A 288,358-nucleotide genomic window follows, 5' to 3' on the forward strand; every position below is an offset into this window, starting at 1 on the left:
TAGTTTGCTTGTTATTTACGCAAATAAATAATTGTAATAGTTACCGAATGAAATGTTGCCGGCATTTAGCATCCAATACAACCTTCCAGCTACATTTATGGGTGTAAAATAATTGCTAATACGATTCTCTAGCATTTACTGAGCGCTTACAGTGTACCAAGGCATGACTAAGGGATTGTCCTATGTAATCATCACTTGAACCTTGTGAGGATACTGTTACCACCCTTGTGTAAATGATAAGAAAGCCAAGTTATAAAGGGGTTAAGTCACTTATGCACATAGCTTCTGTTTCAGTTCAAGCAAAGGTCATTTTTAATTCGTCCTCGTTCTAACGTGATACTTTTATTCTTTGTTTTCTGGTCGCAAATGAATTTTTTTCACACGGAAGGGTAGGTCTGGAAGAGGAGAGGAAGGCCACAGCTGATATCTGGATTATGATATGAAAAATACATAGAAACTATGATGTTTTTAAATATTCATCAATTCATTTTTAAGCCCCATTAACAATGTAATTATCATAGAAAAAAAATCATGAAGTAATAGAAATATACAAAATAGGCCAGGTGTGGTGGCTCATGCCTGTAATCCCAGCACTTTGGGAGGCCAAGGCTGGCAGATCACCTGAGTTCGGGAGTTTTAGACCAGCCTGACCAACATGGAGAAACCCTGTATCTACGAAAAATAAAAAATCAGTTGGTCATGGTTCACATGACTGGAATCCCAGCTACTTGGAATGCTGAGGCAAGAGAATCGCTTGAACCTGGGAGGCAGAGGTTGTGGTGAGCCAAGATCATGCCATTGTACTCCAGCCTGGGCAACAAGAGGGAAACCCTGCTCAAAAAGAAGAAAAGAAATACACAAAATATTACCAATTGGCTATTCCTCATCAAAACTAAAAAGAAGCAGGATCTGGATGACCAAGCATATGATACTGTATAACATATTTTTCAAAGTAACAAGTATAAGATTGGTTGTCCCTAACGTTACTGGACAAAATGGGAAAAGAAAGGATAAGCTCAGGGATTCAAATTGCCAGCTAAAGTATAATGTAAGTGACCTGAAACTTTCTGCCCTGAAGAAGACCCTTATTTCCAGTAGCTGCAGAGCCAAGATTGTTAAAAATCAACTCCAAATCACATCCTGTAAGTGGCTGAATTAAAATGCAGATTGCAAGTTGTCTACTTCTAAAGTGAGGGCATTGATTGGAAATGAATGGGATCCTGAAAGTTGGAATGGGAGCACATGGAAAGACCTTGATGGCACTGGGGATATTGAGTCTCTAAATTCCAGTGAGTCATCTTTGTCAGTAGAAGCAGTTTCTCCATCCCGGTAGATGTATCCTCTCCACCCCCACCTGAGGGAACTAACCTTTCATTGCTTAAGGAATCGTGACCTCCCCTGATGCACTTGCCTTACAAGACAATGCTGATTCTCCTCGGGGCACATCCCCATTACCTCTCTTGGCTTCTAGAACTATAACTAGACTCAAGTCCTAGCAGTCCCAAAAGGTGAGGCACAAAATGTGATCCACAAGTCATACTACATTCCAAAAGTACTACTTGAGTTTTCTAATTTAGTCAGAAATCCAGGGAATGTGTGGGGGAATGGATATTAAAGGTGTGGGATAAAGATGGAAGAAACATGAAATTGAATCAGGCTGAGTGTATTGGTAGGGGCCAGTTGAGCACCGTTTTTACATTTAACGTTGCAACTCAGGGAGTTAATGCTATATAACTGATTGGTTGGTTGGCTGAAACATGGACCAGAAGGTGGACCACAATGAGTGAGTGAGAAATGCCAGGTCTACCTTGATTTAATGTAGAGAAGTGGAAGCTCAAGCCTGGTTTATAGGTGTTTCTGCATGATGTGCAGGTATGACCTGAAACTGCAGCACTGCAGCCCCTGAAACTGACCTCCCCTGAGCAGTGGATTCTGCCAGCAAATGTACCTCTTCCCTGGGTCTCCAGCCTGCCAGCCTACCCCATCAGATTTTGGACTCATCAAGCCCCCACAATCATGTGAGCCAATTTCTTCAAATAAAACATTCTCATATCCTGTTGGTCCTCTTTTTCAGGAGAATTCTAATGCATTTTCAAGATGCATCACCTCTCTAAGCTTCAGTTTCTTCATTTGTAAAATGAGGATCATAGACTTCATAGGTTTTCTCTGAAGATTCAGTGATACCATGCCCAGTGCATAGCCCAAAACTTGCTAAGATCCGGGACGTGATCACCATTGTATGGCTCTCTGTTGTGTTCCACACTGTTTGCTTTGAAGAAGCCTCACAATTTTATTAGCATGTTCTACTTAAAGTATTTTGGACAATTTAATAATCTAGCAGAGCCTCATTTTGCCACTCCCCATCTAGTATTAACCTTCTTTTTTTTTCTTTTCTTTTCTTTCCTTTTCTTTTTTTTTTTTTTTTTTTTCAGATAGGGTCTTTCTCTGTAACCCAGGTGGAAGTGCAGTGGCACAATGCAGCCTCCATCTCCCAGACTCAAGCAGTCCTCTCCCCTCAGCCCCCCAAGTAGCTGGGACTACAGGCATGCCACCACACCGCTATAGTGTTAACTTTCTAATATTGAATCTGTCTTCATTTTCCCTCATTTATATTTCCTGCTTGTTCTCACTTTGCTGATTTTATGCTCCTAGTCTTCCTACCACGTTTTTGCCAGTTCAAATTCTACTCATTCAAATTATCTCATCCCCTCTTCTCCATAAAATCTGTCCCAGCACATGAGCCCAAACTGGTTCTTGCCCACTTTAATCTTCCACTTCACTCCTGACTCTTTTTGTACACAGTATTATGTCTCATATTATTTCCTATTTCATTTGCGAGCATTCTTTTTCCACTAATATTCCAAAATAAGGTAGGCTTTGCTGCAGTAACAAGTAATGCCTGAAACATCATTAGCTTAGTTTATGTGGTATCAGGCTAATCTCCAGAGCTGTCCTCCATATGGTGACTCAGGAATCCTGCTGCTTTTATCCTGGAATTCTGCCAGCTCAACATGACTACCACAGTCACTACCAAAAGGGAAGATAAGGCAGGAGGGCTGCACTAGGTGTTTTTATGGGCTGGGCTTCTTGGTGACTTACATCTACTGGCCCAAACCCAGTCACATGGCCCCAACCCAACTGCCGAGAGACTGGAAAAGGGTCTGAGTGCTCAAGAATAGGGAAAGGAGGCCGGGCGCGGTGGCTCAAGCCTGTAATCCCAGCACTGTGGGAGGCCGAGGCGGGTGGATCACGAGGTCGAGAGATCGAGACCATCCTGGTCAACATGTTTAAACCCCGTCTCTACTAAAAATACAAAAAACTAGCTGGGCATGGTGGCGCGTGCCTGTAATCCCAGCTACTTAGGAGGCTGAGGCAGGAGAATTGCCTGAACCCAGGAGGCAGAGGTTGCGGTGAGCCGAGATCGCGCCATTGCACTCCAGCCTGGGTTACAAGAGCGAAACTCCGTCTCAAAAAAAAAAAAAAAAAAGAATAGGGAAAGGAAATAGGATTGGTGAGCACATAGCCTTGTGTCTGCCACACTTAGTAGTTGCAAATCAAACTACTAAATACTAGTGTAAGATCCCTAGTCTTCACTACTTAACCTTGAGCACCATAAGTAAAATAAGTTATTACTCTGAAAGAGCCTACCATCAGTAGCGAGGACAAAATATAACCACAAAATATGAACTATTAATAAGTCACAGTTTGATCAATAATAAACAAATCTCCCTCTGCAGTGTATAATTAAAATCCCAGATGAACTGCACAGATAATAATCGCTACAGAAACTTAGGAAAAAAGTAGCGCTCTTGTCATCTAATGAGATAAAAAATGGCAAGGAGGAAGTATCATAGAATGATGCTGAGTCTTGTAATACTAAGATTTGGTTGGAAATAAGGAGGTGTGAAAGGGGACACTGAAGGAAGGTTCCTTGGAGGCCAGGACGTGTCTTTGTATTTTGTGGTGGGCACCCAATAGGTACTCAATAAATTTAATACTCTTGTTGAATTTAATTCTTAGAGCAGTAGTTCTCAAAGTGTGATTCAGAGACCCCAAGGGCCTCAGAGACTTTCAGAGGGTCTGTGAGATCAAAACTATTTTCCTAATAATATTAGGATGTTATTTACTATTTTTGCTGTCATTCTTGAGTGTAACAGTGAAATTTTTCAGAGGCTCTGTGACATGCGATATCAGCAAATTGAATCAGAAGCAGATGTGACAATTGAGTTGTCTTCTATCAAGCCAGACATTAAAAAGATTTCCAAAAATGTAAAACAGTGCCAATATTCTCACGAATCTTTTCTGTGAAAATATTATTTTTCAGTGAATTAATAAATTTTCTAAATTTTCTCAGGTTTGGTTTCTAACATAGTAAAAGTTAATAGATACTAGCTTATTGTTAAGTGGATTCACTTAAACAAAAGCTCTGTGGGATTTTAAGAGTATAAACGAGTCCTCAGACCAAAAATTTGAGAACCTCTGTCTTAGAATGTAAAACTGGAAATGGAATCTATGAGTTTCTCCTCCTAGAACCCATTCCAAAGTAAATTTTTCACATTTCCAGGATTTTGTTATATTCAGATCTCGTCTCAAATGTTCCTTGTTACCTAAAACAGTCTGCAATCATTACCAAGTGTATTTCACAGGTACAAATGAACACGAATCAATAAACTAGAATCAATAAACGTACATTGATAAACATAGATTAATTCTGGCTTGGTGCAGTGGTTCACACCTATAATCCCAGCACGTTAGGAGGCTGAGGTGGGTGGATCACTTGAGCTCAGGAGTTTGAGACCAGCTTGGACAACATGGCGAAATCCCGTCTCTACAAAAAATGCAAAAATTGCCAGGCACGGTGACACATGCCTGTAGTCCCAGCTACTCAGAAAGCTGAGGCGGGAGGATAGCTTGAGCCTAGGAGGTCAAGGTTGCAGTGAGCCGAGACTGTGGCAGTGCACTCCAGCCTGGGCAACTGAGCAAGACCCTGACTCAAATTAGAAAAAAAAAAAAAAAAAGTAAAGATTATTTAATTCTAAACTTTCTCAATCAGTGTTCATGCCGTAAGTCAGCCAAAAACATTTTGTGAGTAGTATATCCAAAAATAGGTGAAAAGGAGGTTCTGTGGTCAAATAACTTTGAGAATTCTGGATTAAATTGGGCTAAACAGACTAATTTCTGCAACCATCTTAGACCCTTTATGATTGCCCATTTCTAAATCTCTCTAACCATGAAAATCCTTTTTCATAAACCATTTAGTGGGTCTTGTATCCCTCAGGTATTGAAATGTATACATGTATATACGCTGCTACTGACCATCTAAATCCATACTTGTTATTACATGGATTTAGATGACAAATCCCATGCTCTAAACCATAACCCCAGGCAACCAAAGCCTGCTAGAACATGATTTGCTTGTAAGGCAGGTACAGAGTGTCCTAGATCCATTACTATGAAAGGATCTTCCTACATTTCATTCCCTAATATGACATTTGAGAAAATTCTGGCAGATTTCTGTTAAAGGCCACAGGTTGTATTGTCCCTTAAAGGAAAAGACAGGGAGTTGACAGGAGCCATGTTTCAAAGAGCTGAATAGTAATAATTCCCTCTGGGGGTATAAATAGAAGCTAGATGGAAAAGACTTCGTTTAAAGGATAATAAAGTGTAAAGCACTCTGAGGAGGGTTGAAGGTAAGACCTAACCCTACAAGCTGATAAGCAGGCCCAGACTTTTATTTATAGTGACATGAGTGACATTTATCTGCCTTTCACTAGAACATGTCATCCACTTGTCAAGGTGTGTCTTAAACGGAGACCTGATTTCTGGTCAGAGTTGGCAGGCTTCGAATACAAATGCTGCTGCCCTGGTTGAAATTCCTGAATGGAAAAAAAAAAAAAATTGAGATATAACATCATGGGATGGGGTAATTTTATCAACTCAATTTCATTTTGCCTCACAGAGGACTTTTCCTGAAGAGGAATCTCGGCTTTGTGATACAAGAATGATCTGTCAATTAAAGGAGGAGTAGAATGAATTAAGGGGTTCACCAACCACAGTACCTCTCTACTTAATCCCTACGTGCAATCATAATAGAATTGTAGGTTTCTCTTCCTTATCCCAAATTGTTAACCCAGTCCAGTTTTAGGAACTGAAAATCGGTGAATCAAGAACATCTACAAAAACTGCCTAGTTGCTATAGTTAAGGAACTATAGGGAGGCCCAGGGTACAGGACTCTCTTAAGAAACTTGTGTTCTAGATGCAAGAAAAGACATAAGCGAATTTGAAATGAACTTGCAGTAAGCTACCATAAGAGCACAAAAGAGGGAAAGATGAAACAGTTCTGTGGGTAGGGACTCGATGGAAGAGTGAAATAAAGAAGACTTCTGAAATAACGTATCATTCATTAACTCCAGGCCATGGTGGACCTACTCCCCCACCTCTCTCTCTCTTTCTCTCTGCCTCTTTCTCTCCTTCTTGTCCGTAGACTTCTTTGGCCACTTAATGCATTTTGCCACCAATTGTTCCAAAGTGCAGGGCCTTGTGCTATGGATCTGAACCTCAGCTTTGTACCAAATCATAAACACTTTAGGAAAGTCTCTTCTGTTTCCTCCCCTTGGCCTTGTGTAAAGCTGTGCTCAAATACAGTTCTCTTTTTTATAGCCAATCAACTTTATTGTGATATAATTTGCATATATTAAAAACATCCATTTTAAGTATGCTGCTCAATTAGTTTTGACAAACATATACACTTGGGCAGCCACCACTGCAGTCTCGATAGTAAAACAATTTTGTCACCGCAGAAGGTCTCTTCCACTTCTTTGTGGTGCAAATTCCCTCCCCAGCCCTACCTTCAGGCGACCATTGATCTGCTTTTTGTCCCTATACATTAGTTTCATTAGAGTTTCATGTAATGCAATTATGCTTTTTATAGTCTTTTTATTTGGCTATATTAAGTATAATGTTTCTGAGATTCACCCATGTTGTGTAAATCAGTAGGGATTTTTTCTTTGTTTTTGTTTTTGCTGTGTATAGATGTTTTTGCTCATTGTATAGATGTAACACAATTTCTTTACCCAGTTACCCATTGATGGAAATTTGGGCTATCGAATTTCTGGAATAAAGCTAGTGTAAAAATTCATATACAAGTCTTTTTTTGGAAGTACATTTTTGTTTCTTTGGAACAAATACCTAGGAGTAAAGGTTGCATGATAGTGTATGTTTAACTTTGTAAAAAACTACCAAGTTGTTTTCCGAAATTACTTGTCCCATTTTTCCTAAATATCTGCTTGGTGATTATAGGACTGGCCTGCATGAGCATTACTGCCATTGTCAAAAACTGTAGAAGTCTCTCTGGTTATCTGTAGCAGGGAATTCACACTCCTGAGTCTAGCTTCCTTGGCTCTCTACTGTCTGCCCTTATTACACTTTCCAGACTTGGCCTTCCACTGACCTGGTAAATGTTTGCTTCACTTGCTCATTCACCATTGAACCTCTTGCTCGTCCACAGCCGAGCCATACATCACAGTGCTTCCGGGGCTGCAAGTGGACTTAGCCTGGCCTGGTGCTGCCTTTTTGCCTGGCTTTCCAGGTGGCCAGTGACACACAATGACCAACCAAAAGGTTAGGATTAGGAACAACAGGATCTTCAATGGGACCTGAGTTAGGCATCAGCATGGATATGTGACTCACTACATTCTTAAGATGAATTTCACAGACATTATCCATCTTGAAATTTTATTTGTCTCTAAGGAGAGTCATACCAACATGTTTCTAGGATTTTAGAAATCCTTCTTCTTTTTTTTTTTCTGAGACAGTTTTGCTCTGGTTGCATAGGCTAGAGTGCAGTGGTGAGATCTCAGCTCACTGCAACCTCTGCCTCCCAGGTTCAAGTGATTCTCCTGCCTTAGCTTCCCAAGTAGCTGGGATTACAGGTGCACGCCACTACACTTGACTGATTTTTTTATTTTTAGTAGGGCTAGGATTTCACCATGTTGGCCAGGCTGGTCTCGAACTCCTGACCTCAGAAGATCCACCCACCTTAGCCTCCCAAAGTTCTGAGATTACAGGCGTGAGCCATCTCGCCCAGCCAGAAATCTTGTGTTTTGAAAGGAGAGGAGTACAGAAAGCATTCTCTCTTCAAAGATTCATTCAACAAATATGTAGTGAGCTTCTACATGGGAGATACAAATATGTACTGTCTCTGCAGGATGGCCAAGAGTTACTGCAGTTGAAAAGGGAGGAAACCAGCAGAGGATCTCAGAGAGCCTGAAGAAACTAAGTGGACTGATGTGATTTTAACTGAAGCACAAACTGGAAAATTGGAATGTACAGTTCATGACAATTACAAAGAAGAAAAAAAAGAAAAATGCAACCCACCCTGTCTCATTATTCACTCATTGCTTAAGCAAACAAATCATCCATTTGGGTTCTGTTGAATTTGAATGAAGTCTGTGCCTATTAGCAGCATCATCATGGGCAAGATTTGGTTTCATAATGTCTCCTGGGCTCAGCTGTGGTTTCTTCAAGGTAATGCTAGTCATGAAGATGAAAACAAGATAGGAAAGGGTGACGGGAGAAGAATTACGCATTTTTAAAATCACCAATGGCCAATTTTGCTTAGTAAGACAATGATATCAATTTGAAGGCAAAAATACATTAGGAATTTCGTGTACAATATGTGCAAACATCATTTCTCATTTCTTCTATTTTTTAAAACCTGAGTGCACTGTGAATCCCCATACTCTTTTCTGAAATAAATCTTCCACCTGGACTAGTGTGTTTGAGACAAGTCCCTGTCTCAAAAAAATCCTGGGTTTTTTTGAGACAGGGACTTGCTCTGTCACCCAGACTGTAGTGCAGTGGTACAATCACGGCTCACTGCAGAGTCGACCTCCTGGGCTCAAGCCATCCTCACACATCCTGAGTACCTGGGACTAAGGCGTGCACCATCACGCTCTACTACATTTAAAAGAAAAATTATTTTTTGGTAGAGATGAGGTCTTGCTTTGTTGCCCAGGCTGGTTTCAAACTCCTGGGCTCAAGCAATTTTCCTGCCTCCGCCTCCCAAAGTGCTGGGGTTTCAAGTGTAAACCACTCTACCTGGCCCATTTTTCTATTTTTATTTATTTATTTATTTAGAGATGGAGTCTCACTCTGTTGCCCAGGCTGGAGTGCAGTGGTGCAATCTCGGCTCACTGCAGCCTCCGCATCCCAAGATCAAGTGATTCTTCTGCCTCAGCCTCCCGAGTAGCTGGGACAACAGGTGCCCACTATCCTGCCCAGCTAATTTTTGTATTTTTAGTAATCATGGGTTTCAACACGTTGGCCAGGCTGGTCTCAAACTCCTAACCTCAAGTGATCCACCTGCTTCAGCCTCCCAAACTGCTGGGATTACAGATATGGAACCACCATGCCCAGTCCCATTTTTCTGTTGTTTAAATTGGAGTATAACTGATCTACCATATGATGCACAGTTCTTAAGTGTTCAGTTGATACTCTGTGACAATTGTACAGACCTGTGGTGATTTTAAAACATGTCTGAAAATTCTGTGAGACTGTTCCCATCTTTCCCACTGTTCCTATCCCATCCATTTGATGTTTATTTTTTGAGACGGAGTCTCACTTTGTTACCGAGGCTGGAATGCAGTAGCACAATCTTGATCACTGCAAACTTCACCTCCCAGATTCCAGCAATTCTCCCTCCCCAGCATCCCAATTAGTTGGGACTGCAGGTGCACACCAGCATGCCCAGCTAATTTTTTTGTATTTTTAGTAGAGACGGCGTTTCACCATATTGGTCAGGCTGGTCTTGAACTCCTGACCTCAGGTGATCCACCCACCATGGCCCCCAAAGTGGTGGGATTACAGGCGTGAGCCCCCATGCCCCGCCCCATCGCTTGGTTTTAGACTGGCCTTGGTGACTTGATGTCAATGCATACAGTGTGGCAGAAGGGGCATGAAGTGATTTTTTTTTTTTTTGAGACGGAGTTTCGCTCGTTACCCAGGCTGGAGTGCAATGATGCGATCTCAGCTCACCGCAACCTCTGCCTCCTGGGTTCAAGCAATTCTCCTGCCTCAGCCTCCTGAGTATCTGGGATTAGAGGCACGCGCCACCATGCCCAGCTAATTTTTTGTATTTTTAGTAGGGACGGGGTTTCACCACGTTGACCAGCATGGTCTCGATCTGTTGACCTCGTGATCCACCCGCCTCGGACTCCCAAAGTGCTGGGATTACAGGCTTGAGCCACCACGCCCGGCCATGAAGTGATTTCTAAGACTAGGTTAGACAAACAAAACAGCTTCCACCTGGCACATGCTTGCCTGTGCTGCTCGCTCTCGCTCTCTCTCTCTATCTCTCTCTCTCTCTCTCTCTCTCTCTCTCCCCACTCCCACCCACACCAACCTCATGCTTATCCTCAGAACCCACACAACTGCATTGTGAGGAAACCGAGTGACCCCAGACAGACCATGTGTAGGTAGGTGCTCTAGCCACAGCTGAAGTCAGCCAACAGCTGACACCAACAACCAAATATGGGAATGACTGAGCCTTTGGATGATCGAAGCCCGTAGCCTTCAAGTTTTCTGGCTGAGACCCCAGACATCACAGAACGCTCTGTCCCCACTGTGCCCTGTCCAAGTTTCTATACTGCAGAAATCCCCACATAATAAATAATGATTTTCTTCAACTAAGTTTGGGAGCAATTTGTTACGCAGCAATAGAGAACAGAAAGAAAAATCTGTGTAGTTAACACCCCAAATGTAGAACATTTTCATTATCCCAGAAAGTTCCCTTAGTCCCCTTCCAGGCAGTTTCTCCTCCACCCAGAGACACCGCATTCTTCTTCTACTGGCATTAATTAGTTTTGCTTATTCTAGAGAGGAAAGGCCCTTTGGACGAAATGCTCTTTGATGGGACGCCTGTGAGAAGTAAGGAAGTGATTATGCGTGTCAAGGTCCATGGGATCCAAGCAGAGGAAACAGCCACTGCCAGGGCCCCCAGACAAGAATGTGAATGGTGAGGTTGAGAAATGGTGGAGACTAGCATGGACTGCATGGAGTGAGCACGAGAGAGGCCAGGAGAAGGGGCAAGGGCCAGATTAGGCATTCTAATTCACCAGGAGAGGAGAAGCTGTTGATGAGCTATAAGATGTATGTTTTGTTTTTGCAGGTTTTTTTTTTTCTTGAGACAGGGTCTTGCTTTGTCACCGGGCTGCAGTAGAGTGGTGTGATTGGAGTTCACTGCAGTCTCAAACTCCTGGGCTCAAGTGATCCTCCTGCCTCGGTCTCCAGAGTAGCTGGGATTATAGTGGTAATCCAACCACTGTGCCTGGCTAATTTAAAATTTTTTTTTTTTTTTTTTTTTTTTTTTGTGGAAATGGTGTCTTACTGTGTTGCCTAGGATGGTCTTAAACTCCCAGGCTCAAACGATCATACCTCCTTGGCCTCTCAAAGTGCTGGGATTAGATTACAGGCATGAGCCATCATACCTGGCCAGGAATTTATGATTTTAAAAGGAAGTCTCTAGAAGTTATTTGGGGTAATGGTGGAAGCAGAGAGGCCTGTGTGGTGGATTAATGATGACCACAAATTCTTTGCCACTCTTTTCCATTGAAAGGTGGATACTGGGCCGGGCGCGGTGGCTCACGCCTATAATCCCAGCACTCTGGGAGGCCGAGGCGGGTGGATCACGAGGTCAAGAGATCGAGACCAGCCGGGCGCGGTGGCTCAAGCCTGTAATCCCAGCACTTTGGGAGGTCGAGGCGGGTGGATCACAAGGTCGATAGATCGAGACCATCCTGGTCAACATGGTGAAACCCCGTCTCTACTAAAAACACAAAAAATTAGCTGGGCATGGTGGCTCGTGCCTGTAATCCCAGCTACTCAGGAGGCTGAGGCAGGAGAATTGCCTGAACCCAGGAGGCGGAGGTTGCGGTGAGCCGAGATCGCGCCATTGCACTCCAGCCTGGGTAACAAGAGCGAAACTCCGTCTCAAAAAAAAAAAAAAAAAAAAAAAAAAAAAAAGAGATCGAGACCATCTTGGTCGGCAAGGTGAAACCCCGCCTCTACTAAAAATACAAAAATTAGCCGGGCATGAGTGGTGCACGCCTGTAGTCCCAGCTACTCGGGAGGCTGAGGCAGGAGAATTGCTTGAACCCAGGAGGCAGAGATTGCGGTGAGCCGAGATTGTGCCATTGCACTCCAGCCTGGGTAACAACAGCGAAACACCGTCTCAAAAAAAAAAAAAAAAAAAAGAAAGGTGGATACTATTTCTCACTACTTAACTTTGAACAGATCCTGTGACTGCTTTGACTAAAGGAATGTACAGAAGTGACTCCCTAGTCTGTGACTTAAGAAATATGCAGTTTTGGGCGGGCACAGTGGCTCATGCCTATAATCCCAGCACTTTGGGAGGCCGAGGCAGGTGGATCACGAGGTCAAGAGGTTGAGACCATCCTGGCCAACATGGTGAAACCCCGTCTCTACTACAAAAAAAAAATTAGCTGGGCATGGTGGTGGGCACCTGTAGTCCCAAACTACTCGGGAGCCTGAGGCAGGGGAATTGCCTGAGCCAGGAAGGTGGAGGTTGCAGTGAGCTGAGATTGAGCCACTGCACTCCAGCCTGGAGACAGAGCAAGACTCTGTCTCAAAAAAAAGAAAGAAAAAGAAAAGAAAAAAATCCAGTTTCCTTTTCAGTGCCTGGAATGGTCCCACTTAGAACCTACCCACCATGCTGTTAGGAAGCCCAAGCGGTTATGTGGAAAGGTGAGACCCAGGTGGAGAAGAATCAAGGTCTCTGGCCAATAGCTATAGCTGAGCTTCCACTGGGTAGTGGACCCTAAATCCCAACCCATGAGAGTGAGGCCATACTCATCCTTCCAGCCATTCTAGTACCCTAAATAACATCATATCAAGCTGTGTAACTACCTGATGAACCCACAGAATCATGGGAAATAATAAATGCAGTGCTATTGCTTTGAGCCACTAAATCTCAGGTTATTACACAAAAATAGAGAACTGAAACAACTCGTGAGGAGACTTAGTCCTGATGGGAGATAATGGTGGCTTGGTCAAGTTAGTAAGGATGGAGGCAGTGAGGAAAAAGATGACAGGATTTGTAACTGGAGTATGAGAGAAAGAAAAAACAGGGATGAAACCAACAATTTAGGCCTTGATACTTGGAGGAATGAAGTTGTCACTTACTAAGACAGGAAGAATGACAGAGGGACAGTCTTGGGGGAGAAATCAGGGATTCAAATTGGAACTTGTTAAGTCTGATATTTCAATCAGACTTCTAAGTGGAGATGCTGAGTAGGCAGGTGGGTCTGTGAGTCTGAAATCCAGGGGAGAAATCTGGGCTGGACACTTAAATTTGGAAATCAGCAGCATGTAAGTGGATTTAAAGCTACAAATACGGAGTTCTGGAGCCCTAAGGTACTGGAGTGCCAAGGTACATGTTAAAAAAGGAAGAGAAGAGTTCTGAGCCCCAAGGTACTCCAATATTGTGAACTCTAAAGGATAAGGAGAAATCTCAAAGGAGATCAATGAGGACAGCCTGTGAGACGGGAAAGATCATGTCCTGGAGGCCAAGAGAACATGTTTCAGGAAGACAGCAGGCTGGGTGTGGTAGCTCATGTCTATAATCCTAGCACTTTGGGAAGCCAAGCAGAGTGGATCATCTGTCAAGAGTTCAAGACCAGCCTGGTCAACATGGTGAAACCCTGTCTCTACTAAAAAAAAAAAAAAAAAAAAAAGCTGTGTACTGTGTACTGTGGCGCATGCCCGTAATCCCAGGAGGCTGCGACAGGAAAATCACTTGTAATTTGTAGCACAATTCAGGAGGCCAAGGTTGTGGTGAGCCGAGATCATGCCGAAGCTTTCCAGCTTGGGGGCATCAGAACAAGACTCCATCTCACAAAATAAATAAATAAAAATTTAAAAATAAAAACTAGCCAGGCTGGGTGGTGTGCAGCTGTAATCCCAGCTACTCAGGGAGGCTGAGGTGGGAGGACTGCTTGAGCCTGGGAGTTTAAGGCTGCAGTGAGCTTTGATTCATACCACTGCACTCCAGCCTGGGCAACAGAATAAAACTCCATCTCAAAAAAAAAAAAAAAAAAAAGAGGAATGGTTAAGTCAACATCGTATGTTAATATAGAAATACTCTAGCAATTTTTAAAGACTAAGGTAGATCTATAGATAGTAACATTTTATAATTTGTAGCACTTTTGTAACTAAAACCACGAAACTTTAAATTCCTAAATGTAAGCATATGTTTGTAAATGCACACCAAAACATCTCTAAAGATACTTAGCTATTTATCATTTGAATATTATAGAACAAGAATCTACTCATCTAATACATGGGCATTTAAAACAAAATTTGGTAGAGAAACTAGAAGAAAATGAAGCTAAATATTTACAGCACTGACTTGGAAAGGTAAGACTTTAGTGTTCATTTTCCCCTGTGTTTTTATTTTTCCACTAAGAACATTTTTAGAATGATGATTTTCCCGGGAAAAAAAGACAATGGTGAAATAACAATGGGTCAAGAAACACACACACACACAAAGATGTGCTCATTAAAAGAGATAAAATTGCACAGTGAGAGTTCCTGAACATGTTCTAGAATCTTCTCCTCATTAAGTATAAATCCTTCCTAGAGAGTTTGTATATGGCAGCAGGGGTAGAAAAGGGGCCAAGAGTCTCTGAAATCAATGTTCTTTGGGGACCCAGAATTTGAACAGTAGTCTGATATGGCCAGGTGGTAGGAACATCTCTGTGGGGCCAGTTGCCTTGATCCAGAGAAAAAATAGGTTCCAGAGACAGCAAGTGTATGACTAATCAACACCCCCAACTTATTGTGGGTGGACGGAGTTGTACCTCCGCCGACTGCCGGGCTGCTGAGGGAAACTTCCTTCTCCCTCTGTTTCTGCTCCTGCGTGGCTGCTCAGCAGGCAGGGTTGGTATGCAAGCCAGCAAACTGCCTGCCCCTGCACAGGGATGGCATGCTCTGTCTCTCTCTGTCCCCTTTTTGTAATGCTGATCTTCTGAGACCGGCAGAAATAAAGCCACAGTCCTCCCCTGAGTGAGGGCTGCCCATTTTTTCACTAGTGCTAGTTTGGGGTCCAGGCCTCCACATTCCCATCTCTAATTTCCTGATCCTCTGGATTTAATGGTCCTGGTTACACATTAACTGACCAATGGCCTTGGACCCTGGCAGCCCTCAAAGGTGAGAGTGCAAGACTATGAGGTGTGTCTGGACAGTGTAAACAGAAAGTGAAGTCTGAACATTAAACGCAGTTTGTTAAGACCCGGTTCCCAACCCAAGCCAAAGATCCTGGATGGGACCAAAAGAAAGAGGGCCGGGCGCGGTGGCTCAAGCCTGTAATCCCAGCACTTTGGGAGGCCGAGGCGGGTGGATCACGAGGTCAAGAGATCGAGACCATCCTGGTCAACATGGTGAAACCCCGTCTCTACTAAAAATACAAAAATTAGCTGGGCGTGGTGGCGCATGCCTGTAATCCCAGCTACTCAGGAGGCTGAGGCAGGAGAATTGCCTGAACCCAGGAGGCGGAGGTTGCGGTGAGCCAAGATCGTGCCATTGCACTCCAGCCTGGGTAACAAGAGCGAAACTCGTCTCAAAAAAAAAAAAGAAAGAAATGCTGAGATTAAAAGAGAGCTCACCCTCAAGGCTAGAAGATTCAAGATGGAAGGAGAACAAACAGTACCCTGGGGCAGGGGGATGGGGGAGGCAAAGAAATTTCTTTGCCATCTGAGTAAAATAGTTTACACATTGATTTTATTTGGGAGTGAGGAGATACTGACAGTGACCTCTCAGCACACAGGACAGTTAGTGGTGTCTCACATCAGGAAAACAGAACACCTATGCTTTTAAAAAACTCGTTTATTTTGAAATAATTTCACACTCTCAGACAAATTGCAAGAATGTACTCAGAATGCCCAGATACTCTTTATTCAGTTTGATGATGCGTAAACATTTTGCCACATTCGTTTTATCATTCTCTCTCACACATACATACACATATTTTTCCGAACCATTTAAAGCTAGTGCTATACTTTGGATAAACATCCAAACTTCATGTTAAAATTTGATCCCCACATTTGATCCTCAAAGTTGTTGGAGGTGGGGTTAAACTGGAGGTGTTTGGGTTACACACGAGGGATCGTGAATAGATTAATGCCTTGGAGATGGGGTGAGTGAGTTCTCACAGTTACTTTCCACTAGCTCTGGGTGTTAAAAAGAGCTGGCTCCTTCCCCCTCACTCTCTTGCTTTTTTGGCAGCCAGGTGGTCTCTACACAGCCAGCTCCCCTTTGCCCTCCACCATTAGTGGAAGCAGCTTGAGATCCTCCCAGAAGCTGAGCAGATGCTGGCACCATGCTGCTTCTACAGCCTGCAGAACAGAGTCAAATAAACCTCTTTTCTTTATAAATAACCCAGCCTCAGTCGGGTGCAGTAGCTCGTACCTGTAATCCTAGCACTTTGGGAGGCTGAGGTGGGTGATTGCTTGAGCTCAGAGGTTTGAGACCAGCCTGGGCAACATCGTAAGACCCTAACTCTACTAAACAAATAAAAAATAAAAATTAGCCTGGTGTGGTGGCACATGCCTGTAGCCTGTAGTCCCAGCTACTCGGGAGGCTGAGGTGGGAGGATCACTTGAGCCCAGGAGGTAGAGTTTGCAGGGAGCCAAAATTGCACCACCCTAAGTGACAGAGTGAAATTCCATCTCGAAAAATTACCTGGCCTCAAACATTCCTTTATAGCAACTCTAAACAGACCAGCACAGAGAGATCATGCTCCCTTTATCCCTGAATATCCGACAGCACAGCACTAGTTTGGGGTCCAGGCCTCTGCATTCCCATCTCTAGTTTCCTCACCCTCTGGATTTTAATAGTCCTGGTTACACATTAACTAAGAACAAATAAATTCACGTACATAACCTCTGTTCAGGTACCAAAATCAGGAAAACTACTGATACATTGTTATTACTAAATAAACAGTCCATATTCAGTTTTTGTCCTTTGTCCCTAATAATGTCCTCTATAGCAGTGTTTCCAGTCTGGGACCCCAGGGTCACACATTTACACTGAGGCTGTTGGGACTCTTTACCCTCCCTCCATCTGGGACTGTTCCTTCTTCCTTTCTTGCCCTTAATTTTTTTTTTCTTTTCTTTTTTTTTTTTTTTTGAGACGGAGTTTCGCTCTCGTTACCCAGGCTGGAGTGCAATGGCACGATCTCCGCTCACCGCAACCTCCGCCTCCTGGGTTCAGGCAATTCTCCTGCCTCAGCCTCCTGAGTAGCTGGGATTACAGGCACGTGCCACCACGCCCAGCTAATTTTTTGTATTTTTAGTAGAGACGGGGTTTCACCATGTTGACCAGGATGGTCTCGATCTCTTGACCTCGTGATCCACCCGCCTCGGCCTCCCAAAGTGCTGGGATTACAGGCTTGAGCCACTGCGCCCAGCCCTCTTTTTTTTTTTTCTTTGAGACAGAGTCTCACCCTGTTGCCAAGGCTGGAGTGTAATGGTGCAATCTCGGCTCACTGCAACCTCCGCCTCCTGGGTTCAAGTGATTCTCCTCCCTCAGCCTCCTGAGTAGTTGGGATTACAGGCACCTGCAACCATGCCCAGCTAATTTTTTTGTATCTTTAATAGAGATGGAGTTTCACCATATTAGCCAGGCTGATCTCAAATTCCTGACCTCGTGATCAACCCGCCTCAGCCTCACAAAGTGCTGGAATTACAGGCATGAGCCACCCCGCCCAGCCCGCAGACGTTAATGTTTCTTAGAAGTGCAGAACAAGGCCGGGCGCGGTGGCTCACTCCTGTAATCCCAGCACTTTGGGAGGTCGAGGCGGGTGGATCACGAGGTCAAGAGATCGAGACCATTCTGGTCAACATGGTGAAACCCCGTCTCTACTAAAAATACAAAAAATTAGCTGGGCGTGGTGGCACGTGCCTGTAATCTCAGCTACTCAGGAGGCTGAGGCAGGAGAATTGCCTGAACCCAGGAGGCGGAGGTTGCGGTGAGCCGAGATTGCACCACTGCACTCCAGCCTGGGTAACAAGAGAGAAACTCCATCTCAAAAAAAAAAAAAAAAAAAAGAAGTGCAGAACAGTTCTTTTGTAGGCTGTTCCTCAATGTGAGCTTGTCTGATATCTCCTCCTGATTAGTTTTAGATCAAAACAGCACAGCAGCAAACCTGCTCTCTGTATAGTGCAGTTGAAGGTCGACATGTCCCACTGCTGGCGGCACTAACTTTGATCTCTTGGTTAAGGTGGTGACTAACAGGTTTCTCCACTGAAAGGTCATTGTTTTTTTTCTTTGTAATTAATGAGTAATTTGAGAGTGAATATTTTGAGAATATGTAAATGCCCTGTTCTTTATCATACGTTCATGTACTAGTTTTTTTTTTTCTTTTTTTTTTTTTTTTTGAGACAGTGTCGCTCTTGTTACCCAGGCTGGAGTGCAATGGCACGATCTCGGCTCACCGCAACCTCTGCCTCCTGGGTTCAAGCAATTCTCCTGCCTCAGCCTCCTGAGTAGCTGGGACTACAGGCACGCACCACCATGCCCAGCTAATTTTTTGTATTTTTAGTAGAGATGGGGTTTCACCATGTTGACCAGGATGGTCTCGATCTCTCGACCTCGTGATCCACCCGCCTCGGCCTCCCAAAGTGCTGGGATTACAGGCTTGAGCCACCGCGCCCGGCATACGTTCATGTACTTGTTTTAACATCCATTGATGATTCCTCTGCGACTCAATATCATGATGGTTGCAAAACAGTGATTTTTTTTTTCCCTTTCTTTTTTCTTTTTTTATTTTTTTGAGACAGAGTCTTACTCTGTCACCCAGGCTGGAGTGCAATGGCGAGATCTCAGCTCGCCATTGCACTTCAGCCTGGGTGATAGATCTCAGATCTCAACTGCAGCCACCTGGGTTCAAGAGATTCTCCTGCTTCAGTCTCCTGAGCAGCTGGGATTACAGGCATGTGCCACCACACCTGGCTAATTTTTGTATTTTTTAGTAGAGATGGGATTTTGCTGTGCTGGCCAGGCTGGTCTCAAACTCCTGGCCTGAAGTGATCCACCTGCCTTGGCCTCCCAAAGTGCTGGGATTATAAGTGTGAGCCACCACATCCAGCCCAAAATGGTGATGTTTCTAATTTCATCATTCTTTCTGCATTTATTACTTAAATAGGAGAGACATAAAAGGTTTTTCTTTTCTGTTGTTGTTGCTGAGACGGAGCCTTGCAGTGGTGTGATCTCAGCTCACTATAACCTCTGCCTCCTGGGTTCAAGTGATTGTCCTGTCTCAGCCTCCTGTGTAGCTGGGATTACAGACATCCACCACCACACTGGGCTAATTTTTTTTTTTTTTTTTTGAGATGGAGTCTCCCTTTGTCAGCAGGCTGGAGTGCAGTGGCGTGATCTCACCTCATTGCAACCTCTGCCTCCTGGGTTCAAGGAATCCTCCTGCCTCAGCTTCCCGAGTAGCTGGGACTACAGGCCCATCCACCACACCCAGCTAATTTTTTGTATTTTTAGTAGAGATGGGGCTTCACCGTGTTGGCCAGGGTGGTCTCAGACACCTGACCTCAAGTGATCTGCCTGCCTTGGCCTCCCAAAGTGCTGGGATTACAGGCTTGAGCCACAGTGCCCAGCTAGAAGGGAAAGCTCTTCATAGGAAAATGCCAACTAATAATGTATAACTGCTATATACAAATACACACACATATATACATACTCATAATGTACTAAAATAATGTATACTATTATACATATAGAGTACATACATACTTATATATGGTATACATTATACTATGTAGTATATTTACTACTATACACACGTATGTAATATACTAAAAATTATTTATATTACCATTTATATATAGAATACATTATACTATGTAGTATAATGCAGTGTATTAACATATGCTACTATATACACATAAATAATATACATAATATAATGCAGTAATAATGTATATGTATATATACTTTATTAGTTACTATATATAGCTAATATAGTTATATATAAATTATATAACATTACTATATTATAGTTATATGTAACTATATTATATATAGTTATATATAGATTTTTATATACACACACACACACATACACACAGTGTGTGTGTGTGTGTGTGTGTGTATAATAACCATGGACAGATGGATTCTTCTTTTATCTATAGGTTTAATCCTTTGCTATCATTGTTTTTCTGACTTTTTTTTTTTTTTTTTTTTTTGAGACAGAGTTTCACTCTTGTTACCCAGGCTGGAGTGCAATGGCACGATCTCGGCTCACTGCAACCTCCGCCTCCTGGGTTCAGGCAATTCTCTTGCCTCAGCCTCCTGAGTAGCTGGGATTACAGGCATGCACCACGATGCCCAGCTAATTTTTGTATTTTTAGTAGAGACGGGGTTTCACCATGTTGACCAGGATGGTCTCGATCTCTTGACCTCGTGATCCACCCATCTTGGCCTCCCAAAGTGCTGGGATTACAGGCTTGAGCCACCGTGCCCGGCTTATTTTGTTTTTTAAAATAGATACAAGGTTTCTCTGCCATCCAGGCTGGAGTGCAGTGGCCCAATCATAGCTCACTGCAGCCTCCAACTCCTGGGCTCAAGATATCCTCCCACCTCAGACTCCTGAGTAGCTGGGACTACAGGTACTCATCATCATGCCTAGCTAATTAAAACAATTTTTCTTTTGTAGAGATGGGGTCTATGTTGCCCAGGCTGGCCTCAAACTCCTGGCCTCAAGGGATCCTCCCACCTCAACCTCTCAAAGTACTGGGATTATAGGCATGACCCTCTGAGCCTGATGTTATTTTGGCTTATGTTAATGTTCACGTTGCCTCGAATGTGGTCAATGGGAGCCCCTTCACATTAACTCCTGAATCCTTTTGATGTTTCCAGCCTTTTAAGAATTTGCTCTTTTCTTCTGGCATAATACGATGTTCCAGGCTCATCATGAATTTTCCCTGTGCCAGCTCTGGAATCAGCCATTTCTCTAAGTTGCCCTATATGTTCAGAAATGAAATTAGCCCGTCTAAAGCTCTCAAAGGTGTGCTGGCTGCTCTGGTGGGATATTCACTAAGCTCCCCACTAACATGCCATATACAATTAAATTTTATCTTATTTATCTTAATTATTTGTAATATATTGTAAAATTACTGTTTATTAAAAGAGAAACTTTTTCTTTCTTTCTTTTTTTTTTTTTTTTGAGATGGAGTCTCACTCTATCACCCAGGTTAGAGTGCAATGGTGTGATCCTGGCTCACTGCAACCTACATGTCCCAGGTTCAAGCGATTCTCCTGCCTCAGCCTCCTGAGTAGATGGAATTACAGGTAGCTGCTGCCTCACCCAGCTATTTTTTAAAATGCATATTTTTAGTAGAGAAGGGGTTTCACCATATTGGTCAGGCTAGTCACGAACTCCTGACCTCAGGTGATCTTCCCACCTTGGCCTCCCAAAGTGCTAGGATTACAGGTGTGAGCCACCACGCCTGGCCTAGAAGAGAAACTTTTGATTTACTCTATAGGTTTAACTGTCTTATAAAAGAATAAAATTTAGTTTCCTACCTTTTGTTTTTGTGCAAAATTAGTAATTGCAGCCACATTATGGGGTGACTAAACTTTCGTGAACTGATCTAGACACTCGATTAGCCATCATGTAGAATGTTGATTGCATGGGAAGATGTGTTCTGAGCATGACACAACCAATTCATAAACGGACTTTGGGAGATGGGTATTTATAAGATGGGTTCACAGGTAATTGAACTAGTTAGTGAAGTTTAAATAAATTCTCCTTTATTCCTAAAATTCTTTTTTTTTTTTTTTTTAAACATAATCTTGCTCTGTTGTGCAGTGGCATGATCTTGGCTTACTGTAACCTCTGCCTCCCAGGTTCAAGTGATTCTCCTGCCTCAGTGTCCCGATTAGCTGGATTACAGGCATGTGGCACCACACCCAGCTAGTCTTTGTATTTTCAGTAGAGACAGGGTTTTTTTTTTTTTTTTTTTGTTTTGTTTTTTTTTTTTGAGACGGAGTTTCACTCTCGTTACCCAGGCTGGAGTGCAATGGTGAGATCTCAGCTCACCGCAACCTCCGCCTCCTGGGTTCAGGCAATTCTCCTGCCTCAGCCTCCTGAGTAGCTGGGATTACAGGCACGCGCCACCATGCCCAGCTAATGTTTTTTGTATTTTTAGTAGAGACGGGGTTTCACCATGTTGACCAGGTTGGTCTCGATCTCTCGACCTTGTGATCCACCCGCCTCGGCCTCCCAAAGTGCTGGGATTACAGGCTTGAGCCACCGCGCCCGGCCGAGACAGGGTTTTTACCATATTGGCTAGGCTCATCTTGAACTCCTGACCTCAAGTGATTTGCCTGCTTTGGCTTCCCAAAGTGCTGGGATTACAGGGGTGAGACACTGCACCCGGCCATAAAATTCTTTTGTTTCTATTCATCTATGATTAACTTTGATCAGAAACCAGTTGAAAGCTCAACTCCTGTGGCTGGTGGCAAGTGTTATTTTAGCACACAACTCAGCACTTGTATTCCTTTCCACATTCCACCAGGAGTCAATTCAGAAAATACCTGTGAAATAAACTCCTGAGAGAAAAGGGTCCCATGGTTTGGGATCATAGTTTGCCCACAGTGTAAGGATGTGCTCAGAAAACACGGAGACAGAGGGTAATTAGTTGACACCACAGATCTCTAAGGCAGTGGTTATCAAAATGTGGTCCCTGGTGCAGCATTAGTATTTCCTGGGAACTTGCAGGAAATATTCATATTCTTAGGCCTCAAATCAGACGTCTGGATTTGAATCTCTGGGGTGGGTCCCAGGGATCCAGGTTTTAATACGCTCTCCAGGAGATCCCGATGCCACTCAAGTTAGGGAACTGCTGCTCAAAGACGTGGGCAGGGGCAGGGCTGCACCCTCTAACAAGCCAGCTGCCATCCCAGCTAGCAGCCAGCCAAGGATCTGGAAAGGGAAGCATCTTCTACCATGGGGACAGGGACTGTTCCTGCCTCAGGTCTTGGCTGCTCACAGGTTTGCCGAGAACCAGGTGTTCAGGCGGCCCAAGACTTGCAGGAGAAATCACCAAGAAGAGGTTATGTTCACAGAAATTCACACTGGATGGGGTGAGCCAAGACGCATGACTCTCTGCTGTCTCCAGGGGTTCCCCACGCTACCCTGATTCTGTTTTCAGAGCCATCTTCTTGGAATATTGGTTCTTTGCCTGATTGTGTCTCATCTGACAGGTGAGGAGGCAGGGAATTCAGAGCAAACAACTATGCAAAGCCCTGCAGAACATCCTTATGGGGAGAGGGTGAGGGGCTCAGGGATGGTAGGTGGGGGCAAAGAAGGGGGAGCTTCTCCTGGCCCCCCACCCCACAGTGGGAATGTGGCCACTTAAGAACTTATGTTTATAACCAGTACAGTGGCTGTGATCTCAAACTGCAACTATGATAATATTTGACGTCTATTTTGCAATCTCAGAACAAAGCTTTGGCTGCCCTAGAAAAGGGTCTGGCTGTGTTCGGCAGATGGAGGCAGAGTCAGAATGAAGGGGTCAGCAGGGGTCACAGACAAGCCTTGTGATCAAGCTATGCAAATAGGCACCCATGTGCTAGTCTGTACCGAGGGCCAACATCATTTCCCATTTTCTGAAAAGAGAGCCTTGGAGTGACTTCCGCCTTAGCCTCTTTGGAAATTAAAGCACGGAGCTGTGACAAATGCCTTTCTGACCAGGGCAGCACGGGCAGTGTAAAGATCTATGCGCTTCTTATTTAATGATGAGCTCAAGCCAAGATCAGCCTTCAAGGGGAAACCACTGTGTCTCCTTTCTGCTCACTCCAGAGCAGGGCTTGAGAGTCCTACTAGGCTGAGAGGCTCTTCAAGGATCTCAAGTTTACCCAGCAGAGACTATATTAACCTTCCGTTTTTAATCAATGATTCGTCCCCCGAGGCCACACAGAAGATGGAGGCTGCGATCTGTCCTTTCTCCTTCTTTTCTCTCTCTACGTCCTTTCCCAGATCTGACAATGCTGTTTCCTTGGGGAAAAAAAACAGGTAAACATTTACATCAGACTCCCAAGGTCCTCGTTAGAGCCAGTGGGGTCCCACAGCTTCTGTTTTCTTTTTTGTTTTATTTTTATTTATTTATTTATTTTTGAGACGGGTTTCGCTCTTGTTACCCAGGCTGGAGTGCAATGGCGCGATCTCGGCTCACCGCAACCTCCGCCTCCTGGGTTCAGGCGATTCTCCTGCCTCAGCCTCCTGAGTAGCTGGGATTACACGCACGTGACACCACGCCTGGCTAATTTTTGTATTTTTAGTAGAGATGGGGTTTCACCATGTTGCCCAGGCTTGTCTGAAACTCCTGGGCTCAAGCAGTCCCCCCGCTTCTGCCTCCTAAAGTGCTGAAATTACGGGTATGAGTCACTCCTCCCAGCTGGCTTCTAGTGAGGATCTTTTTTCTTCAGTGAAATAAATGCCTTTCAGGAATTCTTCACATTCATGAAAGCCAAATGCAACGAGGAAGCCTTAAGTAGCTCCTTGAGTTAAAAAAAAATATGCTAGAAGAGAAGATTTTTGTACAAATTGAGAAATTCAAATGGACTATGTATTAGATGGCATTCTTGAATTAGTGTCAATGGTCTTCATGTGATGATAGTATTGTGACTAGGTAGGAGCTGTCCTTGTTCTTTGGAGATGCTGGATGGGGGATTTAGGCCATAAGGAAAGAAGTGACCACAGAGGAAAGGGGAGTGAAGGCATCAGAGGACCTAGCTGGTCTGCTCAGGACTCCACTCAGCCAGATGGAAAACACAGTTATGAATATCCGCTGCTAATAGGCTAGCCCAGAACATGGAGCATAAAAAAATTGCTTCTTTGCTCCCAGTCTGCACTTCGGTCAGACGCTCCTCTCTGGTCCTGTGGCATCACCTCTGGTGCTCCAGTGCTGGGGGCTAAAAGGAGTCACCTGCTGTTGCCTGGGTTCCTGGGTTCTCTCCACATGTCCTCTCCATGTGGTAAGCTTGGGCTTCCTCACAGCATGGCGGTCTCAGAGAGGTTGGACTTTTTACATGGCAGCTGCCTTCCCCTAAAGTGCAAAAGTAGAAGCTGCCAGACCTTCACAGGGCAAAGGCCTAGAACAAGCACTGTGTCACTTCTGCCATTGTCACAGAGCCAGGCCAGCTTCAGAGGTGTTAGATACAAGGAGAAGCTCATCGGGGTGGGGGTCACTAAACGGTTTACCACACATAGGGGTGAGGAGCTATGGTCAATGGAAATTTACTATAGGCCAACATCCGCAGGAACAGAGTACTTGATAAGACATTGCCCTAAACAATTCACCTTGAGATGATCTGGTTTTCCCTAGAAGACAGCGAAGTCCTTGAGGTCATGCCAAATTCATTTCTCCACGTATCCAGTCTGGCATGGTTCCTGGGGCACAGAAAGTACTCCCCAGTGATGCTCCTGGTGAATGTGTGAATGAACAAAGGGCTACTTCTTTTTTTTCTTTTTTTTTTTTTTTTTGAGATGGAGCTTTGCTCTTGTTGCCCAGGCTGGAGTGCAATGGTGCAATCTCGGCTGACTGCAACCTCTGCCTCCGGGTTCAAGTGATTCTCCAGCCTCAGCCTCCCGAGTAGCTGGAATTACAGATGTGTGCCACCACGCCCAGCTAATTTTTTTGTGTTTTTAGTAGAGACTGGGTTTCTCCATGTTGGTCAGGCTGGTCTCAAACCCCTGACCTCAGGTGATCTGCCTCCCTTGGCCTCCAAAAGTGCTGTGATTACGGGCGTGAACCACCATGCCCAGCCAAGTGCTACTTCTTATATTGCTGCAAAAACGCCAACGAGAAATGTTTGTGCCTTGAGACTAAATGCAGGTATATCCGAACAGAGAGAAAGGCTGGTCCTTGGTGAGAATTGGGACCAGGAAGCAAGACTGACAGCATTCCCAGGGGACTGGAGGGAGAGATGCATCTGATTTCAGCTGATTACATACTGTGGCCATGAGTGTGTTCGCGAGTTCCAGGAAGGCCTGGCCAGTGGTATCCTGTGAACACCATTTCATGAACTACCATGATGATTAAACTGCAGGGTGCTGCAGAGGGGCTTCTAGCCCTTTTTCCTGGCACATCCTCTCACTTGAGTAATGCCTGGCTTTAAATTTGGGAAGGCAGAAGATGGCAGTCGGGCTGTCTGTCAGTGTCATCATCTGTCATCATCTTCAGGCTGCTAGTGGGACAGCTGGGGAAAAGCAGGATCAAGTTGACTGGCAGAGGGTTTTACGTCTAATGAGTTTGTGTGCAGTAATAGTATAATAAATAAGGCTCTGGAGGAACGCAGCTATCACTCGCATTCCAAAAGTGAGATATGGCCTTGCCAGAAGCTCAAGGAACCATCTGTCACCAAATATTAGTCTGTGTCAGTGGCTGGACTGGCCTGAGGACATGGAAGACATCAATGGAAGGAGGCAATTGACAACACCATGTAATTAAAAAAGATTTAAAGGGAACTGCCTTAAGGAGCTGGAGATTTCCAGGTGATTTTTGAAATACACACAGAAAACCACCACCAAAAGCAGTTAGACTTGAAATCTCAGCTGCTGAATGCTAAAGAGTCTTTCCTTTGGAGGAGTTGTTTCAGTTGGGGAAAATTCTCGAGTCATTTCATCCTTATCTGCTTGGATTTGGAGCTGGAATTAACGCAGTCTCCTTTCATGTGTTTTTGCCAGTGTGATCCATCAAGAACTGATTGTCGCCAAAGAACTCCACCGATGACACAGCCGCTAGTGACAGGAATATCCAGAGTGGACGAAAGCTTGAGTGTTGAATAAAAGCCATCAGGACTGGTAGTTGTTTGCTTTCCTTATTTTTTTTTTTTTTTTTTTTTTGTTGTTGTTGAGGAGAAGGAGGAGGAGGCTTACAAGCTGTCACAAATAAAGAACTGGGGCCTGAATAAATCTCATGTTGGTAACACAAGTACATGCTGAGCTATCAAACCACGTGGTAATGGGGCAAGTCAGGAGGACAGAGGGGCATGGTGACCCTTTGAAAAGGAGGCAAAATTAGGAAAACAATTCCTTGTGCTCACTTGAGTCACACATATACTAAATTTAGAAAAGCAATTCATTGGCTGGGCGCAGTGGCCCACTGAGGCCTCACATCAGCACCCCCTCCAGGCCAATGCTGCCATCTCCCACATGCTCCAGCGCTTTATCCTGTCTTGTCACCTGGTGCATTCTGTTATTTGTGTGTTTACATGTGTTTGTATCTTGCCTCTCCAAAGACCCCGGGGGGCCTGAGCGAGCCTGCCCCAGCCTTGTTCAGTAGCCCCTGGCACAGAGCTAGGTTGCTGACAAAGGCTCAGCTTGCTCTTACTTGGATTCAGTGTTGGACCTGAAGCCCTGGCCCATCAACACGACTCTGACCAGGGAAGCCAGCTGCTGTTTCCTCCAGCGTGAGTGGTGTGATGACAGACGAGGTGGGAGCTCCAGCTGAAGGCCTTCCCACACTGGAATTTCTTCCCACCGTGGGTCTGCTGGTGCACCAGAAGGCTGGAGCTGCAGGTGAAGGCCTTGCACAGTGAGAGCACTCATAGGGCCTCTTACCTGTGTGGCTCCTCCAGTGCACCAGGAGGCAAGAGCTGTCTGAGGCTGAGGTCTTGCTGCACTCAGGGCATATAGATGGCTTCTCACTGTGTGCACACCTGGTGCAGTTAGGCTGGAGCCCTGACTGAAGGCTGTGGTGCATGTGCTGCTGACGAAGGGCTCCTCCCCTGTGGGCATCCCCTAGTGCTACCTTCAGTATGCACAGAGATTTCTGCTGCGGTGGCCAGGCCGGGGCTGTAGCGGACAACTTCCCCAAGCTCCAGATGGTTTTGGCCTCTCTCCTGGGAAAGTTCTTTCTTTCGCTGGGGCCCGCCTGGTGTCTTTTCGTTTCTCCACATTTGCTTACCTGCAGGCTGTTCCAGCAGCTGTGCTCCTGTTTTCTGCTTCTCGGGCATCCCCAAATGCACAGGCCTCTGGAATCTCACCCTGGAGTCTTTTAGAGAATTCTTCTTTCAGATTTGTTTATTCCAGAATCAAATCCTCCTTTCCAACCTTGGTCTCAATATCCAGCCTGGCTGAGGCCTCTCTATTCAGCCTTAGCAGAACGTCCCTAACAGTGGCCCTCAGGGCAGGGAACAGAGGGGTCCCAGGCAACAGGTGGCCTCAGAGGGCTGAAGTCAGAGGAAACCCAGGCGCTGCTCTCACAGTGGTGTTCTCATCCAGAGCTCATGCTGCTGTCACCAGGCCAGTTCTGAGACTTTCCGCTGTGGCACACCAAGCTCCTATGGGAAATGCCCACACTCTACTTTGGTGGGGGAGCTGACAACCGTTAAGTCAACTTCATAGAGGCACCATTTACATGTAATAAAATGCTCCACGTTAAGTGTATAGTTTTGATAAATGCATACACCCATGTGATCACCACCACAATTAAGAACAGTGGTGAGGCCCAGGGCTCCTCCTGGCTCACAGGGCTTTCCCCATTTGTGTACATCTCAAGCAATTGGAGAGAGGGAACCCTGATGTGTTCTAAAGGCCCAGCAAGGGTCACCTGAGCACGCCTGGCAGAGGCCAAACCCCAGATCCTTAGCGTCTGTCCACTACTCTGTCCAAAAATTATTTAAGCCACTTTATGGCCTATCATCACAGAGAATCTCCAAATACAGCTCCATGACAGTTTCTGTTGTTGTATACACATGCAACTTTACCCATTAAGAGGTGAGGTCTCATGCCCCTCCCCTTACTGGTCCCAGTGACTCGCTTGACCAGCAGAATGCAGTGGAAGTGACTTCCAAGGCTAGGTCATAAGAAGCATTGCAGCTCTGGCTGGGCCTCTTGGAAGGCTTGCTCTTGGAGGACTGAGCTGCCACATGGAAAGTCTCACTGCCTTGAAGCCACCATGCTTTGAGGAAGCCCAAGATGGCCACATGGAAGCCTATCAGTCAGGAGATACCTTGCTAAGCAAGAATGGAGCAAGGGGAATGAGTGGACGGCATTTCTGTGATGGCGTGGTGCATTTTTCTCCATTACACCGAATATCCTTGCCAAATAAATCTGTTTTATAGACTGGCTGGGAACATAGAGGCGACACATTACACAAACTTGCTTGTTGGGCTCCTCTAAGAGCTCATGCTGACTGTTCTTAATTGTGGTGATCACATGGATGTATGCATTTATCAAAACTGTACACTTAACATGGAGCATTTTATTACACGTAAATGGTGCCTCTATGAAGTTGATTTAAAGTTGTCAGCTATCTCTCTGGAGGCCAAGTCATGCCACAAGTCCTGAAGGTGGGTAGGGTGTGTGGTGACCTCTACAGATGTCTTTGATACCTGGCTTCATGAAGGTATCAAATTTTATTCTTTATAAAATTTTATAATATTTTATAAAGAGCTCAAAAAATAAATAAAGTAAAATAAAATGCTGTTAATTGTAAGAGTGTTTTTTTTTTTTTTTTTTTTTTGAGACAGAGTCTTGCTCTGTCACCAGGCTGGAGTGCAGTGGCACAATCTCGGCTCACTGCAGTCTCTGCCTCCTGGGTGTAAGTGATTCTCCTGTCTCAGCCGTCTGAGCAGCTGAGACTACAGGAGCGTGCCACCACACCCAGCTAATTTTTTGTATTTTTAGTAGAGATGGGGTTTCACTATGTTGGCCAGGATGGTCTCGATCTCTTGGCCTGATGATCTGCCCACCTCAGCCTCCCAAACTGCTCGGATTATAGGCGTGAGCCACCGTGCCCAGCCAATTGTAAGGTTTAATGTTATTTTATGTACCACTAAGAAGAAAAAAAAAAATCCTTCCATTTAACCTGTGCTATAATGCTTCCTTTTCACATAGAATATTTGTTTTATATTTGTTGAAAACACTTTTTCAGGCTTAAACATAGATTTAAAAAATCATTCCACAAAAAACCAAACATCTTGATTAAAAAATGACTTGAATAAAAATTTCTCCAAAAAGGATATACGAATGACCAATAAGCACATGAAAAAATATTCAACATCACTAATCATTAAGGAAATGCAAATCAAAACCATAATGAAATACCGTCTCATGCCCATTAAGATAATAATATGGTTTGGCTGTGTCCCCATCCAAGTCTCACCTTGAATTGGAATACTTCCCAGGTGGAGATAATTGAATGGGGGTGGGGGTTCTTCCATGCTGTTCTCATGGTAGTAAGTCTCATGAGATTTGATGGTTTTATAAGTGGGAGTTTCCCTGCACAAGCTCTCTTGCCTGCTGTCATGTAGGAAGTGACTTTGCTCCTCATTTGCCTTCTGCCATGATTATGAGGTCTCCTCGGCCATGTGGAACTGTGAGTCCATGAAACCTCTTTATCAATTACCCAGTCGTGCATATGTCTTTATTGCCAATGTTAAGAACAGACTAATATAGATGGATACTGTTTTTTTTTTTAAGTGTTAGTGAGGATATGAAGAAATTGGGATCTGTGCACTGTTGAGGGGAACATAACATGGCACAGCCATGATGAAAATCATTCTGATAGTTTCTCAAAAATTAAAAATAGATATGATTCATCTGATGCTGCAATTTCACTTCTGGGTATATACCCAAGATAACTGAAACCAGGGTTTCAAAGAGATATTTGTACACCCATATTCATAGCAGCATTATTCACAATAGCCAAAGGCAGAGGCAAATCCAGGTATTTATTCATGGGTAAATGGATAGGCGAAATGTCGTACATACATTCAAGGAAATATCTTTTAGCCTTACAAAGGAAAGAAATTCTGACACATGCTAAAATGTAGATGAACCTTGAGAACACGATGCTAAGTGAAATAAGACAGACACAAAGGAACTGGTATTGTATGATTCCACCTAAGTAAGATACCTAGAGTAGGGAAAATCACAGAGAAAGAAAGTCGGGGGGCTGGACACAGTGGCTCATCCCTGTAATCCTAGCACCTTGGAAGGCCGAGGCAGGCAGATCACCTGAGGCCAGGAGTTTGAGACCAGCCTGGTCAACATGGTGAAACCCAGTCTCTACTAAAAATATATATAAAAAATAGCCAGGTGTGGTGGTGGGTGCCTGTAATCCCAGCTACTCAGGAGGCAGAGGCAGGAGAATTGCTTGAACCCAGAAGATGGAGGTTGCAGTGAGCCAGCATGGTGCCACACTGTACGACAGAGTGAGACTTGGTCTCAAAAAAAAAAAAAAAAAAAAAAAAAAAGAAAGAATGTGGTTGCCAGGGGATGGAAGAAGAGGGGAATGGTCAGTTATTGTTTAATGGGTATGGAATTTTAGTTTTACAAGATGAGAAAGATCTAAACTGGATGGTGGTGATGGTTACAGAACAGTGTGACTATGCTTAATGTCACTGAACTGAATACCTGGTAATGGTTAAGATAGTACATTTTATGTGTATTTTACCATAATTTAAAAACAATTAACAAAGAAAAAATTTTCACTCTTACACATATAGAAAAAAAGAATATACAGGCCAACCAAATGAGTTAATGCTTTTCCAAAACTCCTTCACATATCGAATTGGCCTCTTCCAAATCACTTTTTGGTTCTGAGTGGCAAATATCACTTTCCCCATGTGATGTCATCCACGGTGCCATGAAGCACCATGGTGATGCAGCATGTCCGAGTGCTCCACTATTGTCCCCAGGACTTCCATCGAAGCAGCTAACACCCATTCTGCAATGACAACTATGCCATGACTGTTGTGTGGCCAACAAGATGCATTCCAATTACAGAACCGTTAAAATGTGAAAAAAAAAAAAAAAAAAAAAGGATGCCGGAAGCAATAAAATTTGGTGATTTTTGTTCCTTACTTATATTAGCTTGTGGACTTGACAAGCCAAAAATGAGACTGTCAGAATACAAATGCTCTCTCAACATGGAAATCTCATCCCGTTTAAAATTCTTCAGTGGCTTCCAAATATTGGCCAGTTGAATAAAGTTCAAATTCCTTAGCATCAATAGAAAATTCTTCAAGATCTGTTTCTTTTTTAAAATTATGAACTATTTTAAACACACAAAAATGCAGAGAACATAACCAATAACATGTAGCCACTACCCATATTTGACAAGTATTTGACAAATGTTGATATTTTGCCATATTTGCCTAGACCTTATGGGTTTTTTTTTTGCTATGTAAACATAAGTAACATTTATAACATTAGGTTTTAAAAAGTCAGGGTAAGTGATAAGTACAACATATTAAAACTGTTCCAAAAATATACATTGGAAAAAAGTCTAAAAGAAAATAAACCAAAATTACAGGGTGAATAATATATACCATTTTTACATTTTTACAGCAAGCAATCATTGTAAAATTGTTTAAAAATTAGTGGTTATCAATGACATAAGAGAAGAATATCTATGTCTTATGTCTTTCTACACTCACAAGTACATGAAGTTGAGTTTTTTTTTTGGACAGGGTCTCACTCTGTTGCTGAGGCTGGAATGTAGTGGTGCAATCTTGACTCACTGCAACCTCTGCCTCACAGACCCAAGCGATCCTCCCATCTCAGTCTCTGGAGTAGCTGGACTACAGGCTTGTGCCACCACGTCTGGCTAGGTTTTGTACTTTTTTGTAGAGAAGGGGTTTTGCCATGTTGGCCAGGCTGGTCTTGAACTCCTGGGCTCAAGGGATCTGCCTGCATCAGCCTCCCAAAGTGCTGAGATTTCAGGTGTGAGCCACCACGCCCCATCCAGTTGCTTAAAGAAAATAAGCCACCACTGAAGCACTGAAGTTCTCTGTGTACCACCATTCTATTCTTTTTTCCTGCTCAGAGCTAATTGCTTTCTTGAAGCACTCACAAATCTCTTCCATCCATGTTTTTATATTGTTATTCTATATGAGTCCTTTCCTCTCAAAGTTTTTTATTTTTTTCACTTTTACGTATGTTTTACTAGCTGTATAAATCCTCCAGCAATGTGTTTCTTATCATTTTCCTGTCCATAGGCCCAAATGCTTCCAAATTTTTCCTACTTCAAACAGTTCCACAATTAAATTTTGGAGATGTCTTTGTATACAATGGACAGAATTCTCTATAGCAGCTTTGGCCAATAGAAACATAATAAAAACACAAATGCAAATCATACGTGTAAGTTTACATTTTCTAGTAGCTACAATAGAAAACATACAAAGAAACTGGCAAAGAAGAAACTGGTGAAATTAATTTTGATGCTATATTTTAACCCAATGTATCCAATATCTCCATTTCAAGATATGAACAATATAAACAATAAAAAAGGCTGGGCCCAGTGGTGCATGCCTGTAATTCCAGCACTTTGGGAGGCTGAGGCAGGCAGATCACAAGGTCAAGAGATTGAGACCATACTGGCCAACAAGGTGAAATCCCGTCACAAAAAAAAAAAAAAAGTTTACATTATTTCCTGCAAAGTCTTCAAATCCAGTGTGTGTCTCTTAATTTGGACTGGCTACGTTTCTTTTTTTTTTTTTTTTTTGAGACGGAGTTTCGCTCTTGTTACCCAGGCTGGAGTGCAATGGCGCAATCTCGGCTCACTGCAACCTCCGCCTCCTGGGTTCAGGCAATTCTCCTGCCTCAGCCTCCTGAGCAGCTGGGATTACAGGCACGCGCCACCATGCCCAGCTAATTTTTTGTATTTTTAGTAGAGATGGGGTTTCACCATGTTGACCAGGATGGTCTCGATCTCTTAACCTTGTGATCCACCCGCCTCGGCCTCCCAAAGTGCTGGGATTACAGGCTTGAGCCACCGCGCCCGGCCTGGACTGGCTACGTTTCAAGTGTTCAAGTTATATGTGGTTGGTGATGACTGCTGGGGAGCATGGCTCTAGAGTATACATTTAGAAATGGAGTCTCCCGAGTCAGGACATGCCCATCCACAACTTCACTTGATGCTGCAAACGGACTCTTCACACTGTGCAGAAGTCCCTCTTCCCTGAAGTCCTCCTCAATCGTCAGTGAGGCCTGCCTCTCACTCTCTGCCGGTCTGTTGGGTTTGGAATGGCACCTTATTATATGTCATTTTAGTTTATGCTAGTGAGTTCAAGAACCTTTTTACATTTACTGAACATCTGGATTTTGTTTTCCATGAACTTCTCATTCCAATCCTTTGCGTTTTTCCAGAGTTGTATTTTTCTCAACATGTATTTATGTATTCCAGAAACAGGTCTCTGATGGATATATATCCTAGAAATGTCACCTTCCAGTCAATTATTTGTCCTTTTTTGTTGGTATTTTTGTCACACAGCAGAGTCTAAAAACCCCTTTCTCTTACCCCTCCCCTCTCCTCCCCTTCTCTCCCCTCCCCTCCCTTCCCCTCCCCTCCCCTCCCCTCCCCTCCCTTCCTCTCTTGATAGAGTCTTGCTGTGTCACCCAGTCTGGAGTGCAGTGATCTCAGCTCACTGCAGCCTTGACCTCCCAGGCTCAATCGATCCTCCAGCCTCAGACTCCCTAGTAACTGGGACTACAGGAGTGCATCACCAAGCCCGACTAATTTTTCTATTTTTGGTAGAGATGGGGTTTCACCACGTTTGCCTAGGCTGGTATTGAACTCCTGGGCTCAAGCTATCTACCTGCCTCAGCCTCCCCAAATGCTGGGATTATGGGCATAAGCCACTGTGCTCAGCTACAGAAATTTTAAATTTTAATGTTGTGATATTTATCAATACTCTTATGCATTTGTACTTCTGTCTTGGCTAAGAAATTCTTTTGTGCTTCAAAGTCATAAAATACTTGTTTTAGTTTTTTTCTTTAAAAGTTTTAAAGATTTCTTTTTCATATTTGGTTCTTTATTCCAGCAGGGATTTCTTTAGTGTTAGGGATGAAGTAGAAATTTAATTTTCTGCTTGCCATGTGTCTTGCCAGTTGGTCCAGCCCTGACGGGGAAGCTGTGATCACCTCACTGATTGCTAAGAGTATGTTGGTCCCATACCCAGTTCTCATGACCGAAAATATTTCTAGGGCCTGCATTCTGCTCCGTGTTTCTATCCGTGAGCCAGTACCACACGGTCTGATTATTCTTTATAATAAATCTTTATTTCTGCTATAGGGAGATCCTTTCTCTTTATTCTTCAAAATTGTCTTCAACATTTTGGTCTTTAAAATTCCTTCTGAGTTTTATGACCAGCTGTCAAGTACCTGGAAGACCTGTTGGGATTTTGATTGAAAGCACATTGGCTTTCCGATCTTAGGAGCTAATTTTTTTTTTGAGATGGGGTCTTGCTCTGTCACCCAGGCTGGAGTGCAGTGCACTCTCAGCTCACTGCAACTTCGTCCTCCTGGGTTCAAGCAATTCTGCCTCAGCCTCCCAAGTAGCTGGGATTACAGGAGTGCGCCACCATGCCCAGCTAATTTTTGTATTTTTAGTAGAGACGAGTTTTCACCATATTGGCCAGGCTGGTCTCAAACTCCTGACTTCTAGTGATCTGCCCGCCTCGGCCTCCCAAAGTGCTGGTATTACAGGCATGAGCCACCGTGCCTGGCCTAACTGTGATTCTTTTAAGATAGTTTTCCTGTCCATGAATCCTTAGTTCTCCACTGTCAACAAATGTTTATGATTTTGTCTTTTAAAAACCTTTTCAAGCTTTTAAGATTTGTGTCCTGTAGTTTTTGTTGTTGCTGTAAAAGGTATTTTAACACTGTTTTGCTGGTGTATCATTCTACAGTTGATTTTGGACGTTGTCCTTTGACAGGGTTTGGATATTTGTCCCCTCTAAATCGCATGTTGAAATGTGATCCCCAGTGTTGGAGGTGGGGCTGGTGGGAGGTGATTGGATCATGGCAGGGGGGATCCTCTATGAATGGTTTAGTGCCATCCCTTTGGTGATAGGTGAGTTCCGGTTCAGTTCATGTCAGATCTGGTTAGGTGTGTGGCGCCTCCCCACCCTCTCCCTGCTTCCGCTCCCCATGTCATATGCTGCTCTCCTTCCCCTCCTGCCATGATTGTAAGCTCTCTTGAGGCCGTACCCGCCACAGATGCCAGTGTCACGATTCCTATACAGCCTGCAGAACCATGAGTCAAAATAAGCCTCATTTCTTTGTAAATCGCCCAGCCTCAGGTATTCCTGTATATTAACACAAAAATGCCCCACCACTTCCTTATATCTACCCATTTTGCTGACCTTTCACTGGTTCTAAGGTTTAGTCCTAAAAGTCTCTTGATTTTTTTTTTGTTAACAACCATATTGTCTATGGATAATAAATCCTTTGTCTCCACCCTTCCGCAGTTACTCCTTTCTCTTGGTGTATATTCCACCTACCTTCATGGACTCAGCCCTCACCTTGCTGCCCAGGTACTCTATGCTGCCACGTGGGACAATTAATCATGTTTAGTTTACACGTTCTTTTGTGGCACTGAGCCCTGCAGATGCCATGTCTCTGCCTATGTTCCCTTATGCCTCCAGATCCACCTTCCATGTGAAACTTTCTCAACTCTACCCTAGGAAAAATTATTTTTCACTCCTCTCAGCTTTGGGGACATATGCAGATGGTCCCTGACTTACAGTGGTTCGATTTAAAATTTTTGACCCCATGATGGGTGTACCTAATGCATTTCAACTTAACACTGTTTTTGACTTATGATGGGGTTATCAGGATGCCTCCCCATCATAAGTACCATTATGTACTGTACATAACACACCATGCTTCAGGCTTTTTCTCCTTTCTTGGAGTGAGTATCCCGAGGTCAGTGGCGGTGCTAGATTCATCTCTGCATTCTAAGTGACTGTCACAACAAGGCGCCGCACACAGGGAGTGTCAGAAAAGGACTGCAAAATGACCAGATAATAAGGCTGTATCTGAACTTCAGTCGGGAGTTGGTGGGGAGTGGTTACCCCAGATCTAGAGCTGAGTCCTTAACACTGTGAGTCCTGGTCCCTGATTTCATCAGTTCATAAGATCCGCATGTTAGTCAAACTCACCAAAGTTTGATATAAAGAGGAAGACCAGGTTATTAACTTATGCTATGATAGTGACATTCCTTTTACCTGGGAAACAGGACTAGCCATGGGCCCAGTGTGTGAGCTCCCCATGAAGCTTGATCCTCTGGAAACCCGAAAACACATCGGCGTGGTATTTGGCGAGGGTAACAGAGCAGCTTTCCTCTCCCCCCACTTGGCCATGCCTTCCTAGAACGTCGTCTTTTTTTTTTTCTGGCTTATTTTTGAAGGTCAATTTTCTTTTTCTCTAAAATGTATTTTAAAGGAGAACTTTATATCACTGCTATATATTTTACTCTATTTATTTTTATGTTGTCAGGGTCTCATTCTGTTGGCTCAGGCTGGAATGCGGTGGCACGATCATGGCTCACTGCAGCCTCAACCTCCCTGGACACAGTGATTCTTCCACCTCAGCCTCCCATGTAGCTGGAATTACCGGCATGAGCCACTGTGCCTGGCCACTTCTGTAAATTTTAAACCAGAGTCGTTTGAGATAAATAGAAAGTAACTAAAAAGGAAAAGAAAGGTTAAATTTTAGCTGGAAAATTTTGCTTGCTACAAGTGTGGGGCCCTAGGCCTATTCTATTGCTACAAAGTAAGAAAAACGGTTAGCAAAGTTTTAAAGACCTAGGCTTTCTTCTGGGTGATCTCTAGGTAAAAGACGTTCAGATGTAGGGCTCTGTAAATCCCATCAGCACTGCTGACAAATAGCAATTTGTTTGAAGGGCCTGTTTCGTTTTCTTAGTGGGTATCAATCTTTTAAGTCTGGTAAGATTTAGATTAAAAATAGAAACAGGCCGGGCACAGTGGCTCACGCCTGTAATCCCAGCACTTTGAGAGGCCAAGGGGGGCGGATCACGAGGTCAAGAGACTGAGACCATCCTGACCAACATGGTGAAACCCCATCTCTACTAAAAATACAAAAAAATTAGCTGGGCCTGGTGGTGCTCGCCTGTAGTCCCAGCTACTCGGGATACTGAGGCAGGAGAATTGCTTGAACCTGGGAGGCGGAGGTTGCAGTGAGCTGAAGTCGCGCCACTGTACTCCAGCCTGGTGCCTGGTGACAGAGTGAGACTCTGTCTCAAAACAAACAAACAAACAAAACAAAACCCAGAAACACTTAACAGAATAGAAAAGCCTATGTGCATAGAAAAAGTATGGAAGGGCATCACCCAAGTGTCAATAACATTTATTGATGGAGGTTAGTTTTTGAGGAATTATTTTAGATTTGTTGCAAAGATAATGCAGAGTTCTTACAACCCCTAGCCCAGTTTCAGTTGCCCTGAATATTATCATCTTACATTGCTGTGGCAATTTGTCAAAACTAAGAAACCAACCTGGTACACTGAACTCCAGACTTCACTCACATTTCACCAGATTTTCCATGACTGTCTTTTTTCTGTTCCAGGACCCCACCAGGGCCCCACATTGCATTTTAGTTGTCATGTCTCTCTTGCCTCCGGTCTGTGACAGTTTCTTGGTCTTTCCTTGCTTTTCATGACATTGAAGGTGTTGAGGTGTAATGGCTGGGAGTTTCGTCAAATGTCCTGAGTTTATCTGATTTTTTTTCATGAACAGGCTATGGTTTAAGATTTTTAGAAAGAACACTACAGAGAAGTGCCATCTCCTGGAAGCATGTCAGGTTCCGGATATCCACACGAGTCATCACTCATGAGTGCGAACTTTTATCACATAACGGAGTGTGAGGCAGGTATCTCCACGGTACCATTACTATTTCCCCTCTCCATCTCTATTCTATGGAGGTGAGTCACTAAGTCCAGCCCACACTAGAAATGGGAGGAGGAGGGAGAATTCAGCTCTACCCCTTAGGCCAGTTCATTTGCTATTTTCCAGTTGAGACATAAACAAATACCCAGAGAAATGCTCCAGACGCTGTGCCTGCTGTCCAGAGACCCCAGAGGGCTTCCCAGCAGGCTGTAGTTTCTGGGAGTTTCCCTGTCACCAGTCTCCCGTTTATTGGCTACCATAGCTCAGTTCTAAATATGTCCCCCAACCCCTGCCCCAACGTGTGCAACTTATTCCCACCTTCTGCAACTAATTGTTACCACTTCATTACAGATACTCGAGGTTCTCAACTGGAAAAAGGAAAAAAGGTGTTCTTTATTCAGGATTGAATTTTCTTTAAGAAAATCTCGGCCAGGCATGGGGCTCACGCCTGCAATCCCGGCACTTTGGGAGGCCGACATGGGTGGATCACGAGGTCAGAAGTTCAAAACCAGCCTAGCCACGATGGTGAAACCCTGTCTCTAATAAAAATACAAAAATTAGCCAGGCTTGGTGGCGGGCACCTATAATCCCAGCTACTCAGGAGGCTGAGACAGAGAACTGCTTGAACCCAGGGGAGGGAGGTTGCGGTGAGCCAAGATCCTGCCACTGCACTCCAGCCTGGGCGACTGAGTGAGACTCTGTCTCACACATATACAAAAAGAAGAAAGAAAAAAGAAAGAAAGAAGAAAAAAGGAAAGAAAGAAGGAAAGAAGAAAAAATATATACATAGATGGAAGAATAGTATATTGGTCAGGATGGGCCAGAATTTTCCTGTGGTAACAACCTCCCAATTCCAGTGGTGCAAACACGCATCGGCAGGGGAGGTCTGCCCACCCTAGTCACTGAGGTACCCAGGCTGACGGAGGCTCCACTTGTCCCATGCTTCCATGGCTGCTGACCCAGGAAAGAGGTCACAGAATCACACAGCAGTTAAAACTTCTGACCAAAAGTGGCATTGATTACTTGTATTCACATTGCATTGGCCAAAGCAAGTCACATTTTTCCATTTAACTTCAAACCTTGCCAGGCACACTTCTCCTTTGTCTTCTGAGTGTTTACTTAGTATCTATATTGCTCTTCACTTGGCTGCAATATTTATGTATCACTTTTGACCAACTTTTCTAAAATGAGAAGTTTTGATGAACAATGTCCTTTTTGACTCTAAAATTCAAAGACCATGTGATCTCTCAAAGCTTTTCCAGTCCTAAAATAGCATGAGTCTAAATCTTTCCATCGTGTGCTTTGAGCCATAAGGTACCCCCTTATTTATGCACAGAATTATTTAATAATGGTGGAAAGGGAAAAGGGAATATAGAAGAACAGTGCTGCAGTATAAAGCTTAAAAGTTTTCAAAACCAAAGAGTGAAATATTTTCTTATTAGAACAACTAATCCAGAGCATAATGCAAAACAAAAACAAAAACAAAAACAAACAAAACCTAAGCAAAACAACCAATATTCCTTGCCTCCCATCAAATGGATAAACCCATTGACTTCAGAGTTGGATTTACTTGCCCACAGTAGACAGGTGTTTCTAGAACAGTGGTTCCCACTGGGGTGCCTGCTAAATATGCAGATTCCTAGTCTCTACATCAGCTCTGAGTTGGTTTCTATGCTGACCAAGCAAAGTATCTGGGACATAATAGGGTGCTCAATAAATAGCTATTTTATTAGCAAATTAATAATACACAAATTATACCTTTTTAAGAAGAAAGGAAAAGGAAACCCGCAGAAGGATCTTTCTTAGTTGCCAAGGGCACTATCAAGAAACCCAGGTGTGAAGGCTCAGATGAGGATGGTGATCATGGCCTCAAAGAGACAGGAAGTGCTTTGGTAATTTGAGTGAAAAGAAGAAAGAGTAAAGGAGTGAATCAAAGGCAACTCCCAAGTTCCTGAACAGGGTAAGTGACAAGCAGGAAGTGATTTAAAAACAAAATACACACAATGCTTGAAAGATCATTTCAGCTTCAGAGAATCTGAGTGATCAAAGGAAGCCAGAGTAGTCACATGACACACCGTGACCCCCCGGCTCCTGAGTTGCACAATTAACTTCTGACATTAACTTCTGACATTGACTAAAGTGACCATTTAAAAGTGAGAAAGTGGGCCGGGCGCGGTGGCTCAAGCCTGTAATCCCAGCACTTTGGGAGGCCGAGGCGGGTGGATCACGAGGTCGAAAGATCGAGACCATCCTGGTCAACATGGTGAAACCTCGTCTCTATTAAAAATACAAAAAATTAGCTGGGCATGGTGGCTCGTGCCTGTAATCCCAGCTACTCAGGAGGCTGAGGCAGGAGAATTGCCTGAATCCAGGAGGCGGAGGTTGCGGTGAGCCGAGATCACACCATTGCACTCCAGCCTGGGTAACAAGAGCAAAATTCCGTCTCAAAAAAAAAAAAAACAGTGAGAAAGTGTTGCACCAAGAGTTGCCTGAAGTCACTGGAGTCACTAGACCCCAAAATGTATGAATTATCAATTTCCTTTTTCTAAACAGTAGTGACATGTAATTTGCATAGCATGTAATTCACCTATTTCAGGTGCACAATTCAACGGTTTGGGGTGTATCCACAGAATGATACAATCATCACTACAATGAAATTTAGGACATTTTCATTATGCCTGCCAAAATCCCTCATATCCATCAGCAGTCACTCCTCTCCCAACCCCAGGCCTAGACAACCACTCATCTGTCTCTATGGATTTTTCTATCCTAGACACTGCACAGAAATCAATCTGACATTACGTGGTCTTTTGTGACTGACTTCTTTCAAAGTTCACCCATGTTGTAGCATAGATTAGTACTGCATGCCCTTTTACTGAGGAATGATATGCTATTGTATGGATATTCTGCTTAGCCATTTACTAAGTGACGGACATTTGGGTTGTTTCCACTCTTTGGTTCTTAAGAAGAATTCTTCTATAAACATTCCTGTACAAGTTTTTGTGTAGATATGTTTTCATTTCTCTTGGAGTAGAATCATTAGGTCATAACCCCTCTATGCTTAACCTTTTCAGGAACTACCAGAACGTTTATCAAAGTTGCTGCACCATTTCACATCCCTGCCAGCAATTTCTCCACCTCACCACTTGCGTTACCTGCCTTTGTGATTCCAGCCATGCTAGACGGCATGAAGGTGTACCTTACTGTGGTTTTGATTTGCATTTCCTTGAAGACCAATTATTTCAAGCATCTTACTGGCCATTCGTATATCGTCTTTGGAGACATATCTATTCAGATCCTTTGCCCATTTAAAAAATTGGGCTGTCTTTTTATTAGTGAGTCATAAGGGTTATTTGTTATTTATCTATTTCTGGATACAAGTCCATTTTTAGATGTATGATTTGCAAATACTATCTCATTCTATAGATTTGTCTTTTCACTTTCTTTTCTATTTTTCTTTTGAAATAGAGTCTCACTCTGTCGCCCAGGCTGAAGTGCAGTGGCGCTCTCTCAGCTCACTACAACCTCCGCCTCTCAGATTCAAGTGATTCTCCTGCCTCAGCCTCCAGAGTAGCTGGGATTACAGGTGCGTGCCACCATGCCCAGCTAACTTTTCGTATTTTTAGTAGAGATGGAGTTTCACCATGTTGCCCAGGCTGGTCTTGAACTCCTGACCTCAATGTGGTCTTTTGCAACCACATCTAACGGTTGTATCTAAGGGGTTATATCTAAGAAACTGTTGCCTAATCCAAGGTCATAGAAATTAATACTTTTTTTTTTGATACGAAGTTTCATTGTTGTCACCTAGGCTGGAGTGTAATGGTGCAATCTCAGCTCACTACAACCTCTGCTTCCTAGGTTCAAGTGATTCTCCTGCCTCCGCCTCCCAAGTAGCTGGGATTACAGGCACCTGCCACCATACCCAGCTAATTTTTGTATTTTTAGTAGAGATGGGGTTTTACCACATTGGCCAGGCTGGTCTCAAACTCCTGACCTCAGGTGATCGGCCTGCCTCAGCCTCCCAAAGTGTTGGGATTACAGGCGTGAGCCACTGTGCCCAGCCACCTATCTTTAAGTCTAACAGTTTTATAGTTATAGCTCTTAACATTTAGTTTCTTGATCCATTTTGGTTAATTTTTGTATAGAGTGTGAAGTAGGGATCCAGGTTCATTCTTTTGCATGTGACTATCCATTTGTCCCAGCATCATTTTTTGAAAAGACGATTCTTTATACTCCATTGAAGAGCAGAAATTGCCACCCTTGTCAGAAATTAAAACTGGCTCAAATGTGAGAGTTTTTTTTGGGATTCTCAATTCTAGATATATATAAACCAATAGAGTCAATATTCCATTGATCTCTGTTAATCTAGTACCACAGTATCTCAATTACTGTAGCTTTTCATTAAGTTTTGAAATAAGGAAATGTGAGAATTCCAACTCTGTATTTCTTTCTTTTTTTTTTTTTTTTTGAGGCGGAGTCTCACTCTGTCACTCAGGCTGGAGTGCAGTGGTGTGATCTCGGCTCACTGCAACCTCTGCCTCCCTCCCAGTTTCAGGCAATTCTCCTGCCTCAGCCTCCTGAGCAGCTGGGATTACAGGTGCACACCACCACACACAGCTAATTTTTGTATTTTTAGTAGAGACGGGGTTTCACTGTGTTTGCCAGGCTGGTCTCGAACTCCTGACTTCAAGTGATCTGCCCACCTTGGCCTCCCAATTGTATTTCTTTTTCAAGACTGTTTTAGCTATTCTGGGTCTCTTGAATTTCCATATGAATTTAATCAGCTGGCTAATTCCTTCAAAGAAAGCAACTTGAATTTTGATGGGCATTGCATTCATCACTTTGCTTCATGATGACACTTAAAAATGATTATGCAAGTTCATATTTATAAAATTTCACTGGAATAGCAATGTAGTCCTAAGTTCTCCTATGAAACAATTAGAAAACTTAAAAGAACATATTTATTTTGGCTATCACATATGAACACAGGATTTCAGTTTGTTTAAAGACTTCATTTCCAACAGATGTTACAGCATATTAGTCATAAAAATCATCAGAATCGTCGGTGTTATAGTTTCTAGGGCGTAAAGCAGCCTCAATTTCTGAGTTACTGTCGTCAGACTCATCCCAGAGGGCTGGAAAATAAAACCAGAGAGCCATTTAACATTTCTGCACTCTAGTTAAGAGCTTACAAAACAGCACAGCACAGAAGGACTGGTTAAGCAGAGTGCCAGTTTGCAAAATGCCTAACAGGGATACCACATAATATACCTGACCAGATACATCCAAATGCATGTCCGTATTGCACAAATGTACACATTTCAAAGTGTGTCCTATGCAGTGTTATGGAAAACACTTTGTAGAATACTTCCTTTTCCCTTCTGTTGTGCCTAACTCTTTATTATAGGACAGGGATTTAAAGTCAGGGTTAACGGCTGGGCATGGTGGCTCACGCCTGTAATCCCAGCACTTTGGGAGGCTGAGGTAGGGGTATCACCTGAAGTTAGAAGTTCGAGACCAGGCTGACCAACATGTAGAAACCCCAACTCAACTTAAAATACAAAATTAGCCAGGCGTGGTGGCACATGCCTGTAATCCCAGCTACTTGGGAGGCTGAGGCAGGAGAATCGCTTGAACCCAGGAGGTGGAGGTTGTGGTGAACTGAGATCATGCCATTGCACTCCAGCCTGGGCAACAAGAGCGAAATTCCCTCAAACAAACAAACAAACAAAGTCAGAGTTAACATGGAAGCAGGGTTCCCTGGGGTGTTGTATCATCCTGATGCCACCCATCCCCAGCTGCCCCTCCATTTTTATCTCCCTGTCTTCTTTATGAGAGCAGAGAGGAGAAGGGAAAGATATGGCAGAGGAATAAGCAGAGATGTTTAGCCTGAGACAGGACTTTGGTCCACATTGTTTACTGGAGAGGTGATTCCAGGAACCATGGGGACAGTGACACAAGGAAGACGGGAAGCCCGTGAAGGGTATGATGACGAGTGGCTGCCTGGCAGTGAGTGGATAGGCGAGGCTCAGCCTGCTGGGGCCCCCTGAGAGCCTAAAGAACTCTCCCCAGATGGTCCCAATGAAGAGCAAGGGAACGGGGTTACCAATCACCAACTTGCCTCTGTTGGCCGAGGGTTGCTCTCAACCCAGGGCATCAACGCCCCGGCACTTTGGGCTGCCCTGTGATGGCTAGGTCTGCTCCTGCAGCCAGAGAAAGCCCTCAGGCAGACAGACACAGCTGTCCGGTGGAGCTGAGGTGCCTTCAGGTGGTCCGGCAGGATGTGGTGGTGGAGCTGACCACATCTACTACAGCAACAATCTCTTAACTCTGCTGACACCTGCATGCACTGCCTGCCAGCTCTGTGCTGACTTCTCATGTGACCCCATCTCATCCTCACACCAGCCTGGCAAGGTAAGTATTGTTTCCATTTTACTGAGCAAACAAACTGGGGCTGAGGGGGTTAAGTAACTGGCCACAATCACAATGCCAGTGAGTGGCCAAGCCAGGAGTCCCCCAGGTCATCTGACTCAAGCCCATACTCCGCATCACAACCCACTGGGTACCTGTCTCCCCATCAGTTGGTAGCTGTCCTTCTAGAAGAGTGATTCACACTGGAGTACTTCCTAAAAATGCAGATTCCTGGGCCTAGGCACTACAGCAGCTCTGAATTCGTTTCCATGCTGGGTTAGCAAAGTGGGACACACTGGGTGCTTAATAAATAGTAGATATTTTTGTTATTAGCAATAAAATTATTAATCAAATTATACCTTTAATTTAAGGTATAAGGGGGTTTAAGGAGACAGGAGTTGAGGAAGCCCAAGCTGGGCAACGGGCATGCCACAGTGTCATGGTAGAAGGAGGGCTAGATCTTTCCTGTGAGCTGGGTGTTGAAGGATGAATAGGAGCTCACTGGGCTGAGGAGAAGGAAAAGGGACTCCCTACAGAAGGAACAACATGGGCAAAGATACAGAGGCATAGGTGTGGTACAGTTGAAAAAAAGCTGACAGTGGCTTGACTCTTGGGCGGAATAAGCTGGAGAGCAGGGCTGGGGCCTCCCGGAAATGGAGAAAGCTCAGCCTCTGCCCTGCAGGCGGAGGGGAGGCATGGGTAGTCCTTACATAGGAAGGCGGGGGAAGCCAGGGTTTGGAGGCTGGTGGCCAGGTGGAGGATAGTCAGGAGCTGGGAGGGAATGGGTATGAGGAAACCAGTTAGTTACTCCAAGAGCCTGTCCGGTCATGAGCAACGGGTACTTCTGAGGATGGGGAGAGAGGCAAGAAATATTTTATTGGTAAAATGCACAATGCTGGTAATTAATTAGATGCGGGGGCCAGGATCCCCCTGCAAATTCATACTTGCAAATTACAATGCTCTGCCCCTGTGGTCCATGGCACCTGTGTGGCCCTGTCTATGAAGAACTGTGCCTCCAGAAGCCCTCAGGTCCCACCCCAGGGAGAGCTGCAAGGGCAGTCCCTGGGATCATGGCCGCTTCAGGACTCACACGAAGGTAGAAACAACAAATGCATGTCACAGAGTTTTTTGGTTAAAACAAAAAATGAAAATCTGGTGTCCAGTTATTTCTCTTACCATTAGATATTAAATTGATCATCAGTTTCTTTTTGTTTTCATGCCTGCAAAATAAAGAATCAGTCTAAGTTCTGGAAGAAAAAAGACAATGAGACTAACATTTTCATAACGAATGCATTAGCACTTTGAGTCACTGGAGGCCAGAACTTTGCACTTACTTCCCAGATTTTTAAGAGTAAAAGGGCTGGGCGCGGTGGCTCAAGCTTGTAATCCCAGCACTTTGGGAGGCCGAGGCGGGTGGATCACGAGGTCGAGAGATCGAGACCAACCTGGTCAACATGGTGAAACCCCGTCTCTACTAAAAATACAAAAAATTAGCTGGGCATGGTGGCGTGTGCCTATAATCCCAGCTACTCAGGAGGCTGAGGCAGGAGAATTGCCTGAACCCAGGAGGCGGAGGTTGCGGTGAGCCGAGATCGCGCCATTGCACTCCAGCCTGGGTAACAAGAGCAAAACTCCGTCTCAAAAACAAAAAACAAAAAACAAAAAACAAACAAACAAACAAAAGAGTAAAAGGAAGATGTTGGGATGCAGTGTGGCCTTGTTGGGAAGGTCGCTGCTCAACAGCATCGCTCCTGTGTTGTGCGTGTCCCCTCGTCAGGTCAGCATGGCCCACCCCCAACTGCTGAGCTGTGCCTGCGTGGGGCCTTGTGTTCTTGGGGGAGGATGATTGCATGGGCCCCTGAGGCAATGGACCCATTTCCCTTCAACAGACTTCTGGAAAACACCAATGTGTAAAGCTTTTAGCCAAGCTAAAAATGAAACGCTTCCAGTATGGAATTCAAGATGTTGGTGAGGAAGTTAAAATACTTAGTCAAACCAGTGGCGGCAATACTAATAGTTTAAGAAAGGATTCCAGAATAAACACCTGGTAGAGAGCACTGCAAGTGTCACATAAAAGCCAGTGTCCATGACATCCAGGACTGAGTGCCTTCTCGACTGAGGCCAACATAGCAAGAAAACTGGCTCTACATGATATGATTTCTCCACGTGCCTTTTCAGGAGCTTTTGCAATTTTAATAAATTTAAGATTCTTTAAGACTTGCCTGAATGGTCACAGGAGATGTCAGAAAAGAAACCATTCTTGGTGCATGGCTTGACACTGCCCTACACCATGCACCACCACCGCCCTTCTCACGGCCAGAGCCTTGCTCTTCTGGACACAGAAAACCCTGCAAATACGTCTTTTCCTTCCCTTTGGGCCAAGTCTGGTTGACTTTTGGCTTAAAAATCTACCTTTTGCTATAATTTCCTTTTTTTTTTTTTTTTCCAGAAAAACATGCTCCACTAAGGTATCATTTTCTAGGCTATCTTTCAGTGTTCCCTGTAAATTTAGTGCCTGTTTCTTTAATTGCCATTACTGAGTAGTGCTCACAGCCATTTCTCCATGACGCATGGAAGACCTCTATGAGCATCTGGAAGGGTCAGCAGCTGAATGACAGTTCTGGAGCTGCCAGGATTGTGGGGACCTGCCAGTGAGGTGGGCCTGCAAGAACCCATTTTACAGAAAGTCACACACACACACACACACACACACACACACACACACACACACAACTGTGGGGATGTCTATTATTTCCCCACCTCCCCCGATACCTGAGGACACAGGGCTACGTGCTGCAGGGGAGGGTGGATTATAAAAGTCTAGGAGGAGTAGAAAGAGCCTAATTTGCCAGCCGTGGTCCATACAAGAAGAGCCACGGCGGGAGGGGGAGAGATCTTTGCTGGTTGGGAGGACTGAGAGCACTGTGGTGGCGACGGAGGGAGCTGCGAGATCGCAGAGGAAGCCAGGCACCTCCAAAGGCAGAGGCCTTCACAGGCTGGGACTGAGGAACAAGGTGTGGTGTGGTGGGGCAGCAGGGAGCCCAGGACACAGGAGAAAGGACACAGTGGCAGGAGAGCTCAGCCAGGTGCCCATGGCCTGGGTCACTTCTCTGAGCTCCAGAAAGAAACACATTCAGTGCCCACTTGGTGGCTTCATGTAGCTCCTCCAAAGTGCCTCATGGTCAACACTCCCATCCACAACCAAACTCACCATCCTCTCTGCCAAACCAGAACCTTTTTCCCATCTCAGCGAATCGCATCCCCGACCCACTAGTCTTCCCAAGCCTCTCTCCAGTCTCCACTCCTCTTTTCTCCACACTGTCTGGCCCTTGGTACTGCCATTCCTCCCCAACTTCCACAAGACTTCCTGCAGTCCTCACCAGTTCCCTGGGCACTGCCACCACACTGGTCAACAGAACTATCAGCTCTTACTTCTGTCTCTGCAACAACCTCCTAACTGGTGACACACTCATCTTGTCCCCTACAATCCATTTTCCACTAGGCAATTAAGAGTAAACTTTCTGAAATGCAAATCTGGTCACTTCACTTCCTCGCTTAAAATTCTTCAATGCCTTGCCACTGATTTCTGCTCAAAGACCTAAATCCCAAGCAGTGCCTCCAAGGTGGATCCCCAGGGGTGTCGTGCTGTCCCGATGGAGGCTTCCCACTTCTGACTCCCTGTCTTCACCACTGAGTCCTCATCAAGTTGGTGTTTCACATTTACTCGTGCAGTGAACTGATGGGCCACCCCTTCCCCTCAGTTCCATGTGCGCGGTGACCACACCTGTTTCAGCTCACCTGGGTAATGCGGTGCATAGCGCTTAACAGGTGATTAATGAACATGTTCACTTGGAATGAACAAGTGATCCTCACTAAGCCGAGGGCCCTGATTAAAGGCATTTGATCAATATTCAATTATACAATACTTAATTTGCCTATTTCTACTTAATATTATACTTCAGAATCAAGTTCAAGTTTCTTTGGCTTTCCTGCTGACAAAGAAAAAAAAAAAAACAGAAAAGCTAAAGGGGGAAAAAAAAAGAGAAAAAAGTCACGTACAATGCTGTAAACACAGACGCATGAGAACCATCTATGCAAGTGTGTGTTAGTAGTCACTTAACTCATCAAAGCAATCAGCCAGCAAGGCTGAGTCCTGCCACAGAGGTGACCCACTGCGCATTTCAGGGACCTCACTTCTGCATGTGGCACTCCAGGAAAAAATGATTTCCTGAAGCCATGTCTCTATGAGGCCACTTGAACTTGCTTTTTCTGTCTGTCCTGTGGTTATACAGTGTGGCTTTGAGAACATTTAAGCCACAGGGAGCCAGTAAACATCCCAGTGAAATGTGAATTAATTGTGTAATGGTTCTTAATTGTCTGTGTTATTGGTTTTCTCACAGGAAACATGTTTCAGAGCTAAATGTGTGTGGTGCGTGGTCTACCCACGAAGGGCAGAGGGTGCTTTCCAGTGTTTTGTTCTCGACTCTCACATCGAAGGGGCAATTATTGTTCCGTTTGAGAAAATCTCTGAAAGTCAATGTGACCCTACAATTCAAGGTTGATTTTTTATTATACAGAATTTTTAGGGTCAACATTTTTTTTCTTTAGGTCATACCTAACATGTAAAGCTAAGGCAAGGCTGATGGAGAAGCCTATGGTGTGCTGGATAGAGTCAACGACTTTGGCTACTAGAGTAGATGAGATAAAAACAAAACTGCATTTCAGAAAGTAAAAGAAATCAAAGAGTGAAGGGTGTAGGCCATGGGATATGGTCATCATGTGGTCTTATGTGCTTGGAATCTGACTGCCTAATCTTCACTGAGAGTGTAGAAGTAATGTTTCCATCTCTCTTTCCAACAGAGGTTGGCAAAGGTTTTCTGTAAAGAACCAGAAATAGTTCGGGCTTTGTGTGCCGTATGGTCAGCTGCAACTACTGAATTCTGTGGTTGTAGCATAGAAACAACCATGGACAATTTGTAAACTGAAAGATGCGGCTGCATTCCAATTAAACTTCATGTATAGACACTGGAATTTCAATTTCACGTAATCTTCATGAAACATTATTCTTTGAATTTTCTTCCAACCATTTAAAAATGTGAAAACCACTTTTCGCTTGTGGGCTGCACAGACCTAGGCAGTGTCCTGGCCACGGCCCAAGGGCCATTACAACTGTCAAGAATTGCCTCACATGAGGCCCATGCTGCAAGCCAAAGAGCCTGCCCTTCCCCTGCACTGTGGCTCAGGGGTGACTCTTGGAACCCCAGAGAGCAGACTTGGTATTTTTTCCCTAGAAGTTTACAGTTGGACTGGAGGTCCTACTTCAAAATAAACCATTTTCAGGTAAGACACTAGAGATGATTAACTGAGTAAATTAAAATATAACTATGTTCCGCTGGTCTCATTTTAATGGGACAATCAGCTGGGCGCGGTGGCTCTCGCCTGTAATCCAAGCACTTTGGAAGGCTGAGGCAGGTGGATCAGCAGAGGTCAGGAGTTCGAGATTAGCCTGGCCAATATGGTGAACCCGTCTCTACTAATAATACAAAAATTAGCCAGGCATGGTGTTAAGCACCTGTTAAGCCCAGCTACTCAGGAGGCTGAGGCAGGAGAATCACTTGAACCTAGGAGATGGAGGTTGCAATGAGCCGAGATCACACCATTGCACTCCAGCCTGGGTGACAGAGCAAGACTCTGTCTCAAAAAAAAAAATTAATATATTTTAATTAATTTTAAAATGATATGACAATTATCTCTGCAGAATTTCCCAGCAGGTTTGGTCATTTTTTTCTCCCAGCTGTACCAGGAGTGTCCCATTCCCATTAGGGAGATGCCCACTTATTACCATTCTGCCGTATTGACTTCATCACATCTCTCCCCTCTACCTATCCATCAAGCCATCTTATTTTGGATGCATTTTGATAAATGCTTATCAATTCCCCTGCTATAGAAAAACCAGATTAGGACAATTCTAATCAAAGTCACTTTTGTTCTCAACCTTGTTAAGAAGTGAAGGCCAGCCAGGTTTCAACAGAATAGGTTTTATCTGAAAGCAGCCCTGACACACGGTGAACACTCTATGCATGCGGTCAGGATGACACAGTGTGCAATGGAAAACAGTAACAATTACGTGTCAGTTGTTCATTTTGTAAGAGCAAAAGGCTAACGTAGCTAGAATTGGTCTACACAGCCAACATCAATATAAAGTTAGATAGTAAGGATTATTGACAATAATAAGTTTTGCTTTGTGGAGCCAACAAGTAAAGGCGAAAATGAGACACGGAATACCCAAGGCCAAGAAGGCCACTATCAAATTAGAAAACAGCATTTACAGATTATCAACCCAGAGCCTTCGCTGTACAGTGGTTGAGCCCAGAGAGGTTGAGAAATGTGTCCTAAGACACACAGAACGAGCCAGCAGTAGAGCAGAAGTGGAACAAAACACTCCTTTCGGGACACTCCTAAAATGTACACATTGTAGACACCCGCCCCACAGGACTTCCTGAGAAGCGGTAAAACACTAGGGCAAGGAGAACCCTGCCGTAGTGTGTGCTGCTTTCAGAAGCACTATATGAGCTGCTTTCAGAAGCTGAGACAGAATCAGCTCTGGGGCCAGACTCTGCTCACCACAGGGTCTTGGGCAAGTTCCCTACCTCTCCAAGCACCAGTTTCCTTATCTGTAGAATGGGGACAGTAATGCCTTCTTGGAAGTGTTCTGATAAATTTACAGACAATCCCGTGTGACAGCCTATAGACAGCAGACCTCGGTAAGCAGTGCCACTGCACAGTCATCACATTTGGATCAACCAAACCATGTGCTCACTCAGTTTGGTGATGTGCAGCCATGGGTTCTAGGTGGGGGTGATCAATACTCAGGCACGGGGGCCAAGAAATGAGAGGTTCGAGGACAGATGGAGAGAAGATAGGCCTGAAATGTGTGAAGTTTCTTCCTCCAAGAACCTGATGGGTGGGTGCCCTTGAAACGGGAAGAGATAAGGAAACTGCCGCAGCCAGGCCTTCCAAGAGCAGGGGCACAGCAAAGCATCAGACTTTGTGCTGGGGCTGCAGCAGCAAACAAGACAGACTTGCTCGATGCCCTGGAGGTGCTCGTGCTCCAGTAAAGAGACTGACACCAGAATAACCACCATGACATGGGCCGAAAAGGCAACTGCAGGGTTGGCTGAGAACTGGTGACAGTGGAATTGGGGGAAGATGTTCCAGGCCTTCAACATGTGCCAAGAGCTCTCATCAAGGTCAGGGCCCGAAGCCAGACACCTTTCCATCAGCAGACAAGACAGCAGCCAGGAAAGAACCCCAGTGAGGCTCTCTGCAAGTGTGTTCAGTCAGGTCCTACTTCCTGAAACTGTGGATGCATCAGCAGAGGGCATATTCACAGTCACCACCAGTCTCCCTTTGAAAAGCTGTGTCTAAACACACACATACACATTCACACACACACATACTCTCTCATACACACACAATCTCTCACACACTTATGCAGATAACTGTAAGAGACGCATGATTCCCTGCAGCTCAAGTACATGATGCCATACAGAAGGGAGGGAACTTGTACAAACTGACTTTCATAAAAAACAAAACAAAAACTGGAGTGAATGGTGGAGCTATATATCCATGCTTACTCACTCAGGAAATGCAATGACTACCCAGCATTGGTGATTAAGAAACCCACTGCTGGGCATGGCGGCTCCCCTGTAATCCTGGCACTTTGAGAGGTCGAGGAGAGAGGACTGCTTGAGCTCAGGAGTTCACAACCAGCCTGGGCAACGTGTTGTTTCTACCATAAACACACAAAAAATAACTGGTTGTGATGGCATGTGCCTGTGGTTCCAGCTACATGGGAGGCTGAGGTGGGAGAATTGCTTGAGGCTGGGAGGCAAAGGTTGCAGTGAGCCAAGATTGTGTCACTGCACTCCAGCCTGGGTGACAGAGCAAGAACCTATCTCAATAAATAAATAAATAAATGAAATGTGCCACACTACGGGAGGGAGGATACCAGGAAATGGCTTCTATCCCTACACTACAGATAACAGAAATAGCTAGGGTGACCACAGGAGGGGTATGCTGTACAGCCAGGTCTCTGCTTAGGAAACTTTCAGAAGGTTGAGTTAAGGCTTGAACAATCTAGAGGGCCTTAACCAGGTAAAAGAGTGGGGCAGGAGCATTCCAATAAAAGCTAGGGACATGAAAGAGTGGGTCATATGTGGGCAGGACACGTGGTCTGGCTGTTAACTATTCATGAGCAGGGGGACAAGGGGAGCTGCCTGGTAAGGGTGTGCAGTGTGCAGACCACCCATGCTTGACAGGGTGCAGGTCCTCCTGAGAGATTCATGGCAGCAGAGGTGGGTGTCAGATACTCATTTCTGGCCCAGAGTGGGAGTCGGGGGCAGAGTTTGGAAAAAAGAACAGAGGGAAAGCCTAATGTTTGTAACACATTGACTCGATTTCGTGATCAATTTTTTTTTTTTTTTTTGAGACAGAGTTTTGCCCTGCTGCCCAAGCTGGAGTGCAATGGCATGCTCTTTGCTCACTGCAACCTCTGCCTCCCAGGTTCAAATGATTCTCCTGCCTCAGCCTCCTGAGTAGCAGGGATTACAGGCCTCTGTCACCATGTCCAGTTAATTTTTGTATTTTTAGTAGAGATGGGGTTTTGCCATGTTGGCCAGCCTGGTCTCGAATTCCTGACCTCAGGTGATACACCCACCTTGGCCTCCCAAAGTGCTGGGATTACAGGTGTCAGCCACCACACCCGGTCGTCATTTTTTCTGAAATAGTCTTGCTCTGTTGTCCAGATGAGTGCAGTGGTACAGTCTCGGCTCACTGCAAATTCTGTCTCCAGGTTCATGAGATTCTCCTACCTCGGCCTTCCAAGTAGCTGAGATTACAGGTGCACACCACCACAACTGGCGAATTTTTTTTTTTTTTTTTGATATTTTTAGTAAAGATGGGGATTCACCATGTTGGCCAGGCTGGTCTCAAACTCCTGACCTCAAGTGATCTGCTGGCCTCGGCCTCCCAAAGTACTGGGATTACAGGGATGAGCCACTGTGTCCTGCCTGTCAATATGTTTTAAAAAAGAAAAAATAGTCATGGTCCATTAACAAACATACCCAAGTTATTGTGATTTTGAGGCCACACCAGTTGAATGTGGCAATAAGACTAGAGGGTCCTGCCAGGAGCACTGTCTATGGTGTCCAGGATTAGGAGGAATGGCTCCTGGCGGGAAGTGTCCTTCCAGTTCTGGAGTCTTATTAGAAGGATGAAAATAGCTAATTTATGAGAAGACATGGTCTTTAGACTCCAAATTCTAAAACTTTTAATGGTTTTTGACTGCTAGCAGAAATCAGTGTTACAATTTCTAAAGGAGAAACTTCGGCTGGAATGTTCCTCAAAACAGACATATGTTTCTGAAAAACAGAACGCAAAAAATAATCCAGAAAGAAAAAAATCCCAATGACTGTGCCAACAAATTTCTGTAAACGCTAATTGTAGGTTTTAAAGGCCAACCAGTAATTTAGCAAAGTCTGAGCGCCCCCTGATGGTTAATCAGGGGTCCTACAGAGGACGCCACTTTCAGAGGTCTGAGGTCAACTTGTTAACTTTTTCTCTTCAAATAAGCACTGATTGTTCTTACTTGCTTTGTGCAGAAAAAGAAAGTATGTGGGCTTGTGATAAGAAACATGACATATTTAGGAAGCTGCTAATTCAGTGGAACTTAAGAACAGAGATTTGCCAAACCCAAGGCAGAGAAGAGTGCTTTTATATAAGAATCTAAAGGACTTCCAGCAAAAACTCATTTTTATTTCATTGGACTATTGGTTCCTTATAATCTTTATGTTATCCTGGGAATATGCACAGTGACCAGGCAAAGACAGAAGATGCCACCGCCCCGACCAGAGCATCAACTGCGGCCTGGCGCCCTCCACTGGCCACTCCGGTGGCTGCAAGATTGGCACAGAATGCCACCCACGGTGGCCCTGCCAGGGTACAGTGGCTGGGTGACTTCTGCTACCTTTCCCCCAGGCAATTATGTTGCAAGCACACACCCTTTCCTTTTGGTAAAACATTAATAAGGTCCAACCAGTAAGCTGAAGTTACAAGGCAGGAACCAGTAAGCTAAGGGCAGGCTGTTAAAATATACTCTCCACTGAACAAACGGATCTGGGAGAGTGAAAACCACTTGCTGGGGAAGGTAAAGCGAGACAATGTTTGCAGAGGAGAGGAAGCTCTGGCATGCACCCCTGAACAAAAGGGAACAAGTGGTCTTTACTTGGAGAACGGCTTCCTATTAGGACTCACTCCTTCGTACATTATGCCTTTCATCCCCACTCAACCACAAAATGATTTTGCTGAAGCAAATACAATGGTAGAAAAAGATTTACACTGAAAGAATCTTTAATAATAAACTGTTGCCAATCTGCCTACTTGCCCGTGATTTATAATACAATAAACATCAGATTCTATTACGGCTCATGCACTGAAGCTGCTGCTCTGAAAAACGGAATATGAAAGCACCCAAACCCCACCGCCATCACAATGAAATGAGCATGTATAAATGTGCTAAGAGTATCTCTTTGCATCTTTTATAGCTTGCGTGTATTAATCTGTAACGCTTATTAAGAAAGTCATTGCTATGCAAAGCAGCACCCAATCCCTTTCTCTGGCTTTTCAACAGGAGTGCACTGTTTAGCCAATAGGACGGACCCTCTGGCCCTCATTCTGCATTCATCACAGGCAACATTTGCACAATGTATCTCTCAAAGGCGGCTGAAAAGAAGGCCTTAATACTCATGTAAACAACTGCAAACCAATTACTTAATGAATCAGGCCCACACATAATGAGGTGCAGACAAAGAGCTATAAATGCATTTTTGCGCCCAAGCCGCTGCTTTAAAGTAAAATCCCTCAGCTGTAGTTTGGGCTTAACTAGCACATCATAATTATTGTCTCTAGGACATCAGAGGAAGCCATTTTTTTTTTTTTTTTTTAGGTCCAGCGGGGTCTTTTTTTTTTTTTTTTTTGAGGTTGCTCATCAGCTCACTGACAAAATAGAGCAAAGAAGAATTTTTAAAGTGCTACAGCAGCACTGCACTGTTATGTTTATTCTCAAGTACCGGGTTTGAGACCACTTGTAAAAGCAATAAAGCACAAGGAGTGACTGCAGTAAGTGGGATCCTTAAATGTAAGCCTCTAAGAAATTTCAGTGAATTCAGCACAAACAGCAAAACTGGAGCTCTCCAAAGCCCAGGGTGGCGTATTAACAACACCAAACCCAGCACAAGAACCAAACCGTGACAAACAGCACACCAAACCCACACACTCTGGGCCTAGACCTTTTCATCACTGGATTATTATCAAGTGCCTAGAACCAAGAGTTCCTTGAAGGCCTTTTTGTGTGGTATTTTTTTTTCCCCTTAAAGGGGATGACGAGATTACTTATAATTTATTAGGAAATTAATTTCATACAGAAACAATACTAATAACAAAAGGCCTCTGCCTGAATTTAAGAAAAAAAGTTTGATTTTAGTTTAGTGAAATATAGACAAGATGTGAAATTATTAGACTGAGAATTGTTCTACAAAATCCAATTGCTTTCTCAATGTCTTTAAAAATTTCCCAAAGAACCTATGTAAAGACTGTTTAGGAATAACTGAGTTTTTTGTGCCTCTATATATTATTAAGCCAAATGGTAACATTTGATTCTGAAAACGATCTGTAGAATTTATTGTCATTTAAAATTTGTTTTAAAAGACCTAGAACTTGAATTTATAATCTAATCATAATAACATAATACTTTAACACTCTTCCTGTCCTGTTTACCTCTCCCTTCCTTCAAAAATATGGATGAAAACCCGGGTATTAAAAATAATAATTTCTGATAATTAAATGAGTTGTTTCCCTAAAACTGAACTTGTCAAGCTTCTAAAACCATTTTAGAAATTCAATCTTGTTTTAATATATTCCACTTTCTAAAAACATTGTATTGTTTTATAAAATATGAATAAAAATAGAATTTTTTCATTTAAAAAAATTCTACACTTCTGGCTCAAATCATTTTCTCTTACGGAACATTATATGTTATACTAGAAATGTAAAGTTCCTGTTCTGAAATTTCATCGGGAACAAGGAGTTAATTCAAATGTCATATAATCATCTAAAGGACACCTTTTTACTGAGCAATACTGTTACAAAAGGAAACTTGCTATGCTATTTTAAACAATATTTAGCTCAAAGCAAAAAAGCAGGGTATTTCATCAGATGATTGCTTATATTCCCATCTATAAATCCTGAGTGACCTGAAGCTTCTGTGATTAGTACTTTATGTTAATGACAAATTCAGCACACAACTCTCTTATCACTGCTTACAAAAAGCTACTGCCAGTTTAACACATGTGAAAAGATGAATTTTGTTCTTTATGGAAAATAAGCAAGAAAGTATTAGAAAAGGAAAGAATCTAGCCTAAATACTTGGTTTAAAAAAGAAGAGGAAAATAAAAATGAGTATCCACCAATTACTAGTTTATATATTAGCCATCACAAAAAGAAGAAACATGCCACTTTATTTCTTTTAAGGCCTGATGTTTTCTCTCTGCCCTTTTTCTGACAACCTCCATTGTGTGGTCTCTAAGCAGTCCTACTGCGAGCAGCTGTAGACGCTAATTTGTGGTTCACTGAGGTGTCAATTGAGTCTTAAACCAAGGAAACAACAGCTGCAAAACAATACTTGGCTCTGGTGCAAATATTTTCAAAGGTAGACTAAAGTTTCAACTGTTATTTTAGATAAACAAAAACCCAAACCATAACCTTCCAAGTCACACAACAAAATAATATGCAGCCAGACTTTAATTCATTGCGTTGTGACGTTTCTCATCTTGTTGCCACTATTCAGAAAGCCTTTCACAACTTTACCTTGACAAAGGACTTCCTTCGCTAGATGAAAAACTAGCTTCCGAAGCAATTTTGTTAGTTGTCTTTGTCTCGAATGCACCGCTGCCAATATTCAAACCTGTGATAAGCATAAACATGGAGAGTTAGCATTAGCTGTTGTGCAGCCATGGGACAAAATGAACAAAGTGGCCTCACAGTAAGTTTGGTGAAACAAGCGCCAACAGAGGAAGATGCTGTTCAAGCCACAGAAGGCAAGGGAGCTTCTAAGGCAGAGAACGAAATGTTAGTAGAATACTGAAAGGGAATGGGGTGTTTTCTTGTGATACCTAAATAGAAATCACAGAAAGTAAAAACTGAAATCATCCAAACAGTTCAGTTTAAAATGACCAAGATGCACATGTAGGCATATGGATCTTTACTGTGTCACAAAGCACTGGATAATTCCCATTGTTAAAACACACGGGCAGCAAACCAGGGCTCAGAAATAATTGAGACCCATGGATAACAGTTACCCACCTTATTCACTCTCAAGCCCCTCTGCAAAATCCTCTATTTTCCATCCCACTGAGGAGACTGAATTTCCACTGAAAACCATCAAGACCACTCTTTTTCAGCCTCTAAAGGTTGAGAAGGAGGATGCACACTCCACCTCTTTTCCTGGAGCCAGAGACCTGGATATTCCCACGCTGCCCCCAGTTTGCAAGGCAATCCCTGATCTTTGCCTCCTGGGAGTTCTCAGCCTTGGATGTTTCTGCTACAGGTCTGCTTCTTAACTGGCAATCAAAATCACAGATACAGCATGCATGGGCATCTTTGCAAAATGCATTTGCCGAGTTTCTAACCTGTAACCTGCCTGCTTGTGTGTACACTCTGCAGCAAAGCAATTATTTTTAAAATGTGTCCACATTCAGCCCAAAGAGTGTGTCCACATGCTTAACCAGGAGGCAGTCTTTTCAGACATGAAAACTAAGGCTGAAGTTTTAAGTGGCTTTCCTCAGGACAGGTCCAAAGACTCAGGAGTAAGTGAAACATGCACTGCTTCTTCGCTAGTTAGATTTGGGGTGGGCTCCTTGAGTGCAGAGTGCACCACCACCTCCCACCCCTGCTACTTGTAACAGCACTGTGAAGCTGCCCTCCACCCTCCCAGCCCACTTTTTGCTTTTCTTTAGGGCTCAGATAAGTCCTTAGGATCAGAATAAGAGTAAGGGTGAAAAGACAACACACGGCCAAATGTAAGATGAACATCAGGGGAAGGATCTGACTACAATGACAATAACAGCAAACATAAGCAGGAGCACTTCCATGATTCTACTGCCAGAAACTCTGGAATCCTGCAAAACACGTAGTGCGATTTTGAGTATGGAGTAAGGAAACTGAATTCAGGGGTGCTTGACTATACAATCTGGAGCGTCATTTCACTTATGAATAAATTAATAAAAATGCATTAAACATGAGATTAATAGTACCATAATCTATAATTTCTGATACACATCCAAGGGACTACAACTTACATGTCAAATTTACTCATCTTTTGTTTTTTTTGAGACAGAGTTTGGCTCTGTCAGCCAGGCTGGAGTGCAGTGGCATGATCTCAGCTCACTGCAACCTCTGCCTTTGGGGTTCAAGCCATTCTCCTGCCTCAGCCTCCTGAGTAGCTAAGGGCACTCACTAGTCACCATGCCTGGCTAATTTTTATTTTTCGTAGAGACGGGGTTTCACGATGTTGGCCAGGCTGGTCTCAAACTCCTGACCTCAGGTGATCCACCTGTCTTGGCCTCCAAAAGTGCTGGAATTACAGGTGTGAGCCATGGCCCAGCCAAATTTACTCATCTTTTGCACCTGTCCGATTAACTACTGAAAATAACACTTATGAGAAACAGATGTGTGGAGTCACTTTTCAGAGTATGTGTCAGCTATCCAGCTGTAAGACTCTGAGCAAGGTTTGTGAAATGGGGGTGTTGGGTACCTCCTAATATCTCTCTAGATTCTAATTCCATGACTCAAATGTGAAGAAGGTCATGGAAAGCAAACAGAGTTTGCAAGTGATGACAATCTCCAGCAGGACAGAGATTCTGTTGTTTTTTTTGTGTTTTTTTGTTTTGTTTTGTTTTGTTTTTTTGAGATGTAGTCTCATTTTGTCACCCAGGCTAGAGTGTAGTGGCGCAATCTTGGCTCACTACAACCTCCGCCTCCCGGGTTCAAGCAATTATCTGTCTCAGCATCCTGAGTGGGTGAGATTACAGGTGTCCACCAGCATGCCCAGCTAATTTTTGTATTTTTAGTAAAGACGAGGTTTCACTATTTTGGTCAGGCTGGTCTTGAACTCCTGACCTTGTGATCGACTTGCCCTGGCCTCCCAAAGTGCTGGGATTACAGGCGTGAGTCATCGCACTCGGCCAAAGGCCCTGTTTTATACCTAACAAACTACAATGTCGTATGTTTGCAGAGTTCAAATTACCACTACCACCACAATGGCCGGCTCTCCCAGGGGGCTTTTCACTATCAGACACTGTGCTGAGCACTTAACATGCAGTGGGTCACCAAATCCTCAAAACCACGAAAATAACTGAATTTTGCTGCAACTGACTCTACCACTAGTAATATCCAGGAAACAGCTCTCCAAACAGACGGCTAAGTCTGATGCACCCTAAGTATGTCTCTCAAAAATATCTGTCTGAAGAAGACATTTTTTTGTTTTCTTTTTTAGATAGGGTCTTGCTCTGCTGCCCAGTGCAGTAGTGTGATCATAGCTCATTACAGCCTCAACCTTCTGGTCCCAAGTGATCCTTTTGCCCTAGCTTCTTGAGTAGCTGGGACTATAGGAACACACTAACACGTGTGGCTAATTTTTAAACTTTTTTGGTAAAAACAGTGTCTTGCTATATTGCCAAGGATGGTCTCAAACTCCTGGCCTCAAGCAACCCTCTCACCCTGGCCTCCCAAAATGCTGGGATTATAGGCATGAGCCACTCTACCTGGCTAAAGAAGACATCCTTGAGATAACTGGGAAATCTGAATATGGACTGGGAATTATATGGTATTTAGAAATCACTGTTCATTCTGCTAGGTGAAATAATGGCATGGTAGCTAAGAAAGTCATTAATGTTCATTTTCTTCTGTATTAATCCATTTACTCTCACAGAGGACATTAAGGTGATGTATACTTTAAAAACTGGTATAATGAAAGGAAAATCACTGAAAATAATAAAGTATAAAAACTAAAATTACAATTAAAACAAAATCTTAGATGGAAGGAACTAAAATCAAGTTTAAAATTTAGCTTTCCTGGCCAGGCATGGTGACTCACACCTGTAATCCCAACACTTTGGGAGACCAAGGCAGGTGGATTGCTTGAGTCCAGCCAGGAGTTCAAGACCAGCCTGAGCAACATGGCAAAACCTTATCTAGACAAAAAAAAAAAAAAAAAAAAAAACACACACACACAAAAGTTAGCTGAGTGTGGTGGTGCGCACCTGTAGTCCCAGCTACATGGGAGACTGAGGTGGGAAGACTGCTTGAGCCTGTGAGGTTGAGGCTTCAGGAGCCATGATCATGCCACTGCACTCTAGCCTGAGAGACAGAGCAAGACCCTGTCTCAAAAATAATAAATACACACATACATACATAAATACCTAAATAATTAAAATTTCGCTTTCCTGGGATTTATACACCATTTAGTAAAAGAACTCAAAGTCCTCCAACATTCTGGTGAGGGAAAGCAGCCCAACACAACACTGAATGACTAAGAGACTGGCAGCCATGGGGAAAATTAGGAATTTGGGTGTGTCTTCTCAGGGTCACTGGTGGCAAGTCACTATCATGACATGCCTGGCAGGATCCAGGGCCTGGGAGGGCCATTGCCATGCTGGCCAGCACATGTCGAGGACACAACAAAAGGGCTTTTCCACATGTCCATTTGCTAAGAATAGAAAAGTACTAGCTCATTCTGACCTGGTGACAGCTCGTTACAGAGCAAACTTCAGAAACCTTCAAAGAATAACCACCCTTCCCTGAACACAGCCCTGCCTTGCCACTTTGGTCCCCTGGACACTGCCATCTGCCCTTACTTACCTGACAAGCGTGACACAGGAGCATCTGCCTTTTGAAACCTGTTTTCAGTTTGATTTGTATTATCCTGAAGGGTAGCCTTCTTCAGCAACTGGTAGGCTTCTGTTTCTATTGATTGAAGAAAAACACAAAAACACTACATTTTTTACTGCCCAGAAAGAAGCTTCTTAAATTCTTCCTATGAGATTAACATTCTCAAATGCATGCAGATTATTTTCTGAACTGTCGCTTTTTAGACATTCTGAAAACAAACCAAAAACAATTTAGTTGAACCCAAGTTTCAGGACTCAAAGACAAGTAGTGTGAGTTTATTTGAGGCAGCCAAATTCTAGTCATTGTTTTGAGTGGATCTCTGGATAGGCTCACTATCACAGTAAAGTAGTTTCTCTTCCCTCTGGGCCTTGTAGAGGCAGCTACTGGAATGAACCAGAAGAGAGAGCCAGTCTTCCTAAGTGGTCAGGTCACTCAGAAACACTCTTTCCTCCGGCTCTTGGATTCTCACACTTGAGTGCAGGGGCTCTGGCACAGAGCTGGGGGAATGGGGAGAGGGTCAGGAAGGATGGTGACAGCTGGATGAGCTCAGAGTCCCACAGCTGAGGAAATCTAACCAAGTCCTGCCATGGGGAAGGAGTGAGAGTGAGTTTGCAGACAGCAAAGCCAGGTATCCACAAGGATCGGTGGCAGCCTGCACCTGCTCACGTTCATAGGATGCCCTTGGCCATGCAGGGCTTCTAATGGCATCTGCTGTAGATGAAATTGAGGAAGACTTGGGAAAAACAGTAGACAAAAATACGTAAAGAACCTGAGTGACACAACCTTCCCCATTACTCTAAAGTTTCAAGGGCACCTAGATGAAATGGAGAATGTAGAATCAGTTTCAGCACAGACATAACAAAATAGCATCTATGTCTACATCTTTAACGTGGCACAAAAAGAGTCCCACCGTCAACATCAGGGGCTAGCAAAAGGCTGCATTTCTGCTTTTGCTGGCTTCATTTAAGAACTTAACCATGAGACCTTTATTATGAGTACTTAAGATGAGCATTATACTTTGGAATATTAAATACTATATAATTAAAATATGTACAGATCAGGGATTCTTCGCTCTGAAGATAAAACATTCTAAGGTAACACTTGCTTGATTGTGAAATCAGTTTAGGTCGTTGAAACCAGTATTTTGAAAAATCTAACAAAGAAAACAGACACAGTGCATGCAGAGGGGAAAGTACTATTTTGTGTAATGTTTGTGTGTGTGGGCGGGGGGGTGGGGGCTGGGACAAAAGTATTTCCTGATGAGGCTGGTCACATTGTCCTAGGATGGCTCCGATGGGATGGTGTCATGATGCCCTCTGGCTAGTCCTTACATCCGTGTTCCTTCAACTATACTGTAAGGTAACTGTGAAAGAGGGACAATATTAACAAAATCAAAAACAGAGTGAATTCTAAAGGTAAAGAATCAGTGTAAAAGAGGTAAAAATGCCGTTTTGTTTTTATTTTATAAAAATCAACCAAAAAGTTTTTCAGCTCTCAAGATACAAGTCCAGATCTTAATTACCATACGTTATTTCTGCATTCAATTAAACTTATTTCATCAAGGAAAAGAGAGCAAAGATGAAAATTATAAAAAAAAAAAAAAAGGAGCAGCTTCTTGATCCACAAAGCCTCCTGGCCACTGGAAGCTGGAGCTGTGCACTGCAAGTTCTCTTGTCCTTTGTCTGAAGGTAAATCACTTGACTCCAGCGACGGCTCTCCTGCTTCTCAGAAACCAGGAGAATGGAGAATGTGTCATTGGCAATCAGAAGAGGATTTCTGTCAGAAATATCAAGCTAGGGCCGGGCGCGGTGGCTCAAGCCTGTAATCCCAGCACTTTGGGAGGCCGAGGCGGGTGGATCACGAGGTCAAGAGATCGAGACCATCCCGGTCAACATAGTGAAACTCCGTCTCTACTAAAAATACAAAAAATTAGCTGGGCATGGTGGCACGTGCCTGTAATCCCAGCTACTCAGGAGGCTGAGGCAGGAGAATTGCCTGAACCCAGGAGGCGGAGGTTGCAGTGAGCCGAGATCGTGCCATTGCACTCCAGCCTGGGTAACAAGAGCGAAACTCTGTCTCAAAAAAAAAAAAAAAAAAGAAATATCAAGCTAGTAGTGTTGAGGTAATTTCAGATTTGGGAGGGATTAAGCATTCTGCCCAAACAGAAGAAGGACTGATAATATTACTTGTTTGAGGTAAGCAAGGGAGGAAATTACCAATGTGAAGTGAAATCACTTATAGCAATAAGGGACCATCTTGATACTCTGGAAAAGATGGGCCCTTTCTATGCTCCACATTTTCCATTCTGGTACCCCTCCCTTCCTTCCTGAAGAGCGTGGGCTCTGTAATCGGGCTTTCGCTCCATGGCTTTTGGCTGACCACCCAACCTGTGATGGCTCACTCTCCTGCCCCATTCAACCAGAGCCCACCACTTCCCAATCACACTCCTCACCAGTGTTTCATCCTTAAGCCTCTGTGGCCCTTCTCCAAGCAGTCACCAAAGCCCACCTGGATAGTTTTTATCTGGGACGCAGATGCCCTGACATGAGTCATAAAGGGGTGGCAAGATCAGGCTGAGGACTGTTGGGCACATCTCTTGCCCCCAATCCCAGAGTGCGCTCCCTCTAATTGCTTAAAGGTAAAGTGAAGTTTAAAAGGAACAAAGATGAAGTGTATTCACCTGGAGGAATGACACTCACTGAGGCAGGACCACAGACATTAAAGCAGCTGGAGAGGGCACAGCACCCAGCACTGCTGCCGTCTGATTGAGGATCAGATGCATCAGAGCTGGAGTCGTTTCCTCCACAGCATGCATCACACCTCTATTTAGTCAGAATTGTTGCACAAAACTATTTATTAAAGACTAGGAGATTATCCACATAGGAAAAACAAAATTAATAGGGCTGGTTAAAACAAATTAGAAGTGGTTAAAGGATACATAGCCTGCATAGAACAAGGCTGGAGAAGGGAAGGAAGGTTCAAGGACAGGTATTGCAAACGGACTGGACAGGGTGGGCATTGTGGACGCAGGTGCCTCTGGGGCAAAGCAGGTACCTCCAGTAAGTGACTATGGCCAGGCAGGAGCAGCAGGAAGGGCCTGTCTTGCAGCAGGCCGGGAGGCACATGACCTGTCCACAGAGCACAGTTGCTCCTTGGCTCCAGTCAATTGCTGCCTGGTGGGAAAGTGGGTCTGGTCTTGCCAGACTTCTGCCTTCTCTTTCTTCTTTTTAAAAATAAAACACTGCACAGACAAAACAGAACACATTTGTAGCCTCAAAACTAGATGGTAGTGAGCAACTTTTTGTGTTTACTAAAAGTGGTACAAGAATACTTAGGGAAAAACTCCAGCCAAAGAATACAAGTTAGATGTTAGGAAAAGCTTTCTTGTTGAAAGGGTTGAAAGGGGGGATGCATCAGCTGTATAAAAATTTTTAAGGAGCTGTCTGTATCAAACAGATCAGGTTTCAGACTCTGGAGGGAAGAGTGTGCTTTTTGCTAGAAGTTCTCAAACAAATCACATCCTCCTGAAGCAGCCCAGAAGACTTGGCCAGGATGCTAACTTCATCAAGCCAAGAGTGTAAAGCTATGGGAATGAGGTTTGTGGCAATTCAGGCCCAGGATTTTTTAAAAGGAAGAAAGATGGTGATGAACCACGCAGTTAAAAGTTGCACTTTGTTGCTGCTCTGCAAATTCATAGTTATTAAATGAACGAACAAATAAAGAAGCAAAAAGTAATGAATCTAAAAATTCAAGTTAGTCTGTTATAAACAAGGTAGGGACAAAGTTGATATATTTCCAAGGGGAAAAGAATTCAGTTTTTCAACTGCAAGTAAACTGTAAGTCTGAAAATTTGAGGATTGGGTGACTGCTTTAAAGTCTTCACTTTCTAGCCTCACTTAGAACCCCAGGGAAACACTTCCTAGCCTAAAACGCTCAGAAAATATTGAGTAGTAAAAATGTTTCAACAAAACAAACATTTCTAAAGAATACAATCATTTTTGGTTGGAATATTCTGATACACACAGAAACAAACACACACATGCATGCTCAAGCTTTCAGTTCTGAATCTTTCGTTCAAGCATCAATTATATACTCAAATCGGTGCCTAGATTTAGTTTAAAAAGTAGAAAATATTGCAGTTTAAAATGTAAGGCAAGGCAAGGAGGGCCATCCCATGCAGTCTACAGCTCCAGAAGGTGAAAATCTATCCTTGTCTAATAACTCCTGACTGATGACATGAGATAAAGGTCTTTTCCTCTACTTTGTTACATAAGCTGCCTGAACCCAATCATCTATCTTCCTGAAAAGTGCTGAAGGATCCCTGAGACTGTTTTTTATTTTTTGATATGTGTTTTGTGTCTAGAAAATAGAAACGGTTAGAGAAAGAAAGTGAAAACATGCTGAATAAAGAGAGGTGAAAGAGGGATGATGTTGAGAGGAGAAAGAGAAAGCCTCAACTTCTTATCTTTTTTCTCTTTTATATGCAAATGTACACCTGCTAAAATACTTCTAAATCTACAAATAAAAAGAAAATATCTGATGAACAAGTGCTTTTAACACCCCATTACAAGAGCCAGACAAACACGTGGTTCACCAGTCTCTAAGGGGCATGGAAGCAGGGAATTTGCCCATTGCTTTTGCAGAAATCCTTAATGAAAAAAAGAAGAGTTGGGCCTGGAAAAAAAATAACAAAGGGAGATGCAAACAATACTGTCACTACGGCTAGAAAACTGACCTTGAACCAACAGAGAACTGGGCATGTTTGAATAAGGGAGGATAACTGCTATTTCTATATGAAGTTAAAATGAAATCTGGAAAATATTCTCTGTCCACTGAGTTTTCCAGCCTTGTTACTTTTCACATATTTCTACACTTACGTGTTTTTTCATATTGTACTGGATGTGTTGCTGACATAGCAAACTTGGTCATTTTTGCAAAATAAAATAAAAATTGTGAGATATATTTCTTAAAGTTAGTTCTAAAGGTAAATATTATCATTAAAAACCCAGAAATCATTTGCCTAGTAATCTGCTTAAATAAAAATAAGGGCCGGGCACTGTGGATCACACCTGTAATCTCAGCACTCTGGGAGGCTGAGGTGGAAGTATCACCTGAGGTTGGGAGCTCAAGACCAGCTTGACCAACATGGTGAAACACTGTCTCTACTAAAAATACAAAAAGTAGCCGGGCATGGTGGCATATGCCTGTAATCCTAGCTACTCGGCAGGCTGATGCAGGGGAATCACTTGAACCCAGGAGGTGGAGGTTGCAGTGAGCCAAGGGCCATTGCACTCCAGCCTGGGCAACAAGAATGAAACTCCATCTCAAAAAAAAAAAAAAAAAAAAAAAAAAAGGAAATAGGGCCAGGTGCAGTGGTTCATGCCTGTAATCCTAGCAGTTTGGGAGGCCAAGGTGGGTGGATCACTTGAGGTCAGGAGTTCAAGACCAGCCTGGCCAACATAGTGAAACACCATCTCTGCTACAAATATAAAAACACAAAAATTAGCCAGGCATGGTAGCAGGCGCCTGTAATCCCAGCTACTCAGGAGGCTGAGGCACGATAATCGCTTAAACCCTGGAGGTGGAGGTTGCAGTGAGCCAAGATAGCACCATTGCACTCCAGCTTGGGTGACAGAGCAAGACTTTGTTTCTGGAAGAAAAAAAAAAAAAAAAAGAGAGAGAGAGAGAAAATAAGGTAAGGCTGCTTTTGCAATTCTCAAAATATAGAAAAGTCATCTATATTTAGGAATTTTTTTTAAAAGGCAGGAAGATACATAAATTTGGGTCCATAACAAGAATCACTTTTCACATCCAGACTTTCTGCAACAAACTCCACTCCACCAGTAGACCTGCACCTGCAAATTCTATTGCCAAGGATGCTCTCTGTACTCCTAGGAAGAGGGCTGATGCATGAGAAGAGACCAGCTTAAATCACATGGGTTGCCTGGGGCTGCTTCAGAAAACAGAGATTTATATTACAAATTAATTTCTAAGGGGCACTTAATAATTAAACCTGAAAACAAATTCCCGGCTTGAAACTGACCTCTAACCAACATTCCCCAAATGAGCTGAAACACGTTTGCTGGTATTACTTCCTACATATACAACCACAGTGCTGGCCATTTAACACTGTTCAGTCATGAGAGGTGAGTTTTCAACTCTCAACCTCATGAAACCTTTGACTTTTCAAAGCTTGAGTAATCTTAATCAGAAAGCTGTATTTTATTGATATAATTAAATAGCTTTTTAAAAAACAGTATTTTTTAGCCATTTGTACTCAATGATTTATTTAATGAGAGAAATTAGAAATAATGACAATATTATCAGGAATAATTACTGTAGAAGATGAACTTGATGCTAAAAATGTAAAATATGAAGAAGTCTGTATTCCCTGTAGTTAGTTGAATAGTGCTGTTCCCCTCAACCCGACAAACCCATGGCCTCCCAGAACCTCAGAATGTGACCTTATTTGGAAATAGGTTCTTTACACATACATTAATTAAGTTTCTCCAGATGAAATCATTCTGTATTTACAGTGGGCCCTAAGTCCAACTTCTGGTGTCCTTTTAAGAAGAAGAGCAAACACAGAGACACAGAAGAGAAGGCCAAGTGAAGACAAAGGCAGAGATGAGGCTTATACTCCCACAAGCCAGGAGCCACCAGCTAGTACATTCAGAGGCAAGAGCCCTGCTAACACCTGGATTTCAGACTTCTAGCTCTCAGAACTGAGAGAGAGTGCATTTCTGTTGTTTTAAGTTTGTGATACTTTGTTATAACAGCCCTAGGAAAATAATACACTCCAATCCCTGATTTATTAAAATATTTAAAGCTGGATTTCGTCTCCCTCTTAGTCTCCTATGTAAAATGAGGGAGCTCCACAACAGGACCCTACAAGGGCTCTTCTGAACCAGGATCCCAGCTCCACAGTTCCCAAACCTAAGAATTCACCTGGATGTGTTATAAAGTAGTTATGCCTGAGTCCCACCCCCAGAGGTGCAGAAATAATTGGCCAAGGGTATGGCTGGGGCACGGGTATGTTCTAAAACTCTACATGGGATGCTACAATGAACCACTGGGGAGAATTTCTCTTGGCATTCATGAGTTCATCTCCTTGATCGTAGAAGCATCCAGTCAGGAAGTCCCTTTAGAAAGGTACCTTTTATCCTTTAATGACCATGTTAAATAAACAGCACTGCCCTGCAATATAATGAGGAATGTTTTGCTACTGCAAGTAGCAGGCAGCAGGCTCCGTGGGTGAAGCCCCAGCAGGTTGACCCGGGCACAGAAACCGCCACGTGGACTTTCAATGGACAATCCAGCAACATATGGTACATTCCTCTGGTTTTACACAAGCTGGGCTTTCCTGTCTCAGGGACAACAGGTAACATGTTTTGACTGATTCTTGTCAGGAAAGTGCTTCTGGGACAGGACAGGTGAAGCACATTCTTGGTAAAGCCTCAGTACTTGTGGTGTTATGCCAGTGTGCTTTCCTCTCAGGATAAATCCAGTCACCAGTGACAACCTAGCCACTTACATCTTTCCAGTCCCTTTCCAAATTGACATAAAACTCAAGCAATCATGTTTTGAGAAGCACTGCCTAGAACTCCAAGTGGCACCCTCTAAATCTATGCTGACCTCCTAGGAAGATTCTAAATGGATGCCTCAGCATTACCTTGCATATTTCAGCTTGCCAAAGAATATCCATGAGGAATAGCACAGTCAGGGAACCACTTTCAACACAGCTTGACCAAGAGAATTGGCGTCAAAAGAATGAGAGGCTGAATGGACATTCTTAGAGGCTTAATCTTCTTGAGATAAAAGCTGAGAGCCCTTTTCACATGGAGCTTAAGGAGACTAGTTTTGCCAGGATGGGCACGTGGGGTGGGAAAAGTATTGGTGGAGTGAATGATGGGAAGAGATAGGATTCTGTCCTGAATCAACGAGCATTTAAGAAAATTCCTTAATATCCCTATTTTTATTCATTTGACAAATGAAGTGCCCACTCTGTGCCAGAAACTGTGCTAGGTGCTGAATTTTTATGACATTTAGCATAGCTGCAACATCTGCTGAAACTAAAACTCACTTAATGCTGAAAGGTAAATTTAGTGTGAATAGAAACAAAATTGTCAATGTGGGGAATTTTCACTTTGGAGACATAAGTAGTTCAAAAGACAGACTTTTTCTCCCAATCTAGATAAGTATCACTTTCCTCATGGCCTGAGTGTTTCAGGAAACTGACCTACAGTATTAGGTCAGGAAGTGTTTCAGGGAAACTGACTTCCCAACAGCCCAGCTGGGCTCAGGTTTGCCCTACTTTATAAAAGGCATACCTCTTGGGACAAGCTGCATTTGAAAATCCTTGTAAGCTGCCCACCTCTCCAGGCCTAACCTAAGAGAAAGAAAAGGTAATCTTTATCATTGCTCTCAGAAGCAGCCTTGCAATGCTCATCTTCTGTTATAATGTACACTGATGTTTCATTGATCCCAATATCCTGATGCAGTTGTCTTTTTGGTAAAATAAAAGAGGCAGGGTAGGCCAGGCATGGTGGCTTATGCCTGTAATCTCAGCACTTTGGGAGGCCAAGGTGGGTGTATCATTTGAGACCAGCCTGGCCAACAGGGAAAAACCGTCTCTACTAAGAATACAAAATTAGCCAGGCATGGTGGAACACACCTGTAATTCCAGCTACTCAGGAGGCTGTGGCACGAGAATTGCTTAAACCCAGGAGGCAGAGGTTGCAGTGAGCCGAGATCATGCCACCACAATCCAGTCTCGGTGATAGAGCGAGGCTCTGTCTAAAAAAATATCAATAAATAAATAAATAAAATAAAAGAGGTAGGGCAGTGAAATGGAAGAAGTTCAGGGACCCAAATCCCAAAGTCTGAGCTCAATTCAAAATCTAACACACTGGCTACACAGCCATGAGCAGACACCTTTCTAAGTTTCTGTTTGACCACTTGTACGGTGAGTACTAATGTTTACCCTATAGGACTGTTGTGAAGGTTAGAGATGAGGGAGGCTTAGTGAGGGCAGAGATCCCATCTTTTGTGGTCCCTGGTATCCCAGGATTCAGCCCAAGTAAAAGTATTAATTGTATTAATTAATACAATTAAAGATTTTATATATGATTATATATAATATATAACTAATATATATCATATCAATACATCTAATTATATACTACTTATTATATACAGAAAACCATACATTTAGAGATATAAAAATTCACCTTTGATTTCCACCAGATTCTTTAGTGTGCAACAACTAGGCTAATAAAAGGGGTAGATTATATTCACAACAACAGATCATACAGGCTATGGAATACTGACTGTGTGTGTGTAGTTGGGGCAGCAGTGTGTGTCCAGGAGAGTTTCTATGTAAATCTCAACACAGAAAACTCGCATGCTCCATAATAATGATTAATAAGGCAGATGCCTTCAAAGTGATAGCTGACTCTTTAAGGAGGAGCCCCTCGGCCAAGATAACCTCCAATTGGGGTGATGAGCAAATGAGAAAGAAAATGAAGATACAAGAATGCTGGCACACTGTATTCCATTTAGCACAGAGTCAGAAGCACAGTACCTTGGCATTAGATGGGATGTCAAGGGTCACAGAAACAAGAATTCCTTCCAAAATGCCTCTTTTAGCAAGTCACGGGGCCAGGCAAGGTAGCTCACGCCTATAATCCTAGAACTTTGGAAGGCCAAGGTGGGTGGACTGTTTGAGCTCGGGAGTTCAAGACGAGCCTGGTGAAATTCCATCTCTATAAAAAATACAAAAATTAGCCAGGCATGGTATGGTAGTGCATGCCTGCAGTCCCAGCTACTTGGGGGGCTGAAGAAGGAAGATCACTTGAGCCCATGAGACAGACGCCACAATGAGCTGTGATCACACCAATACACTCCAACCTGGGCAACAGAGCAAAACCCCGACCCTGTCTCAAAAAAAAAAAAAAAAAAAAAAAAAAAAAAAAAAAATTAATGTTTCCTGCCATGGTTTAAGCACTCACACTTGGAAGGTACTGAACTTGATTTTGCTGAAATGAAGAGCTAGAAAGTTGTTTTGCTACTGAGCTACTCTCTATAATTAAGCTCAATAAATATTCTGCCTGGTATATGGCAGCTCCTCAAATATTTAAACAGCTACTGTGCATGTCCCAGGCTAAACATCCCCAGGACCCCCTCATTCTGATAATGGTATGACTTCACAGCTTCCCACCCCCAACCTCCTGTGACTTCCCAGATTTCACCTCAGCCACGTCTTCTCTTATACCTCTTCTGAAATGGCTAAAAAGCAAGTAAAGACACACAGAAGGACCCCATACTGAAGAACGGCACCACTGGGCAACTTTAGTTACTACTGTAACTTCCTCGTCAATTCAAGTAAAAGCAGTAACAAGCAGCTGTCAGTCATAACATCTGGGTGTAATTAAACTAAAGTAGCTCCAAATCTCATTAAAAAGCAATCTCACCCACAAAGGAGCTTCCCACAAAATGAAACCATAGGAAAATCTTGAAGATAATTTTAGTGTATTGAGAAAACTGGTGCCGCCACTGGACTCACTGCTTTAAAAAGTGCTCCACATATATGTGTGTATATTTTACAAAGCATGCTCCACAGAACATTAATTCTGTTGGATATTAGGAAGAATTCCGTTTTCAAAAAAATAAGTTACCTCAAACTCTAGGATCACACTTTTAAACAATTCCTTTGCTGAAAGTTTTCTGAGTCTTCACTATGCTTCTATGCATTACGCATACTGCAGAGAGAAGGATCACACAGGGCTTGACAACAAAATATGTGTTAATTGATGTATTTTCTGAGTGGAGCACTGCAAATAACACATTTTGGGAAATGCTGCATTAGCTCATGAATACTTGTGGGGCAGCACACACATCAGGGGGGGTCTGCCACCTGGTACCCTACAACGTCTTCCACTGTGAGTACATAGGGGTTACTAAGGGCACATAGGCACCCCCAGGCAGAGATGTCTGGGCCTTGACTAATGAGATCTTCGGGAGTACTTCAGTAGCTGTTCGGGATTTTTCTCAACGGATTTCTGCATGGGACTAAGTGGAAGTTGGAAAAGTATCATCAAACTCTCCTTGAGATTCCTTTTTGATAACGTAAACATCCTTCTGGATTTGAATCTCAATTGTGTTCTCAAGTGGCAATTTCTTGCAGAAACTAATGTAGCAGGACCATCGGGAAGTACTGTCTTGCAGGTATTGCAGCAGCACTGTGCTTGTGAGGGTCCTGGTCCCAAGTGGCTACCACAACTCAGGGAAGGTATGCAGGTCCACAAGAACAGACTGCAAGTGTCCACTCTTCTGGGGGTTCATCTCGGGACAGCACTTCTGTCATGCTGCATCCTCATTCTCTCTAATTCTGTTCCTCTTTCAGTTTGCTTTGTGAGGCTCCTCATAGCTGATAGGGAAATGCTGGGGATTGTGGGAGCCAGCACAGAAGACCGAGAACTCTAATAATGTTCACATGAATATTACTATACATCACAGATAAAATTGAGTGTCTAGTATCTGCTCGGCACTTTCACAAATTATTTCATTTAAACTTTAAGATAATTCTATTGGGCAGTATGTCTGCTTTCCCAATACAGAGGCTCAGAGAAGGTGGAGAAACAGAGCAAGGAGTAAAAGAGCTGACAATGATGGCTTGTTCCAAAGCCCTAGCCCAATTGCTACATTTCCTCAACTCCCAGCAATATTTCTTTTCTTTGGAATATTCTAGAAGGAATGCAGCCCATACATACACAACCAGTATGCACCCACACAAACAGGAAACCCCAACAGAACTATTATAAAGAGGCAGGCAGACTCTGTCTTAAACTACATACTTGCTTTCCTCTACCAAAAGTCAAATCTTCCAAATAGTTATGCCAAAGTCACAAACATTTAATAAAGGGATGACAGTCAAGAACTTAAGAGACCAAAGTAGCCACATGATGGACAAAGCAACAGTATTAGTAGTGCCAAGGTGCATGAGGCCCTCAAACGTGAATTTCATGGGAGGTCTCTGGGTGGGGAGAGTGCACTGGCAAGGACAGAACAGCAACACTTTAACGAAGTATATGGCTTTGCTAACTCTTTTTTTTTTTTTAATTTCCAAAGGTTTTCTTTATGTCTAATATTTTGGCACAAAATAGGCACAATTCATTTTTTAAAAACTGCCAACTATTGATTAATCAATGGCAGGTTGTTAGAACTACAACTTCTTTTAAAATCTTAATGGCAAACAGCCCAGGTTGCTTCTAGGCATATTGCACATCGTTCTGCATAATGGAGGATTTGAAACCCTGGTACTTAACTATCGGTTTTCTTATAAAGAAAGTCTATGAGAAAATACATTTGCATTACCTTTGGGAAGAGTCAACTACTCCCAGCAAGGGATGATTATAAAGAATAGTAAAAAGAGAAGAAAGAATGAACAATAGGTCATTTCCTGATTTCTCCTCAATAAGCTTTTATAATTTTAACTGAAATAAATTCAGTAGATACTTCTGCATCCGCAAATAAATGCAAGGGAAAAGCATCCAAATGACTTCTTGGTTATCTGTAGTTTGGGATCAACTATATTTCTATTAATAAAAATAACAGGGAACCATATCAGATTTTTCTGAAAATGAAAACTAAAAACACAATAAACACATCACTGGGGAAAATGTTTAAAATGATAAAAAACACTTGCATTTTGGAGTGAAATATTATCTGGAGGCATAATATATACAATAATTGTTCTACCATAAACTCCGTTTTCAAAACCAGAGTTTATCACAGAAACATGAGTTTAAAAAATTAATCATCATGCCAGGAATTGCACTGCCATAAAAGCAAGTCATTCTTTTCTGCTTATAAACAAAAACAAAACTCCACATATGCAGATGCATGCCTCGGTACCTTGGTGCAATGGTGTATTTACTTGTATAAATATTTAAAGTCAGACCTTTGAATTTATAATGAAGTAGTACACCACTTTACAAAATAAGGTACTAGTAAATTCAGATGTATGACAAATAGAACTCTGTACAGAATACTAATTGCTGCTGTTGCTATTCTAAAAAGAAAAAAAATAATGATATCATTCAGATTCCACCTAAAAAAGCCTAATACATGTGCAGAAATCTTAATAGGTCTTGATGAAGCCTGATTGGTACAATTTTTAAATTATCAGACAGGCTTTGTAACTGAGGCAAACTCAAGCTTCCTATCCAGCATTTTAAAAAATTTCCTGCTCTTATTTTAATACACATATTCAATTACAACAGAAAAAAAAGAGTAAAATCAGACACATCTATAGTTTGCTATGTAATGACTGGGTGTTCCCCAGGGAGATGGGCCTTTTCACACAGATGCAGGTGCTGAAAGGGTGCGTGCTGGAGGATGTTACAGATGTAAATATATAACATGGTGACGAAGAATTCAATAGACACGGTGATTTTCCACCTTAGTTTATGTTAACATAAGCATTTACGTTCTGCCCTTATGATTAATCTCCTGCTCCAGCATGCAGTAGCTGAATACACTTGCTCTTAGTGGGGTCCAAAAACCACTAACCAAAAATGTCCTGATTATATAATAATGCTGAATTCTGTGTTTGAAACTCTTATACAACCATAGCCTTACCTGTGATTGGGATATCTGTGGCCACATTTTCTTTCTTGCTCTTGTCTCCACAGCCACTTGAAACTTCTAAAAATTGAATGTATAGTAATAAAAATATATTTCAAAGTTAAGAAATAGATCCTTTGGATGTTTAATTGCCATTCCTTTTATGTTCACTTTTTTTTGTTGTTGTTAATGTATTTCTTGTCTGAAATAATAGTGTTCCTAAAAGGAAACCTATTCTAAAATTAAGGTATCTCATAAATGAAAATTTAAAAATAAAATTAAATTAAGGTACTCTATGTTGCTTTCATGCGAAATAATTTGCACTGACATCTCTCAAATTTGGGTGAGACATAAAATAAGTGAGTCTCACATCCTGCACTTATCCATCAACTCGAGCAATTCCTGAGGAATTCATAGCTGTCTTGGAAAACCATTAAAGCAGTTAAATGGCATATCTTAGCAGTAATGCTAAAATAATCACAGTTTCTGGGTACTCAAAATTGGTTATTAAATTTTGGGGGCATAAATTCATTGATTTTTAATCAACTGTTTGGACACTGACAAGGTTCTATTATAACTAAAAGGTATGTTTACAATTATGAGTAAATTCTACTAAGTGGTATCAAAAACTTCACAGTATTGTATGGAATCACCTTCATCTTTGTGGCAAAAAAATTATCTACTGCCAAGTGATTAGTTTAGTTAAGATTTCCTAATTTCTTCATACTTATTTTATTGGAAATTCACTAGAACTAGACTTACAGTTAGATTTCCCATTCCTGTTAGACTAAAGGAGATCATACATATTTATTGGAAGGTGGTATAAAACAAATAACGTATTATGCATATTAAATTCAGAGGTATTCTCTAGTCAGTGATAGTCTATAGGTATACCTCGAGAAAGATGATGATCCTGAATGCCTTTTTGCTGTGGACACACACTTTAACAATAATTACCTTGTTCCCCTGTAGGACCACTGTTGAGCCATACAGCAGGTTTGGGTTCCTTTATTTCACTATTGCCATTCAGAATAGATGACAAGCTGCAAGATGATTCACTACTGTGAATAGTTGACCTGTGGCCACACTCTTCTGTAAGGGCTTTTCTCAATAATGCTGTTGCCTATAATATTTCCAAAAAAAAAGCACAAAGAAATAAAAAACTGTGGCCACATTTCCCTTGGTCTCAAAGACATAGCCTTCAAATATAATTTTAAGTTAAGCTTTACTTAGGATTTAATTTGTTTCCTATATTTAAATAAAATTAAAATATCAAGATAAATAATACCTGGTTATTTTCTACTGTAATCTAATTCTTTGCAAGTTACCCTCATAATAATACACTTTTTGAGGGCTGAATCTTACATAATACAGAAATGTTTTTCTGCTTGTGAATTATGTATATGAAATGTGACTACCTCTTTTAATCTGGGCAGGTTTATCCTCTCTTTGATATATACAAATGGCAGAGCTTCAGACCTCCTTTCTGAAGGAAAAATTTATTCTGTCATTACATGAATCCTATTTTCTAGGCATGTCAGGCAGAATTACTCTGAACCGGGAAAGAGATCTGGAAAGATGTGACCTTGCAATATCCATATCCTCCTAAAAATGACCCATACACTTCCCCTAAACAAAAAGATTGCAGAAAAATTTGTAACTGAAGAGGATGCATTGAGCAAAAAGATAACTGCCTTATTCTAAATCCCAATCTTCAATCAAGTACCAACATGGTCTGCACTTTGCCTCTAAGTTGGCTGGGGATCTGGGGGAACTCACCTACCACATTGCTTATCTTTTTTCAAAGGCATTGTCTTACTTATAGACATCATGTGTCCTGAGCAAGGATGAGGACACAGGTTTTTATCAGACCCAACTTTAGAGGTGGAGAAAAAGGGGCAATTCACAGGACCTGGGTTAGTAGTAGCCATGTCTCTTGATTTTCAGGTCAGTACTTTCCCCCAAGAAATAAAAATATGCTCGTAACAAGAGTTAAACTTTTAGTAGATAACCACTGATCACATTATCCTGCTGCCAGAGTGTACATTTCTCTCATTTCCTATTGACAAGTGGCGATTTCCTTAGGTAGCTGGAGAGGACACCTCAGTGGTGGTGGTGCTGGTGACCAAGTGCTATCTGATAATGACAGTAAATACTAGGTAGTGTCCAACCCAACTGTGGGAAATGCACATGAGAGTTCAAAATTAACATGAAGAGCAGAACTAGGCAAATGTTCACAGGTCATCTTTAGTCCAAGAGTGAAGTGGTAACAACGTAACTACCCAGTGAACAAGGTGGGAAAAATAACCTTCCTTGTTAACATGAAAGAAGGTGAAGACACGCTGACATGGAGAATCACTAAAGCAGAGCATGGATGGTCTGGCCTTGCATGTTTGGTGTTTCAGACACTTCAAGGCAACTGCCTTTAGTCCTGACATCCCTGCAGAGTTTTTGTCTTCTGCCCTCCCTAGGACTGGCTGACCTCCTGGACCCATGGCCTACCCTAGGGGCTGGAACAGCTGATTAGGGGAATTTAAGGAGTTCTAGTCCCCTTGGCCAAAGAACTTGGTGTCAAGTTAGCCTTGCAGCCAGGACCTTTCTGTGGTACAGTTCTAATGACCAGGGGCTTTTCCTCTGTTTCTAGAAACTACTCCCTGGATTTCACTCCACTGTGATAACTCTGTTGGGATGACCTGCTGCTCAGTATCCCCATTTCTGCAGACTAAGGGGAAGGCATAGAGTCCTGCCTTTGAAGCCCAGGCCAAGGCTGGTTACAATCAATGCCCCCCCCCCCCCCTCAATTGCCTACAAGGACCACTGCACTGTACCTGCTTCTGGAATCTACCATGAACACCTTTCCAATGAGTCCTTGTATGCTTGATAAGAATACCACCATTGCTAATAATTCTACACCGAGCCCTCTTTTCCATGGTAAGGTAAGTAATGTGGTGAGCACACTGCACTGCTAGTTTAATTTACTTTGTATACAGACGCTCCTTAACTTTTTGAAGGAGTTACATCCAATACACCCACCACAAGTTGAAAAAACTGTAAGCTGGAAATGTATTTCACACACCTAACCTTCTGAACATCGTAGTTTAGTTTTGCCTATCTTAAACTGCTCAGAACACTTACATTAGCCTACAGATGGGTAAGACAAAGCCTATTTTATTATAAAATATTGATTTTCACATGTAATTTGTTGGATACTATACTAAAAATGAAAGATATAATTGCTGTATGGGTGTTTGCAGTATGGTTTCCACTGAATGCCTATCACTTTTGCACCAGTGTGAAATCAAAAAATTCTAAGTTGAACCACTGGAAGTCTGGGACTATCTGTATTTTATCCCATTTATCTTTCCTACTCAATACTTATCTCCAGGATTTCTGTTACTTTTTTGATAGAAATGTTTATAAAAGAACATATCTTTTAAGATAATTCTATAGATAATTCATCAAAGATGATAAGCAGGGACAAAGACAAAAGTAGCCTCAGACAAAGATAGACAAGAATAGGTCATATATTTTTAGTTAAAAACAACTTATTTTTGAGATGGACTCTCATTCTCTCGGCCAGGCTGGAGTGCAGTGGTGTGATCTCAGCTCACTGCAACCTCTACCTCCCAGGTTCAAGTAATTTTTGTGCCTTAGTCTCCCAAGTAGCTGGGATTACAGGCGTGTGCCACCACACCAGGCTTATTTTTGTGTTTTTAGTAGACATGGGGTTTCACCCGTGTTGGCCAGGCTGGTCTCGAACTCCTGTCTTCAGGTGATCTGTGCTCCTTGACCTTCCAAAGTGGTAGGATTATAGGTGTGAGCCACTGCGCCTGGCAAAAACAACTTCTGCAGTCAGGAAAACATCTGTAACACATTCTCAAGATGTACTGTTTGCAGATGTTCCAGAAAAGTGTATTTCTAAGGAAACCTCCAATATGAAGGAGCTTGCAATCTGAGACTGATGACACTAACCCACAGAGAAGCTCAGAGAAGAGTTAACAGGGTGCTTTATTACATTTCATGTGGGGACTGAATGGGTTCTGCAAATTGGCGCTAATTCTCTGAAAAAATATCACCAGACAACAATTTTACCACAGGCTTTCTGATAGTGCTTATGAATGAACAATGCATGAGTTTCAACTTACCTGTTACTAATAAACGCTCTCTTTGAATGTCAATTTGGAGCCCAGAAGAGATAACTAGAGATTGTTTCATTGTTCTCAGCAGTCTGAAGCCTAAGTCAATACCTCTCACTTTTCAGCCTTCCCTGGAGTCAGGAGAAAGGGCTTGGAAATTAAATGTCAGGGCACACACTACTTGTGGAATGACTGATGTTGATACCTCCAGATTTCAGACATTACGGCAGATAAATCATTCAACGAATTACACCTACAGTGCTATTCCTTTAATTATTAGCTCAGTTCTATTAGAATTTTCTTCCATGTTCAGTTTAAGTATTAATCTTGCTATGTCTAGAACCCCAAAAATCATCTAGGCTGACTTTTAAATTATATACAAAAATTTAATGGTTGTGATATTCAGACATATAAACGGACAGATGAAGATATTAATGGAAATGACGTTGCGTCCTAAACACCATTAAGAAAAATAAATGACAAAAATTAAAGTGCTAAAAATATTGGAACAAAATGTCCAAATTTCTATTTAAAAAGTTTTTCCAAGTCAATAAGAAAACATATTACTAACCTAATAGAAAAATGAGCAAAGAACATGAGCTGGCAGATTATGAAAAAAGAAATACAAATAGCTAATAAATAGGTAGAGAAAAAGTTTGACCTCAATTGTAATAAAAAGGTCAAATGGAACAAAAAAAAATTGGATGTCATTTTCATCTCTCAAACTGGTGCCCCTAAAAAAAAAGTTGACAGTATCTAATTTCATAAAGAACTCAGAGAAATGATATTTTCATCCATTACTGGCAACTCTGATGACCCTTCTAGAGTGAGATCAGGCCATGCATAGCAAAACCCTGAAAGATATACCCACCTTTTGACCTAATAATTCTACATCTAGGAATTCATTCTAAGGAAATATTATAGATATTTGTAAAATCTGAACTGCACAGATACTCTTTGAAACTTTTTTACTAGAGGAAAAATTAGAAACAAGTGTTGAACAACAGGTAAATGACTGAAGTGAGAGTAGACAGGGGACCTCTAGAAAGCCATTTGAAATGATGTAAATAGAACATGTAATGGTATGAAAGAGAGTTCACCTTGCAGCATACGGGGATAAAAAAACAAGGTGATGTTACAAATAATGCAACCTATGTTTTTCAACATATTGAATTTTTTTTTTCTTGAGACAGAGTTTTACTCTGTCACCTAGGCTAGAGTATAGTGGCGCAATCTCGGCTCACTGCAACCTCTGCCTCCCAGGTTCAAGCAATTCTTTTGCCTCAGCCTCCCAAGAAGCTGGGATTACAGGTGCATGCCATCAAACCTGGCTAATTTTTCTATTTTTAGTAGAGACAGAGTTTTGCCATGTTGCCCAGGCTGGTCTCGAACTCCTGACCTCAGGTGATCCGCCCATCTCGGCCTCCCAAATAAATCCAAATAAATATATTAAATATTAAAAACCATATATCATAATGTTAACAGGGTTGTATATAAATAGCAGAATAGTAGGATCACGACCAGTTTTCTTCTTTTTGTTTATCTTACTATTTCAAGATTTTTTTAATGCTTGTTTTTAAAAGAAAACATATGCTAGCTCTAAAGAAATCCAATTTCTGCTATTCATGGTACCAATACAAAGAGAAAATGAATGCCAACACACCTGATAAAACTAAATTCCCTTCTATATGCAAACCAGTGTTACTAACACAGACACAGAAAAGTAAAATAATTAAAAATCATGCATGTGGACAGCAGATAATATTTTCCCCTAATATGCAGACTTAACTGACTCTTCCTCAAGGTTCAAGAACATTCCTTTTGGACACTGGAAGTAATTTCTTGGTCTTTAAAGAGAAGTGCAAGCATCATCACTTAAGTTCTAAGTTAAAGGGAATGAAGGGATTTTATCTGTGCAGAATTTTTTTAAATTGGGAAGACATATTGGCCCAGCAAATGAGTATGCAGGAGATAAGAACAAGAAAACAGTCCAGCATTTGGGGAAAGCATCTTCCTGGTGAATAAAACTGGTCTGTGTATATGGTGAGGGCAGGACACTATCTACTCTATGAGTGTCACCAGCAAGTTGCTCTGCTGTGACAAAGTTCTCCAGGGTGGAAACAGATATCCACTGGGAGAAAAGTAGTATTAAGGCATTTTGTATTTTAATGAAGCACCCAACTCATTTTTTCTCTACAAAAAGCAATTACAAATTTTTCTGATTTAAAAGCATGCAGCTCAATTATGTAATTGCCTAATAGGTTATGCGGGCACTGCGGACCTTATCTGGTCTCCAGGGGACATAATCTGAGTTTCTGTGGCTTTGATGATGTATTTACTCAAGAGAAGGGATTGACTTGCTGACAGCACAGGGACCCACAGGTAAACATCATTTACATGCAGCTTTTTAATTAGCCATTTACCCAAGAGATCAAAGTAAATATTTCTGAGCTTTATTAGACTCTTAACCAAGTAGTTTCTAGTAAAGCTTTTTTAAACTTTGAAAATCACTTACTTTTAAGATTTTGTCTAAAGAGAGAGATTTAACCCTAGTATTTACTAAATGTGTACATGGTTTCAATACACAGAAACAATTCAAAGACACTTTATTTCACTAATTGAAAAAGGATGACATGTAAATCAAAACAGTTCTAGGACTTACAAAAGCATTTTATCCTTAAGTTCACAAGCTTGCCCTCCTTGCATCATTTTGTTAATATTGTTCTTTGGGGCTGTGCATTTCTTCAACCACAACCTAACTGTATGAGAAATGACCAGTTTACTTCCATTTTCAAGGCTAGATTTTGTCATTAATGTATTGGTAATTTTTATGATTGTCACTAAAGTGAGATCATATTTAAAAACGAACAAAGATCTATTATGGAGGCAGAATATAATTTGATTCATTAGTTGTTAGTTGGACAGCACCCCCTCCCATTATTGAAAAAATTATGAGTAGATTGATTGGGACTTGGACCATGTTTTCTAATATAAACAATACCATTTAAAAAAAAAGATTAGATAGCAAAAGACAGCCAATCAACACTTATTTCACCCTTAAAATGCCTGAGATGTGATATACTTGCAGTGAACAAGTATAAAAAATAATGAACAAGTATAATAAATAAGACAGTGCTAAATCAAAGGAACAATAAAACCCAAACAATATCTTTCTTAAGATCTATGTTCATTGGCCGGGCATGGTGGCTCACACCTGTAATCCCAGCACTTTGGGAGGCAGATCACCTGACGTCAGGAGTTTGAGACCAGCATGGCCAACATGGTGAAACCTGTCGCTACTGAAAATTTAAAAAACATCAGCCAGGCATGGTGGCATGTGCCTGTAGTCCCAGCTACTTGGGAGGCTGAGGCAGGAAAATCGCTTGGACCCAGGAGGCAGAGGTTGCAGTGAGCCGAGATCACTGCACTCCAGACTGGGCAACAGAGCGAAACTCTGTCTTGAAAAAACAAACAACAAAAAAGATCTACATTCATCAACAGAGAAGGAATTGATCTAGGTTATCTTTGAAAAGGGGCATGAAATCTGTAAGAGGCATACAGGGGGCTGTATCTATCTTTTTAATAATTTATTTCTTCCCCCTAAAGCAAAGGGGAAGGGAAGGAAGTTTGAGGAGAAGAGGGAGAAGAGAGAAAGAGCAGAAGAGAGAGAAGGTGGGTGAAGTTGGGGGAGGACACAAGGAGGAGGAAGGGAGTGGGGTTCGAAGATGAGGGAAAGGTGGACGATGAGGAGAAGGGGTCTGAAACAAATATGATGCAAAGGTAACAACACGTGAATTGGGTTGTGGGCATGGGATTAGTGGGTCCGTCCTATCACTGAATAAATGTATGCTTGAAATGCTAAAAATCAAAAGTCCTGCTACTCTCTTAATTGGAGCGGCAAGGAAAGAGGTGTCTGAGTAGGACTAAAGGTGCTCTGGAAGCCTGGAGGGGCAATGCTAGAGGCTTTAGACGGCATAGCTACGTGGGCATGTGACTTTAAGACAGATGCAGCAACGCTTGTCTCCAGAAGGTACAGATATATAATCCTTGAACAGTGAGCATGGTCATAATAGTTTTTAAAACACCTTAAAAAGAATCAATGCCAGAAAATTCATAAGGATGAAAAAACATGCTTTGAAGCAAGACACATTCCCAAGACATTCAACCTAGGAAAAGAAAGGCTGTTTCCCTGGGTGTGGCTTTTCTAGGGAATGAGGACAGAATATGCCAAAGGACACGCTCTAAACTTGGACTTCTGTTTCCTCCCTTCACAATTTCCTTGGGAACTTGCTCCATCCATTTCTATTTTCTGTTCATCTTCAAACTCTCTTTTGGCACCAGCTCCCAAATCAGGACCCTCCTTCCTCTTCCCTGAACCACTGCAGGGCTCTCTCCTTCAATGTCTCAGTCCCAAACCAAGCATGAAGTTCCCCAAGGCACTGCAGAAATCCTATCACAGATCTGTTAAAAAAGCTCCAGTGGCTTTTCAAAAGCTACGAAACTAAACGCAGTCTTCCTGGCCAGGCACTAGATGCTGCACAGCATGGCAGGAAACCACGTCTTGTGCTCCTTCTTACCATCCCCAGACTTGAGCCCACACTTCGGCCTCAGGATGGCTCTGTTGCCGGAATACGTGTTGGGTTCCCCAGTGTGTTCTTTGCCTCATGGCAACCCTTTCTTGTTGCTTCTGCCCCCATGCAACTCACACCATCAAAAATCTGTCATTTAAGGGTTCTCTAGGAGTCTTAGCTTGGCTCTCTTCCTGAAAGCCCCTATTTTTGCCATTTTCTTGTTACATGCATCCCATGATGTCAGACCCCAGAAGGAGGGGCCACATTTTGTCTCTTTCCCTCCAATGGATCTGGGCTGATATCTGTGTACAGTAATGGATCAATATGTATTTGCTGAATTGAAGTGAATGACTATACAGTATTTCTAAAGTATGGCATGGAGACGGAAAACCAGAGCATTATAAGATGCCTCGATATTTCTTGGAAAATGAATTCCTACATAAAACACGCAGAAGGCCTGAGATCAGAAAGTTAAAAACCAACCAACCACAAAACCTCACTCACTACTTTTCTTATCATTTTCTTTTTCTTTTTTTTTTTTGCAAATATAACATTTCCTCAAATTAGTAAATTGTACATCTGGAGATGTATTTTTTTTTTTTTAAGTAAAAATTACTAACCTTGCCCTCTGGTCCACATCTGCGATTGGGAAAACTTCAGATAGTTTAGCTACTTACCTCTTCTTTGAGAGAATTATCATGTTCTTTCAAGGTGGCAACATGCTGACCCACCTGTGCCCTCGGTCTGCTTGAGTCTGGTGCTTGCCCAGGTCTATAAAATAGAAATAGGACACTCACTATAGATTTGTAATATTTTAAGATTCCCACCTTTTTAAAAGCCTCCATTATGTTAGTAGAAGATAGTTTATCCAGAAAAGTCTGAAATTCAACATATTCTGGACTAAGGGAATTTTGAGTCCAAGTATCTTTTTTTTTTTAACTTTTAAAAACTTTGGTTAATTACTTCATTGCTAAACGAGTATTCTCAACTTTTGCTGCACACAGAACAACCTGGGGAGCTTTGCACAATCTGGATGCCTGACGCCACCCCTACAGAGTCCAGTAAAATTCATCTGGGGTGTGGCCTGGCCAGTGGGATTTTTTTTTTTAATTTTATTTTAAAATTTTAATCTATTTATTTATTTAGAGACTGGGTTATGAGACTGACTAATTTTTGCATTTTTACTAGAGGCAGGCTGTCACCATATTGCGCAGGCTTGTTTAAACTCCTGGACTCAAGCAATCTGCCTGCCTTGGCCTCCCAAAGAGCTGAGATTATAGGCGTGAGCCATCACACCCAGCCTGGTCAGTGGGATTTTTAAGGCTCACAGAGTGATTCTAAAGAAAACAATGGTTTTGAATCACTGCATAGATGATCAGTCTCCTACATGTAGTTGAGAGAAATAGATCACATCTTCATCTCAACAGCAGTTGTTGTTACACTCTTACCATGGTCTACTTATAATATTTTAAAAATTAGGATATTAAGAAAGAGTTAAAAAGTAAGCCTATGTTGCTGCCCAGGTTGGGGTATTTATATACTAAAAGGAACCAGCGTTCTTTAAAGAAATGCCCTACTCAGGGCTGGGGCAGGAAATGCACAAGATGAACCTGAAACTTCTTGTTGTACCAGAAAGTAAGGAAGCTCTCCAAGTTGTGTCAAAAGAACTGAAGATGGGGAGGGGGTATCTTGAGGAAGCTCCCACTGTCAAAGACGGGACAATTTAAACAGCAATAACTGTAATGGACTGAAATATAGGGAATACATAAAAATCCATGCGTTCATCTAAAAATACATAAACAAAATTTAAAAAATAAAAATAAAATCTTTTGTTCAGCCTTAAAAGGAAGGAAATCCTGTCACATACTATAACATAGATTAATCTCAAGGACATTATGCTAAGTGAAATAAATCAGTCAGAAAAGGACAAATATCGTATGATCCCACTTACATGAAGTACCTAGAACAGTCAAATTCATAAAGACAGAAGTTGAATAGTGGGTGCTAGTGCCTGGGGGGAAGGTAAAATGGGGAGTTGTTTAATGGGTATAGATTGTCCATTTTATAAGATGAAAACATCTGGAGATCTGCTGTACAACAAAGTAAAGATATTTAACACTATTGAACAGTACGGTTCAAAATGGTTGAGACGGTTAATTTTACATTTTTTTAAACCACAATAAAGACAAAATAAAAATAAACTTTAAAACCTTTGGAGGCTGGTAGGGCAACAATTCATTATTCTGCAAATTGGTAAAGAAATAGAATCAAGCATTTCTCCTGCTTTTGTGGTCAAATAAACGCATTTCAGAGTCACCAAGTAGTTTATAAGGGAAAGTTCTTCCAATAAATGCAGAAGAAATAATCCAATTAGAAAAGTCACCATTTTCTAAGTCCAAATTACTGAATTTGTCTAGGAAATAGTCATAATTTTACAAAAATCATATAATAGTAAACTTCTGTAGTGAAGTCATCAACCTTCCAACATTTGAACCTACAGATCGGTCTTAGTACCACTAACCGTGGGGTAACCAAGTACCATGTGCTTCCCAGTTTTAAATACCACCACCCATGACATTTTCTTGCCAAAATAACTGGCCTGGAACTTAATCACATATTTGGATCTAACCACCAGTTTACAGGTAATAAAAAGTAAAGAGGAACTGGTTAAACATACCAACCAAATAAAGAATGTAAATTCTCCCGGACAAATGACCCAATTCAACAAATCAATAGTGTAAAAAAAACAGAGGGAGGGAATGTTACAAAATTAAAAGAGATTTTGGAGACAGAGCCAATTGTAATACGTGGACCTTATTTGAACTCTGATTCAAACAAAACAAATGTAAAAAAAACATGTTTTGAGATAAGCAAGGCAAACTGACAAGGACTAGGTATTAGGTAAACTGAAGAATTTTGTTAGGTTAAATAATAATATTTTAAATCCTTATATGCTAGCAGTATAAGTATTTGTGAGTGAAATGATATGTTATCTGTTTTAAACTACTCAAGAAAAAAAGGGTTAGAGAAAGAGATAAAAGAAAGACTAATGAAATGTAGCCAGTTGGTGAATCTGAGTAATGGGTATATGAGACTTCCAATGTTTAAAAATGTCAAGGTAAAAAGTTAAATGTATACTAGTGTCTGCAACTTACTTAGAAATGTATGAAAATAAGAGATTGATGGAAGGATGGATAAACAAATATGAGAGTGCAATAAAATGTCAGCAGTAGAATCTGGGTGGTATGTATACAAATGTTCACTGTATGATTCCTTTTACTTTTCTTCATGTTTGAAAAATTTCATAATAAAATCTCTGGGAAAAAAAGTCAGTCTTGGTATAGTTCAGAACCTTCCTTAATAAATCTTAATTGTTATAACTGGTGCCTGACCTAACCCTATTTTTTTCCAGGACTTTCATAAAGTGAGATGAGTCACTAGAATCCTTTAACGTATTTAAAAGCTTCCAAAGAATGATTCGAAGGCTTCTGATGAGTTTGATGTAAAGACCTTTCAGCAACTTGCCTTTCTTGGTTAATATCATACTGCAATGATGTCATTAAACTACCCAATTCCTTTGTCTTGACCTTTGCATCTATATTCGGTTTCTTAACAGACTGCCCTGCATTTCAGGGAAAATGCACTGACCAGTCATCAGCAAATTCTAGCCCGTTCCGCAGGTATATTTCTTATAATAAGTAAGACAACTACGCTTTTGGCTTGAAAGCAAGTTTAATTAGGATGAACTAAATTAGTTAAATAGCTATGTGAATCAAAATAGCAAAGAACAGTCCCTCTGGTGGCTAATGCACATGAATTTCTGCAGAAGCAAAACCAAGGCAAGACTCTGGTTACTAATACGCCACTCAATTGCAACTACCCTTTGGGTCCTAGCAAGAAAAACTAGTTAAGGTTTCCTATAATTATTATACTTTTTCCCACAAAAGGGCAAAATCGATTAATTGACTTGCACAAGGTCAAATGGAAAATGAGCTGTTGAAGGAGGTACAGCACCTAGGGTTTGTGACTTCTGAACAACTAACACAACCCCTAAAGCACAAAAGCAAGCTGACTTGCAGATTTATTTCAGGACAGATGAGGCAAGAGGGCAAGAGCCATGGCTTCCTTAAATGGAGTTTTGCCCATGGTACTACAAAAACATGCCATATCAGAAAATTTGCAACATGGTACAAGGATTTAAAGGAGATTTTTCTGTTTTGTCTACTCTACGTTGGAAAATTTATAACATTGATGACACAGAGAAAAAACAAAGTTTGATGTCAGGTAATTCTTTAAAAATGTAATAAATATACTCTAAATTGTCTATAATTAATTTCACATACTTGAAAGGGCTTCCAATCACAAAACACTAGCTTGGTCCTCAACACGATAATAGTAAACATCACATATGAGACTTTTTTTTTTTTTTTTTTTGAGACGGAGTTTCGCTCTTGTTACCCAGGCTGGACTGCAATGGCGCGATCTCGGCTCACTGCAACCTCCGCCTCCTGGATTCAGGCAATTCTCCTGCCTCAGCCTCCTGAGTAGCTGGGATTACAGGCACGCGCCACTATGCCCAGCTATTTTTTGTATTTTTAGTAGAGACGGGGTTTCACCATGTTGACCAGGTTGGTCTCGATCTCTCGACCTTGTGATCCACCCGCCTCGGCCTCCCAAAGTGCTGGGATTACAGGCTTGAGCCACCGCGCCCGGCCTTTTTTTTTTAAACTTTATTGGCTAGTTGAAAAGAAGGTGAGGGCAATCTTCAGGTGAGGGTTGACCAATGATGTGGCCAAGATTCCGTTTCTTTTTTTTTTTTTTTTGAGATGGAGTTTCACTCTTGTTACCCAGGCTGGAGTGCAATGGCGCGATCTCCGCTCACCGCAACCTCCGCCTCCTGGGTTCAGGCAATTCTCCTGCCTCAGCCTCCTGAGTAGCTGGGATTACAGGCACACGCCACCATGCCCAGCTAATTTTTAGTATTTTTAGTAGAGACGGGGTTTCACCATGTTGACCAGGCTGGTCTCGATCTCTCGACCTTGTGATCCACCCGCCTCAGCCTCCCAAAGTGCTGGGATTACAGGCTTGAGCCACCACGCCCGGCCTTTTTTTTTTTTTTAAACAGTGTCTTGTTATGTCACCCAGGCTGGAGTGCAGTGGCACAATCATAGCTCACTGCAGCCTTGACATCTTGGCCTCAAGCAATCCTCCTGCCTCGGCCTCCTGAGTAGCTGAGACTATAGGTGTGTGCCACCACACCATGCTAATTTTTTTGTATTTTTTGTAGAGACATGGTTTCTCCATGTTGCCCAGGTTTCAAACTCCTGAGCTCAATCCACCTGCCTCAGCCTCCCAAAGTGCTGGAATTAAAGGCATAAGTCACGTGGCCCATATGAAAGTCTTAATCCTTGATAGAACATAAACCAATAATGATGACAAGAGTGATTTGTTCTTTTTTTCTCTCAAGATACTTCATTTTGTGAGCAGAAATTCAGAAATCTTTACATTATCTTCTAGAGCAGGGGTCCCAACTCCTGGGCCACGTACTGGTACTGGTATGTGGTCTGCTAGGAACTGGGCCACAAAGCAGGAGGTGAGTGGCAGGAGGGCAGAGCATTAGCTCTTCCTGAGCTCTGCCTCCTGTCAGATCAGGGGCAGCATTAGATTCTTATAGGAGCACAAACCCTACTGTGAACTGTGCATGCAAGGGAGCTAGGTTACATGTTCCTTATGAGAATCTAATGCCTAATGATCTGCTACTGTCTCCCATCACCCCCAAACGGGACAGTCTAGCTGCAGGAACACAAGCTCAGGGCTCCCACTAATTCTCCACTATGGTGAATTATATAATTATTTTATTATTACATTAAAATGTAATAATAATAGAAATAAAGTACACAATAAATGTAATGTGCTTGAATCATCCTAAAACCATCCCCCTGCCCACACCCCTATAACCCCGGTCAGTGGAAAAACTGTCTTCCATGAAACTGGCCCCTGGTGTCAAAAAGGTTGGAGACTGCTGCTCTAGAGTATGCTACCACAGGTGGTGTCTCATTTTACAGATCAAGCTTAAAGAGAAAGATGTGAGCTGCTGCTATACCACACACTCCTTTAAGGACTTTGTAACCAGTCAAAGCCTTTCCACCCTTCCTGGATTAGAATTCTATAACACTAGGCCAGGTGTGATGGCTCATGCCTATAATTCCAACACTTTGGGAGGCAGAGGCAGGCGGATCACTTGAGGCCAGGAGTTCATGACCAGACTGGCCAACATGGTGAAACCCCGTCTTCTACCAAAAATACAAAAAATTAGCAGGACGTGCTAATACAAATATCCAAAACACAAAAAATTAGCATGCACACTTGTAATCCCAGCTACTCAGGAGGCTGAGGCACAAGAATCCCTTGAGCTCAGGAGGAAGAGGTTGCCGTGAGCCAAAATCATGCCACGGCACTCTAGCCTCAGTGATAGAGCAAGATTCTGTCTTAAAAAAAAAAAAGGAAAAAAGAATTCTATGACACCAGTTATTAACCATTAAAGAACAAGAATAAATCATTCTCTCCAAACCAGTGTTTTTGCAATCATTGATCAAACTGGCCAGGTGATGATCATTAAGCAGACGGGTCTATTTCACTTAGACTTGGAGTTCCCAGCAGGGACTTCTGGGTGCTAACAGGCACAAGGGGAAGCTAGAGTAAGGAGGGTAGCGGGGGAGTCTGGTGAATAAAATCCATTAGAAAGAATCTGTATTTAAAGACCTGACTGCTGTTCTCTCAAAGGTCACAAATACTTGGCACTTTTTCAAGGCTAGAGAGTGAACCAGTGACAATCAGTGTGCATTAAATGCCAGTCACAACGTATGAGGCAATTCTAACTGTAGCAGAATGTAATGCTGACAGCAGAAACATTCTTGACTTCTTTATCTGGCTCTAAAACATGATTGTGGTAAAGAAACAGTTTTGAAGACTCTAGATATTAATTTAAATATTTGTGGTGGTCATAAAGAAAGATATTTCTTATGGAAGGCTGATTTACACATAACTGTAGATCAATAGTCATGTAAAACACAACCTTTCATAATGGAAATCAATGCTCTATCATGAATGATGAGAAACTCTAACAATCGTTAGTCTAGTAGGTACAGACATCATGGCTTATCACCCATAATCACAGTTTGGCAGCCTAGGTTAAGAGAGTCACAAAATGAATCATTTAAGTTTAACGACTCAGTTTGCACAGAGAATTATAAATGCATATATTCTTCCCATGCTATACCACAACTGTGGTTTATGCCAAATAGTATATAAACAGATATAAAAGGCAGTGAAAAAGAAACAGGAGATTAAAGAGCCTTCTAACACATAATCACCAAATGACCTAGAGAGCTCAGAAGGACTCCTCCCAAGCCAGCTTCTTCCACCACGTTGTAAAGGAGTATTTAAGACTGTGATTTTTATTTTGCATGATAAAAATGGAAAGAGGGTTTTCTTGCATTGCCCTTTACTGCCTTAGGTTGAAAAGCTACTGACTGGGAAGGTCATTTCCAGCATTTTCCATAGCTTCAACATTACAAGTACAGATGTAGAAGTTAATGTAAAACGGAGCCGCTTAATCCGGTGAAGTTTTCTTGTGACAAGGTCCCTTTAAAGACTATTATCCTGGTTTCTATCCACCCTTTGATAGAATCCAATGTGCACTAGATTCAAGCCGAATCCTCTAAATATCCTCCCTATTTATATCATTAACATAGAACAGCCTAAACGGCACATGACAGGTAAAGAAGACAGCACCATTTGTAGGCTAAGCAGACCCAAAGCCAGGCGCTCACTCGGCCAGCCAAACAAGGTCCCTTCAGAGGGACTTTCACAGACATGCATCTACTGACCACTTCTGAGTAGAAATCTGTTCTCTGCTAGTAAACAGTGCAGATGTATTTTAATAAGAGGATTGCAACTTGGCGATCTTTTTGATTTTGGAGCATTTAGGAACAAGAATGGCCATCCCATCAAGACAGCAATGTCAAGCCAGTAAGACTTGACTTGCTTTTTATTGCCTACCTTTTCACCCCCAGGTAGGAGTCCTGGGAGCTAGTAAGGACAGCTGCTCTGTGAGCTTCAAAGTCTTCTTTCAGAATGTCACTGTGATAACAGAACCTATAAAATAAAACAGGTGCTGCAGGAGATGCTTATATAAGCACGGATTGCCAGCTTCTAGAATCTACGGTGGTTCTTCATGGTTTACTGCAATATATCTGTAATATAATCTCAACATTAAAATGCAGCAACTATACTGTCTCTCAACAAAGATATAAAATGGGGCAGTTTGAAAAACTTATTTGTGTGTATGCGGCAATTTTAAATCCATCAGAGGAAGTAACTTTTAACCCTTTGTGGACTTTATTGATGTTCAAATCCACAGCTGGGCAATCTCGCTCCACATTCCTCCTGACTGATAGGTATGCTAGATAATCTTAACAGCAGAAAAGGCTAATTTTATATTGTCAATCATAACAAAGTTAGATCCCCACAACTCTTATGAAATTTACTTAAATCGTCACTGCTAAGAAATTGAAAACTTCTGGCTGAAGTATAGGTTACGTCCTCTATTTCTGAATGTAGAAAAATGACTATCAGTTTTTCATTCAGATCCTATTGTGAAATTTTCTTTATTCTTAATAAGAATAGGAAAGTATGGAAAGAGGGATTTATCCTTTATTAGCTATATCTAGTCTATTGGGTAAGTGATAAAAGTCTAACAATTTGGTCACAGTTTTAGGTTAGGTCTGTCATTGCATCATAGTAGCCTTCAAACAGATTGGTTAGTTACTATCTTTTAAAAAAAAATGTCTATTCTAAAAAGCTACAAGAGAAGATATTAAAGACAAAACAGTGTTTCTATTTTAAAGGAGCTGTTCACATTTGTAGTTGGGAATATTCAACACATACCTCAAAAAGAAAATGAAGATTAGTTACAAAGCAACTTATAAAGCAGTATGTTATTTGCGAAGTACTAATCTGTAAATAGTACTACAGTCGGTGAAGTTACTGGGCCTAGTTGATGGCCATGTGCCTGATGCGATAAGGATGAAGGAGACGTGGTCCATCTATTACAGGGTGAGTGACAACTGCAGACACAGGCCTTCCCCTACTCTGAAGTGTATCTTTACACTGGGAAGGAAACAGTAACAGGCATACAGGATCCAAGTGCTATTCTTGACTCTTACCCACACTGTTGGTGCTCCAGCTCCTTGCCAAGTCCCAAGCTTATGTCTAAACTCTAAGCCTGGATTCTTAGTTCTTATAGGTCAGACCCTGAGTTGGGTCCTTCACTCCTCCATTCTGCTGCCCCAAAGCTTCCAAACTTCAGGCCTATCTGACTTATTGTACCTATGAATACCTCTTATTGCCTAGGCAAAATTTGGATCCTAATTCTTCCTGGAAGCCTTTATCTTGTTATCACTCAATTCCCAGAATAACACCTGCCCTTCAGAGGTCCCACCAATGGTGAGCCGATTTCAGGGCAGTAAAAGAGAACATATAATCAATGGTGAGAGGTAAAGAGCAGGCCACCAATCAGGAATTATGAAGCAGTAAAGACACAGAGAGATCACTGGAGTCCCAGGGGCACTAAGGAGGAGGAATCTGAGACAGGCAGGATTTTAGGAAGAAGGGGAGATGATATTTGAAACTAAGGAGAGACACAGGCAAAAGTGATGGGAAATGGCAGGGTAAGGAGGTGTGGAGACCAGCAAGGGAGACCGGTTTGGCTGGGCAGGGGTTGCTGCTGGTGATAGGATAGTAATGGAGAATTAAATTCAATATGAAACATTGGAAAGAATATAGCAACAAGCTTGTGGATTTCCGAGCCATCGCTGGCTCGAAAGCAGTGTTTTTCAGAGGGTTAGCCTGGCAGCCCTGCAAGGAGGGAGTTGGTGAGGAGAGACCCGAGGCCCAGAGACCATTCAGGGGACTGACTTTGTGCTATAGATGGCAGAGGAAGAACAGTAAGTAGGTGAGGCAAGGGAGAAAGAAACAGTCCTTCACTGCTCACTAGGATGGCAGAGATATCAAAATACACCTTCCCATGGAGGGAACCTGCTCCCACTGCAGCATCAGCCAGCACCGACAACAGAAGGCAGACGGACTTTTAGTGGTCTTATTATTGTTTTCAAATTCTCCCACAGAATGCACCTACTTATTAGCTGCATCTGCACGCCTCCAACATCCCCTCACTACCACCATGCCATGGTACGTCAGTGCTCAGTAATGCTTGATTGTCCTGCCAGGAGAAATGCTACATAACCTTTGTTCTTTGCCAATCTGATCAATCTAAGTGTCAGACTTACTTAGACTAGCTCATCTCTCAGCCCACTAGGAGCTTCCCTGACTACCCTATTCATAGGAATCTTTCTTACCCCTGAATTCTTTAGCACAAAAGAGACAACACCTTACCTTCTTACTTTGTGCTATTCCATAGTTGAGTCATCCCTACTGAGTCTTCTCAACAAGAGCAAAGGCCTGGTGAGAATAGCAACTATATTTCTGAATTTTTATTTTACTTCACATTTCTCACAGCACTCAGCACAATGCTGAGCACATAACTTAATGAAATTACATGTCAAATGACAAGCTGAAATTTAAACCCAGATAAAAGAAATTCACATGACACACTTATCTTTACAGTATATATATATAGAGAGAGGTATTGATCGACTTACGACCTATGCAACTTAACGACCATTCGACTTTACGACCACAATCACTAGCCACGACTGCTCCGCGTCTGGCAGCGCAAACGTTGCCCAGCTGGGCGTACAACAGTGCGGACCAGCTTCCGGCAGCACTACCATCTCCGCGGGCACCATTTCAACTGTTATCCCAGACTCGGTACAGCAATTTGTGTTTTGTGTCTTGGATATTTTGTATTTTTGTATGCACTTGTATTTTGTAATTCTGTATGTTTTGCAAATATTAAACCAGTTGTACTGGTAATGCAGTGTTTTACTTAAACCTGACGAATGTAAAAATAAGAAACAAAATGGTGTAGAGATGATACAAATGGCATAAAATGAACAAAGAAAATTATGATATATAACAATGAAAGAAAATTATGATAAAATATGACTTAAAGATTTTTATAACATCATTTCACAGTACTGTACATATAGCCTACTCAACTTATGACCAAATTGTGTTACAACCGGCCTGTCGGAACCAATCCTGGTCGTAAGTCGAGCACTAGCTCTGTGTGTGTGTGTGTGTATTTTTTTTTTTAAATAAAAATGAGACGGGGTCTCCCTATGTTGCCCAGGCTGGTCTTAAACTCCTGAGCTCAGGCATTCCTTTCACCTCAGCCTTTCAAAGTGCTGGGATTACAAACACGAGCCACCGCACTGGGCTGATGGTACTTTTTGTAATGTTGTTGTTACACCAGTCCAGGGCTTTCCCCCTTGGTACTGGGTGATCAATCAGCTGGCCACAAGCACTATGCACAGAACTTATGATCTACTCTAACTCAGAACTTTCTCTAGCTAAAAGATGAGCTGACTTATGCTGAGGATTTCTAACAGTGCTCTTACCAGATTTTAGTTTATAAAATATTCATCAGTTCTTTTGCTGAAAAGAACTCACCTAAAGAATTCAAACACTGTATGGAATTAAACAGTAAAGACTATGTGTTATAAAAACCCTGTAACTATTTTAGAACTCAAGACCTCAATTCCTTTTTCTATGTGCATTCCTGCCAAAATCATTCCAGCTAGAAGGGCACTGGCCTGAGGAACTCGTGTCCAGTCTCTGGCACCAACACACTAGCCCTCCCATCACCTTGGTCTCTGAGGTCTGGCAGGCGGAGAAACTGCTGAGTGACAAGTAACCTTGGGATGCACAAGTGGCACTTTAAAGATGTAGATCTTATCCAACAACAGTTAAAGCATATAATAAATTTTAAAAAACTCGGCCAAATTAAAAATAATTGTTTTCTAGCTTCATTTTCAGTCACACAGAATTTAGGCGACAACTCCATTCCAGGCTATTGTGAACACTGAAATTAAGGCACAGTGTTTTTTTAAGTAAGAGAGAAAAGGTGCTATGCTCAGAACTGCAAACTGAGAATTATTTCTTGGCAAAAATGACCCTGTATGAGGGCTGCAGAAAATAAGCTTTTCCTTAACCCTACCAGATAACTTTTACACATTCCTGCCATTGTTATCTTTTTGGTGAGTTAATTGTGTTTCAGTTGTGGCACGATAGGCTTGATTTGCAGATTTTATTTTCCCCAAGGAACAGCAATCTCAAAATGGTGTGGTAATCCCTGATCATAAATAGTAACAAGTTTGCCAACATTGGGGCTCAGAAGCTGATATCCCAAAAGACAGCACTTTGAAATGCTGGGCTGAAGCAGCGATGCAAGGTCTCTCTGATCTTCCTCACCTTCCTGTCTCTCAATTCTCTGTCTCTCCTAAAGCACAGGATGCAATTGTTCTCTGAAGTTCCCTTATCTGCCTAAAGTCTGGACCTGCTGGAAGAAGAAAACAATCACCTCTGGTCCCTTCTCTGAACTTTCATTCACTTAACTTACACTGCAGGAAGAAAGACTAAGTCTGTCAACACACCTGGACAGGTTTTGTCACAAACCACTGTCTACTCTGCAGGGCCAACAGACTTTGTCCCAGGCCACTGTATGTTTTTCAAGTCCATTCATTTTCCCCTAAAAATCATTTACTATTCCCCAAATTGCCACCTTTCAACATCTCCCCTCCTCTATGAAGAAGGGTAAAAACGTATCCATGCCCCAATGGGTTACTGGGTAATCATTCTCCTGTAATTCCCCTGTGCTGTGCACATCAAAATAAATGTCACGAGTCTTTTCTCCTATTAATCTGCCTTGCATCAGTTGATTTTTCAGGGAAGCTTATGTGTTCCCTAAGTGATGAACATGGAATTCAGGAATACCTGTATTCAGAAAGGTGGGAAGAGGCAAGGCAGCCAACCTTTGTTATTCAATTCCGACTGTTTTCCAGTGATGCAAAAAAACTGGCTAGGAAACTCAACTTCCATCTTCTCATGGGATTGGCCCTACCTTCTGTCCTGGTCCTGTTCCTTGAAGCCCTGGTTTCCTTTCTTTCAATCCCAGTGTACTCCTCCCTGCCAGCAGGAGCTGGGGTTGGACAGTTCCCAACAAAGAGGGTTTGTGAGTGGGATAAACTAAAACATTCTCCATAAGGGAGCTCCGGGCTGCTTTAATGCCTTCTCTCACTAAACTCCTTTTACTGGTAGCAGTCTGGGCTGCTTTTTTTTTTTTTTTTCCTTTTAAACAACCTCCATCTCCTCCCCTCAAAAAACAAAACAAATTTGTTGTTTAACCTCATATACTAAAATTCTGTTCAGGTACAAATCAACAAAGTAAGTTCTCTCTTGGATGCTTCCTTGCCCTCTGTTCTCTTTTAGCATGTGTACAAAGACATATTAAAGCAAAAGGAACAGGCTTCCTTATTTCGTATTTTAATTTTTTTTTTTTTTTTTTTTTGAGACGGAGTTTCGCTCTTGTTACCCAGGCTGGAGTGCAATGGCACGATCTCGGCTCACCGCAACCTCTGCCTCCTGGGTTCAGGCAATTCTCCTGCCTCAGCCTCCTGAGTAGCTGGGATTACAGGCGTGCGCCACCATGCCCAGCTGATTTTTTTTTTTTTTTTTTTTTAGTAGAGACGGGGTTTCACCATGTTGACCGGGATGGTCTCGATCTCTTGACCTCGTGATCCACCCGCCTTGGCCTCCCAAAGTGCTGGGATTACAGGCTTCAGCCACCGCGCCCAGCCCATATTTTAGTTTTTAAACCATGATGATTTCTTTAGTCTCTGTGAAGATCAACAAATATCCAGTCACTGCCTCAAAAATTTTCCAAAATTAAAATGCAAAGAATAATTTAGTTGTGGTTGCTTTCTTGGAATGCCAAAGCCTTTGCCGAGGTTCACCTCCCCAGGAATGCCTGGCCACCATGCTTTCCCCATAGGCTCAAAACAACCTTTTCTGGGGAGTACCCCAAAAACCCTTCCACCCAATGCATTCAATTTCTTTAATGTTTCTTAAAAGGGCAATATTCATTTATAAACAGTTGTATCTACTTTGCTTCTGCCTGGCATGTCTATTACATGGAAAACTTTCAGGCTGCAGTCTGTTTAAATTATGTTTACCATCCTCACCACTCTCAGCAACCAAAACAATTCTCTTTACTCCACATGCAGTATCACTAAATTCGGTGGCTAACACCATGCCTGAGATGGATACTTAATAACTATTTGTTTAATAAATGAACAAATGCTTTATGAGAGAAAAATAGTGGAACTGGTAATAAGGTGGTCATTAAAATGCCCCAAGCTTTGTTTTCATTCCAACCAAGCATTCCAAACTCCATCAATTTTCATCCATTTAATGCAGTTTAATACCATCTCTTCCTGCCAAGCTCCTGACCTGCTAGTTTCCCTCCCTGCCCACCCTCCCCCACCCCCCCCCCCCCCCCCCCGCCACTCCGTCTTACAATTAGAACTCACTTAGGCCTAGGCTGGGCATCTGAAATTGATGTGCAGTTCCAGCTTTACACTATGAAAAGACAAATTCATCTATTGTTTATTGACAGGGCAATTCTAAACATAAACAGGCTTTGATCTTTAAAAATATATGGTCTGGATAGAAAAAGACTACTTTTAAAACTATCACGTTCTGGTTTTGGTTTTTGCATATAATTCCCAAGGAAATTTGTTGCTTACAATCAACATTTAGAATCCTCCTAACACATGGACACAGGGAGGGGAGCATCACAGACTGGGGTCTGTGGAGGGGAACTAGGGGAGGTACACCAGGGGTGGGGAGTTGGGGAGGGATAACATGGGGAGGAATGCCAGATATAGATGATGGGGAGAAAGGCAGCAAATCACATTGCCATGTATGTACCTATGCAACAATCCTGCATGTTCTTCACATGTACCCCAAGACCTAAAATGCAATAATATATATATATATATATATATATATATATATATATATATATAAAGAATCCTCCTAAGACCCATGAAAAGTTTTACTTGAAACAGATGTAGAATAATGCATCCAGGTACTAAACACTCAAAGACCACAACTGCTACAAAATATTACTAATGAACCAAAGCAGACTACTGCCTGCCAGTTGGAACCTGAGAGGCTAATTCAGTATTTGTGACATACAGGTTATCCCGAAGCAATTTAGCACCCTCATCAATAAGAGAAATCTCTAGTGACTCTCCCATCTACAGGTACATAAATCCAACTGGGAACCAGAGAGGTCTGTAGAAGCTCTACCTCCATAAGGATGCAAATTAAGATTTAAACAGTATAACAATTGGCTAGCGCTAATCCTTTTACAGAGGTGTAAATGGCTATTGAGAACTGAATTCTGGGCTGCTAGCTTTTGTTAAGTAGCATTACAGGCAAATTTCACCCAAGAGCAATATCCAGCTGTCAACTCTGAGGACTACTGATAAAAAAAAAGTTTAATCAAGCCAGTATAATTTGCTTGTTTTGATATCACATTTCTTGGCCATAAATCTAAGCAGGTAACTAGAAACCACATCAAGAATTAGTGTCCTGGGAAAATAAACTGGAAGCGACTATCTCAAGGCTGACACCCGATGGCTGGAACAGCTGTATGCGAAGCCACAGTGAAGTCTGTATACAGGGTTTTGTTTGCCACACAAAACAGTTGTAGAAAGGACAAACACACACATAGTTAAACGGTATTTTTCTTTTAAAGGGCTGTCTTACAAAACCTGTGTTTTGGTGGCTACCTCAGTCTCCATTGTGCAGCCCCCTGGGTGGTCCCTTCCAGGGGGCCACTTGAAGGGAACACAATGCCAAAAAGGAGAGAAGGAGGGGACAGCGACACAAAGGCCAGCAGAGCAAGGCGAGCCCGGCAGGCTGTGGACCAGGGGTCAGCAAACAACGCTCCTTCTCTTTACCCAGGAAACAAGGCTCCTTCTCTTTACCTGGAAACGGTGTGATGCAGCTGACAGCTTGAATGATGGGCTACATTTGATGGGCAGGGTACCGTCTGTCTGCACTAATGTCCTCTTCATTGCAGCACAGGCTGTACAAGCAAAACCCTTGCCTTTTCCCCACTTTGGCCTCTGAACAGACCTCATCATTCTGCTTCATTTTAATTTTCAGAACTAACCCCCTCCCATGTGACTTTTTTAAAAAGTTTCTTAATTGGAGAGCTGGAAGGCCTGGGAGAATTTCTAATACATATTTCCCTCCGCCTTAAAGAGGGAACCCAGCACACATTTTTCCCTACATCCTTAAATTGCCTGAACCCATCACCCATTTTTAATAGCCAAGCATCATTTGTAATGGTGGCAGACATCCTTTATGAAATGAAAAAAAATTCCCTCTTTGATAACTCTATGGATCCCAAACTTAACCCCTTCACAGAACAGGGGTTCTGTTTTTTTCAGGTTGAAAAAAATCCTGAGCCCACTGGTACCATCTGAGGCTTGGGCAAAGCCAGCCTGTCTTCCACTGGACTGCACTGACATGTGCAATGAAAGAGTCCCAGTGCATACAAAGAGAAAACACACTTTAAAAAGAGGTAAAAAGGACCAAAAATAAATCCTGTAATTTACTGTTTCTGTATCAGTTTTATTTTCATTGTAAGCATGCCAACTCTTTGATTATAAAATACAAAATGTTTTGCATGTCCTGAAGAATATTTAGCACATATGTAAAAAGAAATGGTCATTAAAACATTCCCATTATGGGAAGATTTCCAAGGCCATTCATGAAAGCCGTGAAGCTAGCCCCAGAGCCAAAGGCACTCTTGCCTCTACAGGGCAAGCACCCCAGAGCTGTGGTACATGCTTTTTAAGCTTTGGAATTCAAATTTATTTTTATCTGCTCTACCGAGATATGATCCACTGATCATAAAATTCACTAATTCACTAACACTTTAATAGTTTTTATTAGTATACTCAGAGTTGTGCAGCCATCACATAACTGAATTCTAGAACATTTCTGAAAGATGGTTTTAATTTTCTTTTTCTGATTATAAAAGCAATATCTATTCATCCCAGACAACTTGCCTGTAGCATTCCCAGTTTAACCCACCGGACACAGGTCAAACACCTTGCTGGGGTAGAGTTCTGTCTCTAGACTCAGTCCCTTTGGCTGTTTCCTACATCTACTAACCTTTCTTTGGACCAAATTTAGCAATGCTGTGGTTGCCTACTCAACGTCCGCCCCTCTTCTTCCTTTTTGTAGAACCCCATTTTGTTCAGTAATCAACTTCTCTCTTGTATAACTCATGGGGCAATACCCATTGACTGATTCAGTAGACTGTGATTAGTCAGTCTACTGACTAATCAGGTGTGACCAAATCCAGCCAGGGGTTACCAAATCGAGTCACAGCCTGATGTTGTATAGCTCTTAAGCATATACTGAAAGAGAAGACAGAGGGAAAAGGAGGAGAAAAGAAGCCTAAAATATTTATTATTATTATTTTGAAGACCATCTTGCTCTGTTGCCCAGGCTGGAGTGCAGTGGCACAGTCTCAGCTCACTGCAACCTCCACCTCCCAGGGTCAACTGATTCTCATGCCTCAGCCTCCCGAGTAGCTGGAATTACAGGTGCGCACACACACACCCAGCTAATTAGTGGTATTTTTAGTAGAGACGGGGTTTTGCCGTGTTGCCCAGGTTAGTCTCGAACTCCTGAGGTCAGGCAATCCACCCACCTTGGCTACCCAAAGTGCTAGGATTACAGGTGTGAGCCACCATGCTCGGCCTTACTATTTGGTCTTTTACAGAAAAGGCTTCTTAGTCTAGGCCAAATATATACTCTTGCCAGTAATTAACTTAGGAATGGGTCTCTGAACAAATTTTGGTCAACGAGATGCAAGGGGAAGTGTACTGAATGCTTTCCTTGCTTCTAACAGAGACCCAAGAAGAGAGAGTCTCTTCCTGTCTTTGGAAGCTATTAGGCTATAGTGTCTAGATGGGGTCCTTGGTACTTACCCACCTTCTCACTCCTCACTGTGTCCTCACATAGGAGGGGAAAGACAGCGTGCTCTTGTGTCTCTTCTTATAACAGCATTTAATTCTATCATGACTGCCCTACCATCCTGACCTCATCTAACCCAAATTACCTCCCAAAGGTCCCTTCTCCAAATATCATCATGCTGAGGGTTACAGCTTTAACATAATGAATTTTAGAGGGACACAAACATTCAGTCCATAATAGCACTGCTGCTGTCACTTTGCTCCTGGCCATAGCAAGAGGTCAACACTGAGGATGTCAGAGTAGGGAAATGGAAAGGCTCTGGGTCTTTGACAACAAAAGTGAAGGGCAGTACCAAGCGATTCCATGGCCTGTTCTACTTCTGGACTTCCAGAAATGAGACATAACAAATGTATTTCTTGTTTAAGCACATGTGTTTGAGACAGTGTTCCTGTTATTGGAGGCCAACAGCATCCTGATATATCAAGATAACTAATAGCTGCATGTTCAACAATGCCCGAAAACTAAGTTTTAAAAAGGAACTCTGAAGCCAGATGCAGTGGCTCACACCTGTAATCCCAGCACTTTGGGAGGCCGAGGTGGGTGGATCACTTGAGGTCAGAAGTTCAAGACCAGCCTGGGCAACATGGTAAAGCCACGTCTCTACTAAAAATACAAATACTACCCAGGTGTGGTGGCACATGCCTGTGATCCCAGCTACAAGGGAAGCTGAGGCATGAGAATCACTTGAACCAGGGAGGCAGAGGCTGCAGTGAGCCAAGATCATGCCCCTGCATTCTGGCATGGGTAACAGAGTGAGACCCTGTATTAAAAGGAAAAAAAAAAAAAAAAGAACTCTGATAGATAGCTTTTCAGTAATTCAAATTTATGTTTCACTGGAAAGAATTGAAGGAGGTATTTTAAAATGACAAATGTGCGTCCTGCCCCCTAACGTGTCACCTCGTTGCCCTTTTAAAAAATCTGAGTTAACAACAGAACCCTTGCCTTTGGTGTGGCTAAGGCAGCTAGAGGCAAGACGAGGTGGCTGCTCTTGTGTAGGGACCGGAGAGATGAGGAAAAGGCACTCTGCAGACCCTGACTGCATCCCCTGGGCCTGCAGCACTGCTATTTGCTGGCATGTGAGCCACTCCTTCAGTTGGAATGACAACAGTTCCCAGATATGGGCATGCTGGCTTATCTCCAGGCCTCTGCTCAGATGCCATGATATACAGAAAACTCTAAAGATCACATACATACACACATGCTGCACACTGTTAGACCTAATGAATTCAGTAAAGTTTTAGGATACAAAATCAACATACAAAAATCAATTGTGTTTCTATACACTAACAACAAACTGTCTGAATATGAAATTCAAAAAATAACCCCATTTACAATAGCACCAATAAGGATAAAATATAAAATACTTAGGAGTAAACTTAAGGAAGTAAAAGACTTCCATGCTAAAAACTACAAAACACTGATGATAGAAATTAAAGAAGACATAAGCAAATAGAAAAAAATCCATGTTGATGGATTAGAAGATTTAATATTGTTAAAATGTCCATAGTACAAAGCAACCTTCAGATTCTATGAAATCTCCATCAAAATCTCAACTGAATTTTTTTTTCAGAAATAGAAAACTAAGAGTAAAATTCACATGGAATCACAAAAGACCATGAATAGTCAGGATAATCTTGAGAAAGAATAAAAAGTTGGAGGCATCACATTCCTGATTTCAAAATATATTACAAAGCTACAGTAATCAAAACAGTATATATTAGCATAAAGACAGACATATAAATCAATGGAACATTCAGAATAGAGAGCCCATAAATCAATCCATGCAAATGCAGTCAACTGATCATTGACAAGAGTGTCGAGCATATATGATGAGGAAAGGACTGTCTTTTAACAAATGCTGTTGGGAGAAACTGGAAATCCATATGCAAAAGAATAAAACTGGACTCTTATACCACACACAAAAATCAACTCAAAATGAATTAAGGATTTAAATGTGAGACCTGATGCTTTAGAACTCCTAGAAAAAGACATAGGGAAAAAGCTTCTTAACATTGGCAAAGATTTCATCGATATGACACCAAAAGCACAGGCAATAAAGCAAAAATGTCTAGACAAGTGGGACTACATCAAACTAAAAAGTTTCTGCATAGCAAAGGAAACTATTAACAGACTAAAATACGGGCTAAAGACTTAAATAAACATTTCTCCAATGTCTCCCTAAAATATACAGATGGGCAACAGGTATATGAAAAAATGCTCATCACTAATCATCAGGGAAATGCAAATCAAAACCAGAGAAAAATATCAGTTCATATCTGTTAGGATGGCTATTATCAAAAAGAACAAAAGATAACAAGTGTTAGCAAATATGTGAAGAAAACTGGAGCTCTAGTATACTGTTGGTGGGAATGTAAAATCACGCAGATGCTATAGAAAACAGTATGGAGATTCCTCAAAAAACTAAAAGTAGAACTACCATTTGATCCAACAATCTCAATTTTGGGTATTTATCCAAAAGAACTGAAATCAGGATCTCAAAGAGGTATCCTTAGAGAGGAACACTTCAGTGTTCATTATAGCACTATTCAAATAGTGAAGATTTAGAAACAACCAAAATGTTCATCAATAGATGCAGGGACAAAGAACATATACATACAATGAAATACTATTCTGCCTTAAAAACGAAGGAAATTTTGAGACATGTCCTAACATGGATGAATTCTGAAGACATCATGATAAGTGAAATTAGCTACGTATCATTTCTCTACCAAGTCCAATCTACTGATAAGCCCATCAAAGGCATTCTTCATTCTGTTACAGAGTTTTTAAATTCTAGAATTACTTTATTATAATTTCCATCTTTCTGTTTACATTATCCATACTTTCCTACACATTGTCCTTTTTCCTTTAGAGCCCTAGCTCCCTAGCATATTAATCAGTTATTTTAAATTCCTAGTCTGACAAATCCAACATCTGCCATATCTGAGTCTAGCTCTGATGTTTGCTCTGTGTATTCAAACTGTATTTTTTTTTTTTTTTTTTGCCTTTTAGTGTGCCTTGTAATTTTTTTGTTGAAAGCCAGGCATGACATACTAGGTAAATAGTCCTTTAGGGTGACTATGTAAACAGGCCTTCAGGGTGAGCTTTTATGTTCATCTGGCTAGAAGTTAGGCTGTGTTTGTTGTTTGTTGTAGCTACAAATGTAGGTATCGGAGGCTAACATTTCCTTGGGTGTCCTTGTTTTTGTCTTCTTCCCTTGTCTTTAGGTTTCCCTGAAGACTTATTTATTTATGTTTTTGAGAAAAGTCCCACTCTGTTACCCAAGAGAGGGTGCAGTGGTGTGATCTCAGCTCACTGCAACCTCTGCCTCCTGGGTTCAAGTGATTCTTGTGCCTCAGCCTCTCAAGTAGCTGGAATTATAGGCACCCACCACCATGGCCGGCTAATTTTCATATTTTTAGTAGAGATGAGGTTTTGCCCTGTGGGCTGGGCTGGTCTCGAATTCCTGACCTCCACTCATTTTGGTCTCCCAAAGTGCTGAGATTATAGTCATAAGCCACCATGCCTGGCCTACTTTCTTTTTCGGACAGGGTCTTACTCTGTTGCTCAGGCTGGAGTACAGTGGCACGATCTTGGCTCACTGCAATTTCTGCCTCCTGGGTTCAAGCGATCCTCCTACTTCAGCCTCCTGAGTAGCTGGGACTACAGAAGCACCACCATGACCAGCTAATTTTTGTATTTTTTGGTAGAGACTGGGCTTCACCACATTGGGCAGGCTGGTCTCAAACTCCTGACTGAAAGTGATACCACCTGCCTTGGCCTCCCAAAGTTTTGGGATTACAGGCGTGAGCAAGCCACCATGCCTGGCCTCCTAGAGACTTCTTAACTAAGGTCTGAGACATGTGGTTCATTCAGTTGTATAATAGTTTCCTGCTACTATACAGGATCCCTATTGATGTGGTGGCAAGGTATGGGGGAGGGGAAGCTTTTATGGTCTGTGGATTAAGTCTCAGTCTTCTAGTGACCTGTGCCCTGACCTGAGCTGTGACCCTTACAAGTGCTTCTCAGTTCCTATCTAACCCCTGCCTTTGTTCCTTGTCACTCATGTTCTTCTGACTGAGGCTAGAAGCCTATATGGTGAGATGGCTGGCAAAGGATGGGGAACTGGGTTCATTCAAGTTGGCCAATGGAGACTTCTTTTAACATCTCCTATACAGACATCAAGTAACAATGACTGTGATTATGATTACTGCCCATTTTGCTGAGGATCACGTCTCAGGACTATTCCCTTCTTAGAAACCTGGTTTGGACTTTTAAAAATTTAAACCAAAGTCAGGATAATGAAAGTCTTAGATTTTTCAGATCAAACTAGATGAGCTAACAGGAAAAGCATAGGCAAGATAAGAATTAAGTGACAGGTAAAAAACAAAGGGAATACTCTGATGGCCACACCTACTGGCACTGGGTTATTTTTCCAGAAGTATAATGCATAGCCTTACTTTGGGAACAAAGGCCAGAATCTGTGTGGTGGCAAGAAAAGGCTCAGGGGCCACCTGTGTTGAGGGGCAAAGGTCATGTTCAAGAAAAACAAGCAACTGTGCTGATGAAAACAGACAACTGAGAACAGACATTTGAAGGCATCATCACATCTGCAGGAAAGCTGAATTTCTAAATATGCTTCCAGCTCTTTATAAAGTGAATTAAGGGTCAATTCCAAAAGAACATAGTACAAACCTATTATTCCAGGCACATGACTTTCAGCAACAAATTTTTCTCAGATGCAGTAACTTCTTTCCTACATTTAACTTTGAAGAGGGGCTAAATTAAAATCACTGGATGGGATTCAATCTATGTGATCACATTTTTATGACCTTGAGAAACCAAGGCTTTCATGTGACTTAGTTTAAAAGGCAGCATTACATTCTGTTTTCAGTCACACTCCAGGGGGAGAGAGAACAAAGCAACTTTGCAAGTACTTTGTTCAAGCTTGAATAAAGGCACATAGCACTTTATCAGCCTATTTGAGGCTGGAAAGCACAAAAATCAATATGGACGGAGCAAAAGGTCAAATTGACACTGTTTAATTTCTTTTCTTTTTTCTTTTTCTAATTAAAGAATCTAATTTGCTTCTTGAGCTTCCTATTTAACCTTATAAAATATTATCCTTGATGATACTCCTACTATCTAGGTAGTAAAGATTTACTGGGAGACAGCATAGGGTTAAGAACATGAACTCTGGACACAGAGGGCCAATTTGGTGCACACACAGCTGTTTTATGACTTTCCATATATTACATAACTCCAAGTGCCTCAGTTTCTTCATCTGTAAAATGATGCTGATAATAGGATTAAATGATTGTAAATAAAGGTGTTAAAACAGTGCCTGGCACGGAGTCAGTAATATTGAAGGGTTGTGATTTAGTTGGTAGAAAACAGAAAGTAAGAGCATGCATTCTGGGCTCAGACTGCTAGTTTAGACCCTAGCTGTACCTCTGTGACTTGGGCAAATTATTTGAGCTTTCTAAACCTCATCTGAAACATTCTACTTGGCACCTGCAGCACAAGACCCCCTCTTGGTTCTCCTCGTTCTTCCCTGCAGCATCTTCTCAAGACTCCTTTCCTGATTCCTTCTGATCTTCCCGACCCTGAACATGGAGTCATGCCCTGGGCCGCTTTCCTATTTATATTCACTCTCTAGTGTTCTTATGGCCCATGGCTTTAAAATACATTTATACCCTGATGATTTACAAATTTGTTTCTCTAGCCCTGACCTCTCTCCGAATTCCAGGTTCATGAAATCCATTTGCCTACTCAGCATCTCCCTGTGAATGTCAAAAAGTCATCTCAAATGTAACATACCCAGAACGTCTTTCTTTTCTTTCTCTCAAGTCTGTGCCTCCTACATGTTCCTTATCTCAATAAATAACTCAATTGGTTACTCTCCTAGTCACTCTGCCCCCAAACCTTGGAGCCATCCTTCTGCTCCCTTTCTCATAACCCACACCCAATCCATAAAGAATCCAGCTGGTTCTTTTACATAAAAATATATCAAGAATCTGACCACTTCTCACCACTCCACTGCTGCCACCACAGTCCAAAGCAACAGCACCTCTCTACAGGATCTTTGCAATATTCTCCAAACAACACTCCCTGCTCCCACCCTTTCCCCCAGTTTATTTTCTGTAAGTGGCCAGAGTGACTCTTCATTCCACTTGAGGTTCAATCCAAAGTCCTTCCTTCAGCCTACTGACACTTTACGATGTGGCACACTGATACTCTCCGACCCCAGCCTCTCCCTTATCCCCATCACCAGTCCAAATTCAGGTGCACCAGCCACTTTACTGTTCCAGGAAACAGTATGCTCCCACTGCATGGCCTCTGTACTGTGGTTCCCTGTGCCTAGTCTGCTCTTTCTCAAGATATATCCCATCCTGCTCTCCTCTCTCCCCCAGAGAAGAGAGGAAGCACAAACTAAGAACAAACACATAGGCTGAGTACAGTGGCTCACGCCTGTAATCCCCGCACTTTTTGAGGCCAAGGCGGGCGAATCACGAGGTCAGGATTTGAGAGCAGTCTGTGCAACAGAGTGAAACCTCGCCTCTACTAAAAATGCAAAAAATTAGCCAGGTGTGGTGGTGTGTGCCTGTAATCCAAGCTACTCAGGAGGCTTAGGCAGGAAAATTGCTTGAACCCGGGAGGCAGAGGTTGCTGTGAGCTGAGAACACACCAGAATAGATCAGGTTAAGTGGATAGAGAAGGCGCAACTGAATGTGGCTTACCAACTCTCTCACTTCAGGTCCTACTCAACTACCATTTACCACAGAGACCTTGCTCCACCATCTTGTATCCTATATTAAAATGCACCCATGCCTTCTCTAGCTACTTAACCTGCTTATTCTTCATCATAATACTTTTTTTTTTGAGACAGAGTCTCACTTTGTCACCCAGGCTGGAGTGTAGTGGCACGATCTTGGCTCACTGCAATCTTAACCTCCTGGGTTTAAGTGATCCTCCTGCCTCGGCCTCCCCAAATAGCTCAAGTGTGCACCACCACACCTGGCTAATTTTTTTTGCATCTTTTGTAGAGATGAGGTTTCACCATGTTGCCCAGGCTGGTCTCGAACTCTTGAGCGCAAGCAATCCATTTGCCTCAGCTTCTTAAAATGCTAGGATAATACGTTAGTCACGGCACCTGGCCCTTTGTCATACTTTTCACACAGACTGTTTACTGGTTTATGATTCCTTCCTCTCCTCCACAAGCATGATCGTAAATACCATAAGAGCAAGAACAATGCCCAGCACAGAGCAGGTGCTCCATATTTAATGTTAAAAGAATGTAGCCCTTTTCACATTTTCTATAGACTCATAACAAACTACCTGAAAAATTAGTAGTTTAAAGTCATTATATCTCATGCTTTTGTGGATTAGGAAAGCAGGCAGGGAGTGGCTGGGTGATTCTTCTGTTTCACATATTATCAAGAATATTTAGCCTGTGGATGGACTTGTCTGGAGAGTCCAAGAAGGCCTTACCAACATGCCTGGCACCTTGGTGGGGATGACTGGAAGGATAAGGCTTAGCAAGGACTATGGACTGGGGCACCGACACATAATTTCAGCCCTAGAATGATCAGACTTCCAATATGGTGGCTCATGGTTCCCACAGTGAGAGTTCCAGCGAATAGGGTAGAAGTTGCAAGGCCTTTTGAATATAACTCAACCTCAAAAGTCATGTATCAACAGGCATGGTGGCTCACACCTGTAATCCCAGCACTTTGGGAGGCCAAGGCAGATGGATCACCTGAGGTCAGGAGTTCCAGATAAGCCTGGCCAACAGGGTGAAACTCCATCTCTAGTTAAAATACAAAATTAGCCAGGCATGGTGGTATGTACCTGTAATCCTGGCTACTCAGGAGGCTGAGGCAGAAGAATTGCTTGAACCCAGGAGGCAGAAGTTGCAATGAGCCGAGATTGCACTAATGCACTCCAGCCTGGGCAACAGAGCAAGACTCCGTTTCAAAAAACAACAACAACCAAAAAGAAGTCATACAGCAACAATTTTATCATGTTCCATTCTTTTGAAACAGTCATAAGCCCACCCAGATTCAAAGGAAGTGGATGGAAATCCATCTTTTGACAAGAGGATACTGAAGAATTCTATTTTAAACTGCTACAACCTCACAACTAACAAGAGGAGAGCTTTTGGCACAGCAGGTGTCCAGGAAATTTTGGTTGAATCAAAATGGAATTATAGAATGGTATTTTCAATTATGGTACTCTAATTGGAAGGGAGAGTAGTTTGATTATTTAGTGTAAGGGCTTAGAAAGAATTAATTTACATGGTCTATAAACTTTGAAAACAAAAGTAAACATCAAACTCAATACAGAATGTCTGTGGTGGGCACCAGCAGACTAGACATAGTTAAGATAAGAATCAGTGAGTTTGAAGATACATCAACACAAACCTCCCAAACTGAAGTGGAAAGAAAAAAATTAAAAACTGGAACAGAATATCCAAGAACTGTGAGACAATTTCAAAGGGTGTAAATACATGCAATGGGAATACCAGAAGGGGAAGAAAGAAAAAGGAGTAGAAGAAATATTTGAAGTAATAATGGCCGAGATATTCCCAAAATCAATGAAAAATCCCAAATTACAGATCCAGGGAGCTCAGAGAACACCAAGCAGGATAAATACCAAAAAATCAATACCTAGGAATATCATTAACATCCTTAATGTATATGTGCCTAACAAAGGAGCATCAAAATACTTAGGCAAAAATTAGCAGAACTGTAAGGAGAAGTAGGTCAATCAGTCACTACTACAGTTGGAGATCTGCACACACTTCTATCAGTAACTGACAGATCCAGCAGGCAGGCAGACAGTAAGGATATAGTTGAACTGAACAGTACCATTAATCAACTAGACCTAATTGGTATTTATAGGCTATTTCATCCAATAAGAGCAAAATACACATTTTTCTTAAAGCCACCTGGAACATTCACCAAGACAGGACACATTTTGGGCCATAAAACACACTCCAAGAAATTTAAAAGAGTAGTCATAGGAAGTATGCTTTCAGACCAAACAAAAAGCCATAGACTAGGTGGCTTAACAATTAAATTGTATCTCATAGTCCTTGAGGCTGGCAGTCCAAAGTCAAGGTGCCGGCCAGCTCAGTTCCTGCTGAGGCCTGCAGATGGCAGCCTTCTCGCTGCACTCTCACATGATGGAAGAAAGAGATCTGGTGTCTCTCTTCTTACAAGAGCATGAGCACCTTCTTATATGGGATCTCACCTGTGTGACCTAATTTAACTTTTATCACCTGAATTTGGGGAGTTGGGGAGAGACACAAACATTCAGTCCGTAACACCAAAGTAGCTAAGAAAAAAGACAAGAGAAATATCAGAAGATACAAATACCAGAAATGATCATCGTTACTAAGCCCAAGGATATTAAAAGGATAATAAAGGAATACTATGAGCAACTCTATGCCCAAATTTTGGTAACTTAGATGAGATGGACCAATTCATTGAGGGACACAATCTACCAAAACTCACACAAAGAGAAACAGATAATCTGAACAGGCCTATATCTATTAGAGAAATTTAATCAATATTTAACCTTCCAAAACCAGACCTAGATGAATTCAGCGGTGAATGCTATCAAACATTTAAGAAAGAAATTATACCAATTCTTTATACTCTTTTCCAGAACAATAGGAGCAGAGGGAATACTTCCTAACTTGTTCCATAAAGTGAGCATTATTCTGACACCAAAACCAGATAAAGATATTACAACAAAGGAAAACAACTGAACAATCCCTCATAAACATAGAGGCAAAAATCCATAATAAAACATTAGCAAATTGAATCTAACAACATATAAGAAAATTATATACTGTGACCAAGTGGGATTTATCCCAGGTATACAAGGCTGATTCAACATATGAAATCAGTAAGTATAATCCATCATATTAACAAGCTAAAGAAGAAAAACCATATGTTCATATCATTAAGTGCAGAAAAAGCACCTGACAAAAGCCAACATCCATTCATGATAAAACTCTCAGCAAACTAGAAACAGAAGGGAAGAGGGGAGCTTCCTCAACTTGATAAAGAAAATCTACAAAAAGCCTACATACAGCTAACATTATATTTAATGGTGAGGAACAAGATGCTTTCCCTATAAAATCAAGAACAAGGCAAGGATGTCCCCTCTGATCACACCTAGTCAATGCAATTAGTCCTAGCTAAGGCAATAAGACAAGAAAAGGAAATTAAAAAACATACATATTGGGAAGGAATAAACCTTTGTTTGCAGATAACATGCTTTTTAAATGCAGAAAATACCAAACTGACCAAAAATCTCTTGGCGTCAACAAGCAATTACAGCAAAGTTGCAGGATATAAGGTCAATTGCTTTCATATATGCCAGCAATAAACAACTGGAATTTAAAATCAGAAGCACAGTATCTTTTATTTACTACATTAGCACCAAAAAAACCTTATAAACCAACAATATATGTGCAAGAGCCACATCAACAAAATGACAGAACTCTGATGAAAGAAGTCAAAAAAGATATAAATAAGTGGAGAGATGTTCCATATTCACGAACAACAAGGTTCAATATTGTTAAGATGTCAGTTCTTTCCTAACTTGATTTCTGGACTCAATACAATCCAAATCAAAATTTCAATAACTGTTTTGAGATATACATATATAACTAGTTCTACAGTTTATACGTGAAGGCAAAAGACCCAGAGGAGACAACACTGTACTGAATTAAAGTCAGAGGACTGGCACTATATATGACATCCAGGCTTACAATAAAGTTGCAATAATCAGGAGGGTGTGGTACTAGTGAAAGAATAGACAAACAGACCAATGGAACAGGACGGTGAGCTCCAAAATAGATGTACACAAATATAGACAACTAATCTTTTACAAAGAACCAAGAAAATTCAATAGAAAAAAGACAGTTTTTAAGAAATGGTACTTGAAAAATGGACATACACATGCAAAATATATATATATATTTTTTTGAATCTAGACAATGACTTTATATCTTGCACAAAAATTAAGTCAAAATGAATCATAAATCTACATGTAAAATGTAAAACTATAAAATCTCTAGATAATAGTACAGGAGAAAATCTGGGTGACCTTGGGTTTGGTGATAAGTCTTTAGATACAACACCCAAAGTGCAATCCATTAAAAAATATTTATTAAAATTTAAACTAGGTATGGTAATACAAGCTCATGCCTATAATCCCAGCACTTTGGAAAGCCAAGGCAGGCAGATTGCTTGACCCCAGGAGCTCAAGACCAGCCTGGGCAACATGGCGAAACCACATCTCTACAAAAAATTTTTTAAAAATTAGCCAGGCATGGTGGCATGCACCTGTGGTCCCAGCTACTCAGGAGGCTGAGGTGGCAGGATCACCTGAGCGTGGGGAGGTTGAGGCTGCAATGGGCCATGATCCTACCCACTGCACTCCAGCCTGGGCAACAGAGTGTGACCCTGTCTCAAACAAACAAAATACATTTTTTTTTTTTTTTTGAGACGGAGTTTCGCTCTTGTTACCCAGGCTGGAGTGCAATGGTGCGATCTCGGCTCACTGCAACCTCCGCCTCCTGGGTTCAGGCAATTCTCCTGCCTCAACCTCCTGAGTAGCTGGGATTACAGGCACGTGCCACCATGCCCAGCTAATCAAAATACATTTTAAAAAATAAAATTTAAAACTTCTGCTCTGTAAAAGTCACTATTCAAAGGAAAAGACAAGCCATAGACTATCCCCCTGATAAAGGACTGGTATCTAAAATACAGAAAGAGCTATTACAACTCAACAATAAGAAACAATAAGAAAATAATTGAATTAAAAATGGGTGAGAGATCTGAACAGCCATCTCATTAAAGAAGATATATAGATGGCAAATAAACATATGAAAAGATGTTCCACATCACATGTCATTGGGGAACTACAAATTAAAACAATCACATACCACTAAACACCTTTCAGAATGGCTAAAATTTTAAAAACTGACAATACCAAATGCCGACAAGATAGAGCAGTAAGAACTCTCATTCACTGCTAGTGATAATGCAAAAATGGCACAGCAGTTTCTTACAAAGCTAAACATAGACTTACCTATTTAGCCACAGAAAAGAATGAGACCCTATCATTTACAACAACATAGATGGAACTGGAAGTCATTATGTTAAGTGACATAAGCCAGGCATGGAAAGACAAACTTTGCATGTTCTCATTTATTTGGGAGAGCTAAAAATTAAAACAATTGAACTCATGGAAACAGAGTAGAAAGAAGACAGTTACCAGAAGCTGGTAAGGGTAGTAGGGTTTGGGGTGAGGGGAGGTGGGGAAGGTTAATGAGTATAAAAAGATAACTTAGAAAGAATGAATAAGATCTAGTATTTGACAGCACAACAGGATGATTATAGTAAATAATAATTGTACATTTAAAAATAACTGAAAGAGTATAATTGGATTGTTTGTAACACAAAGGATAAAGGCTTCAGGGGATGGATACCCCATTTACCATGTGTACAAAATATTTCGTGTACCCCATAAATATATATATACCTACTATGTACCCACAAAAATAAAAAATAAAAAAACCCCAAACCAAAAATAGACTTACATATGATTCAGCAATGACACTCCTTGGTATTTACTCAAATGAGTTAAAAACTTAGGTCCACACAAAAACCTGCACAGAGATATTTATGGCAGCTTTATTCGTAATTGGCAAAACCTAGAAGCCACCAAGATATTCCTCAGTAGGTGAATGGATAAACTGCAGTACATCCAGAAAATGGAATACTATTCAGCGCTAAAAATAAAGTATGAAGCCATAAAAAGACTTGGAAGAACCTTAAATATACATGACTAAGTGAAAAAAGCCAATCTGAGAAGACTACTTTTTACATAATTCCTACTACTTGACATTCTGGAAAAAGACAAGACACTAAAAAGATCAGTGCTTGCCAGGGGTTCAAGTGGGGTTAAAGGAAGAGGGGTGAGTAGATGGAGTACAGGTGATCTTCAAGCAAATAAACTATTTTTTAATGATACTGTAAAGGTGGATACATGTCATTATGCATTGACATATAAAACAAAGCAGGCCAGGCGCATGGCTCATGCCTATAATCCCAGCACTTTGGAGGTGGGCAAATCTCCTGAGGTTAGGAGTTCAAGACCAGCCTGGCCAACATAGTGAAACCCCATCTCTATTAAAAATATAAAATTAGTTGGATGTGCTGGCACATGTCTGTAATCCCAGCTACTCAGGAGACTGAGGCACGAGAACAGCTTGAACCTGGGAGGCGGAGATTGCAGTAAGCCAAGATCATGCCATTGCACTCCAGCCTGGGTGACAAGAGCAAAAACTCCATCTCAAAAAAAAAAAAAAAAAAAATATATATATATATATATATATATACACACACACACACACACACACACACATATATATATACACACACATATATAGTGAAACAAAAAACCCACTAGCATGAAAAACTGCTTGTTGGTTAATGCGGATAGGCACACCCACTTTTAAAGTCCCTATCAGTCTATAATGTTCTACCACTGCTTACCACAGTGTGAAAACGCACTTGCTCAGATGGTGAGGATACATGGTAAGGGGAAGCACAGGTTACCTTGGCTGCTGGATCACTCACTCAGATACCTTGTTACCATGTATTCCCACAACGAACCCTGAACATGTCCAATTTAGCTTGTTTCCAGTCATTACGGGTAGACACTTCAATCCATACAATCCTAGCTTCCAATTCTTCAACTGAGTTGTATTATTTTTCTTATCGCTGTATCACAAATTCCCATAAATTTATTATTTAATAGTTCCCATGAGACAGGAGTCTGAATCTGGGTGAGTGGGGTCATCTGCTCAAGTTCTCACCAGGCTGAAATGAAGGTGTCTGCTGGAGATGCAATCTCATCTTAGGCTCAGAGACCTCTTCCAAGCTCACTGGTTATCGACAGAATCAATTTCCTTGGGGCTGCAGAACTGAGCCCCTCAGCCCCGAGAGGCTGCAGGCCATTTCTTGTCATGTGATCTTTCCCACAAGATGACAGTTTGCTTCTTCAGGCAAACAGGAGAGTATCTTAGCTGTTTTAAATCTCTCTGGCTTCAGGCTGGATGCAGTGGATCATATCTCTAATCCCAGCACTTTGGGAGGCCAAGAAGGGTAGACCACTTGAGGTCAGGAGTTTGAGACCAGCCTGGCCAACATGGTAAAACCAGGTCTCTACCCAAAATGCAAAAATTGGCCAGGCATGGTGGTGGACATCTGTAATCCTAGCTATTTGGGAGGTTAAGGAGGGGAATAGCTTGAACCCGGAAGGCAAAGGTTGCAGTGAGCTTAGATCATGCCACTGACTTCAGTAAAGGTCTACTCTCTTTTAAAGTCTCATCTGATTAGGTAGGTCCAATTGGGATAATCTTTATTTGACTAGCTCAAAACCAACTGATTTGGGACCTTCATTATATCTGCAATATCCTTCACCTTTGTCATGTGACATAGCTTCACCACGAGAGTAAAATCCATCAGACTCCCAATCCTGCCCACTCTCAAGGCAAGGGGATTACACATGGCGCATACAACAGGGAATGGGAGTCTTGGGACCATCTACACTTCTGCCTACCACACGGATAATTAATCCTAATAACCTAATGCTGTCAGGTTAATCCTCCTAAGTCAAGCCTCATCACACTGTCCTCCTCCTAAAATAACCTTGAACAGCTCTACAAAGCATAGAAAGTGAACTCTAAATTCATCAACCTGATATTACAGGCCTTTCTTAACCTCAACCCAGGTGGCATTTTGAACCTTAACTCCAAAAGGCTCTCCTTGCCCACAGGGCTCTTTGCTCTGCCCACGCCCCTCCCCCGACCCCCAATTCCCTCTGTGTTCTCTGCTCTGCATTCCTTCTTGTGTTTTCCTCCAAACTCTGTTTGCTCTTTCCCTTCTCCTCCTCCTCCTTCAAAGCCTATACAGCCTTCAAGGAGCTGCACAGATTCTACATTCTGGATCATATGCTCCTATATGTCCTTCTTTGTCCCATTTATGCATTTTTGCTAATTAAATTCATTCAAGTGATTTTTCTCCAGGCCCTCAACAGACCTGAAAGTAAACTGAAATACTAAACTGTTGGGGTTATAGTGTTAGCACTATAAATACGATGCTATAGTCTCAGACTAATAACCCTCAGAGCAAAGGGGAAGAGCTTCAGCTAAACAATAAATTAAGAAAATGTGGAGCCTCAAATGCAGTGGTGATGTCAGCAAGTTAACTAGCATCATTTAAAACCACCTTCGACCTATTTCTAGAGAATATTTTTACCCAGAAAATCAGTAGTAGCAAATTTGATAATACAGAAACAGAAACAACCACTGCTGACTGACATTTTCATTCTGGGAACATTTTATTAAGAGAAATATTCAAAATTCCCCACATGCCCATATTTTCCATTAACTATTGAGAAACAATATGCCAAAACTCCAAAGAGCTTGACTTTATGCCTCCAAGATGATTACAAAAAAGTCATTCGAATGGAGACAGAATGAACATTCTTGACTCTTAGAGAAATGTTAAGTAGGAATTCCATACACACACTCAATTTTTTTCACCTCAGAAAAAGACTGAGTCCTGGGTAAGTATATTATGCGTTAGCCTACCAAAGTACTAACTTGTCCATGATGATGTAGTACGTATTACCTGCGCCTCTTTGATGACAGAAGTATTATTATTAGAAAAATCCATTTGGCTTGCCTCCCCAATAAATCAAATTTCCCAAAGACAGGAACCATGTTGGTTCTTTGATCCATAGTGCAAGAACTCCAATCAGTAGCACAAAAGCATATATGCGCTTTTATCAATTGGATATTGTAAGTTCTCAAAATGTATAAAGTTGATGTTCCCATTTAACATTGGAGATTCCAATGTTTCCTATTTACATTCAAAAAAGGATGGCTTGTAATATATACAACTAGAAGAACTTATTAACTCATATTTAATCAGATGACAAAAATGATACTATGGCAAGGACTGTAAGGATTAAGCAAATTAATTGGGTATAAAGTTCTCAGGCTCTGACGCTGCATTCCTAGTAAGTTTAACTGTCACCTTCCGTGGTACCAAAACTTCAAAACAGATTTATTTTCTGAAAGGCTGGAGAGTAGGGGGTTGGGGAATGACTTACAAGTTAAACAGGGATTATGTGTATATAAGCTGTCAATCACCATGATTCAATGATATTCAAACTTTTAAAGCTATTTTGGTAAAGAAAGAAAGAAGGAAGAGAGGGAGGAAGGAAAGAAGGAAGGACAGAAAGAAAGAAAATTAGTTCTTACCTAAAAGACTAGATATGAGACTTAAGGAATTTAGACATTCACGGCTGAGTGCTCAACAATACATTCCCAGTGGAATGGTCTCTAAAAATGTCTACAATTAAAAACAGAACAGTAGGAAAAAAAATTGAATGGCTTACTCTCTTATTGGTGCGTTAGTGGAGGATTCTTTTTCTGAATCAGGAGAGCTTAGGGTTTGCAAAGTACAATTATTTTTTTCAGTAGATAGGGCATCTCTTTCTTGCTCAGAGCGGATTAATTTTAAGGCCTCTATTCCATCTTCTCCCTCCACTTTGCCATCTGGATTTGGCTGTGGTTCTGGGCTCTTTAAAATCAGATCATCTTCACTTATAGAAACAGTGAGGTCACTGCTGGTGCTCCAACTTTCCTCCTCCTTCTCTTCCTGCATTTTTCTGAAGGGCTTTTGTGACTCTGGGTCCCCATGAGCAAGATGATCTGCAAGTGAGGACATTAATCGATTACCAATCTCTGACTTCAGGGGGAAGCAAGGTAACACACAGCAGAATTATTCATCAGTTAAAAACATGGAGGAGCAACCCACAATTCATTACAGAACTTAGAAGCTTAAAAATATGTTCAAATGCTTTTTTAAAAATCAGTGGGTTTAAAAATCAGCAAATTCACTTGCATTTAAGAGTTCATTAGAATGGAATTTGTTGGTAAAGACACTATTTTATGACAAAGAGATATAATTAGAGAGTATATTTTGTCCTTACATAAGATCACTACCACCCAGAAAAAGTAAAAATCACCACCACCCAGAAAAATCAGCAACCAAACAGCCTCTTGTCCCACCTGAAACACCTTCCCAAGCAGAATGCTTCTCTCGAGACCACTTATTTTCAGATCCATGGTATTCTGAAACTGATATCGGAGAGACTGGTGGGCTGGCTCTTTTTTCCTCAACTTCAATATGTTCCCGTGTCAGTATTTTTCCCTCTGATCCCCCTGATCTGCTGGAGCTGTCACACTTTAAATCAGTGGTTCTGTTCTCTGGACTTAATCTTTCCTGTAATGGGGAATTGAGTTCAGCAGACTTTTTGCCTTCAGATAAATTACTCTTGCCATGACGTGTGTTACTTCCTATCTCCAAGCAATGAGTTTGTTCCTCCTCAGACAATTCACTGGCTGTGACTGGCGTTTTCTCACCAGTCTGAAGAGACGCCTTTCCATCTATGTTGTCAGACTTATTTAAGCACTGTATGTCACTACTAGTTTGTACGACACAGCTGTCTGTCACATTACTGCTCTGGGCTGTCTGTCGGTGTGAATGTAGGTCAGGAATTGAAAAGTTCTTTGTGGGTTGGGGAGATTTGTGCTCTGTACTGAAATCTCCCATGCTTGAGATGGCTGACATTTGGCGGCCCATAAAGATTGCTGCTGGTTGATACAATCCTCTCGACATGGCTATTCCTGAGTTAATTCCCTCCTGCACTGCAACCTGTAACAACAAAAGAGATGTAAGTTAAACATACTGTGTATGAACAACTAGGTGGGTTGTTTTTTTCTTCAGAAATAAAAGGAGGTCAAACAAAGCATGAATATTGAAATCAGCACCTATCATGTTTTATAAAACTCATGGCTTTCTACATAATGAATGAGAAAAAAGCAGCAAAATCCATACGATTTAATTTTAAGAAAAATGATAGTTCATAAAACAAATATAGTAAAGATAGCAGGCCAGGTGCAGTGGCTCACACCTGTGATCCCAGCACTTTGAGAGGCCAAGGCCGGCAGATCACCTGAGGTCAGGAGTTCGAGACCAGCCTGGCTGTCATGGTGAAACCCTGTGTCTACTAAAAATGCAAAACTCAGTGGGGCACATGGTGATGGGTGTCTGTGATCCCAGCTACTCAGGAGGCTGAGGCAGGAGAATCACTTGAACCCAGGAGGCAGAGGTTGTGGTGAGCCAAGATCACGGCACTACACTCCAGCCTGGGTGACACAGCGAGACTTCACCTAAAAAAAAAGGAAGTACAGAATATATGTTTTTGAAAAAAGAAATACATGCTTTGAAAAGACATCATTAGGAAAGTGAAAATATAATCTACACAATGGGAGAAAATAAATTATGTATCTGATAAGGGTCTAGTATCCAAAATACACAAAGAAGTCATATAACTAAATAATAAAAAGACAAACAGCCCTTAAAAGTAGGGAAAAGATTTGGATGGCCATTTCTCCAAAGAAGATATATTAATGGCCAAAACACACAAAATGATGCTTAATATCATTACTCATTAGGGAAACATAATTCAAAAGCACAATAAGGTATCACTTTACCCACTATGATGGCTATCTTGGTCTGTTCAGGCTGCACAAAATACCATGGACTGGACAATGTATAAATAACAGAAATTTGTTTCTGATAGCCCTGGATGCTGGGAAGTCCAAGATCAGCACAGGAACTGGCAGACTCTGGGTCTGGTAAGGGCCTGCTTTCTCTCATACAGCATCTTTCTGCTGTGTGCTCACAGGGTGGAAGGGGCAGACAAATTTCCCTGGGCCTCTTTCATAAGGAAACTAATCCCACTCATGAAAGCTCTGCCCCTCAACCTAATAACTTCCCAAAGTCCTCATCCTCAAAAACCATCACCTTGGGGATTAGAATTTTGCAGGGGGCACACAAATATTTAGTCCATAGCAATGGTTATACTTTATACTAACAATGACAGGTGCTTTAGTTTAAGATCTTTAAGATGGAGAGTACTCCTCCAATAGTCAGGAGAAATATGAGATGGAAATAAAGACATTACCACTTACAGATTCTGGGAGTACACAGCATGCCTGCAGGCCAAACACACAAAGGTCAGAGAGTACAAGCAGAGAGAGAGAAAAGGGACCCATATCCTCACATGGTAGAAGTGGGGTTTGTGGGGAAGGACACATGAGCCAATGTCTTATTTTGGTCCCAGGTGTTTCCAAACAGATTTCCCACAGGCAGCATGGAGAGTTTTTTGTGTTTTTGAGATGCAGTTTTGCTCTTGTTGCCTAGGTTGGAGTGCAGTGGCATGGTCTCAGCTCACTGCAACCTCTGCCTCCTGGGTTCAAGTGATTCTCCTGCCTCAGCCTCCCGAGTAGCTGGGATTACAGGCATGCACCACAACAACAGGCTAATTTTGTATTTTTAATAGAGACAGGGTTTCTCTATATTGGTTAGGTGGGTCTCAAACTTCTGACCTCAGGTTATCCACCCACCGTGGCCTCCCAAAGTGCTGGGATTACAGGTGTGAGCCACTGTGTCCGACCGGGGAGTTTTAACTGGTGAGTTTAAAGCAAGCAGGCATGAGTTCTGGAAGGTTACCCAGTGACTGGGAGGTGGCCACTGTGGCATATCGGCGTGGTCTATGGGGGATGTGAAGGTCAGAAGGGCCTGTCAAGCAGGCTGCATCCAGCTGTCCCACAGGGAAGTGGTCACCATAGAGTAGCTATGTAAGGCAGGTATCTGGATCGACCACACTGAGGAACTAGGGAGGAGGGTGGAACTACAAACTGTGTCAGGGTGACTGAGTCTTGCTTCTGGTATGAGACGGTTCAACTTAGATTTGAAACAGATGCGGAGGTAACATAAGATTATAAGAACTCACTACAACAGGCAATAACAAATGTTGTCCAGGATGTGGAGAAATTAGAATCATACATTGCTTATGGGAATATAAAATGGTGCAGCCACTTTAGAAAAGTTTGGCAGCTCCTGAAAAAGTCAAACAGAGTTACCATCTGATCAGTAATTCCGTATCTAGGCAGAGGTACGGACAATGTAAACATATGACTATACAAAAATTTATACAAGGATATGCATAGCAACATTATTTATGATAGCCAAAAGTGGAGATAAATCCAATGGCCATCATTAGATGACTAGATAAAAAGTAATACATTCACACAAGGGAATAATTTTCAGCTGTGAAAAGAAATGAATTACTGATACCTGCTACATCAGGGATGAACTTTGAAAATATCATGATAAATGAGAAGCCAGTCACAAAAGACCAATTACTCTAAGATTTCATTTACAGAAGATGTTCAGAATAGTCAAATTTTTAGAGACAGGAAGTAGTTAACTGTTTGTCCAGGATGGGGACTGAATGGAAGGGGTGGGTGATGGGGAGTAGAAGGAATTGGAGGAGGTAAAGAGTGATTGCTAACAGCTGTGGGGTTTCTTTTTCAGGAATGAAAGTACACTCACATTGATTGTGATTATGGCTACACAACTCTGAATATAATAAAAATTATAAAGCTGTCGCCAAAAAAAAATGAAGAAATGAATAAAAAATTCTCAGAAAACAAATGAAGTTATGCAGCTAACCTGAGATTAGAAAAAGTTCCCAGCACTGAGGCTGGGGTAGGAGGATGGCTTGAGCCCAGGAGTTCGAGACTAGCAAGACTCCATCTCTACAAAATAAGTAATTGAAAACAAAATTTTTTAAATGAAAGGATATTCAGGCACCTGTAATCCCGGCTACTCAAGGGCGCTGATGCAGGAAAATCACTTGAACCTGGGAGGCAAAGGTTGCAATGAGCCGAGATCACACCACTGCACTCCAGCCTGGGTGACAAGAGCAAAACTACACCTCAAAACTAACTAACTAAATAAATAAATAAATATTAGCTGGGCATGGTGGCACACCCATGTGGTCCCAGCTACTTGGAGACTGAGGCAGGAGAACTGCTTGAGCCCAGGAAGTCAAAGCTGCAGTGAGCTATGATGGCACCACTGCACTCCAGCTTGGGCTACAGAGAAAGACCCTGTCTCAAACAAACAAAAAAAAGGTTAGAAAAAGTACATCTCTCCCATCTCTCCCCATAGAGTGAGGAGGGACAGGAAGATCCAGCAAGATAAAAAAGTACAGAGGAAAAAAGAAGTTCTACCTTCATGATCCTTTATTCCTCTAGCTGTTCTCCCCAGAGAAAGCAACTCTAGTTTCCTGCAGAAAGGACCTGGACACACTAGTAGGTATGTGCGTAAAGGGTGACATACTTTGCATTATATAATTATAGTTTTTATTATATTCAATTTTAACAGCTGCATATTATCCTATTCTATAGATGTACCATAATTTATGTAAACAGTCTGCTATTGAAGGACACTGGTTTGTTTCCCACCATCTTCCACTCCAAATCATGCTGCAGTGATTACCCCTGAGTGTATGTCTCTCTGCACACAGGCGAGTGTATCAGTAGGATACTTTTCCAGAACTGAAATTGCTGGATCAAGCCTGCCTTATAGAATAGTGTCATTTTGCCATCCAAAGAGGCCATTATGTCATTTTAAAGAATTTTCCATTATTCCATGTGGTTTAAATAGCAAAATGATATTACTCAACATTCTAACTCATCAATGAATAGTATTTGTAATACATGTATCTTCTATTCTTTTGCAATAAAAAAGCTGATCTATATTATACTGATACAATAACAAAGACAAATTTTAAAACAGGCCTGTAACAAATCAGGAGTTATAAAAAGGTGGCCCTTAATGGCATATAAAAACAAAAGTCTGAGGACGATGCAGGGCCCAAAAAAGGCAACGTGTAATCTAACAGCTACTTTCATTTTTCCTGCAAATAGATGGCTCTGAGGGTGGAGACTTCAGCAGGTTGGTGGGGTGGCGGGGAGCGGGTCTCAGAGTGGCTATGCAATAGCAGTCATTTGGTGGAGACATGAGGCAAATCACTCTCAGACTTGTTAAGTCTGAGAAGCCTTTAATTTTTCATTTTCAAGACCACTTTATGAAGTGTTAATGCACCAACACCAGAGCAATGACTAACCCAGACACAGGAGGCCTAAGCACCTTACTCTTTTGATCTGCTAAAGGCCAAGCCAAAGCATAAAAGAAGGCACATTTCAGATATGAAAAAGCCACCTGAGGAGGGCCAAAGGAAGTGTCCCTGAGTTACTCCTTTCAACTAGTGATTCTCAAATGTTTCTGATCCACCAAGAGAGGCAAAACTTAACAATGAATCCAGAGCCAATGACTAGAGAGAAGTAATAATCAGACTGGTAATCTGTGCAGTCAGGAAAAGTAGTGGGGAACCATGATGCAGCATACAGTAAACGCTTCAGAACTATGGCATGGGGAGAAATGCCAGATATAGGTGAAGGGGAGGAAGGCAGCAAATCACATTGCCATGTGTGTACCTATGCAACAATCTTGCATGTTCTTCACATGTGCCCCAAAACCTAAAATGCAATTTAAAAAAAAAAGAAAAAACAAAAACAAAAACAAAACAAAACAAAAGTACACGGCATGTTAGTGGCCTGTAACAAGTCAGGAATTATAAAAAGGTGGCCCTTAATGATGTGTAAAAATAAAAGTCTGTGGACGATGCAGGGCCCAAAAAAGGCAACGTGCACTTAAGGATCTGCTTTGATTCAACAGGAGGGTCATCTTCCTGCTGTATTTCTGGTGGTGGCCAGATTTATTTTTAGGGAGCAGTAACTTTTTATTTCGACATAATTTAAAAAAAATTATTTTTAAACATAGAGAGATGAGGCCTATGTTGCTCAGGGCGGAATCGAACTCCTGGGCTCAAGTGAACTTCCTGCCTCAGCCTCCCAAGTAGCTGGGACTGAAAATGTGCACCAACATGCGTGGCTTTATTTTGATATAATTTTACACTTATAGAAACATTACAAAAATCGTACAAAATATTTCCGTAATAGTGTTTAGTTAGATTTACCAATTGTTTACATTTTATCTCATTTATCATTTTCTCTCTACATATATGAGTTTGTGTCTATATGTGTGTATACTTAAATATAAGCATAATATTTTTTTTCTGAATCATCTGAGGGTAAGTTAGGACACCCTGCCTATCTACCACTAAGCAATTCAGTGAGCATTTCCAAAGGCACAGGGACATTCTTGTTCTTGAGTAAAGTTCATGATCAAATTCAGAATATTTAACATTGATATAATCTTGCTTTCTATTCCACAGCCCATAATCCGATTTTGTCAACTGGCCCAATAATAAGCCAGTAACAAACTCATTTGTTATTATTATTACAAGTATTCTATACTATACATTACTGTTTGTGTTATACTTTTATACAACTGGCAGCACAGTAGGTTTGTTGACACCAGCACTACCACAAACAGGTCAGGAATGCACTGCACTACAATGCTAAGTCATTAGGCCACAGGAATTCTTTCAGCTCTATTACAATCCTGTGTCTAAGATGGACAACAATGTGATACCATTCTATACACATTATACTAAATTTTTAAAAATTAAAATGGTAAAATCCTGGATTGGGTCCTGGAACAACAAAAAAAGAAGACATTAATGGAAAAACTGGTGATATCTGAATAAAGTCTAGAGTTTAGTTAATAGCAATGTACCTGTGTTGGTTTCCTAGATTTGACAAGTGTGGCATGGTAATAATGTAAGACGGTGAAAACTAGGTGAAGGATCCAAGGGAGCACTCTGTACTATCTCTGCAACTTTTCTGCAAATCTAAAATTATTGTAAAATAAAGATGATTTTTAAAAATTATAACTCCCCAGTACCAAGGAAGGTTAGGTGAAATAGAAGCTCTAAAACTATTGGTAGCTGAATAAATGGGCAGAATCCTCTTAGGAAAGAATCTGGCATCAAGAGTCCTAACCATGCTGTTGTCTCTGATTCAGTAATTCTACATGAAAATCCATCATGATAAGGCAATAAACCTAATAGAAAAAAAACAGCTATATGGACAAACAAGTTCACTTATAGCATTATTTAAAATCATAAAAAGTTGGAAGCAACCTATACAACTATAAAATAGGGAAAGATCATGAAGACATAAAAATGAGACAAAGACTATGTCAAAACAAAGATACTTAGATATGATAAACTTTAAAAAATGATATAGTCAGTATGCTTCTACCTATATAAAATAAATTCTACACACAGGAAAAAAAAAATTACCAAAATGTGTTTATATAGAATTATGTCAAGAATATTAACATTGCTATTCTCTTTTCTTTTTTCTGGTTTAATAAATTCAACTTGATTTAAACTTTTTAAAACCATTTTACTGAGACATAATTCACACACCATAAAATTTATCCTTTTAAAAGCATACAATTCAGTGGATTTTTAGTATGTTCACAGAGTTGTCTGACCGTCACCACAACCAATTTTAGAACATTTTTTCATCACTTCAACAAGGAACCCCATACCTTTTAGCAGTAACTCGCCATCCTCCCCAGTCAGTCCCCAGCCCTAGGCAACCACTACTTTCTGTTTGTAAAAATCTATTTTGAAAATTTTATTAATATATAAGTGGAATCATGTAATACGTTGTCTTCTTTGATTGGTTTCTTTCACTTAGCACAGTGTTTTCAAGCTTTAGCCATTTTGCGGCATTTATCAGTATTTTTTTTCGTGGCCGAATAATAGTCTGTTTTATGGATATAGTGTATTTTGTTTACCCCTTCATCAGACGAGGGTATGTGAACTGTGTCCACTTTTTGGATACTTTGAATAATGCTGCTATACTTTTGTCCACTTTTTGTATCCAGTCTTGTACACAGCAACCTGTGACTGAAATTGTTGCCTCATATGGTAACGATATGTTTAACATTTTCAGGAACTGCCAAACTGTTTTCCAAAGTGTTTGTACCACTTTACATTCGCATCAGCAATTACATACACTTTTATAACAAAAAAATGAGAAACTTGCAAAAATTAATTGTGCTCACTATAAGTCAATGCTACATTTGAACTAGCTCAACACTTGCAAAGTAAAATAATGGCTCCAGTAAAATGCAAGCTGGGCTTCTGTAGGCTGGCAGGTTTCCCATTTGCTGAGATCAGGCTCTAAGACAGGTGTCTCTTTTCTTTTTTAAAAGTCTGTCATTTTATTAGCTTAGCAACAGGAAACAGAGTGTTCTTTAATCTTAAATTCTGAACATTATTATGTGTCTTCTCAAAGCAGTGTCTGAGCCAGGGAAGCTGAAAAGAGAATGCCATGTTTCACATTATTGTTGACATAGGAATAATATTAGGAATTCAAAAGTTTTTGAGACAGGTGTTATTGCCGAAAGCAGCGGCATGTATCAGTATTTAAGGATCTGACATAATGACCAACGCTTCCACACCTTCCTATTACTTTCTGTAGTTGAGTGCTAGAGATAAATCTATAATCCAAGATTTTAGTTCAGTTCTTCATTTCTTGTCACAGTTATTCATCTGCAGTCTTAAAAAATGTTGGGAGTTGGGGGAAGCAATAGCAAAGCAAATGAACATGACTGAAAACATTAGTGAACAGAAGGTAACTTTTAAGTTAGGAATTCATCTTTACTGGGGAAAAGAAGAGGAGTGAACATAAGAAGATATCAACAAGTTTAGAATTCTAATGATGTCTTAATCGTTATGAACTACGGTATTTAAAGGCAGACCTTAACCATTAATATACTTTGAAAAAAAATGTTATGCTTCATGGTTTGCAAAATGCTAAGGAAATCTTTATTTTTTCTTCTTATCAATTATTTTCACAGACAAGGGAATGAAAAACAGCAAGTTAAATGCAGAATGGAAATGAAGCTGTTAGGCCAAATTTTCAGCTTTTCACATAGTACAATTATTGTTTTTAATTTCTATGTAAGCAAGTTCTTAAGTCATATTGAGAAGATTTTTAAAAATCCATTAACAGCAATTTACATGCAATAATGCTAAAGAAATTATTTTGCTTTACCATATATCATGCACTGAATTATGTCCAATTCATACGCTGAAGCCCCAATCTCCAATGTGGCTCTATTTGGAGATAAGGCCTTAAAGGAGGTAATTAAGGTTAAATTAGGTCATAATGGTGAGCCTTTAATCCAGTAAATTGGTGTCCTTATAAGAAGAGGAAGAGACACCAGCAATCTCTCTGTTAATGCATACAGAGAAAACAGCAAATGAAGACACAGTGAGAAGGCCTCTTCTATGACTCAAGGAGAAAGGCCTCATCAGAAAGCAACCCTGTTGGCACCTTGATCTTGGACTTCCTGCCTCCAGAACTTCAAGAAATACATTTCTGTTGTTTAAAACACCCAGTTTGTGGTATTTTGTTATGGCAGCCCTAGCAAACTAATACAACATGCCATTGTGATTTTTAAGTCTTCTTACATATTGCCACCATGATAAATTATAGTCCCCACCAAAATCTCACAACTTAGACCGCATGGCTCTGGCAATGAAATTCAACAGTTATTGGAACTATCTAAATTTTTAGATATATCTGTTAAATTAGGCTTTAATGGTATATTCTGTAAATTATGTTGCACAGTAAATCACTATGAAATCAATCTTCATGAGGTGTCACCATCAAGTGGCATTACCTCCTATTTCTTCAATTCATAGGTAGTCTCTACACTCACACCAGCCTCTTCACTATCTTAAATAAGTGGCAAGAATCCAGGATCAAAGTAAGGCTACCCTAGTGGAGAAGAAAAATGGTGATGATGGTGTTGACGGTGGCAGCAAGAGCAGTGAACATTTATCAGGCACATACAAGGTGATAAGCAGGAGTTAAGAGATGTATATTATCAAAACAACCATTATTATTAGCCCAACTCTTATGGGACGTAGCCAGATTGAGGAACTTGTCCATCTTCACAGAGCCAGGATTCAAACCCAGACACCAGGACTACAATGCAGATCTCTTATGCTACAATATCCAAAATGGAGTCGGTCAAACTCAAATTGCGTTACTTAACCAGGCTTTTTAAAACAAACAAATATATAAATTCCTAATAATGAATCTGAAGGCTGTGCCTAATTTCTAACTTCAAATAATTCAAAATCTGATCTCACTAAAATAGACCCTGAAGAGAACTTATATATGATAAATAAAACCTAGCCTCTGTGGGGCAAATGGAAGAGTAGGAGAATAGCAAGTATGAGCTTTCAAGAGAATCCAGCATTCCAAAATAATGCCAGTAGGTAACTTTCACAAAATAAACATGTACACCCCAGAAGCACTCTTTCTCTCAACATCTGTAGGCCTATCCAACTGTGTTGGTCAAAGAAATACAAAGTTAAGTTATGGTTTTCAAGTAACACTTCCTAAGAGGCTTAACAAGTACCTAAAAATGTCAAGGTAACAGCCCTTTCTTTTTATAATACAATTCATATTCCCTGTAATGCCCCACCATCCCCAAAAACTTGGGATAGAACTCTCTTAAGAGATCCCCATTCACAAAAGAAATATCCAGAAGTACATCAGAGGGATAGAAAGGCACCTCCACTTTCTATAATTCTGAGGGGCTTGAGTAAGGACATAAGCAACCCACACTCCCCCACAATTAAAAGAACAGTCTCAACCACAAGCAGGCTCCTTCTTCCTAAAAGGAACCACCTGCTCATCCCTTCTTCATATGTTTAATTTTAAAAATTGTATTAAAATTATTAAATTATAGAAATGAGACACAAAGCAAAGTTATGTAAAGAACAAGTTACTTATTTTCCCCACCTCACTGCCTCCCTCTCTCCTGCATGAGATAACTGAAGCAAACCAGTTAGGATGCCTATTCACACCTTCCTTCAAACCCATGACAACAAATTCCATATTGGTAAGGTTTGGCTACTTGCACAAAGTGAGGGTGTGTTGTAAGCAACCCCCTGCAACCTGCTTTTCTCTCTTAAGAACATTTCTTGGACACTGCCCAGATCAAGAGTAGCACACACCATATGCAGAACACTTGATCATAAGGATGCACTCTCTGCCTAACTCAGCCTCTCCTCTGCAGCTGCTCGTTCAGGCTGCTTCCATGTTTCTGCTACTACAAACAATGCTGCAACAGACAGACTTTATTTTTGCTGTTTTCAACTAAAGATTTTCTTTCTAGGGGACATACTGCCAAAAGTGGGACTGCCAGGACAGAACATGTATATGTATGCATAGTGATCATTACTGCCAGATTCTTTTCTAAGAAAGTTCTAGGCACTAACTCTTTTTTTCAGACTGCATGAAGTATATCTTTTTCTAATAATACAGTATTTCATGGACTATAAATATATGAATTTGTAAAGTCTTCTAAAGAACAAGAAATCAATACTTGTTCTGTGGAACTTCTATAAACATTTTTCTACTATCAAAAGGAAGAAACAGTGTTCCCCCACAAAATTTATCTTCATCTTGTTAAACTGACTTATATTTCTTTTCCCCTTCTCATCCACTTTTTTTCTCTTCCCTCTCACTCCGTTACACCATAGGCACCTGTATCTGTGAATACAATTTTCTCACTTGTTAGAGCCTTTGTCACATGATAGACTTGCACAGAGGAGAGCAAAGGAAGATAGTTGCCTAGCCAAATGTCCCCACAAAAGGTAAGTTTTAAAAATACTGTTTTTCTTATTCTTGACTATAAGAGAGTAGTTAATCCCTTTTAAAAAAGGCCCTCTCCCACCAAGTTAATCCTTTCTTCCAGTAACTGAAAACCAGGCTGATGTTTATTAAAACTTCAGACCAGTCTGTCACTTACCAGCTGTGTGACTGAGAAATTTAAGTGACGCCGGGCAGGTACTGGAATGGTGAAGGCCCAGGGATATGGGCCTGCCCTCTCACCTGCTATGGGAAAGAACAATGGGTGGAGGAGGTAGAGGTTACTCCTCAGAGAAATTAACTTATTTGAGCTCCCATTTCCTAATCTGTAAAATGGGCAATAAAATAGTTCTTATTTTGTAAGGCTGCTGTAACCAATGTGTATTTGTATATGCCTATATATACAAAGTCCTTAGTACAGTGCCTGAAAGACCAACGGGGGAGCTGTCCATCAGAGCCACACTCCCCACTTAGCTCCTTGGAAGGCACCCCCAAAGCAGGAGTGGAGAGTCCCAATGTCATCTGCCCTTGAACACCACATGAAGTGGGGAGCACCCGTCAGTCAGAGAGCAGCTCTCTCCTCTTCCTCCTTTCAGGTCAGCAAGCCAGCATCGCTCAGCAGGTGCAGGGTGCTGTGGGGTGGCGCGCAGGTAAGAAGAGGCTGGGCCCTGCCACGTGGAATCTTACTGTCTAGTAAGCTGGGAAAGAGTATGTTCTACCCACTCCTGAAAAAAACAGTCTGCAGATGTTAGAGACAGGACTTGAAATACAATTTGTATAATTTGGGTTAATTTCTAATTGTTTCTGAATATAAACACATATAAATAGAGATCAACTAATATAAAAAGGGCCAGCTGAACAAAGACAGACTAGTTTTTGACTTGTCATGGATCTGTGTAAGTCAAGTACAGCCCCAATTTTGAGGATGGCAGAGCTGAGGGCCACATTCCCTGTGAAGGCAACTACTCAGAGCCCCCCTCTCGGGAGATTTTTGTATTGTTTATAGTTGAGCAAGGAGACTGCTGGTGAAGGCAGAGCTGTGGGCTAGTAAGGATAAGAAGTCAGGCTTATACAGAGAACTCTAAGGAGTAACCTCTACCTCCTCCACCCACTGTTCTTTCCCATAGCAGGTGAGAGGGCAGGCCCATATCCCTGGGCCTTCACCGTTCCAGTACCTGCCTGGTGTCCTCCTGTAAGCACCTATGCCTCTTGGCCCAAGCGCTTCTCTTAGCTGCTGTGTAGCACCAGAAGAGAAGACAGGCACGGCACTTGGGCAGTGGCAGACCTGGAGGGGAAACACCTCCCTTTCCTACTCCTCAAATGGGATATCCCACACACATGCCCTACACAGTCATCCAAGTTTCCCAATGGGACTAAGCACCAGGTGCTCTGATTGGTAACCCACTCAATCACACACTCCTACAGCCTGCTTTCCTTTCCCCATGCCACCTTCCTCCCCTTCTAACTGTGCTTCCTGGGACTGCCTCCCAAATAAACTACTTACACTCAAATACTTGTGTTAGGACCCTTCCTGGGGGATTCCAACCTAACTCACTTGCTCTTTCAATAGGGACACTTCAGTATAGTTTTAGGATTCCTTTTCCCTTGCTGCAATATTTATTTCAATCAGGTTTCCCCCACACAAGGTATTTGGTTCCTTTACTCCTTGGAGATGAGCCAGGCCCTACAGTGGCTGCCTTGGTCTTATGAATGGTGCTCAGATCTTGGGAACAGCAGTCTATCTCATCTGGAATGTAAGAACCCTTTCTACCATCTCACACTGGGGTGTCATCTTCTCTGTCTCGTGCTTCTCCTGCAGTGGTGCTGGTCCTGGGAGCACCTTGGACACCTCTCCTGACATGCTCATTTCTGTGGCGAAAGCCACTGCACAGCTCATCCCTGCACACCACGCACACAGCCATCTCCTGGGGCTGTGCAGGCTTTTTCCCTTCAAGTTCTTCTTCAGTTGAGCTGTAAGGCACTTCTTCTGCCCAACAAAGCCAACAGAAATGGATGCTTCTTTTATTGCAAAAATGGGCAGTTTAGGCGGTGGGTCCTCTGCTTGCCATGGCTCACCTGATTCAGTTTCAAATACTACAGCACCAAGGAAGATCATTTCCTCCCTTAAGGCTAGGTAAAAATGTAGTACTTAAAGTTGATTTTATTTCACCAGTAATTTCTCCAACATTTAAAGAGCTATCCCTACTACCTTAGAGGGCATTGTTGCAAGGTGGTTAATAGCATGGACATCGAAGACCGATGGCCTGGGTTTGAATTTTGGTTCTGCCTGGCTGTGTAGTTTTCAGTGAGTTAACTAACTTTTCTGAGCCTTACTATAAAATGGGAGCAACAATATCCTCTGCTTTCAGGGTTGTTGAGAAGATTAAATGACTTGATACATATAAGGTGTTAATATAGCACCTGGCAAAGTAAAAGTGCAGTGATTATTACCCCTTGTTACTACTAGTATTAAAAGTGGAAGTAACACCTTTATAACCATTCTCCACCTGATCCTTGCAGGGAGGGTTACCACAGTCGAAGTGACACTCCCCAACAAGCCTTTAGCTCTATAACGAAATTCCCTGGTCCTCCACACCTTTCCAGCCCTGCCAGAGTATAATCAGTTCGCTTCTACTTCTAGTACAATATATTTCACGGCATAATAGTTCAAAGAAACTGCACAACCCCCATCCCCAAATGTACACTCTCATTCACAAACACTATCTTGATCTTTCTTTGTGTATATTCTCTAGTCGTTGTTCTTCAACCAGAAGAACATGCCTGGAAAAAAACAGAATTTGGCCCCAAAATAAAAAATAACAATATATATAATAGGGGTGAAGAATTATTACAGTAAAATTTTTGAGGATTCAAGTGGGGCTTGAAATGTGTCTTTTTGGTATCTATTTTTTGTTAAAGTTGACTAAATAAGTTAATAGTGGAAACAAGCATGGCGGATGAATAGACTAGCTATTAACCCTTCTTAGTGAATGCATGATTCTCAAGAGCAACTACTGGAGGCAAGCCAACAATAGATGTCCTACACCAAAACTGAGCCAGAGTTTTCTATTTAAAAAATGGACACCCACCACTTGACGACTTTTCTTGGCATCCAACTTACTGCCTGTGGTTGAAAGCTATACATCCACTTAAAAAATGTATCTTTTTATAATTCAGAATTATTACCAATTTGATAGATCTTCTCCCCTTTATTAGTGTTTTCCACCTCAATGGCCATCCCCAATACAGGCCCTCCATTCTGTTAATTCCTCCTGCCTGAATGGAGCCTGATTTCCTCAGCTCCATGTACTCCTCCCCAGGCTCATCCTGCACAGTACTGCCAGCCTCATCTCAGTTCTTAGTCTGGTACCATAGTTCCAGGTACCAAATCCCACAAAGTAACTTTCCAAGCTCATTTTTCTACCACTAACTGGCACCCTGCCCGTCCTTCAACACCAGCTCACACACCACCTTCTCCACCAGGGCTTGGGCTACCCAATTCATAGGAAGCAGAACTTTCATTCTTCTTGTTGCTTATGCTTGTCCCATATGACTAGCACTTTATCACACACCATTCTCTGCCTTAGAAAATTGCTTTGTAAAAAGCACCTTGAAGGTAAGAAAATTGTGGCATTTATAGAGATACCTACTGTGGCTTCTCAAACAGAACAGATGCTTAGTAACTATTTACTGATTCAACCAGTGACTTGCACTACGCTTCAGGAAAGGCCCTGGAGACCAGTGACCAAGACCAATTCATATCACTGCCCAGAGAAGAGGAGCTTGGATTTCCACTAAGCAATAAGACATGACTCATATGATAAGGAATTGTTCAGGAATTAATATATGATAAGGATTAACTGAAACATTACTTCACTGAAATGTATTTACCTTTTAATTGGTTGAACATCAATGGAAAATTAGAAGAGGCAGAACATAAATTTCTCCAAATTTTACCTAATTAATTCTTATATAGCCAATATTCAAAGCATTTAAGGAGATGGCACCTTTCCATATAAATGAAAAGACTTCTAATTATTATATGTAACATTTTAAAGGGTTGTCAACTATATATGTCTCTTGCTCTAATTTTAAATGTCCTAAAAGGAGACTCCATAACTATATGTAAAGAATCAGTAGTGTAAATAAAAAAAAAGCTTCCATTTTACTGAAGTACCATTGACACTGCCATACTAAGAATATGTCTATCAAGAATGGCATAGAAAGAACTAACTGGCGTATAGATTAAAAACACATCAATTATTTCATGACCGAATGTCAAACGGAAAAACTGCCTGAATGGTTTATAAGTCTATCATATCATACCACATTTGGCCCACATCGAATGGCATATACATCATTTGTCATTAAAGGCCTTTTTATATAGGTCAAGGTTGCTGGGGCTTGGTGTTTTGTATCTTACAGTTTAAAGAATGCTCTAAATTCTAGGTTTGTTTTTTTTTTTTAACTTTTTAATCTATGAGAAAAGAAAACTAAAACTTCCTATAAACTCAGATTAATGCCTGCTAATGCACAGAAGAAAGAAAAACTAAACCTTCCTCCTACTATAAAAACAAAATAGTGTGGCCTCTGTTTCTTTTCTGATAAGAGTCTTAAATACCAAACAGTTAACTGCATAATAACATTTACTGGCAGCCAGGCAGCCTGCTTAGCAGATATATAAAGCAGGTAAAAGGAGAAAAAGTTAATTTCTTGGCTGAATGATTCCATCGGTAGCTATAGGGCAAACCTGAAAGTCTTTTAGTAAAGTAGCAGTTGATTCTTCTATCAATCTGTAGCACACATACTCTTCCAAGGAAAGCATTAAATATGAAAATCATATCCCGTTATCATCTGTTTCCAGCTTTCAGCCCAGTAAGCTTTTCTTAATGAATGCTGCAGCCTAAGGAACAAGCACGCTGTTGGCTTTTCTGAATAATGGAGTGATGCTACCATTTTTGCTTATTACAATATCGACTGGCTGAGGGGGTTTCACATATAGTCACAAGTGACTACTCTTGCCAGCATGCTCCAAGTTATTACAAGATGTTTTTAGACATTTCATCTAAAAGAGCTTTACTGCTTTTAGCGAAGAAAACATCTATGGTCTTGAACAGAATCATTTATATGGAGATAGGCAGGAGGATTAGAAGCCTGCATTACAGCAGATACGTAACAGAATTTATTTGAGTATTCCTTGCTGATCTTTTTGTCTATTGCTTAAATATGCAATCTTTTCTTTCCACTTTTTCTGTGCAAAGGTTAAAATGTACAAAATTATATATATTCACACAAAACAATCAAAATGCCATATTTTGTTTACTTTTCATTTAAAACTCTTCTCAAACTAAGAAAAGAGCAGCTAGAAAGCATGATTTAGAAAAACAATTTTGCCTATTGAGAACACTGAGGTTTTCTTTAGAGTCTATCCTTTTACCCCAGAGTAACTCCTTCCTTTCAGCAAATTTAATTAAATTAGACATTAAAGCAATACTCTGTAAGCAAAAATCTTTAAATAATCACTTAAGGTTTAATCAAAAGGATCTTACCAATAAGATGATTTTATTTAAACCAGTATCTTAAAATATAAACACTCTAGAAACTCTCTGTTAACAGAAAGTTTATCAATTTAGTTTATTACCTTTTCTCCGTCTTCATCTTTCAGTTCACCTTTTAGTCCTCGGCTATCTTTTTCGAGCAGCAGCTTCTTAATTTGAGTCTCATATTCAATCTAAATACAAACAAAGTTTGATTTTGTGATAAATATCTTTACAACTAGCACCTGTCTCTGTATTGCAGTCTTTACAACATATAGGGAGCACTGAAGTAGAAAGTAAAAGCTGATGTTGCCAAGAAATTCACCTTATCTTACAAAATGAACACTTTTATAAATAACACATATCAAAAGTTGAATTTTACAAAATGCTACAATTTTTAAATAAATAAGATTTGGGCACGGCTCGGTGGCTGTAATCCCAGCACTTTGGGAGGCCAACGCGGGCGGATCACGAGCTCAAGAGATCAAGACCATGGTGAAACCACATCTCTACTAAAAAATACAAAAATTAGCTGGGTGTGGTGGTGCACACCTTTAGTCCCAGCTACTCAGGAGGCTGAGGCAGGTGAATTGCTTGAACCCAGGAGGCGGAGGCTGCAGTGAGCCGAGATGGCCCCACTGCACTCCAGCCTGGCACCTGGCAACAGAACAAGACTCTGTCTCAAAAAATAAATAAATAAATAAGATTTGATAGATTTTTACTTTCATCAATTTAGGGAATAAAATTTATACACACACACACACACACACACACACACACATATATATACATACAGTTTGATACTTTAAACTATCACAAAAATATAATTGCTGTATTAGGGAAGTAACACATTAGACAGTGTTTCCTTTGAAAAGTTTTTCCCCAAACAAAAGAAAAAAAATCAATCTTACTGATTTCTTATCTATATATCTACATAACATCATGGTTCTGATAGTCATAGCAATTGAGTATACCTGCTAGATCATCAACTTAAAACAAATTCCATTTTCTATGAATAAAAATATACTGCAGACATCAATGATCAGAATCCAGTTGCTCTGGCACTAATAACTACATAAAGATGTCTGCATCATTACTACACTATAATTGGTGAAAGTGATTCAATCTTAAAATGACTTTTTCTTAAAAGCAAGGCATAAAAAAGCACTTTGATTCAGTATGCTAGTAATTAAAGCCTTAAAAAAGTCATGGATTGTGGTCCATCACAGATAAGTATCAGAACATTTTCTAAATTAGGCAGTTATGCACTGCAATTAGAAACACACCTATGAGATGATGAAATCAGAAAGCTGCTTCCTTAGTTCTCTGATAGAACATAAAATAGGCCTGAGCTTTGTTTTGACACACAAAAAACAAATGGGCAATAATAACCAAACTGATTTGTTTCCCTCAAAATATTTTAAGAGGTATTATTAATATATGCTGTCTCATTTTTAGTAACAGTTAGGTATGGATTTTTTTTTTCCTCCAACAGAGTACTATTAATATGATAGATGGCAGTAATTCTCTAAACAGACACTCAATTAAATGAAAATTTTATAAGGTCAGTACAAATGATAAAATAATAAACTAAGAATACATAAAGCAATAACAAAGATAAAATTTACTTCCCTCTGTACTATATCTATTCCTTTGAACTTAGAGATGTTTAAATTTTAACCCCAAGGGCTTTAAACCAGCATCCTTTACAGATTCCAAGGAATAATATCTCAAAAAACAAATGGGGGATGAATTATAATATAAACATACAATTACAGGTTAAACAAAAATGTTTTTTCCTGTGACACCAATGTTTTCTTACGCTCTTTGAGATCAATGAATATTGTACCTGATTTCCTTATTATAGGTTCATTTCAGAGTCATACCTTCCAAAGACAGAGCACTTTCTCATAGAAATATGAGAGATTTGTTCATTTTGCTGAAGGAAAAAGGAAGTGATAACTGCATAAAGGCTTCCTAAAAAACAGAAAGAAGTATCTCTAAGAGCCCAATTTAGATTGCTCTCAATGCATCTGAAAAAGTCACTGAACTGTAGATATTCTAAAATAGAAATGGCAGAATGAAGTCAAGGAGATACTATGATAAATTAAGGTCTGATACAGACTGTACGTCTGCATCCCCTAAGTCCATGGATTTCCATCAAAAAACGCTTTGTTCTCTTTTTATCTTCTTTTTTTTTTCCTTTTATTTTTACATGCAACACTTGGTTATTATCCATATCCTGAACACTGGAGAGCAGGAGTTTTCCACAGTGCTCTTCAGAGCCTACTCATGCCCCAGTAACATCTCCTGGTCTAGAGCCCCTCTAAGGATAATCCCCTCATCTCCCCCGCCCCAACCCGAGAAATCTGTTTTAATAAACCCAAGAGCACTGAGTTAATCTATCAGGTAACTTGTTCTGTCTGTCACCGTATCCCTTAACAGCATTGGGTTGATGCTCCCTACCTAAACTTAGCAGGACCTTCCCATTTACTTTCTCACTATGCACAAGCAATTTATTTCAGCTTAATTACTGAAATCTGTTAACAATGACTGGGGGTTGATGGAGGTTCTGGCAGAAGTTTCAGGTCTCTGGGATCTCTCCATGCTCACAAACGCTTTCCATTATGTTTCTTTCCGTATTCTCATTTCCATCAATTTCCTCTCCATCACTTCACTGTTTGCCTGAAAGTGCCACCACTACCTTTTTTGCCACAGATTTCCTTTTTCATTGTTCTCCAGGGTTGCAGAGCTAATTATCAGGTAACAGAATAAGTAAATAATTGAACGGAATCGACATTTAAGATCTGCTGGCCCTGTCTCCTCATATTAGAGTTGAGGAAATGGGTACAGAGAGTAACATAATGGGCTGATTTGATCCTTAGGTGAGTATGAGAGATGGGACTAAGATTCACAGTCTTTTGTTTTCTCTTCTTTTTTTCCAGTATCTGTGCTTCATCTTAGATCATGAACTGTTACCAGAAGATATGGGGGAACATTTATTTTTTCAAGTAATGCATATTAACAGGCAAGACACTCTCATTGAGGTAGGAGAATCGCTTGAACCTGGGAGATGGAGGTTGCCGTGAGCCGAGGTCACGCCATTGCACTCCAGCCTGGGCAACAAGAGTGAAACTCCATCTCAAAAAAAAAAAAAAAAAAAAGGCATTTGCTACACTTTGTCCTCCAGGGGCCTGAAGGTTGTGCCCTGCCCACAATGTCTGTCACAATCCTTAGTAGAAATCAAATCAGACTTCAAAAGACTGGTTTTCCTCAAATATTAGCACCTAACAGCCATACATAACCTAATGACTGAATTTTCATGGAGAATCACATCTATTTTATTTCACTTTATTTTTTTGAGACAAGGTCTTGCTGTCACCCAGGCTGGATTGCAGTGGCATGATCACAGCTCACTGCACTTCAGCCTCCTGGGCTCGATCAGTCCTCCTACCTCAGCCTCCCGAATAGCTGGGACTAGAGGACTAGAGCTAGTGCCACCATGTCCAGCTAATTTTTTCTATTTTTTTGTAGAGACAGGGTCTCATCATGTTACCCAGGCCTGGAGAATCACATCTTTAAATAATGAAATTATATATTCAGAATATCTCTGCTATTAAACAGAAATGCTAACTGGGAAGGTATAATAAAGAGTATCATCAATACCACATTAGTTCTTACATAGTTGTTCATGGTCCATAAGAGAATAAGGTAAAAAATATGGGAGAATTAATTGCAGTCAAGGGGAAAGTCTCGATGCTTACTGAGTGCTTATTATGTGCCATATTCTGGGTCAGATACTGAGAGCACTGAACTAATAAGACAAGGAGCTCACAGTGAAGTGGGAAAACAGACATGTAAACAATTATAATACCATGAAGGAAGTGCTTACTGAGATAATTATGACACAGACCTAAGGCAGGGCAGGGGAGAAAAGGCCTTCTAATTGAAGGAGGTTATGAGATAATGTGGTGCTTTCAAGGAAATGCAAATTGTGCAGCATGCTTAAAGTACTGTGGGTATGTGTGTGTGTGCGTGCACGCACATGTGCAGGAGATAAAAATGTAGAGACAGTGCTAAGATCGGGGTGGAATAGTTAGAGGATCTGGAAGAGACAGATTTGGGGGTAAGGAGAGGCAGGGAGACAGGAATAGCAGAGGAGAAAAGATAAGAGGGAGAAATGGTGATGGCAGGAGAAAGTGGAGGGGGACAGATTGGGGAGAGATGGGGAGTAAAAATGTGCACATCTGTGTAGTTGTGTGAGAGAGACAGCAACAGAGAGGGAAAGAAAGAGTGAGAGTGTGTGTTGGGAGGAGTAATAATGATGAGGCTATTCTGTGTAGGCAGAGACCAGTATCTGGGCTTTATTCTGAAAAGCCTGGTCCAGCATTTCAGGCCAAAGAGAGACCTAACCAGATGAAAGCTTTCATGCCTGCCATGGGGATCCTCCCTGAATGCCCCATGTCGGCCCCATGCCTGGCAATGCTGCCATGAGGGAGGCTAATTAAGGCAGATGTTGGTAATGTTCCACACATGTCTCTGGGATCTTTCTAGCCACTCTTAAGTTCTGGAATCAGGGCTCTGTGCCTAAGGCTTCTCAGAACCTGGGAAGACTGCTGTGGAGAGCATATGGTTAACTCCCTACCACCTACAACCTCACCCATCTATCCTCAATCAATGTTGCTTAGGAGCTGCTGGATATATACCCCAAATGTGCAAACCACTTGCCAGAACTTCCCTGTAGGATTTAGCGCCGGAGGCTGACTATGGTAGCTGGTTTAACAATACACCCAGTGCTCTCCCTGCCTCCCCTCCCAGCTTGACTACTGATATTCCTTGTCTCCCAAATAAACCACTTAACGTCAAATCCCTGTTCTCCAGGTCTGCTTCAGGGAAAACCCAACCTGAGACAAGAATAAGGGGCACCTGAGTGAAAATGCTTTAAGTTAGGACCAACTGGGGCCCCTTCTACAAAAGCAGCTAATACAGCGAACAGGGGCAGAATGAGGGAGAGAAGGGCACACTCCTCACAGCGTTAATACTAATATTTACATTCTTGGATTTTTAAAATTTATTTTATTATTATTATTTTTTACAAAGACAGGGTCTTGCTCTGTCACCTGGGCTAGACTGCAGTGGCACCATCATAGCTCACTGTAGCCTCGATCTCCTAGGCTCAAATAATCCTCCCATCTCAGACTCCTGAACAGCTGAGACTACTGGTATACACCCCCAGAGCTGGCAAATTTTTAAATTTTTTGTACATTTGGGGTCTCACTACGTTGGCCAGGCTGGTCTCGAACTCCTGGCCTCAAGTGATCCTGCCACCTCAGTTTCCTAAAGCACTGGAATTACAGGCATGAGCCACCATGCCCAGATCTAATATTTATATTTTTGAACTGTGTTTATTCAGCCTCTATCCAATTGACAAATAGCAAAATAGATACAACACCATATTTTCAAAACTACCTAACAGGCCAATATCCTTTAAAAGCTTTAAAAAATTATTATAGGCCTCCAAATAAAGTATTATGAGTCATAAAATCAGTTGACAATGTTTTCAGCATTTAGCCCATTTTAAGAGATTTTAACATTATATAATGAGCTGGCCCAGCCCCCCCTCTACAAAGTGGGAGAAACCTGGTGTTAACCTGGGCAAAATCCCCACTTCTCTCATATTGCTTCACTTGGTTTCACTTTCTGGAATTCTACCAATTTGAAATTCATTTGTATTAACTGTCGTCTATTCAAGGTGAAATTCCTGTGGCATTTTGGGGTATGTGGGCAATGCACTGTGAACACCTTTCTCCTAAGACTTATGTGAGGTCAGTCAAGAAAGGAGGTAAAGATTCGATACCCAGATGGGCAGCATTAAGAGGAGACAAGGGGTTCTAGCATACCTGGGCCACCACTGGACACTGACCCAAAAGGAAGAAGAAGAAAGAAATGGGAAAACACCAGAGACAAACATCCCCTGTGTTGAACCTCAGCTCACTGCACAGCCTGCTGAAGAAGGTGGGATCACTGGTGGGGTCTCTGACATTGCTGTCTGGGTTTGTAGGCACACAACAGACATTGGCTTTGGACTGAGGGTGACAGCCAAAGGTTGAGGCTACCGTAAGCCATGATCATGCCACTGCACTTCAGCCTAGATGACAGGCTGAGGAGCTATCTAAAAAAAAAAAAAAAAAAAAAAAATTATGGAATCACTTTTCATCTTCTTAGATGTGATAATGATATGATTATGCAGGAGACTTGCTCCTTCATTTAGGAGATCCATGCTCAAGTGCTTAGGAAAGAAGTGTCATAATGCCTGCAGCAGACTTGCAATGGCTCAGAGAAAAAAAATATACACACAAAGCAAATATAACAAGATATTTACAACTATTGCAGCTAAGTGAATTATGAGTGTTCATCATAATAATTACGGTAATTCTTCTGTGTATTTGAAAATTTTACAATAAAAGGCTGAAGAAACACTATAGAGCAAAAAAAAAAAAAAGTATGGGGGGCTCAGTAGCAGAGTAGCAGACAGAATACTGAATCCAACTCTTCCTGTGACCAGTGTTCAACTGGGTTAAAGTGGACAATACCTGACCAGTACAAATGGTGAGGATAAAGGCCTAGCTCCTGGCCCTCCACATTTGGCATAATTTGTAGAGCAGCAAGTAGCTAAGCGCCTCCATCTTAAGGCGAAGAAGGTGCCAGAACCAGAGAGGACTGCAAGGGCAGTCACTCTGGATCGCACAGTACAGGAGCATGAAGGCAAACTCCTTGGGGACAGTTCTACCCTTACTGCTATCCCAAGGCACTGTCTGCCAGAGAAGAGGGGCCCAGACCATAGAAAAACAACCCTTTCAAGACAGAAGCAGTTTCTAGAGAGAACCCCAATGCTGCTCAAATTCATTCATTCAGCCAACAAATTCCATGCGTCACACTGTGCCTGTACTGGCTAGTGATCTTGCCTGTGTTATAGATATTCCATTGATTCCTCAACTAAAGAAGAATGTTGGAAAATGCAGTATCAAGTTCTCTGATATAATTTAGCCATATGGTAATTCACAGAAAAGGCTGATACTTAATCCTAAGTATGAACAACTGAACATTAGAGACTACCACTGATGTGAAACTTACTACTTATCATTTCTCATTTTAGAAAAAAAAAAAAAGATTAGAAACAAAACAAACATAAACCTGGGGTGTGCATCTCTAATCCCAGCTACTCCGGAGGTACACAGCTACATGGCGTGCGAATGTGTAATCTCAGCCACTCAGAAGGTACACAGCTGTGGGGTGTGTGTCTGTAATCCCTGATACTCAGGAGGCTGAGACAGAAGGACGACTTGAACCCAGGAGTTAAGTCTAAACTGGGTAACACAGTGAGGCCCAATCTCGAAAATAAATAAATAAATAACAAGAAATACAATAAAACATAGTAAAAAAACAAGATGTCACCTTCAGTTTTTGAAGCTTCTCTGTATTTGTGGTGAAGTGCCCAACATGAGCTTGGACATACTCCAATCGCTTTAAATATTCTTGATTTCGAGTATGAGCCTTCTTTTCAGATTCACATATTTCCTTCAGATAATTCTTTAGTTTCACATATTTCAGCTTAACTCTAGAAAAATAAAAGCAGGTTTAAAACAATGGACTAGAGTTGGACGAATCTAAGAAAGAGAATTTTCTTTATCAAAATTGTTAATGAAACAATGTATTCTAAGATATTTTACTCAAACCACTGAAACCCAAAGGACAAAATACATATATGTATTTTTAGAGAGAGAAAATGAATGCGGTACCTCTGAGGTATCATACTGGTTTCCTCTAAAGCATAACTCTCCTGAGAAATAAATACAAGTCCACATTCTAACATTCATATAGTAAAGATTTCTATGGATTTATTTCTCAAAATTAAATGTGATGTCAAGAGTGGTGTCTATGTGGCCATGTTCGACAAATGTCTCACTAACATTCTGATATATGACAGACAATTTCAAAAACAACTCCTCATATGAAAATTAAATCAAACTACAAATCACAATCCATAAAATTAAGAAACTAAAAAGAAATTTAAAAATTAAAAATACCAAAATTTCTCATTTAGTGAATATAAACATATTTGTTAGAAATTACAATATAATTCACTATTAAAATATTTTAAAATAATATATGAACTGTAACTACTCGAACTGTGAAAAAACCTTTAAGACTCTTATCCAAAGTGTAATGGCAAAAGCATACTCTGCATTCCAACTTTCCTGTACTTAAAAAAAAAAAAAAAAAAAAAAACCAGACTGGATAGTTCAACTTGTGCAGTCCACTTTTCTCACGGTACCAATGCTGTTAATTCTCTTCTTCCCTATTACACAGCATTTCTATTGTTGGCTCAATAAAGTATTCAACATTCTTTCATCAAACAAAAATAAATTTTAGAATGACAAAAATACTCACCCTTAAAGATTTGCAAAGACGCTGGAGATATCTAAAGCTGTTTAGCAACAGACCTTAAAATTCCAACCCTAGGCCAACAATTTTCAAGAAAGTCTTTATTGTGTTAATAATTCTGTGCTTTGACCATGGTTGGTTGTCCTGATTTTTCTTTCTGAACAAAAAACTGAAGGCTGGTCTTATTGCTGCCCGTGTCTCTGCGTTTTTGATGCAAGTAACTATAAGGGAGGTGGAACCTAACATACTGTCTTTCACACTCAGGCACTAGTAAAGCTGCTGCTGCTGGTGTCTACCTGGAGTGGGTATAATAGTACCATGCCTTTTCCATCCAAATTCTAGTTCCATTCCGGCCACCACATTAACCTTCAAAGTGGAACACGAGTAACTTATCTGCCCAAGAAATCATCCATATATTCAGCACTCCAAATATCAAAGTCTTTCAGCTAAGCTCAACAAAGAAAACAATGAAATAAGTAAATACATGATGAATGAATGCTATGAGGGAAACTAAAAAGGTCTTCTACACACTGGGCAACCTGACCTAGCTGAAAGACTCAGGGAGGCCTTCCCAGTGGAAATAATTTTCAGCTAAGACCTGAAAGATGGGTCAGGAGCAGTGGCTCATGCCTGTAATCCAAGCACTTTGGGAGGCTGAGGTGGAGGATCACTTGAGGTCAGGAGTTCAAGGGCAGCCTGGCCAGAATGGTGAAACCTCGTCTCTACTAAAAATACAAAAAGTAGCCAGCTGTGGGGGCATTGCCTATAACCCCAATTACTCAGGGGGCTGAGGCAGGAGAATGACTTGAAACCAGGAGGCAGATGCTTCAGTGACTCAAGATCACACCACTGCACTCCAACCTGAGCTACAGAGCAAGACCCTGTCTTGAGAAAAAAAAAAAAAAAAAACCTGAAAGATGAATGAGAGTCAATCAAAATTGGTAACATCAAAAATGAAAAGATGAGGGTAAAACATTCCAGGCAGGGAAAACAGCATGTCAGAAAGCTCAAAGGCAATAAATGGGAACAAGAATGTTGATAAAATTATAATAAATAATAATTGACTCTAGGTCAGACACTGCTTTAAGGCTTTATATGAATCTTGTTGAGTTCTCACAGTTATCATTATTCCCATTTGACAGAAGAAATGGAGGCACAGAATGTTGGAGTAATTGCCCCAAGGTCACAGGCTAATAGCTGTGAGGCTCAGATAGAACTGTGGTAAACTAACCACAAAGCCCAGAAGTCTACACTATATTATAAAAGATCCCATCATGCTTAAGAACCTGACGTTTCAGTCAGTGTCAAATCTTCAGGGGAGGCTGGAAAGAGATGGTGATGGTAAATTAAAAAGGGTATACATAATGGTTAGTCTGGTGGGCTGCTGGATGGGACACTGCTCATGCCCACCTCACACCTCTTGGCCCAACCTTTTCTCTACCAGCCACAGTCACCATAGCTGCCACAGCCTGCTGCATGTGGTATAACATCACCTGAGAACATCTGCCTCTGCCTCAGCTGCACTTAGCATCTTGCTATCTCAGGGACGCCTTTCTGAGTTTGCAGCATGGAAAAGCCTAGATGTAAGAAGAAGTTAACACCACCTGGGGCTGCCCTTACCAGTGGGGGGGTCAGGAACCAGTAAGAATGCAACCCCCTTTCCTTTCGCAGGAGTCACTGTGCAAAGCAGAAGGGTACGTTGCTCCTCTGAAGGCTCCTCTGAAGGTCTGGAGGGGCTGAGCCCCAGGTGCTCACTGTAGTGAACAGCTCTTATTTTGTTCTGTCCAGCTCTACTCTCCAATTTTAGGTGATTACCTCATCAAATAAATTACCACCTACACACAGACCCTCATCTCAGACTCTGCCTTCTGGCAGGTACCAGGTGGAAGCAGCCTTGTTTGGATTTTCTCCTACAGGCAATCTAAGCAAGCCTATTTTTAGAAAATCATATCCTCAGTAAGAGACTGGGAGAGAAGCAGCAGCTCAGTGAACTGACAGCTTGGTAAAGGTGCCCATCCTTTTCTCCCACCACCAGAAGGCCAGGAGGCTTCCCAAGAACAGACTACATGAAACGCCTACACACAGTCTTCTGCTTCTTTAGCCATAGGCTAGAAAACTGGCAGCTGCCAAGGATCCCCTCAGACTTCAGCCCACTCCTGAGGCCACGGCATCCACAATGCTGGCTATTTCTTCCTCACACAAAACAAGTGAGTTCTTGTCTCTTTCAGAGTTACTAGAGGAGTATGGCTGCTTTAGAAGCCATACATCTGGCTTTAGAAGTACACTAACTGAAAGCTTTAGAAGTACACTAAATCTTAAAACCAAAGAATGATTTTGAAGACAAGGAAAAGAACTGACCTAAGAGGTAATTTGATTTTAAAGGATTCTTAGCCTCTCTCTTCTGGATGAGATCTTTTCATTTCTCACTCGTAGTGTGACATGGATAAATCACAAATTTAACGCTATCAAAGCCAGAAGTTCTTCACATGAATAATAAAAGAGGTAATGCCATACTTTTAGCTTAAGGATAAAGTTCAGTTTTTATGAAATAGAAATTAAAATATTTAAAGCCTGCTCTTAATAGTAGAGGAAGAAACCTAAAAAGGATAATATGTACAATATATTATTCACTGCTTATAATTTTAACAGTCATTCTTATATAACCATGAACAAATGAGATACCATGTAACCCTGCCAACAGTAGTACGTTGAAAGATCAACCACGAAATTACATCTTAATCATCACACAAGCTCAATGTGTTTAAATTGCAACCAAAAAGATAAGACTATGTCTTATTTTAAGATTTTTAGGCAAAATAGATTCTGGAAATAAAACAAGTATGAAATAATGAAAATAAGATATTTTGATCTCATACCAATTTTAACCAAATTTATTTGATAGTAATTAAACTGCAGTGTTTTATTTCAAATTATTACACACTAAAAATAAGAGAATGGTTAAGAGTACTCCAATTAGGCTGGGCATAGTGGCTCACGGCCGTAATCCCGGCACTTTGGGAGGCCGAAGCATGGGGATCACTTAAGGTCAGGAGTTTGAGACCAGCCTGGCCAGCACGGTGAAACCCAGTCTCTGCTAAAAATAGAAAAATTAGCCAGCATGGTGGTGGGTGCCTTCCCAGGTATACTAGCCACTTGGGAGGCTAAGGCAGAAAAAATTGCTTGAACCCAAGTGGCAGAGGTTATCATGAGCCAAGATCATGCTACTTCACTCAGCCTGGGAGAAAAAGCAAGACTCCCTCTCAAACAAAACAAAACAAATAAAAAAAACACCAGTCTTTAGCTACAATATTTATGATATAACATTAGGGTTAAATTTTTTATTAATATATACAACCTGGCTTGAAAACTATCTTCACTGTCATCTCTTACCTGTATGTATCAGACTGGTGATATTCATAAAGTTTCTTTTCCAGGTCCAATCTCTTCTTTTCACTATAATAAAAAAAGAAACATTTTATAAGTAATTATACTGATAAGTAATAGGGAGTTGGATTTAGACCATGCTCTCCTTTGAAATCATGCCTTTGTTGCAAGGTGTTGATTAGAGGTCAAAAAAACCTCCAAATACCAAATTACTCCTTTATGAGAATGTTTCTCTGGTCTAAGAAGAAAATGCCAGATGCATCTAAAACAAAGACATAAAAGTATGCAGCCGTCACCAGGGAAATCTAAAAAACAAAAAGAACACCGATATGAGGCAAAAGAACAGATTCACAAAGTAAATGGGAAACACAATAGGAAAAAGCTGGGAAGCAGGTACCTTAATTTAGCAAGTATTTCCTGAGTGCCTATGATGACCCAGGCACTGTTCTAGGCCTGTAAACTAATATGGTAAACTAGCCAGCCAAGATCCCTGCCCTCAGACAGTTGACGTTCTAGGGAGAAGGACAGACAATAATAAACAATATAAGTATAGAAAATGTAATGTGGCTAGGCTTCTCAGAGTCTCTGGCATTTCAGTGATGGAGTCCCATTACATCTTGTATACAGATTGAAGACTGGTGGCTTGCTCTGTTTTCAGTCAGACAAGCCTGGGCACAGCCAAGTGCATGAGCTAGAGAAGGGCCTCTGAAAAGTAAACCTGGCCTCACTTACATGAAAACCAGGTCTCCTAACACTATCACTTCAAATTTGGAAGAATTTCTTTGTATAACTCTATAATGGTACCATTATTTGTCACAGGTTGCTGTTTCCCTGGAGCTACTGTCAGTAAAGATTGAACCTGTGCTGTTCAGGTGAGTGCTAGCAGTAGGGAGAAGGGAACTGGGCAGCAAAGGAAGCAGAGGCAGCCAAAACCAGGGGGCTGGGAGGTAAAAATGATGAAACCATTCAGTCCCAAGAAGAGTGCCTGGGAGGTTTAGCCACAGAGGGTTTCATTTGAGCACCACCATTTGCTTCAAACCCACCTAACTGGAGCTAAATTGCTAATCTAAGTTAACATTAAGTAAAGGCCAAAAAAGAAACCACATAATATCCTATCCAAGTGGAGAATCCTAAATAAAAGGCTGTGAAACAAAGATAAAGACTCCGACAGAGGTGATCTCAGTTGGCTTCCTGAGGGAAAGGGGCTGGCCTCATGTTCCATTTGTGAGCTCTTAATTATTAGTTTCTAAATTTCTTCAGATAATTTTTTTTCCTTTAAAAAAAGATCATCCCCAAAGTCACTGTTAGCTACATTACAGATTTAAAAAGTTTTTTCTGCATAATGTTAAATGGAAACTACCATTTAACCAAAATTTATTTAGTGGGAAAATGGGGTCCAGACACAGAATCTTCACTTGGGAAACACAACCTATGGACTGGAGTATGCCTATGTTAAAAAGGGAAGAAAAAAGATTAAAAGGAAAAAAATGACAAAAACACACATTTTTTACAACAGCATCACACATCTTTACTTTCTCACTAAGAGTGAACTTAGAATAGAAGTGAAGGACATATGGCATAATTGCTTCCACATTAGAAATTTTTATTAGTTACCACTCCCCCTCTAGAGTTTCACAATCAGTTGGGTACTCAGTTCATGAAGAATGAATGACTGAATAGTGTGAGTAACTTGTCATTACATTACAAGAGCAGGAAGACCTCTAAATACATCTATGACCCTGTACCCCGGGGTAGTGCTTCATTTCTATTGTATTCCTAAGAAAGCATGACTGTAGTCTGGTAATGAGACACCATCAGACAGACTCAGCTGAGGTCACCCTCTAGAATGAAAGCTGTACTCTATGAATTTGTCAGGAACATGAAAGACAGGGAAAGATTGAGGATCATTCCAGATGTGAGGGGACTGAAGAGACATGGCAACCAAATGTAACCTAGGTTCCCAGATGAGCCACTAGACCAGGACAAAAAAAAAATGTTGGGGGCATGGCATCGTTAAGACAGCTGGTGAAATCTGATGGGGTCTGTGGGTTGGTTTCACAACTAGGAGGGCTGTACGGTGATTATGTACAAGAACATCTTTGGTTTTTGGAAATACACATTGAAGATTTTAGGAGTGATGAGGCATCATACATACACTTCTCATAGCTCAGAAAAGGCTAATGGTTTTAGACAGAAAGATTTAGACAGATATTGAACTAGTATCTCAGTATCAATGAAAGACAATGAAAATCTAATAAAACGTTAATAGTTGAGGAATCTAGGTGACAGGAATATTAGAAGTCTTTGTCCTACATTTGCAACTTTTTTGTAAGCTAGAATTTACTTTAATATATAATTGCATTAATTATATAATTATATATAATTAATATTTAAATTATAATTCTATATATTTAATATCATTATATTAATTATATACAATTATATTTATCTCTCTCTCTGTCTCATTCTCTCTCTTTTTGAGACAGAGTCTTGCTGTGTTGATGGGAGTCTTGTTATGTTGCCCAGACAAGTATACTGGTGCAAGCTTGGCTCACTGCAACCTCTCCATCCCAGGTTTAAGCGATTCTACTTCAGCTTCCCAAGTAGCTAGGATTACAGGCATGTGCCACCACACTCAGCTAATTTTTGTACTTTTAGTAGAGATGGGGTTTCGCCATGTTGGCCAGGCTGGTCTCGAACTCCTGCCCTCTGTCGCTCAAAGTGCTGGGATTACAGGTTTGAGCCCCCACACCTGGCCACTTTAAAATAATTTTTAACATTCATCTATGACTTCTAGTGAAAAAGGACCACAGTCACTTTGGAAATCCATCACCTCCCAAGTAGCAAGTTCTTAGTAATGAATGTAAAACTTCTTCAGCAGATGCAGACATCTGCTGCTCACACTTCTTCTCTATCATAACACTTCATACCCTGACAATCAAACACCTCTTGGCTTTCTCTCCCAGGCAAAATGGCACTAATCTTGTTAACTTTTCTTCACAGGCCTATTTTCTAGCCCCTGATCCACACTGCAGCACCTCTGAATGCTGAGCCCTCCATGTCTTTTTTAAATTTAATACTAAAAATCAGGTATTTGCCGCAATGAAAAGCTTTTCCATGATTTGCAATTCCTACACATTAAATCTCTATTTCAGAATCTTTGAAACATCCATCCTTGGGATGCTTACCCATAGTTCATGTTTTCAGTCACCTGCACCCCTCACTTGGACCTTTCAGTTTTATACAGCTGAGTGGTCCTTATCTGGCTGAGTTTTCTACTTTTAAGCCACTTGTTATTCTGTTTTTGTCTTGATACTACAATTCAATACCATCTTCAGCTTAATCTACTAATATCTCAGTATCAGTTTCTAGACTATTATGATATTTTACTCTGAATCAATATAGGCACTGAAAAAAACCATGGCTGGCTAATGGGTCCTTTTAAAGGGATGTTTTTATATAACTGTTAAGAGCCAATTCCACTTGTAAGTTTCTATCATGCTTGTGGATGCTATACACACTATAACAAGTCACTCCATTAGACTCTTTTAGATTCAATTATTGACTTTCACCACAATGCAGAGAAAACACTGTACACATATAGGAAAACATTCCGACTATAAAATTGCATCTACATGTAATTACAGCTAAGATGACGGGCTAGAAATATGCTGGTTATTTGACCAGCTAACATTGCAATGACCACCTCTAAAAGGGTTGAGAAAGAGGGAGTTTTTTTTGTCTCTCACTTCCCAGAAGATTCTGGATCAATAAAGCAGCTGTGACTACCCAGGGTTGCAACCTATGAAATGATTCAGAAATTTAAGAGACAGTGAAATTATCACTGGAATTGTTTGTGTTTGTTTAAGAAGGTATATCCAAGGCTGGGTGTGATGGCTCACACCTGTAATCCCAACACTTTGGAAGGCAGAGGCAGGCAGATCACCTGAAGTCAGGGGTTCAAGATTAGCCTGGCAAACATGGTAAAACCCCATCTCTGCTAAAAATACAAAAATTAGCTGGGGTTGGTGGTGGATGCCTGTAATCCCAGCTACTTGGGAGGCTGATGAAGGACAATCACTTGAACCTGGGTATCAGGCATTGCAGTGAGCTGAGATCACACAATTGCACTCCAGCCTGGGCAGCAGAGTGAGACTATGTCTCAAACAAACAAAAAGGTACATCCAAACACTCAAATTGGATACAGACAGTAATATTCTTTACACATTGCTTTGCAAAACTACAACTTTCGGCTTTTTTTTTTCTTTTTTACTTTAAGGCCTATTCTTCTAGCAAAGAGAAACAACAAATCTGTGACTTACTTTTGCATATTAGTCAAGCCCCCCCATTCTGGTAAAGAACCAAGATTCAGAGAGATGGAACAACCTGCTCAAGGTCACACAATTGTTCATAACCTAGAATCCAGGTTTTGATGTTTCTACTGCAGCCTTTTCTGTACCTAGAGTTATTTGCCTCTATAACTGTGTACAATGCGCCTTAATTTGAATCAGTTGTAAATTCTTAAAATGAAAAATGAACACACACAGCAACAGATTTGTACTGACTTAAAAATAAAACAAACCTCCAAATGTAGAGCCATGAACAGACTATAAAATTTGACTCAAATTCCTTATATGTTTTCAACAGCCTCACCTTGTTTAATAATTAAAGGAGTAAGTGTTAATCATAAAGTACATAATCATTATACAATTATTGTGCCATAAGGACTATAAACAGCCAGGTGTTCCTAGCACAGCAAACAAAAATAACTTACAACTAACAGTTCAAAGAGAATGCTATTTATGAGTGCTGTAAGAATGCCAAGAGTCACAAAAGTTAAGGAATGGGTTGAAACAGGGAAGGCTCTGCAGGAAGTGATTTCTTTCTAAAGTTAGAAATTAAAAGGTCACTGATATGGGTGAGTGATATGTCAGAAAGAAAACAGGATGTAGAAAAGGAGCACAAAGGAAAAAATGATAAGGACAATTAAGAAAGCCTGTTGTAGATGCTCTATAAACATCTGACGAGAATTAAATCTAGCATAAGATTTAATTGTAATTCCTTTTCAAAATCACTTACTTCTGCCTTTATTTTCCATGTAATTATTATCATTTTGGCATTGTCACACACACAGCTCTCCTGTGCACTAGAATGGTTTTGTAACTTTCAACACTCATTAAATGTTTTGTTTATCAAGAGATCCAAAAATCCATTTCCTTTCTTGTCAACTAATGGGATTTACAACTCTAATTAACTTAGCAGCTAAATAAGAGGTCCAGCAATTTATTTTACGTGGTTATTTATGTGCATTGCGGTATAATTTTCTCTTTCTATGCACTCTTAGATCTAGTTGTTTTCGGTGGTTCCCATCTTTCATATCTTAATCAAAGGCATCATGAACCTTCTAGAAGCTGGACTTCTCCAGCTGGAAATTCATCCCTTCGCTGGAAATCTAGCCAGCCCTCGCTCCCCACAAAAGTCTCCAGAGTTAAACAGGGCACATGTTTGACAAACACACACACACACACACACACACACACACACACACTCCCGTCTGCGTTCCAGAACCTGTCATCATTGATGCAGTGCAGCTGTCACGGCGGGGTGACAATTTGAAGAGAGTTGGGAGGGGCCGTGTAAAGGGGACAAGAGAAACTCACAGGGCTTGACGGAGAGTGACAGGCAGAAGAACTCCCACTTTCACTGCTGGGCAAATTCTGTGACGCGGCCGCATCCTCAAACCCGAGACCAGGCTTTAGCGGCTACTGAGGGGGCCGGGGGGCGGTCTCTCAGCTCTCTCCGCTCCCATCCCAGATACAGCGGGCGTCTCTAGTAAACGTTGTCCTCTAGGCCCCACTGGAAGCCTGGGGGGCGTTGCGCGCGGGCCTAGGCCCCGGGGAACCTCGGGAAGGAAAACGGGGCAGGGCACGCGGAAGACCCTCGGCGCCGGCCGACTCCCCACGCCTGCCCCAGCGGACGTACCTGTCCCGCAGCCCGTGCTGGAGTTGGCCCAGCCTCTCGTAGTAGTCGGGACTCGAGTGGGGCGCAGACGATGCGGTGGTTCGGCTCATGCTGCAGCCGCCGCCGCGCCAGCTCAGCACAGCCTCCGGGCGGCAGTTGGGCCGGGGTTGCCCGAGGAGACCGCCCCACGATGCACCATGGGTAAACACCTCGCCAGGCCGCCCGCAGGAGGCGGGGCAAACGCCGTAGGGGGCGGGGCAAAGACGCCATGGAGGGCGGGACGGAGACCTGCATGGGGTGGGGCAGAGGCGGGGCAGAGGCGCGGCATCGTGAGGCCGGGGCGGGCCACGTCGGAGGGGCGGGGCTTGGTGCCCTCTTCTCTCCGCCTCGGCACCTGCGTCTCTTTTCCCCTCACCTTCCAGAATTCGCACCAACTACGGTAATGTTTACAAAGCGCATTCCTTTCCTTTCTCCCGTCTCTCCTGGCTTACTTCTTTTCCTCGGCCTCCTTTCTTGCCAGGATTTGCTGAGTGCCAGGCACTGTACTAAGCTTGTTCTATTATATCAGTACTCAAAAGCGACACAAAACACCACAGAAAAAGACAAACCCTCAAATACTAAACAGCTATGCTCAGCCCCGACCGTGCACCAACCTTTTACTCGAAAATCCTTGCTGAATCTAAGGATGTGTTTAGTGCTCCAGGTGCCAGTACCATTGGCGAGAGGGAAAAATTATTAACTAGTCGCTTGGGAAGCAGAAGTTTATGAAGACAGCTATAATAGACAATGCTCCTAACGTCCTGTGGGATCCTGTAGCAGGAGTCCTGGGGCCAAACTGCCTGGGTTCACATTCCCTGTCTGCTACACAGCTGCCAGGCCGTGTGCTAGTCACCCTTTGAAGTCCAGGTTTACTCATATGTAAAGTGGGAGGCTGTTAACACAGGATTAATTCGATTGGTTAATATGTGTTAGTGTTTATAAGAGAACCCAACACATAGAAAGCATTAGGTTTTATCATCATCAACTTGGGGATAAAGCTTCCTGAAGGAAGCCAACCGTATTCCAAAACCTACTAGGCAGAAAAATTAAGCCTTTTGCTGCCTGTCTGCCTGCCTGCCTTTATTCGTTCATTCCTTCCTTACTCTTTTTTGTTTGTTTGTTTGTTTTTTGTTTGTTTGTTTGAGATGGCCTCTCTTTTCCAGGCTGGGGTGCAGTGGTGCAATCTCAGCTCACTGCAACCTCCACTTCCCAGGTTCAAGAGATTCTCATGCCTCAGCCTCCTGAGTAACTGGGATCACAGATGTGCAGTACCACCCCCAGATAATTTTATTTTTGTATTTTTTTGTGTTTTTAGTAGACACAGGGTTTCATCCTGTTGGCCAGGCTGGTCTCGAACTGCTAACCTCCAGTGATCCACCCACTTTGGCCTCCCAAAGTGTTAGGATTACTGGCATGAACCACCATGCCCAGCCTGTAGAGTTTCTTTAGTCTCTTATTTTTCACTTCTTTTGTTTTCTTTTCTATGCCATTAATTTTATTTACACTTGCAAGATGCAAGATGTGACAAACTATAATTGTAAGAGAGATGGAGCACTCAAAGACCAACAACACAAAACTATGATTTAACTCAGTCTTCCATTCACATTTGCCAGGTCCAGGGCAAGAGTGTGAATGGAGGCCCTCATACCATCTGCCTAAATATTAAATTGTAATTCAAGATAGTGAACTGTAGGTAAAATATGTGTTCTCCTCTCCCCTTTGACCAATATGCCTTCTTAAGAACCTGGAAAACTAGGGTGGAATTTAGTTTGCCTCCTTCTCTAGCTCCCCCCAACCCCATTTCCCACCCCAGGCTCAGTCTTGCATTGTGAGAGGTCTCACACACAGGCAGGGATGTGTGTGTCCTGCCTCTCCTCCTCCTCCTCCAGCCAACAAGTCCTAACTCTGCCCACATCCCCACCTCAGCCTCCTCTTGGCCCAGCACTGAGCCATGCCAGTGATGGTCACCCTTGCAGGAAAGACACAGCTCAGAGGTCTTTTAAAACCTTAGAAAGCAGCTTGGACCCCTCTGAGCAGGGAATATCTGGGTGTTGGGTACTTAGAGTATATTCTAGAAGAGCATGTGTATGTGCACCCCAGGTGGGCCTGTCATCTGGCCCTGGAAACTCCCTGCCTTGCATGGAGTACCATGGGCAGAGAAGGGCTAGAACAGACCCTCCAATATACAGAAGCCAGGGCAGAGGCCTTGTTGGCCTAGTCTAAGGGTAGCACTGATGTGACTTGTGTTTAGTTATTCAAGTTATAGCCAATTGATTCAGTGGTAACGTGCAAAGGTTTATTTTAATGAGTTTAGTGTCACTAACGTTTTACTAGTATTTTACTACAACCCAGGCAAAAAAAAAAAGCATTAAATTTTTAGGATATTTTCTTTAGGACCCAGATTAGGTTTTTTTTTTTCTTTTAATTATCCCAAACAATCAATATAACTATTTTCAGCAAATAGCACAGAGTAAGCAGATGAGACAGTCATTTAACACCCCCAAATTTTTATTAGGCAATTTTAGGAGAGTCTAAAATTAAATGTAATTAAATAGTAAATACATAATTCAAAATAATTGTAATTTGCATCCTACGTTTGATTTGTTAATGACGTATGACAAATCTAGATGTAGGATCTCCTTTATTAACAACAACACATAGCAAACAAAGGGACTATTTCTAGGGAATGTATGCTAAAATTATGCATTTTAAATGGTGACGGGCTTTTAATAAATTCCAAACTCTTCATTTTGAATATTTAATTTGCTGGAGCCCTCTCTTTTAATATTTGTCTTCAAACCCTTATTTAGCTGAGATTATTTCTGTAAGCAGCCCTGCTTTTAGCTCACTGGCCCAAGAGTCATCAAGTCTGCTTAGATCAAGGCTTCTTGTAAGTCCCAGAATGTCTTAGCTATAACTTAGAGGAAGACTAGCTTCATTCCCTTGTTTTACATGGGAGGAAAAGGGTTCAGGGCAGGTAAGGGACTTGGCCAAAGTCACATAACTGGAAATCTATGTAATATTAACGAATCTAGTTCAAAATATGTATCCCTAGTGGTCCCATTAAGCTAACAGCAAGGGAAGCCAGCATCCCAGCCCAGAAATCACATGAATCTTAGGGTGCACCAAATGAAATTGATGTTTTTGTAGCTCAAAAACAGTTAATAAGTGAAAAATTGATTTTAGAATATACATTGAAATTAGAATTTCATATGTATTCTAATTCTGGGAAATTCTAATTTTAACGTATTTCCATATGTGTGTGTGTGTATATATATATATACACACACGTATATGTATATACACACACACACACACATACACACATTACATTTACAAGTTTAACAATATCACAAAGGATACAGATGAAAAGATTAATCAGATGAAGTCTAGGGGAGGGGTTTAAAGCTTCCATGCCCTCCATGGGCACACCACCCTTCAGGAACCTCCTACACTTGTTCAGCCAGCTCAGAAGCTTCCTGAACTCTGTCCCCTTGGGTCTTTTATGGGGACTTCATTGGATAGGCATGATCGACAGTTGTGTAGAAATGTGACTGGACAAGGGGGGCGTGATCTAATACTAATTGAGTGGTGTTGGAAATAGATGTTGGAAATAGATGTTGGAAATAGATGCTTGGTGCCACAAAGAAAAAATTAGCACTGAGACAAGGGATCTTTCAGCAATGCAATTTTTACTTCCTGGACTGCAGGAAGGGTACTCTCACTAGCCATCTTGCCATGAGAGTACAAAGAATAAAGGGAATACATACAAATTTATTCCTTATGCATTTGGGGTTGTTCTTACCGCACCTCACAATCTAAACTAAAACCCAATTGACTAACAACTTAAATTTTTTCTAAACAGGTAAAAGAAATGGAAAGCTGGGACATGCCTGTGAGCACATCCAGCACAGATATCTCATTTAAAGTACAAGCACATAGAATGTACTATGTGCCTGTAACCATGGCATATCTAACAGCTACACAGGATAAAGCTTAACAAAGTTATTAGCACACTTATTCCTTAACAAGAAAGAAAACTTAAAAAATGAACTTTTCTACTTTCCACAAGTGGGGAAACCCAATAAGTCCTGTTTCAATTCTTCTGGGCATCTCAGTGCAGCAGCATTTTATATTTTAAAAGCTACACACCATATTGCCTTTAATGAAATCATGTATATTTGAGATAATGACTGCTTGGATATCATATTAGTTTGCTAGGGCTGCTATAACAAAGTACCTCAAATTAGGTGTACTAAACAGTAGGACTTATTGTGTCATAGTTCTGAAGGCTAGAAGTTCAAGATCAGGGTATCCTCATGATTTGTTCCTTCTGAGGGCTGTGGAGAGGAATCTGCCACACACCCCTCTCCTGGCTTCTGGTGGTTTGCAGACAATCTTTGGTGTTTCCTGGTTTGTAGACACATCATCCTGACCTCTGCCTTCATGTTCACATGGTGTTCTCCCTGTATATGTGTCTCCAAATTCTGCCTTTTTATGAAGTCACCAATCATATTGGATTAGCTGCTCACCCTTCTCCAGTATAATCTTAACTAATTACATCTGCAATGACCCTGTTTCCAAAGAAGACTACATTTTTAGGTACCGAGAGTTAGAATTTCAGCAAATGCATTGTGCAAGGGACACATTTCAACCCATGATAGATATGACAGTAGGAAAAGATTTCATTTTGCAGTCCCTATGCAGAAATATAAGACTTTGCTTCTTACCCCATTAGAAAATTTGATTAAAAGTAAAGATGAGGCTGGGCAAAGTGGCTCATGCCTATCATCCTAGCACTTCAGGAGGTCAAGGAAGGAAGATCACTTAATCCCAGGAGTTTAAGACCAACCTGGGCCACGTAGTCAGATCCCCACTCTCTACCAAATTTTTTTTTTTTAGTTAGCCAGCCATGGTGGCACACACCTATAGTCCCAGCTACTCAGGAGGCTGACATGGGATGATTTCTTAAGCCCAGGAGTTCAAGACTGTAGTGAGCTATGAGCCATTGCACTCCAGCCTGGGCACCAGCCAGCCTGGGCAAGACTCTACCAAAATGAAAGAGAGAGATAAATTAAATGTACGAAGTAGGGGGGAAATCTGTGATGTTCCATGTGTGAATATATAACCCCTTCTGTCATAGCCTCATTTAGATCTACAACAGTTCTTTGAGGGTACCACAAGTCTAGGCAACTAGCCCAAGATCACACTACTAGTGTGTTCTTGTGAAGCTAATGATAGTGGTAGGACTAAGAATGGTAGGATTTGGACACAGGCCTGTTCCAATTCCAGAGTCCATCCTCTCATATATATATTCTCTCTATATATATATCCTTTGCCTTGATACTCATCATTTGAAGCTACCTATATTTTTTATTTCCCTTGTACAAGATGTGTAAAATACATATTATGTGACCTAGAAGGGTTTTTATAGATATGTGGTTCATGTATTGGGAATAGCATACATAGAATGCATTTTTCTACATGCTGTGATGCAGCATGATGTGTTCATTATTCTGGTTAATTTTCCTTCTTGAACTCAGAAAGACTGCATTTATCATCCTTGCTAGCAGTTAGGTGGGTCTACATGACCAAGTCTGACTAGTGAAATGGGAGCTGCAGTGATGCAGCCACTTCCAGGCCTGACCCCAAAACATCCTGCACAATCTTCCTGTTTCCCTTAGTTGCCTGGCTAGATGCAAAGAATCCACTGGAGAACTCTGAGGCCCTGGAATAAGAGTGACTGACTGCAATAAGCACGGGACAGTGACTTGAGCAAGAAAGCAATCTTAATTGTGTGGGTCCACTTGTTTGAAGGTTGTTTGTCTCAGCAACTGGCATTGATTATCCTAATACACAAGAATTCCATGCAGAAGTTACACAAATGCATCAAAATATATTTCCATAAAATTCTCAGTGAGAATTTATGTGACTATTCAGATGGTAATGAAAACCTGGAACAGTAACATTAAGAGCCAAGACTCAAGGAAAGAATCCCAGATAATGAAGCCCAGGCTATAATAAAGAACCATTCAGAGCAACACTGTCCAATAGGATTTTCTGCAGTGATGGAAATGTGCCATTCTGTGCTATCCAGTCTGGTAGCCATCAACCACACATGGCTACTGGGCAATTGAATGTGGCTAGTGCAACTGAGAAACTGAATATTTTATTATTTTATTTTAATAATTAAAATTAAAATGTAAGAGGCTACATGTAACTAGTAGCCACTGTGTTGAACCACACAGTTCTAGAGATAAAGTGGAAAGATGAGAACAGAGAGAGGGAGGACATGGTCACTGGGAAGTGGAAAGGTAAGAATAGAAGGTAAGATGCCATTTTTGGTGGAAGGTTGATATGATTTTGCTCTGTGTCCCCACCCAAATCTCATCTCGAATTGTAATACCCCTGTGTCTAGGGAAGGACCTAGTGGGAGGTGATTGCTGTTCTTGTGGTAGTGAGGGAATTCTCATGAGATCTGGTTGTTTGATAAATGTTTGGCAGTTTCCACTGAGAGTTCTCTCTCTCTCTCTCTCTGTGTGTGTGTGTGTGTGTGTGTGTGTGTGTGTGTGTGTGTGTGTATCTCACCTGTTGCCATGTAAGACGTCCCTTGCTTCCCCGTTACCTTCTACTGTGATTGTAACTTTCCTGAGGCTTCCCCAGCCATGCAGAACTGTGAGTCAATTAAATGTCTTTTGTTTATAAATTACCCAGTCTTGGGTATCATCTTTATAACAGTGTGACTTTATATACACCAGTCTAGACATCACTGTGAAGATTTTTTTTTAGATGTTAATATTTGAAGCAGTAGGCTTTGAGAAAAGTAGATTACTCTCCAAAATGTGCATGAGCCTTATCCAGTCAGTTGAAGCCCTTAGGAGAAAAGAACAAAGTCCCTCACAATCTCATGAGCCAATTTTTAAAAATAAATCTCCCTCTCTCTCTCCGTGTGTGTGTGTGTGTGTGTGTGTGTGTGTGTGTGTGTGTGTTTGTGGGTCTGTGTGTGCGTGTGTGTGTGTGTCCTGAAGAACACTGACGAATACAGGAAGGCATGAGGTTACTAGTAGCACTTTGCTCAAAGACATTTGTTTTTTAATAAAATTTATTTTAAGACAAGGTCTCACTCTGTCACGCGACTGGAGTACAGTGGCATGAACATAGCTCACTGCAGCCTTGAATTCCTGAGTTCAAGTGATTCTCCTGCCTCAGTTTCCCAATTGGCTGGGAAAACAGGTGTCTTCCACCATGCCTGGCTAACAAAGACATTTGTAATAGCAAATTTAAAATAATAAGAATTTGGTGCAGATTCCAATAAATAAAATAAAAACATAAATTTCCTCATTTTATTTCATATTATATAAAGCAGCAATTAATATGTAGGTCCTGGCTGGGCACAGTGGCTCATGTCTGTAATCCCAGCACTTTGGGAGGCTGAGGCAGGAGTATTCCCTGAGCTCGGGATTCAAAATCAGCCTGGACAACATGGTGAAACTCTGTTTCTACTAAAAATACCAAAACTGAGCTGGGCATGGTGGCACATGCCTGTGAGGCAGGAGAGCTACTTGGGAGGCTAAGGGAGGAGAATCACTTGAATCTGGGAGTAGTTGACTGCCTCTAGTGAGAGACTCCCTACTTAAATGAGATGGGCTCACTCTGTCTCACAGCTCTTATATGCCTATGATTTCCACTGAAGTCCTTGAATTGGGCTTCCATGAGGTCTCCAGGATTATCCCTCTGTAGACAAAGAGGAATTCTCAGAGGAGATAGACTCGAAGCAACAAATCTTTCCACTCTCTTCTCCCTGCAGGACTGGCCCACAGCATGGTGTGCCAGGCAGGAGAAGCTCAGCAGCCTTGCTGCGCTGGGTACATGAGTGACAGACTGTAGGTGGTGATGTCACATGTGCACAATCTTTGAATGCCAAGATTCTCCTCAAAAATCATTTGGTAAATTTCTTAATTGTTTGCCACTTGGATGCACTTCTCATCAGGGTTCAACAAGTACTCCTAACTACAAGGATTGGAAACAAAGGGACCCTCTAGACCTGTACTTAACAACTCGCAGGCAGGTTAAAACCAAAGGGTTTGCATAATAAATACCATTTATTGGATGGCTCTGTATTTATGTTTACAAGATGATAGGGCACCATGTGTAGAATGTTCCACTTCTCATTGTCTGCAATTATCCACAGTCTTTGTAGAAATGTTGGCTTCATTCATTCCTGGGGCACACCTCGATGGTGACTGCTATACAAAACACCTCCCTACTCTTAATCATCAAACACTTGCCATTGTGTCCTTGAGAAGCAGTCAAATACAAGGGTTGGGAATTTGGGATCAGGTGCCCCCTCTGCGTGTATACTACCACTTCTTTTACAATCTGTTTAACCCTGGGAGATTACTTACCCTCGCTGTGCCTCCAGTTCCTCATCTGTGAAATGGTGATCGTAAGAGTGCCTTCCTCTCAGGGTCATTGGGAGCCTTAAATGTGATGATCTGTGTAGTGCACTTGGAATCATGCCTGGTAGAGTTACCCCTCAACCAACTCAAGCTAGCGTTGCTTCTTCGGGAGGCAAGAAAAATATCCCTTTGGGAAGTAAAGCAAGTCATCAGAGGTAATGGCCCAAATTCTGCATTTTATGACTTGTCGCTTTCTCTCAAAGGCATTTTCTGAGCTTCCTCTTTGTCCTCTTCATTAACCCTACTGGCTCTGCAGTCACCTGCCTACGCAGGGTCAGGTTCTGGTCATCTGAATTCATCACTGATGACTCGGTAACATTCAGTTGGGAACCTCAACCTGGGATTCAGTTTTACTGCTTTTGTGTCAACCCTGGCAGTTGAAGAGATCTCAGTCCATCGGCCTCAGGGGTAGAAATCAAGGACATGCAGGCAGCACCATGTTGTCTAAAGATCATGTGCTTCAGAATCAGTAGACTTAAGTCCCAGTCCCAGCTCTGCCTCTTAGTGACTGTGTGACTCTGAGCACGTCGCAACATTTTGAATGCCTCGTTTTGCTAATTTCTAAAATGAGGGAATTTGGGAATTTGGGCTCAGGTGCCCCCTCTGCATGTATACTACCACTTCTTTTACAATCTGTGTAACCCTGGGAGATTACTTACCCTTGCTGTGCCTCCAGTTCCTCATCTGTGAAATGGCGATCGTAAGAGTGCCTTCCTCTCAGGGTCACCTTTATTTATCAAGTAATTGAAAGGAGTAAATGAAACAAATATTTAAGATGTTCTCAGCACAGGCCTGGCTAGTAGAAAACACTCAATAAACAAATGTTCCAACCTCTCCCTGAGGACAAGGAAGCATTCTGAATTTTCTAGGACTTCTAAATATAACCAAAAAGGAATGGTGACAGATTAATTTAGAAGTTATGCGTGTGTGGTTATGTGCATGTGTGTTGGTACATACCCACCAATAGCTAATGTGATGGAGCCTCACTTTGTGCCTGGCTCTTTATATGTATTGGCCTCATTTTCCAGATGAAAAATTTGGAGCATGTCAAAGTTAAGCCACTCCATCAAGGCCATATGGCTTGTCAAAGGAGGGGTGGTGTTATAATCCATACAATGTAGCACCAGAGCCCTAACTCTCAACCACTATATTCTACTGCTTCTCACAATGGCAAGTGTTTGTTGGAGCAAGGAAACTGAGGCACAAGAGGCTGTGTCATATCCAAGGTGGGCCACTCCTCCAGGAGTGGAAGCTGGATGGACCTGTGGAGGTGTTATGGAAGGACTGTGTCTTCTCAGTGGTGGACCTTTTGGGGATGAATTTAAACTGGAATCTTTTTGCAAGTATTTTAACACCATGTTCTATGACCACAACTTGGTTACAGGCCATCTTTGGGACAAAGGCTGCGATATATTTCTTTAGCATTCCTCAACTGAGTTCTGAGACCAGAACCCAGGCCAGAAGACCACCCCAAAGATACTGGCTGATGGTCAGGTGTGCAAGAAGAAGCCAACAAGATGTTTGTTTGTTTGTTTGTTTGTTTGTTTTTAGATGGAATCTCTCTCTGTCACCCAGGCTGGAGTGCAATGGCATGATCTTGGCTCACTGCAACCTCCACCTCCCAGGTTCAAATGATTCTCCTGCCTCAGCCTCCTGAGTAGCTAGGATTACAGGCACTCACCACCACATCCAGCTAATTTTTGTATTTTTAGTAGAGACGGGGTTTCACCATGTTTGCCAGGCTAGTCTCAAACTCCTGACCTCATGATCCACCTACTTCAGCCTCCTAAAGTGTTGGGATTACAGACATGAGCCACCATGGCCAGCCCAAGATGTTTTTAAAAATTGAGATATAGTTCACATGTGATGAAATTCATCCTTTGACAGAATAAAATTCAGTGATTTTTGGCCTATTTACAAAATTGTACAACTATCACCACTATGAATTCTAGAACATTACATCACCCCCCCAAAAAAATCATATACCTCCTGGTAGTCATTCCCCATTCCTTTGTACCCCAAGTCCTTGGCTACCAGTAACCTACTTTCTATCTTTATGGGTTTATCTATCCGGGAAATTTCATATAAATAAAATTGTACAATATGTAGTTTTATAGCTGAAAAAGCCATTATTTTTAATGCAATAAGGTGGTCAGTATAGAAGCCAGCTTCCATCATGGCCCCTGTATTAGTTTGTAGGGCTGCCATTACAAAGTACCACAAATTGAAAGACTTAAACCACAGAAATAAATTTTCTCACAGTTCTGGAAGCTAGAAGTCTGCAATCAAGGTGACAGCAGGGTTGATTTCTTCTGAGGCCTCTCTCTTTGGCTTGTAGATGGCCACCTTCTCCCTGCGTCTACATGGTGTCCCTCTGTGTCTGTGTCCCAGTCTCCTCTTATAAGAACACAGGTCATATTGGGTTAGAGCTCACCCTGATGACCTCATTTAGCCTTTGATATGATTTGGATCTATGGCTTCATCCCCCAAATCTCATGTTGAGATGTAATCCCAATATTGGAGGTGGAGCCTGGTAGGAGGTGATTGGATCATGGGGGCAGATCCTGTATGGGCTTGGTGCTGGGTTCTGTCTTCACAATAGTGAGTAAGTTCTCAGAATATCTGGTTGTTTAAAAGTGTGTGGCACCTCCCTGCTTTCTCTTTTGTTCCTGTTCTGGCCACATGACATCCTGCTCCCTTTTTGTCTTCCATGTGATTGTAAGTTTCCTGAGGTCTCCCAAGAAGTTGAGCAGTTGGCAGCATCATGCTTCCTTTACAGCCTACAGAACCATCAGCCAGTTAAACCTCTTTTCATTATAAATTACCCAGCTATCGGTATTTCTTTGTAACAATGTAAGAATGGCCTAATACAATTTTAATTACCACTGTAGAGAGCCTATCTCCAAATATAGTAACATTCCAAGGTACTAGGGGTTAGGACTTCAACATGAATATTTAGAGGATACAACTCAGCCCATAATAGTCCTCCAATATTCCTTCCCCTGGAATTCATGCCCTTGTGTAGTACCCTCCTGCATTCTATCAGGGCCAACCTGTGCGATGTTGAATGACTTTCAAAGATGGCTCACTTGGGGGTAAACCAGCTACCATATTGTGAGGACACCTGAGCAGTCCTGGAAGTACCACTGGGAGAGCAACTGAAGCTTCCCACTAACTGCAATACCAACTTACCAGTGCTGGTAAGTCTCCAGCCTTGTCTGATTTTCAGATGACTACAGCTCTAGGCAAAATCCAACTGCATCCTCACAAGGGATCTCAAGAAAAAACTGAACAGCCAAGCTGCTCTTGAATTCTGACCCCCAGAAAGCATGAGATAATAAACTATCATTATTCTCTTAAGTCTTTAAGATTGGGGATGATTTGGTAGACAGCATTAGATAACTGATACAGTTGGGGTGGGATGGTAGTGGTTCAAAAAGTCAATGATTATTATATACCTACTCTCTTTCAGCCATAGAATCATGTGTGGGAGATTACTTCTTCAAGCCTTACAAGAGCTCTGCAAAATGTGTGTTATTATTCCTGTTTCATTGAAGCTCGGGAGGTTAAGGAACTTGCCGACTATTTAGATCTAGTCCAGCCTTTCTCCAAGGTCTGTGTGTTTTCAACTGTATCATTGGGTCCCTGTGATAGGAGACCACCACTCAGGGATGGTGTTGTGTACACAGTTAACTACTTGCTATCACTTAGCAGCAACAAGAGTCACCTAAAATGTGTCTCATACTTATGTTAGAATTCTATTTTGGAAAAGTCACCATTTTGCATTGAACTTTTTCTTCTCTCTTCCTTTCCTTTCTTTTTTTCATGTGTGTGCATGTAGGTTTTAGTGACTTGTTATAATCACATGATTTATTATGAATCTGTGGGTCGCCTGAGCTCATCTGGATAACCTGGCTCACATATTAAGCGCATTCAACCTGGAGCTTTGCTAAGGCTGAAATGTCCAGGATGGCTTCACTCTCGTATTGGGGCCTTGGTATAGATGTTGGCTGGGCCTTTCTTTCTGTGTCAGTCAGTGGTCTAGTTTCTTTCTCTGGTGGCTGGCTTGCAGGACAGCTCTCATATATTACTTCATTATTATAATATTTTTGAAACAATACATTATACGAAATTCAATTGTAAAAAAGATAGCAACAAATATCTCCCTCATTCCACAAGCCTTCCAGTTTTCTTTTCCAGAGGCAATGAGTTACCAGTATCTTACTTGGCTTTCCTGAGTTAATCTAAGCACATCTATGTCTGTTTATCTGTGTACCTCATTTCTAAACCCAGCTATTATAGCATTTAAAATACGTAAATGGCAACACTCTTTACACACCGTTCTGCATCTTGCGTTTTTGCTTAACATATCTTGGAGTTCCTTCTGTATCTACATACAGAAAGCTATAGATCTACCTCCTCCTTTTAAACCATTATATAGAGTTTTGTTTTGTGGCTCTTACATAAGGCAGTTTATCTAGTCAGTCCTTTTTTGATGAGCATGTTTTTATTTCATATGCTGTAATATTAACAAGGGTGGCATTTAGTATAGTCACTTTTAAAACTGACTTAAAATGTCATGGGTGTAGGCACCTTTCTGGCATATCACAGCACCATCACACTATGGCACTACTAAGAAGTCATTTGTCAAGTGTGTACCTTGCTTATGGAAACATGTGGCCTAGTAAATGCTGCTGACTGGTACCTCCGGGCTTTTAAAAACTTGCATCATTAAGTCATACTTACAGCTGTGAACCACTGCTGTAGACTCCCTTCCCCCATGAGATTTTAAAATATAAAATCCCTTGTAACTACTATTTCATTGTCTTAAAAAATTATCTTTTCCCCATGAGATTTTAAAATATCTCTTATAACTACTATTTCATTATCTTAAAAAAATTCTCTACTGGAAGAAGAAACAGCTCATGAGGCTACGGAAACAAGCCGAGAAGAACGTGGAGAAGAAAATTGACAAATACACAGAGGTCCTCAAGACCCATGGACTCCTGGTCTGAGCCCAATAAAGACTCTTAATTCCTCAAAAAAAAAAAAAAATTCTCTTCAGCGACCCACACCTCAGTACCCGCTTCAATCATTTGCTGATTACATTGCTACTTGAACCCACTCAGAACAGTTCCCAATTCCAGCCTTAGGATACAGGCATGGCATGCAGAGTCAGTGCTGGACTATTAGTGTTCAATTATATACTACTGGGTGCTGTGTTATCATTGTTTCAAGTGCATTACTTCCACAGCTGGTAAGACTGAAGAACACAGTCTAGAACCAGAAGACCTGGGTTCTAATTCTAGTTCTGCGACTAACTACCTTGATCATTTGTCAAATGACCTATCTTGGTTTTGATTCCCGAAAGCAGTTCCCAAGACGAGTTTGGGGGCACAACTAGTTTATTTTAGAGGCTATCCCAGGAAGTGGTTGAGAGAGAGGGACCAGGAGACAGAGAAGGAAAGGAAGCAGATTTAAGAGGCCTCAATGAGCAAGTTACCACTGAGGACAGCTGTGACTCAATTCAACTGGGGACCTCTATGGGACTATGTAGGATGGAACAGAACCATCTTGACTGAGGGATGAGAAAGTAGGCTTTTGAGTCTATCCACTCCTGCCATTCACTGATGGAGAGTTGCTCCTTAGGTTAACTCTTGCTGTGGTATGAATGTTTCCATTACTCCAAATTCATATGTTGAAATTGAATCCCCAGTGTTTTTTTTTTGTTTTTTTTTTTTGAGACACAGTCTTGCTGTGTTGCCCAGACTGGAGTGCAGTGACACAATCTCAGCTCACTGCAACCTCTGCCTCCTGGGTTCAAGCAATTCTCCTGCCTCAGCCTCTCAAATAGCTGGGATTACAGGCATGTGCCACCACACTCAGCTAATTTTTCTGTTTTTAGTAGAGGTGGAGTTTCACCATGTTGGCCAGGCTTGTCTTGAACTCCTGACCTGATGTGATCTGCCTGCCTTGGCCTCCCAAAGTGTTAGGATTATACACATGAGCCACCATGCCTGGCCCCCAGTATTTTGATATTAAGTGGTGCTTTTGGGAGGCAGAGCCCTCATGAATGGGATCAGTGCTCTTCTAAAAGAGGCCTGAGGGGACCTGTTTGCCCCTTTCGCCCTTCTACCATGTGAGCATGCAGCAAGAAGATGCCGTCTGTGAAGTAGAGAGTCCTTGCCAGATACTGACTCTGCTGGTGCCTCGATCTTGAACTTCCCAGCCTCCAGGACTGTGACCACTCTACTTTCCCGTTGTTTATAAATTACCTACTCTAACACATTTTATTACAACAGCTTGAACTAAGACAACTCTCTAATATTTCCCTGCTTACAATCTCCCAAGCAGTCCCAGCACCAGAGAACACCCTCAAGCAGAGACGTGGAAGATGTCCTGGACTGTACAGACACTATGAAGGTAACCTACAGGATGAGAAAAGAGAAATGGACACTGATGGCATCTGCTAGTTAGAAACAGCATGTGCGTTAACTAAAAACATAGCTCTTCTCTCCTTAATGGAGCATGTCAGAATAGGCCAACAAGTGAGGATGTTTTGAACACTTGGACCTAAAAGGTATTTAGCACTTGGGAGCACAAAAGAAGTTTCTGTGGAGAACTTAGAATATGAATCAAAGGACACTGACATGTTCTGAGTGCTATGATTCAGGACTTGGCTGGGCTTTCAACATACAGGATCTCATTACTCCTAACTATAGCATGCCAAGGTAAGCATTATTATCCTGAGGCTTGGAGAAGTTGCTTCTCTTGTTTGAGGCCCTGCAGAAGACAGAGAAGTAGAGGGCAACCCACAGTCATCTGCATGACAGATGCCCTCTTAGAGGACAATGGCCAGACAGGGTGGGAAAGGAAACCAGGCTGTGTCATTCTGGTTTCTACTGCCTGGCAGAGAACTAATAAGTGAGTTTAGCAAGGTTGTAGTACAAAAGATCAATATATAAAACTCAATTGTATTTCTGTATACCAGCAACAAACAACAGGAAATTGAAAAATTTTAAATACCATTTACAATAGCATCAAAAACCATGTAACATTTGGGGGCAAATCTGACAAAAGATGTGAAAGAACCACATGCTGAAAACTGCAAATATTGCTGAGAGAAATGAAAGAAGATCTAAATCAGTGGAGAGAAATATGAGTCAGGACACTCAATATTGTTATAATGTCAATTCTCTCCAAATTGATTGATAAATTTTACAAACTCCCTATCAAAATCCCAGCAAGTTTTTTTTTATTTTTTATTTTTATTTTATTTTAAAGAAATTGGCAAGCTGATTTTTAACAGCCAAAACAACTCTAAAAAAGAATTGTGGAAAGAATGTTGGAAAACTAAGACTGATTTCGAGACCTATTATATAGGACTACTAGAATATACTACCTTGCTTAAAGGGAAACTGTTCAACTTCCTCTCCATGCTCAAGATTTGCATTGTAGAACTGGGTGGATACACTCAGAAGCTCTCAGATAGAGGATTTTGGGCATGCACAGGTCTCACCCTGAGCCTAAGACTTAGGCCAGTTGGTTGCCTTGTGATGTTAGTACTCCGGTGCCTTCAACAACAGATACACTTATTGACTTTCTGGCTTTTGTTGTAAAATGAGAGCAATGCTCTTTCCAGTTCTCTTTTATCCCCAAGCAGAACCTGAAGTCAGTGGGATGAATTTGAAATAAAACGTAGAGGGGTCAGGCGCAGTGGCCTGTGCCTATAGTCTCAACTACTTGGGAGAATTGCTGAGCCCACGATTTCAATGTTGCAGTGTGCTATGATCATGCCTGTGAACAGCCCTTGCACTTCAGCCTGGCCAACATAGTGAGATCTTATCTCTTAAAAACAGAACAAAACAAAAAAAAAGTAGAGAGCATGAAATTGTAGTCTGGAATTGACAATATGAAATGAACTGAGAGCCTCAGGCCAACTGGATATTGAAAGGTGTGTAGAGCAACGAAGATAGCAGTAAGTTGAAATTTCTACCACTTGGTGTTCTAACATTCCAAGAGATTCCTTCTCCAACATTCTTTAATTGCTTCCCTTTCTTAAGATTCCTTGAATATTTCAGAGCTGAATTTCTCTATAGGAATAAAATTCTAATAAACATGTTGAAATTGTGAATCATTCTCTTTGGGCAATTAAAAAAAACAGAAAGAAAAAGTTATCTGCTGCAGGGAAGGAAAAGAAATACAAAGACTCTCGTGACCCCTCGAATCTCAGAAAATACACCTAGGCATTCCAAGAGTGGGAGAATAATTGAACCTCATTTTTTTTCTATTACAATATTCAACTTGATTTCTAGAATATTTTGGCTACATCCTTGATGAAAATGGTTACCTCTTATTCAGTAGAAAGCCTGTAGACAAGGTCATTGCCATTATTTCACAACAGCACCAATAAAAACTCTCTCATCATAAAACCACAGAAATATTTCAGGTTTACTTAAGCAACTTAATAAAGAAGAATAAAACCCCTTTTACCTTAACCTACCTAACTTTTTAACCTCTTCAGGTGCCACAATTTTTATAATTTAGCAATCTGTCCATCTTATCTTATTAATTCTTTGTTCATTATTTCTTTTTTCACCTTGGTGTTAACACAATATGTTTTATCAATTTAATGTCAGCAAAATAGTTCATCTCATTGATGAGTCTTGGGGATTTGAGAGCAAGAAAGTTTGAAAAGAGCTAAAATGTCCATCTAGGACAAGGTGTTCACTACAGAGATGATGAAACTGAGGTGCAGAGAAGCAGAGTGGAGACTGTCACTTCCTGTTCTGATTATTCTCATTATCTATTGCTGTGTGATAAACAATGGCTTTTTATTATTTTTATGGTTTTGTGGGTTTATTGGGCTCACCTGGGTGGTTCTTGGCTTGGATCCGTTTTAGCCAGAGTTCTCCAGAGAAAAAGAACCAATTATAGACATAGGTACCATATATGTATGTGTCTATATGCTGTCCTCAGTGGTAACTTGCACATTAAGGCCTCTTAAATCTGCTTCCTTTCCTTCTCTGTCTCATGTATATACTTAAAGGAATTGGACCATGTAATTGCAGGGGTTGGCAAATCTGAAATCTGTTGCCCAGGCTAGCAGGCTGGAAATACAGGCAGTAGTTGATGCAGCAGTCTTGAGGCAGAATTGCTTCTCCAGGAAACTTCAGTTTTGAATTGCTTCTCCAGGAAACTTCTGACTGATCAGATGAGGCCCATTCACATGATTGAGGATAATCTCTAATACTTAAAGTCAACTGATTTTAGATGTTAACTACATATATAAAATACCTTCACAGCAAATTACTGGGCACCATAGCCTAGCCAAGCTGATACGTAAACCAACCATTGCAGGATCTCTTATGTGGTTAGAGTCAGATGTGGGAGCCGCAGTCTTCTGAAGGCTCAGCTGGGCTGGACATCCAAGATCACTCACTCCCATAGTGGTTGCTCACTCCACATTGGTGGTTAATGCTGGCAGTCTATGGAGCTCAGCTAAGGCTGTTGAATTGCATGCCCACCTGATCCGTCTCCAGCATGGTGGTTGGGTTCTGAGAGGGAGTATCCCAAGAGCCAGCATTCCAAGAAACAAGAAATGGAAGCTGCTTGGCTGGTTAACACCCAAACTGATGTTAGTACAATATCAATGTCACTGTGTTCTATTGGTTAAAGCAGTCACGGGGCCCATCCAGATTCAAAGGGTGGAGAACTAAGTCCCACTTCTTGATGGGAGAGTAGCAAAGTCAATTGCAAAAGAACATGTGGGCTGGGAAATGCAGATGCAACTATTTTTGGAAAATACAGTGGGACTCACCATTTCCAGGCACTATCAGCCCACCATCCAACTGCCAGCATCTATGTCCCTTTATCTAAGGGCTTTCTTTGGCCAGTGTCTTCTTTGCCTCCTATGAGGCGAGTCCACAGATAATGCCCACCCCAGAAGTCCTCAACCAGTAATTGGACACTACATTTCCCTTGTCCCTAAAGTAGGCATCTACATTGCCTCCCAAAGTTTCTCTAGCAGTATAAAATTCCAGTTGCATAAAATGATAACATGCTTAGTAATTCACTCTGTATTGCTTCCTGCCCTTCCTTGTTTCTTTTCCCTACTCCCCCTACTGTGTTGCTTCCTGAGATCGCTTCCTGAAAAATCTATTTGCACTCATCTTGGGCTCAGGGTTGGCTTCTAGGGGAACCCAACTAAAGTAAGAGAGTGATTTGTTCAAAGTCACAGAACTGTAATTAAGGGTTGAACTGACCTCTAGTCAAGAGTGCTTTCCAAACTTGCTACATTCTGACAGAGCTTCAGAGAATTAAAGTGTTCAATCTTATTTAGTGATGGGGAGGGCTTATGAAAAAGAACAAATTAGATAAACATGTTAGCTATTGCTTGGAAAGAGCACTGGACTAGGAGTCAGGAAATGTGGATTCTTGCTTTTGCTCTAGTGGTGAACAAGTTCCATAACTTGAGCCTCAGGAGTGGAGACAAATTCTCGTCTCGAATTCACACTTGTAGCATTCCGGTGAGCATCAAATGGGTGATGTGGACAAAAACAGTACAATGAAGAAAATAGGCAAATACGTGGAAGGAATTTTTTTTCCCCATTTTTGGTGACTCTGCTCAACAAAATTATGTTTTAATTTTTTTCAAAAGCTTCTCATGTGGTCTTGATCCTCGTTCTACATTTCAGAAGTATGCAATTGCCAAGTTCACCAATCCATGTGGTCTGGATAATTCAGGTTATGTTCAAAATCTTCAGTTTTAAAACAAACTCTTCAGATACAATTTTTTAACCAATGGCTCACTTTTACTAGAAAAAGCTCCTGGTACAGAAAGCCATCTCTCAGTCCCTGACAACAAATGCCCCAGTCATTGCAGAACATATGTAGGCATGAACTGCCTGGATAAAGATAGTCAAGATATATTTCTCCATCGGCTTATGAAAAAATATCACATCCATATTATGGCTTTTCCCCCTCTGCACTAGCTTCTTTAGGATGTGTGAATTTCACCTCGCAGTATGTGTGTGTTTGTTGAGATCTGACATCCATCTCTTCGTGTGTTAGTGGACAGAATAGAAAAATGCAGACAACAGATTCATAGAAGAGAAAATAACTCTTGAATGGTCTTGGACACATTTAATATTAACAATGATATTCTGGCCGGGCGCGGTGGCTCAAGCCTGTAATCCCAGCACTTTGGGAGGCCGAGGCGGGTGGATCACAAGGTTGAGAGATCGAGACCAACCTGGTCAACATGGTGAAACCCCGTCTCTACTAAAAATACAAAAAATTAGCTGGGCATGGTGGCACGTGCCTATAATCCCAGCTACTCAGGAGGCTGAGGCGGGAGAATTGCCTGAACCCAGGAGGCGGAGGTTGCGGTGAGCCGAGATCGTGCCATTGCACTCCAGCCTGGGTAACAAGAGTGAAACTCCGTCTCAAAAAAAAAAAAAAAAAAAAGAAGAAGAAGAAGAAGAAAAAAAAACCAATGATATTCTGTGATAAAACATAAGCAGGGGGTAGGATTTATGTACTTCTTAGCTTACTAAATTGATCACACTTTCTGGTAGAAAAGTTAAATGCAATTTAGCTGCTGAGGATTAGGAAATGTCCCGGTTTGGTATTTATTTATACTTCATATTTTTAAAAAGGAAAACAACTTGATTTGATCTCTGATTTGTGTAGAAAACTTGGCTTGCCAGCTTAATGAAATTCACAGCCCTTGACCAGAGGAACTGGTCTTCTGCTAAAAACTAGCCTTGGTTTATGCTAAGGTGGGAAGAGACTTAATTTGGGAATTACATTTCTTCCAAAGACTAATTTCAAACTAAGTAATTTTTTAAAAGTTGGTTTGCAGATTCACATTTACACCACCTCTTCCAGAGGTGGGGGATGCTTTCCTTCTTGTTTATGGTTCTGCTGGTGTGAATGCTGAGAACTAATTACTCTCCTTTGTGCCATTAAGACAACTTTTAATGAACATTTGTTTCTTCCATTGTATGGAATGAAATAAGAAGAAGTTTTATTTAACTGGTTTATTCATTTAAAGAGATTCCTTTAATTGAAATAAAGAAAAGGAAAAATAAAACCCTAGAAAATAAAACCAGGTTCTAAGCACTCCAGGGCGAAACGTGTAGATCATTTTTTAAATGAATACCCCAAGTGAAGAATTTAATTTTAAAAAATATTTATTTCTCTCCCTTCACATATATAGTATGTGAAAGGCAAGAGAGACCCTTTTAACTAGGGAAAAGTTATCATTTGAAATGACTTCAGTGATCTGACTCCATCTGTGTTTCAACTTAACTTAACACTGTCCACACTGGGCAATGAAGACGCACAGATTCAGGTCAAATTCAACCTCCTGAAAACTGCAAATTAAGATGCTGTTGATTACTTAATCATCGTGATCAAAATCCAAATATTCAGGAAAGGGGCCCAGGAGGGATACGTTTGGGCTTTTGACAGACCCTCGACCAAACTCTGACGCCCAGCCTTCGCGTTTCCACATCTTTTTCCAGGCAAGAGGCTCCACCAGCCCGCGTGGGGCTCGCAGTGTTTCTCAAGAGTGGCTAGACATCCCCCATCCCCCAAATCCAGACACACCCCGACCCCCGCGAATGGTTCCGGGCTGTCAAAACACGCAGCGGCGTGTTCAGTCCCAATAACTCGCGTGATGATTAATGAGCAGCTTGATAATTTAATATCGCGTGTGATTAAATTATAAGGCGTGGGGGAGGGGAGCTCTGCGCCGCCTCGGCAGCCCAGCCGACGCCGACTAGCCAGCCGGTACCGGCTGCGCGCGGAGCCCGCTCTTCCCGTGCACAGTGCCCGGCGAGGCTCGGCGAGCTGCGGGTCCGCCCTTTCCCAAGGTCAGTGGGTCTGGAGAGGGGAGGGCGGCGGGGTCGGGGTGGGGGAAGGGGTGTCTTGCAGAGGGGAGGAGAGGTGTGGGCAAGGGGTAGTCTGATCTGAGCGGAGGAGCAGGGCTAGCCATCGACTCTTGCCCCGACAAAGGCACGTAGAAGACTGGAAAATGGCCTCAGGCAAGGGAAGATTTGTTTTTTAAAATTCCTATTTTCTCTGCCCTGGGGTCTTAGAGAGTCCCTAGGATCCCGAGACCCCTGGGGGGAAGGGGCGCCCCTCTGGGGCTCTCTCTGGCGCCCGTTCTCCGCCCCCACCCCACGCCTTGACTTTAAGGGGTTTCCCCGCATGCCAGGCCGAGGTGGCAGTAGGGTTGGGTCACCCAAAGCCCCTTCTCTTCCCCAGCCCGCGGACCCCGGCCTTGCCTAGTGCTCGGCAGGGTTCAGGCAAGTCAGGGGAAAGAGGGGGTGGGTGAAGCCTGCGAGAGCCGGAAGCTGCGGGGTGGCGGAGAGACACCCACAAAATCTAGGCGCAGAGTCTCCAGGGGTTGCAGCCGGGTTCCTAGGGGAGACGCGAAAACCCGATCTAAACTGAGGTTATTGGAGGGACTCCTAGCAGTCACTCTTTTTCTCCTGAAGGGGTCGGGTAGAGGGGCTCGGACGTGGCCACTCCTTCCGCTGGGAAAAGTGTGAGCGCAGGACCCACGCCGGGTGAGGGGGCCCCCCGGCGCTCCCACTGTCCCCGCCGCTGCAGCGCAGTCCAGCCCCGGGCGAGGGAGGCGGCTCCTTTTGCCGGGGTGCACAGCCGGGTGTGCGCGGGGGGCAGCAGCCTCACAGGGGGTACCCCGAGAAGCCACTTGCGGGACACAGGGAGAGTCGCCTCTCATTCCATGACCGCATCGAAGGACTGAACTTTTAGCCTGGGGAGGGCAGGCCCTGGATAGGTAGGGTTGTCCTCAGAAGACCCTAGGAAACAACACCCTGGGGGGTTGCTCAGACCTAGAGAGGGAGCGTGAAAATGAAAGCGTTCTGACCAAGGCTCCACCGGGCTCGGCGTCCAGGCCTTGCTGGCTGGATTTTCATCTGGGAAATGGCATTCGAAAGGGGACGCCGCGGGTTGAACCCAAGCTGCCCGCGTTCCTTCAGCCAGAGAGGCCCATGAAAGCGCCGGGAATCGCGCGCCTGTTGTCCAGTGCCTCGGGCTCCAGGTGCAGTGGCAGAATCTTCCTCCTAGACAGAGATAGAAGCTTCCTAGGCTAGGCTCCTTGGATATGCAGGCATGACCATTTCTCTCCCAGCTTCTTCAGATATTTGGAGGTAACACCAAGGAAGGGGAAAAATCATGAACAACCAAATGGGCTTGTAAACAGAGGAAAAAATGTGTGTGCGCGTGTGTCTTCTCTCAAAAAACCCAGAGAGAGTATGTAGACAAAACCTGCCTAGCTAGAGCAGAAACAAGCCACAAATTGGTTCTAGCAGGCTCAGCCTGAAATGCCCCAAATTCGCAGAGGATGTAGGTTGTGATAGCAATTTCAGGATATTTGGAACACACAAAATCCTTCTTAGGAACACACACACACGCGCGCGCGCGCACACACACACACACACACACACACACACACAGAGTAAGGGGAGGGCGGGGCAGAGACGTGCTGGGAAGCCGCCACGCGTCCCTGCAGGGCCCCAAGCCGCTGCAGACCTGGTTGCGTCTCCCGCACTTCTCTGTCCTGGCCCGCAGGCTCTAAAGAGCAGGCCACTCCCCTCAAGGTGCGTTAGTAATAACTAATGAAGGTTTAGGGACATGGCTGTTGCTTGCGGCCTTCTCTCCATCTCTGGAGCCGGGAGTCATTTTAAGGAGAAGCAGCCTCTGGCATTACCCGTGTGCACGCTGGCGCTCCACCTCCAGGTATTGACCAGACCAAAGGCCAACGTGCTGGTTTCAGCAAGCCGCTTTTGTCCTTGTTATGGAAAATCATTCCTTAAATTTGCTCCTCGTCTGTGCTTCTCTCAGACACAAACTGATCCCCTTATATCTGGTTCCACCAAACAGTGGCTGGGCCCACGGAGAACAATGTAAAAGCCCAAGACCAACCTGTTTCTCCCAAAGGTGCCATGCATTATAAATAACATGCGCTTGGTGGACGTACTATCTTTCCCAGGAATTACATTTGTTTTCCAGAAGCTGGACTGGAAAGGTCCTACACAGAAGTGAGTCATTGGAAGAAAGGACTGAGTGTCAGTAATGACTTTGAGCTGCGGGGGTGGGGTGGGATAAGGGGCGCCAAGCTGGGTTTTATTTCCCAGATTGTCGTCAGTCTGCTGCACGACTGAAGGAAGAAGAGTTAGTCTTATACTCCTTGCGTCCACAAGATCACTCAGGTCTAATAATGATTTCGGACACCTGCAAGATGAGTAGATCGGTGACTCGTGGGATGGCATTGTTCCTTCGACGTGCCAGGATGCGAGCGGTACTACCTTTTCCTGTCTCCTGAGCGCGAGTTGGCACACATTGATTTCACCCCTCGCTCTCCGCCCCGCTACCGAACACCATTTAGGCCAAGATCGGGTATAATGGGAAACACCATCAGCAGACAATTACCCTTTCAGAGGATTCACTTCTCCTCACAGACACTGTTATTTGAGAAATAGGATCATTTGATTTCATATTGCACTAAATAACACCCAGCCGGTTCAAATTGCCAGCTTCTTAAAAACCGCCCATTGGAATAAATTGCAGCGGCCTCTTTTGCTTTTCAGGGCAATATGATGGGCACCAGGCAGAACTTGGAAAAATAACTACCATGCCAGACCCGAGCCGTGGCTATTGGTAGGAACAGCCCTGCCACCCCTCAGGCAAAGGCATCCAGCCACCTAGTTACCCGCCACCACCCCCTCCGTCCGCCCGCCAACTTTGAGATGATTCGACCTCTTGGCTTTGGAATTAAAATGCACAGCCCCAGCAACCCCAAGGAAGCGCTTCGAGCCACGAGGCGCTCTAGCGTTAAGCAGAGAAAGATGGGCGGGTGCGCGAGACAAGCATTTCGGTTTGTCCTGCCACCATTGCTTGCAGCGTTGGCGCCTTTGGAAAGCGTCGCGGTTTGGGGCTCTGCGCCAGGGGAGTGCGCCCTCCAGCTTCGCGGGTCTGGGGTTCCTAGCGCCAGACCAGCCGCCGCACGGTGCACACCCTTGCGCCCTCCAGGCCTTCAGGCCTGCCGGCCGCGACGTCCTTCTCTGCTCTCAAGCACAGGCGCCAAGCCGGGAGTGTGGGCTCCCGGGTCCAGCTGCGGACAGAAAAAGGAGCCGCACTGGGGCTTCAAGCACCGAGTCCAGAAGGAGAGAGAGGCAAGCGGGGTGAGCGGCGACCGGCGAGCTGGGGTTCGCTGCACACCCACCACCATAGACATTTCAAAAAGAATTAAGCCTTTTTAAGTCCGCCAGAGCTGCGGTTTGTTAACCAACACTGTTCAACTGCGTGACAATTGTTCCGCTCACTGGGGGCTATCCACTCCCTTCCCCCTCCTTTTTTTTCTTATAAAATAGGGGTTGACTTCTTGGTTCTCCGTTCTTCTTTGCCAAGGAGCAGGATTTATTTAAGGCAGCAAGGGCTTTGGCGATTCTGTGCGTCGAAGTCTTTCTTACAAATGTGAAGGCCGCATTAAATTCTCTCCAGGTCTCGGAGGCTCGCCGCTGCACCCCAGTTCGAGGGCAAGAGCTGGAAAGACTCTTAGTGGGTCCCGTGACCTGGAGCGAGTTAGTCTGAGACTTTGGGGACGGGATGGGAGTCTTTCCCCCTCCTTGGCACTGGGAGGAGCCAGGGAGCAGGGGGTTGTGGGTACAGGGAAGATTCCAGACGCGTGGAGAGTGGGACACTTAAATTCCCTTCTCTGGTGTAGGCGCAGGCTTTAACTTCAGGGTCTTTTCTGGGTAAGGTGTGTTGGCCGCTTAAGATGGTATGATAGGCAGCAGGGGGCCTCATCGTGCCCTCAGTCTCCACTTGGCCTTGCGGTGGAGACACTGAGCCGCGCCGCTCCTTGGCGATTCGCCGGGGTCTCTGTTCGCAAACACCCCACTTGCGAGACCCAAGTATACCTAAAGCAAAATCTTGGCCGCGGGCCTTCAGCGCTGCCCTCCAGGCCTGAGGAAGATACCGTGATGTCCAATGTGCCAGGCCGCCAGGTCTGGCTCTGCGTATCCGCTTCCAAGGATCCAAGGACGGCCTGGGGCTATCCAACCGAGCCTAGGGAGAGCCCGAAGGCTGCTCCGTCACGGTCCCTGCCCCAAGGCGGTACCGCCTTCACCCCGAACTGCACTCCACCCCCACCCCCGCGTGCCCGCCGCGAGCCTCCAGCCCCCTGCACGCAGCTAGGGCGCTCGGTTCTAACTCCCACCTCCTCCCGACAGTGGAGCAGCCGAGGAACCCTTTCTTGCCCAAGGTCGACCCCAAGCCCAATCGTGGCAGCTTTTCTAGGAGGCAGGAACGGGGCGGTTACATTAGAAGGAGCGGGAAAACACTTCCTGCCCGGCACCAAAGTTCGCTGCCTGCCCAAATGAAAGCGCTGAGCTCCGGGTTGGAAAGGCCGCGCCTCTAGTGTCACGATTCTGACCTGGGCGGCCGCGGACTGCATCCCTGGGGACATTTGAGGGGACTCCAGGGACGGCGTGGGTGGGCCTCTCCCCCCGCAAGCGCCTCTGTCACTCTCTTTCGGGGTCAGAGCCGGGCAGCGTGTTAAATTAAGGTTGACCTCCAGCGCTGGGTGAGGTCTTGGGTCCGCCCGGTCCCGGCCCGGGAGCCCTAGGTGAGGGTGGTCGGAGTTTGTCAGGGGCTAGCAGGTCAGCCCCTATGCCTGCGATTCCTGCCCCGACCCGGATCGCGTCTAGGTGCCGGCCCCCGCGCTCCCTCCTTCGCCCGCGCTCCTCGCACGTAGCCGCGTTTACCAGCGCGTTTGTTCTCCTGTCCGATTCCGGGCTGAGGGGCTGTAACCGTGCTCTCCTCCGACGGACGCTAATCAAGTAATTTCCCCACCCCAGCCCCATCAAATTGCTCTTTAGCTGTTCAACTGCGGAGTTTTGCTCGCCTTTTCACATGCTAATCACGCCCATTCAGCGGCTCTCCTTGGGGCTGTTTGTCGCGGGATAAATCTCCTTGTTTGCCCGCTGCATGATTAATTGATATTGTTGTCTGGCTTTTGTGGGGGCCACGAGGAGCTGAAAGGCGGCGCGTCGTGGCTGTGCCGAGGCCGCTGGCGACAACGTCGTGCTGCCGAGGTCCCGGCGAGGTCGGGCGGGGACTGCTGACATTATGGGCCCGATTTGGTTTTCCTTATTAGAAACGATGAAAGACTGGAGATCCCCGGCCTTACAACCCACCAACTGGGTGCAGAAACCGCGCGGCGTTTAAACCACAAGCGCAGACAAAGCCCTGGTGTTTGCTCAGTTTCAAGGGAAACAGTGGGTGTCACTTCTCCAAGTAGGAGACAATTAAATCTTATTTCGGTCCACCGGGGATTTCAATAGAGTTGAACTTGAAGGCACAGCATAGTGGTTTGGTTTTACAAAGAACAAAAAGAAAAAAAATGTTTTTTGGTAAGCGATTGTAAAAGCAGGAACCTTCTAAGGTTAAAACCCCCCAAAAAATAAGTAAATGGAAGTCAGAGCTCAGTGAGACCTTGTAGGCAGAGATGGAAGAAAGCCGCGCAGAGGCGCTTCCACGCCAGGTGCCTAGCGATGCAGTTTGCGGAAACGCGCCTCCCTTCGAATAGCGGGCCTCAGTGAAACCCGGGCTAACGCTGAGCTTGCGCGATTCCCTAGGCCGGTGTCCGCCTACAAGCCAATGTTTTATTTGACATCACTGGTCCCTGCTCTTGGCTGTATTTTCCCGCCGCCCGCAGGTGTACAGTCAAACCGACAAATTCCTCCGCCCCCTGTCTCCTCCCACCCTCTCCCCTGCGCCCTGGGATTTTATTCTCCACGGACATCCCTAAAAACTTGGAGATTCAATTAAATAACTCCAGTTACGAAGTGCTCCTACCGCCTGCTTATTGCAAATATTTCCTTTTTCGAGTTCTTAAAAAAAAAAAAAAGCAAAGCGAAGAAAAGAAACTGTCGCTTTCGCTTTCACCGCTCGCGAGATAATTGATAGGCGCCATCAGAGGTCAGAATTTGCATACGAATTAAGAGCAGTAAATTAATTTAATATTCCGTGCACATCTCCAATTATTCCTGGAGACCTTTGTCTCCGCGGCTGCCAGAGAGGGGATTCAGCTGCTCTTCAGCCAAACAACATCTGTGCGGTTAATAATTTGATAAACAGCTCATACAAATAGTTTCTGAATTATCTGGCAGCCCAGTGACTATTCAGTTTGGAAACGTTTTGGCAGGGTCTGCCGAGTCCTCTGAGAGTCTCAGGCGCCCGCCCTGACAAATGTCTTCTTATCTTTTAAACATCAGCAGACGACAATGTGTAAAATAAGTAATAATCATTACTCTAACCCTTATATAAAAAACACCAAAAAAAAAAAAAAAAAAAGCGCGCCTGGGTCATCAAGGTGTCAGCAGATCTTCCGTCAGGTGCCCGAGATGAAGAAACATATTGGGGAGCAGGGATGGGTAAAGAATGACCTGAAGGGAAAGAGAAGACCTGGTGCTGGAAGGGGCTGGATTGGGATGAGGAGCCGTGTTTTTCAAGGTCACAGATTGAAATTGAGTGACAATTTGTGCGTGGAAATATCTGCAAGGAAGGTTTACAGTTGCCACTGGAGAGGAAAAAAGGTAGTGGGCTACAGGGAGACCAACTTTCCACTGTGCTGTTTTTTGTACTTTTAACTTTTCTCCCCACATACGGATGTTGTTTATTTCAAATATAAATTCATAAAAATAAATTGCATTTACCAGAAAGCAGGGGTAAATTATTTTGGCTGGATATTGTCCTGCCTATCCTCCTCCTGGCTATCCTCCTTCTGACCACTGTCCTTCCTTCCTAGCTTCACCCTCAGCCAGGGCACCCTCATCCTGATAGCAGCTTCCTGCAAAGCACAGGTTTCTCTAAAACCATGGAGAGGGCACACATCCTGTCACAGATACAGCCAAAGCACTGAGTTGGCCCAAGTTGGAAAGGAGGCACTTGTAGAATGAGGCCGTTCTGTCGTTAAACACTTACCCCTTGCTCTCTTTGTCTCTACATTAAAGATTGTGTGGCTGCGAATGCGTTCTTTTATCTTTCTGTTACTCAGAGCAGAACCTGTTCCTGATAAAAAGTCTAGAAAGGAACCATTTGATCTTGAATGAGACTCAGGCTGCTCTAATTCGTGCAACCTGCACATTGCAGCTCTGTTTACTCCAAGTCTGTGTTTACCCTGGAATTGTTCTGCACCCTCTGCTGTATAATAGGATGTTCGCGGAGGATCTTTATCTCTCTGTCTATACATTCCCACGTGTTTGATGTATACACCTCACGCATTCAATATTCTACTTTCTATTTCCTACACTGCTGACAATTTAAGTACTTGAAACTACCTAGAAGTTCTGAGGAGTGTCAAAGAAGTAATATGCTAGAGCTTTGTCCTGGTACTCTAATGAGCCCCGGGTAGCATTGAGCTTTAAATACAGGCAAACCCTTCAGACTACAGGTTTAAATATACAACTTTACAATGAATACAATGCTTGCCTGGGCTCAGTTGAAGAATTACTTTTCCAGAAAACAAGTCATTGTGTCACAAGAATACGACAATAGCATTTCTACTAGGCACATTCATTTCTATTTTTAACAGTTTCTTCTTGCATTTCATTAGGTTTTTTCCCCATATAACTATAGACACTGCTAGGCCATGCAGGTTTTTGTACATATAAAAATCATCTCTGTTATTTATGATTGGGGGGTCTCTGTCTGCATCCTATTATTAATTTCTGACTTTGATTCAGACTTCTCTAGTCAGCAGAGTGATTTGAAAACGTTTCTTTGCTTAAACGGAACATTTTCAATCCTTTGGGGAACCATTCTAATTTTAAACACCAACATATTCAGTTTCTTAATCTGCAGCCACTGCTCATTTTTATGTACAGAACCTATCCCCTTTGGCGCTAGTTCATTTATGCTTGATATTTATCGTCTTAACATTTGTTTGACTATTTTTCAAGACAGTATATAGGCAGAAAATTGCTACTAAACAAGAAGGCAGAGAACTTGGATTATATTTTTGACTGTGTAAGTAAAGCTACAGAACATGGGCATTTTGAGTTTTTTTTTTTTTTTTTTTTTTAACTAATGAGCCCTCTCCAGAAAAGCCGTCTGGATACCATTAAAGTTGATGAGTTTGGAAGGCCTATCCTGATAAATACTTGTTTTTTTTTTTTTTTTTTGTGGTGATTAAACACATATTTTCAACACAGTCTACTGAGACTGAGATTTGCATTTGGAGGGAGGCTTGTTGAGCATAACAGGAAATTGTTGCAGGGGTAAAAAATCCAAAATAGCACCTTCCTGTGTAGAGTTCAAATCCGAGGTAACTGCTTCTCTTATTCACTTGCACAAAAATATTAGAAATATAGCAATGAGTTGTGTCCAATAACTTAAATGGCACAGACCTTGGTAATTTTCAACCTAAGTGTAAAAAATATATACCTTATATCTTGGGGAAAGTTAAAGAATGGTCAAGGCAGAATAATGATTTTAAAATTTAGTGCAATCTTTATTGAGGATAAAGGATTTTTTTTTTAAATTGACAGAACAGTGCAGAGTCATTAAAAAAATTTTTCCAATAAACAATTCATTTGCTTTCATTGTCCTTTTTTTCTTAAAATGACCATTTGTACATATATGGTGAGCATAACCCCAAATCCAGTCAAAAAGTGAATTTGAAAAATTCAGGTTAGCATGTAAAATTTATGAATAGGATCCACTTAGATAAACCTGTCCCCTTTCATTTTCTTCCATATATAAGTGAGCTGTGCTGCGTGGGCTTAACCTTCTAGTATTTTCATCTGGGATAATGGGCTCAAAAAGAAAGAACTTTGTCAGCCTGTGGATAATTGGAAGCTGCTGAAACAAATTCAGATTCTTCAGAGATGACTACAAATATCTCTGATCTCCATAGATTTCAGCTGGCTCCCTGGTTCTTTCCTCTCCCTCTCCTGGCCAGGATTCCAATCTGACAGGTTGGGTGTCCTATAGGTGTACCCTGCCCATCGTTGTTGATTTGTGTGGTTTGTATGGTTTCTAAGACATTGTTTTGGTGTTTGTCAGTAAAGTAACAGGTGCATTTAAAAATCTGTACCATGGGGCTACATGGTCTCGCAGTGAGACTGGCTGGCTCTGTTTGAAAGCATAGAGCCTCTGTGCTATTGCTTTGACCACAAAGTCCAAGCCAGCAACCTCGTGTAGACTGAGCCTGAGAGGGGCTTCAAGGGCTTATTCTGCTTTGCTGCTTCTGCGATGAGGGGAGATGGACCTTGCAGAATACCAGACTCTTCAACATGGCATTTGAGCCCTGTCGCAGTCTGGTTGGAATCCAAGTGAGGGGAGTAAGGAAAAAGTAGTATGCAGAAAAGCTTACAGTTTCACTTGTCCACTAACTAGCTGTAGGCACTTTGGCAACCAACTAATCTTCCAAGGTCAGAGACTCCTGTCTGCCACTTGTCATCATTTATTCTCTTCTTGCTGGGCACCCATCAACCAGCTGAACTACGTTTCCCAGTCTCCCTTGCAGTAACACCAGGACCATGTGACTAAGCATTCACCAGTGGCATGCAAGCCGAAGTGATGTAGGTAATCGTCATCTCATACTTGCACCTCCCTGTTCCTTCTTGCTGGCTGGGAATTATGCTAATGAGAGCCATGTACTGAGGATGGCAAAAGTTCCCCAGTGGCCTAGGTCCTGAGAAGACTTCTGGGAGCAGAATCTGCCCTCCTATCCTGTACTGTTTATATGGCAAGAATAAATTTCTGTTTTTGTTTGAAGAGCTGCATATTTTGGTTCATTTCGTTATAACACCTGGTCAAAGTAATCTTTGTCCTGCCTGGCTTTATTTTTCTTACCTGTAAAATGAAAGCATCTTAGTTTGGAGTTTCTCCACAAGCAAGCAATTGAAAGGTGATCTCTGGAAACACCAGTGGGGGAATGAGGTTGAGAGACAGAGAAGGGAAGGCAACCATTAAGGTGTATTATAAAGCAGATTGCCATTGTGGATACCTGGAATTTAATTCTACTGCAAGCTCTGGGAAACAGTGTAGCACACACCTGAGCTGGAATATTTATACACCAATTCCATCAGTCACTCGTTGAGGGCTACTCCGCTGCCATTATTTCCCCAGCACTTCTAGCCTGTTGCATAAGTAGAGTGAGCTTCAGGGACCAAAACAAAGCTCCCAGGCAATGAAACACACAGATGCTGGTGGTTGGACATTGAGCTGGTACACACTGATATAGACAGGTAAGGAGCTATTGACACTGACAGCACCTCCTTTAGAGGACATCACGCGAGCTTCTTTAAAGATCTCCTTCCCACACCAAAACTATTTGGGCCTCATTTATCGATCTGTATTCTTCTAGATGTTACCCTGAAATGCTTGCTCTAGCCAGGCTGGTTTACTCAGTGTAGGGCTGCCTAATACTGTATGTACCCATTTTCATTTCATTTATGCCATCTTCTCATGTGGAAAGCAGTTCATCACTCATGTACTCCTCTTTATTTAACTGTTTCATGTGTCTGTTGCTGCTTAATGAACCACCCCAAAACTTAGTGACTTGAAACAATAACAATTTATTTTATTTTTTCACAATTCCATTGTTCAGAATGTCTAGCAGTACTTATTGGGCACTTCTCTATGGAAGGTCAGCTGGGCTTATTTTTGTGAAAAGTCCAAGATACTCTCTCACCTCCCAGGGCCTATCTCCACATGACCTCTAATCATTCTGTACCCTAGCGTGGACTTCTTTGAGGCACGGCAGCTGGGATCCAAGAGGCAGGCAGTGGAAGCTGCTAGTCCTTTTATAGTCTAGGCAACCAGAAGTCCCATAATGTTACTTCCATCTCATTCTATTGGTCAGAGCAAGCTGCCAGGTGCAGCCAGATTCAAGGGGAGGGGAAAGAGGCTCCTCCTCTTTTTATTTACATTTATTTATTTATTTATTTATTTATTTATTTATTTATTTTTGAGACACAGTCTCAGTCCATCACCCAGGCTGGGGTGCAGTGGCATGATCTCTGTTCACTGTAACCTCACCTCCCGGGTTCAAGCAATTCTTGTGCCTCGGCCTCCTGAGTAGCTGGAATTACAGGTGTGCACCACCATGCCCAGCTAATTTTTTACATTTTTGGTAGAGATGGGGTTTTGCCACATTGGCCAGGCTGGTCTCAAACTCCTGATCTCAAGTGATCTGCCCACCTTGGCCTCCCAAAGTGCTGGGATTACAGATGTGAGCCACTGCACCAAGCCTATTTATTTATTTAACAGACAGTGTCTGGCCATGTGGCCCAGGCTGGCGTGCAGTGGTGAGATCATAGCTCACTGCAGCCTCCAACCGGGACCACGGTGTGAGCAGCCAGTCTTTCTATCAGTGGGAGAAGCTACATGCAATGCAGAAAACTGAGGGTGGTTATATTTGGATACTATCATTCTTACCCACCCCTCTTTCCACTTATTCAAATCTCCAAGACACACTCTTATCCTACTTCATGTAGAAAGCCTTTCCCATCATGCTAGTCTACTGGAGTCTACTATGCTAACCCAACTTTTAGGTCACCTCTTATTATACACACTTGTTATTTTTGTCTTTAATCATTTACTGTCTTGTGACAATTTTTGTCACAAGTGTCACAAGACACTTGTTTCTGCCCTGTTGGCTCTTCGAGGCAGAAAATGCAAGTTAGAGCTCCAAGAACACTCTGTACGGTTTGAGTACATAGTGGAGTCCCAACATGTGTGTCTGTGCAAAGCCAAAAGACCCAGAAGTAAGGGCTGGGTGGAGAGAGTGACCAGCATATATACGCCCTTGGGTTAATATTAGATCAGTAGCCCTTGGGTTAATATTAGATCAGTAGAGCTCATTTCTAGTAGAGTTCTCTAGAGTCTCCAACTGATCATTTTGAAAATTAAATAATTCTGACAGCCTAAGTGAGGCTTAGGTGATGTAAACTTCTACATCAGGAATAGCCAAATTTGTTCCCACTGGAATAGATCACCTGAAAGGCTTCCCGTCCTCAAATACCATACCTCCCCTCCATCCCCATCATGACACACTATTGCTTTGGGTTAAGCATTGCCCTCTTTTATGGTACAAGTACTACTGTGGGAGATGGAATGGGAAGGATAGGGCTTACATTTGAATCTCTGGTGTCTTAGTGCAAATGAACTGATAAGAGCAGTGTTTCTCTTTCTCTTGCAGAAGAGACTGGGGAAGCATGAACATACTGGAAGATTAGAGGCTACTGATGCTGAAGGAAGGAGAAATGAGGAGGAAGGGTCCCTGTGGACAAGTCATCTCCCTTAATTTTAGCCAGGCCAGTAGTCCAGGAGACATTCTGAATGATACATTATTTTAGGCACCAGAAAGTGGCTAACATTCTCATGGACAGCAGGGAAAAATGAACACATGAGACGGGAAGATTCCAGCACCTGTGAACATGTTTGTGTAGGTCTCTAGTCAGTAGATGGATATCCTTCAAACCTTTGGAATCCAGTCTCTTGTGTTGTGATTGGAATTTTCCTCAGTAGGTTTCCAATGGTAGAGTAACTCTGTGGGAGAACTGACTATGATAGCCACAGGAAGTGCATTAAGTATTGCTTCTTTTTTTTTCAGTAGAACCACTAAAGGAAGATCCACAGGCAACTGGGATGAGTATAAGAGCCACAGACTGACAAGACTTCCTCAGATACTCCTACTGACCAGTGGGAGCATCTCTATAGCCCCCTGAGTATGTTCTCCCTGCAACCCCCACCTCTTTTTAATTAAGTGGCCAGAATCACCTTTTTATATCAAAATTTACTTTATTCTATTAATTAAGTGGCCAGAATTGCCTTTTTGTATCAAAACTTACTTTATTCTATCAATCAAAGAAGGCTTCCACAGCCCGCTTCATGGCAAAGGATACAAGATATGTAAAAAATGATGGTTTCAACATATTTATTATCACAATTAACTCTTTCTGCATTCATGTTGGCTGGCGTACAAAAAAGGGTGCTTTATAGGATTCTTGGAAATGTGTAGCGGATGCTGGCTCCAAGGCAGGTAGAATAGAGGGTGGGCTCTGCCATGGGTCCCATCGGGTTTTAATTCTGCCTCTGCCACATGACCTTGAGGACACTGGAAAACCCTACTAGATGGCTTCCTCATCTGTAAAGGGGAATAATAATACTTATGTCACCAGGTTGTGAGTAATACATCAGTTAATATACGCCAACTTTCTAGAAAGTTTCCTGGCACAAAGTTGTATTTACTAAATGATTTTTAAAACAAGCTTCTTTTGTGGGGTTACCATCTGATCATCTCATCACACCACGGTGCTTGTAGACTATGTGTATGCATTTTCTATTCAGTATCAAAAAATATACGTAGGTGCCTGTGACTCCTAATGATAGGGAAGCAATCCACAGGATCTAGGATGACTGGCCATTCTGTTAATTGAAAAGAATTTTTTGGTGCCAGTTTGAGGGATTCATAAAGATGAGGCATTTAAGCCATAACAGAGAGGAATTCTCTTTTATCATGAAAAAAACTGATGAGCTGGTTATAAAAATTGGCAGAATGTCCTGGCTGGAGCTCTCCCTTCTACCTAGAGCGTTCAACCCCAAATTGCCTACCGTCTGGGCATTCCCACTGCTACATCATTACAATCTCTTGTGACTGTGTAAAGCAGTCCCTTTTTTTGGGGATGACTCCTAGTTATTGAGTGTTACCCTTTTTGTCCTTCTCTGAGCTCCAACCACACTAAGACTTGCTCCTCAGATGGGAATGTTGGTAAACACTTCTTGTTCTAGCTTTATCCTTTGATCAGGCTTCTTGTGCAATAGTGCCCCCTGAAAGAAACCAAGAGTAATTCTTCCAATCATCTCTCTCTTCCAAAGGCTACTTATTGGTTGATAATACTACAGAATTTGCAGTGTCCTTAAGCAATGGGTTTAGCAAATATCTTCAATGGACGCTTTGAGTTGAAGCACCCTGATGAGGGGATCTTAATCAGTCTTTTCCAATTATTAATAGTGATTTGTCAGAAAGCCCAAACTGAGGGATTTTGGAAAGAACCAAAAGAGCTTGGTGTCATTACAAAACTCCTCACTCAAAACTGGAAAGAGAAAAAAATACCTGGAAAAAAATAAAGATAAATCCCAAACAAATGTGGGAAATTGCTGGAAATGAATGTGCTTACAGATGTCACTTTCCTAAAGGCAGTTAGATTCTTGAGTTTTACTTCACTCATTATATTAATATGTGCCCATTGTCAAGGATGTATGCTTCCAAGAAAAACAAAGGCAAGTTTCTTGGCGTCTGCATTGCTGTACCCTGCTCTGAAAAACTCACTAGAGTCATTCTTGATGGCAGTAGGAGATGTAAATGAAACGGCACCCCTTTTAGTATTGGGTTGAGATGGTCCTAATGTTTGGTGGAGACATTAAACCTTCTCCAAGTAATATTCACAAAAATCAACAAGTTGTCAATTCTCGGCATTATTAAATATCTGTCAGTAGCCACCATCAGAGGGAAATAGAAGTCACATTTGCATCGCAGAGTGGCCTCAATAAGAAATTAGGGCTGTAGCTCCCCTTCTCGGGGGTGGGAGGGTTTGCGCAATCTCTTTACTGAGTTTTTAATCAAGTTGCTAGTCCACTCTTCCTTTTATGGAGCCATCGAAGTGTCTGTAATGAAACATTAAAATGGTCCTGTACAGTGGTTTGCAGTAGCTATGCCCAAATAAAATATGACGGCTCTCTCGTAGGGCCTATATGTAAGCAGAGTGAGCTGATAACAAGCTGCATTATGCTCTCTGTTGTGCATACTGATTGCAAATTGTGTGGGTTACCCTGGATGCCATAAAAAAAAAAGTGTGTGTGTGTGAGTGTGAGAGAGAATTTCTTTCCCCCAAATGATTATGAACTTCATGAATAGCAAGCAATGAATAGCAAGCAATGGAGCATCGATGCTCAGATTTCCTGTAGCAGAGGTAACACACACACACACACACACACACACACACACATTTACACACTGACAGGCTAATGGCTACTTTCCCAAAGAGTGGTTAGAAAGAAGTAGTAAATGGGACTGTGTTGATGCCAGGAGAAGACCCGGGCAAAGATCAAGATACCCAGCAACATATCGGATAACACATAATTGGCGGGTCACAGCCAAATGAGTGTAGTCATGCATCTCCGGGCAGGCCTTTGCGGGCGATAAAGACACTTGTAAACAATTCAGTCCCAGAACATGGCAATAATATGTTGATCCGGCGTGTAATGAGGTGTTCCTGGAATCAATAAGCAGTCATGGAGAGCAGGGAGCAAGGGCAGCGGCTGTCTTTTTGATGACCTTTCCTCACCACCAAGGACCTCATCTCCCCTGAAGAGGACTTTTCTCATTTTGCAGCAAGCTCCGAGTGTCAGAACTTCCATTCGCAGCCGGCAAATGAACAGCCAGGCCCTGCATGCTAATGAAGTCCAGGCTATTTTGCACCTTTTCATCCGCACATTATGCTCTTGACTCTGGAGAAGGTGGGAATTAGGCCGGACCCCGGTGTCAGACTGCCTGATGGCTCGGCTCCGGAAAACTGGTAATTGAAGCTGATGACTGATGCGAGGGAGGCCTGAATTTGGAAATAAACAGTTTCAAGCACTGCATGTCATTTCTAGAGAGACTGCTGAGAGAATGGAAATGAGCTTCGTTTCTTGAATCTAATGCAGTTTCTCAGCAGGAAAAACACCGTCTTTTAGACAACAATGCCAGTCATTAAGATTTAAATGTTCTGGCCATAATAGAAGAACTGGCCTTCCAGTTCACAAACAGCACTTATGTAAATGTCTTTCAACACCCAGATCTTCATTTAATCCACGCCCAAGAAGATAACTGTGTCGGAAAGCGGAACCAAACGCAATTCGGAGTCTATAAATATCGTTCATAAGAAGAGAGAGGAAAACAGTAAAATTGTTTGCCAACATATCACATAACATTGCCTGTCAGCGCGGGAGAAAACAGCAGCTCTCTGTTGAAACAATGAAAGGACATTCAGAAATCTACATAAAAACACCCTGACGCTGCACTTTGACTGATTATTTTTGTACTGCGGTATTTCATTCCAAATAATATGCCACCCTTTTAATGTGGAAATGGCATAGTTCCTACCGTATATGCAGGACCCGTATTTGAACAGTGAATCCTCATGTTTTATGTTGTAGGAGAAGCCCAAATCTAGACCCCTTCGCTTGTAATCTTTTAAAAGAAGCTCTTTTATCGAGTATTTAATTTTCTCTTAACATCACTAGGTTGTCACAAAACCACAGACTAAACACAGCAAATTGTCTTAGTCCCAGCTCCCCAGTCTGCTGAAATTAATTGGACATTGTTGTATGCAAAAAGAATGACTTATAATCCAAACACAGGCTTTTGCGTTTTAAGAGGCTTTAAAAATCATTTTTTACTAGATATCCCTCCAGTCCAATTCTTTCTGGGCAGGTAAAACACCTTCAGGGAGAATATTACGAGCCCAGCGAAGAGGAGAAAGAGGCCACTGTTATTTATCATGGCAGGCCTGGAGTGATTCATGAATAACCATCGGTTTGCTTTTTTCTCACTTCCCTTCCCTACCCGAAGTGAGGTTTTGATATTTCAGGCCCTTTTCAATTTAATGGTGACATACAGGATTCTCACAAGCAGTCTCTGGTTTGTTAGAGACATCAAGGATATCAGCACAACTTGAGAGAAACCGAAGACGGCTTGGGTGTTATTGTCACTTTAGTTTAAAGGGAGCAAACCTATCTTGCAAAGGATCAACACTGAATTATTTCAACATTTCAAAAATATAGATAAGTAATACATTTCTAATAGCATACTTGTGGTTACTAGATAGATCAATGAATATTCAGCAATACTTTGCATGAAATATGGAAAACTCAATGAGAAAAAGGTTAAATCTTGCACACACATGTGCCCACACACAGGCACATCTATTCCTCACTGTGACAATGTTGCTTCATTCTGACATTATTCTTGTGTCTCATGGGGGCTCCTAAGACTTACTGGCTAAAAAAGAGGGAGAAAATTGGGGTCACTACAATCTGATAATAACCATAGGGTTTTCTGTGTATGGGTTACACATACGCTAGGAATGCAGTATTCCTATAGTGATTCCCTCCAGGTTCAGAGCACCGAACGTGTTGATTTTTTTTGGAAAAGCTTTTGTGTATATTTCATCATTGGATTCTCATCACAAGCCCGTGGCACAAAGATCTATCTTATCAACATTGCAAGAAAAGGAAAACAGACAGTAACGATGTGATTTTTCTAAGGTCAACAGCAAATGCAACAGTGAGGCCAGAGTCAGAACTTTGTTTGTAAACGTTCGTCATGTTGTTCTTTTCTATAAACCCATGCTTCCCTGTGTAGATACTATCAATACAGAAAAGTTTTGCTGTGTTAGGCTATTTCTGCTTTTATCTATCACGAGTACCACCTTTTCTATTACTGTTATGAGATTAAAATTATTCTTACTTCCAAGACTTGCAACTCCCAATTGTCCTGAGAAAGAATAGCTGGAGCAAGATTTTTCCAGTGTTTATTAGGCACAGATAGTGACTTCTGCAGTAATAGCATTGTGTTTGTGTGGAGAGCGTTACCTGGACAAAACGGAATGACTCAGCATAGCTTTGGTTCAAATCCTGGCTCCATCATCGTATCAGTAATAACAGAAAAGCAGAGTGGGTTTGCTCATGTAACCAGAATTATAGACGTTAAGTAATCTAGGGTAGAGAACAGGCCCCACGATGTTGTCAATGTCCCGGATTCCTTCTATCTTTCCACGCCACCTTTTTTCATGGTCCTCCCATGGCTGCTGCAGGAAAAGGAAGGGAAAGGCAAAAGAACGACTCCTCCTTTCAAGGAGCCTTTTGGGAAACAGCTCCACCCTCAACCTGCAGCTGCAATGCATTGGTAACAATGTGATCACATGGCTATTCTACCTACAGGGAAGGCTGGAGGGTATGAATTTGAAGCCGTACACAGTACTGCTCCCATTAAAGTTTGGATTATTTTACTAAAGAAGACGAGAACAGATACCGTGTAATTAATTGACAGGAAGAGTTTGCTGCCACAAACACTAGATGTATGAATCCACTCTAGTTCCCTAGCTTCTAAGCCTCAGTTTACTCATCTGTCACCTGGGAAAAATATTGGCTCCTTCCTCACTATTATATCAGGGATGAATTGCGAAGACAAAATGAAACAGTTCATGTAAACTGCCTGTTATAGTTCTGGGCACATAAATGTTAAATGGTAATTTAAAAATTAAGGCATGAAAATATGTTCAGGCTTGCTAGAGACTGGGGCAGTGCAAACTAAAACACCAACAAGATGTAATTTTTTATCCTTTCCAAATGACAAAAATTAAAGTGAACAATGATGTTTCATGTTGACCGGGTCATGGGGAAACGGTACTTTCCTAAACTACCAGTGAGATATAACTGGGATGACGTTTTTGGACGGTAAATTTGACAGCAGTCCTTCTTCTTTGTCCTTCCTCAATCCACTCTAAGTAGATATTTGCACAAATTTATAAAGAGACCTGTCTAACAATGGTCATTGAAGCACTGTGCGCAATTAAAGAAAGAAAAAACTGAACTTTCAAAAGGGGAATGTTGGATTAAAACATGGCACATCCATGCCATGGCTCTCTAGGTAGCAGTTTAGAAAAAGGAAGATCTGTTGGCATATAGTGGCAGGGAAAGAAGGAAAAGAAAAATGCCAAGATCCTTTTAAGTGAAAATAAGTTGTAAAATAACACAGGTAGAATGATGTCAAATTTTAAATTCATACTCCATACTGCCCCCAGATCACTTCTCTTTGTCTCTATCTTTGTTTTTGTCTCTCTTATATATATAATGTGGAGATATATATATATATATATATATATATAGAGAGAGAGAGAGAGAGAGAGAGAGAGAGAGTACATATGTAGGTATCGATACATAGATACTCATCTATACAGATATGTATCCATATAGATATAGATACTTGTGACTGTATAGCTAATAGTCTGGAAAGGCATGCACCAAGCAAGTCGTGATCGCCTCTGGGACTTGAAGAAGAGGAATATCAAATTATGGCCTTGTCTGTTATGATTTACCTAAAGACTTTGTAAATGTACATTTTGATTGCAATAGTGTTGAGAAGTAATTCTCTACAGGTCTCTCATGTTTCTGCAAGTCTTGTGAGCAAAGGCAACTAACAGGTTTCATTCTAGACTATCTTTTCAAACATGTTCATATAGTGAATAGCCTTGGAAGATAGAAACAGGGTCTCCCTCTGAGGAGGGGCAGATTTGTTTGCTATGCAGTATAATAAAAATAACGTCTCCTTCCAGGACAAAGTTTAAGCAGGGTTTGCTTAGAGTCCTTTCACGAGACTGAGGTTTCCTAGGCTAGGATTTCTCAGGTCTGATGCGAATGCACAGCGTGTTCAGCTTCCACCGGGGATAATCTCCGTCACCCCTTCGGGTCTTGAGGGTTAAAGGGAACTGATACAAACATGAAGCTTACGATTCCTGTGAATAATGAAGTCCTTTGTCTCTGACCTAGGATCCTGCAGCATCCATGACATGCTGGGCTATTATTTAGTGGCAGGCTAATCACAGACTCTTCAGAGTTTTGATAATTGTAATGTAAATATTGCAAAGTACACATACAATAAGTGTACAATTGATGAATCTTCACAAAGTGAACTCACTCATGTAACCAGCACTAGATCAAGAAAAAAAACATTAGCAGCATCACCGAAGACCCCTAGATGTCCCCTTCAGTCAATAGCTTCCCAAAGATAACCACACTCCTATCTAGCAGTGTGGATTAATTTTGCTTGCTTTTGAATTTTGCATAAATTGAATCATACAACATGTACTCTTTTGTGTCTGAGTTCTTTTGTGCAACAATGTTTATAAGATTCACTTGTATTATCTCATGTAGTTATGGTTTGTCGTAATCATTGCCGTATAGTATTCCATTGTCCATAAATGACAATTTACATGTATTTTGTTGTTGATGAACATTTGCATTGTTTCTAGTTTTTTACTATGTAATTATTTTTTACAGGCAAGTGTATTTACATTTTACTTGTATGATTTTTATTATAGAATTTTCAAACAGGACCATAAATAATAACAATGGTATAATGATTCCCAAGACAACCATGGCCCAGATTCAAGTATTAACTTCTGACATTTTGTTATAATGAAATTGTAATTGCAGTTTCAAAATATTTAAAAGGGAATAAGCCAACTTTACTCTCCCCTGAATTACTTTTAAGATGAAAGTCTTTTACTTTCTTCTCTATCTTGAAATCTCTGTGATGAAAGAATAACACCAACTCACTCTCATGGTGACCTCACCCTGTCTCGTAGCTTTAAATTCCATCTACATCTGGTTGACATCCAAGTTTATTTTTCTAGCTGAAACACCTCTTATGAGCTTGACATCTCTGCTTGGATATCATTTTGGATCTGGTTCCTCAGCAAGAGACCTTAGATGAGGATTTGTGTACACGTGATCCATTAGGAGCTACTCTTAGGAAACAGCGTGGGAATGGGTGAAGCAGGACAGGATAGAGAAGGTGAGGAAGCCAAGCAAAGAGTGATCTCAGGCAAAGTTCCACAGACAGTGGCTTTAAACTGATCTCACAGGGCTGTTCACACCACAATGTTGGTAGTTTGTTCCAATGCAAGAAAACGGGAACTGGGCTATTATATTCCTGCATTTATCAGTCATTGGTCAGCCGTTGCTCTGGAGAAACATAAACTTCCAGGCACCTCTACCTTGGTAGCAGGGCACCAGCGGTCTGCTGCAGTCTATTAGACATTGCAAACTTAACACAGCCTAAACTTCTGGACTCCTTCCCTCACTCCCACTGACCTCCCAAACCCATCCACTTACACTTCCTAGATGCTGCAAACAATGGTTATACCTTGGAATAATCCGTGAGTCCTCTCTTTATCACACTCTTGTCAATACATCAGGGGATCAGGTTGGCTTCACCTTTAAAATGCATTTAGGATCTTCTCATCAGCTCCACTGCCACCCCTGACTTGAGCCAGATCATCTCTTGCTTGAATTACTGCTGGAGCCTCCCGTCAGGGAGAAAAGTCCTCTCAACATAGAAGTGATCATATTAGTCTGATCAAAACCTTTCAATAGGTTCCCATTTTCTTCAGAGTAAAAGTCAAGATCCTTACACAATGGCCTTCAAGGCCATGCGTAATCTGCCCCTCCCCTCTGCTCTGCCACCCTTCCCTCTTGACCGCCCCTCTTTCTGTACTTCCTGTCACTCCCTTCCTCCCGCTACACTGGTCTCCTTGCTGTCCGTCAGACACGCCGGTCCTGAGCCTGTCTTACCGCCCTTGCATTACCTGTTTCTTCTGCTGTTATTCTTTCCTCCCACGTAACTGCATGGCTTCCTCCTTCGAGTCATCTTTTCAAAGAGATCTACCTGAACAACACATTTTAAAGTTGCAGCCATTCCGTTGGGCCCCTCGTCTCTCTTATCTGTGCTTTTTTGCTTTTCATAGCATACCATATAATTTACTTTCTTTCTTTTCTTTCTTTTTTTTTTTTTTTGAGAAGGAATCTCATTCTATCACCCAGCCTGGAGTGCGGTGGCGCAGTCTCGGCTTGCTGCAACTCTGCCTCCCAGGTTTGAGTGACTCTTGTGCCTCAGCCTCCTGTGGAGCTGGAATTACAGGCATTCGCTCACCACAGCTGACTAATTTTTGTATTTTTAGTAGAGACAGTGTTTCACCATGTTGGCCAGGCTGGTCTTGAACTTCTGACCTCAGGTGATGCACCCGCCTTGGCTTCCCAAAGTGCTGGGATTACAGGTGGGAGCCACCGTGCTGGCCATAATTTATTATATGTATTGTTTACTATCTGTCTCCGCCCACAGAGAATGTCAACTCCACAAAGGCAGGAATTCCTGTGTTTAGTTCACTGATATATATCAAGCTCCTGATAGTTCAGGCTCATAGTTTATGCTTAATGTTTGCTGAATGAATGAGCCTCTGTAAATCTCAGTGTGTTGATACTGTCTCAAAGGAATATGCTTAGATTTATAGTCCAGGAGCCTTTCAAGTTGTACCCCTGCAGTGACCGATCATTGGATGTGGACTGTCCTCAGAGAGGGGCTGAAGCTTGGGCCAGGCAGCTGCCATCAGCTAATGGCTATTTCTGGGGAGGGACCCAAAAGTAAGTCCTGAGGAGGCAAAGTGCTGTCCACCTGTGCAGTGCATGCACCAGTCCTGAGGTGGGAATCTGGGTAGTGTCATAGTGTCCCCTATAGAATGGGCTTCGTTCCTCTCAGGTTTACTTGCTGTCATGTAAATTCAGCTTTCCAGGATTCTCAATGTTTTTTTTCCTGGGGAAACTTACAAGAGGAAAGTTAGCGGGATAAACTTCAGCTCCTGGTAACATAGCTATCTTGAGACTGAAGCTGATACTCATCTTTTCCTTCCCCCATTCTCCATTCTAGATTTCCGTAGACTCAGCCAGCACCTGTCCTGGTCTAGGTACCCTCCTTGTTGGGGTAACCCAGACCTTTGTCCCTGAGGAGTCTGAGCCTCGGGTCTCCACGCCCTTCTGTGACTATTGCTGCTATACTTGTCCATTTACCATTAAAACTGGGCAAGGGAATACCTAGAGGCACTCAGTAAATGCTGCACGCATTCCTCCCTGCCCTCACTGCTTACCAGCAGCCCTGTCTCTTTGTGATGATCAGGGTTAATTGATGCTTTCCAAAATGGTGACTCCTGTCCTTGCTTGCTGGTTTCTTGACATGAGGAGCCCAAAGTTGGCATTTGCAGCTTAAAGTTTAATGATACACGTATATCCTCTGGTGGAAGTGTTCCCCTTCTAAGAAGCAGGATGTCTACACCCACAGAAACTAGGTTTGAAGAGATGAGAAGCACATATTTCTAAATAAATTACTGGAAGTGAGGATATGTGAGGCTACTTCTATATTTAGCCTATATTTAGTCCCCAAATTTATTTATTTCATCTACTAGGGATGCAGTACCATATAAGGGTCATTGACTTAGGGTGTGTGCCATATTCTGGAAAACAGCCTCATCCTTGTAATATATTATCTCTCAGCCAGCACATTGGCTTTGCCTTGCGCAGGTGATGTAACTCCTTGATCAGGCTGGCAGCTTCTTCATGGTGTTGAATGCAGCCGGACTTGTAGACCCCATGGACATAAAACTGCTGCTGCATCACTTTTGCTCTAATGTGCACTGTATAACATTTTTGTGTTGCTATAACAGAATATCTAGGACTGGGTAATTTATAAAGGAAAAATATTTAGCCCATGATTCTGGGGCTGGGAAGTCAAATATTAAGTGGTTTCATTTGGTCAGTGTCTGCTGAGAGCCATGTGCTGCATCGTAACATGGTGGAGAAATGGAAGCAGAAGTGTGTGCATGCAAAGGGGACAAAACATGAGAGGCAACCACATGTAATTTTTTTTGTTGTTGTTGTTATGGAGTCTTGCTCTGTCGCCAGGCGGGAGTGCAGTGGCACAATCTCAGCTCACTGCAATCTCCGCCTCCCGGGTTCAAACAATTCTTCCACCTCAGTCTCCCGAGTAGCTGAGACCAGAGGCCTGTGCCACCATGCCCGGCTAATTTTTGTATTTTTAGTAGAGACGGGATTTCACTATGTTGGCCAGGATGGTCTTGATCTCTTGACCTTGTGATCCGCCCGCCTCGGCCTCCCAAAGTGCTGGGATTACAGGTGTGAGCCACCGCGTCTCACCTGGTTTGTTTCTGAGTTGGAGTCTTGCTCCGTCAACAAGACTGGAGTGCAGTGGTGTGGTCTCTGCTCATTGCAACCTCCACCTCCTGGGTTCAAGAGATTTTCCTGCCTCAGCCACCTGAGTAGCTGGGACTACAGGCGCCCGCTACCACCCCTGGCTACTTTTTGCATTTTAAGTAGAGATAGGGTTTCACCATATTGGCCAGGCTGGTCTCAAACTCCTGATCTTCTGATCCGCCACCTCAGCCTCCCAAAGTGCTGGGATTGCAGGCATGAGCCACTGCGCCTGGCCTCTTTTTATTGTTTTCTGAGCAGAGTTTTGCTCTGTCACCCAGGCTGTAGTGCAGTGATGTGATCATGGCTCACTGTAACCTCAAACTCCTGGGCTCAAGTGATCCTCCTGCTTCCCACTCCAGAGGCATGCGCTACCATGCCTAGCTTATTTTACTTCATTTTGTAGGAACTGGGGCTCACAATGTTGCCCAGGCTGGTCTCAAACTCCTGGGCTCAAGGCAATTCCCCTGCCTTGGTCTCCCAAACTGCTGGGATTACAGGCATGAACCACCATGCCCGACAACCTCACTTTGTTAAACTCTCGCTGCCACTAATCCAGTCTCATGAGAGAGAAAACTCACTCAGTCCTGAATGGTTGCATTTATCCCTTCATTAGGGTGGATTCCTCATGACCCAAATACCTTTAGGTTCCATCATCTCTCAATACCGTTATAGCCATCACCACCATCCATCTCCAGCACTCATTTTATCTTGCAAAATTGAAACTCTGCACCCACAAAAAAATAACTGCCCATTTCCCTCTCACCCCAGGTCCTGGCAACCACCACTGTGCTTCCTGTCTCTGTGAATTTGGCTACGTGGGTACCCCATGTAAAAGTAATCATACAGTGTTTGTTTTTTGTGTGACTGTGTCATTTCACTTAGCATAATGTCCTCAAGATTCACTCATGTCGTAGTACCTATCAGAATTTTCAATGTCTCAAGTTATGTCATTGTGGTCTTTAATTACATTTCCCCGATGAGTAATTGTATTGAACACGTGTTCATATATTTATTATCCATTTGGATATTTTCTTTTGGAAGTACCTGTGCGAGTCTTTTTTTAAGAACGGGGTTGTTTTGACTTTCTCTTCCTGATTTACAGGAGTTTTTGTAAATTATGTACATGAGTCTTTTGTTAGATACACAGGTCGAGAATATTTTTTCCTAGCGTGTGCCTTTTCGCTATATTAATAGTGGGTTTTCTTGCTTTTGTTTTTTGTTTATTTGTTTGTTTGTTTGTTTTCCCTCCAGGCAGAGTCTCACTGTTTTCCAGTTTGGCCTCAAATCCCTGGGCTCTAGAGATCCTCTCACCTCAGTCTCCTGAATCACTGGGACCACTGAACCTGGCTAATGGTGTGTGTGTGTGTTTTCTATAAGTTTTATATTTTCATGCAGGCTAATTTATTATATTTTTTTCTCTAATGGTTTCTATAGTTTTGTGCCTTAAGAAATATTTCTCTACTCTAAGATAATGAAGATAGTCTCATATATGTACATATGTATATGAATATATGAGACTATCTTCATTATCTCAGAGTAGATATATATATATATATATGAGACTGTTTCACTCTGTATATGTACATATATATATGTGTGTGTGTGTGTGTGTGTGTGTATATATATATATATATTTTTTTTTTGAGACAGTTTCACTCTGTTGCCCAGGCTGGAGTGAAGTGGGGTGATCTTGGCTCACTGCAACCTCCACCTTCCAGTTTCAAGTGATTCTTGTCCCTCACCCTCCCAAGTAGCTGGGATTGCAGACATGCGCCACCACAGCAGCTAATTTTTGTATTTTCAGTAGAGACGGGATTTCACCATGTTGCCCAGGCTGTTCTTGAACTCCTGGTCTCGAGTGATTCGCCCGCCTTGGCCTCCCAGAGTGCTGGGATTACAAGCATGAGCCACTGTGCCCAGCCATCTCCTACGTATTTTTTAAGGAACTTTCTATGTTAACTTTCACATTTAGGTTTATGATTCATCTTAACATTTCTTTGTGTGTGTGAATGGTGTGAGGTAGGAGGCCAAGGTTCATTTTTAAAATACAGATTTTAAATTTTTCCATACTATTTATTGAAAATATTTGTCTTTCCCCTTTGAGTTGTTGAGCATCTTCATTGAGAATTAACTGATGGCTGGGTGCAGTGGCTCACGCCTGTAATCCCAGCACTTTGGGAGGCCAAGGCGGGTGGATCACCTGAGGTCAGGAGTTTGAGACCAACCTGACCAACATGGTGAAACACCATTAGTACTAAAAATACAAAACTTAGCAGGGTGTGGTGTCACAGGCCTGGAATCCCAGCTACTCATGAGGCTGAGGCAGGAGAATCACTTGAATTTGGAAGGCAGAGGTTGCAGTGAGCAGAGATCGCACCATTGCACCTCCAGCCTGGGCAACAAGAGCAAAACTCTGCCTCCAAAAAAAAAAAAAAAGAAAAAAGAAAGGAAGAAAGAAAGAAAAGAAAATTAACTTTATGGGTCTATTTTTTAACTCTAGCCTATTACTTTGATCTGTGTGTATGTCTTTGCACAGATATACTGCTATGTTTTGCTTTTTCTTGGCATAGACGCAGTATTTTAATTCATGCAGCTTTGTGATAAGGCTTAAAATCCGCTGGTAGTCTAAGTCCTCCTGCTTTGGTTTTTTTCTTATGATTGTCTTTGCTAATCTAGAGCCTTTGTATTTCATATACATTATAAAATCAACTTGTTGATTTCTAAAATAAAGCTTGCTAGAGTTTTGATTAGAAACATGGTGAATTATGGCCGGGTGTGATGGCTCAAGCCTGTAATCCCAGCACTTTGGGAGGCCGAGGTGGGTGGATCACAAGGTCAAGAGATCAAGACCATCCCAGTCAACATGGTGAAACCCTGTCTCTACTAAAAATACAAAACTTTAGCTGAGCATGGTGGTGTGTGCCTGTAATCCCAGCTACTCGGGGGGCTGAGGCAGGAGAATTGCCTGAACCCAGGAGGCGGAGGTTGTGGTGAGTCGAGATTGCGCCATTGCACTCCAGCCTGGGTAATAAGAGCGAAACTCCGTCTCAAAAAAAGAAACATGGTGCATTAATAGCTCAGTTTAGGGTGAATTGCTATTTACAATATTGAGTTTGCCACTCCATGAAAATGGTATATCTCTCCATTTATTTAGGTCTTTAGTTTTTTTCAGTAACCCTTTATGGTAGTTTAAATGCCTTGAACATATTTTGTTACAGTCATTCCTGGGCATTTGATTGTAAATGGCATTTATGATTATTTTCTACCTGTTTGTTGCTTGTATGCAGAATAAAATTAATTTTACATGTTGATCTTGTATCCAGCTGACTTATTCTATTCATTCATTAGTTCTAGTAAATTTTCATAGACTTTTTTGATTTTTAATATATACAATCATGACATTTGTGAATGAAGACAAATATTTTGTTTTTTCAGGTGTTTGTTCTTTTGCTTCTTGAATTTCCCTCTTCTATTTTATGGTATTTATTTTTCTCAAATAAAATACTTCTTGAATATCTTCTGTTTTACAGGTTTCCTATCTTCGAGTTCTATATGTTTGAATGTAGTTTGTTTCCAGTGTTTCATGAGTGAGATGCATAAATCTAGGACAACTCCCTAGTCTTCGGCCTAGGTAACAGGCTAGAAGCTATTTACCAAAATAGCAAATGGAGAGTGAGAGCAGGTTGGAAAAGAAAAGATGGGGATCTGAGGTTTGGACACATTGAATTTCAAGTGCCAATCTGATCATCTGTAATGTTCAACAGGCTGTTGGTAGATAATTAATACTTTGGAGAGGACAGACTGGTTTAGTAGCCATCAACATAGATGTGGAGTTACATGCATGGGTAGGAAAGATATTACTCATGGAGAGTGAATAGAATGAAAAGAGAAAATGAGAGAAGATAGGGCCTTGAGGAACACAACTTGAATTATGTCCCTTGGATTTGCTAATTAGGAAGTCATTCAAGAGAGCAGATTGAGTGACATTACAAAAGCCTTCTGGTGGTTGCAAATGAAACACGGTGGGATGGAAAGAGGAAAAGACAGGAGGATGGGTGTTTTAGGCGAGGGTAGGGTAATGGGGTGGGAATGTGAGGCAGATGACAGTGGGTGAGAAGTAAATGAGAGATTGAAATGCAGAGTGTAGATTATTATTTCTCAAATGGAAAGATATTCTGAAAATAGTATTTCTGTATGTGTTAAAGGAAACCAAGAATGCCAAAAGTCTCCAGTGAAAAGCAAAATTCCTTCAACAACTTTAAACTGTCTTTGATTTTCTGTTTTCCAGTACTTGCCTCCATAACTCTAATTAACATGCCTCCCATTAGTTCTTGATTTTTTTTTCTTTTCACGTTTTCTAGTGAACTTGTTATTGATTCATCTACACCCTTTCTTCATCTTCCCCTTCCAAGTTTTGGTAAGTAGATCATTTGTATCTGTCTGCTGGCTACATTTACCAATCTTTTTTTCTCTTGTATTTTCTAATGTAAGCTACTCTGCAATGTATTACTGTTATTACATACAGTGAAAAGCATTTGCTTTATCTACATGAGACCAGACACTTACATGTTACTTTTCTGGCTACAAATATTTTTTCCTTTTTTGGGCTGAATGCATTTTTCATGTTTGATTCGATCTGCATCACTTCAATTAAAGGACAAAAAGAAAAAAAAAAAACCCCACATGGGAATTCTTGTGTGTGTGAAATAGAAGCCTTATCAAATATTAAAACATACACACACATACACACAAAACCAAACTCAACACCTGAGTCTTCCTTTTATCTGAGTAACAAGGGACAGAGACTCTTTGAAATCCTCCCTGTGTTCCATGTAAATGACCAAGATAGTTAGGTAGCAAACGATCTTCAAAGTAGGCATCTTACAACAAACATGTTTGCATTGATTTTGTTATTTCTAAAGACTGACTGGTGTCAGAAAGAACAAAGCGATAAGGCAAAAACTGTCTTTTTGATCGTTCCCCTTGTTCCATATATTAGACTGATAATGTGACACTAAACCGATTCTCTGGTCATTTAGGGACTTTTTAAAGATTCCCCATCAGGGGCTAAGAGGGACTGGCAGGTGGGGAAGGATGAACTGTGTCATGGGGTCAGGTGTCCAGAAGTTCTGTGTCCTGTTTGTTAGTTGTTCTTTATGACATTTGGGGATTAAGCTGCTTAAGAAAGGGTTAGAGAAAACCAACCAGTTATTCTGATCTTGTATCTATTACCATATTTTAATTGTTAACTTTTAATTCTTTACTTTTTAATGCTGTAATATTAAGTAGGGTAATTTACAAAAATCACCCACAAAGTCTTCTACAAAACCTTAGAATTCAATTCCTACAGCCCCTCAAACCCTCACTGCCCCACCACGGACTATGTCAGGCCTATCTAAAAGTTGTACCATAACCAGAGACCCCAGGGGCTTTCTTTTCTCTGCTATGCTGCAGATGAAGAAATTAGAGTGAGTTTTCAGCATGTGTTAAATAGAAGAAAGAAAGGATACAGATGCCTTTATTTATTTATTTAGAGACAGGGTCTAGTTCTATCGCCTAGGCTGGAGTGCAGTGATGCACTCATAGCTTACTGCAGCCTCTAACTTGTGGGTTCAAGTTATCCTCCTGCCTTAGCCTCTTGAGTAGACACCACAATTGGCTAGTTTTAAATTTAAAAAATTTTTTAAATAAAAACAGGACAGGGTCTTGCTTTGTCACCCAGGCTGGTCTTGAATTCCTGGCTTCAAGTGATCCTTTCTACTCGGCCTCCCAAAGTGCTAGGATTACAGGTGTAAGCTGCTGGGCCTCATCAGACATGAGATGCTTTGCTTAGGAATTTCTTAGTAACTGAGTCAGGAGGGCAGAAAAAAACAAGGTAAGTGTAATGGGAAGACAAATTAAGCCAGGGCATTTTGAAACACACACACACACACACACACACACACACACACACACACACACAAACCAGGGTACCAGAATAGAAGGATTAGTTTATAAGGAAGAATCTTTTCATTATTTGGAAAATTATTTCTGATTCTTAAATACAGGTGTGTTTAACAAGATTTTAATGTTGGAAATATTATTGAGAAAACTTACAAATACGGCAAGTAATGGAAGATTTAATAATATGTTAGTATCCAAGAACGAATAGTTGGTTTCAACTATCTTAATCTTTGTAGAGAGGACACAAAAGAACCTGGAACTTTAATCCTTTTGGCAAAAAGAATTCATATTTTAGTTAATTTACTTACCCACCTTTGGTGAGCAATAAGTTAAAGCTCTAATCCAATATTGTTCAACAGGAATCTAGTGCAAACCAGATCTGTCATTTAAAATTATCTAGTAGCCACATTATTAAAAAAAAGAAAAGAAACAGGTGAAATTGAGTTTATTAATATATTTCATTTAGCCCAACATATTAAAAATATTTTCATTTCAATACATGAAGTAAAAATTATTAAAGAGATATTTCCCTTTTTTCATTCTAAGTCTTTGAATGCCAGTGTGTATTTTACACTTTTAGCACGTCTCTATCCAGACACTAAATTTGTAATGATCGAAATTAAATGTATTTCTACCAACCCAATAAAGCTATCTTTAGCAGAAAAATAGTTTTACCCTTCTTTAGTTTTTAAATTTAAATTAGTTAAAAAGAAAGTTTTTAAAAAATCAGTTCTCACCACATGTCAGTGTTCAATAGTCACAACGGCTATTGAACACGGTAGCCACAAGTGGCTGTTGACTACCATTTTAAACAGTGTAGCTCCCCGCAAAGGACATCCTTAAGATATTTATGTAGTCAAGCCCGTTGCCAGTCTTCCAGCAAGAACGTCTTGGGTTAGAATATTTGTAGTTTGTAAACATCCTGCGGTTGTAGGCAGATTTGTGTTCTCCCAAAATTCATAGGTCAAAGCCCAAGTCCCTTAGCGTGGGACTGTTTTTGGAAATAGGCCCTTTAAAGAGGTAATTAAGGCCAGGCGCAGTGGCTCACACCTGTAGACGCAGCACTTTGAGAGGCTGAGGTGGAAGGATGGCTTGAAGCCAGGAATTTGAGACCAGCCAGGCCAACAAGGCCAAACCGTCTCTACTAAAAATATAAAAATCAGCTGGGCGCGGTGGCATGCGCTTGTAATCCCAGCTACTCAGGAGGCTGAGGCAGGAGAATCACTTGAAACTGGGAGGCAGAAGTTGCAGTGAGCCGAGATCACACCACTGCACTCCAGCCTGGGTGACAGAGTGAAATCCTGTCTCAAAAATAAATAAATAAATAAATAAATAAATAAATAAATAAATAAATAAATAGGTTATTGAGATAAAATGAGGTCGTATGGGTGGGCCCTAATTCAATCTGACTGTGTCCTTATAAGAAAGGGAAACCTGGACACGCACAGAGACATCAGGAATGCCCTCGCACAGAGAAAAAAGCCATGTGAAGAGGCAGCAAGAAGATGGCCATCTGCAACCCAAGGAGAGAGGAGGCCTCAGAAGAAGCCAAACTGGCCTCTGACTTTCAGCCTGTGGACTGTGAGAAACAAACTTCTGTTGTTTAGGCCATCCAGTCTGTGACATTTTATTACGGCAACACAGCGAAATGAATATAGTGGCCCAATATACAGAGGGTTAAATAAAATTCAGATAAACTCACCATTTCAGAGGTGTTTCTCCTATTTAGTCACCAGTTTTATGTTCAGGTGTCCCACACATTCTTAAAGCTTGGCTTTCTGAAAACCAATTTAAGAAAAATACAAATCCACAGCTTTTTAACATTTTTTAAAACTGGCTTTGTGTGCAAGTTATTTATTGGCTGGGTGGCCAAGATGTTGCGTGCGGTTTCCATTTGGAAGGTGAGGAGTGAGTGAGTCACACCAGAAAACCGCAAACCCAGGGCTCATGTTCAAAATGAAGTGTCTGTGTCCATCAAGCAGAGCCTCTTGCCTTTGTCCATCACAGGCATCAAGCCTCTTCACGGTCGCCAAAGTTCGTTAATAACGTTTGTATCTATGCTAATACAATCAGAAAATTATGCAGACCGTCTATTTCTTTCCAGAGAGAACAGGGTGATCAGCCATTAGTGATTCACACTGATGAGCCTCCACTAATTGCACAGAATGTAATTAGTGATTATATAATAGTTGAGCTCTTGCAACTGTCATTAATGTCCACGATTCACCAGAGATGGGCCCTGCTGAATGGAGTATGATTGCCGCATGCTAAATCTAGTTAATCCGAGGCATGTTAATCAGCACAGGGTGCTCTTTAGGCAGTGGTTAAAAGCACTGGTGACCTCAGAAAAAAAAACCCTGCCATCCACCAAAGTCTGAATTGCATACAATGGAGATCCCTTTCACAAGGGAAATTTAATAATTAAATGGCCTGGAAAACTTGAGGGCAGAGTTATCAGATGGTTTTAACACATTTAGATTTTTTGGTAACAGATATAGTGATCAAAATGTTGTACTGGTGCTAGCATTAATTTATGATACATTAGACTACTGATTCAGAGTATACGATGTGTCAAAGTTATGATGGATTTGTCATGTGGCTAAGGAGAACTGGATTAAAAAGTAGTTCTTTCTAAGAGGAAAGATGATTATAATTGCCCAGAGCCCTATTCGATGGAGCTTAGTTTGAAACATTCATTTTATGGAACAAAGTTTTAGAAGTAATAACATTACAAGTTATTCTGCTTCCCGTAATAAAAGTCGGGTTCTAAAGTAGATTCACATAATCATACATTTTACCATGTTCTGAGTTACAGTACATTTTTAAGACATTTGTAGCAGATGCTACAAATTATATATATATATGTATATATGTATATATATGTATATACATATGTGTATATATATATGTACACACACATACACACACACACACATATATATATATATATATATATATATATATATATATGTATATGTATTTTGTCACCTAGGCTGGAGGACACTGGTACAATCATGGCTCACTGCAGCCTTGCCCTCCTGGGCTCAGGCAATTCTCCCGTCTCAGCCTCCTGAGTAGCTGGGACTACAGTGACCACAGGTGCGTGCCACCACCTCAGCTAATTATCTGTTTATTTTGTAGAAATGGGGGTCCCACGATGTGGCCCGGCTGGTCTTGAACTCCTGGGTTCAAGTGATCTTCTGCCTTGACCTCTCGGAGTGCTGGGATTACACGTGTGAGCCACTGTGCCCAGCCCCTTCCCTTCTTATCCTCCATCCTACCCAGCCCCCATCACCCTAAGAGAAGGTAACCAGCTGCAGGACTTCCAGCAGCCTCTTTATATGTGTGGCAAGCCCTGAGTAGTTCTCTCCTAGAGATGTAGTTTTTACCAGTAAATTTATGTGAATTAAAATCTTTTACACCAACCATAATTTGTGTTATAAGTGACAGTACATATAAACGGCTGTTTCCAATGCGGAATTGTACAGGTTTACAGATTTCCAAGGCCTGAGTAATTTAATATGGTCCAGTTTTTCATAAAATAATATGGTGGTTGTAGATTCTAAGGAAAATAGCAGCTTGTGATTTATGTGACTTCCTCCTGTTTATGTATTTCATATAAATAGTAAATACATTGGCATCTTTGTTTTGTAAGGTGCTTTCTAGTGGTTGTTTAAGCAGCTCAAAGTCCTTTAGGTCTTGTTTGCCAGACGCTGAGAAAAGTTCTGCTAAATAACAGGGCCAACCGAGGTGACTCATATAGGTAATCACAGCACTTTGGGAGGCTGAGGCAGGAGAATTTCTTGAGGCAAGTAGTTCAAGACCAACCTGGGCAACATAGTGAGACCCTGTCTCTACAAAAAATAAAAATAAAAATTAGCTGGGTATGGTGGTGTGCACCTGCAGTCCTAGCTATTTTGGGAGGCTGAGGCATGAGGATGGCTTGAGTCCAGGAGTTTGAGAATGCAGTGAGCTATGATTTCACTACTACAGTCCAGCTGGTGACAAAGTGAGACCCAGTCTCTAAAAAACAACAGCAACAGAAAACAATAGTAATAATGACAGGAACTTGTATTGCCACTTACTCTATGTCAGGCACTATGCCAAGATTTCTGCTGTAAGAACTAGTGTCATTCCCAGTTATAGATGAGGAAAATGTGGCTTAAAATGGCAGAAAGATCACTTGAGGTCAGGAGTTTGAGACCAGCATGGCCAACATGGCTAAACCCTGGCTCTGCCAAAAATACAAAAATTAACTGGGCATTGTGGCAGGCACCTGCAATCCCAGCTACTCGGGAGACTGAAACAGGAGAATGGCTTGAACCTGGGAGGCAGAGGTTGCAGTGAGCCAAGTTCGCACCATTGCACTCCAGCCTGGGCAACAAGAGCGAAACTCCCTCTCTCTCTCTCACACACTCTCTCTCTCTCTCTCTCTCTCTCTCTCTATATATATATATATATATATATATATATATACACACACGCACATATATACACATATATATGTTATGTATATATTTTAAAATTAGTTATATATATGTGTGTGTGTATATATATATATATATATATATATATATATATATATAACTAATTAAACCAAGTTGAAAAAGAAATCAATCAAGTGAAAGAATAAAGAATTTTTGGGACTGAATGACAATGAAATCCTACTTTTCAGAAGTTTAAAGTCACGATTCATAATTAAACATAGCACTTACAAGGACTTTTTATAGCTTTTAAATACATTAATTAGGAAACCAGAAAGGTTAATAATAAATATATGAATGTTCAACTTACAAATTTTGAAAAGGCACAACAATGCAAGTCCAAAAGGAATGAATAAAGGACAGACATTCATAATATAGAGAAAAGATTAAATTTGAGTTTTCAAACAAAAAACGTTTATTGAAAAAAACTGGTAATGTGGTCTGAATTTTGATCTCTGCAAATGAAGAATGAGAAAGAGCAAATAACTACAGACACTCTGGGAATCTAAATAAAGTAAAATAATAATATATATGTATGCCAGTGGATGAAAACTCTTACAGAAGTAATTGAATTCCTAGAAAAAGTGTAATAGCCCTAAATTAGTGTAAGAAGAAAGAGATAAATCATAAAACCAATAAATAGCAAGTAAATTAAAATTGGCCAAAGACTTATTTTTTTCCCAAACCTTATGATGTGGTTTGGCTTTGTCCCCACCCAAATCTCATCTTGAATTGCAGTTACCATAATCCCCATGTGTTGTAGGAGGGACCTAGTGGGAAGTAATTGAATCATGGGGGCAGTTTCCCCCATGCTATTCTTGTGATAGTGGGTAAGTTCTCATGAGATCTGGTTGCTTTATAAGGGGCTTCCCCCTTCTCTGGATTCTCATTCTTCTCCTTGCTGCTGCCATCTGAAGAAGGCTATTTTTTTCCCCTTCTAACATGATTGCAAGTTTCCTGAGTCCTCCCCAGCCTTGCTGAACTGTGAGTCAATTAAACATCTTTCCTTTATAAATTACTCAGTTTTGGATATGTCTTTATTAGCAGTGTGAGAACAGACTAATATACCTCACATGCCTAGATGGTAAAGGTGAATTCTAAAAATAAAATTTCAAGGAGCAGCTAATTCCTCTCAAAAATAAGGTGTTCCAGAAAATAGTGGAAAAGAAAAAAGCTGCCTAATCCATTTTATAGCATCATTTTGGCTACACAGCTTGATCGAGGACAATACAAAGAAAGATTATAGGCCCATTTCACTAATGAACATAGATGCAGAAATCAAAAAACAAAAACAAAAAAACAGTGAACTGAATCTAACAGTATAAAAAATATTTCAGAATCAAGTAAGGTTTATCCCAGGAAAGTAAGGATAGTAGCTTTAACATAATAATAAAGTAGAGAAAATAATGTGATTTTTCTTAGTTGGTTCAGAAAAAGTGCTTGTTAAGTTTCAAGGGTACATTTATAATAACTTTAGGAAGTTAAGAACAGAAGAGAACATCTCTTGGCTGATACAAGTTTTATACCCAAAGTTGTAGCAATCATTATACCTAACAGAGATTTTTAAACTCATTCCTTTTAATATAAAGACACTGTGGAATAAGTAAACTAGGGGTTTATTAAACTGGAAGATGCCAGGTACAATTAATGCAATAATACCATAATGAACACACCAGGATTAATCTACTAAATGCCTAGATGAATGCTACATGCTGAGATTCTCATTCTTCTTTTGAAGCCTCCCATAATGCTAGAAGTCAAATCTTCACCATCCAGGTAGAAGACTGGAAGACTATTCCTGGAAATCTGAGCAGCAAAAAAGAAAAACCCAAAGATGCATAATTGGAAGGTTTGTCAACAGAGAACCTACCCTGATCACTTTGGAGTGAGGCTGAAAGTCAGTAAACTCCATATCAAAACACCAAGGATACATAGGACACTGTGAACAATTCTGAGCATATGAATTTGGAGTCCCAGAAAGAGGAGGAGAAAAGAATGGAGCAGAGGCAATATTTGAAGAGATTGTGGCTGAGACTATTACAAAGCTGATCAATGATATTGAGCCACAGATTTAAGAAGCACTATAAACCTCAGAAAGTATGAATACAAAGAAACCATACCTCAGGATAGCATGCTGAAACTCTTGAAAACTGAAGACAAAGAGAAAATCTTAAAAATAGCTGAGGAGGATGGTGGTGGTGGTGGATTAACAGTTTCATTCCATAATATCTGTTGAAAAATTAACTATGTCTAATTGTTGCTTTTTTGAAGGTAAAACACTGAAAAGAAATAACTGCAAATCAGAATTCTATACCCAACGAAAATATCCTTCAGAATAAACATGAAAGGACAATGTTTGAAGGCAAGCAAAAACAGATAATTTTTTTTTTTAACCAAAAACACCCTTGAAGGCAGGAGGAAAATTATCTCAGAGAAAAACGCAGAAATGCAGGAAGAAATGAAAGACAGAAGAAACAAAGCATAAGAAATAGTAAATATACCTGGAAAGTTTAAATTACTGGTTCTCATCTGGAGTCAGTTTTTCCTCCTGGGGGACATTGGCAGTGACTGGAGATGCTTTTGAGGCCCATAACCTGGGATGGGGAGGATGCTACTGGCATCTAGTGGATGGAGACTGGGGATACTGATAAACATTTTACAATGCCTAAGGCAGCTCCTACACAAAGGAGTATCTAGCCTAAAATGTCAACAGTGCCAAGTTTGAGAAACCATGATCTAAATGAATATTGAACATATAAAACACCAAAATAATATTGCCTTGTGAGGTTAAAATACTTAATTAAAAGCCAACAATAGCATAAAAGTTCAGAGAGAGCAAATGGAATTAGTGATCTAAAATTCTTTAATTGTCCGAAAATTGTATGATACTAATTTATAGCACTTTGATCCTGTAGATTTATCAGAGTCTATTAAGGTGCATGTTGTAATCTGTAGGTCAAAAACCAAATAATGAAAAAGGCATAACTTAGTAATAGAGGATAAAAATGGAATAATTTCTGTTTTTGAAAATTCCATTTAATGGAATAATTTTCCATTAATGGAATCCAAAAGAAGACAACAAAAAAAAAGGCAAAAGAAGTAAACAATAGGTCGGACAAATAGAAAACAAATACTAATATGATGGCCTTAACCCCAAATATATTAGTGTATACATTAAATACAAACAGACTAAATGTCTTAATTAAAAATCAATATTGTCATAGTGCATCAAAAATTCAATGTTCTCGTGCTTATATAAGACATAGCTGTAATAGTAGGACAGAGCAAATTTGAAAATGTAAACCTGGAAAAATACATCATGCAAACACTAACAAAAAAAGAGCTGGTATAGCTGTATTTTTAAATTAAATTAAATTTAGTTGAATTAAATTTAATTTATTTCAAGTTCCAAGTTACATGTACAGGATGTGATGGCATCTCATGCCAATCGGAATGATGATTATTAAAAGTCAAGAAGGAACATGCTGGCAAGATTGTGGAGAAATAGGAATGCTTTTACACACTGTTGGTAGGAGTGTAAATTAGTTCAACCCTTGTGGAACTCAGTGTGGCAATTCTTCAAAGATTTAGAACCAGAAATATGATTTGACCGAGCTATATTAATACTGGACAAACCAACTTTAAGAATAAGGAATTATTCAAGATAAAGGGGAATCTTCTATAGTGATAAAATGTTTAATCAAACAGGAAACCATAATAATCCTAAATTTGTATGTATTTAATAACCCAGCTTCAAAATATGTAAAGTGATAGAACAAAAAAATGACATGATAATCATAGTTATAAATTTTAAAAAACTCTCTTAGTAATGATAGAACAAAGAGAAAGAAAAATCAGTAAAATTCTAGATTTGGACAACTAACATGGCCTAAATAACATATATAGAATACTTCAAACAAAAATTGGAGCTAGACATACTCTTCAGGTATATTATATGAAACATTTAACAAAAATGATGATAAGTTAGGGTCATAAATCAAGTTTCATTTCATAATATTAAAAACATAGGGAGCATATTCTCTTACTTTGGTGGAATTAAGCTAAATATCAATAATAAAAGATAATTAGGAAAATCTCTATTGGAAATAAAGCAGTATTCTTCTTGATCTTCTAAATAACCAAGAGGTTAAAGAAAAAAAATCACGATGGGCACTGGAAAATATTATGAACTGAATAACAGTTAAATATGGCACACGAAACTTGTGAAAGGTAGGTAAAGCTGTTCTTAAAGGGAAATGTGTAGCTCCTGATGCATACTTTATAAAAGACAATTTGTGATCTAATTCTCTCTGTCATGAAGTCAAGAAAATACATTGAATTAGACCTAAAGAAAATGGACAGAAAGAAGAAAGATAACATCAGAAATTAATTAGATAGAAAAGAGGCTTAACAGAGAAAATCAACCCAGAAAAAAGATAGCTCAATGAAAAAACTTAACCAAAGTCATTAGACTTCTGATAAGACTTAATCAGAAGAGAAAAGCCACAAATTACTACTTAGCAACAATGAAAAAGAGACCATCACTACAAATCTTTTCCATATTAGAAAGATCATAAAATACCATTTTGAACAACTCATGCCATAAGTTTGGAATTCAGATGAATTATACAATTCATCTAATTTTTCAATTTCCTTGAAAAGCACAAATTACCAAACATGAAGGACACACGATAAAATTGAAATCTGAATAGTCTTCCTAGATTTATTAAAGAAATTGAATTTGTAATTCAAAAATTTTCCAGTAAAATGCCAAGACAGATGGCTTCACTGTTGAAATATTTCAAATGTGTAAGAATGATGTAACATACATTTACATAAACTCTCTCAGAGATGAGAAAAAGGTGAGACACTTCCTAACCTGTTTTATGAGGCCCGAATAATCTTGATATAAAATATAATAGAGAAAATAGGACAATATCTACTGTAAATATTGATGAAAAATCCCAAATAGCAATTCAAATTCAACTATACACACACACACACACACACACACACACACACACACACACACACATATATTTATCAAGGATATATATATATGAGAAATTCAAGCTTGGTTGAATATTTGAATGAATTGATGACATTTACTATGTTAACACAGAAAAATGAGAAAAATATCAAATGATTATTTCAAAGCAACAAGAGCAGCATTAAGTTAAATTCATCGTTAAATAACTCACAGCATACTAGGAATAGATGAGAATACAGGGGGACCGGTCTCTGGACGACCTTGGCCAGTTGAGCTCATCCCCCTCTTGCCTGCAATTCTTAGGCAGAATGCACTAAAAATGCAATGTTTTGAGATGTCCGCAACAGTCCAGGCTATGCCATGATTCCTCCTAGAATAGGATGTTCTGCAATGCTTGTGCTCAGTGAGCCAAGTGGTGCCAGGGTGGAGTGCTTTCGGTTTCCTTCAATGCAAGGCAAGGTGGGTTATGTGCAGATGAGACTCCATCCACCCTGGGCTGCTTTCCTGAGCCTTAAAGAACTGGCTGGCCATGGAGCCTAGGCTTCTGTTTGCTTTTGCTGTCTGTTTGCCAGTAATAACATTGTTCTGCCTGGCTTGCTATGTCAGTGTTCTGCCTGAATTGATGCAATTGGTAGAGAACCTTTGCAGAGAACTTCTAACAGTAAAATGTATTTGTGTAAGCCCCACAGAAAACATCACACTTAATGGTGAATTATTAAAAGCTTTCGCCTGGTGATTGAGGGGAAAAGGAGGATGCTGCTAGCATCCCATGCATGCAACATAATATTGGTGGTTCTGGTCAGTGTAAATTGGGAAGAAAAAGAAAGAAAACGTACGAATGCCGGGAAGGAAGAGAGAAAGAAAAAAGGAAGAAATAAAAGCAAATGGCATGTACATAAACATGTTAAAGTAAGTGGATTAAATGAATGGACTTAGCAAGGCTGCAGACTATAATGACAAAATAGCAAAACCAGTGTAATTTCTATATGTTAGCAATAATTAGAACATGACATTTTAAAAAGCAATGTGATTTCTGATAGCTTTAAAAATGAAATATTTAAGAATATGGATGTGCAAGAGATTGACACAGAGAGTTGCACAATGTTACTGAAACATATTAGTGAATTGAAAAGCTTAATATTGTATAGCTGCTAAGTTTTTCTAATCTATAGAGTCAATGCAATCATAATAAAAACCAGCAGGCTTTTTTCTTGTGTGTGCAAATCTTTAAGTTGATTCTAAAATGCACATGAAAATGCAACAGACCAGAAATAGCCAAGGCAGTTGTGAAGAAGCACCAAGATGATGGATTCATTTAATTACTGGTGCTTCGTAAGAAAACAGTATGGAACAGATGCAAGACAAACAAATAGACCGGTGAAATCCATGGGCCAGAAGCAGATTCATAAACATTTAATTTCTTGATTTTATTGCAAAAGCGCCACTAGAACACAGTAGGGGAATGGTGGTCTTTTCAGTAAATGAGTCTACTTACATCATACACAAAAATAAATTCCAAAAGGGTTGTGCATCTAAATATTAAAGGTAAACACATTTAGAAGGTAGCATAGCAAAACATCTCCATGGCCTTCGGAAGGCTAACATTTCCTTCCTTCCTTCCTTCCTTTCTCTCTTTCTCTTTCTTTTCCTTCCTTCCTTCTTTCCCTTTCTTTCTCTTTCTTTTTTTTTTCTTTCTTTCTTTCTTTTTCTTTTCTCTCTCTCCCTCTGTCTCTGTCTCTCTCTCACTCTCTCTCTCTCTCTCTGTCTGTCTCTCTCTCTCTGTCTTTCTTTCTTTCTTTCTGATGGAGTGTTGCTCTGCTGTCCAGGCTGTACTGCAGTGGCACAATCTCGGTTCACTGCCACCTCCGCTTCCTGGGTTCAAGTGATTCTCCTACCTCAGCCTCCCAAATAGCTGGGACTACAGGCATATGCCACCATACCTGGCTAATTTTTGAAATTTTTAGTAGAGATGGTATTTCACCATGTTGCCCAAGCTGGTCTCAAACTCTTGAGCTCAAAGTGATCTGCCCACCTCAGCCTTCCAAAGTGCTGAGATTACAGGCGTGAGTCATCGCACCTGGCCTTACATTTCTTAAATGGATGCAATAATCACTAACCATAAAAGAAAAAAGTGAAAAGTCAAGCCACAGAGTGGGAGAAGATATTTGTAGTAATATATATCACCAGATAATGATACAATGAACATGAAAAATATTCCACATGTCAGTTAGAATAGAAAAGACCACACAATTCAAAAAAATGGATAAAAAGGCTTTTAAAGATGTGAAGAGCTGCTCGACTTTATCAGACAGCAGAGAAATGCAAGTTAAAATCTCAGTGAATTATCATTACATACATACCAGATGCCTACAAGTTAAAAAAGAAAAAGGACAACATCAAGCATTGTTGAGGATGTAGAGCAATTGGAACTCTTATACACTGGGTATGGTAGTGTAAATTCTTACCACTAGTTTTGAAATTCATGTTAACATCTGCTGTGGGGGCATATACACACACCTTATTGAGGTAGGAGGTGGGACTCAACTCCAGAGGCAATGCTTGGACACTGGACCAAATCGAGGCCTAGCTAGAACAGAAATGTGGCTGGAGCACTAAAAAACATCCCTACCAGTGTGCCATGCTGGTTTACCATTGCCATGGCAACACCAGAAAGTTACTGCCCCTTTCCATGGCAATTAACTGATGACCTGGAAGCTACCGCACTTTTCTGGAAATTTTCTGGATAATCCATGTGTACATAAGTTAAACCAATCTACAGATAGATAAGTCAGATAAATTTATATCTATTTCAAAAATAAATTTTGATAAGCCTTTGGTTCACATTGACCGTGTGCCGAAGAAGGTCCTGCCCTGCAACCTTGCAGCCTGGACTGAGAGCACTCATTTCAGCTTACAGGTTCTTCTGCTTGAACCTACACCTGCAAGACCAAGGAATAGCATGGTGTATTTAGAAATAGAAAATACACACACACACACACACACACACACACACACACACACACACAAACTCACCAAAAAAAAAGAAACAGAAAATACAGACTGACCCATGCTCACTGACCATATTCTGGGAAGGCGTTCAATACTGGTCCCATTGAATTCCTTGCAGACACCCTCATTGCACAAAGCTTCAAGTTTTCTAGGTTTTTATTCAGTCTTACCCTCTGATTTTTTTCAAAAGGGACTCTTCTAAACCGCATGGATAGCTGATGATAAACTATTTCCCAGATCTCTTCAGTTTTTCTCTAGAAGCCTTCATTTCACAGCAATAATAGTGTCCTTCCTTCACACAGAGAAACAAGTACTTCTTACCTAGTTAAAAAATGTGGTAATGTATTGTTTAGGAATACAGACTCAGGTGTTAGATGTATTTAAGTGAAAAATCAAAACAAAAAAATAATTAATACTGAAGTTCTGTTGTTTGTCTCTGGGGAGAGATGAGACAGGAAGGATAAGAAGATATGAGTTGTACAAAATTGATTCAATTTCTTAATCTGGATAGTAGGCATGTGGATGTTTATTTTTCTTTAAACTGTATGTTTTAAACTTTCTGTTTATATCATACATTTTATAATAAAATATTGTTTTAAAAAGAGATCTGTCAATGCCTGTTATGACCAAAAGGATGATGAGAACCAACACATTATGTGCTTCCTGGTGGAAATACACACTCTGCTATAAAGTGGTTTTAACAACAACAAAAAAGAGCAACTTGTATATGCAGGTACAATTTTTCCCCCCAGGAAATGCAGAGGATTGAGGAACTTTATAGATAGTACAATGGAGAGCAACCCACCAAAATCCAGATTATATGAAGTCACATGGGCCAATCAACCTACTTTCCTCAACAAATAAATTACAAAGAAAGGGGAGATGTGAGTAGAAGAACTACAGAAGAAAATAGATCCGACAGAACAATCAAATGCATTGTATGGGTTTATTTAAATAAACACACTTTAAAGAAACAAACTAAAAATTATGACATGTATGAAACAATTGGAAATTTGAACATCAATGGTTATTTGATGATATTAAGGAATAATTGATCTGTGTGAGTAATATGATAAATTTGAAGGTCAGATTCTAAGTTCAATTTATTTTAGTTCTTGCTTTTAATGTCTTAAGAAAAAGAAACCTCATAAAGTTTTATATATCCAATGGAAGAAGTACACCAATGGCTAGGCTAAGTGACAAGACACATTTGTAATCACATCCTTGAATTTTCAAAACTTGTTACTGGAATTTGGCTAAGTAAACTGTATCTTTCTTGCTATCAGTCTTACAAAATGATTGGAAAGTCTTGCATTTTTATATTTTCAAAAATCTGCTCAGAACGAAGGAAAACTCTGTGTTCATAAGACTTTAAAACAAGTTAAAAATTCTGTTTGTGAGAGTGAAAATATGGGAGCTTTGGGTAAGAAATACATTTGTGTGACAATGGAAATGTTTCCAAACACACACTGTTCAAAATGCCTCATTATGGCATGTATTTTCTTTTAAAAGCAGCTACTTTTCACTCTGTGGCAAATAAAGAAAACTTTCCTTCTCTTTTACCCTATAGTAATAGATTGTGTACTTGCTTACTTGAAAAATATGTGTGAGGTCACATACTAGTGACAGCTACTTGTCATCACAGAAAAGTCCGGAAATCTGGAACCCTTTTAGTTTCCCTGTTTTTTTTTAGGTACATTGTCCAAAGGACAGTCTGTGTAGACCAAAGATTTCTTAGGGTCATTTCTACTCTCATTATAAAATGTGTTAAAGATTCAATCATATTTGGTAAGTCTCTCTTTTTTTTAAATAAATTTAACCTCATAGGTGACATCTGTTTTTCTCTTCATCTTGCTTTATTACTTGCTAAGAACGACACAGTAAATGCATTTGATGGTTGTGCTTTCTTTGTTAACTTTGCTGTAATTTTTTTCTTAAAAAACAAACAATAATTCAGCCATTCCACCACTAGTGATCACACGTACACATTTCCACCCTAAACACTTTTTCAGTCATTTACTATTGAGACTATAATGGTTTAGTGGCTCATAAAAAAAAAAATGGCCTTTGGTGTATTTCATTATTGAAATGGAAGCCAGCAAACACCACAAAGTGAGACATGTTGGAAATATCTGTACTTTCATTCAATTCTCTGGCAAACCTCGGTAAAGCATAATTTGTTCTAATGTGTGTATCTTTAAATCTTCAGCATTGTTTGCTATGCATTTCCAACCGCGTTGCTAATAAAAGCAAGCAGTTTAACTTGCCGCTGTATTGCCGTCTCTGTATTATTGCAGCCATTTTTACTGCGGCACAAAGAGAAGGGTTTACCCAATGGTAGGTAGCTTTGTTTGTTTTTCTTTATTTAAAAACTTCAATATTTTTCAGTAAGCTGTGTGAAACTGAAAATACTGGATTGAGTATCTCACAATTATAAACATTGCTTAAAAGGCTCATAGATATTTGCTTCTGCACACCAAATGCTTGCTATATGTAGGTCTTGGTTATCACCGTGACTTTACATCACTTTCAGCTCAAAGCTTCAAATCACGGCACAGGGATGGAATTCATAGTCTATGACAATGGTTATATATGTTCATTATCAGTAGTCATCATTGTCAGTTCAATATTTTGGGCTGAATTCTTCTCACTAATTAGATTGTTATAATTTTTTACCTTGTCAGGAGGCTAACGGGAGGTATTGGGAATGGAAAGGTCGGTTCTATCATTGATTTTCATCCTTTCTGCTTGTGATACTCGGATTATCTTCAATCTGTTGTTTCTTGGTTAGAATATTTTTAAGTCACTTTCCCAAGTTGAGAAAGATAATTAGTTAAAGCTGGATTCATATAATCTGTATATTCATTTAATGAGGCTCATAAAAGTCACCAAGTAGGCCTGCCACTCTCAGCTGGAATGGTGGAATTCCTGTATTTCCTTAGGGGGACCTCTGGTACCCATTCTACAAGACTGACACACAGACCCAGGGAGGGCACTATTGTCAATTAGTATAATGTGTTTCAATAAAACTTAATTACTTTGCAATTTTTACATAAAACTTACAAGTAAATGTCCTGATATTTTCTTTTTTACCCAATGGATTGTTATGCACTCCCACGTGGAGACTGTGGCTTAAGGTTGCATGTGTGTGTCTGTGTATGTACCTCTCTAGTAAGAGAAGTTAATTAACATTTACAGACTCTCTTCTAGTGCCAAGTACTGTATTATGTGAGTTCCTTAATAATAAACCAGCGGGTCACAACTGATTATCGTGGGTGCCACCAGGCTAAGCCCTTTGCACGCATACTCTACAGCAACCATATGAGTTAGGTATCATTACTTGCCTACAGTTTAGGTGAGAGAGGCCAGGCATTTCCTTGGTTCATCTGGGGATCTACTATGGGGAAGGGATGTCTTATGTCTTTCAATACCTGGAAGCACACAATCTTGCTCACTCCTCAGAACCCTTCAACATCTTAGCTTTTGATCCTATTGATTTTTAACTATGAAAATCCTTTTGGTTTTTAACTATTTTTGTTTTTGTTGTTGTTTGTTTGTTGTTTTTTGTAGGGACAGGGTCTAGCTTTGCAGGCCAGTCTCAAACTCCTGGTTTCAAGTGATCCTCCTGCCTTGGCCTCCTGAAGTGTTGGGATTACAGGCACAAGCCATTGTGCCATTCAACTAATACCTTTCAAAAATAGTACTCATCCATGTACAATATGAAGTCTCTCTCCTATTCCCTGTGGCCAAGATTGGTAACCTGAAGGGGACAGGAGCCCAGCTAGCTATCTTGAGTTGAGCACTGTTACATCATTAGTGTCTAGCAGAGTGTCTAGCAAAGTAGTCATGCAAATCTTTGTTAAAAATTATGTGAATTGAAAGTTTTACTTCTGAAAGACAGTAAACATAAAAGCCTATCTAAAATATGGGATAACTTGTTTTTCACTGTATCTCTTGTATAAGCATCCTTTAAAATGTTTTCTCAATTAATAAAATCTTCCTGTGATCTTGAAAATGATGGTATCCTTCTCTGTATTTGACTAATTTTATTTGATGCTGTCTTGAGGGAGGCTTCTCTTCATAACTTTGCAATTTCTAAATAGGGGATTACAATACCAGCCGAAGCACCAGGCTTTGCATCCTGTAAAAATTAAATCTCAGCTCTAGACTGTGTATTAATCATATAGACATGACCAAACAGTTGGTTAACATTGGGAAACCTGGATATTTTTCTGAGCATTCATTTAGAATTTTAAATGAACTTTTCGCATGTGTTTATGAGAGGCTTTGCAAAAATACCTCCAACCTTTTCTGAACTGAGGCTCAGCTTATTTTTCTTTCCTCGCTATAAATGCAATGCTCGTTTCTAGAGTTTCTTTATCTGTCAGCGGAGAGGCTGTTAATTTCAGCAACGTTGCATGATTTTCTACCAAATTGAGTTGGCTTAACTGGCTTACCAAGTTGAGTTGGCTTAAATTCACTCAAGAAGTTTTATGGGTACTAAAAGTTCTTAAGGGGTTCCTTTTAAAGTCAGCTGAGATCAGAAGGATCACTCTGGGGCATACACACACTCTTGTTCCTTATGTTCTCCTTGCCTTTGGAAGAGATCCCGTGTGAAGCCTCCCTGTAGAATCACAGAGGGCTCCATTTCACGACCCCCACAGCTGCAGCAACTGTTTCTTTATAAATCAGATGGATCCCTGGGGAGATTGCTTTCCCCTCAGCTGGCCTAGGTTTCTACCGCATATAAGCTATAGCTGAATCTAAAATTATGAATAAACTGGTAACAAGCAGAAGGATATACTTTTGGCATAGCATCTTCAAGAATGGAGGCAAGCCGTGTAACATGGAAATGAATATGTTAAAATCCTTCCTACTAGATGAGGGTCTCCTGGCCAGGGAGTTCTGCCAGCAAGAATCTTTCCTTTGTCTCAGCATGCCCCCAGCTGGCAGACGGGGTTCACAATTTGCTTTCCAATATCTCAGCCTGGCTATAGGATCTGGTGTTTAAAAGAAAAGGGGTACTCGAAGATTTCCCCAGCCTGTAACACTCTGGGCAAATAATAGCCTTTGCGGGGTGATCCTGGGCTGTTGCAACATGCAAGGCTTATCTATTCAAATAAAGTTCCTTCTCTGCTGGAGAACAAGCCATTCATTCAAGCTTGGTTTATCTGCTCCAGGCCTTGTTTTTTTGCATTTTTGCATCAACATTTTCCCACTCTCTCTACCCCTCCTCCACCCTCTGTGATGACAGAGGAGGGAACATAAATTATGGTCAGGGTCCCACTGGCTGTTCTGTTCTAATCTGTATGGTTTAGTCAGTGGGCCTACTAGGGGCAGGGAAACTCTTAACTTTGGGTCTAGGGAATGTAGCAGGTGCTGATGGTAGCCTACCGCTACTCCTTTAGTCCACCGGGGAGATGTCCTGCAGACACTCCCTCCCCGGCCAGTTTCCTGTTACTCTCTGTCCGAGGGTGTTGTCTGTGGACTGTGCTTATCTATGGGACAAACCAGAAGTGCCAGGGAGTTAACACCCAGGAGTGACCCTCAATCAATGATGAGTGGGAATTAATGGAAAAACATTCAGTGTCCTTACTTCTCAGAGGGACAATTCCCTACAGCCTCCCAGACTGTCTTGGGGATTTCATCCTGGGTGCCTACTGCAGTCACCCACTCACTGACCCATAGCGGGTTCCCTCCTGCCTGACTCTCTCCACTTCCCCACAGGGCTTCCTAGGGTCAGGCCAGCCAGGGTTATGAGCCAGGCATGGGACTCAGTCATCAGAGGAAGGGGAGCTTTTTGTGAACTGGTCCCTCACAGAGGGCACTGGTTATCACCCCAGAGTAGTGACTTTTCTAATTTGCCCCCAGTTTCTTTCAATGCAGCAGCCTTAGCCAGTAGAGACTCACCAGTTGAGTTGCTGTTTGTGACCTCTTCCCTGCTTTCTGTCTTCTTAAGGGAGGTGTTAGATCCCGCCCTGGTGACCTCCCAACTCAGCCCAAGGCCCTTTTCCCAGAGGACTCTGCCTCCTAGAGATCACCACCTCCACGGAGCTTTTTGACCAGGAAGTCATAGAAAAACTTTGTGAGAGCAAGGGCACCACTCACCATGAAAACATAAGAACAGTTGCAGTTTAGGAAAAACTGATGACATTCAGGTATGTAATTGGTTTTGATGACATTGATTTGTATAAACTCATATCAACATGTTACTAAAAATAAATCATGTGTATCAACTATTATGCAGTTTCTAGTGAAACTAAATATATGCATACCAGCAATTTCACTCCCAGGCATAGTTTCAAGAGAAATGATTGAATGTGTCTACAAAAAGACATGTTAAGACATGTTAACACTCATCAACAGTAATCAAAACAGTGTAGTACTGGCAAAAGGATAGACATGTAAACAATGGAACAGAATTGAGAGTCCAGATATAAAATCACATGCCTACGGCCAACTGATTTTCAACAAGGGTGCCAAGGCCATTCAGCGGAAGGGAATAGTCTTTAAAACAAATGGTGCAGGGAGAACTGAATAACCATACCCATAAGACTGAAGTTGAACCTTACCTCATATTATATATAAAAACTAACTCAAAACGGACCAAAAATCCAGTTGTAAGTGCTAAAACAATAAAACTCTTCGAAGAAAACATGAAGTTAAAATCTCAGATTTTGCAATATATTTTGAGATATAATACAAAAAGCACAAACAACTCAATGATTGGTCAATGCAGGGTGTAAAGTCAGCTCCCTTGTACCAACAGCCTGGAGGTCCTGGTGGGATCACCTGATACCTGGAGACCTCACTCCAGTCCAGAGTTTTTCAGCCTCTGTGTCCTTTACACCTCACAGGTGTTGATACCAAGAGCGCTGCCTAAAAACTCAGCTTCTGCCTCCTGGGCAAATTGACCTGTAATAATCAAGTTCAAGCTCAAGTAAAACTACTTGCTGATGGCATTCAGAACAGCAGTTCCTCAGAGTTGGGGGCAGGGGTATGTGGTTATTGTCTGGATCTGGACATCCTGCTCCTTCATCTTTGGTCCTCATGGGGCTGCACCACCTGGTCTGTTCATATATCATCTCTGAGCTGCGTAGGTAATACCCTTTGCATCCCAGGGCTGGTGGGGCCATAGCACTGTGCTCACACTGCAGACAGCTCCCAGCCACGAGTCCATGAGCCCTGCTCCAAACCTGACTCGCTCACCTATATATAAAATGAGGGAGTCAAATGCGATGATTTCTTCTTTTGATATGGCTTTTTTTTTTTTGCAAAAGATTATTTACTTGTTATGAAAAAATCTAAACTGTTCAGGAAAGCATAATGAAGAGAATAAAGAATCCTGCTTCCCAGGGATGACTGTCATCAACAGTTTGGTAAATATCCTTCCTGACACTTCCCTATGTGGATTGCACACCTCATAACCCCTTGACCCACCTTTCAACACCAGTTGTTGCCACGGCCACCAGCTGTGCAGGTATAACTCCAGCTCCCCTGGCTATCTCTTGCTGTGTGCCCCAGGGTACCCTTGCCACTGCAGGATGGAGCTCTTGTCACCATTCCGGTGCAGGCGATTGCTGAAAGGGGAAGGGAATGAACACCTCACAGGCAACTGGCAAACCAATGGGGCCTGTATCTAACGGATAAAAATGCCCGTGTCCTGTTTCTCAAGCGAACGATTTTGAGGCTGTCTACGTAGTGCCCCAAAGGGTCTCAGACAGGCCTAGGTCCAGATGTTGACAGTAGTGATTATCCCTCTTTTCCTGTCGCTTTCTTCTCTCGCCTCCCTCTCACGTTTCTGTGGTCTCTTTCCAAAATACACTGCCCACGTGTAAGCCTTGTCTCAGCCTGATCTGGGGGAACCACATGCACTAAGACACTGTGTGTGTGTGTGTAAATCAATCAGTCAGTCAAGGATCAATATAAAATAGAGAAGCCGGGGCCGGGCGCGGTGGCTCACGCCTGTAATCCCAGCACTTTGGGAGGCCGAGGCGGGTGGATCACGAGGTCAAGAGATCGAGACCATCCTGGTCAACATGGTGAAACCCCGTCTCTACTAAAAATACAAAAAATTAGCTGGGCATGGTGGCGCGTGCCTGTAATCCCAGCTACTCAGGAGGCTGAGGCAGGAGAATTGCCTGAACCCAGGAAGCGGAGGTTGTGGTGAGCCGAGATCGCGCCATTGCACTCCAGCCTGGGTAACAAGAGCGAAACTCCATCTAAAAAAAAAAAAAAAAAAAAAAAAGAAGCCATGCTCTTCACATGGCTCTACAGCCTGAATTTGTACTTTTTATGCCAGAGGATATCTACATCTATATCTGGATTTCTGCCATCGGTGTAGTACTTTATTATTGCATGTGGCAAGCTTTACCTAACTTATTAGGTGGTTTCTAAGTTTTTGATATCTCACGTGGGATTCCACCCTGGATGAAAATGGGCTGGCTAATTTTGAAGGTATTATCTAGTTGGAACTAAGTCCTACGGAGAGTAGAACTCAAAAACCCCTCCCTGCTGGGTAAATGGAAATGTCATTTCTACTTTATCAGTTAGTGCTGTGCAAAGGTATGATCTGTGTCTGGAATTCAGCTCCAAGAGCTCTGGAGTGTGAATTGCACTGTGGAGTTCATGTCTCTTTATGCATTTATGAGCCCTGTAAGGTATGGTCACTGGGCTCTGGCAGCGCATGGGATGGTCTCATAACCCCCTAGGCGAGTAGCTTTTCTTTTGGCCTGAGGGCAATTCCCCAGTGAGGGAGGCAGCTGACATCTCTTAGCAGCCAACACTCCCGGCAGCTGGTAAGGGGCTCTGGGCGGGGCACTGACAGCGCACTCTACAGGTCCCAGGCAGGACAGTACCTTACTGAGAATTACACAGCACGTTCTCTTTACACTATGTGTGGATTACCAGTTTTCAAACCACACCTTTGCTATATACTCAGCGGGGCTGCCTTTCCTGTTCCATTTCCAAATACAGTATTCTGATGAAGATGTATTAGGATAAATTTCAGTTAAGTGACAGCAAAGTCAGCTCTTAAGACGGCATGCACCATTAGGCATATCAGAGTAACTAATAGTCCTTATTGAGCCACAGTCTCTCAAAGCTCCACAAAAACCAGTTCCCAAAGACACATGAGGTCCCTGGGCACTCTCGTACCTCACCTGGACCGTGGGAATTTGTCTCATTTCCCAGTCCCCTCTGGCTGCGACAGCACCAGCATCCATTCTCCCTCCACCCTCCCAGTGCCTTTTGTGCCCTCCTCGTTCCCCTCTGCTCACTTCTGCCCTCAAGTGGTTGCTCCGATGGGCTCACCCTCTGGGAAAGTCACAGGGTATCCCTAACCGGAATTCTGAGTTCTTCTGGAGCCTCTGGGGACTAGCGAAGGAAATATTTTCTCTGCTTTCACTTCTGGGCGTCTCAAGGGCTGCTGATGCTGTCCTCTGAGCAACCTACCTCTCCTGCCTGTTTCTTCTCTCCGTCGTGATCCAAGCTGGTTTGCACCTTTGTGTATTGAGGAGAGACCCAATGAGATCAGTCTATTAAGAGAAACAACTCCAGACCCTCCCAATTCCATTCCGTTTTGCCTCTCTGATATGACTGAATGACCAGAAAAACAGCAGAGCTGACCTCCTTAGGCTGTGATGTGACTTCAGGAAGCTGGCATCCAGAAGGTTCCCAGAACAGTTCAGTCTGTGGTAGGGACTTAATAAATGTGTGCTATTATTGGTATAAATTCACCAGCCACTATGTCTTCCTGCTTCTTATCACGTTTCATGGTCAAAACGGTTTCCCCTGCATTTTCCTTTTTCATATTGAATTAAAGGTGTCTGAGTTGACAAAGGTGGCTTTGATGTGTGCTGGAATAAGTCTATTTTGCTCCTGATACAGCCAGGAAACAAGATGCAGGCAGGATGCAGCCGAGTTGAATACAGGCATGTGGGTTTTAGCGCTGGAGAGAATCAGGTTGGAATTCTAGCTAACTCACCTGAGTCTCAGTTCTCTCATGTAATATGCCCATCTAGGGCCATTGCGTGTTTTGATGGAGGAAATAAAGCCTGGTGGTGGGGAGTGTAGTAGGTTCTAGAGCTGGACTCCCTGGCATGGAGTCCTGGTTTTCCACTACCTATCAATTGTATAACTGTGGGCAAGTTACTTAACCTCGCCGTGCCTCAGTTTCCCCCAATTACAACATGAAATAATGGTAACATTTACTTTGTAGCAGATTGAATTAACATCTCTGCTTGGCTCATGGTATTTAAAAAGATGAAGCTGTTTATAAATTATTATGTGAAAAGTTAATAGCAATGTTAATACATATTGGCTTTTAATTATTAGGAGAATCATGAAGATGACAATTACTTTATATGATATATTTTTATGAGAATCTAATTTAGTGTCATATAAAATATTAGTTATTTTATATTTTTGCTATGAATTTGAAATGGTGCAAGTCTCTATGAAATAAAAATTAATCTAGAATTGGGTCATTTCAAAGCTGATAAGTTGAGTGAATTGGATACTGGTTTATGCTGTTTCCACATGGCTGGTGATGAGAAGTACTCATTGCGTATTAAAGCCCTGGACCACTGGCTGCCATACATAGAGGAGGCACTCCACGAATGACAATTACCATGTAGGTGTTCTCTGCAGTCAGGTACCAAGAAAATAGCTCGAGTTCCCACGAGCTTGGCTGGTTAAGTCATCTTCCACCAAGCACAGTGGCTCCCTAGCAATGGGAAGACAAGTGATATCACTACCCTGATATTACCACTCAGCGTGGAGATTGCTTCTCTGCAAGCCTCTCACCCGAGTCACTGTGAGCCATTTCTGTGGTTTTGCTATGAATACAGCATGCTGCTTCCTTGACTGAATTCTTAGTACTGTGACATTGGGGTGTACCTTTTCTCTCACGTTTGTTACCTTGTCTCACAGAGCTCTAGGCATACAGTCAATATGCAATACATCCTTACCAACTTCAGTATTTTTCAAAATTAGGGGCGAGAAAGGGGAAAGGCTGTATGGGGCAAAATTGCCCACTCAGGATACGTGTGCGATTTGTCAATTGTGTGGATGTTTGTTTGCACATCTTCCTGGTGCTAATAAATCTGAATGAACGAGGGTGTTTATTCCCTTTCAGAATCTAGTTTCAGGTGGGGCACAGTACAGGCTCCACTCTGAGCATCCCTTCCACTTTTCATGGGATCCGAAGCAGCAGTTGAGAAGCTGGGGGTCTCAGTTGACCCAGCTGGCCTTCAGCCTGGTTCCCCATTAACTTAGTCTTCATTCCCTCTGGAGCTGCCCCTGAGATGAGAATTTGCAGAAATGTTTCGGGGAAGCACCAGCAGGGAGGAGTCAGGCAGAGCAGCCCATGATAGGTGTTAGCAAGTCCGGCTGCTGTGAGCCGCTGGGAGAAGGTGCGGAACCTCTGTAGATGGTGTGAAAATGCATTGGAGTTTTCCGTCTGAGGGGTAAGGGTTGGGCTACTTATCTAGAAATTTCCATTTCCATTAATTAAGGGCTTCTCTGGAGGCAATAACTCCCTGGTACTTCATGCCTGTCCCTCACCGGCCACATGAGCTGAGCCAGGAAAGCCCCCAAGGCAGAGAGTGACAGCAGCTTTCAGTAAGAAGTTGACAGCTGGTATGGAAATGATGAATACTAGGGACCAGTAGACAGCACTGATAACATCTGCTGCATAGGCTAAGGAAAAGAATGTGTATAGAGAAATAGTCTAAACACTCAGGCTTTAGGATGCAGTGTTCTGGTTGTGTATTGCTGTGCAGCAGCATTCCAAAACTTACCAGCTTAATCTCTGACTACCATTTTATTCCTATTTACGGTTTCTGTGGGTGAGAAATTTAGGAAGTCTCTGCTGGGCTGTTCTTTCATGTGGGTCCCATCAGTCGGTGGCTGGAGCTGGCACAGCAGCTGGAGATGGCCAGGAATCTCTTTATCTCTGTGTGCGGTCTTCTGCATGGGCTTGTTTGGGCTTCCTCACAAAATGGTGGTCTCTGGGTCCTTGGGCTTCAAAGGCAGCTGCAGTCTGTAAGAGCAGGCATTCCAGCTCCTAAGGTGGAAGCTGCATTACTTTTTATGACCTGGCCTTGGAAATCACTTCTGCTGGACTCTGTTAGTTGTGGGTGAGTCACAAGACAGTCTAGATTCAAGGGCAAGTGAATTAGACTCCACTTGTTGACAGGGAAGTTCTGGAAGATACTGGTGAAGTCATCTTTGGAAAATACAATCAGCTATGTGTGTGTGCATGTGTGCCTGTGTGTGTGTGTGTGTGTGTGTGTGTGTGTGTGTGTGTTAGTAAATACTGCCATCTCTCAATACCTATGAAATAAATAACATCCACAGAATAGCAAATGAACGTGGGTCAGCACAAATGCTTTGACAAATAAGATATGCAGAAATGTACAAATTTTGCAACTGTCCAAGGCTGTCTCCCCCACAGGCATTCTCAGCACGTTGAAGTGTGTGTGTGCATACACACACACACACACATGCTGTGCATTCTTAGATGAGACAGTATTGGCTAATGATTATCAGCAACTGCGGAAATGAAGGAAATCAGTGACACAATAAAAACTCTAATTGCTTGGCAGCAGTGTTTAGGCCTCATTAGGTAGATCTGTAACAGCTTCAAGAGAAATAAACTCCTGTGTCATTAGATAACAAGGCTAGAAATAGGTTATTTCCTTTTTGAAAGGTATGAAAGCTTCCAATTGCCTGATATATTCGCTTAGTAGATTATTTTCTGTCATCTCAATTAATTGAATTTTATCCCTTGCTCTTAAGATGCTTTCCTTCAAAATAAGGTTATAAAGTTCAGAGAAGTCATATTTGAAATCAAAGTCACAGAAGGCAGGAATCAACCTTATCTAGACAAAGTGCTCCAGGAGAAAATAAAAAAAAAACCCAAACCTTTAGAAGACCACCTTTTTCCCATATAGTTGGGTGACCTGGCATTGAAGTTGTATTTTGTGCAATATATCTTTGTATATTAAATTTAAATTTTAAAATGAAAAGTAAAAATTATTTATGGTTTCATCTATATTATTTCCATGGGAATTCCATAAAAGCTTTCAATATTGAAATGTTTTTTATTTTAGTTAAAAGGAACGAAAATCAGAATTCAGGTTTGGTTCCAATACAAATTCGGCTTGCAATGTATTTGGCAGTAGCACACTTGCAATCTGTTTATGACATATTTCAGGCCTGCTCTCTTCGTCTTGGTAAACTCTTGAGTCTTTCTTGATTATGCATCACGCACACACACACATACACACACACACACACACACACACACACACACACAGCCCTCCACACTACACAGTCAGTTATAATGTGATATAAAACTCATTTTTCCTTTTAAGTGCTAAAAAGTGGAGCAAATCAATGTAGCAAACACACTCACAATATCTTATATCTGGATTTCCAAGGCTAAAATATCCCTGACCATGCTGTTTATCACTTCATTCTTTCACTATGGACTCTTAACTCCTCTCTCAGGAAATAGAAATCTGAGTATGCAATACTCTCCCTGCCTGCCTCGAATATTTCCCCTGGTTTGTTCCAGTCGCCCATTTGTTCCAGCCCCTCGGAAGTTTAGAGATGCTGATGAGGAGGGCAAGCAGATGTTTGTGCCTTGGGAAATTGACAGCATGGACTTGGACTCTCTGGTGCCAAACACAGTCTCACGCAGAGGGTGTCTAACCCTCTCCTTTCTCACAGGCGAGTACCTGGAGGGGTCTAGGAGAAGAGGGATATTCTACCTCCAGTGCTCATAATTCCAAGCCCTTGGCCGGAGCAATTTCTTAGAACAATGTCTTCGTGAGAAGGTGAAATGACTGTCAAATCTGAAGCCAAAACCACCTCCTGGAGACACATATGGTGGAGCAAACACTGTCAGTGCTCACGCATATCCCTGCCCTCACCACCCTTGTACATGCCAGCACCTGTATCAGGCAGAGAATCTGCACAGCATAAGCAAACAACAGGCCTCAAAGGCTCAGAAATGAATGCCACCAAGAGGGGCCCAGGACCATGGGCCAACAGGAGTAGGTGGCTAAATAACATAGCTTCCTTGGCCCTTGGGCGAGACAACTCTGAGGCTTGTTTAACATAGTCACCAGATGTCCCCTCTGGGCTCAAGCACATTGCCCACAGTAGTGAAGCATTCATTCGTCTGCCTTGAAGGGGTTTCATTCTCTTCCCTGTCTCATTTCCCCAGCTTGCCTCCCCATCCCCTCACCAGCCTTCCAATTAACCTACTTGCACCTAAATTTTTGTCTCAGGGTCTGTTTCGGGGGGATCCCTGTCTGTTTTCATCTCTAAGTATAGTGAAATCTAATATTGGATGATTTCACTTCACAAAGATGGGGGCCAATCCATGTGGAACAGATTTGGATTGGTCGTGAATTTCTGGTCTCTCACTCCCCTGCACACCTGATCCTATCTGGTTTTCTTTTCTTTTTTTCTTTCTTTTTTTTTTTTTTTGAGACGGAGTTTCGCTCTTGTTACTCAGGCTGGAGTGCAATGGCGTGATCTCGGCTCACCGCAAGCTCCGCCTCCTGGGTTCAGGCAATTCTCCTGCCTCAGCCTCCTGAGTAGCTAGGATTACAGGCATGTGCCACCATGCCCAGCTAATTTTTTTGTATTTTTAGTAGAGACGGGGTTTCACCATGTTGACCAGGATGGTCTCGATCTCTTGACCTTGTGATCCACCTGCCTCGGCCTCCCAAAGTGCTGGGATATCTGGTTTTCTTATACTAATAGTTCAGTCTCTGAGCTCAGACCATCATGTGCTTGTTTCCAGTCTCAATCACCAAGAAGTGGACAACCCTGGGCAAGATCCTTAACCTCTGTAGTTTGTTTTCTAACCTGGACCTGGAGAGGACAATAATTCCAAGATCATGGGATTGGTGTAAGGAATGTAGGAGATAGTGTTTGCAAGAGGCTTAGTACAGTGCTAACACATAGAAAGTGCTAATACATGCAAAAATACTATTATTATTACTACTACTGTTGTTATTATTATGCCTAACTTCCTAAAATACATTTCTGCACATAACTGAGAAGTTTGCCATTTATTTCTTTGGTGCAGTGATAAGATAGATATGCCAAAAAGAATCCAAATTGGCAATGTGGATTCAAATTGGCAGTGTGAGTTCACACTGCTATAAAGATACTACCCATGACTGGGTAATTTATAAAGAAAAGAGGGCCGGGCACAGTTGCTCATGCCCATAATCCCAGCACTTTGGGAGGCCAAGGCAGGTGGATCACTTGAGGTCTGGAGTTGGAGATCAGCCTGGTCAACATGGTGAAACCCTGTCTCTACCAAAAAATGCAAAAATTAGCTGGGCATGGTGGCAGATGCCTGTAATCCCAGCTACTTGAAAGACTGAGGCAGGAGAATTGCTCGAACCCTGGAGGTGGAGGTCGCAGTGAGCTGAGATCAGCGCCACTGCACTCTGTCTCAAAAAAAAAAAGTAGAAGAAGCAAAAAGGTTTAATTGGCTCACAGTTCCATGTGGCTGGGGAGGCCTCAGGAAATTTACAAGCTTGGTGGAAGGTGAATGGGAAGTAGGGCATGTCTTCACGAGGCAGCAGGAGCAGGAGAGAAAGAAGACATGCCAGACACTTACCAAACAACCAGATCTTTTGAAAACTCTCTGTCACAAGAACAGCCAGGGGGAAATCTCCTCTATGATCCAATCATCTCCCACCAGGCCCCTCCCTCAACATGTAGGGATTACAATTTGGTATGAGACTTGGGTGGGGACACAGTAAAACCATATCACAGTGAATGAAATTTTGGTTCAGAATATTCCTATGGCATAAAATATCTGAATTCCAGAGGCTGACATTTGCAGATCCTGAACTGTATAGTGACAAGTCACTTAGTTCCTTTTAAAAGGAGGAAGTTTTATCTGATAAACTCTCTGGACCTTTTCTTCGTATTTGCAACTTCATCTGTTGGGATATTTCTAATTGTGTTGACAGTTCAGTAGAACTGCCTGAGTGCTTGAGCTGAGACATCCATCTCCTCTTGCCCTCGGTGCTCCTGGTTCTCAGGCCTTCAGACTCAGACTGGCATCTATATGGTTGGCTCTCTGGCTCTCAGGCCTTTAAACTGCACCACTGGCTTTCTGGGTCTCCAGCATGCAAGTAGCAGACTATAGAACTTCTCAGCTTCCATAATTGAATGAACCAATACTTTATAATAAATTTCACATTTAACTACCTATTATGTATGTATGTATGTATGTGTGTATGTATGTATGTATGTATGTATGTATGTATGTATCTATCTATCTATCTATCTATCTATCTATCTATCTGGCTAGCTATCTGACTGTCTGTCTCTGCCTGTCTGCCTGTCCATCTGTCTATCTACCTATTATCTATCTATCTATCTATCTATCTATCTATCTATCTATCATCTGTCTCTGCCTTGCCTGTCTGTCTCTGCCTGCCGATCTATCTATCTATCTATCTATCTATCTATCTATCTATCTATCTATGTATCTATCTAATCTATCTATCATCTCCTATACATACTGTTTCTCTGGATCAGGCGTCCCCAAACTACAGCCTGCGGGCCGCATGCGGCCCCCTCAGGCCATTTATCTGGCCCCCCCACCACACTTCAGGAAGGGGCACCTCTTACATTGGTGGTCAGTGAGAGGAGCACAGTATGTGGCGGCCCTCCAACGGTCTGAGGGACAGTGAACTGACCCCCTGTATAAAAAGTTTGGGGACGCCTGCTCTGGAAAATCAGGAATAATACAATAGGTGCCTTCTTTTCCTGGGGGTGCAGTGTGGGAGGGAGGAAGGTGTAGAGTACAGAGATAGTGTGATGAGAGATCCCCATCTCTAGAATTTAAATTCCAAATTGTGAATTTAAATCCATTATTTCTCTCTCCTACTGTCATTTGCATTTTAAGCTTCTATCAAAGGAATTTCAGGCATCACTGAGGTAGGGAAGAGGAAATGGGGCCCATTAATATAAGCTTCCTCTGTCTTGGAGGTATCATAAAGGCCCAGTAGTCAATAAAGGCCCTTTTAGTGACTTACAAAGCAGTGGCTGAGGCTGTGAGCCTGGAAGTGCCTGGAAAGGTGAACAGATGAGCTCCCCTTATCTCAGCATCAGCTCATGTGGGAGCTGAATTAAAGGTCAATACCTTGGATTCTCTGGCAGTAAGCAGGTGTCTAGAGAGTATAGATTTTCTGCTATGTAAGCTCAACTCCCCTTTTATTGTTGGCCTGCATCAGGCCAATTTCAAACCCGTCAAAACATATTACGGAGAAGCCAGGCCTGAGCAAAACCCTCCACATGGCACTTTGGAATTTAAGGCTGTTATCATGCAGGGCGGATATTGTTCTTTCTCTTCCCCCCACCACCTCCATCCCTCCTCTCTTCATTTCACAAGGACAACACATGCTGACCAGCAGCAGCGTAGCAAAGATGTAACGCTCCAGAAACAGTCACACCCTTTTTAATTTATCCATTGCTACAGGTGTTCTAGAAAATGACAGGCAGTGGGTGAGCCACCTCTGCTCTGGGGACACACCACATAGAAAGAGTACATTAAGCATGTTTGGCGTGTCAACATGGCTGGGCTACTGGGCACCCAGATATTATTCTGAGTGTCTCTTTGAGGCTGCTTTGAATGTAATTAGTTTTTTTTTTTTTTTTTTAAGATAGAGTCTTTCTCTGTTGCCCAGGTTGGAGTGCAGTGGTGCAATCTCAGTTCACTCCCATCTCTGCCTCCCAGGTTCCAGAGATTCTCCTGCCTCAGCCTTGCAAGTAGCTGGGATTACAGGTGTCTGCTACCATGCCTGGCTAAGTTTTATATTTTTAGTAGAGATGGGCTTTCGCCATGTTGGCCAGGTTGGTCTTGAACTCCTGACCTCAAATTCAAATGATCTGCCTGGGATGCAATTATTATTTAAAATGAGAGACAGAGTTTAACAGATTCCCTTCCCTAATGTCGGTGAACCTCATCCAATCAGTTGAAGGCCTGAACAGAACAAAAAACTGTCCTTCCTTCAATAAGAGAGAATGTTTCCTGCATGATGACCTTCAAACAGGAACAGTGGCCAGTTTTCTAGCCTTTGGACTCAAACTGAAACGTCAGTTCTTCCTGGGTCTTGAGCCTGCCAGCCTTAGGATTGGAACTGTACCATCAGCTCTCGGTCTCAGGCCTGTGGACTTGGATAGTAACTAAACACTGGGCTCTCCTAGGTGTCCAGCTTGGTGACTCACTCTGCAGATCTTGGGACTTGCCAATATCTATAATCATCTGTGCGTGTAAATCAGGTAATAAATCAGGCACACACACACACACACACACATTCATTACACATACAACATAGCTAAATCCTATTGGTTCTGTTTCTGTGGAGGACCCTAATAAAACTAGCACTCAAAATAGGCATTGAGCTCTTCCAGTGTTTTCCTCCAGTTGTTATGCATTCATTCATTTGTTCAATTATCTACTCACAAAACAATTATTCTTTAGTATCATTATTTGACAGACACTGTGCTAGGTGCTGGTTATATAACAGAGACAGAGTCTCTGCCCTCACAGAATTTGGAGTTTATCTATGCCAATCAAAAATTGCCAAGTGTGCTATGTAGCTCACAACTATAAAATGTCTGGACAATAAGATTCATTCAACTCATCTTTTCGTGGGTTGGCTGGGGATAGGCTGATCTTGGCTGACTGGTCCTGCTGGTCTTGGTTTGATTGGCTTACATACTTACCTGGGAGTTGGTCTGTTAAACTGTCTTGGCTGGCAACTTGGATTAGTTAGCTTGGGCAACCATAACAAAATACCATAGAATGGGTGGCTTAAACAACAGAATTTTTTTCTCACAGTTTTGGGCACTAGGAAGTACAAGATCAAAGTGTCAGTTGATTTGGTTTCCCATGAATGTTCTCTATTCCTGGCTTGGAGATGGCCTCCTCCTTGCTGTGTCCTCACACAGAGGAGGGAAAGAGAGAGCTCTGATCTCATTCTTTTTTTCTTTTGAGATGGAGTCTCACTCTGTCACCCAGGCTGGAGTGCAGTGGTAAGGTCTTGGCTCTCTGCAACCTCTGCCTCCCAGGTTCAAAAGATTCTCCCGGCCTCAGTCTCCCAAGTAGCTGGGATTACAGGTGTGTGCCACCATGCCTGGCTAATTTTTGTATTTCTAGTAGAGAGGGGGTTTTGCCATGTTGGCCAGGCTGGTCTGGAACTCCTGACCTCAGGTGATCCACCCACCTTGGCCTCCCAAAGTGCTGGGATTATAGGCATGAGCCACCATGCCTGGCCTTCATTTGCTTTTTATAAGGACATGAGCCTCATCATGGGGTCCCTGCCATCATGATATCATTTAAACATAACTACCTCAAAAGGCTCCATCTCCAAATATCATCGCACTGGGGGTTGGGACTTCAATGTCTAAATTTTGGCAGTACACAACTCAGTCTATAGCATAGCTCTATTTCATGGATCTGGTTGGGCCTGGCTCCTCTTCACCTTGCATCTGCACTTCCTGTGTCCATCTGGAACTCAGACGGAAGGGGAAACAGCTGCCTGGGGGAGCGCTCCCATGATGGCCAAGGTTCATGCCCAATCATCAAGACCTTCCAGGCTGTCAGTCATGTTGCCCCTGCTCACAGTCCATTTGCCAAACCAGTCACATGACCAAACCTGATGTAAAGATGGTGGGGAATGTCCTGTGCTGCTCTAGTGGGAGGAGGTGCAAAGTCATGTGGCAAAGGGAAAGGCAGAGAATCAGGGCCATTTGTGGCGCCTATCACACCTGTGCTACTGGTGCTATCTCTCAGAGGGCCCTCGAGGCTCAGGCTGAAACTTCTGCCAGAAAAGGTGGAGCATCAGCAAGTGGCTGGTTTGGGAGGTGGAGACGGGGTCAAAGCCAGGGGTCTGCTGGTGAGAATGGCCCCAGGGGAGTCAGGAGGAAGCCCGGTGGGACATGGTGGTGGCAGATGGAAGAATGGATGAGCCTCAAGTCAGGGGAAAGGCTGAACTCACCTAGCGACATGGGAAATTTGAGACGTCATTGTATGTGTGTGTGTGTGTGTGTGTGTGTGTGTGTGTGTGTGTGTGTGCCTGTGCTTGGGGTGTGTGCCTGAGTGAGGGGGGCAGATTGAGAGGGACATCCCATAATACCTAGTTTGGAAAATAATTGATGGAGAAGGAAAATGATAACAATGAGTCAGTTTCTTTTCACCATGGCTATGTATCAGAATGTTAAAATATCTGGCTGTGTCCCAGCTATGAGGTTTCTATTTTAGCAGTGCAGGGCGAATTCTTTAGTCAGATTAAAAATATTTATACATAGTCATGCACTTCATGACAATGTTCAGGTGAATGACAGATTGAATATATGACATTATAAAATTATAATGGAGCTGCCCTATACAGGTGTACTGTTTTTTCATCTTTTATATCATACTTTTGTATTATACCTTTTCTATGTTTAGATATTTATTAGATACATAAATGATTACCATTATGTTGCAGTTGCCTACAGTATTCAGTCCAATAACACATTGTGCAGGTATGCACCCTCAGAGCAATAGGCTATACCACATAGCCTAGGTGAGTACTAGGTTTGTGTAAGTACACCCTATGTTTGCACAATGGTGAAATTGCCCAGTGACACATTTCTCAGAGTATATCCCCATTCTTAAGCAAGCTACAACTGTACTCTGTTCTAAAACCATTGTTATGCATTTATTTGGGAAGGCTAAAAGTTACAAACCAACAACTGACATTTGTACTATTGTGATTATGTGAGTATTCAGCATTCACCAAATTGTTAAATATAGAATGGTCTATTTCTTTGTCTACATTGCCAGTGCCTCTCAAAGTAGACTCTTCATTGCTTCAAGGTAAAGCTGTAGGCTGGTGGGGTTGGGGGAAACACTGGTTTCCATACAGACCTTAAGCCAGTGGTTTTCACCCTGGCTGCACTTTAGAATCACCTGGGGAGCTTTTAAAAATGCCAACACCCAGGTTGCACCTGAGACCAATTAAATCAGAATCTATAAGGTAGCATCCAGGCACTGCTGCCCTTCAAAACTCTGCAGACATTCCCTCCGCCATCAGGGTTGAGAACTACAGCTTTATTCCCCCAGTCTTTGGCTTGCTTCTTGTCCCTGCCCCTGCTGGGCCTGCAGGGTTCTGCCAGGCAAGTGGGCCCCCTCCACCTCAGCGCCGCCTGCAAGGTTCTTGCCTGCAGTTCCTCTAACACCCTTCTACCTTTTACTCTCTTCCCAAAATGTGTTGAACTCTCACTCACTGCTAAGGCTTCCTCTACTCCATTTGCTTTGCTGTTACTGGGTTTTATTTTTTAAAATCCATTTTCACAGGCCGAGGCTGGCAAATCACAAGGTCAGAAGATTGAGACCATCCTGGCTAACACGGTGAAACCCCGTTTCTACTAAAAATACAAAAATTAGCCGGGCGTGGTGGCAGGCGCCTGTAATCCCAGCTAGTTGGGAGGTTGAGGCAGGAGAATCACTTGAACCCGGGAGGCGAGACTCCGTCTCAAAAAAAAAAAAAGTTTTTAATAGTTTTTTTAAAAAAAGTTATCTGCTTGATAGTGACTCACAGCCATGAGCTCACTTGTATGCATTAGCGAACGGTGGATACACCAGGTTTCTTGAGAGCGTGTTGATCGTTCATTGATGACATCCTCTAGCTGGGCAATGTGGCTGTTTAACCATAGGGTGCTGTAGTAGGAGAAATATTGGTTTGGGACTCACAGAGCTGTGGGTTCTAATTCCAGTTCTGAGCAAATTATCATCTAAGTTTTCCAAGGCTCAGTTTCATTATGTAGAAAGTGAGAATTACACTTGTCTCGAAGGGTTGTCCTGAGAACTTAATTATAGCTCCCAGGGGAAGCTCCTGGTGCAGCACCTGGCACAGCTCATTTTCCTTCCCACTTCAAACTGCCCTGGCATGGTGCGAGTAATCTTAAATTTCTGCCTAAATCAATTGTCTCCCTATTTATTCTGTGGTCACGCTGGGTGTACCAGTGTAGGAAACTGTCTGCATTTTCAAAGGAAAAAAATGCAAATGTAGGAGGAAGTGGTTATGTCATCGTGGGCAGGGTCCAGAGGATCCTCTCCCATTTTGATGTATGCAGGGCCACGCGCTAATTGTGTCAGTTATGTGATTTCTCTCCTTTTCAGGCAAACCTGGGCAGACACTTTTAGTTTCTTGGTCATCTTTGGCAAATGCTGCTCCTTCTATTGGTTGGTTTTCCAGTAATACGTAAAATATTCTTTCTTCCATCCCACATAATTATAAAGAAAACTTTCAAAGCAAACTTGAGAGTATTTCTAACCAATATCCATAATTTTCTTCCCTTTCTTCCTCCCTTCCTCCCTTCCTTCCTTCTTTCCTCCCTCCCTCTCTCCCTCCCTCACTCCCCCCTCCCTCTCTCCCTCTCTCCCTCTCTCCCTCTCTCCCTCCCTCTTTCCCTCCCTCTCTCCCTCCCTTCCTCCCTTCCTCTCTTTTTTTTTCCTCTTTCTTTCCTTCCTTCCTTCTCTGTCTGTCTGTCTGTCTATGGAGTTTCGTTCTTTCGTCCAGGCCAGAGTGAGGTGGCACAATCTCTGCTCGCTACAACCTCCGCTCCTTGGGTTCAAGAGATTCTCCTGCTTTGGCCTCTCGAGTAGTTGGGATTATAGGTGCCCACCACCACATCCAGCTAATTTTTGTATTTTTAGTACAGATGGGGTTTTGCCATGTTGACCAGGCTGGTCTTGAACTCCTGACCTCAGGTGATCCACCCACCTTGGTCTCCCAAAGTGTTGAGATTACAGGTATGAGCCACCGTTCCTGGCCCTTTATGCTTAATTTCATGAGGACCCAGCTGTTGCTCTTGGTAGTATGTTGATAAGAGCACACCTTTACCAGAGAAATAATGCAGAGAGACTGCAACCTTAGCAAGCTGACATCTTGTATATTCTTCTAGCCAGGGCCGTGTAGACAGGACCAGGGGTGCAGTGAGGCAGGAGTTGGGGCATACCCGGACAGCCCAAACTCCAGTTTTCTTGTCTTAGTTATGGTCCTTCCTCTTCTTGCTACTCAATAGCACTGAGTAGTGTTTCAGCCCAAATCCTTTGGAGAAACAGATGTTGGTTTGGACCCTGGTGTGAGCTGAGGGCATCTGAGCCTTGTCGGCAGCCCGGATGTGGCCATTCTTATCCGGCAAGGGTGAAGGCGGATCACAGCACAGGGCTTGCCACATATTGCTAGATAGTGCCCAGTGTCACTGTGCTACTGATGGGGTCAGAGAAGAAAAGCAGCAGGAAGCTGGGTGCGGGAGGATTCCTTGAGCTCAGGAGTTTGAGATCAGCCTGGGCAACATGGTGAAACCCCGTTTCTACAAAAAAAAGTAAAAAATTAGCCAGACATAGTGGTGTGTGCCTATGGCCGCAGCTACTTGGGAGGCTCAAGTGGGAGGATCGCTTGAGCCTAGGAGGTTGAGACTGCAGTGAGCCGTGATCGGACCACTGCACACCAGCCTGGGTGACAGAGCAAGACCCTGTCTCAAAAGAAAAAAAAAAAAAAGCAGAGAAAAACGTAAATCAGACAAGTTTCCTATGTAAGTACTGCTGAAGAAATGGTTAAGGAAGAAGAGGAGACTTCATAGCTAACATTGCGGTGTGGGAATTTGGTCTTAGTAGCTGGTGTAAATTCTGCTTAAGAAAATGGGAGCTCAGGTTTTGTGCCTAATGACACCGTGGACTTTCTTATGCATAGCTCCATTTTGTCCTCAAACATCCCCACGGAGCCAGGACGGTAAGAATCACCTGCACCGGCCCCAGATTTTAGCAGCATCGATGGCAGCTGATCTTTCCCTGGAAAATGCAGAGCAGCATGAGGGCTGCAATGTCATGTCTTGATCAAGTGCAGTGCACGGCAAAGTTAACCTAACACATCTGACGAAACGGGTCATCATCTTGGGGCTGGGGATAAATTAGGCCCCTGGATAAGCCAGGGAAGTGATATTCTGTTTTTTTTTGTTGTTGTTGTTTGTTTTTGTTTTTTTCTGAGTGACTTTAGAGGTGACTCTGTATGGACCAAGGAAAGGAGTCGAGAGACGTGAGTGGTGCATCAGCCTCCTGTGTCTTGGAGTGCTTGGATCAGAACCCGAGGGGACTCAGCTTCGCCCATTCTTCCAGGAGCACCAATGGCCAGGTGTTTTTGGAGCTCGGGCTCAAAAGTTCACCACCTCTAGATATGGAGAATGCGGAATCCACAGGGTGGCTATCAAGCTTCAGACTGGATAGTCAGTGACAACAATTTGTGCTGGAAGATGACCCTGCTCATCAAGGAATGAGGAGCAGACAGGGCAGATGAGACCAAAAGCTTATGAGGGGCCAACTTATCCACTTGGTGGGGGAAAGAGTTTGTCAGGGAGGTCAGAGGGGGTGTGCGTGGTGGTCCCTTCCTATTCAGATCAATTTTAAATTTCAAAGAAAGCCCGTTACTGTGAATTATGGAGAGACTTTAACCAGTGTTCACACATTCCTTCCTTGCATGGCTTAAAACACAACTAATTAAAAATTGATTTAGTGAACAGATATCCATCTGAGAACAGATAAAGGTTTCAGCAAGGCCATTCCCTACTGAGTGTGAGTGTAGCTGGCTTGTTTTCCTAGAGCCTCTCAGGAAACTAGCAACGGGACTGGGGTTTTGTTAGGGCCTGCAGTGGTTGCAGCGCCTGGGGGTTGTGCGTTGAGGCTGCAGGGCATGGCGGGACTGGGCTGGGTGGGTGGAGGGCTGTTTACACCCCAAACCAAGATCAGGAGGTTGAGTGGCTGTCAGCATGCATGTGTACGTACATGCGTGCATGTGTGTGTGTGTGTGTGTATATGTGTGTGTGTGTGTGTGTGTGTGCATGTGTGTGTATGTGTGTATGTGTATGTGTATGTGTGTATGTGTGTGTATGTGTGTGTGTGTGTGCTTGTATGTGTGTATGTGTGTATGCGTGTGTGTATGTGTGTGTGTATGTGTGTAGCAGTGCTGATGGCAGTAGAGGTATCAAATATGGGGGGATGGGAGGAAGAGGCGAAAGTGAGACCAGGAAGCCGAAGGGAAGAAAAAAGAGAGACAGAGCGGGGAAGAAAGCCTATTTATTCAACATATTAATCGCCCACTGTGTACAAAAGAGCATTTCAGGTCCTGTAGGGCTGTGATTCTCAAACTTTTTAAGTAAAAAGATCATTTTTGGTATGAAAATCCTATTATATAGTGGGCTAATGCATATATAATAATTCAGGTTTTATACTTCTTGACTAATAAACAACATAATGACCAAAATGTAAAGCAGCCCTAGTCTAGGCCCACCCGGTTTGAAACACTTCATGGGTGGGGAGAAATTAATTAAATGCAAATGAGTGTAGTTCTGGCAGGCAGTTAATTTCCTTGCCGATGAGTTTGATCCTTTGGAAGCTTGTCTTTCAAGCTTTGTTAGGGTGAGTCTAGAGTAGTCTTTACTTTAGACCTCTAGTTGAGTCCTACTCCCCAGGTGCGGCTTTTTGGGAGTCTTGACTCAGTGCCTGAGACATTCAGTGATGTCTCTCCACTCTGGTGTTAGAACCCCAGCATCTCTCCATCCTCTGTAAACTCCAGAATCCCCATCCAGCGCACAGCTCCCCAGTGACTGTTCTCATGAACTATTTCTTTGCACAGGTGCAATTTAGTTTTGAGACAAAGGTTTAAGAGGATATTTATCCAGATTCTGGAGCTCTTTTTGTGCACAATTCCATCCTTTTCAGTCTCCTGACCTCATACTCCAGCCAGTCTGGCAGACCCAAACTCTGATGTTTGATTCCTCCTCTCAATGCAGCCACCATGGTCTGTTTGGTCTCCATCTTTCTGTACTGTGATCTAGATAGTGTCTCCTGATAGATAGCTGGGCCATCATGGGTCTCACCTTGTGTGTTTCTCTTCCCTCAGGGCCACAGTCTTGTGTTGCCTTCCAGTGTCTAAAAATAGTTTTGTTACTGGCCTACAGTGAAAGGGTTAGTTTGGAACTTGGCATGCCATCATGGTCGGAAGCAGAAATTGTCTTCCCATTGTTCTCATGCTCTTAGATTTAGAAAGAGTCAGTTGCCTCTTCTATACTCTTCATACCTACTTACTGTCTGTTTGCAAGCAGGCTGGAGGGTACTTCACTGGGGGGGGGGGTCTTGGGGATGTCCTCTGTGCTGCGGATGAGATCAGGACCTCAGAGGGGCAATGAGTGTGTACATCAAGGGGTTATGCCTTGCTGGCTGGAGTTTCTTATTCAGCCCCTTCGCTTGGCAGGATGCAGGCTGCCTTTTGCTTTTCATTTTTAAAAATAGGGGAGTTGGAGGCAGCTAGGGGGAGTAGGAGAAAGTCCAGACCAGGAGATCTGAGGACCATACCCAGTCCCATCACTTTTATGCTCTGAGATGCTAGACCAGCCATTTAGATGGTCTTGACTTTCATTTTCTCATCTGTGAAGTCGGAGAAATGGCCATAGTGCCATACAACATCAGTGAGCTCATGGGTGTGAATGCATCTTGTAAACCAGGAAGTCTCATAAACACGAAGAATTTTTTTCTCTCAAGGAATCCAGGTGCGGTATGTACTGTGTGGTTTGCCCAGGGCCCCAGGATCCTTTTGGAGAAATCCCAGATTGTGCAAAGAAACAACCAAGAGAAAGAAAAAGGGAGAAATCTCCTCTCTCGTCAGCCCCCTTCTGGCCTCATTGCTCTGTTTGTCGCTCAGGCCGTAGTGAAATCACACGTGTCCACTTGGTGTGTGTGTGTAGTGGTGCTTTTGGCCCAGGAAATAAACAGGCAGCCTTGAGGCCTGCGATTGCATCCTGCCTGGCCTGTGTCTGGATGCCAGGGCTGCTGGTCCCCAGGGCTGAGGCTGGGTGGCTTTGGGGACTGCAGGAGAGGCAAGCCCTTCTTTCTGTGAGGCTCTGACTTCTCTCCCATCCGCCCACCCTACCCCACAGGCTGCTGCAGAAGATCAGGTATAAAACTGTCAGAGAGGTCGGGTTTGGTAATCTCCTGGGCCCTGAGGCTGAACAATGGGGACCACCAGGGAGGGGCGCCAGCGTGGCCTCCAAGGCTGACCCCAAGGCTTTATCAGCAGGATAAGGCCATATGTCCTCGTTAATCCAACATTTGGGTCACAGGGTGAAGAAGTGTATAGAGCCTGGCTAATACCACGGCTTAACTCCCTCCCAAATTATAATTCTCAGTGGTAGGGGAAATTTAGTCATTAAGAGATGGTAGTGAGGAAGGCAGGTTTTGGAAACAAAGCAGGTTTTGGAAAACAAACACATTTAATTTGCATGTAGTTTTCTCGAGAGCATAATGGGTTAATTTTAACATCACTTCTCCTCGCCTGTTACCCCAAGATTAAACAAGAAAGAGGGGGTGGAGTGAGAGAGAAGACAGCTCCTTTATGGAACTTCAGGCTGTGGTGTGGGAATCTGGTTTTCTCATTAACCTTTATGAATCCAGGTTCTATCCACACCCCACTCCGAGTTGCATTTTTTGGTTGTTGTTTGAAAAGTGAAATTTAAATCCAACTTAGCATAGTTAAACACCCTTCCCAGTGTTCAGAGCACAGCCCCGGAGCAGCTAGCTGGCGCTCTTGGCTGGGCAAAAAATAAATAAACAAATAAAATCTGCCTTTGCAAATTAAAAAGATAATCAGGATGTGAAAAGAACAAATAATTGAGTGGGGGTTTTCAGATCTTGTTATTTTAATTACAAAATCACTCTCCTAAAGTTCACTGATACATTTTCAAGTTCATTCTCCACAGAGTGGAAGTTCTACGTTCCAGGGGGAAAAAAAAGCACTGTCCTCCCGACTTGATTTAACAGACAAAGGTGAACTGGCCAAAATTCAGCTGTTGTCCCCCCCACCCCCACCCCTGTCCTCACAAAGCCTGAGCTCTGTGAAATGTTCCGACTCATGCCACACATGCGCTGGCAGGGGTGGGAGGGTGGGGGCTTTGGGATGTGTGGGTGGCCCAAGGTCCCAGCCAGTGGCATCTGAGTGTAAACACACGTATGATTTGCTGTGCCTTCCCTGAAGACACATGAAGACAAGCTTTGAGCTACTCGTTGGGTGGGTAGAAAACCTAGGATTTCTATTTATAAACAATATCCTTCCATTTTGGGAAAGAGTCACCTTTGCTAAATCGGAGATTTGATCTGCAGAGCAGCCAGCAGTGCAATGAACAGGGGCTGATGACTGCCACCCAAGGCTCCACCATCATGAGAGATGGCTCTGGAGTGGCAGCGTCTCAATTACTTTTTTTTTTTTTTGACAGAGTCTCTATTGCCCAGGCTAGAGTGCAGTGGCACTGCAACCTCTGCCTCTCGGGTTTCAGAGACTCTCCTGCCTCAGCCTCCCAAGTAGCTAGGATTACAGGCTCCTACCACCCTGCACGGCTAATTTTTGTATATTTGTATAGTAGGGTCGGGGTTTCACCACATTGGCCAGGCTGGTCTCAAACTCCTAACCTCAAGTGATCCTCCCACCTCAGCCACACAAAGCACTGGGATTATAGGCATGAGCCACCATTCCCAGCCAGGATCACAGTCACTTTTGAAAAGGCTGTTCCACTTTCTGCTTGACTATCCACAAGGCATATTAAAATAAATTGCACAGTATGTACTATATTGCTATACATTTCCCAACTGTTTCAAAACTGTTTCTTCTTGAGCCCTTTTTTCCTGGGCCAGTGGGAGTAGAGCCACCCCAGGAAGCAGATGCAGCAGCAGAGGCCAGTGCAGCCTTCTGGATCCCAGGTACCCGCTGGCACACATTGGTACAGTACTTTCTCGGGCTCTGCCTGTAAGTAGTAAAGGGAAGAGTATTCAAAGGCTGAGAGAGACAACAGCAGCACTGAATTCCAGAGAAGCAGGTGGACATCAAGAAAAGACGTCTTGGCCGAAACTAAAACTTGCCCAATGAAAAGGGGAAGAGGGATGGCGGTGGCACTTTGAAAACATCATCTCTGAGTACGTGTTGAATGTGAGGTCTTCTGCGTCCAGAATGTCAGATTAGCAGCTTGAGATCCTTATTAAATAAACGGTTATGAGCCGTAAGAAAGCTCATATACTAGTGTGAAAATTCTGACTAAAAGAATCGTGACGAAGCAGCTGTAGGGCTAAGCAGATGTGCCAATCACTTCATGAACGAGAATGAGGTGACCAGGGAGGGAGATTGAATTGGGAGGGGACTAGATTGGGGTACAGCTTGGGGCCTGTCTCTGAGGAAGAATGCACCCTCCCTATGACGTCACCATGATTGGAAAGGCAACAGCAAAAAAGTTTGTCACTAACTTGTCTGCTTTCCTGGGGGTGTACTTTGTGGCCTTAAGCACCATGAAATTCCAAGATAAAAAACAAGGCCCCTCGCCAGGTGCAGTGGCTGATGCTTGTAATTCCAGTGCTTTGGGAGGCCGAAGACGGACTATCGCCTGAGCCCAGGAGTCTGAGGCTGCAGTGAATCATGATCAGGCCACTACACTCCAGCCTGGGTGACAGCAAAACCCTGCCGATTTTTTTTTGTCAATTAAAAAATTTTTTTAAAAAGACTCTCATAGTCCCTGATTGTTGGGACTCACAGTTAAGGACAGAAAAATTCATCCTCCTCCTCCTCCTCCTCCTCCGTAAAAATTACCGAGCATTCACGTATGGCTCAACTGATTGCCACAGAAAGCCTCGGAAGTAGGCACTCTTCATATTCCCATTTTATTTTAGAAATGTGGAATATGAGACCGAGAGAAGTACAGAGTTAACAAATACAGAGCCTGGATCTGCAGATATGTGTCCATAGATCACCAGGCAAGGTGTGGTAGGGGCTGCTGGAGAGGTAGGAATCGGATGCAAGGGTGGTTGAGAAGCGGAGGTCAGTCACGTTTGGCTAAGGAAAGGGCAGGCCTCAGGGAGGAGGTGGCAGTTCAGTGGGGGCTGGGAAAGGCAAGACAGATTTCATCAGGTGGGGACCAGGGTCTGGCAGAGCAGGCAACTGATGGTAGACACTTCCGTGGGTGAACGCTCAGCCAGGTGCTGCCACCCTGTTCCTGAGGACCCTGTCCCAGCGCTCAGGAGGGAGGCCTTGCTGTCTGACGTGTCCTGTTTACATTCAGACTAACATTACCACTGATCACCTCATCCAAAAAGGTGAGTTTCTGAAACTAAAACAAATATTACTCAAGATAATATCTACGTGGAAGAAAAGGTAAGTGGAAGGTTCCCCAGACAGCAGTGGGACTACAGGTGTGCACCACCAATGCTCAATTAATTTTTTAAATCTTTGTGTAGAGAGAGGGTCTTGCTATATTGCCCAGGCTGGTCTTGATCTCCTGGGCTCAAGTGATCCTCCTGCCTTGACCTCCCAAAATATATTTCTTTTGTTGAGAGTATGTTTGGGAAAAGAGTGAATAAGGCTTCCTGTGGGTGAATATTTGACAATAAAGAGAGAAAAGGAAGAGAGAATTAACCATAGTGAGAATTAACAGTTGGGGGCCTGTGGGGCGGACCTACGAAGTTCCCAGTATCTTTACATATCTTATGTCATTTTATCCTAAATAATATCTACAACGTAGGGTAGAAGGTAGACATTACTGCTGCCATTTTATTGATGTACAAATTAAATACCACAAGATGAAGTAACTCACTCAAACCACACAGCTAATTCAGTGCAGGTGCCATGAGTGCAGGCCTCCCTCATTTAAAAGCCTGAACTCTTTCCATTCCATCACTAAAGCCAACTCGTAGCACGTAGCGAATGCCAGGCAACTCACCTTTTCTTCATCTTTATTTATTGTGGTAAAATACACATGATATAAAATTTGCCATCTTCCCCGTTTTTAAGTGTGCAGTGCGGTGGTGTAAGTGCATTCCTATTGTTGTGCAGCCATCAGCACTATCCATCTCCACAGCCCTTTTCCTCTTGTAAAACTGAAACCCTACACCCATTAAACAATGTCTCCTATTCCCTCTGCCCCCCAGCCCCTGGCAACCACCATTCTACCTTCTATCTCTATGATTTTGACTCTAAGTATCTCATACAAGTGGAATTGTACAATACAGACACCAAAATCCATGGATACTCTAAAGTCTCTTATATAAAATGGTGTTGTATTTGCACATACCCTGAATACCTCCTCCTGTATACTTTAAATCATCTCTAGATAATTTGTAATACTGAATACAATGTAAATGCGATGTAAATAGTTGTTCAACTGTTTTTACTGGGATTATTGAAAATATTTAGGAAAAAGTAATAAAAAAGAATACAAATAAAAATAGTGAAATAAGCCAATTGCCAAAGGACAAGCACAGTTGGCCCTTCATATCTGCAGGTGCCATGTCTGTGGATTCAACCAGAGGTGGTATTTCCTTGTGTTTTGATTTGCATTGCCCTAGTGGTTAATTATGATGAGCATCTTCCCATGTGCTTTTTGGCCATTTGTTCATCATCTTTGGAGAAATGACTAGTCAAGTCCTTTGCCCATTTTTGTGATCAGGGGATTTGGAAAGCTCTCATTTTTAACCCACTTTCAAAGCCTGTATCCAACTGGTCTGGGGAGGGACTCTGGTATCTTGAGATTGAAAAAGCATCACAGATGTTTCTGAAACAAGCAAGGCTTGGGAGCTGTGTGTCACATAGCAAGAGCGCTGTCTCTGTCAGCTTAATGAAACATGCACATATTCATATGAATGATCCAATGTTGTCCAATTTCTATCTATGTCAGAGTCACTATGATTTTGTTTTGGTCACGAATTATCCAGTTCTCTTCCTTCATCTTTCGACATCCTCAAGGTTAATTCTGGTCACTAGCGGCTGAGAAGGGTAGGTGAAGAAGAGGGTGCCAATGTCTAACAAAGTAAGAGCTTTAGTTAGGTAAAGGCTGACGCTGTTCTTGGCAGTGCAGTGAATTTCACGTTTTTATTCTTCTTGGGACCACACTGCATGAGTGGACAAAGAACAGACTTCAGAAACCCTGAGAGGAAACACCATAGTCTACATATGTCCTAGGAGGACCAGTTAGTCTGGGTCTAATGGTGGCTTCAGCAAGTGGATTTTACATAAGACCAAGAGTGTTGAGAAACCAGGAATCCAGAGGTGTCAGTCCACCAGAGATCTGTTGGTTGCAAGTGACAGAAACACACCTCGAACTTAATTGGGACAAAAAGGCACACTGGTGTCTCATCTCATGGGGAAGTTTCACGACATATTCTCTATTGGTCTCTTTTTTTCTCTGCCTCTCTGAATATCGGACTGGAAAGGAACACAGTTGCTGATAGGTCCTTGTTGACAGGTTAACCCCCTGTCTTTCCTAGGCTCTAGTTTGAAAATTCCAGGCCAGGATTCTGGTTGGTGGGATTTGGGTCACTGGCGTGTTGATGGATCAGTCACCTGCGGCTGGGTGGACTAGGACTGTCAGTCCATGAGAGCCTCATGGTTGGGTGGGGTGAGGAATAGTTTCTCCCAAAGAAAGGAGGTCCTGGCTGCTGGAGTGAATACACACACATCAAAATGACAAGGACGTGAAGGGAATGGGTACAGAGCGCAGACAGCATCTGCTATACACACACACTCATTCAGTCCTCAAAATATCCAAAAGTGTCATTTTGAATACAGTTGCCTGTATGGTTAAGAGCAGGCTTTGTCAGATGATCTGGTGTGATTGGTAGACAATAAAGCACACCAGGAGAGTCATAAATATGCCAACCACACTTCATGGCATCACAATTACATGCTTAGCACTATTTTGGTTGTTCAAGAATATAAAAAAAAATTCAGTGGTTCAATAATAAAAGGGAATTTTTAGGAAAATAGGCCTAAGTCTTAGACTCTGTGCATATTTGCCTACACCTTGAGTGTTATATTTAGCTCATGATTCTGTAGCTTGTCTGGGTGGCTTTTCTGGGCTGGGTTGGCCTGGCTGAGCCCTGTTACACTCTTAGCAACATACATCTGTGGGGTGTCTTGTGATTGGATGACAGAAGATGGCCTCACTCACAAGTCTGATGGTTGGGCGCAGGTTGTCAGTTCTTCTCCATGTGTCTCTCGTCTTCCAGCAGGATAGCTCGGGCTTGTTCACATGCAAGGGCAGCAAGAGGGCAACGCTAAATGCTTTTCAAGTCTCTGCTTGTGTCACATTTGTTGAGGTCCATTGGCTGATCAACCAAGTCACATGGACAATCTCAGAGTCAAGTCTAGAGAGCACTACCAGGGGGTGGACATGTGTTACTTTCTTATCATGGGTGGTCATGGCACATATTCAACAGCTCCTTTCATGGTCAGCTTTCCCTATATTTTTATTTAATTTTTTTTTTTTTTTTTTTTTTTTTGAGACGGAGTTTCGCTCTTGTTACCCAGGCTGGAGTGCAATGGCGCGATCTTGGCTCACCGCAACCTCCACCTCCTGGGTTCAGGCAATTCTCCTGCCTCAGCCTCCTGAGTAGCTGGGATTACAGGCATGCGCCACCATGCCCAGCTAATTTTTTGTATTTTTAGTAGAGACGGGGTTTCACCATGTTGACCAGGATGGTCTCGATCTCTTGACCTCGTGATCCACCCGCCTCGGCCTCCCAAAGTGCTGGGATTACAGGCTTGAGCCACCGCGCCCGGCCTAATTTTTTTTTTTTTTTGAGACAGAATCTCACTCCGTTGCCCAGGCTGGAGTGCAGAGGCATGATCTTGGCTCATTGGAACCTCCACTTCCAGTGGATTTAAGCCATTCTCCTGCCTCAGCCTCCCGAGTAGCTGGGACTATAGGTGCCCACAACCACACCTAGCTAATTTTTGTACTTTTAGTAGAGATGGGGTTTCACCATATTGGCCAGGCTGGTCTCAAACTTCTGAACTTGTCCCCAGCTGGATCTGCCTGCCTTGGCCTCCCAAGGTACTGGGATTACAGGCATGAACCACTGTGCCTGGCTCATTTGACTTTTAATTCAGTTTTGGGATTAACCAATTTAGAGATTATATTTTGTTTCATTTATTTTTCTGAGATAAAGTCTTGTTCTGTTACTCAGGCTGGAGTATAGTGGTGCAATCACAGCTCACCATAGCGTCAACGTCCTGGGCTCAAGTGATCCTTCCACCTGAGCCCCACGAGTAGCTGGGGCTACAGGTGTGCACCGCCAACACTGGACTAATTTTTTACATTTTTTTGTAGAGAGAGGGTCTCACTATATTGCCCAGGCTGGTCTTGAACTCCTGGGCTCGAGTGATCCTCCTGCCTTGGCCTCCCAAAATATCGTTTTTTAATTAAAAAACAAGAGTAGCCTTTGAATCCCAACCGGATAAGGACTCTTTTCTCACCTGGTTGTTAGATCCCACCATTCTTCACTCAGGAGGGTTGTTTGTCGGGCATTTCCTTTCTCTCTGTACCTTGGCTGAAGATGTATGGAGAGCTCACATCAATGTGGTTTTTGTTCTGTCAACGAACAGAACAGAATCTGCAAAACAAAATCATGTGGAAACAATGTCACTTAGGTTTTGTGAGCGGTGCTTCACTCCCTTAGGTATGCCCTCTATTTTCCCCATGAGTACTCCTAAAAATCAATTTTCTGATTAAAAAAATGGACATATTTTAACAAATGTGTTAACTAGTAACATTCAACAGGAGGAGTAACCCAAAGAAGCTGTTTATGATGGCAAATGTAGACCCAGGTAGTAAGAACCTTTTTTTCCTTTCTCCCTGATTAAGCACAAATATATTTTTTTTAAATCTCTTCTTGAGGAGTACCAATGTTCTGGTGCTTTCCCCACTAAGGGAGGAGCAGTTTCTGTTCATGTGGCCTTGTCCGAAACTTGAGCATGTATTTTAAAAATGAGAGGCCCCCACCCCACCTGTCCCAAATACACACCCCTCGGGTTCTACCTTTCCCATTTTCTCTATGATGAGTCAATGTACCTTCCAGTTGTAGAGCTGGTGTCCAGAATGAATGATACATGGACTGTCTTCCGTCAGCTTTGAATCTGAAGTCTGAGTTAGCAGTTAGGATCGGGGGGTGGGGTGGACCCAGGTCTCCTGCACACAGTGACATAGATACTCAATGGTAGGTAAGCTGGTTTGGGCTACTACTAGAGCAAATGCCACCTGGTTCTGGAAAGATGGCAGATAGCAAAAACCATGCCTTCCCTTAAGGACTGGTTTGGGCTACTACTAGAGCAAATGCCACCTGGTTCTGGAAAGATGGCAGATAGCAAAAGCCATGCCTTCCCTTAAGGACAGGCTTGGGAAGTAGGGAAAAGGCTGAATCGTAGACAAGCCAGGCAACCGTGGACTCTACAGCCCTCAGCTATCCTGGCAGAAAAGAGCCAGTGAGCTCAAGACTGCAGTTTGTGACAGACAGCTCCTTATTTGTAAGTAGTTAATGTTTCTTAGCAAGCACTTCTGAAAGAAATTGGTATGTAATGACAGCACTCACTGGAAAACAGGCCGATTAGAAAATGCACTAACTTATCTGGTATTCATTTGAAAAGTAAATGGATGCACGGCAAGGTGAGAGTTCACTATCAATTCAAATATTTTCCCTTAACGGGCTCTAGCACTCCTGCTTTAATTCAAGCAGAAACACAAGTATGAATAATCAAACTAGATGACGCTCATCAAGAACCTTTGTGCCTTGCACCATTTCAAATGGTCATTGAAGCTTAATGGCAAAAAATTTACATTCTTCCTTTAATTTGTATTCTATTCCTTTCTTCTGAGTGATGTGATTGTGGCTTGCTGTTGCCTGCTGTATTATTTTGATGCAAATGCTATGTTGTGTGTGCCTGAGTCCAATTTCCTGGCTTTTGCTAGCAAGAGGAGTGACTGTGGAAATAGTTGAAAATCAGGGTTATTTAAAGAGTTTATAACTACTGCTCCTAATGAGTGAAACAATACGATTGATGAGCCCACTGTTTGGAGACACCTTGATGGCCCTAGGTTAACAGATGCCCGCAGAGGAAAATAAAATCAACAGGAAAATCACTGTTTGCTTGTGTCTGTTTCCCCAGCCGGAATATTAGACTTTATTCTGGCTGCTGTCTACAAAAGAATTAAAAAATTTGTAATCCAAGCGAAACTCCCCTTCCTGCGACATACTCACCCGGGAGGGAATGCTTTATTGAGATACAGAGGGTTGCTCGCCAAAGACTGCAAACACCGGGCCCCAAGGGCGATCCTTGAACGTAATGTATGCACAAACTAATTTGTGATACTGTGACTAATTTCCATTTCTTGTGCTTAGAGTTGCCTGGCTAATTACAGGGATGTTTTCTTAACTTTAGCAATTACGCTCTGTGCTTTCGACAGGCAACCGAGCAAATGAGTGAGGGCGAATTGCGCAGTACTGGAGACAGGCACGTCCAGGAGAGAGGGGATTGCGCGCGGCCCTCGCAGGGCCGGCAGCCCTGATCACAAGCCTCGACAGCTTTGACCAGCGCCCGCAGGCTGCCTCGGAAGCATCTGGAGAAATATTTGATGGAACACCCTGTAATTAGATGGACTGGCTTAATTAGGAGAAGTTTGCGGGCAGAGGGAAGCCGGGGGATCTGTGCTGGGATCTGAAGGTTTGCAGCCTCGTCCCAGGAGGCCCAGCGCACAAAGCTCTGCCTGCTGGGCGCGCGCGCGCTGGTGTGTCTGCACATCCAAGGCGGCCCCGTGGGGTCTGCGAATCTAAGCGGGGGGCCGGAGGCCTGCCCCCGTGCAACAGCCTTGCCAAAACGACAGCAGCCACGCTCCTCTGATGCCCCCACCGCCCATGTATTCTAACAAGGCGGACAGGATGAAAACTCGATGTGGTCGCCCCGTGGAAGCTGGCTGTGGGAGGCATTTTTCCGAGATTGGGAGGAGGTGGGTAGTGGTGGTGGGGATGAGGGGACCGTAGTATTTCACTCACTATCTCGGGGCCCCTCCCACAGCACAGAATTCAACATTCCGAGCAAGCACTTTGCTCTTTAGAAACCAAGGTCTCAATTGTCTAACTTCATCAGTCAGGGCTTTCAAGCAAACTTAAACGCCAGGTGCTGCCCGTAGAATCAGGCTCCACAGCAGGGCAGAGGAACGGGACTGGGCAGGGGCTGCGGAACAGCGCACATCTCGGAGACATCTACCCACTGTTTGGAATAGGTATATACTAAACACATCGCTCAGGAGTCTAGGTATTGTGGCTTCAGCACGCACAATATGAGGGAAGAATCAGATGGAACGTTTCCACCATCTGAAACCACAGCAGCCAAAAGGAGAAAGGAGAAATAATTGTCACCAAAGCATCACAAGCTCTCCATGTTTACTTACTCTGCTCACACTCCTGGAGACATCTTTTCTTCCTCCCACACGGGGAGACAGCAAGGGAAAAACTGAAGGGGTGTGTGTGTTGTGGGGTGTAGAATTGTTTTTCCCTCAGCTCAGAGATTTTTGCTTTCTGGGACATCAAGGCTATTTATTGCTAACATACTATTAGAAAACATGAGAAGATTCCAATAATTTGTTCCCCCTTTAGCAAATTTAAATGATTCCCCTGCCTTTTGGAGATGAGGTGATTTTACATACCAGGCCATTCAAGATATAAAAAATGATCTGTCCCCTAAATATCTCATTAGATATAAACATTTGATGAAATGCACTTCAAGCCACTTGTGATATCAATTTTAAAGTAAGCCAACCAGGTAACCTGCATCAAAACAGGCCACGATGACGACAAATCTGTTGAATTGTGAATGCACCACTGAAAAACATTAATAGGGCTGGGTGTGGTGGCTCATGCCTATAATCCCAGCACTTTGGGTGGGCACGGGGATCACCTGAAGTCAGGATTTTGTGACCAGACTGGCCAACATGGCGAAACCCCATCTCTACTAAAAAAATACAAACATTAGCTAGGCATGGTGGCGCCTGCCTATAATCGCAGCTACTGGGGGGTGGGGGGGTGGGCGCTGAGTCATGAGGATTGCTTGAACCTGGGAGGCAGAGGTTGCAGTGAGCGGAGATTGTGCCACTGGACTCCAGCCTGGGCAACAGAGCAAGACTCCATCTCAAAGAAAAAAAATTAATGGACTTTATTCTGAAATTCTAAAAATGATTTTCAAATGCATTTGAACAGAATTCTTCACGAAATAATGAAACCTACAGCTGAGCTACTGCTAAATCCCCTTTTAAAGTTTGGTTTCTGAGTTAAAGAATGACTGTTTCAGCGGACATCACCTTTAGTAAAGGAAAAAGAACACAGGAGATGAAATTTGCTAGAGTGGCAGGAATATCCTCAACCTTGCAGACATCAATTACGTGGGACATTCACAGGGCAAATATTCCTGACAGCATGGCTTCCTAGTCACCTGAGAAAGAAGAGGTACAACCAAATCCACGATGTTGGCTAGAATTAGCTCCTGTAGTGTCTAAAATCCCAGTCAGCCATGACGGAATGGGGGCCCTCTCACTGCTGGGCATGCATTCCTCTCAGAACAGCCCTCGCTGAAAAAACCTCCTTCTTTCATCTGTTCAAGTGAGGCTGATGTGCTTGCTCATGTGATGTGGAAGAAAGGAAAGCAACAAGAAATGTAATTATTTTGACACACTCTCTTAAAGAAGGTTATTATTCCTACTTAATGCAAAGTGGTTTACACTGCCATTATGAAAGAGCGTCCACTGTCCTTGGTCTCTACACTGTGGGCACGCCAAAGATTCAGTGCCAGATACAATCGGCAGTCACTAATAGTTTGATGACAAACTGTGGGGAATGATCATCTCGGGCTGTGAGAAAGGCAGAGGTTTCCTCCTCCTTCCAGCGTTCTCTATGCCCTACATTTTACCCTCTTTTACCAGGAAAAGCTAATTTTTACCATGTGAGAAGAAACTAACGATTCTGAGGGGTCCATCCCTCATGATTCTATTGTTTACTCCCCAAGTGACTCATTTACCCTGGAACACCATTGCATGAAGCCTCAGCGGTGTGATTCCTTTGAAACAAGTTCTGGATGAGAATTGCACCTTTGAGTCATCATGACACTGTCCCGCCTCTGCGAGAGCAGTTGTGAGTGCCTGTGAATCATTGTGCGTGAACAGTTGCTCCTTTGGGGGAGAAATTGGCTCGTTTCTGTCCCATCCCATTTTGTCCTGAAGACAGTCTGATGCTAGGAGGTGGACATCTTACAAACCCCAAACTCTGCTCAGCTTCAACCCACCCTGCAGCTGCAGAGGGGCTCAGATGTTCCATCACAAAATGCCATTTGCAAGTAGGAGATCAAAGCCACTCCGATAACTCACCCATCTTATCATGCTCCTTGGGCATCCGGGGGAAGGAAAGGATCAAAGTCATAAATAGAGGCCATATCACTGATGAATAATTTACATGCACAGTAGGTGGGAGTGAGTTCATACATAAAGGTCCCTTTGAAGAGGAGAAACAAATTTGCTGCCTTTCCTAGCGAACATTGGCTTTGGCAGAAGCCTGTGAGAGGGAACCTTTTCACGAGAGGATTTGGCTTTGCTCGGACCATGGCCCGATGCTCTGAGAGTCATACATGCACACTGGGGCAGGCCTAGCAGGCTGCAGAGGGCTTTTAAACACTCATTTATTCATTCATTGCCCAAGAGGTGACAGCGCTCAGACTCCATCGCTGAGTTAATAACTCCAGCCAGAAGCCTGCAATGAAGGAATTCCAGCATTCCTGGTTTTTCTCATCATGATAACTACCTTTCCCTACTGTGTCGACTCTCATCTCTAGGGGTTCTAATAAAGTTATTTTAAATTAAAGACAGGCTTAAAACTCTACCAAACCAAGAGAATCACACCAGATTTTCCTGCAGAGTAATAATTATATTTGGAACAAAAGTGCTTTTAGGTATATGTGTATCTGGATTAAGTGAGGCTGCTGGTATTCTACTATAAATGGAAATTTCATCTCTCTTTACAGGATGTAGGCGTAACAATTGGCTTTTGAAAGCAGTCAAATTCATGTTTCTGAAAAGAGGGAAAGAAAAAGCAGAAAGAAATAAAGATGCATTTAGCTTTTTACTCGAGAGCAGCCCCGTTGTTCTCCTGGTCTGTCTTAATTTCAGATGCTGACATCATTTACGCGTTTTAAATTATTAGATTGATAATCACTTCCTTAAAATAATTTCAGCAGTCAGCTACAATAAAATAGATTTCTTTCAAAGACCCCTTAGTTAAATGTGCTCAGTGCTACTTTCTGTATCATGCAGGTCAATTTAATTCAGCTCAGCTCCTCTACCCCGCTAAACAATTGCTTTTCAGTCTCTGGAGAGCGTGGTGAATACAGCCAAGAATACCCATCTAGGGACGGCCTTGGACACTTTTGCTCATAAAAACTTGACATCTGAAGTCCCACTCTTTATTAATCTCTTGTCAAAGAGTTAGTCAAGATTTCTGAAAAAAAAGTCAATGTCATATAAATCATTATTAATGATTCAATAATGAGTGAGACTAAAATGGAAGAATGAAACATTTTAAGAATGGCTGGCTAGGCGTCCTGCCTACAAGCAGCTCTTCCCATGACGGCTCCACCTTGCCATCTGCAGCCTGCTTTTCTCTGTAGCTCCAGACTATGGGAAGTAGCCTCCCATTGCATCTGATGGTTTCAGTAAGACCAACATGTCAGGTATCTGCATCTGTGTGTCTCTCTCTCCAGGCATTTGCCCCATGCTTCATTTCTTTTCTCTCTTATTAACATGGCCTCACTACTTGCTTTTCTTGCAAGGCGTCTTTGTTTATGGTTCTCCAGAAGCAGATCCTCAGAAAAGGGGTTGGGGGCAGGCGTTGAGTGATATATTTGAGAGGTGACTGCAGAAAGTACAGTTGGAGGAGAGTGCAAGTGAGATAGGGAAGGGAAGGAATCAATACGTTTGCACAATGAGCAGGTTACAGGTGTGGGCAACTGAGACTCAGTCCTGCTGGGGACCTCTAGGAGGCAATGTGGGACATGTCTCCGACTTGTCCTACCCAAGGGGTGTGGAAGCTGGGGTATGTACCCCCAATTCTTGTTTGTCTTTAGTTGCGAGGCCAAGAATACCTCTTCAGCCAGAGAAAGCTCTCTCTCTGAAGTTGCTGGCTCACATGGGAATAATGAGTGTCCAGAGGAAATGGAAGGGGCATTGACTACCTCAGCCACACCAGTCAGGCTGAACTCACACATACAAGATGTTCATATCAGATGCTCACACCTGGCTTCATACCCAATGTGTCACTAACAGACTGTGTGTGACTTCCAGAAATCATGTATCCTCCTTGGGCCTGTGTAGTTTGTAATTGACTAGAGGATTCTTTGGGGTTCTCCAAGCTCCTACAGGAGTCAATAGTGGGTCTCCCGCATCTTTAAAGTACTGCGCTAAGGACTCACACCAAGGCTGCCCATCATGTGATTGCCCCACAGCCCTGCTGTCCATGTGGGTTGGGTCCTGGACCCATCTCCTATCTTAGAATACAGTTGGTTGGATGAGTGACCACCTGATCCTAGGAAACCAATCAGAAAGTGGGTTAGAAACATTCTGTGGCTTGATTTGAAAAGATAAGCTGAGCCAGAGGGCCTCTTTCAAGGATCTGAGCTAAGAAGCAGGGAAAATGTGCCCCTGCCTGGCAGAGCGTCTGCTAGAAGTTTGTAAAGTAAAGTAGAACTTTAGCTGAAAAGAGCATGATAGAATCAAGGTTGATGAGGAAAGGGATATTTGAATGATTGGCACAATGCCCAATTGATTGATTTTTCTCATGCAACCCCAGGGCTTAAAATAGCACCTAGCAAACACTAAGTGCCAATTAAATATTTGTTGAATCAACGAATGAATCAGTTGTACAAGCCAAAGTAATGGGGGAGCAGTAACTGTGAGTCACTAAAGAAAGCCAGGTAGAAGGAGAAGAGTCAGCAGTGAAACTCACTGGCAAGTCGTATAATGAAGATACAAACAGTCAACCAATCACAGATTACAACCTACATCCTAGATTACAACTTCCTGTAATAGGTGCTGGATTATCCGTTGCAACAGATAAGGAAGGAAAGGATGGAGATATTAAATAACTTTTCCAGGACAACACTGTTAGTATGAGGTGGAGCCAGGCTTTGAACCAGGCTGTCTGGCTCCAACAGGGGACTTTAATACCATGTTTCCCCGATGTTAAAAGCTGCGGACTCCCTGCATTCAGAACGGGTCCCAAAGTCAACTGCCAAGAAGGGCAACCGTATTTCCTGTAGACATATTTCTATTTCTGGCCTTAGATTTCTTCTTGACTGCATCCCTCTTCTGTTCCAGAATATCCCTGTAATAGCTTTTTCCTTAAAAAGTTGTTTTAAGGAATAACTTTTCCTAAAAGCAAGTTCCTGGAGATAGCCTCAGTGGATCCCATTTCTTGCAATCAAGGAACAATATTAAAACAGAACACAGATAGCACTGAATATGCAGTCTCTGCAACACCCTCCCAAACGTTTTTCATGTGGCCTGGACTGGGTCCTTTGGGAACCACCCCCAGATGGTATAGTCCTGATGTCAGAGAACCTTTGCTGAATAAACTCTAAGGTAGTCACCAGAACCGGAGTCTCTAAGTCAAGGACTTTAGCGTATTGTTGTCTTTTGCTGCATTAATAAACCACTCCAAATTTTAGTGGCTCAAAACACTGGCACATTTATCTTGCGCAAGAGTCTGCAATGTGGATGGAGCCTTGGCGGGTATTATGGGCTGACTTGTGTCCCTCGAATAAATTCATGCTGGAGTCCTAACCTGCAGTGCGTCAGAATCTGCGTGTAGAGACAGAGGTGAGTTAGTGAAAACAAGGTCATTAATTAGGGTGAGCCCTAGCCCAATATTACTGGCATCCTTATAAGAAGAGAAAATTTAGACATAGGCAGTGACAGAGGGTGACATAAAGATACACCGAGAGAAGACAGTTATCTCAAGCCAAGGAGAGATACCTGGAGCCTGTCCTTCCCTTCTGGCCCCCAGAGGGGACCAACTCAGCAGATACTTTGATCTTCAATTTCTGGCGTCCTGAACTGTGGGAAGATAAATTTCTGCTGCTTCAGCCACACAATCTGTGGTTCTTTGTTATGGCAGCCCTAGCTGACTAGCACTGCAGAGGTAGCTCGGCCATGTTGTATGTGGTGTTAATTGCAGCAGCTCAGAGGCCAGGGACTAAATGAATGAAAAGACTGCTTACTTATGCCGTTGATAGTTGATGCTTGCTGTGGGCTGGACCTCAGCTGGGGCTGTTGGCTGGAATACCTGCCTGTGACCACTCCATTTGCCTGGGCTTCCTCACAGTGTGGTGGCTGAGTTCTGAGAGTGGGGCCAGTCAGGTGGAAGCTGCACCTATTATGACCTAGCTCAGAATTCACTCAGAGACACTTCTGCTGCATTTTATTCATTAGAAGTGAGTCCAAAAGGCCAGTTCATATTCTGTAGGGGGAGAATTATACTCCGCATTTTTCGATGGGATGAGTTTAAAAAAATTTGCAGACATCTTTTAAGATTACATCAGGCAAACAAAGCAATATTCTTGCTTAAGCAAGGGCCTCAAGATACCATAATTCACACTGTCTTGGACTCCCATCAAGATTCTTTGTAATTTATTCACATGAGTACAGTTTGCAGAAAGGACGCTCCAAATATGTGCATAAGGGACATCACTGTCATGTGGTGGATGTCCATTGAACTAGACATTGCCAGATATTTAAAGCTAATACAAACCACATAAAATGTACAAACTCTATAGGACTGTTAATTCATTGAATTGTGGGTACCTCAACCTCCTCTGTGTAAAAGTGCATCCCCAGGTGATGTTTGAACTGACGGGTCACAGGAAATTTAGCCACTCAGAAATTGTCAGTGCCCTGACTCCAGCTTATGGAATTGGTTTTCTAAAACCAATCTGTCAGAACTTGATAATGAAATCAAAGATCAAACTTGATGTGACATTTTACAGGCAATATAGACAAGTGAATTGCCCAGGGATAATAAGTAGTAATACTTTACTAAGGTTTTACACATTGAAGAAAAGGTGACAGGAAGGAGACAACATGCAGGGGCAGGAACTGGGATCTGGGTGCATTAAGGAGGCAAACTCAGAATGCTTTGGATGTGTAGCCTGTCTCTGGAATAGCTTCTGCCTCTGACCTCACAGCAAGAGGGAAGCTTCCGGCTGGGAGAGACAAAAAGGATCTTTCTTCTATCCGCCTGGGGGCATCAGCTACTCCTCCACCTTTTCTCCAACCTCTCCCGAAACGGTATTTCAAGGCAGCTCACTGGATAGTTGGAGACTACTCTGTGGATATTCCCTCACCAAGCCAATTCCTATGACAGGAAGACTGGAAGCTGCTATTCCTTGAGAAATGAATGCTACTTATTCTTTTAAGGGTCCCTGCCCATGACTGCAAATCACCAGGACACCTGTGACTTTCAAGAAGCATAAAAGTAAGTGGGTGCTTGGCCTATGCCCTGGGGGCCACATAACTCATTGCAACAGAGACGAGATGCAGCATGATAGTGGGAAACGTCATTAGAGAGGCATGTGGTATGTGCATTAAGCTGCATTCTTCACCGGGGACATGGCTGGGGAGTGTAAACTTGAGAAGTGAGAGCATCATAGGCATTCCGCTGGTTCCAGAACTGTAATCCCCAATTGCAAAAACCTCGTTCACCTCTGCCAAGTCTTTATACCTACTAACAGTAGCACTGTGGCATCTTTGCTCTGTTCTTCTTTTATTTATTTTTTATTTATTTATTTTTATTTATTTATTTATTTTTTTGAGGCGGAGTTTCGCTCTTCTTACCCAGGCTGGAGTGCAATGGCACGATCTCGGCTCACCGCAACCTCCACCTCCTGGGTTCAGGCAATTCTCCTGTCTCAGCCTCCTGAGTAGCTGGGATTACAGGCACGTGCCACCATGCCCAGCTAATTTTTTGTATTTTTAGTAGAGACGGGGTTTCACCATGTTGACCAGGATGGTTTCGATCTCTTGACCTCGTGATCCACCTGCCTCGGGCTCCCAAAGTGCTGGGATTACAGGCTTGAGCCACCGCGCCCGGCCTAGTCCACAAGTCTTGTGACACATAAGCCAATTACTGAGGGGTTCCTTCATGGCTTGAACCTTTTTGGGAGCCAGAGGACGATGAGGCAGGAAGACAGTAGACTGGTCTGACATACACCTGACCGCCTGTCTGCAGGTGCCCAAGTTCAAATATAATAATTCATTATTATATTTTCATTTCATTATTATATTTGTAATAATGAAAACTGGAAGTGCATAAGTGTACATCAAGAGGGAATGGTTAGATAATCTGTAGCCCTACCTAGGCAATTATAAATAAGAATAATATCAAGCTCTATGTGCTGATGTAGAATGACCTCCAAGATATATAGATAAGTAAGAAATCCTGGCTGGGTACTATGATCATACCTGTAATACCAGCACTTGGGAGGCTGAGATGGGAGGATTGCTTGAGGCCAGGAGTTCAAGACCAGCCTGGGAAACACAGTGAGACCCCATCTCTATAAAAAATTTAAAAATGAGCTGGGCATGGTGGTGAATTCCTGTAGTCCCAGTTACTCGGGAGGCAGAAACAGGAGGTTCACCTGAGCCCAGGAGATGGAGCCTGCAGTGAGCTATGATGGTGACCCTGCATTCTATCCTGGGAAATGGAGTGATACCCTGTCTCCAATAACAAACAAACAAAAAGTCCCAAGATGTAGACCAGTTTATTTGTTATGCTTTCATTTATTTAAAAAGATTAGATTGATTGACATGACATTGCTACTTTTATAGATCAAACATGTTTCCGCAGTGGCAATTTCATATGCTTCAATCTACTACACAGTTGCTCCTCAACTTAAGGTGAGATGATGTCCCAAAAAACTCATGATTAATTGAAAATATCATAAGCTGCAAATGCACTTGTACACCGAATCTAGCAAACATCATAGCCTGACCTAGCCTAGCCTACCTTAAATGTGCTCAGAACACTTATGTTAGCCTACAATTGGGCAAAATCATCTAACACAAAGCCTATTTTATAATAAAGTGTTGACTATCTCATGTAATTTATTGAATACTGTGTTGTATGGGTACTCAAAGTCCGGATTCTAATGAACATGTATTGCTTTCATTCCATTGTGAAGTTGAAAAATCATTAATTGGGGAGTGTCTGTATATGTGTAACACACATGTACATATGTTTGCATGTATAAGTGTACAGGATATAAGAAATTAGTAATAGGGGATGCATATTGGGCAGGCGACTGGAAACTAGAGGTCTGGGGTAAGAAGGACAGGGAATTTACTACTAGGAGATAGTATTATTTCTATGAAATAAAACTAATAATAATAAAAAAGAAATGTACTCAACACCTTTAATCTGTGGTTATGGGTTTCTGGATTTATTGCAGATTTCTTGATCCAGATATTAAAAAGAGTCATATTTTTCATTTCCTCAAATTCTGATGTGAGAAACAAAGTATATTTACTCTTTTATTTCAGAACACTTTAAATAGGAAGGATCATTAAACCAAAATGGGGAGAACATAGTTTGGATTGGAGACAGGAGCAGATGTTAAAAAACCGAAGAGGGGGCTGGGTACAGTGGCTCATACCTGTAATCCCCGCCCTTGGGAGGCCAAGGCGCGTGGATCACCTGAGGTCAGGAGTTCGAGACTGGCCTGGCCAACATGGTGAAACTCTGTTTCTACTAAAAATGCAAAAAATTAGCTAGGTTTGGTGGCACATGCCTGCAATCCCAGCTACTTGGGAGGCTGAGACAGGAGTATCACTTGAACCTGGGAGGTGGAAGTTGCAGTGAGCCAACATGTTATACTGCAGCTCCATCTCAAAAAAAAAAAAGGAAGGGGGAAGCCAATTCTGCACAGTTTTCTCTCTCCCTTACTTTTTCCTCTCCAGTGGCACAAACCTCTTCCAACCCCCTTCGATTTTCTTAGGACCGGAAGATGTGATGCAAGATGACCATCAGAAGAGGTAACACAAACCACAATGGCCAACTAGACTTCCACCTAGCTAAGTCAGAGGGGAAAAAAGGTGATTTGGATTCTGTGGTTTTGTGGATTATTAAGATGGCCGACTGCTGCTAGGGTCATAACTGAGGCTCAATTATGTCAGTTACACAAATCCAACTCTTGAGAATGTTTGGGCATCAGAGAGGGTCTGGGATGTTAAGTAATCTCAGAAGAACCATTATCTTTATATAGAATTAGAGCATCTGAAAGGTTAATATCTATGGTGGATTCATTACAGGTATGGTCCCAGGTATTCCTCCCTCTATACATGCCTTTTGGCAGATCCCTCTTACATAGACTCTAGGTTAGATCATGTAACTTGCTTTGGTCAACAGGACAGTAGTAAATGTGATGTGAGCAGAGACATGTAAAGCTCTCGAGCGTTGGCCCTCTTGCTGCTTTTGAGGTCCTGCTGAGCCACCATATCAATAAACTTGCTGGAGGATGAGAGCCTCCGTGGAGCTGAGACAAGCCATCCCAGCTGAGCCACCCCATGCCAGCCAGTCTCCAGCCGCCCCAGCAACTGACAGCAGAGCACGCCCAGCCAAGATCAACTGTGTCTGGTTCAAATAGGCAAAATTGCCCAACTAAGCCCAGCCCAAATTGCCGTCACTTAGGATAGTGACTAAATAAATGGTAGTTGCTTTTATTATTATTATTATACTTTAAGTTCTGGGGCACATGTGCAGAACGTGCCGGTTTGTTATTTAAGTTTACATGTGCCATGGTGGTTTGCTCCCCTAACCCCACAACCCCTGACAGGCCCAGTGTATGATGTTCCCCTCCCTATGTCTGTGTGTTCTCATTGTTCAACTCCCACTTAAGAGTGAGAACATGCAGTGTTTGTTTTCTGTTCTTGTGTTAGTTTGCTGAGAATGATGGTTTCCAGCTTCATACATGTCCCTGCAAAGGACATAAACTCATCCTTTTTTATGGCTGCATAGTATTCCCTGGAGTATATGTGCCACATTTCTTTAAAATGATCATTATTTTAAGCCATTATAGCTGTGGTCTATTATAGCAATAGTTCAATGATACATCTTTGTTTTTTAATATCTAATTTCAAAGGTACTAAAAATAATGAACATTTTTGGTGTATGCATACCCAAATTTTGTTATACAATATATTTTATATATAATATAAATTATATGTTATATGTGGTACAACTATATAAAACGTATATTTTTTTTTCCAGGAGCACGTGCACTTTATTGAACGCGACTGTAGAAAAGTGTGTGAGGGTAAAGGGCTGATACAGGATGGGCTGGGGGCAGGGTGAGGGATGGAAGCTGGAGTAGGAGGGAGACAGACAGGTCACGAGCAGAGCCCCTGGCCCGGGTGACTCCTCTGGATCTACCGATAGGCTTGCAGAATCAGGATTGGGATGATGATCATCAGAATGATCATGATGATGCCCAAAATCAGGGCCCAGATGTTCAGGCACTTGGCAGTGGAGGCGTAGTCCTGGGCCCCGGTCAGGTTGCCAACCATCTTCCTGTCCCTAGACTTCACGGAGTAGGCGTAGGCTATGAAGCCCAGGCAGCAGGAGTTCATGAAGATGGTGTTGAACAGGGACCAGACGCGTGGTCGGGCGCGGAGGTCTCGCTTCGGATGTGGATCATGGTGGATGTCGAGGGTGCAGGGTTGTGGGGCACCCCCAGCACATCCACATCATGCTCCCCCTTCAGTGTCTCATAGTTCGGGGGATGGTGGGTGTTGGCGGGGGTGAAGAAGGTTTGGACAGTGTGGTTGATGGTGTTCAGGGAAGACCAGCCGTGGTGAGGTTGCTGGGATGCTTCTCAGTGGGCCCTCCCCCATAAAACATATTTTAAATTTATAATTTATATTAATTATATAAATATAAATATATAATATATAACATTATTATATATTAAATATAAGTATGATATATAATATGTAATAAATTATATATTAAATATATAAGTTATATATTATAAATTTTACGTATAAAATAACTAATTTTTATAAAAAGGAAGTTTTTTTTAATTTGCAGTAGCTTTGGAGGAAAAAATTATTTAAAAAAAGAAAATTTTTTTATTAGCTCTCCAGAAGTGACATTTTACTTAATCCAGTCAACTCTTAAAATTTGGTATATGTGTGTGTGTGTGTGTGTGTGTGTGTGTGTGTATGTGTGTGTGTGTGTATACCAAAAATGTTCATTATTTTTGGTACCTTTGACATCAAATATTAAAAAGCTATATATCTTTTTATCTATATCTAGAGAGAAAGAGAACATGGAATACTACTCAGCCATATAAAAGAATGAAATTGTATCTTTTGCAGCCACATGGATTTCCTCAGTGAAATAACTTAGAAACAGAAAGTCTAATATTGCAGGTTCCCACTTCTAAGTGGGAGCTAAGCAATGGCTACACTTGGGCATACAGAGTGACATAATAGACAACGGTGGAAGGGTAGGAGAGGGTGAGGGTTGAAAAACTACCTGTGGGGTACAGTGCTCACCATTTGGGTGATGGGTTCACTCAAAGCCCAGACTTTTCCACTAGGCAATATATATGTGTAAGAAATCTACACTTGTATACCCTAAATATATAAAAATCAGTAACTTATAAAAAAGAGCTTTTGTATTAGCTTTCCAGAAGTGACAACATACTTAGTTTAGCCAAGTCTTGAATTTCTAGATAGACATAATGAAAAACCAAACTTCACAGACAACCCACATTCTACAATCTATTGAAAAGTTCTAGAGTTGACAGTGGTGATGATTTCACAACAATGTGAAGGCACCGAATGCCGCTGAACTGTACACTTAAAGTTAAGATGGTAAAGTTTATGTTTTACATTTTACCGCAGTATAAAAAATGAAAAACTTACATTCTCTGTTGCTCATTTAAACTTCATTCAGGTAGGCCTGAATCAACAGAAAAAAGGGACTCCCGTGGTTCTGATCCTACCATTGTGCCTTTGCCATGGGTGCTAATGAGCAGTGAAAGAGAAAAAGGCGAGCAGCTGGTGGGGGTGGGAGGAGAAGCAGGAGATCTGGATCATCAGTTTCTGGTTAATGAGTCAACGAGCACCAGGGGTCTGCTGGAGGTGAGCATGTTTCCCTCCTGCCGTCTTTTGATCAGCTTGAATCATAATCAGCTGAGATGCACCTCGGCTCCTCCATTATACAAATCCAAGGTTCACTTCTTAAATACACTCCAGTGTAATATGTGACAAACCCTAATGAATGAATCTTGTTTTTGAAAAATAATGGGCACTCTGCCTACTTCTAAAAAAGAATTTGAGGTAGTGGAAAGTCTGCTATGGTAGAGACGGGAGAGGGATATTTGTACTGGGGGCTGGTGGTTGAGACCCTGTGAGTGTCCTGCCGTATCTCCTTGGCTTGCCGTTGGGGTCTCCTGTAGATGGTCCTATCTGTGCTGATGGCTTTCTGTGTCTCTCTAGATCAGCAGCTGAGAAGCGCTATGTAGTAAGTATTCCCAGGAGTGACCCCCAACCAGTGAAGAACCGGAGATGGTGGACAAGGACCCAAGCTTCCTTGACCACAGTGGGGCAGCCAGGCATGACTCTACCCAGTCCCTGTTTGCCCTGTGATAACCTGTTCATTAGCACAGTTTCTGTTAGCTTTTCACCCTTCCCTTCCTCCCTTCCCTGTTCCCTCATAGTGCTTTCTGTAAGCATTTGACAAGCCACTTGCACACAATTCCTCATTTTAGAGTCTGCTTTGGGTTGAGTGGGGGGGCCCAAATCACAACAGAGTCACCACAGCTGGCATCCAATATACTCTTAGCTTCCTAGCTAGCAGGAAAGGTCAAGAGAAACACAAATTCCATTATGCGGTGGCACCAAGTACAAACTATTAGTTATTAAAATATTGTCCCTTTTTCAAGGAATCATCTTGGCCTTATAGGGACAGCTTACTCCTTCAGGTCACTGTCTCAGAAGGCTTATCCTGCTAACTGGAAGGAGTCGCCCCAGGGTTGGGTACCATCTTGGGCCCTAGAGAAGTTTCTCAGGGCTGGAAGAGTTTATAAGCATTCTGAAGAGGAGACCAGCTCTCCCAGTAAGAATAATGTGGGAAGTCATCAGGTGGAGGAACAAACAGTAGGACCCAAAAGTACTAGTTAGGTTGCTTGTGGTGGCTTAAAAACACATCCAAAAAATTATATGCAGTTCCTACCATCAAGAGCTACGTTCCCTCCCTTTGAATGAAGGGCCCACCTTTGTAACTACATGATGAATAGAATTTGGGAAAAGTGAGACTGTGCGACTTCCAAGGCTGGGTTAGAAAAGGCCTTGCCTTTACTCTGGGGACATTCTCTCTGGAGGCCTTTGGCTACTATGTAAGAGGCCCCACCTGATTTCCCTGAGGCCATTAGATAGATAGGATACATGGATGACAGATAGTTAGGATAGATGATAGGTGACTGATAGGTAGATAACTAGAATAGGTATATGTGATAGGATCAATATGACAGACAGATGGCAGATAGATGATAGATGATGGCTGGACAGACAGATAGAGGTAATTGGGGAGCCCCAGCTATTCCTGACTCCCAGGTCTTCCTAACCCCAGATGCTGAGTCTTCTCAGCCCAGGACCTAGAAATATGAGTAAAGACACCTTCAAAATGACCCCAGCCACAGCCATCATCTAAATGCGACCACATGAGAAACCCATGCAAGTATCACCCAGCTAAGCCATTCAACCACCGGATGCGTGAGTAAAATAAATGCTTGTTTTTCTTTTAAGTCGTAATTTTCGGAGGGTTTGCTATACAGTAACAGATCTAATTGGTGGCAAGTGACAGAACATCCAACTAAAAACTGAAGCCGAGTTTTGTTTCTGGGAGCAAGTCGGGAGGCAGGTTGTTCTGGGGTTCATTCATTCAGCTGCTCACAGGTGTCAGGGCCCTGAGTTGGCTCCTCTGTGGACATTTTTGCTTTCTCCTCAGATAGCAAGACAGCTGCTGCAAACCCAAGGAGCGTATTCTCATTCAAGATCCGAAGGTGGGGTGGAGAGGAGTGGGGCAGAGGGAGTGGGGATGGTTAATGGGTACCAAAAATAGTTAGAAAAAATATATGAGACCTAGGATTTGCTACCACAACAGGATGACTATAGTAAAGACTAATTTAATTGTACATTAAAAAATAACCAAGAGTATAATTGGATTGTTTGAAATACAAATGATAAATGCTTGAGGTGATGGATACCCCATTTACCCTGATGTGATTATAACACATTGCATGCAAGATTAAAAATATCTCCTGTAACCCATAAATATATATACCTACTATCTACCCACAACAATTAAAAATTAAAAAAACAAGATCTAGAAACTGGCACAATGGGCATTTTGCCCTACATGGTGCTGTTTTTATGAAAAACCTTTCCAAAAACCCCTTTTGCAGACTGTTCCGTGGGTTCCATTGGCCGTGACCTAGCTACAAGGTGTCAGGGAAAGAGAAAAGCTCATCATTACAGTCTCTGAAGTGGCAGGTGAGCTCTGCGTCATGGAAAAGAGGGCTGGATAGCTGTTGGATAGCCAACCAGTAGTTTTCTCTAAAAACGAATGACTAGATAATTGAAGTGACCTTAGGTGAAGTTTTATTTTAATCATTTATAATAAACATCTTCCTAAAATTTTTCTTGTTTTACATTTACTTCTGGTTCCTTTAGCCACCTGGAACCAGTTCTGTCCCCATGAATCTACTCAATGGCACGGGGAACATTTCCAGCCCCTTGTGGTCTGCTTGGTTGTTGACTCTGCCATCCATGGTGACCCCTGTATTTTCACCCTGGCCTGGTTCTGCACTTCCTTTTAGGTTTAATGACTGGATTTGCTTTGACCCTTGCATTTGGTACCACCCACAGGCACACAGAATCATGCTTTGAAAACGTGCTTCCTGCATTAGTTATGTTTTGCTGCATAACAAATTATGCCGGAAATTTGCCAGTGGCTGAGCTGAGTGGCTCTCAGTGTCTCTTTAGAGGTGGCAGTCAAGATGTTGGCAGAGGCTGTGGTCTTCTGAAGGCTTGGTGGTGGCTGGACCATCTGTTCCAACAGTTCACTCACAGCTGTTGGCTGGAGGCCTCAGTTCCTCACCTTCCACTGGGCTGCCGCAGCTCCTTAACATGGCAGCAGGCTTCCCCCCAGTCAAGCCATCCAGAAAAGACAGTCAGAAACCAGGCTATCTTTTGGAACCTGGTCAGCAGAAGTGACACGCCATCGCTTTTGCCATATTCCATTGGCCACACAAACCAACCGTGATTCAAAGTGGGAAGAGCCTCCACAAGGGCGTGAATCCCCTACGAGGAGGGCTGTGATGGTTAATACTGTCAACTCGATTGGATTGAAGGGTGCAAAGTATTAGTCCTGGTTGGGTCTGTGAGGGTGTTGCCAAAGGAGATTAACATTTGAGTCAGTGGGCTAAGGAAGACAGACCCACCCTTAATCTGGAGGGCATGATCTAATCAGCTGCCAGCCAATATAAAGCAGGCAGAAAACATGAAAAGGCAAGATGGGCGTAGCCTCCCAGCCTACATCTTTCTCCCGTGCTGAATTCTTCCTGCCCTCAAACACTGGACTCCATGTTTTTCAGTTTTGAAACTTGGACTGGCTCTTCTTGCTCTTCAGGCTTGCATATAGCCTATTGTGGGATCTTGTGATCATATAAGTTGATACCCGATAAACTCTGCTTTATCTATCTATCTATCTGTCTGTCCTATTAGTTCAAACAAGGGTGTTTGGGGCCATGTTGGAGGCTGCCTCCCCAGCTTCATAACAAGTCTAACAATACTACCTGCCCCCTGTGATGTTTTGAGCTTTTGTCCTGATTTTAGAAAAGAATATTTAATTGTTTCCCCTGTTATACTTTCTCCCACTTTTTAATACTTTTTTTCTCCTTTCTCTTTATGCCACATGCCCCACAAAGGTTTCCACCATTAGAAGATGCTGCTAGCACTTTGCCTATATCCCCTCAGATACCTCTTCCCTTCTCATGGGAGGATCTTCCTCTGGCTTTGAATCTTTGTGTCAGGTTGAGATAACTGTGAGGTGAATCCAGTCTCTGGAGTTCCCCTGTGAGATGACGCTCAAGTTGTCCTCAGGCAGGACTTTGTCCAAGGCCACTCTCTTGTTTGGCTTTTTTCATTTTCTTTTTTTTCTTTTTTTTTTTTTTTTTGAGACGGAGTTTCACTCTTGTTGCCCAGGCTGGAGTGCAATGGCACGATCTCGGCTCACTGCAACCTCTACCTCCTGGGTTCAGGCAATTCTCCTGCCTCAGCCTCCTGAGTAGCTGGGATTACAGGCACGCACCACCATGCCCAGCTAATTTTTTGTATTTTTAGTAGAGACGGGGTTTCACCATGTTGACCAGGATGGTCTTGATCTCTTGCTCGTGATCCACCCGCCTCGGCCTCCCAAAGTGCTGGGATTACAGGCTTGAGCCACCGCGCCTGGCCTTCATTTTCTTTTTATCTTTTCCTGTCCCCTTTCTGTCTTCTCTAGGAACACTTCCATAAGAAAATACCTGCTTAGGAATCCAGTTCTGGGTCTGCTTCTGGGGAATCTGCCCCAATATAGCTGTTGTTCTGAGAGGAGACAATGTCCTTGTTTTCTAAGCTATGCATATGTGTTTGTAAACTTCCTCTGAGGAGAGAGAATTTCTTTTTAAGATTACTCAAGATTTTAAAAGAAACAACAAAACATTTAAACTAGACATAGCTGTGAATTTTAATATACGTAGATATGTCTGGTTTAAATAAGTTTTGTTGTTTCTTTTGTTATAGTATGCCCAGGTAACAGAAAAAATGTCTTGTGCCTTTATTTATCTGCTAAACCGCTCCTCAGTGTCTTCTTTGCTCAAGCACCGGGTATATGCTGAGCACCTAAAGACAGTCAGAGAGCCAGGCACCCTGTACTGATGACACATGAGTAGGGTCATTAACTTTCAAAGGGCATACGCTATACCTACTCTGCAGTAAGGAGCTATTAAGCTCACTTAAAACCTTTCTCTAGGAGCCCTCTTGGCTGCTCCCAAGTCTCTGGAAATATGAAGAGGGCTATCAAAATTGCCGTCTCCAAAAATAGGCACGTATTTGGTTGATGACCGAGAATCCTTTGATCATCTGGCACATGTTGAATATAAAGATTCCAGCTTATACAATGCACAAGGTAAGGCTCTAAAGATGCTTTCATTAGCCTTTGAGTGGAGTAGAAGAGACTTGTCTTGCTTTTCAGATACCTGCAATTTCTAGCTTATCTACCATGTTCATGAATCGCTGGTGAACTTTTTTTTAAGGAGTAGAAAACTTGTAGACACCTTGTTCAGAGGAACCTGCTACCATGGCCATGCTGGTTGGTTTACAGCAGTCACTAGTCTGCAAAGACTTACAATCTCACTCCTGTAGTCACTGCTTTTGATGTTTGGGTGTGCATTTTAAATGTGTGGTTTGTCCTGGCAGCCATATTTTCTTCACATACCCTTTAGCTTCGTTTGGGACCCCATTTGCAAACCCCATCCTGGGATACATCACTCAGCAGTGAGACACATTCACCTGGAGTAGATGTCTGCAGAAGCAGCCTCCCAGAATTGTCCCTTTTGGAAGCATAAACATTTCCAAGGACACTGTTGACATTCTTCGTTCCCAGCACAGCTCTTCTTTACAAAGATTTCCATAGGTATAGAAGGCTGCAAACGATAGTCTTTTATCCAGACCTGCTGGGGAATCCCTTTCTCCCCCTCAGAATGGACTCTGTACTATCTCCTTCTCCTCTAACAGCATATTTTCCACTTTTCATAGTAAGTGCAAAAAGGACTCCATCTTCACGAATCCTTGTTTTTGCCGTTTTGATGGTTTCAATGATATCTGGAAATTTAAATTCCCATGAAGAATATCTTTTCTTCCTGTTTATTTCACCTCTTTTCTCTCTAAGATATATAATACTTTTTAAATGTCTTGTTTAAACCAAATCTCTCTGAAGTTAACCCAATTGATGTTTTGTTTTCTTTAGGGGTTTCTTAGACCAAGATTATAGCTGTATCCACAGACAATTTGTCCACCAAACAAATAAACTCACAGTTAATTCAATCAAACCAGGGCTCACCCTTTTCGATGTTTCATTTTTTTGTGTGTCAAGTCAGATAAAATAAACAGGGTTCTCTGAAGAACCTGAAACAGTCTCTCTCTGAATTTTTTGGAAATTTAAATGAAAGACTGGCCATCATTACAAACGATTATTTTATGTATAAAGAGGTTGTAGTTGCAAGCAGCGCAGAACAGAAATAAAATGAAGGTACACAAATGTCCCCTGCACTGCAGGAATTTCCCTTCCTCTCCATGCCATAGTCTGCCCAAAGAGACAGCAGCACCATGATGCCTTGGGTTTAATTCTAGTAGAAATCCATCATCTGTACCCATTTGACACATGTGGACTTACTAACGAAAGGCATTAGACACACTACACACATAGGCACACACGCTGTCACTCTGGGGAGAGCTACATTCAGAAAAAACCACCACCACCATTTACCTATTCAAATTCACAAACTTGCCGAAAATTATGGTCCTTGGTTACTTACGGCTCAACCAGTAAGGCTGAGAACAGTCTGAGGGAATGGGGAGCCTGGCACATCGTGGGACAGCTGGCCATGCTGGTGCTCTGTGGTGCTGCTGCACACACAGCTAGCTGGGAACTATCTCAGGGGGTTCTTTTACTGAAAGAGAAGGCATTCCTCAAGCTGGACAGTAATCATGTTACTATTATGTTCAGGTAAAAATATCCTCACTTAAAGCATCACCTTTACCCACTGGAGTTTGTCTTCATTCAGAAACAAGGGAGGCACAATCCGTTCAATGGATATTTCTGAACTCCCACTTAGTTCCAGCACAGGATAGGGGCCGTGGGAGAGGCCACGATGAAGCTGACTTCTCTAAATCTAGGAGGATACAGTGTTGTTGGGAAGAAAGTTTGTGCATGTACATGTGCATGCACACACACACACATCCCCTAATTGCTACAAATACAGTGCCTAATAAGGTAGCGATTCTGAGGGATCTGTGAGCATGGAGGAGGAAGCTCTACTAACTAGGCTTGGCTACTGCGCCAAACTACCGTATCAGTGGTTTATGCAACAAAGGCTTGGATACCTTCCCCAGGTAATCTGGGGCTGTCTTCCACTCACTTAGGGACCTGAGCTGATAGCGGTACAGCCCTCCTGTAGCTGCCTCGTTGGAACCATGTGACTTCTGAGGTTACTGTAGCAGGAAGAAAAGGACTGAGCATGGGCTTTTCACAACCATATCCTGGAAGTGTTCACCTCATTTCTGCTCACATTTTATTGATCAAAACATGAGAAGCTGGGGCGTGCAGGGGACCATGCAGGTAACAGCAAAGTCACTCTATTGATCTGCCGCAGAACTATGAGGTCCCACTGTGTGTCTGCTTCTAGGTACCTACCCAAGGGAGCAGAGCATTTATGAAAGAAAGAGTTTCTTGACTGTGCATTGAAGAAATCGTAGGGTTTAAACTGGAAGAAAGTGATGGAGGAAAAGGAGGAAATTCCATCACAGATGCTTGTGGGAAAGGGCTGGAGAGAGGGCGAGACAGAGCAGGTTTGGAAAATGGGGAGGGATCTGATCTATTAGAGATCTCAGGGCTGTGCAAGGGGTCAGGTCACAAAGGGCTTTGAATGTCATAGTCAAGGGTGGGTTTCGTTTTCCAGGCAATGGAAGGCTGTTGAGGTTTGCTCAAAGAAACAGCATCCTAATCACTAATGTTCTCGGAGCCACCATTTATTCAGTATGTCCAATATATTCTAGGTTCCATTCTGAGTGCTTTACATGGATTATATCATTTTTATCCTCATAGTAACCCTTGCGGCAAGTGCTTTTCTTATTCCTATGATACAGATGAAGAAACTGAAGTTCAGAGAGTTTAGCAAACCTTCCCAAGATCACACTGCTAGCAGACAGTGGAGAAAACCCTATTTCCTTGAAAATAATTTAGAATTGGGTAGATTCATTGATATTATCATACTTACTGGTATTATTAAAAACAAAAGCATTATTCTGATTCCATGTTTTAAAAAGACTAAGAGCCTGCTAAGAATCTTGTGTAATAAGAAAAATGTGTATGCTGTTGACTTTTTTTTTTTGACATGGAGTGTTGCTTTGTAGCCCAGGCTGGAGTGCAATTGTGTGATCTTGGCTCACCGCAACCTTCACCTCCCGCTTTCAAGCAATTCTCCTGTCTCAGCTTCCCGAGTAGCTGGGACTGCACGTGCTCACCACCACACCTGGCTAATATTTGTATTTTAGTAGAGACAGGGTTTCACCATATTGGTCAGGCTTGTCTCGAACTCAGCTCAAGTGATCCACCCACCTCAGTCTCCCAAAGTGCTGGGATTGCAGGCGTGAGCCACCGTGTCTGACCTACGCTGTTGACTTTTATGGTAGCTATAAGCCAGTGAACACTAACTTTAATAAACTCTATGTCTGGACAGATAAGATGAACAAAACAGACTGCCAGAAGGAACAAATGAAGGTAGAGAGTGAGTTTGAAGACTAGTTAATCGGCTAGAGGCATCTCCATTTTGCTTTGGAAACAAGCCAAACAATTTACATTAGAGCCAAATCTGATTGCACGTGACTTTGCCTGATGAATGACGGCTTGTACACCTTTTATTTCCACATTAACAAGGAGCTTAGGACCTGCCCTTCTAGCAGGATCAGAGACTCAGGGTTGTGTGTTCTGTGGGCTGCTGTCCCTCTGGGATGTGATTACCAGAGATAAAAATGCTTTCCTTGAGCTTTATCGTTCAGATGGGGAAGCTATGTATAAATAGCAGTTCCAAAAGAGAGCTCTTTTCATTCACGTGACTTGATTTGGCAAATGCATCAGAAAAGCTACGAATTGAGGCAGGGCAGAAAGAACTTGATAAATGTTTGTAGGAGTTTGGGAAGCAGCCCTGGGGCATCCGATTCTTCACCCCTATGGTGGTGGCATCTGTAAGCAGAGCAGGTCACTCGTGAGGTCCATGAAGTGATTTTTTTCTATCCTTAGTCCCCTCGTACTATTTTTTTTTCAAATTTCAACATTTATTTTAGCTCTAGGGGTTACATATGCAGGTTTGTTACATGGGTATATTGTGTGATGCTGAGATGTGGGGTACTGATCCCATCACCCAGGTAGTGAGCATAGTACCCAATAGGTAGTTTTTCAGCCCACACCCCCTCCTTCTCTCCTGCCTCTAGCGGTCCTCAGTGACTACTGTTTCCATGTTTATGGCCATGTGTGCTCAATGTTTAGCTCCCACCCCTTGTGCTACTGAAGCAGAGAGAATGCACAGATGCCTCCTATGTTTCTTTAAAAACAGTAAGGCTTTTATTAAAAGTATACATTATAGTTTTATTAAAAGTATAATGTACACACAGAAAAGAATATAAAGCAGTGAATTTTCCAAAACCAAATACAATACTTATAACCAGCACCCAGATCAAGGACAAAACACTTTACCAGCAGAACATTTTACCAGCCCCAAGAAGCTGCTTACGTGTCCTCTCCCAGTCCTTACCTCCACCAAGGGCTTCTCACACCATAGAGCCGTTTTACCTGCCTCTGAACCCCTGTAAGTGGAATTCTTTACATATGCACTCTTCCATTCTTGGCTTCTTTCATCCAACATCCTGTTTGTGAGATCCGTCCACACAGTTCCTTCATTCCGATGACTGCATGGTACTCCACTGAAAACCAGTCCCCAGTCCATTCTACTGCTGTTGGGCAACTGGATGAATTTCAGTTTGGCATCGTCATGACGGATGCTGCTCTCAACATTCTAGTTCATGCCTTTTGTCAGGTACACACTTGCATCTCCGTTGGGTATCTACCAAGGAAAAAACTGCTGGTTTTGATATTCTACGTGTCACATAGCTAGCCTAAAGTTAGAACCTGAGCAATGCCATTTTATACAAGACAAAACTGTTTTCCAAAATTAAGTTGTAACGGCTGCCCCACTCTCTCACAATAACTGCTGGCCTTGGCTTCTGTAAGTAAAACTGCCAGAATTGCTAGCCTTTGCTTACCGGTAATGAGCAGAATAAGCAGCCCAAGCTAATTCCATCCTGGCTCCTGTGACTTATAATAAGTAACTAAGATCTGTTATTTCCACCACTACCCAGACGATGTGTAAACTAACGCTTATCTTACTTCTGTAAGCCACTTAGGTAACAAGCGGAGTGACAAGTCCCCTAGAACTTGGAATGTCCAGAGCCCTCGTCTCCTCCCAGAAGGTGATTTACAGAATCCACTAGCCTTCGGAATGTCTGAAGCCCCATCCCCGCTCCTCACCCCCACTCCCAAGGTGGCTTTTCGGGTATAAAAAGTATTGGCACCCTCCTTTTGACACCGCAGGTTGGAGAGACGTGAGTCCTCCGTGGTCGCCGGCATAATAAACCCTGCAATTTGGCATACTTTTGTCTTGGTGTTGACTTTCTATGCTCGGTCCAGTATAACATATGCATGTAACAAATACTCACATGCACTTCATAAATATGTAAAATATTCAGTATCAATAAAAAAATTGCTGGGTTTATATATGTCTGGCTTTAGTAGAGACTGCTGCTTTTCTGAAGTGGTTTTAGAAATCAACATCAGCAGCGGGTTCTGGTTGCTCCAGATCCTCACTGACCCCTGCTGCTTTCCAAGTTATGTGTATTTTTTGGTTCTGCAGCAGTGTTATTCTCAAATAGCCAGGAAAGATTAGGCCTGCTATAAGAGTAATTTGATTTGGTTAATGTCCTGAAGAAGAATTCCACAATCCGCACACCAAAGCCCCAGCCAATGCTGCTGGTAGTGTCACCACAATTATTTATAAGCTCCAGCCACCCAGCCTCCCTGAACAACACAGGAGTCCTGGGAAACCCTTCTGGAGACAAATTAGTGTAGACAGCTGAGAGATTAGCCAATGGCTTTGCTTCTGCAGCAGTGAGCCCACCTCTTTCCCTCCCCATCCTTCCTCCCTCTTGCAAGGCCACCACAGAAGGCTCACAAGGAATCTGACTTCTACGTCTAAATCCTAATAATAACTCAGCATCTCCACCGCCTGCCCGACAGCCAGAGCCCGCTCTCCTGGCGTGCACAGTGCCTTGGTTTGCTTGCTGAGACAGAGCACGGTGAAGCTTCCACATAATCATTTCCAAACATTAAAATGGCCCCATTGTCATTATAGCAGGGAGATTGAATTCGCCTCATCAAAGCAGAGTGTGACAGGTGACTCAATAGGACAGTGCCAAGCGCAGAGGCAAGAAGATTAGCAGGGCACTGATATCATTATTTCCGCCTATCACAGATTCGGCAGGGAGGCAATTGTAATTTCTGGGCTTATTAGTCTACATTCGGAGGGAAAAACCGAGTGATAAAACTCACGGTGACAGCTAGGCATTTGTGCAGCAAGTGCTGTCACAGTGACACTTAGAAAATGCCAATGTGGCTACGTCCTCATAATCCTCACTAATAGAGGTTAAAGCCGGGCACAAAGGCACCCTTATCAGTGATCAGTCCACTAATAACATTTGCATTTTTAAGTTAAATATAGTAAGTAAAGGAGTAAGTCATTCTTTGCAGTTGGGACAATTAATTTCACACTGGAATTAGAAAGCAAAGCCAAAAATTTCCAGCCGCTCCTATCTCTTCGATCGCTTGCAAGAATCCTCCGAGGAAAGCGATGAGTGAACGGTGTTAAGAACAATGTTACCCGCAGTATCTATCGGCTGTGAAACTGTCAATAGGAGAACATCACTAAACTCCTGAAATTAGATTTCTGCCCCCCTCCAGCCAACAGACAATGAGGCTCAAGGACTTAAAACTAACAAATGCAGCGGAAAATATCTTCGCATGCTTAACATATTCCTATCTTAACGCTTCCTATTTTGCCAGCCGGAGGTATATTAAATCACATAATCCAAAATCCAAGAGCTGGGAAGGGAAAGGCAGTATAACTGTTGGCAACGGAGACGGATTGCTGCCTATTCTAAGGGCCACTTCCAGGAAAAGCCTTCCTAGCCCAGCTGATTTGCATAAATCTCTCTAATTAATATGTGTCTATATAGGCATTTTTTCAAGGCATTGGCAATGAAAAAAAATTCAGAGAATTTTATTTTTCGATATCATAAGAGAATGGTATTTTCATGGCCAAACCCTTCCCTAGCATGGGGAAAAATATTACAATTCCAATTTTATTTTGTTGGAAACATATTACAGGTGGCAAGCCGTTACTTTCTCACATTTAAATAAGAGACCAATTAAGAAGACTACGTAATTCAATTCTTGAGTGAGTGCCACTGAATTCAATTTGTTTCAGGTCAATGAATGCAACGCAAAGTTATTAACGAAAAGGTCAGGGGCTGCGTAGAAAGCGTACACACAGGATACAACAGGGGTAATTAGTACACATTTCAAATGTGCTGTTGTGCTGGCATATGGTGGAGAAAATCTTAACTGGATTAGATGCTAATAAATTTTTAAGTCTGTCTGTCCTCCCTGCCCCCTTCATGAAGAAGGCTTGAGTTGGATCCTCTGTCTCTCTCTCCATGGCACTGGAGATTAAATATACAGCAGTTGGTTCCGAAGGCCACACCTATCCATGAGCAGCCTTGAGAATCCCTGCTGCTCAGAGCAGGGTCTAAATGAGGAGTCTTGGACTCCGTATTGAAGAGAGTAAGATAGGTGCCACCCATGCCTGAGTTCAGGCATCTAATCTACCAAATTTACCAGAGGCGGCCAATGGGAAAGGGCACGGCGTGAGCGTGACACGATTTTGTGTGGGAAGGAGGAATGTGGACCAGGGAACCAGGAAGATTTGCTTTTCCAGACTTTCCAGATACTGTCTAAAAGCCTCTGCAAGTAGAGCACATGGAAAGACACAGGGCTACATCCTGCGGAATACCCAGCCCTCCCTGCCAGCATAGTGCCTGTGCTCCCCAAAAGGCACAAGTCACCTTCTGCAGGAAGGGAGGAGTAGCAAAGGCTGCTGGGACCCCACATGATCCCCCCACAGGGCTCACCGCCACCTCTAACAACAAACAGGGCCTCCGGAGTCTGGTGGATCAATTCCCCAGAGTGCCCGGTGGGCTATGCGTGCCCCTGCTGGCTGGCATCCCTGGCCTGTCTCATTTCCCCGCTCCCCACCAGGATTTTTTTGTTACCTCCTGTAGAAACTACCTGCTCCCTCCTTGTCTTAAGTGTATTTCTGGGGGAGTGCCATGATGGGATAAGCAGGAAGCCCAGAGAAAGGGAGAGACAAGCTATGCCTGACCCTCAGCCTGGTGTGGGAGCGGCCAGCCAGCTGCCATGCCCAAGTACAGCACATTCTTAACACAGAATGGCTCACCGGGAAGGGGCCTCTCCACCGGAAGCTCCAGGGCCCCAGCTGGCTTGATTCCTGGTGCACCCTGAATTGGCTCCTTCCTCTCCCTGCCTAACTGCCCCTCTCCCCAACGGCGTTTCCTGGGATTGCCTACCAAGTAAGCTATTTGCACTTTGTTGTGGACAGAATGCTTGTTCATAGGTTGAAACCTAATTCCTAATGCGATGGCATTCGGAGGTGGAGCCTTTGGTAGGTGATTAGGTCACAAGGGCTCCATCCTCATGAGTGGGATTGTATCTTTATCAAAGATACCCTGGAAAGCTCCCTGACCCCTTCTGCCATATGAGGACACAGTGAGAACACGGTTTTCTATGATTCTCACCAGAACCAGAGTCTGCCTACACCTTAACTGTGGACTTCTCAGCCCCCAGACTGAGAAATCAATTTCTATTGCTTATAAGCCACTCAGAGTTGGCTTTCTCACCCGAGTTGGCTGAGACACACCTAAATTCAGGTCTCAGAATCTGCTTCTGGGAGAATCCAAATAAGGCAGGTGGTCAAGAGTGGCCCCAAGAGCTCGGACACTCCAGATCCTTCTCACAGTCATACCAGTATGGCAATTTAAAAGTAAAAGTCTCATAAAACAGCCTTTCAAATAGTTATAAAATATTTATCAGCTTCTGTGTGTGAATAATTGAAAAACCACAACCAACCAATTTTCCCTGCCTGAGATCATATAGGGAGCAAAGAAAAACGAGTACAAATTCTATTTTCCCCTTTGACAAGATGTTATCTATAAGGCCACTCTAGATACAACTGAATGAGAAATATGAAACCAGAATATAAGGCTAGTACCTGTCGCTGACACATGGCTGGGGTATTATCTAAAAAAAAAAAACAACTTTACTTTCATAGTTTTAGGTAGGAACCACCATTCAGGAAAATGCTTAGTGCTAATTGTAATCTAATTTCTGGCTCTGATTATGTGATATGTGTTCAAACTTCCATTGCACCCACTGAAGGACATTAATCTTGAGTCAGGGGAGGTAAAATGACTCTTCTCCATAGTTGAGTTGAAGACCTTAGCAGTATGGCAATTAACATGCCCGTATACGTACCTATGCACACACAGAAGGTTGGTAAACACAATTCTGTAAACAGACTACCTAGAATCAAAAATGAAGAAAAGTGTGCTTGGCCTGTCCTTCTCAAAATTACAGGGACATCTATGACGTTGAGCAAGGTAATTCATGTCTCCGTTTTTGCATCTGTGAAATGAGCATGAAAGATCTAACTTTCGGGAGTTGAATCAGCTATTGCATGCAAAATGCCCAGAACATGGTAAGCTCACATTGATGAAGGCCATAGTTAACATTTAGGGGTTTGCATCAAGAACTTGATTCTCAAGGCAAAAAAAACCCCTCTCCCTTCTTTAATACATATTTAATAACTTAAGACATACCTATTTAAAAATTAGAAATTACAGATAAGCGAAACACCCCAACGTAATTCTATCATACCAAGAGAAATGTTCATATTTTGATTTGTATTTTCTAGATTCCTTCTTGAACCCATATTGCCACGTGTATTTTAACAATAAGAGATTGTACAATAATGCTGCATAGTAAAGTGCATTTTAAAAATTCATAGTCTTTGTATTTTAGAGCAGTTTCACCTGAACAGAAAAATTGAGCAGAAAGTACACAGAGTTCTCATGTGCCCCTTTCCCTCGGTTTCTCCTATTATTAATATCTGGCATTATTGTGGTAAATTTGTCACAGCTGATGAACCAATAACTAATATTGATACGCTGTTAGCTAAATTCTATAGATTACATTGAGATTCAGTAGTTGTGCTGTGCAGTTCTATGGGTTTGGCAAATGCACAATGTTATGAACCTACAAATACAATATCACGCAAAATAGATTCACTGCCCTAAAATTTCTCTGTGTTGTACCTATTCAGTCCTCCTCTTTTTCCCCAAAACCACTGGCAATCAACCGGCTTTTAAAAACTGTCTATAGTTCTGCCTTTTCCGGAATGTCATATAGTTGGAATCATACAGTGTGCAAGCTTTTCAGATTGGCTTTTTTTCACTTAGCGATATGCATTTAAACTTCCTCCATACCTTTTCATGGCTTGTGAGGTCATTTAAATATTTTTTTCTGAATAATATCCTATTGCACGAATGTATGACAGTTTGTTTATCTGTTCACTGATTGAAGGACATCTTGGTTGCTTCCAAGACTTGGCATTTATGAATAAACCTGCTATAAACATTTGTGCACAGGTTTCTGGGCGGACATAGGTTTTTAACTCATTTGGGTAAACACCAAGGAGCATGATTGCTGGATCACATGATAAGACCATGTTTAGCTTCATCAGAAACTGCCAAGCTTTCTTCCAAAGTGGCTGCACCATATTCCCACTCTCATCAGCAATGAACGTGGATTCTTTTCACTCCACATCCTTGCCATCCCTTGGTACTGTCAGTGTTTTGTATTTTAACCATTCTAAAAGCTGTGTAGTGGTATGTCACTACTGTTTTCATTTGCAGCTCCCTAGTGACATATGATGTGGAGGATGTTTTCATATGCTGATCTGTCATCTGTATATTTTCTTTGATGAGGTGTTCATTCCGATCTTCTGCCCATTTTTAAATTGAGCTGTTCCTTTTCTTATTGTTGAGTTTTAAGAGTTCTTTATATGTTTTAGATACAAGTCCTTCCTCAGATATGTATTTTGCAAATATTTTCTTCTGATCTGTGGTTTTTTATTCTCTTTATGGTACCTTTCATGGAACAGAAGTTTTTAATTATAATGAAGTCCCAGTTATCAATTTTTTCTTTCAGAGATTTTACTTTTGGTGTGGTATCTAAAAAGTTACCAGGCTGGATGTGGTGGCTTATACCTGTAATCCCAACACTTTAGGAGGCCAAGGCAAGAGGATGGCTTGAGGTCAGGAGTTTTAAACCAACCTGCACAACATACTGAGACTGTCTTTACAAAAAAATTTCAGATTAGCTGGGAGTGGCGACATGCATCTGTAGTCCTAGCTAGGGAGGCTGAGGCATGAGGATTGCTTGAGCCCAGGAGTTTTGAGGTTGCAATGAGCTATAACCATGCCACTGCACTCCAGCCTGAGTGACAGAGCAAGACTCTATCTCATTAAAAAAAAAGTCATTACCAAATCCAAGGTTACCTACATGTTCTCCCATGTTATTGTCTAGAAGTTTTACATTTACCTTGAGGCCTGTGATCCATTTTTCATTAATTTTTGTGAAAGATATGAGGTCTATGTTAGGTTCTTTGCTTTTTTTTTTTTTTTTTTTTTGGCATACAGCTGTCCAGGTGTTCTATCACCATTTGTTGAAAATATCATCTTTCTCCATTGAATTGATCAGAGATCAGTCGACTCTATTTGCAGAGGTCTGTTTCTGGGCTCTTTATTTGGTTCCTTGGATCTATTTCTCTTTCCCTTCACCAATACCACACTGTCTTAATCACTGTGACTTTATGGTACGTGTTGAAATCTAGCAGCATCGATCTTCCAACCCTGTTCTCCTTCATATTTATGTTGGCTATTCTGGGTCTTTTGCTTTTCCATATAAACTTTAGAATCAGTTTGTTGATATCCACAAAACGACTTGCTAGATTTTGATGGAAAGTGCATTGAATCCATAGACAGTAAACTGTATTTGACTCATATTGAGAAATCATAAATCACTTATCTTATTATTACAGAATCTCATATATAATGAATTTTTAGGATTCGATATATTTTGTCATATGTAGGGCGATCACATAATTTATAATTTAAACTGAGATACTTTAAAGAGTAAAACAGAGGTGCTAATTCCAATTGCATGGGGACCACAGAAGTAAACTGAGATGCAAGGCTTACTGGCTGGGCTCCTCGTACCTAATCTACCCTATATGGTTGAACATTTTAGTGCAAACTTAATTGACTGTTTACTATTGCAAAAAATATGGTGAGGATGAGCTTCCATAAAAATGCAGTCACACACTTTTTTGGATGATTTCTTTGGGATTCATTACTAAGTATGTTACTGCTTGGTCAAAATCCATGAACAACTTTTGAAAAGACCAACTTGGAAAAATAAAATCTCACTTTATTTTAGAACAAATTGGTTTAAATGTACATAAAATGGATGAAGAAAAAGATCTTTTGTATTTTTGATGTTTTAAAACACCTCTTACAGTAACCTACCATTTATTTAATAGCTATGGAACGCCTGGAATAAAATTGCACTTCCTTGCTGTTGTTTAAGAAACATGTTGATGTTTTTTGCCTTTTCTATTTTAAGATTACATTGAACTTGGTTACACCCACAAGTACAGTCAGAAAGAAAATAGAAACATGTAAAAATATGATGCCATTCAGGATCACTTAAATATGGCCAACTACCATTTTAAAATTTCTTTACAAATGAATATTTGAAAGTAAGTAAAACTTCCATTTAAAGTATTTTAAAGTAAAAACTTACAAATTTGGGTTCGTTTTCTTTTCCTCCTCTGTTTCAAGTTCTTACTGCAGCTCATTTTTGTGTAGTAGTTTGAAAGGTATTCATATTTTGCAGATGGTCGATACATATTGCAAGCATGGCAGAGGTAGCTAGCTGTGGACCAACATCAATATTTCCATAGTACTTGATTGTAGTTGGAAGTGGCTGCCCATGAAGGGACATTTCAAGTTTTTCTTCCAGAGAAATGTGTGCCTATAATCAACTCTCATTAATAAAGTCTGAATGGAAGGAAGGGGTGTCACTCTACACCAAAGCTGAGGAAGGAGGAGCTTTCACCATTCTCTTCTCTTAATATCAGTGGAATTAAAACAGAGATGAGGATTTAGGAAATGGAGAAGCCACAGAAGGAAGGAATCTAAATTATGGCATGGATTGGAGAAGTCAGCTAATTGTCATATGAATGAGAAATATGTTTCCATTGTATTTTAGCCTCAATAGATTTTGAGGGTACATGTGTTATAACAGTTGTATGTCTGTTACAACAGTTTGGCTTACCCTAACTGATACAGCAAGGAAACTTCTCAGAATAACACAAATCTGACATGAGAAATTCATGATTCCTTGTAGCAGGATTATTTATCAGCCAACTGGTTAGATGTCCTTGGTATGTTGACTATGATTTTTAGAAAAATCCCATTCATATGCTCTGTTTGGAATTCTCTATTCTTCTAGGTTGCTCTGGGAAACTCCTTTTCACATCCACAGAATCATTTCAAATGTCACCTCTCTTATGAATTATTCTCTAAGCTCTATACCCTTTCTTGAGCACAGTTAATAATTTCTTTCATTGTGCCATTTAATTCTATTTTTGTATCTTTTGTATACTATTTCAACTACTTGCTTACATATGTGGCCACAACAGATATAAACAGAGAACTGAATTCCGTAAATGCAGGAATGACATAGTATTTAATTTTGCACCACTTGAATCTAGATAGTACTTTGCCCATAGTAGTGATGTAAAAAGACTTGTAGAATGAATGACTAAATGAATGAATGAATGGTGAATGGCTCCCATATTGCTAAAGATTTATTGATCTTACAATCCATAAAGGTAAAAAGGATCAGTCTACAGCACTGATTTGGAATTTTAATTACTCTTGATTCCCATCGTTCTCATCTTGGGAGCAATAAGTTCTGACTTGGAACAAAGGCAATCTCAGCTGGTAGGATTTTTCAGTTGGGTATTACAGTGTGCCCAAGGGAGCTGTTTGTAAGCTTAAATGTGTAACAACTCATTGAGTGAAAAGCCCTGGGATAGAGGGGACTTGACAGCATTGGTGACTGGGGGTGTTTCAGATTTTATTATGGCAGGCTCTGCCCTTGGCTGGGGCAGATCTCCACCATGTTTGGGAAACACACAATTATTGGCTCCCTTGAACTCAGTGCCTAAGTCAACTAGTGAATTTAAGCTGGGTTATTAAAGCTGGAAGGAGCCTTAACAATTAGTGGGCCTAACTCCTTTATAAGAGAGAATGATGGTTTGACTACCTATGATCTCCTTTTTTACTGGGGACTTTGCCCTACTATTACCGCCATGGTCATAGAGGGATCCACCATGTTATTCCATGACCATACTTGACAGTATAATATAAGTCATGTAGAGTCTTTCTCTAGAAACTTTGGAGCTGACCATCTAATCTCCTCTTGGTTGCTGAGCTTTAGAACATAAATCTTGGAAATTATCTAGGCTGTATTTTACCTTATGAGCCAGAGGGACAGAAGAAATAAATTCACAGTAGAGAGAAGAGTAGCACAGATGTATGAAGAAGAACACATCCAAGAGGTGGAGAGAGTATGTACCTGGGGACTGAGCGTGTCCCCTGAATCGAATTGCTCATGAGGCTCAGCCCATTCCTCTCACAGCTCCTGGTTGCTGCCCTTGTTCCTGTGAAACAGCCCAGGACCATTATGATAGGATCCCCTTCGTATTTAAGCCAGTTCCAGTTGGGTTTCTGCCACTTGCAATCAAAACTGTCCTAACAAACAGG

At 42.1% G+C, this 288,358-nt stretch overlaps 1 protein-coding gene across 9 annotated transcripts; it reads right to left on the reverse strand.

Moving 5' to 3' along the window:
- Nucleotides 1–40,433: 40,433 nt before the first annotated feature.
- KIZ (kizuna centrosomal protein) lies at nt 40,434–154,794 on the reverse strand. 9 transcript variants are annotated; one of them, XM_010343716.2, is made up of 14 exons: nt 154,590–154,794; nt 148,614–148,676; nt 144,234–144,396; nt 136,883–136,972; nt 119,737–120,382; nt 119,061–119,376; nt 92,541–92,636; nt 85,157–85,250; nt 76,730–76,895; nt 75,788–75,853; nt 62,117–62,221; nt 58,067–58,163; nt 46,319–46,362; nt 40,434–43,866 (listed from the first exon to the last, which is right to left on the reverse strand). In XM_010343716.2, exons 1-14 carry the CDS (start codon nt 154,676–154,678, stop codon nt 43,769–43,771), a joined length of 2,133 nt encoding a protein of 710 aa, XP_010342018.1. In that variant the 5' UTR covers nt 154,679–154,794; the 3' UTR covers nt 40,434–43,768. The 9 variants fall into 9 exon arrangements, 7 of the variants coding, with proteins under 7 accessions (XP_010342018.1, XP_010342019.1, XP_003933203.1 ...); XM_010343717.2 differs by lacking the exon at nt 154,590–154,794 and adding an exon at nt 154,268–154,559; XM_003933154.4 differs by lacking the exon at nt 92,541–92,636 and having other exon boundaries at nt 154,590–154,765.
- Nucleotides 154,795–288,358: the final 133,564 nt, after the last annotated feature.

Source organism: Saimiri boliviensis, chromosome 9, assembly GCF_048565385.1.
Source record: "Saimiri boliviensis isolate mSaiBol1 chromosome 9, mSaiBol1.pri, whole genome shotgun sequence".
NCBI lineage: Eukaryota > Metazoa > Chordata > Mammalia > Primates > Cebidae > Saimiri > Saimiri boliviensis.

Bases quoted from the DNA above. Each gene is read 5' to 3' on its own strand.
- KIZ (XM_010343716.2), bottom strand. From the start codon at position 154,678: ATGAGCCGAACCACCGCATCGTCTGCGCCCCACTCGAGTCCCGACTAC. The intron at 144,397-148,613 runs GTAAGAGATGAC...TTATTTTTCTAG, and splicing joins CACCAGTCTGATACATACAG to AGTTAAGCTGAAATATGTGA. The intron at 92,637-119,060 runs GTAAGCCATTCA...TTTATTTTATAG, and splicing joins ACTAACGCACCAATAAGAGA to GTTCTGTTATCACAGTGACA.